The sequence below is a fragment of the Cnephaeus nilssonii genome (genome assembly GCF_951640355.1).
Source record: "Cnephaeus nilssonii genome assembly, chromosome: 18".
NCBI classification, from domain to species: Eukaryota; Metazoa; Chordata; class Mammalia; order Chiroptera; family Vespertilionidae; genus Cnephaeus; species Cnephaeus nilssonii.
The window spans coordinates 30,844,855-31,133,212 of record NC_137089.1 but is presented as its reverse complement, the minus strand read 5'-3'; the positions used below and the strand labels follow the sequence as shown (position 1 = coordinate 31,133,212).

At 42.5% G+C, this 288,358-nt stretch overlaps 1 protein-coding gene across 5 annotated transcripts; it reads right to left on the bottom strand.

Annotated features, from left to right (window-relative positions):
- Positions 1–69,921: 69,921 nt before the first annotated feature.
- Positions 69,922–251,481, bottom strand: FAM110B (family with sequence similarity 110 member B). 5 transcript variants are annotated; one of them, XM_079796097.1, is made up of 5 exons: positions 251,138–251,481; positions 230,748–230,836; positions 207,131–207,180; positions 183,963–184,048; positions 123,856–127,487 (listed from the first exon to the last, which is right to left on the bottom strand). In XM_079796097.1, exon 5 carries the CDS (start codon positions 127,159–127,161, stop codon positions 126,049–126,051), a length of 1,113 nt encoding a protein of 370 aa, XP_079652223.1. In that variant the 5' UTR covers positions 127,162–127,487; positions 183,963–184,048; positions 207,131–207,180; positions 230,748–230,836; positions 251,138–251,481; the 3' UTR covers positions 123,856–126,048. The 5 variants fall into 5 exon arrangements, 4 of the variants coding, with proteins under 4 accessions (XP_079652223.1, XP_079652222.1, XP_079652225.1 ...); XR_013814925.1 differs by lacking the exons at positions 123,856–127,487; positions 207,131–207,180 and adding an exon at positions 69,922–69,966; XM_079796096.1 differs by lacking the exon at positions 207,131–207,180.
- Positions 251,482–288,358: the final 36,877 nt, after the last annotated feature.

Below are 288,358 nucleotides of genomic sequence, written 5' to 3'. Positions count from 1 at the left end.
CACATTTTTAAACTAAAAAAGAAGCAGTACTATACTCAGTTATTTTAAAGAGTTACGTTATCATTTCTGCACTAGCACCTTGTAACATGTGAAAATAGCATTATTATGAAATGGCTTTATTTCGTTATTTCTTTCCCTAAACACACCACTCCTATGCCAGAGCAATATTATCTATGTGTGACAGCTTTTAACTGCAAATGTTTACAAAAGTTTAGAAAGATCTGATTAAGTTGGAAAAAAAATTAATACCTGTTAATTGAAAATTAATCCCTTTTAAACACACACACACACACACACACACACACACACACACACTATAGTTAAAATAGAATCTCATTACAAGGAAACCACATTCTGCCTGGATAAAAAGGGGCTTTTGCTGAGTGTGCATTACTAGAAAGTGTTCCACATGAGCAGGAATTTTTTTTTGTCTGTTTTAATAATTGCTTTATCCCCAGCACGTAGAATAGTGACTGGCACACAAAAGGCATTCAGGAAATACTTGTTCAATGACTTCTGAAGTGAAAAATGAAAAGATGTACCCGGGGAAAGAAAAGATGGAAAGTAAGTGCCCTCTCCTTCTTTGCCTCCCTTGCTCTGTCTTCAATAAATGTTAAGCGAGTGACTGTCCTACACTTATATCCGTGCGTGTCCTACACTCCAGAGAGATGGCAGTGACGTGAACAAACAGCATCTCTGGCTCTGGAGCATCACACAGTTTAAATCACTGTGTGTATTCCATGATTATGTGTCTCCAAAGTAATATGAAGATAAGAAGGTGGATGGCACATCCGAACACCTGGGTTGAGCTTCCACAATGTTAGCACCATTTAATGGACACCACCAGTGACAACTGTGTGGACAAGAACCCAAAAAATATGTGAGGCTACTCAGCATTATTCATAAAATATATTTGTGGCAATCAGTGAACAAAAGAGTGTTTTCATGTTTGCAAGGATATAAAAATGACTTAACTAGTATTACATGCACATTTTTTATTTTTCCCAATGGTACCCATTGTCCCTCACTATTAATTGTTTCCTTGTTGTACTCAAGTCAGTTCTTATCTTGATGTCAATTCATCTTCCAAATCTTCTCCCCATTTCCTCAAACTGTAGGCACTGGATCCCCAGAAGGTTCTACTAATTGTTCCCCAAATATGTGCCTTGCTAAAATCTTCTCCAGTTTTGTTGTGTAACATCTGCATGCCTAACATGTATGTTTTGAAACATAGCAATAAATGAACACTGTGATTCTCTTCCTCTCCCCCAGAACAGTGCCACTGCCTCTACCTGTGTGTGCTTTTCCATTCCTGCTTCTCAAGTTTTGTGTGTCCTCTTTGTCCCCACCTGGAATGCCTCTTTCTGCTCCTCTGTACTCAAGCCTTCACCGTTCAAAGCTGTGGTCAGGTCCTTCTCCTGCATGAAGCTTTTCCTTATGCAACCCTTCATTTCCCCTTCCCGGAGTCTTTATAGCACCTGTGGGTCTTTCTGCTCATTGGGCATTTCAATACATGCTGCCTTTGCATGTGGTGCCTCTCGGGTGCTTTGTCCATCGAAGAGACAATGAGAGCTCCACGGGGAAGGACTTTCCTCCTCCCACGGTGGGCTTGCATTGCATGGAACAGTTGCCACTGCCCTAGATAAAAAGATAAACAATGTACTGGATAGAAAAACGTTTAATTCTAGCTCTCTGATCCTTACTAGGTCAGTGTAATTAATGTCTCTGATATTTCCTGGTTACACACACACACACACACACACACACACACACACACACACAGTTCGTGGGCTGTTGTGAAAATCAAATGAGAAAATAAGCCTAACAATCCTGCATATATGTTATTTAGTTAGTTATTTATTTCAAGGGGAATGGAGAGTGAGAGAGAGAAAAACATCCATGTGAGAAACATTGATCAGCTGCTTCCTGCACATACCCTGATCAGGGATTGAACCCACAACCTGGGCATGTGCCCTGACCTGGAAATGAACCAGCGACCTTTTGTTGCATGGGACGATGCTCTAAGTCTAACCAACTGAGCTGCACTAGCCAGGGCCATATATTCATTTTTAATGTTTGCTTATCTGACTTAATGTACGGTATAGCCATACTTAGCAGTATATTCAAGATTTTATTGGTGACAGAGCAACACTTGCTGTGACATATGGGACAGCCTTGAGCTCTTGGGCAGGCATCTTTCATCTAATCATATCTTTTAAAAAATCTATATTTTTATTGATTTCAGAGAGGAAGGGAGAGGGAGAGAGAGAGAAACATCAATGATAAGAGAGAATCATCGATCGGCTGCCTCCTGCACACCCCCACTGGGGATCAATAATTTTTGAATTATGGAGCTCATATTCTCTAATCACCTTGGGGTGCTGGGGATCTACATTTAAGTTTAATTGAACCACATAATTTAAATAAGTAATAAGTTAAGAAAATTGAATAAGAGGTCTGGTTCAGACTTTGGAGTTTCCAATCAGGCAACCAAAAACAATAGGGACAGAATTTCAGGGAAAGGATTGAGAATAAGTACCCATTATGAGAAATGTGTTCTAAAGATAGATGACTCCCACACATTACATTTATTATATAAAATGTCATCGCATTAAGATGTAAAATTCCTTGAGAAACAGCTGAAGCAGAGATTGTGTTTACATATCCACAAGTGATTATTAATATCATTCAAAAGTTTCCTTTGAATTTCAGAATCTTTGAGCTGAAATGGACAATAGATTCTTATCCATCGCGTCAGTTTTCTGAGGAGGACATCGAGGCCCAGGAGGTTTCTGTGGCTTGTCCAGGGTTACAGGTCTAAGGCTGAGTCCGGGCTGGATTCCTGTTGTTCTACATCTGAGCCCTGGGTCCTTTCCATAAGATGCCGATGCCCTGGGATTTCTATTTTTTTGAAGTATAGTTATTTTCAAACTTTTTGTGTCACCGAATCACTTATGCAGATGACAAATGTGTAAAACAGTGAAACCCAGACTTGCTCTATTGGGAGAAGTGAGGGGAGTTAGAGCCTTAATCCCCTTTTCTGTCCTAAGTAGTGGCAGCCAAGACACTTCCACACAACCCCAGGGCTGGGCAGAACCGCGTAAAAAGTCTGGTTAGGTGTGTGTGTGTGTGTGTGTGTGTGTGTGCGCGCGCGCGTTAATTGAGTATCCTTTTGTTTTTGTAGTAGATATTCATGCATACTCTTTTTCTCCGCAGTTTTACTGAGAAATATGAGACATACAGCAGTTCCTTGACTAATTTTTGTTCAACGTTGTTTTGTTAATATGTTAATGAAAAGCTGCAGGAATTTAACTCTTGTTTATGCTGATTAGCTAATTGGTTTCATTATATGTTGTTTTGCCTAAAGTCACAGAACCTACAGATCATGTTAAGGACTTACTGTACATTACTGTACATTTCAGGTGTATAGTATGATGATGGCTTGACTTACATTGTGTTGTGAATGATTTCCAGAATTGATTCAGTTAACATCCATCATCTCATGTAGATGCAATGAAAATAAAATACAAATACTTTCCCTGTGATGAGAACTCTTAGGATCTACTCTCTTAACAAATGTCCTATATATCATACAGCAGTATTTGCTATGGTCATCACGTTGTACATGACCCCTAGCACTTATTTATTTTATAACTGGAAATTTGAACCTTTTAACTACCTTCCTCCAATTTCCCCTCCTCTCATCCCCACCCTCACCTCTGGTAACTAAAAAATCTGATCTTTTTCTATTAGTTTGGTGTGTGTGTGTGTGTGTGTGTGTGTGTGTTAGATTACATGTACACATTAGGCCACATACTATTTGTCTTTCTCTGTCTGACTTATCTCACTTAACATAATGCCTTTGAGGTCCATCCATGTTGTTGCAAATGCATATTCTTAAAAACACATTTGCAGGTTAGAGTAGATGGATAAAAATCCTTTTTGTTTGTTTGTTTGTTTGTTTCAATACCTAGGTAAATTTGGTCACTTGGGAAAATAAAACAAGAAAATTCTTGACTAAAAACTAAACACAATGAATCTGGCATTGCGTGTGTTTTCTCCATACATTTACGCCAGTGCATCTCATTTGGTTTTCAAACACTTCTTTTCTAATGCTGGATTCTTGCTAGCTATGGCAAATTGTGTATACATTAGCAAGATTTGCCAATAGCAATTAACACTCTGACGGAGTATCTACGGTAACCAGCAGGCTGGAAGGTTTATTTAATCTTCATTATGTGTTGCTACCAGGTACATTGTACATTGCAGCATTTTTATGCAGTTGGAAGTGCAGCATTCACTTGTGTCCCTCTTTCGGGAGAGACTCTGTAGTTGAAGCCATTGGGAGTTGGAAGTCATCAAAGGAAGTCCCACCCACACTCTCCAGGTGAGCGGCTGTGCACAAATCTCTAATCACAGTTCTCTTGAGCTGATGCCTCCAACCCAGGTGCCCGTTCAAATGACAGAAGAAAGCAGACAGCATTCAGAGAGGACAATGTAGCTATGCCAGCCTGTCACTGCTTTCTTTTTCCATCTCTTCCAACGCTTTCTTTTGTTAAAAAATCTAATCCTTAGTTGAGATTAGTTCTCTTGTTAATTGACAGCTTCATATTAGGATGCAGGGTAAAACAAAACAAAACAAAAAAACACAAAACTAATACTAGACCATTTTAGAGAACAGAAGATGAAAATTATACAGGATACTATTTTCAAGTTTTGAAAGTAGTGAGAATTTATGGTTTTATTCTTTTAGTCAAAGAATATTTACTGAATGCCAAGTATGTACCATTTACTGGATTAAGCCCCGAGGGTCTGAAGATATATTTAGTGGGAGCCTTTGATAGAAAGGAGGAAATACACATAATTAAAATAATTGCAATTGATCAGGGCTGGGGCTACGGCAGTGCACACAGGCTTTGTGAACACCTTGGGGAGGGAGTTTCAGAGAGAAGCTAATATTTGAATGGGGTCTTTAAAAGTGAGAAATACTTTGCCATAACCAAGGCCAAAGTTCAAAGCTGAGAGGGAACATCACTGTGCTGAGGGCCTTCGAAGTCCTCCAGGAGCCGCTCAGTGACTTAGGGTTGAGGTAGGTGAGCAGAAGCTATGGGTGCCACAGGTTTGGGATGTAGATGCACGTCTTGGGGGTGGAAGAAATGGCCTGATTTAAGTTGTTGGAAACAATCCACATGTCCATCCATGGATGAACAGATAAAAAAATGTGGCATATACACACAATGGACTATTATTCAGTATTAAAAAGAAAAAAAATCTTAATTAAAACTTTTTTTTTTCATTCAATTCCAGTGTGGGCTGGGGTATTCCTCACACCACCAATTTTCTTTGACCAGCTGGGTGTCCCACAACTCAACTCTGTTCTGACACTCTCTACCCAGACATAGCATCAGACCCCACAGGTTAGGGCTCAGTACTACAGACTGCCCACTTCAGATGCCAATCACAAGTCCAGGTGGTTCCCTGAGCTTCTGACCCACTGGCTGCAGATTAGAGCTCACCACGACACCCTCCTTGGTTTGATTAATTTGCTGGAGTGACTCACAGAATTTAGGAAATCTGTTGACTCACTAGATTACTGGGTTTTAATAAGGGATATTAAAGCATATAAATCAACAGCCAGGTGAAGAGATACATGGGGAGTGTTTGAACCTTCCATGTTTTCTCAGATCATAGCACTCTCCCTGAATCTCCACCAACCTGCAACTCTCCGAACCCCTCCTTTCAGGGTTTTATGGAGGTTTCCTGATATAAATAAGCACAGTTGATTAAATCACTGGCCAGCCTTTAATCACTGGTTTCCTCTGGTGACCAGCTCCACACTTAGGTGACCCAGGGCCAGTCCAAAAGTCACCTTGTTAACACAACAAAAGAGACCTTTATCCCTTTCAACATTTAGGAAATTCTAAACATTTCAGGAGCCCTGTTCCAGGAACACTGAGTTCTGTACTGTGATCTCATTGTGTGTCCTCCACTTGTCTTTCCAGCACCCCCCTTTCTGCTCTAGAGAGCCTGGGCAGGTTTTGAGACAGGCTGGTAAGCCAGGACAGGCAGATAGGGAAACTGAGACAGTTTAACAGCAGTTTGCAGTCATCTAGAAAATCTAGATGCCAAGCAGTTTGCAGCCATCAAGTAAATCCTATCTTCCCTACACCAAGGACACTTAAGAGTCAATGGATTGTACTCCTCCTCCCCCACCATAGGGTAAATAGCCTAAATCACCCTACTCAAGGAGGTAATTGGCAGAAATCCATTTAGTGCCATTTGCCAACCACACCCAAGAACAGATGAAGTTAAGAGAATAAATCTCATTCTGGTACATCAGCATAAAGCTGATGAATATTCTATGGATCCTCTCCTAAGGCCTCCTCGAAACGCCCAGCCTTTAAAACCCCTCATAAAGAAGGTACCAGGGAGCCTTTCCCTGCCCCTTCCTCCCCCACAGGCATGCATTTCCTAAGCTCTCAGGACCCCCACTAGGCTTGCAACCAAGGGAGCAATGGGTCTTGGTGGTTCGTCCCAGGCAACACCCTGAACCTGTCCCCAAAGCCTGTCCCCTTTTCTCTGACTCCTCAGTTAACGAAAGCAGCCTGGCTTAGGCTCATTTCCCCACCTAGTCCCTCTCCTGTTATCCAAGGCCCTTCCTTGTCTCACTGTCCCCAGCTTTAATAACCGTCCTCTAAAATTCACCTGGACTCGTGTTGTGACATTTTTTCTGCATAAAGTCAAGAAGCCACACACTACCAGCCGGCCCTAGGCAGACCTGCTCAGGGCCCGGTCCCTTTCCGGTAACAGTTTAAGATGTTTGGCTATTTTCCTTGTGGTATAAAATTCCAAAATGTAGCCCATTTTCTATCAAGATTCAAGAAAACCTTTTGTTCTTTCATATCACTTGAAACATCCCCTCCAGCCCTGGGCTTGTCTGTCCACTTCCAGATCCTTTGTTTCAATCTAAAGTCAACAGTGTAATATGTCCTATTAAAATAAATGACTACTGATCATTTCCTGTTATGTCATTCACTCACTGCTAGAACAGAGTGCTTTATTCTTGTTCTACTTGGTCTTTTTCTCTTATTTGAGAAAAAAAATCACAGAACAAACAAAACGTCTTTTGAACTTTTGAAAGAAGGCATAGAACACAGAGCCTATTATGAGAAACCCACCCGAGCGTTGCTAGAATTTGTTCATCTGTCAGACATTTGTTGAGCACCAAGTAAACGCTGGGATGGGGGTTGCAGTGGTGAATGAGTCCAAGGTCCTGTTAACGAAAAAACCATTGAAACCTGTAAAGAATTTTAGTGAGTTTATTTGAGCCAAACTGTCGACATATGCCGGGAAGCAGAACCTCAACGAATTGAGATTATGCTCCGAAGAATGGTGGGTTACATCTGTATTTATGCATTGCCATCAAAGGAGGGACATAGGTGGGCTACATGAAATTCATTGGATAAAGTCAAATGGTGGGAAACCCCTGGGATTGGACAAAAAGTAAAATGATGGACACATACTTAGGTGGGTACAGGAACAATTAACAGGATAATGAAGGAATTTGAGGCATCTGTCCTGGCGCCTACCACATTTGGTTGTGCCCCAGGGGCTCCAGCAAAAGAAGGAAGTTACAAGTTACCCAGACATCTCACAGATATGTTATCTTAGAGGCAAAAAGGCAAATGGGCTCAGGAAAGAAGATCTAAGTTGATCTTTGTCAGGGAAGGTATCAGCTTAGGAATGACTGCCCACTATAACCTGTTTGTAGTTAAATATTTAATTTTCAAACCATCCTTTGTGGTTATTCCAGGTCTCTGAGTTTGCAAGACTGCCACGCAGGCCTCCCCTGAGCTTGTCAGGTTAGCATGTGGCTCCTTTCGTCCACACATTCCCCTTTTGGTCATAAATCAATCCAAAGGATGCATTGATGACCAACCTTTTGGTTGGATAATGGAATCCCACGTTGCTAGGAAGGCTCATTCCTAGGATGTCTCAGTGTCAGCATGTCTTGCTGAACAGGTGGACCACTGGGGATGGGGCAAGACCATAACCTTAGATGGCATTTAAGGTCGAATTATATATTTTAAAAAGGCAGGTAAATGGGAGGCAGTCAAATCCTATATGTCCTTGTTAAAAAGTATTCTGGATCATTTCTAATTTTGAGCCACCATGATCCGAGTCTTTTTGCTGTTTGTCTTACGTTTTGCTTTTCTGCATCTAATATAACATTTACATATCAAGAACAAAAGTAACAATAGTAAACCAATAACACTGATTAGGAACAGAAAATGTCTAATACTAGACAAGGAAAATTCTAAGGGGAACAAGCATCACAGCTAACCAAAAAACCCTTTACATGTATTATCATAATCTTTTATTAAGCTAATTATGCTTTCCTCCTTCATCCACTGTCATTTGTACCTTATGATATGTTTGGCCAAATGAATTAAGACTCTACTATTTCATTATCTAGAAGCTCTAATTTTCTTCTGGCCAATTAGTTCCCATAAAAATGGCTTCATGGGGAGGAGTTCAATTTCCCAATACATTGGTTTTTCAGTATCAATATTATCACAGATTTTATGAACACCAGGCAAAGTCATTCTGACTATAATTTCAGTATTACACCATATTCTAGTATTATTTAATGTAAACTTGGTGATATTACAGTAAAGATTGCTTTTAACCCTTCCCAGCAAAAACGCCCCTTTCCTATATACTATATTGTTATTTGTTGGGGTAGATACAATAAGCCAGGACTGGGTGAATTCAGTATTCCATATGGATTGAGGGCATAACCATTCACTTTTCCAATTTTCAGACAGTGAGATGGGTTCACATTGTTTATTATTTTTAAATATGGCCCATCTACTTCCCATTGGAAGTATTCTAGTATTATTGAGGATGGTCCCTATGCCGGCCAGTTGAACTACTGGGAATTTAAGCCTAGGATTTAACTCGCACCTGGGCTTTTAAAAACACAATATTGTAGATCACATTTCCCATTTAAATTTTCCAAATTCCTGGGGAACCATATGAGTCCCATAAGTGTCTGGCCTGGGCTTCTGCAGCCATTATAGTTGGCCATTGTTTCATAGCCACTTCAGATTCCATTTGCATTAACATAGACAATAGGCCCTGTTGAGTTAGGGCACAGGCACGTTCCCATTGTTGGGTTTGTGCATGAGTTTTTAGAGTCTGTCGAGTCTGTTCTATCCATGAAACTAAGGCTTTATTATCTTTCCATGCTGCTTCCCACTGTTTTTCCTTCTTCCAGAAACAGCATTCCCTCTATGTGACCTATTTGAGATAAAAATCTTTTTCTAATGAATGACATTCTTCATTAGCTACATACAAGTTCAGCTTGTCCCGGATACCAAGGCCAGCCCCTACTGCTCCAAGTATTCCCCTTTTGCTTCTTTTAGGGGGACCAATGTTGTTGGATCCACCAGGAATGTTGTTGCCATTGGGTAGCTATGGCTTGGGAGCAGTTAGGGTATACTGAGTGGAGCCCAAAATGTTGAGTTTCCCATGCCATAGTTAAATAGGTGAAGGGGACTCCCAAATGAGCTAGAGTTTGAGTATTCATAGGGCTTCCCATAAGCGTCCAGGACGCAAGGATGGTGGGGTAGTTACAGACATATCTACCCACCAAGTAATGCCAATAATTTCTGAAATAGGGACCCATTGATTTCTTTCTTGCTTCACAGACATCCAGCCACAAGAACATGGCTGGTGAGTCTGAGGACAAGATATGCTATGACAGATAGCACAGGCTGCTGCAAGCCTTTGGCCATCATATCCAGGTGTTTTTCTTAGTTATTCATCACCCATCTCTATAGCCATACAATATTCATCCAGATTACATCCATATACAATTCTACCAGTGGAATTATCAGGGAGATATTCTTGGAGGTATTTGCCTAAGGTGGGTCCTTTATAATAGATAGAGCCAAAAACAACAACAACAACAACCAAAGCTTATATTGATAGCAGAAGACCAATGTGTGGCTAACAAGGCATTAATTTCACTATCATACCTGATAACCAGAACATCATTGTGTAGTAGGTAGGAAAGGTTAGCAGGTATCTAAGTTAAATTTTTCATATCTAATAAAGAAAGAGGTCTGGGGAGGTAGACATTGTTTCCACTAGGGAACCATAAGGATAATAATAATATGAAAATCATTTTATGTACATTCAATCAGTATCAATCAGATGATATGAAAACAAGCTATCAGTTTGTGAGTATACAGGCCTTGTTGATGTCATCTTGGGATAGCTGTCTGCCTCCGTGGTCAGCGACTTCTCGTCCTTGAAAAGTCTGTGGTCTCCGCTGCAGACAGAGATGGTGTCAGAGATGGGAGTAGATGTCCATTCACAGTCAGATGCCTTTTTTAAATGAGAAATGTGAATCCATGAGCTAACTCCTTTAAGCTTAGCTGCACATGGGTTAGTTAGTAATACCTGGTAAGGTCCCCTCCAATGAGGTTGGAGAGTTTTTTATTTGGTGTCTTTTCGAAGACAGCAAATCTCCTGGTTGTAAGCCATGATCTTTGAACGCTTCGTCTCCCGGGAGCGCACTGTGAAATGAATCTGTTACCAATTTGTTAGTTCCTATAATGCAGAATGTCTGCTCTTTACTTTTCCCTATATTCAGGAAACAAGAGATTTAAGAGTCAACAATATTTTAAATAGAATCATAAGAATAATTATCTTCAATTCATTTAGTCCCATAGTTGTTTTTGTTTATTTATTCCTTGAAGTTCTATAAATCTTCATCCAGTTCAAAATATGACCTGCTTAGAAAAGCCTGCAAGTTAAGAGTAAATCTGAGTCCTTTTCATGGATTTTTCTAGACATATATACCTACAAATGCATCAGAATAAAGCTGTCCACAAATGACAAAAATTTAAAAGTGGCATGGTTATAGATTTGATAAAAACTTTGCTTTTCTATAAAATATAACATTCCAAGACAACAACTTCTTGGTAAGTAATAATCCCTGTAAAATGACATAGAGAATAATATAAAATTTGTATACCTTTAGATTCAATTATAATTTCAACATATAAAGAATAATATGTAAGAGTTAAAAATGAGGCACATGGCTTATTGCAAGCAGTGTATTGAGCATTGAAAATAATACATAAACTCCCAATATGTGAAACGCAAATACCCAGAGTATCACTGGCAGACGCCCCCACAGGGAATCATGACTCTTGGCTTGCCAGTGTCCCTGACTGGACACATGCTATGCTCCTAAAGTTTCCTGTTTGAACTTAGCTCTGAGAATTTTTGCAAGTTTCTTTCTGAAGCAGAGTGCCTTAACAACGCACGTGACCTGTCCTTGCTCTTGATTGGAGCTCAGGCACACGGTCTTTCCCGATTGGCTAATTCAAAGGGAGGGGTTGGCCCTTGCTCTTTCAAGGGGAGCAGCAAGCCATGCGGCCAACATGGCGGCTGCCAAGTCAAAGTCCAAAATGGAGGCTGTCTAAACTATTCTTTGACAGAAAAGATGATTTGTTTATTCTCATAACAAATAAGGAAAGAGCAAACCAAATCCCTAAAAGATAGACAGCCACAATTATATTTTCAGACAAACAGACAGAAATCTCACTAGCTGTTTCTGGAGGCTGAACCCTGAGAGGGAGAGCAAGAAGAGCCCCCAAGATTAATAAGAATTCTTGGCAGCTGCTGGGACGTTCTTGCAATCTCTCTCATGCCTTCAACCCCACCACACACAACTAGGCTTCCCCAAAGCGGAAGTTGCTTCTTCTTTCAACAAATTAAACAACAACAAAGAGACACAAAAACATCAATACTCTTATACAGGCGCGCAGAAAACACACTAAGAATTTACACCAGAGAATGTATAGCATTAAAATTACCAAAGCAGTGTCTTTTGTCCCCGGTTCGGGAACTGCCTCTCTCTAGAATTTCAGTACATTCCCAAAGGACTATCCAAAAATGGCTGTAGACATTTGTTAACTTCAAAATAGTTCTGAAACAGTCTCTGAAAATCTTTTTTTATTAATTTCCATCTTATTGGAAGAAAATTTTTTCTTAGAAGCTTCTAGTTTCCAAATCAAGATACGCTTCCCATATACTCATTCACTTTAATTTCAGAGCCGGCATTTTTTTTTTTTCTCCAGTCCCGCCTTAGCCTGGGTTCTGCCAACCCTTAACCTGGGGTTCTGTCAACCCTGGTTCCACCTCGAGGATTTTAAAACAGCTCAAATAAAGTCAGACCCTCTACCAAAGCAAGGGAAGGTCCTGGATCCAAGAGACGACTCACCCACGTTCACCCAATGGGCGGAGAACCGGTGGGCTTCAACGGGCCCTTTGCTGGATCCTAGCTCCAAGTCCATGTCCAAGGGATGATCCTGGGTGAGTTTTCTTTGGAATCCTGCCACGACTACGCCAAGTAATGTTAACGAAAAAACCATTGAAACCTGTAAAGAATTTTAGTGAGTTTATTTGAGCCAAACTGTCGACATATGCCGGGAAGCAGAACCTCAACGAATTGAGATTATGCTCCGAAGAATGGTGGGTTACATCTGTATTTATGCATTGCCATCAAAGGAGGGACATAGGTGGGCTACATGAAATTCATTGGATAAAGTCAAATGGTGGGAAACCCCTGGGATTGGACAAAAAGTAAAATGATGGACACATACTTAGGTGGGTACAGGAACAATTAACAGGATAATGAAGGAATTTGAGGCATCTGTCCTGGCGCCTACCACATTTGGTTGTGCCCCAGGGGCTCCAGCAAAAGAAGGAAGTTACAAGTTACCCAGACATCTCACAGATATGTTATCTTAGAGGCAAAAAGGCAAATGGGCTCAGGAAAGAAGATCTAAGTTGATCTTTGTCAGGGAAGGTATCAGCTTAGGAATGACTGCCCACTATAACCTGTTTGTAGTTAAATATTTAATTTTCAAACCATCCTTTGTGGTTATTCCAGGTCTCTGAGTTTGCAAGACTGCCACGCAGGCCTCCCCTGAGCTTGTCAGGTTAGCATGTGGCTCCTTTCGTCCACAGTCCCTACCCTCACATGGCTTCCCATGTGGGCGGGGGCTCCCCAGAAACAGAGCCCACAGTGAGGACTACATGAAAGTGATGAATGTGGAACTAGTCAAGACATTGCAACCAAATAAATGTCACCTCAGACACATGAGTAAGAAACCTGCAAAACAAATTCGTATTTTTCAGATTGTAATACAGGCTCTAAAGATAATCAGGACGAACAGAGAGTGAACGGAGTGGGGACAACTTGAGCGTGGTTGGTCAGGGCAGACCTCAAAATCCAAATATATTTGTCATGGCTTTTCCTTAAATAGGAAGAGGCTATTGTCTTTTGCTCTGAGGTGGACACATAACCCCCGCACAGCACCAGCCTTTCTGGGAGAGGATGAGGCTCTTTCAGGACTCTCATGGCCTTGCAGGGAGCTCGGTAGCAGCTCCCGGGCCAGGCTTCCCCACTCATCCTCAATGTTTAGGGCCCCGGTGCCTACATCCCATGGCTTGTTTCTTGCTTAGACCCCTTTCTGACGGTTGCTCAGGAATGCCTTATGATTTCGCAGCCCACGTTTTCATTTTGAAATTGTCCTATCTAGTAATAAAGTTTGCTGTTATTTCCCTTGTGTTCCAAGAATCTGATATGGCCACAATTTTTATTGATGATAAAGTCAAACGGATGATATCCTGGACACAATCACAGTGCTTTATCAAACACCGTAGGGCTGTGCTAACCTCTGGCTGTCATGTTTTAGCATGCCAGGTTCTGACGGTGCTCGATATGAGACACATGTCAACCTTGTCTGTAACAAGTCTTCTCAGCCCCCCAGGATATGTCAAAATGTTCAACCTCTGTTCCATCCCGGAGCTTTATAAGCCACTCAGCTCCTAAGGTCTAGAGTCGGTACATAAATAGATACTATCTTCATAAAGGAAGTGTACACACACACACACACACACACACACACACACACCCCTTCATGTAAGTTATACTCCACATGTGGAATTGTTTGCTTAACCTGCCTGTGTTTCTGTTCTCAAATATCTCAGAACTCTTTCCAACTCTTTTGCTTTTTCTCATTGTTGTAGCGTGTATTTGTTCCTTAGCCATGATGCTTGGGGCCCCTCCCTCCCGTCTAACTGTGTCTCATACATACCCCCACATTTCAGTGTTTTCTGGTTGCCAAGGGAAACCAGCCTCCCCTGGCAGTGCCCCTGCTAGATGAGGCCCCAGGGAATAACATTGGGTGCCGCAGGTAAAAATGTATGTTTCCCTGCCTTACATACACTATCTACATGACTTCCATATTTATAAATGACAGATTGGGGAACAATTATTCTTATCCAAAAGTATTTTTTCACTTACAAAAATTCATCATAGAATTTTCCTCATAATTTTAAGTATAATTTGAATAACAAGAATTTAATGTATATAAAGGTTTTCAGAAATACACTGTGTGAAATTGCATTTCTATTATTATGCCCTTCAAAAATTATTATTATTATTTCAGTTGAGTGATGAATGATATCTGCTTTATCATATATAGCATAATTTCCATCTATATTACACTAATAGAATGTTTGATTTTTTAAATAGTAGAATAAGTGAATTTTCTCCTCTCTCATCTAAAATGGAAAATTCTGTGATGAAGTGGAGGATTACAGCTAGTGGTTTAGTGTGTTTGGGGATAAACTGTCTTTCTGGGTTAAAGGATGATTTGAAATAAAAATGGCATATTCTTTGATATTTAAAGAATGGTAGTGGGGAAATTTGTATCCATCTATGTACTTTTTTTTTTTTTGCCTAACATGCCTACATTTATTATACTCTTCAAAATTTTTTTAAATTAAAGTGTAGTTGGCATACAATATTATTAGCTACAGGTGTACAACATTGTGATTCGACATTTATATACTTACAGTGTTATCATCACGGTAAGTCTAGTAACATCTGTCACCACACCAAGTTATTTCAGAATTACTGATATATTTCCTGTGCTGGACATTATACTCTTGTGAGATGGGTGACTATTGTTCAGAGGTGTCTACTCTACCATAATAACCTTAATTACCATGTAAATGAAATGTAATGTTTTCTGACGTTATCTGAGTGTTCAGGGGTGACACCTGTAGAGGATGCCTTCCCGGTTTTCTTTTGAGTAGTTTCAGTTTTCAGGAATCCCTGGGGTCCTTGTTTCCTCAGATGATGAATCAATGGTGACTTGCTTATCCTTGCAGGATTGGGATTGTGGTGGAATCAAAAGCAGAGACAACGATCTCATGGGAACATATCACGATATAAGTGAACATAAAATGCATCACCTATTGATAACCCACTTGAACTGGTAACGAACATGCAATCCAGGTGCAGAGAGCACCGTCTCCGATTGCAGCCTGTCTCCCCGAGGACCAGTTTCTGATGCGCTTCCCAATGGTTGTGATTTCCCATCTGTCTTCTCCCAGGTCAAACCCCCCTTGTGATGTGTTCCAGCTGGGGTGGGACTCTAGGGACTGAGCTGCTGGCTGCTGCGGGTGCGCATGAGGAGCCACAGCTGCCACGGCTACATCCCAGCTCTGACAGTAGGTATCCGCCAGCTGTTTTCACTCAGCATCTGGAGGCCTGAGCTGCTCAGCAAGACTATCCTGGGCTCGCTGGATCCCTCCCGAGATGCCGCAGTGCTCCTGCCTGCTCCCTGTGGGCATCGCGTGGTGAATGAGGTGCCAGCTCCAGCCAACCACTAGGTAGCAGCCTTGTCGGTACTGCCCTCTGTTCCTCCTACAACTGGCCAAGACCCAGGAGAACTTCCCGGAGATGTTCTTTTCCGTCAGAGAAAGGGAGTGTGGAGAACCTGATCCAACTCCACAGTATTTTCCTCCTAATCACTGCCAGGATTTACGGTTCCCACAGGACTCAGCTGATGCTTGCTTTCAGCCAAGGGGCTGTTACTCCTTCCCTCTCTCAAGGGAAGTCATGGCTTAGAATGTCTCAATCTTTGATTTGTGACTTTGAAATCCTTTCCTGATTGGACAACATTTTTGTTTGCAAAAGAGTTATGCTCAGACCCTTTAAAAATATAAACAGTGCATGAGAGAGCGAGAGCAGCCACATTGCAAAGGAATACAAGTGTATATATTTCTGTATGGTTGTTTCATCTATCGTGTTTTCCCTCCGTGTCTCAATGCCTGACCTTCTAACTGAAAAAAAAAATTTTTTTTCATTAAACATCTGTTTTGTTCTGGTCCCTTAAACTATTTATATGCACCCTTTCATCCCTTCCTTAGCAAGAGAGTAAGAAATCTCCATCTTCTTTTCTAAGGTTAACCCCCTACCTGGGCCCCATGCCCAAATAATTTATTTATCAATTATTTATAAAGAGTCTTGGACGCGCTAGGCGTTAGGTAGGAAGCAGAGGACCAATGTGCACAAGGCGGGGTGGTCCCCAGCCTCATGGAGCTCCTGGCCTTGCTTGGCAGATTATTCTCCCCGTCATCACCCTCCCATTGTTTCCAGTTCCACTTCCTTTTTAACTCCTTCTGCCCTCCCTGCCTTAAAATTGTTCCTATTTCAAAAATATATATATATTTTTTGCTTATTCCTGATGCTCCATTTAGCTATTCCTCCGTTTCTCTCCTCCCCCTCACCCCACCCGCCACCCTCTCTATCTGCTCACTCATTTCTCCTTCACTGGTTTTCAGAAATTTGCCTAATCCAGTGTTAGATATATATATTTTTTTTTTGATGAAACTTGCCTGTTCACCAGAATAAAAGGAACCTGTTACAATGTCAATTCCTGAGTCCATCTTTGGGAGTTTCTGGTACAATATGTCTGGCCTGGAGCCAGGGAATCTTAATAAGCTACATGATGTCAGGCAAGTTGGTTCACACTGGGCTACATGACTTACAACTCTATTTCCCCATCTGTCTCTTTGACATAAAGTGGACGCTCCCTGTGCTATACCCTCCAGCCCTTGCTCTTCTCTCCTTCCCTGCTCTCCTCCAGGGAGCCCCCCCAGAGACCATGCAGATATTAAGGCTCCTGCTTGAAGGTCCAATCACTGCTCCTTATCCAGAACCTGAATCTTTGTTATCACCTCATGTCCCAGACTTCACTTCCCCTTCCTTGCCTGCTTAGTGGGTATTTCCCCATTTGTTTGTATGTTCCACCGTCACTCACATTCAGCCTGTTGAAATGAACTCGTCATTGGCTGCATCCCCAGACTGCGTCTCTTGGCTCTCTGGTTTCTATTAATGAGGATTCATCTGGGCTTAAAAGCTCAGTATCACCCTTGATTCCTACCTCTTTTCCATCTTACGTCCAACCAGACACTGTCCTGCTAACTCTCTCTGCATGGCATTTCTCAGATCTCTTTCTTTCTATTTTACTGCCATTGCCACTGTTAAGGTTTTTTTTACTTCGTATCATGACTGCTGCCATAACTGTCTGCCTTATTCCCCTGATTTCAGACTCTTCAGAGACTCAGATTTATCCCACACGATCCTACTGCTCCATTTTCACCAGGATGCCCGTTTTCTAATTTAAAAGGAGAAAGCGATCTATCAAGGGGACACACGCATGCTGTAGGCAGCTAATATGCTTCTCAAAGGCACGCTACATGGCAGGCTGTTGAACAAAATAGTTTCTAGTGCTTAATGTGACCAACGTCATCTTAAGAAGCAAGTTGTTCTCAGTGACCTCCGGTTCACCCCGGGAGGGGTGGGCCTGTCACCTGAAAGGAATATTCTTACCTAGATAAGTAGGCCCATTAAGTTTATTACTGCTTGGAGTATGCAGCTCTTATCAAGTGCGGGCACATGGCTACAAGCCAGCTGTGTCCCTAGAGGCTGTATACAGGGGGTTGGCAAAAGTAGATTTACAGTTGTGCGGACGTGAAAGAGTTTATTGTATGGTTATTTATTAATTATTGTATTATTTATTTATATTACAACTGTAAAGCTACTTTCGCCCACCCCTGTGTAAAAAGGCCCCAGCCCCTTTCGGGTGAGCGATCCAGGAGGGCCATTGGCTAGCTGCTGCCCAAGACCCTGCTTCTGTCCCTAAGTTTCCTTAATAAACTCCTTGTTTACTTCTGGAGTTGTCAGCCTCTTTCTTCGGTATCTCCTTTGGAGGTCAGTTCCAGTTCAACTTAGGAAATTCCCTGACAGAAATCTAATTATAATCAGAAGGATGACTGGTGTGTGTGGCATCAGAGCAGGGGAGTTAATTACAGAATTGGGCTATGTAATGTCATGAAGAGAAGTTAGCTGGATACACTGGCCTCCACAAGGAAGATAAATGTACTTACTGCTCAGACTAGACATATGTCCTTGCCCCAGGACACCTTCCTTCTGGACCGTGCTTGGATGGACAAGGCTGGCATGACCTCTGTGAGGTAATTTTTCAGTGCCTCCATGGTGCCAACCTCTCATGAGCTGCCCCTTGGAGATGTCAGCACATCCATTGTTACCATCAAATCAGGTGGCCTGGGAAACGACCTCTCATTTATGTTACCTTTACATATCTCTGCTTTGACCTACTACAAATTGATTATAATGTTAATTCCTGAGTGGTGGCCCGATTCCCCGCATTTTCAATTTCTTAGTGGAAGACAGTATCCCAATAGTCACCATCTATCAAGAATAGCAATATAATAATATACATAAAATTAGGAGAAAAATTGCCTATACTCTCATGCCTTAGCATGATTCTTATTAACATTTTTGTGCATTCTCTAACTTACTATGCATTTTATCTCATTATAATTATAGTATAACATCCATGGATGATGCTTTTCCCTTCATTTCACCTTTTCCAAAGAAACACAGTAAAAAGCTGAAAATAGAAACTAAGCGGCTAGAAAACATGAAAGAAAACAAAAGCTGAGAGATAGGAGAGCTGAAAAGGGCAGGTATAATGAGGAACTAATAGTGAATTGAAATAAATTGTGCATGAGAGGTGTGACTAAAGTGGATGGCAAATCCTTCCCACAAAATCAATAGTAAAACTGGACTAAATTGTCAAAACCACTTCTGGTTCAGGAAATAAACCAGAAGCAAACAAAACATTGAGGTGCATTTATTGATTTAAAAATCACACACAAAACAACCTCTGAATCTCATGTATGAACAGTAAAATTCTACAGCATTCTTGTCCAATAAGGCTGCCTTCTCCACCCTCCTCCAGCTCGGTAGGTGTGGCTGTTCTACTGGGATGGGACTGACCACAAACACCAGTAGCTCCACTGGCGGGGGCAGATTTGACTTTGAGCAGAGGGAGAAAAATCCACACTCAGTGGCATTGCCAATAAAAGTAGCAAATTTGGTAAGAAATGAGCAGGACAGACTTGAGGTTGCAGTCCTGGTTGGGGGAACCGCAGACTGAGATTCTCCAGATATTAAACAGGGAGATCTTAAAGCTCAAAGAGCCATAAAGGTGGCAGATAAACTCTCTTTACCACCTGGCTGACTATAACCTCCTCATGATACCTGCCCTTATGAACCTTCCCATGCATGCAGCTCATTGGAAGGCTGCATGCCTGCTCCGGGAAGATGTGAGAGGGCCAGCGGACAGTGAAAACCAGCAGACATGAAAATGCCTGAACTTCGAATGTGTTTCCAAACCAAACTTGGAGGTATTGGCACAACTTGGAAACCTAATGGGCATAAGATGTTTGAGCGCAGCCTTTAACCAACTATTGGCTGACTACGAAGTCATGCAAACTCTGGAAAGTCAGGCTCGAAAGTAAGAATAAGAATATAAACAATAATCAGAGACATCAGCAGCTGCACATCATGGGCCTTATAGATCTGGCAGATTTAATCCAGGGAAAATTAGTAGAAACAAACCAAACCAACCAAACCAGAAAAAAATAAATGAGCAATGACTCCCACAGACCAAAATCAGAATCCAGACCTACTACAATATATTATCTAAAATGCTCAGTATTCAAGAAAATATTATGCAGAGTCACACAGAGAAACAGGAAAGTGTAACCCACACTCAGGGAAGAAAACCGCATAAATTATCTCTGAGTAGACTCAGATGTTGTATTTAGCAGACCAAGATGTCAAGATGTCAGCTGTTATATAGATGTTAAAGAACTAAAAGAAACCATGCTTCAGGAATTTAAAAAGTTAGGCAGTCTCAAATAGTAAATACCAATAAAAACAGAAACTTGAAAAAAGAATCAAGTGGAAGTTCTAGCGCTAAAAGATATTAATTGAAACAAAACATACACTAAATAGATTCAACAGCAAAATTAAGATGGCAAAGTGAAAAATCACTGATCTTATAGATACATCAATTAAATTTAGTCAATTTAAAGAACACAGAGAGAAAAGACAAGAAAAATTAACAGACACTCAGAGATCTGTAGGAGAACATCAAGTTTATCAATATACTAGAGGCCCGGTGCACAAAATTTGTGCACAGGGTGGGGTGGTGTTGTTTCTCAGCCCAGCCTGCACCCTCTCCAATCTGGGACCCCTGGAGGGATGTCCGACTGCCTGCTTAGGCCCAATCCCTAAACAGGGAGTCAGACACCCCTCTCACAATCCAGGACTGCTGGCTCTCAACTGCTCACCTGCCTGCCTGCCTGATTGCCCCTAACTGCTTCTGCCTGCCAGCCTGATCACCAACTAATCACTCCCCTGCCAGCCTGATCGACACATAACTGCTCCCCTGTCAGTCCGATTGCCCCTAACTGCCCTCTCCTGCTGGCCTGGTCACCCCTAACTGTCCTCCCTTGCAGGCCTGGTCACCCCCAACTGCCCTCCCCTACTGGCCCAGTCACCCCTAACTGCCCTCCCTTGCCAGCCTGGTCACCCCTAACTGCCTTCCCCTGCCAGCCTTGTCGCCCCCAACAGCCCTCCCCTGCTGGCCTGGTTGCCCCTAACTGCCCTCCCCTGCTGGCCTGGTCACCCCCAACTGTCCTTCCCTGCAGGCCTGGTCTCCCCCAAGGACTGCACTACCCTGAAGGCCTTGTCCCTCCCAACGGCCCTCCCCTGCAGGCCTGGTCTCCCCCAACTGCCCTCACCTGCAAGCCTGGCCACTCCCAACTGCCCACCCCTGATGGCCTGGTTGCCCCTAACTGCCCTCCTCTGCCAGCCTGATCACCCCCTAACCACTTCCCTGCCAGCCTGATTGATGACTAACTGCTCCCCTGCCAGCCTGTTTGCCCTCAACTGCCCTCCCCTGCAGGCCTGGTCACCCCTAACTGCCCTCCCCTGCAGGCCTTGTCCCTCCCAACTGCCCTCTCCTGCTGGCCTGGACCCTCCCAACTTCCCTCCCCTGCTGGCCTGATCACCCCCAACTGCCCTCCCTTGCAGGCCTGGTCCCTCCCAACTGCCCTCCCCTGCTGGTCTGATTGCCCACAACTGCCCTCCCCTGCCCGCCATCTTGTGGCAGCCATATTGTGTGTTAGAGTGATGGTCAATTTGCATATTACTCTTTTATTAGATAGGATGAGTAATAGGAGTCCCAAAAGGAGAGGAGAAAGAGGCAGAAAAATATTTGAAGAAATAATGACCAAAACATTCCAAATTTGCAGGTTGGCTGGCTGGGCGGCCTGCTTGCTGGTTGAACTCCTGGTCGAGGGGACAATTTGCATATTAGCCTTTTATTATATAGGATATACACTAAGTGGCCAGATTATTATGCGTTCAGAGATCATAATAATCTGGCCACTCAGTGTATATATCTAAGAGTTCAACAAACAGTAAGAATAGAAGTAAACATCCTTAATACAATAAACAGCACCTATTAAAAACCTATAGTTAACGTTATATTTCATCATGAAAGACAGAATGCTTTTCTCTAAAGATCAGGAACAAGATGTGGATGTTTACTATCACCATATTATTCAGCATTGTATTGGAAGTTCCAGGACATGTAATAATAAAAAAGAATGAAGGAAGGAAAGAGTGAAGGAAGGAATGAAAAAGGAGAGAAAAAAGTGAAAGAAAAGGGGAGAAAAAAAGGGAGGAGAAGGAAAGGAAAGGAGGTTGGAAGGAAGGGCATGTAGATTTGAAAGGAAGAAGTAAAACTTTTTTTTAAAACTTTCAGACGACATTATCTTGTATGTAGAGAATTCTAATGTCTATGAACTGGTGACAAGGAGAACAAAGTGTGGTATATTTATACAGTGGAATACTATTTGCCAGTAAAAAGGAAAGAATGACTTATACATGCTACAACAGCGATGGACCTAAAAAACATTTTACCAAATGAAAGAATCTAGACCTAAATGATTACATATTGAGGATTCCATTTTTATAAAATGTCCAGAGAAGACAATTCTGCTTATAGAGAAAGTAGATCACCTGCTTTTCAGAAAAGTTCACCCTCTTAGGAAAGCCATACTTGTAAAATAATAGGGAGGGGGAAAAACCCAAAGTTATTTAGTCCTCAACTCTTCTTACATCTCTTCAAGAATAAGTAGATAATGAATTATCTTGAGTAATTGTGGGTAATGAGTTGGAAGAATGGAGCCAGATAGATAGCAAAATGGCATTTTTCTTCCCTAAAGTGAAGTTTCAAAGCTGGCATTTCTTTTAAAAAATATATATTTTATTGATTTTTTACAGAGAGGAAGGGAGAGGGATAGTTAGAAACATTGATGAGAGAGAAACATCGACCAGCTGCTTCCTGCACCCCCCCCCCCCACAACCAAGGTACATGCCCTTGACCGGAATCGAACCTGGGACCCTTCAGTCCACAGGCTGACGCTTTATCCACTGAGCCAAACTGATTAGGGCCAAAGCTGGCATTTCTTATACAGCCAAGCATTTCCTAAAAGTAGTTCACAGTCACCTCTGCTGAAATACTGAGGAATGGCCATGTCATCCTTCCTCTCTGACTTGTGATATGTGTAATGATGTAATGCAAGTGATTATTTCTGCTTAGAGACCTCAAACTCTCGTGAATAATATTTCTAGACCCGAATCCCAATTGTTTACAAATTAATTACATCACGTATCTATGCTTCACTTACCTGCACAGAGATCATGTAACGCTGAAGGAAATGTGATTATATTCTACCTGTATTAATTCAGAGCACAGTTGTCTGATCATTAGTTTGAGTCTCTAAGACGGAATCATCAAGAAATGATAATGCAATTCCTGTCTTCTCCTAACATATTCTGTATTCTGTTGGTGATAAACTGTATTCTGTTGGCAACAAAACGATTGCCCAACCAGACAAATGTGATATTATTTCCTATTTATAAGCTTGAGACCAGTCTCTAAGGTTATTTAGTGTACACCAGCCTTCAGCATTCCCACCGCCAGCCATGAGTACTTATGTAATAATCATCTGTGCCCAATTATTGAGGGAGACTTTGTTCATGACCTTCTGAGACGCATTCTGTTCGATAAGCAGGGTTGGTGGACGCTTGGCCAGAACACAAGCGACAGAAAACACTTCTGTTATAATGAATGCCCTTCTTTGATGCGCAGAGCTCATTTAGGGGTCGAGTTGCCAAAACGGACATTCTGTGGAAGAGCAGATTATGTTCTGTGCCCCCGATTCATTTCTTCCCAAGGTGCTTTGGGTGGTCACGTGTGGCTAAGTTGGGCAGAAGAGGCATCGTTGGAATAGCACATGGCGCTTCCATTGTCAGATGGCCAGCCTGCTTTCCATCTTCAAGTGACAGACTTCTCCTTTTCTGCTGAAACCTAACTGATTAGTTTCACAAGCTATATCTTTTGGCAGGCCATAGTCATAGCCATCCTTTCCAAAGAGGGAAGTGGCATGGGAGGGAAAATAAGCATGGACATAAAGCTATAGGTGGCACCGGCTCTGATGGTGGATATTCTGCATTCTGTGTTACTTGGGCTCCACTTCAGTGATCAGCTCAAATGATCACGGGCAAGTCAACAAACCTCTCCACGGCTCAACTTTCATAATTTCTCATGACAAATCTGTGTACCTTCTTATTTTTATTTTTCCTAAGAAAACTGTCTCTTTTCCTCTGAATACTTTTTAGATTTTTTTCTTTGTCATTTTTGTTCAGTACTTTGACTACAAGGAGCCTAGATGTGTTGTTCTTTATCTTTATTCTAATCTTAGGGTTCCCTAGCTTCTTAAATCTGTAAGTCTTTGTTTTTCACCAAATATATGTGACTCTCATTTCTTCAAATGTATTTCTGCCCCATTTTCCCTCTCTCTCTCTTTCTGAAACACCAATTATATTTAGACTGTTTGATGTTGCCCCACAGGTCATTAACTCTACATTTACTTTTTCCAATTTTCTTTCTCTCTGATCTTCATATTGTAAAAGTTCTATTGATCTATCATTAAATTTAAGCATTTGTTTTTGCTGCTTACCATCTGCTGTTAAACCCATACAGTGAGTTTAAGGGGCACTGAGTTTTGTTTTGTTAGCCAGTTAAATGAAAGGTGAGTCCTTTTGTCCTGTTAGTCTTCTTTATATTCTTCATTAGGAGAATCTATTTTATTTTAGTCTTGGGGTATGCCTCTTACTCAAGGGTGTGACCGCTTAGTGAGCAAACTCTACTCTGTCTGGACTGGAACTCCAATGTCTCTCAGCTCTCGGTAACCTCTGCTCTCACCATCCAGGTCTCAGCCCTGAGGCTGGGACCTTCTCTAGGCTTCCTAGAGTCTTGCCTTGCAGATGTGTCCTACAGATGTTGGCCTGGTACAACCCTTGGCCAAGGACTCAAGCCTTTGCTGATTTATGGGGTGACCCTCTGTGCTTCTCTAATTCCACTATTAGGGAATAGCCTGCCCTGCAAATTCCCGCTCCCTCAGCATTCTAGAACTCTCTTCTGTTCTTTTCAGTTCATTGAAACTGCTCTTTCCTTGGACTCCACTTCCTGGCCTCTGAAGAAATATGCTCCTAGGCAGAAAACTGGAGTTATTGTGGGATTTATTTTGTGAGTTTCCTCCTCTCAAGGATCATAGTTCTGTGCTGCCTATTTTTCATCGCCTGAAAGCAAATTGCCTCCTATATTCTGTTTAGTTTTATAGTTGTTTTTGGTGGGAGGGCAAGACTCCTGGGTACCCTATCAAGGATGGTAGTGGAAGTTCTATATTTAACTTTCATGTTCTGATTCCAGATTATTAAGGATGAGCTTTAAATCTCAGTGATTTATCCTGACACCTTCTCTGAGCCAATCCCATTCATTGTAAATGTGCTAATAAAAAAAAGTGAAAAATATCTTAAAGGTAGTTTTCCAAGAGAAAACAGTTGACAAGATGAATCTATGACATATTATGAATATCAAAGTCAAGTATTAACTACCTTGCTCTGTTTTATTTCTTGATTCTTGTAGATAATTAAGAATTGACTGTTTCAATACTAAATATAATTTTCTGTATCAGGCCTTTGATCAAATGGCAGTCTCTCTCTTTTTATGTTTGATGATAGAGTTTTGGTCAGAAGGCAGTTTTAAATGTCTGTGCACACGAGAACCATCAAATGAATGCTCTAATACTAACTGTATGCTCCTTTAAGAAGACCAGACTTTGCTTTCACCAGAATTAATAAGAATCTTAGATTACAAACTCAATATTTATAGTAGATTTCAGCTTCTAGGCTTAGTAGTGGAATGTACTGGTTTCCTAGAGGTTTCAATAAAGCTTTGTAACCAGCTGCTCTGGTTAATTGTGTCCTTTTGTGTGTCTAAGAGAGACAGGATGTTAAAGTTTTCATCTCAAGTTTATTTTTCTGCTTTGCCAAATATACTAGGACGAAAGGTTGAATTTCATACAAATTCAGTGCATCAGTTTATTGAATCAAACATGTTTTTCTGTCACTTGAATTGCAGATTTGCTTGACTTTTACCTTACTGCACTCTTTTTCTTATGAGGCTTTTAAGTGGATTGTGCCCCCTCCAACCCCCCCCCCCCTTCCCCGCTTGGTTCATGTCTTATATGAGCTTTTGGGTCAATTACAGCTGTGTCTCACTGCCTGCCTTGTTCTCTGCCAGCAAGATAAACACTGAACAGAGCCTTTTATCTTAGCAGGGCCTCTCCAGATACCGCATTAGAACAACTTTTCTCTCTTCAATGTATTATTTATGGGATTTTAAGTTATTCTTTCACTTCGGGTGTGAAACCAAAGCGTTCTTATGCAATGTAACAGGTGTGGCGATAAGTTCAAGTGATTACCTGTCTTCCTGTGATTTCGTCTGTGGCACTTCCTTCAGTTAATCACTTTCTGGCACTAACATTATGAACGTGGCTTTACAGTCCTTTGTGACTGAGGAATAACTTAAACGTGGGTATGTTGAAGGGTGACATACAACTCTATTGGGCAGAGGCTGTTTATGGTGACGGACAACCACTGATTCATTCACAATTGCTAATCAATCATTGTCCTAGTTACCAAGATAACGAGTTGACCATACTCTAGATAAGATTGCATTTTGCTTTTGGTAAATGCTCCCTTAGATGGCCGATACCCTTTTGGAAAGATTATCAACCACCTCCATCAGAATCATCCTGGGTGTTTGAGCACCCCCTGCCAGACCTGTATTAAGTCTTTGGGGTTGGAACCTGCATTTTAAACAAGCATTCAAGGTAATTCCCATGCACAGAAAAGTTTCAGAACCACTTTCTCAAGAGGAAATATTTTTAAGATTCAAACTGGCAAGATATGTACCAATTAAATCTATGAGCCGATAAGTTCATATGCCAGATGATTTAGAAAGGCCTTTCTGATGATCCTTCAGAAGTGTGTGCCCCCCCGCACCCCTCCATCAATTTCTAGCCCCATACCAGGCTTTACTTCATAGCACTTCTCAAGCCAACATTTTATTACATACTAGAGGCCTGGTACACAGATTCGTGCACCAGTGGGGTCCCTTGGCCTGGCCTATAGGATCGGGCCGAAACCAGCTCTCTGACATTCCCCAAGGGGTCCTGGATTGTGAGAGGGTGCAGGCCAGGCCGAGGGGCCCCACCGGTGCATGATCGGGGCTGGGGAGGGACCGTGGGAGGGCTCCAGGGCCTGTCTGCCCGTCTCGCCCAGTCCCCATTGGCTGGGCCCCAGCAGCAAGGTAACCTACCAGTCAGAGCATGTGCCCCCTGGTAGTCAGTGCACATCATAGTGACTGGTCAAACAGTCGGAGGGACAATTAGCATATTAGGCTTTTATATATGTAGATTTACTTGTGTTTTATGTTTCTCTCACTTAAATGGGAGGCTTATGGGTTCAGTCTTGTTTACTTCTCAAGAGCAGTGCCTGCCATGTAGCAAAAACTCAATAAATATTTTTGAATGGATGGATGAATTATTAAATAAATGCATAAATGACTGTCAATGGAACCAACCCACTCATACAAAATAATAGGGATAAGAATGTATATTTATTTTAAAAATATATCAATATGGAGAGGGAGAGAGAGAGAGAGAAAAAAAAATCATTGATGAGGGAGAATCATTGATCAGCCACCTCCTGCACATCCCCTGCCAGTGATTGAACCCACAACTCAATGCCCTGACTGGGAATCAAACCATGACCTTTTGGTTCATAGATAGATACTCAACCACTGAGAAACACCAGCTGGGTATTGCTTTCTTCTTTTTAATCTTCATATCTAATATATATATTTACATATCATCATATGTGCATTTCTTAGCTCTGCCATTTATTGGCTGTGTGACCTTTGGTAAGTTATTTAACCTCTTTGTCTCAGTTTTCTTAGCCATAAAATGCAGATAATGGGGTTCTTGTGAATATTAAAGTGGTTAGAACAATGCCTGGAAAATAGTAACGAGTTTACAAGTGTTAGTTAACTGCTTGTAAAATCATTATTATATCCTTTGACTTAAAATTAAAATGTATTTTAAAAACTTAAAAATATTCTATCATAAATATAGTTTCTTACATAACTACCTTTTGTTTGACCTTTAGGTTGTTTCTAGGTTGCTTCACTATCATAAGTAATGCTGTAGTAACATCCTTGGACATAAACTTTTTTGCATATCTGTAATTATTTCCTTGGACCAAAGCCTATAAATAGAATCATGGTTGCAATTCTACATATTTCTATTACTAGGGTGGGCTAACTGCTGTAATAAATAGACTAAAAAAGTATAATGGCTCAGATACAGTGAAAGTTTATTTCTTAGATTTCAAAGTGGGTGTTGCTAATTCCCTCTGTTACAGGCACCTCACAGACACCAGAGAGGGTTACTGGACAGCTGCCTGACTCAGAGAGAGAGGACTGTTTCCAACCTTGGTTCTTTTTTTGCAAGTCATATTTGAAAATATGTTCAGACAATATAAAGAATTCTTACAACTCTATAATAAAATGATTATCTAATTTTAAAATGGACAAAGGACTAAGAACAGATAGCTATTAAGGTGTCCAACAACTACATCCTTCTTTCTCTGAATGTTCCACACCAATTTGAGAGATCCACCCAGAAATCAGGTGAAGATCCTAAATCAGTAAATCCAGTGATTTGCATAGAGACTATGTTGGGCCTGATGTGCTGAAAGAGCTTCAACTATCTCCCCACTCCCAATCTAACCTGGGGGCCTGCTGCTATAAAAGGTGTGTCTAAAGAGAAGAGAGGATTTTGTGAGGGCACTTACAGAATCCAGACCTGCCCAAGGAAGGCCAGCCCTGACCTCTGACCCAGGTATTTTTATTAGCGAGGTGTAGGGGTGACTAAAAAGAAGATGTACACCTTGAAGATAGAACGGTACCCAGAATGAGAGCCGCCGGACCAGGCCAGATGTGAAGAGTGAATCTTGTGCCTAACTTCCCTGATCAGAGAAATCAACCCCCTTCCATTAGAAGAACTTATGAGCGGTAGACACAGAGTGGATGCTTCCTTTCTAATACTCACGAAGAAGCAGAGGTCTCAAGTCTCTGGGCTGAGGTGGGGGTTGACTCCCGCTTCTACTTACAGGAATCCTTCTCGTAGGTTTCAGTTTCCAAGAAGGAAAATAACAGTGGTGGAAGTCAAGGCACTGTCATAAGATTCAGGCTCTATGGAAATAGAAGATCTCACTTTCTCAGGTTGAATTTTTGAGAACTTAGTCATATGGTCACACATATGAGGGGGAGACTCATCAATAGAGTCCAACCATGTGCTCAAAGTGAGAACAGGTTTTGGTGGGCACTCAGCTGTCTCCATCACATTAATCTGCATACCATCCTTCCTCCCAATGCACTGATTTACTTTCCTGAATTCCCCTTCAGTAAATACTGCCCGCTCAAGAGTGGGGAGGTAGGGAGAAGAAATTAAAAAGTTCATGTCCAAGGATGTTATGTCAGCATTATTTACGACAGTGAAGCAACCTGGAAACAACCCAAAGGTCAAACGAAAGGTAGTTATGTAAGTAGATATATTTATGATGGAATATTTTTAAGCTTTTCCTTCCTCAGCATCTTAGATAGCATCCACACTGATTCGAGGCTGGGGATGAGGTAAACTGGGAGATGCTGTTGCTGTGTCGTGGCCCTGTTTTACCTTCCAGAGTTAGGAGGTGAGAGGTTTTATTTGATTGGCCTGCTAGCCTTTTCTTGTTTTTCTGCCTCTTAACCCACAGACCTGTGGTCTAGAGTGTTCATTGCTTTGTGCCAGTGCCTTTACACTTAGTCTGACATATTTGTTCGGTATTAAAATTCCTGGAGGACCTGAGAAATGTGCATTGACTTACTAATGCATTCCGACATATGCACTGATAGATAATTCAGATGAAACCTTTGGTAGTTAAGAATTTTTTGAGAGCTGTGCTGGGCAGTCAATTCCAGCCAGGATTCTTGGAGTAACCAAGGAATTACTATAAAACTCTTTTTTAAAAAATATGTTTTCACTGATTTTAAAGAGAGAGGAAAGGAGAGGGAGAGATAGAAACATCCATCAGCAGCCTCCTGCCCGCCCCCTACTGGGGATTGAGCCTGCAACCCAGGCACGTGCCCTGACTGGAATCAAACCGGTGACCGGTGCATGGGATGATGCTCAATCCACTGAGGCACACCACCCAGGCTACTATAAAAATTTTAAACAAATCCTAATCTTTTCTCTCAAGCAGATTAAAATTTGTTAAAATGAGTGAGCTATGGAAAATATATATATATAAAAGCCTATTTTATACTTTATAAATTCTATAATCTGATCCTACTTGATTATCTTAAATAAGACTATTTTGCTCCTACTTTGCTATTCAAACTGGGAACAATAGCGATGAATAATTGTATGTCCTTCAGCATTTCAGCCACTTACACAGATGTCTCAAAAGATAAGATTTTATTTTGGGCAGATGATATGACAACTGACTGATTTGTAAGCCACAGGCTCAAGTTTCGTAGGATAGGCTAAAAATGTTGACAATATTTTTAACTGTGAAATAAACTTTTATCATTTCATTTGAAATGGTCCCCCAAGCTTATTCCAAATATCTCTGTTATGAAAATGAAATATTTTATCTAGGTGTAAAATTACTTCCCAAATGTAATTTCCCCCCCCAAAACATAAATCTAACACTAGGCAAAACTTTTCAAAGCTATTTAAAACTGTAAATCCTTTTGAACATTAAAAAAATGCCCACAGGCATGTTATCACTAAAAGTCCCAACTAAAACCTTATGCTTTATCAGTAAGGACCAAATTCACCCAATTTCTGCCAAAGAACAGGTGATGGCCAACTCATTCACAGATGCTGCTGGTAGGATGCTGGATATCTTAGCTCAGGCTGCTGTAACAGAATACCATAGACTGGTGGGCTTGAATGACAGACATTTACTTTTCACAGTTTGTAGGCTGGCAAATCCAAGATCAAGGTGCCAGCAAGAGCCCTCTGCCTTGCTTGCAGACGACTTCCTTTATGCTGCATCCTTACATGAACATGATGAGGGGGGGGGGGGGGAAGAGGGGAGGGGAGAACGAGAAAGAGGGGGAGAGATGGTTCTCTGGTATCTCTTTATAAGACCACTAATTCCATCATGAGCATCCCACCCTCTCAACCTCATCTGAACCTAATTAGCTCCCCCAAATCCCATCACATTGGATATTAGAGCACCAACATATACATCCTGGGCTCTACAAACATTCAGTACATATCAATGGGTTGACCACATCTGTAATGAGTGTACACATCACTACCCATGTGTCTTTGAGACTTGGAGCCAATATAAAGGCATGGCTCCGGCTGGAGAAGGGGTCAGGGGCACAAGAAGTGCAGCCCCATGGGCCCCGCTTACCTCTAATGCTCAGAGCTGGCTGCTTTGCTCTAACATTCAAGGCTAGAAAATACTTCTCTCTATGGTCATGCCTGACTTTGAGACAAGGTTAGAATCTCAAGGCAAAATGTCCAGTGAGGATGACGCAAGGTCTTGGAGTATGTCAAAGGAGAGACTTTAAAGTTACAACTTGAGAAAACTTGGCAAATATTGGGCCTTTCTAAATAGTCCATGCTATTAGTGTTTTTGAAAGATCGCTTGTATATACAAGAACACTCACTATTCAGTGTTTTTCTTCAATAGTTATAATTGCATTATGCTTATAAAACATAACAATAGATTGACTCTTTTGTTTCATTATCTAGTATAACACACTGAATTTTAGAAAATGGATTACTATTGGGCTATTAAACATTTCAGTAATATTATAGTTCCTTTCAACTAACTTTAATCATTTTTAGACATTAATGTTATCTGTGCTAGATATTTACTCAATTTTAAATTATTTGTGGGTCACTGTTAATACACCAATAATATGGGATTTAAATAAGGTGAAGGACATGGCATTATGAAGGGTGGCTGTATAATTTATTATCCAAACCAAGGTGCTTTTGAGAGTTAAAGGGGCATATTAATAATTATACGAAGACATCAGGCCTGTACTGAGACTGTCCTGGTCAATATGTACATGGATCACCCTGTTTCCTCTTTGTGTCAAATTACTTGGTCTACATTTATGTAGAAATGACTGAGTTGGATTAGGTCAGGGGCCTGAAATTTATAGCCTACAGGACAAATTCAGCCGGATGCATATTTTTGTAAATAAAGTTTTATTGGAACATAGCCACACTCATTCTGTGGCTGCTTTTTCTCTACCCCGGCAGTGCTGAGATAGTAAAGCAAAGACTGTGTGGCCCAAAAGACTAAAATATTTTCTATCTGGCCCTTTACAGCAGAACCTTGCAGTAAGACTATCTAAGAGCTCACAAAGTTCTCACCTTTTTGATTCTTTATAATTCTTGGTTGCTTTAACTAACATAGTTGAATAAATAAAAAGCTGTGCTTGGCAAATTTTATTTCAAGATCTTTAGATTAAATCTTGGTACAAAGCAGCTTTTAGACATGAAACCCTGCAAGTTCACCGGATGAAGATTTGTTGCTGTTTCTGGGAAGCTGAGGTGGAGGCCTGGGGAATGAGATGAGCCCCGAGAAGCCCAGCAGGAGTTGGGGTAGAATCTTTGTTCCCATTGGAAGCTGCCTGGAAGCAGGAATAAGGCTATGACTGGCTATCTTAATAAATCTTATTGACAGGGCAGGAAGACTAGAGTGAAGGCAAAGCTGTAATTAGTAATAAAGCATCCGTCACTCATTTTAGTCAGGATGGAGGGGTGGGGGAGTGTTTGATAGTTTTGTGGTTTGCACAGTGGCCTTGTCTTTGTCTGTCCTTAGATAAAATTAGGAAGTGGTCTTGTCTTTATCAGGGTCATGAAGTGACCTTGTCTGATAGCGATGTTCTGGGAAACTGTTTACGTTCAAAGGAAGAACACCAAGGCCTAGCTGTGAGCGAAGTGGAACACCACTGAGGAAAGACTCAGCGGGAAGAAGTGTTCGCCCACGGTTGACTTTTATAACTCAGTGTTATTTGGGATTTATCTCTTGCTCACAAAACAAAAAGATTAACATGTTTGCTTATTTATTTTTTTCTTTTGGTATAACATTTTCAATTCTGAGGCTCTATGTTTTGGGGATTAGCATTTGCCTAGAACAAACAGGGCATTGCAAATTTCATACTGAACAGAAGATGGTGGTTCATGAAATTTTAGTGAAAGCCTATATGTTGTAATGGTAAGTCTCATTAGCTTTATACAGATTATCCTTTCCAAACTGATCAGTAAAACACACCTGAGAATATTTTCTTGAATATATTAAGGCCCACTGTCTTTGGTTGTGTGATCTATCACACTATTCTCCACTTTCTTAATGATTCATTTTCTTTCTTATGAGAGATGGGCTACATTTTCTGTGTAATAGGTAAACAAAGGCCCCTAGGCCTTAGGTTAGTATCTATTACCTGTACTTAATTTTATCTTATATCAAATAGTTACGTTAAAAAAACCTTTTATTATTAAACTAAATTTGTGCTAACACCATCACATTAATCATAATTTTGGATGACAGATTTTTGTTTCTTTAATATATTTTTGTTTTATACACTTGATGAGAGAATCCAAAAAGCAAAAATTAGTATAGATCTGCACAAAATTAGTCCCATTTGGAAGGTTTAATTTTATCTCCTACAGTTTAGTGATTTTTTTTCCAGTTCTTTTCCAGTTGGATGAACCAATAGCAGTTACCATAACAACTGTGGTTATTACCACTGAGAGAAGTGGTCTTTTCTTACACCAACACACTTATCAACATGTTCATGGTATGAATGTTGAAAATTTACAAGGTAAAAAGAAAGTCACACTATCTCCTCTCCCTCAGTTATATCTGTCACTCAGTGTGGCAATGGTTGATGACATAGGACCTGGGCTATCTGCTTAGTCAGCTGCTGGGAACAGAGCCAATTGCTGTCCAATGTCAAGTACTCTGTCTCAACCAGGGGTCCAGTAGCATGCCTGAAGCTGTTTATCAAAAGGTCTAGAATTCTCATTGCATATGGCATGGCCTTGCTCTAGAAGGCAAGGCATCTGTGTGGTGATGTTCATAAAGAATTGACATAAATGCCACATAGCATCCTTTCCCATCTCTGATACCTTTACTATAATAGGTCAAGTCTGCTAGATCGTGTGGCCCAAGTGGCAGAGCTGTGTGTCCCACATTGTGGACCTACGCTGAGCCCTTTGTTCTGGCCCCCCGCAGAAATGGAAGCCCCTGTGTCCCCTGAGTATGAGTTGGAACAGTTTTCCCAGGTGTGGAATATGCTGTGTCCATAACCCCAACAGGCCTATCAGGCACTATGCTTCCTTCCTTGGAGGCAGGAGATGAAGGGTGCACGCAGTTCCAGGCATGCCATGAATCAAATGTCCATGCTGTGTATGAGTGACCTCTAGGCTCTGTATTCTGTTCCACTGATCTATTGCTCTTTCTCTGATCCAATGCTACGGACTTCTTTCTAACTACTGTGGTGTTGTAGTAATTCTCGATTTCCAGCAAAATGTCTTTCTACCTTGTTCTTCTTCTTTACCCATGGTTAGACTATTCTTGGCCCTTTAAAATTCCTTATAAAATTTTTGAACCTGCTTATCAAGTTGCAACACACACAACTATACACACACACAGTGTTATTGTGATTGGAATTGCTTTGACTCATAGATCAGTTTGATAATAATTGACATCTTTAAATACTAAGTCCTCCACATTAGTGGAATACTTTAAAAGTCAGGTATTCTTTCATTTTTCTCAATAATATAATTTCTGCATGAGTAGTTGTACATATTTTGTTAGTTTTACCACTCATGTATTTGATATTTTATGTTACTGTAAATTTTTTTAAAAATATATTTTATTGATTTTTTACAGAGAGGAAGGAAGAGGGATAGAGAGTTAGAAACATCGATGAGAGAGAAACATCGATCAGCTGCCTCCTGCATACCTCCTACTGGGGATGTGCCCGCAACCAAGGTATATGCCCTTGACCGGAATCGAACATGGGACCTTTCAGTCCGCAGGCCGACGCTCTATCCACTGAGCCAAACCGGTTAGGGCTGTATCTTTTTATATTTTGTTTTTCACTGTTTATTGCCATTATTAAGAAATGTAATTATTTTTCTATATTGACTTATATCCAGAATCTCATTTAAATGTTCTTATCCATAAACAGGAATACTTAATATTATAAAGATATCACTTGCTCCCAAAATTATTCATAGATACAATGCAATTCTAATAAAAATTCCAACATGCCTATCTTGAAACATAAAAATTTGCACCTGAAAGTTATATGGAAGAACAAAGAATGAAAAGCAGATAAGAAACCTTTGAAGAAGAATGACTGACAGGGTCAGGTAGGGTGGGGACTGTCCTATCAGAGTTAAAGAGTTAGTATAAAGTTATAGTAATTAAGAGATAATAATAGTGGTAGTATGATTAAAAAAAAACACACCCACAGTGCAACAGAATAGAAAGTCCCCCAAACTGGTAAGCAATAACAAAATTTAAGTGTTATTTAATAGAGAAAAATGGACCTAACTGGTTTGGCTCAGTGGATAGAGCGTCAGCCTGTGGACTGAAGGGTCCCGGGTTTGATTCCGGCCGGGGGCACATGCCTGGGTTGCGGGCTCAGTCCCTGGTGGGGGGTGTGCAGGAGGCAGCCAATCAATGATTCTCTCTCATCATTGATGTTTCTATCTCTCTCTCCCTCTTCCTTTTTCTCTGAAATCAATAAAATATATTTTAAAAAATAGAGAAAAGATGGAGGCCACAATAAAGATCTGATGATTTTTGAGCACCTATCTGCCACATAACATAGTTTTAACATTAATAAAACAAAGAAAAGGCATGGAAAACGGACAAAAAACATATTAGTAGAAAGGCATTATTCAATTTAACTAAATTTATTTTTATTAGATGGGTAAATCCAAAGATATATAAAACAAAAATATAATCATATAGCTCTATGTGTGTGTGTGTGTGTGTGTGTATACACACACACACACACATATATATATATATATATATATATATATATATATATATATATATACATATCTACATATTTACACATATATACAATGAATAGGAATTTTTTCCATATTGTGGCTATTTTCATTTGATCTTCTACTACGCTGTGAGCTCCTTGAAAGCAAGGAAAGTCTTTTATTCATCTTTGTATCAAAGTCCACAGCACATAATTTGTTTATTTTAATATTGAAGGAGGTGGAGAGCAGGGACATGCTTTGTTGGTTGAGCATTTGGAAGTGTTTTGTAAGAATCTTCCAAGGTGAGTAAAGAGCGTTTTGGGGAATAAATTTCATGTAGCGTTCTCACAAGTAACTAGCAGCTTGAAGCCATCTGGACAGAGGGAGTAGCAGGGGTGCTGAGGGGGCCAGGTGGTGCAGCTGGGGGAGTCTTGATGGGCCCTGTTTCTTGGGAAAGTAGTTACAAGGATTAACTCCCTTCTTCTGTGACCTCAAATGCAAATGATTAAGGACAAGGGAGTAGGAGAGAATCTTTAGTTATCAAAACACAGTAACCCGATCCCTCAGAGAAACAAATGGGACATGGATTTCAGAGGGCTGGGTTTCCAAAGCACATGGAATAAAACAGTGCATTGCCACAGTTGTTCCGTTTTCACACATTCCCACCGCAAAAATATCAGGGGCAGCTTTCCCATGCTTGACTCAGGCTGTGTCATGTATTTCTCCCTTCAGATTCATTTTGCAAACCGAGTCAGTTCTTTGCTATTTCAGGAGAGCCTGGGTGGGACAGATATGATCTAGTGCATGTTCTTGAACTTTCCACTTCTATTTTCTTTATGCATCTTTATCAGCTATCTTTCATTTGTGGCCTATTTGCTAATTTTCCAGGCATGCAGTATTTAATTGGTTGTATGCATTAGACTTGGCAGATTTTGAGAGTGTCGGAGAGCTTTCAGAAGTGGAGGGTAAGCTAAGAGGAGGGTAAGCTAAGCAGCCGGCTGAAAGACTAAAAAGGCATGGTTTATCTATGAGGTCAGACAGACTGTACATAGACAGTCCTGGACTAGACTTCTGACTACTATTTGCTGTGTGACCTCTGATAAGTTGACTTCTCTGAGCCTCAGAATCTGTAAACTGAGAATAATATTGCTTACCTTGTAGTATTGCAAAGATCAGGGATGCAATGAATGCACTTAGTGAATGGGAGCACTCAGGAATTGTAAACTCTTATTAATAATGTCCCTTGTTGGCCCATTGTCCTTGGGAGGCATTTATTTCTGTGGCAAGAATGGATTAAAGATGACTAAGGCGTGTAGGAAATCTGGAACACAGAGGGACCTTGAGAAACTGTTATTTTCATTTAGAAGAATGTCTAAATCATTTATGATAGGTAGTTTTGATTTTCTCTTTTAATGTCTCTGGGAGTAGAGACTTTAATGCTTTGCAAGGAAGTTTATGCTAGTGTTTCATCATCATAATGGTGAAGCAGTCCTTTACATTCAGCAGAAATCTGTCTGGTTTCAATGCAAGCTCATTTCCTCATCCTTGGACCTCAGGGGAAAGGAGGAAAACTGTAGAATCTCTCTGTTGAGAAAAACCTTCCCATATCGAGTCATCACTCCTTTCTCACTTCTCCCTGAGTCTGAATGACCACGGTCCTTGAACAGTTCCTCGTGGACACTGGTCCCTGGTCCTTTGTCATCTTTGATCCTTTTATAGGAGGCGTGTTTATTTTCTTCACATCTGGTTAAACATTTGTCTCTGTCCTTCTTGGCAGATCAGACTCCTGCAGAAGAGAAGAGAAAAATGTCTTCTCAAGGCTGCAAAAAAACAAAACAAACAAAAACTTACTTCGATGGCATGCTAGCAAACCCCAGAGCTTATTAGAAAAGAGTTTCCTGTCATGAACAGGGCCTTTAAGAAGGATTCTAGTATCTTTTATGATGAATCATAATCACACAGCATGGTGGTTAAGAACTTGAGTTCTGGAATCATACGGACTTGGGTTGGAACTCCTGCTCCTCCTCTTGCTATATCTGTGGTCTTTAGCAAGTAATTTAAGTTCCCGAAGCCTCAGTTTTCTCCTTTCTACAAAAAAGGACAGCACACATACAAACCTCCTGGGCTCCCCAAGTGGTCGCGTGTTCCAGTTACCAATGCGCTGCCTCTCAGCTCCAAGCTCACCTTCCAATATGCTGTCTAATGGACAGCATTCTTTAAGCCCCGCTCCTCCACAGTGAGCATAATGGTGCCTTTACTTCCCTTGCCTTTGGGGTCAAATTCACAAAATGTTCTCTATGACCAAGGTCCGTAGGTTTAGTACTTATGCTTTCTTCTATGTACTTTATTGTTTCAGATCTTATATCTAGGTCTTCGATCCATTTTGAATTAATTTTTGTACAAGGGGACAAACTGTAATCTAGTTTCATTCTTTTGCATGTGGCTTTCCAATTTTCCTAGCATCATTTATTGAAGAGACTTTCTTTTCCCCATTGTTTGGTTTTGGCTCTTTTGTCAAAAATTATTTGCCCACATGCCTGTGGTTTAATTTCAGGGCTTTCCATTCTGTTCCATTGGTCTGTGTGTCTGTTCTTCTGCCAGTACCATGCTGTTTTGATTATCATCGCTCTGTAGTATGATTTGAAGTTAGGCAGTGTGATACCTCTGGCTTTGTTCTTTCTCAGGATTGCTTTGGCTCTTTGGGGTCTTTTGTAGTTCCATACAAATCTCACAGTATTTTGTTCTATTTCTTTAAAAGATGGCATTGGAATTGTGATGGGGATTGCATTAAATCTCTATATTGTTTAAGTAATATGCCATTTTAATTATGTGGATTCTTCCAATCCATGAACATGGGATATCTTTCCATTTCATTGTGTCTTTTTCGATCTCCTTTAATAATGCTTCGTAGTTTTCAGTATGTTGGTCCTCCACATCTTTGTTAAGTTTATTCCTAGGTATTTTATTCTTTTGGTTGCTTGCGCCTGATGGTGTACCTATTGCTATATCCATATAACTTACTCCTGGCGGTAAGGCAGGCTGCATGGAAGCCTGAGACTTAGGAAACATCATCATCCCAGGCATTTGACCCACTGGCAGACCTTCCATTGGGGGCATCATTGTGGCATCCTTCATGAGGTACAGGAGGTATATTGGCTCTCTGACCCATAGGGTGCATTCCCATTGGGGCATAATGCATGCCAGGATGCCCCATCATGAGGCCTCCATGCTTGGCCCCCATCTCTGGCCTCACTGTCTGGTTCAGACTGCTCCGCCACAGACACTGCATATACCAACAAGAAGTGCTCTGAGTGGCCCTCTTACTTTTTTACATAGTGGGAAAAATATGTTAGTTGTTGACAGCATTTTTGAAATTTGCTTTAAAAAGTCACCTTTTTCATGGTTTAATACAGAGTTAGCAATAATCGGAGCTTTCTTCATCTCTGCAAATGGTATACTGAGCTGAGTGTCCTTTTTGCATGGAGTTTGTCTTACCTCATGGAAGGAAAAATAGACAAGAAACCTTAGAAGCTAGTCGCATCCTGTTTAATCTGAGTTTGATACATGACACCGATTGGTTTATCATTCTCAAGACTTCCCTGCCTCTGGCTTTAAAGTCATGCGTCCTGGCTGCTGTGCTCAGTGATTAGATCCTCAGCCTGCACACAAAAAGGTCTCAGGTTTGAGACCTCTCAGGTCAAGGGCAGGTACCTGGGTTGCAGGTTTCATCCCTGGCCCTGTTGGGGGCACATGCAGGAGGCAAACAATTGATGTCTCTCTGTCTCTCTGTCTCTCCCCCTACCTCTCCCCTTCCTGTCCATCCCTCCTTTACTTTTACTCACTCTAAAAATCAATGGAAAAAATATCCTCTGGTGAGTAAAAAAAATGCTCATCAAGGACCCAAGCCACTGAAGGTTGTGTAATAGCTTTCCCTGCCTAATTCTGACATGATTTCTTATATTTGTGACCGAACAGCATTTGGTATCCAGTGCTTTGGTTGCCTAAATATGTGATGCATAGCATGGTGCCAATTTTCAATAAGGAACTGATTGCAAGAATTTTTTACTGTAAGTGAATAAGAAGCAATTTTATAGGGTTTTATTCTCCAGGGAGCCCACCTGGATGCATTTGGGACTTTCCAAATTAATTCAGAGCTAGAGCCAGAGAACGAGGCTAAACATTTTGGCTGATTCAATCATGGCCCGAGTGTTGTGACTGGCAATATATATTCTATAACCTCAATTCAAAGAGCAACAATTTAACCTCAGAAAGGTAACCTGGATGGGGTGTGCTGCTAGGGTAATTTATTCTTTCAGTTATATTCTTATTGCAGCAGAAGAGATGATTTTGGCAATTGAAAATATTTCTCGACTTGTATGCTCAGACACATCCACCATTAACATAAGTACACCTTTTCACTCAGGCCTTGGAAATAGTAACTGTGCTTAATATGCCCATCCATATGCTTTTTATACCCTTTAAAAGCAAAAGATGGTTTTTAAAGAATTAAACATGGATGGGAATTCATTCTGTAATCACACTAATAAATGACATTTTAAAGAACATAGCAGAAAAACATTGTGCTAAGCAGAAATGGCAGCTAAGAAATTGATTTCATCTGACACAGAGAAGCTTCTGCCTCCTTATTTTCAACCGAATAGAAAGTTAATTTTAAAATCTATATATATAAAAACCCAGTGACCGTTACAGCAGAACGACCAGGATGACCAGAACGACCGGTGGCTATGACATGCACCACGGCAGCCAACAAGCCTGATCCCTCTGGTCGCCCCCAACACCCCGATCAGGGCGGGGCCAGCCGGCCAACCGCCTTGGCTGGCAGAAATTTGGGGTCCGGGGACCTTGGAGACTTAAAGATTAGAAAGGAAAATTTCATGATAGAAAAATACTTTAAAATATTAACCATGATTGACTCTCAGTCATTCTCTTGTAGCCCCAAATGGGTCAGTGATCAGTTCTTGCCGAACTCTCTTGGAAAAGTTGCCTTGACCCATCTGTGACTCTATTTCACCTTCAAGTACAAGGATAAACCTTGGCAAGTATCCTCAGAGGCTGGAGGAGTAGAGAAGCAAGACTGAGGAAGGGTGCGCAGCCCAAGGCTGAGCCATATTCCCAAGGACGGATGGAAAACCTGGGCACCTTGGTCTTCCCCCCTGCCCTGCCCTGTCTCCCCAACCTCTGCCCTTCTCTGGGGAATGGAGACATGCATGTACGTGAAGACACGAAGACTCCCCCAGGGGTCAGGATTCATTTTTTCACTCACTTATTCCACAAACGCTTATGCACCCCTGCTGCATGCCAGGCTCCATGGTAAGCCCTGGTGATACAGTCTGAAAACCACCAGCTAGGTCCTAGGTTCAGGAAGCACCAACAAACACCCTATCTTTGCTTTGTGTCCCTGCGCCAATGGGCAGATCCCAGACTGCACCTCACTCCCAGACCTTCTCATGAGGGACTCATGCCCACTCATACTCCCATTTTTGGTTCTTTTGTCTTCAATTCAAGTTATTTCACTGAAGGTTTTACTTCTCTTCCATATCATTTCATTCTCCTCTTCCTTTCCAATTAGTGTCCAGTTACCTGAGGAAAAATCTCTTTTGCACTGCCTTAACTATAGCTGATATTAATAATGATTCGCTTATGTCAAGGGATAAGAAATTTTATATAAAAATAGAGAGAAAAAAAACTTTAAAATCTCTGCAATGGACTAAACAGACCTTTATGATTTCTTTACTAATCTGTTTTACTACTTCTGATTAATTTTTTTTTATCTCAAGTATAAGCCTTAAACATAAATATTAGTCTATTTTAAATACAAATTTAATTTTTTCTGTTTTGTTCTTTTTTTATTTAGTTTAAAATGTACAGTATTTTGGCAACTCTATAATTTGTTAAGAGTTTTAGGGCTCCCCTGAGGTCCTAGACATCATTTATTACATTACTTGAATAGGAAAATATGTTTTAAATTTGAAATGTATGCCAGTAGCAAGCAGGGTTTTTAACTCATTATAGAATAAAGGGTGAAATTTATTTGAAAATTCATGGCTATAAATCTATAAAATGCTGGCACTTGCATGCTCTTTGATATATTAACTCTTCCGTTTTCACATTCCTTGAACCCCATCAAGCTCCTTATCCAACAGCTGGGGCAACTGCAGGCCCTGGGACTACATGATACCCTGGAACCGAATTTTTCAAAAATTCAAAATACAATCTGCCAAAGAATGTCCCTAATGTTCTCCAGAGAGAAACAGCTGGCTGTGGACCAGCCCTTCTGAATTGATCCTAAACTGTATCGAACAAACCTGGAGTCACAATTTTCTTGCCCTTTTTGTGCTCCTATCCTCTAAGTAAATATTTAAGTATTCTATAAATGTGTGTTCATTCAAAACTAGAAGCATAAGTGGAAGGCTCATACTCCCTACCATATATATTTTTTTAATTTAACAGTTTAAAACAGGAGAGGCATTCAAACAACAAAAGCTTATCTTCTGGCATTTCCATCATTCTTTCTTTCCAGATGGATCCCCAAATATTTGCCAGGAACACTGCCTTATTCATAACCCAGAAAAGAAATACATAGACAACCATAACAATTGGCCCCACTAAAACTATTTTCTGCAATTACCAACAGAAATAACAGAAATGCTAACTAAGAAAACACATATTCATCAGAATAGCAGATTTTTTGTGTGTGAGCTGTAATTAGTTTCTGTGCCAATTTCCATTCTCTGCATTGCATACTCAATGATAGGCATTTTTATTTATTTATTTTTTTGGTGAGAAAAATGAATGTATTAGCTCATAAGCACATCCTGAGAAGATTACAAATTAGTTTCTCTGGAATGCATTAAGTAAATTTTTAAAAAGTCTTTCTGAAAGAGAATCTTTTTTTCCCCCAGAAATGATGATTTAGGAACATTAATTTTTACTCTTCAAATACCTTTATATTTTTGGTTTACGTTAGCCCCTGCAAAGTCATGGGAATAAGGGGACCCTTTCTAAATACAATACATATGCATTGCATGTTAACAGAAGTCAGTTCAGAATAAAATAAGAATTATTTCATTGCAGTAGTCCTTTCCTACCCCATTTCCCTTATCCTTTTCATGCCAGTAAGCTCAAGTTAATAACTAACATGGGAATCTTGGTTACCTTTTAATATAAAAATTATTGAGCACTTACTATCTACTAGATACTATCCTAGAGATTTAAAAAGAAACATCATAACCCTGGCCAATGTACTCAGTGGTTAGAGCACTGGCTCACGCACTGAGGGGCCCTTGGCTTGATTTCTGGTCAAGGGTCAAGGGTCAAGGGCACATACCTGGGTTGTAGGTTCAATCCCTTTGTGGGAAGCAACTAATCGATGTACCTCTCCCTCCGACTCTCTCTAAAAATCAATGGGGAAAATATTCTTGGGTGAGGATTAACAAAAAGGAAAAAAAACAGTCCACACACCATAAAATTCCTTCCTCAAGAGCCCCTCGTTTAGGAGGTTCCTGTGAGCAATGGGAACCGCATGCCCTGTCTGAAGGGGACAGGGATGCCCACCACCTCCAGTTCCTGGTGCTCTATAGGAACGTTGGTCCAGTGATGCTAGACTTTCTAGTGTTTGTTTTTTTAAATATAAAAACGTAGCATTTTTATATATAGCTATTGATTTTCAAACATTGACAGTGAATTAAAAAAAGTTAAAACCGTGTGTGGGACAAACAATTTATATCTGTCTGAAAGACTAGTTCCAGATCTGCCTTTTACATTTTTTAAAAAAATAGTTAATACATGAATATAACTCAAAATCCAAAGGGAACAAATGATTATATAGTGAAAATAAGTGTCCCTTTCATCCCTTCTCGTGTCCCTCACAGGCTGTTCTCCCAGAGGGGTCTCAATTTACTAGTTTCTTCTAGCCATATTTGCTCACATACAAACATGCGTGCACGTAACCTGTATGTGTACACAAACAGTGATGTTCTATTCACACTTCTTTCACTAAAAATACTGTAGCCCGAGTGGTGTGGCTCAGTGATTAAGTGTCGACCTATGAACCAGGAGGTCACAGTTCAAGTCCCGGTCAGAGTACATACCTGGGTGTGGGCTCAATCCCTGGTAAAGATGTGTGCAGGAAGCAATCAATCAACGATTCTCTCTCATTGTTGATGTTTCTATCTCTCTCTCTCCCTGACTCTTCCTCTCTGAAATCAATATGTATTTTAACTGTACATATAGGTGATTGCTCCAAGTCAAAGTATATAGAATTGCCATCTGCATAGTTTTCCATTATGGGGAGGCACCTGGGATCATGTAATGGGTCCCCTCTGCTGTTTACTGTGTTGTGTTGCCTGTCCCTGCTACTGAAAACCACTCTTCCAAAACAGTCCTTTTGGTGTATTATTTTCTATGTGTGAGTATGTCTGCAGAGCCCAGACTCTGATGGAGACTGCCTCGTGCTTGAAGGAGGAGAGACATGGATCTCTACAAGTAAGTTTCCACTTCCATCTGGGGCTAAGTGTGGTCTGCATGACTCCCATAGCAGTGACAGGGGCACATATAAAAAAAAACTCCTTTTTGGCTTGAGAAACCAAAGTAAACCAGGAAACTGAATGCTGGAGAGGGTGGGATTATCCTGGAAGGGAAAGAGGCAGGAAAGGGATCTGCAATCTCTGTCCACAATATCTCTGACTGACCCTAAGTACATATGTGCATGGAACAGGCTCAAACCAGCCGAGCTGGAGACAAAAGACCTAAACTGAAACTGAACTGCTATCCAAAAACAATTTGCAATTCAAAAGCAGCCAAGAAAATTACCTGCTAAAACCAAGAGAACAACACAATCAGAGAAAATAACAGTATATAGGAGCTGTTAGCATTCATAACATCTACGATACAATCCCAAATTATTCAACATACCAAAATCCAAGAAAATGGAATGCATTCTTAAGAGAAAAGAAAATGAATTGTGTCTGATCTGGAAATGAACCAGATATTGGAACTAACAGATAAAGACATTAAAGCAGTTATTATAACAATAGCCAGTGAAGTCAAACAGAACATGTTTTCAGTGAGTGAGAATCTCATCAGAGAAATAGGAAATCTCAGCAGAGAAATAAAAACAATAAAATAAGAAGCAAATGGAAGTTACATAACTGATAATTAGAATTGTGTTTTTTTCCCCCAAAAACATTAGAACAAACTAATCAAATGGACATAACTGAAGAAAGAGTAAGCGAACTTAAAGATAGAGCATTAGAAAGATCAAAGGTGAAGAACAGAAAAAAATAGACTTGAAAAATGAGCAATGTCCTGTTAGATTGGATAAAATGATAAAACATACTTATAGTAGGAATATCAGAAGGAGAAAAGACAGTAAATTGGGCAGAAAAAAATATTTCAAGAAATAATAGCTGAATGTTTTCTAAATTTGATGAAAGGAATGTTTAGATATAAGATGCTATACAAACAACAACTACAATGAACAAGAAAACCCAGGGCTAAGGCGCATCATGGTAAATTGTTAAAAGCCAAAGGTAAAGAACAAATCTTGAAAATTGACACAATGCATATAGAGAAACAATGATGACTAACAGCTACCTTCTCATCAGGAGCCGTGAAACACAGAAAATAATGGAATAACCTTTTGAAAACACTGAAAGAAGAACAACTGTCAAACCAGAATTCTATGCCCATTGAAAATACCATTTAGGAATGAAGCTAATAGCTCAGAGCAGTGGTATATTCTCCCAGACCTCTTCATTTTGCCTTTTGCCTACGGCAAGAGCAAGGCATTGTTTCAGGGCTAATGGACGTGTTCTGGAACTCTCTTGCTGACTTTTCAATTCCATTGGACATTCTGTTCATTGGGATTGTCATTGCAAATATACTATCTAGTACTAACTATTTAAAAGAACTAAAGAGGTAGAATCATATATATAAATATAAGAAAGGTAAAAGAATGCAACATATCTGCAATCAAAGACCTTATAGTGACAACAGTGGGAAATCACATGAAAAATTCATTAGTGGAGGTCACATAATTGGATCAATAAACAAAAGATAACCAGTTGTATGCTGAAATTCTATGTGGAGAGTAAGTGGAATTGAATATAAAAAGAAATGTTCAGATAAGATATGCTCTCACTTAAGACATCCTCACCATCTGTGATTGCGTTTTGCTCTTTTCCTGTTTAAGATTTAATATCCTATATAATAAAAGGGTAATATGCAAATTGACCGAACGGCAGAACTGGTCGCTATGACATGCACTGACCACCAGGGGGCAGACCCTCAACGCAGGAGCCTGCCCCCTGTGGTCAGTGCGCTCCCACAGCAGGAGCACCACTCAGCTGACCGAGGGGCGCTAGATGCCGAGCTCACAGCTGGCGAGTGCAGCTGTGGCGGGGCGAGCCTCTCCCAGGGACATTCCCCTGTGTGCCCCTCCCCCATCTGGACCAGGACCAGGACTGGGACCAGGATCGGGACTGGCATCCAGACTGACTGGGCACGAGCCTGCGGCAGCTTCTTGGTCATGGGCACACAGGTATCGCCCTAGGATGCTTCACACACTATTACATCCCTCGGGGGATGTTGGACTGCTGGTTTTGGCCCGATCCTCACAGGCTATGCCGAGGGACCCCACTCGTGCATGAATCTGTGCACCAGGCCTCTAGTATATAATAAATATAATGACTAAGAAAATATAACTTCTCTGGCTCGCACAGTGAGCAGAACAGCAGGCTCTTCTTAAGGTAATAAAGGAAGACTTCATAGAAGAGATAATATTTGAATGGCATGTTAAATATTTAGGATAAAATTTCCACTCAAAGGACTGGTTGGTAGAGGAAAAAGGACTTATTGTTAAAAAAAAAGGGATATGCAAAATACAATGTAATTTCAGGTAAGCAATCTACCTCATAAAGAAGTTTAGAAAGATAAGGTTTAATGTGTCTACTTAATCTGTATTCCTCACACACAATATTTTTCAAAAACAAGAACAAAAAAGACACTTTCTGATAAAGGAAAATGAAAATAATTTGTCACCAGAAGACCTGAATTATAATAAATGCTAAAGGGCATTCTTCAGGCTGAAGGAAAATGATGGCAGATGGAAATTTGGATTCTTGGGACAAGAAAAGAAAGAAAAAAAAGAGCATTGAAAATGATGAATATCTGAGTGATGCAAAATAATATCCTTTGACCCCTTTCCTCCAAATTTCTCTGTGAACACTTGAACTATTTAAAGAAAAATATAATCTTGTCTTGTAGAGTTTATAATTTATATTGCTATGGCACAGATAGCAACTATTACCTGAATTAGCGCATTTTTACTATTAGTAGACAATGAAAATTTAAAGGGGTATATTATAATTCTTAGGGAAAATACTGAAAACTTGCAAAGAGCACAATAAAGAGTCAGCAGAAATATTAAGGTATGATTTTTAAAATATTCAAATAATCCCCAAAAAGCAGGAAAGGGAATATAGGAGAACAAAAATCAGAAGAGACAAATAGAATGTTTAAAAAATAGAACAAACCAAACTATCAATAATTATATTAAATGATAACAGAGTAACATTAAAAAAGATTGTTAGAGATTGTCAGAATGGGTTACAAAACAAGCAAACAAAACCAACCAAGACACACCTACAGGGTTTCTACCAGGATTACATCCTATATAATAAAGGGCTAATATCCTAATTAGACTGAACAGCAGAACGACAGTCTGGATGACCTTCCGGATGAAGCCAGGGCTGCAAGGGCCGGCCGAGGCTGGGCATGGCTGTGAGGGCCAAGGCAGCTGGGTCTGCGAGGGCCAAGCCCCTTGCACAAATTTTGTGCATTGGGCCTCTAGTTTAAATATAAAGGTATAGAATGGTTGATAGTAAATGGAAGGGAAAAGATGTGCAATGAAAATAATCAGCATAAGAAAGCATACGTGTTTATGTTACTACAAAAAGAATTTCAAAGATATTGTATTACCAGAGATAAAGAGAGACAATAAAAGTAAAGGGTTAAATTAATAAGCAATACATAACAGTTATAACTATGTGTGCACCCAATAACAGAGTATCAAAATGCATGAATCAACTTTGACAAAATTAAAGGAAGAAGCGGCCAATTCCATACTTGGAGAATTTAATACCCATCAGCTAGCAATTGATAGAACAACTAGAGCAAAAATAAAAAATCATCAGAATATAGAGTATGTGAATGTTATCAATCACCTTGATTTAATTGAACTCATAAAACATTCCACCACCACCAGCAGAATAAATACTTCACATTCCTTCCCCCCCCCATTGTTTTTAGAGAGAGAGAATCATTGATGTGAGAGAGACACATCGACTGGTTTCCTCCCGCATGTACCCAGGGAAGAGAACCCATAACCAAGGCATATGCCCTTGACCAAGAATAGAACCTGCGACCCTTCAGTGCACTGGCCAACACTCTAACCAATGAGCAACACAGGCCAGGGCTTCACATTCTTTTTAAATGCAGATAGAGATTTACCCAGGTAGACTATATTTTGGTTCATAAAACAAGCCTCAATGAATTTAAATAGATTGAAATCATACCAAGTACATTCACTTAGCACAATAAAATTAAATTAGAAATAATAACAATAAGGCAACAAGGAAAACCCAAAATACCTGTAAATTAAATAACTCACTTCTAATAAACATGGGATCAAAGAAAAAAGTCACAAGGACAATTAAGAAGTACTTTGAACCAGATAATGAAAATCCAACGTATAAAAATGTATAGAGCTAAAGCAGAACATGGATGAAAACAAGGTTTAAATGCCTATTTTAAAAATAAAGGTCTCAAATAAATGATCTAACCTTCCACCGTGAAAAGAGTAAATTAAATCCAGAACAAGTAAAAAGAAGAAAGTGATAAGAATTGAAATCAATAAAATAAAAATTAGGAAAACAATAGATAAAAATGTTTATGCCAATAGATAATATTTGAAAAGACTAATGTTAATAAACATTAACCCCTGCCAGACTGCTTAGGAAGAAAGAAATAACTGTATTATTTATAATAACATCAAAAAACAAAATATTTAGGCATACATCTTAACAATTAAAATATTGAAACTACAAAGCACTAATGAAAGAAAGAAAAGAAAATCTAAAGAAATGAAAGTTCTAACATATTAATGCTTTAGAAGAAACAATATTGTCAGCATGCCAATCCTCCCCAGAATAGATTCAATGTAATCACAGTCAAAATCCCAAAAGGATTTCTTGGACATAATTACAAGTTGATTCTAAAGTTTATACAGAGAGCTAAAAGTATTAGAAAAGCCAAAACAATTTTGAAAAAGAACAATCAAATTGGAGGGTTCACTCTACCTTATTTCAAGACTTATTCTAAAGCTACAGCAATCAAAACAGTGTGGTTCAATGAAAGGCTAGACACATAGGTCAATAGAACAAAATAAGGAGTCTAGAAATCTAGCCACACAAATATGGTCACGTGATTTCTGACACGGTTAAAGGGGCATTTCACTATGACAAGTTGTGCCAAGACAATTGGATCTTCACATGCATAAAAGTAACCCTGCAATTATGCCTGGGCACTTATGTAAAAATTAACTTAAAATGGATCATGGACTTAAATGCAACATGTAAAACTAAAACACTTTTAGAAGACAATAGAGGGGGAAATTTTTGTAACCGCAAAGTGTTCTCAGATAAGATGCCAAAAGCAAGATCCATAGAAGAAAAACTAGACAAACTGGACACCATCCAAGTGAAAATATTTTACCTTGTGAAAGATGCTCTTAGGAGAATGAAAGGACAAGTCTTCCAAGATTGGGAGAAAAAATGTATGTAAATTACAAATATGACAAGGTATATGTATCTAGAATATATAAAGCACTTTTAAAACTCACACAATATGCAAAAAAAACCCACAAAAAAACCCAAGCCCATTTAAAAAATGAGCAATCAATTTGAAAAGACATTTCACTAAATAAAATATATGGTAGGTAAATAAGCCCATTAAAATATTCTCAACATAATTGAGTTCTCAGGAACATGGAAATTAAAACCCCAAAGATGGAGCACCACTCACATCCATCAGAATGACCACAGTAATAAACAGTGACAACACACAATGCTGGCGAGCGTGCAGGGCAGCTGGAACGCCCGGACTCGTCTGCTGGACAAGCAGAATGATGCAGCCACTTTGGAAAACAGAATGGCTGTTTCTTATACAATCAAACATGCACGTATCATATGAGTCAGCACACCTACTCCTAGGTATTTACCCAAGGGAAATGAAAATATTCACATAAAAGCCTACATGTGGAAGTTTATAACTGGTTTTTTTTTTGTTTGTTTTTTAATTGATCAGAATCTTTTCTTTCTTTTAAAAATATATTCTATTGATTTTTACAGAGAGGGATAGAGTTACATGGATAAGAGAAACATTGATCAGCTGCCTCCTGCACGCCCCTTACTGGGGATGGAGCCGGCAACCAAGGTACATGCCCTTGACTGGAATCGAACCCAGGACCCTTCAGTCGCGGGCTGACGCTTTATCCCCTGAGCCAAACCAGTGAGGGCTATAACTGCTTTCTTTATAATCCACCAAACTGGAAACAACCCAAATGTCTTTCAGCTGGTTCACCAATAAACAAATTGTGATATACCTAAGCAGTGGAATACTACTCACAATTCTATGACATGCTGGGAAAGGCAAAAATACAGAGAATAGCTCAGCAGCTACTGGAGAGAGGCAGTCACCATAATGGGGTAGCAAGTGGGATTTTTTTTTTTTTTAGTGATGAAACTGTATCTTATGGTGGTGATTATACAAATTTATGCATTCATCAAAACTCATAGAATTTGTACACCAAAAAGTTAATTTTACTATAAATCCTATAAATTAAATGATTTTTAAAAAAAGGCATTCAAGAGATGTAACAATCAAATGTAACACGTGGTCCCTGGTTTGATTGTGACTTGAACAAACCAACTGGAAAAAGACATTTTTGAGATTTCTGTAGAAACTTAAGTCTGGAGTCTATATTAAATGACAGCAAGGAATTATTATTGCTTTTATTAGAGGTGGTATTGACATTGTGATCGAGTGAAAAATTGTCCATATGTTTAAGAGATGCTTACGGTGGTATGGCACACAGGCATTCGTCAAACCATTCTATTTTAGGTATGTCTAACATTTTTCAAAAGTTTAAAAAAATAATCAAATAGAAAAAACTTGCGTGTCAAAAATAAGCAAAGATGATTTTTTAAAAGTGATGGATCTAAGATTTATACTCATTTCTGAATTTTGCTGAAGTCTGTACAATTTACCACTGTGCTATACAGCTACCCTGTGTATTCTGTCTTATTTGTTGCAATTTTTCTCTTTTCATATTTGAAATATCAAGTAGATAACAATCTAAGATGGACTATTATCATTAAGACAGACTATTATCATTAATGTGACCATACCTGGCCTCATGGATTGCTTTCATATGCAGTTCTCCACATTGAAAAATCCCCTCCCCACCCAGGGAATGCCACTGAAATGACATTTTTATGTTTCTAAATAATAAAAAATTGTCAGGCATTTAAAACTCATTTCTTATGAAAACCTCAGACACTTCATTGTATTTCCCCTCTGTGGGTGTATCTAAGTTAAAAACAATCAATTCAAAAATATTTCAGTGGAGTCAAATAGGTGGTAGATAGTTTGAAAAGTATGAGAAGGAATCTAGTTGTTCACCTGGGGGTGGCGCACCAGGATGTGGAGGGCAGGGGGGCACTCCATCCTGCACTCTCCTCGTGGTCTCCTACCAACATGCCCCTGGCTAACCTGAGCGTGGCTCTGCAGACTAGACCAGCCAGGCTGCTGCACTGCCAAGAGAAGGACCCTGCTGCACACTCTTCAAGGTGAACCCAGAAGCTTCCCAAGGTAGGATATAGAGAAGCCATCTGCACCCACAGCACAACCACCATCTGTATGCACCTTTAGGTCCCACTTACTGCTGCTTAGCCATCAACATGAAATGTGACCTGGGAAATACTGTAGTAATACAAGCACAAAATCATCTCATAATAGACTTTCTCCTTTGTGAGAGGACAATTCTTTACCCCCATGTATGTAAATATGCATGAACTATGCATGTATGTATCTGTGTGTATTTTTATATATACACTAGAGGCCTGGTGCACGAAATTCGTGCACAGGTGTGTGTGTGTGTGTGTGTGTGTGTGTGTATGTGTGTGTGTCCCTCAGCCCAGCCTGCACCCTCTCCAATCTGGGACCCCTTGAGGGATGTCTGACTGCCCCTTGAGGGATGGCCTAAAATGCCAGCCTGATCACCCCTAACCACTCCCCTGCCAGCCTGATCGACACCTAACTTCTCCCCTGCTGGCCCGATTGCCCCCAACTACCCTCCCCTGCAGGCCTGATCACCCCCAACTGTCCTCCCTTGCAAGCCTGGTTCCTCCTAACTGCCCTCCCCTGATGGCCTGATTTCCCACAACTGCCCTCTCCTGCCGGCCATCTTGTGGTGGCCATCTTGTGTCCACATGGGGGCGACCATCTTTGACCACATGGGGGTGGCCATCTTGTGTGTTGGAGTGATGATCAATTTGCATATTACTCTTTTATTAGATAGGATATGTCACATATGTATGTATGTTTATGTATAGCTATACAAACATATTTCAACTATACATGAGTTTAGACCAATTGCAAATAGTTAATACTTACTGAGCATTTGCTATGTACAAAGTACTGTTGTAGCACTTCGTATGTATTAACTCATTTCATTCTCACAAAATCATATGACAGGCCGGGTACTACCTTCATGCCCATTTTAAAGATGAGGATGTAGGTGGATAAGAGTGTAAACAACTTGGATGAGTCCACATAGATGATAACTGGTTATGTCTGAACTTGAAACCAGGCACTCTTGTTCCAAACCTTCACTATTCACCACTCTTAGGTTCAACATGGATTTTAGCTTAGAAACTTTCTCCCTCCCTCTTTTCTTACCTTCTTTCAAACATGAATATAAGAGTGAAAGGAGGCTGAGAAACATAGGAAGCACTAGACCATCAGAAAGGTGCTGGAGCCTGAGACAAGAGCCTGGAAAAACAGGGTTTCCAAGGCAAGGGTCATGGCCAAGAGCAGGACAGACCTGAATCCTGAACAGATTTGCTGCAGCAGAAGCAAGGCCCTATTCTGGCGTCCCCTAAGGCTTCCTTTTAGAATGAGGCATGGTATAAAAGTCTAGACAAAGAAAAAGAAAGACTGATGGAAGAGGAATATTTGTGGTCCATGGCTAAAACGTACAGTTGGGACTGGAATACAGGATGCAAGATGGAAGGCGGGGCTTTGCAGGCAAGGGGAGGAGAGAATGAGTCTCCAAAGATAGTTGATGCAAGAATGCTAATTAACTTGAACTTGATTCTAGAGGAAGTGAGAGGCCAGCAAGTTTTAGCAACTAACCCATGGTAACCTAGCAAGTTAGCAACAAGCCAGATTCTCTCCTGAATCTCCTTCCTTACTGTTCATCCGGGATCCTTCCCAGGAAGCCAGGCTGCTTCTCAGATAGGTACATCAGGCTCTAACGGCCATTCAGAATTGTATATGGAAGTTTAAATGTGTATTACTGAAAACTGTCCTGTGGAACTGTTGTGAGATATAAAATAATACATTTAAATATGTCAAGCAAAATACTACCAGTTCTAGAAATAATTTCTGACCCTTGAATATGTACTTGTACTATTATGCCTGGCATGGTAAACACTTGTGTGGACACTGTACCAGCCATCTGCATCATGTGCTCCCATGAAAAACGACTCCGGCTTGGACTGGTAGTGATGGGACATCTGATCTGGGTTGTTCACATAGAAATCTGTTCTAATGGTTCTCCTCTCGGACTTTATAAACAGAAGTGGGGAAGAGAGGGAGTCACACTCTGCTGGGGAAACCACAGAATGTAAGACTTAGGAGCCAGAAGCAGGTATGTTTTCTGCTATGAGATTAATTCAATCTTTGGGGGGCGGGGGAGATGAAGCCAACACCTACAGGTGTGAAACAGATAGAGTTCTAGTTGTACAAGACTCTTTCCCACTATTCTTAAAGCCCAACTATATGTCTGCTCTGTAATTTACTTGTTCATCCCTTTATTTGTTTATATGGGATACCCCAACATGGTCTCTTTTAGCAAATTCCCCCTTTTTTGCCAAACTACATTAAGCTGTTTTTGTCATCTGGCACCTACAATAAATTTTGCTATTGTCACAAATCTTCACTCTTCCCTTGAATAAAATGTTTACCCATAGATACCCTTTCCTATGTGATGTGCCTTCCTCTTAGTGGTGGTGGTGGGCGGGGGGCGGGTATAGATCCCTGTCCCATTGACTTTGGGTTTGGCCATGTGACCCACTTGGGTCAGATGTAGTGTGAGAAGCAACAGGGTGGCAGTTGGAGCATTATCTTATTTAAGAGGTGGTGTGCATTTCCACCACTCCCCTTGAGTTTCTGACCCCTACCATGTGGACAACGTATTTAATAGGGCCACTTCTCTAGCCTGGCTCCCAGCAGAAGCAGACATGTGGAGCCAGCCCATTGTCCATCTGCTACCCACAGCAGAGCCTCAGACCACAGAGTTCCTGATGTGTAACCTGAGTGACAAATAAACCTCTGATTTAGAAGTTGTTACACAGCATATCTCAGCAAGAACTGACTAATATGGTACCATTCCAGTCTTGGTCAGTTTGCCCTAGGGGACGTGCCTTTATATGCCATACATCTTTCAGGATGGGGCTATTGATATCCCTAATTTTTTAGCTGATGAAATGGAGTTTTAGACTCCACAAGCAACTTTCCCAAGGCTACTGAAAGAGGTGGAATCAAATATAGCTGATTCTAGAACACATCTTCTTAAAGATTTTATACTGCTTCAAGTTCAATCGCACTTCTACAACCCACAGACAAAGCATTTTAATTGCTATGTGTGGGGAAATATGACCCAAATTGAAATATATCTAAATTGGTGTCGTTTCTTAGGAATTCTAAGTGACTTATATTATACTAGAGGCTTGGCGCATGAAAATTTGTGTACTTGGTGGTGGGGGCGGGGGGGGGGGGGAGGTTCTTCAGTCCGGTCTGTATCCTCTCACAGTCTGGGACCCCTCGGGAGATGTCCACCTGCCAGCTTAGGCCCGCTCCCCAGGGGATCAGGCCTAAGCTGGCAGTCAGACATTCCTCTGGCAGCTCGGGAGCCATCAGGGAATGTCCGACTGATGGCTTAGGCCCACTCCACAGGGCAGTGGTCAGCAAACTCATTAGTCAACAGAGCCAAATATCAACAGTACAATAATTGAAATTTCTTTTGAGAGCCAAATTTTTAAAACTTAAACTTCTTCTAACGCCACTTCTTCAAAATAGACTCGCCCAGGCCGTGGTATTTTGTGGAAGAGCCACACTCAAGGGGCCAAAGAGCCACATGTGGCTCACGAGCCATGGTTTGCCAACCACTGCCCCAGGGCATCAGGCCTAAGCTGGCAGTCAGACATCCCTCTGGCAGCCCATGAGCCCTCGGGGGATGTCCAACTGACGGCTTAGGCCCATTCCCTGTGGGGAGCGGGCCTAAGCCGTCAGTCAGACATCCTTAGCACTGCTGAGGAGGTGAGAGAGGCTCCCGCCACTGCTGCTGCACTCGCAGCCCTCAGCCCAGCTTGTGGCTGAGTGGAGCTCCCCCTGTGGGAGCGCACTGACCATCAAGGGGCAGCTCCTGTATTGAGTGTCTGCCTCTAGTGGTCAGTGTGTGTCATAGCGATTAGTCGTTCCCAGCCCTTAGTGTCAATTTGCATATTATCCTTTTATTATATACGATGATATGCAATATATGCATACATCTTTGTAAGGCTATACTATTTTATATAAAGGAAATTCAAAAGAGTAAGATAAAAATACTGAGATCAAGTAGGCAAGTTTTATCTGTAATATTATATTCTTGCTCCCCCTTTCAAATGGACTCAGTATGGTCTTTTTTTTTTCCAGATAGAAAGTTCTCTAAGCATATTTAAAATGTTATGCAATTTACAAAATTAGATTGCTATGCCTTTCCCCCCAAAAAAATTATGTAAAACTTGTTTCACCTGTAACAGACTGAATAACTCTGCAACAAATTATGTCAAAGAGAAGGTTTTATGGCATTTAACAGGTGGCTTAAAAATTTGATAATTCAATAGCATTCCTAACTGTTATTTTTGAAAGAGTTTTAGACATTTTAACAAGCAGCGTCAGGGGTAATTTTTACTGTTATTTTTAGAAACATGCCAGAGTCTAAGTACCAATTTGTTCTGCTATCTACATATTTATTTGCTCAATGTCTACAAGTGATGCAATTTACCTGTCCTCATAGGAGCTGTCCTTTGGCTGCAGGTTGGAATTTAGGGCAGAAGGAGGAGGGAAAGGGGCCAATTTACACAGGCTGAAACCAGGTTCTCACCACACCCCTTAGTCTATGTGCTTTTTGGAATGAAAATGCATTGTGTCAAAGAGTTTTATATTGTATTGATTGAAAGACAGAATTCTAAAAACATATTTAGAATCCTCTACTCTTAAGAATCTAGCCCTCAAAGTGTAAATTCATTTCAGATATATTTTGTAAGACTTCCAGAAGCTGTCCATTCAAACATCTCTTCCCATAGGCCAGGAAGAGGTTGACGCAAGAACACCAGAACAGTACTTTCTTGTGTTCACCTTTTACTTCTTATTGGTTGGGTTGATAACTTTTGACTGGCCTATCAATTCTTTGATCCACTGGGGATAAAAATTTTTACTATCTATAATAATCTATAATAATAAAAGGGTAATATGCTAATTAGGCCGGAGAGCCAAATGACCTTCCAGATGACCTTCTAGACAAAGTCAGGGCTGCAAGGGCCGAGGCAGCCACTGCAGCTGCGAGGGCCAAGCCCCTTGCACGAGCCTCTAGTCTATAATAATAAAAGGGTAATATGCTAAGTAGACCAGACATCCTTCTGGACATCTTTCCAGACAAAGCTGGGGCCAGAGGAAAGCCAGCCCGGGTCCCAGGTGCCAGAGGGAAGCTGGTGGTGGCAGCTGGGGGAAGAAAGGCCTACTATTGCACGAATTTTGTGCATCAGGCCTCTAGTAGTAAGAAAAGAGTTAGGACTTGATGATAAAAATGTAACAAACAAGTGAAAGTCTTGAGGCAAGAATGAGAAGGACCTACATGTGGGTAGGAGGCAGGCAATGTTGGGCTTGAGAGTTCTGACTCTGTTTATCTATCCTATCTATCATCTATCTATCTATCTATCTATCTATCTATCTATCTATCTATCTATCTATCTATCTATCTATCTAATCTACCTACCTACCTATCTTTCCACCCATCTATCTTCATAGCTGGTGGATCTGAGGCATCTGGGAAAGGCATTTTCAGATGGGTCTCTGTGTAATCCCTGTAAATTGCCGTTGTCTGTGACCAAACTTTAGGCAAACATTAGACAATGGAAATGAGCGCAGATGTAATTGCATGATCTCTGTGTGTTATAGAAACAGAACGAGGCTGCTATTTGATTAGGGATGGGAGAAATCTAGTTGCAACCACACATGCAAGCAGTAGCAGGTGGAAGATATTAGCAAAGCATGCATGACTTTGAAGGAAATATAGTTGGGAGATAGAATTTAACTTGAGCATTAACACAAAGCCTTCCTTATTCTTCCTGGCGTCTCCATTTGGGTCACTTTAGGACTGTGCCAATTTTTCTCAATGGAGCTATTTAGGACGACACAAAATTTTCGTTCAAACAACAGAATAAGCACTTGTAATTTTCCATTTTCAAGATCACCTATAGAATGTATTTGGATTCTTTTTTCAGTTGACGTGAGCTCTATATCTCAACTATGTGTTTCATAAGATTTGAAACATTTAATTAGTATTTAGAGTTGGGTTTCGGAAAAAAGAATAAAAACGTCTTGAAACTATTCCTTTCATTATTAGTAATATATTAGAAATATATTGAAAAATACATTGAACATACATATTTTAAGTGGCAATTTTTTTATAGATTTAGTCATAAGCTTATTTTCCCCAAACAGGGGGAAATATTATTATCATAGCGAAGCCCTGGCATTACATCTTAAAAGAAACCTAAACAATTTTGTGTCTATTCCTTTAGTCTGAAACCCATTAAATTCTATTGTGATGTTTTCTATAGGGCTTTTCTTGAATCCATGTTTATATCTAACTAAGCTGTGGTCTCACATATTATTAGTCTCTTATTAACAGTATCAGGCTCCAGAAAAAGCCATCGCTCATCAAATACACAATACAACAGGTTAACTGGAGCTGACATAGAAAATATGCAAGGAAACTAGTTAGAGTACAGACAGGCTCATGCCTGTTCTAGAAATGGGTGATGTCTTAAACAATAGCGCTGTCAGACCCTACTGCAAATAAAGGGACTTAATCATATCAGGAATTAGTACACATGACAGGTGATTGCTTGCTGGAAACCTGCCAGGACAGCTGTGATGCTGCACATTATTTGTAATCTCAGTAATTGCAGCTTTGGGGGAAAATTATTGGAGATAAGAAAACCTAGAGTTGGGGGGAGAAGTGAACAAAAACCACATACAACCCATTTATTTCCACAATAGAGGTCTCTATACATGGGATAATTTCAACCCATATTATAAGTCCATCCCTTTCTTTCCAATTCAACATCATAGCAATAAAGTCCAATTATAGTGTCTCCTTGCAAATGAAATAAGCCTGCTATTACATACTTACCAATTTGAGATGAAAATTCCTCCTAAAATTGTTTGGGCTATAATATCAGGAAAACACGGGACCCAGCTGAAAAGGCATTTGTCCATGTTCTGCTCTTTAGCTCCGGATAAATATTTGATTACCTGCTGTCGGGGTTTATAAAAAGAGGTAATTCTTTAACTCTGAAACCATTTGTGCAGGACAATCCAGTTGGAACCAGTGATTTGGTGCATTCCAGACATGAGAAACTGGAAAGCAAAGAGAAGCTGGAAAGCAATTAACAAAGTTCTACAGTCAGGAAACAGACTTCTAGTCTCATTCTAAACCAAAGGCCACGAGGCAGAATATAAAAACCAGCTTTGTTTCAGCTCTTGATTTCTAGTCTTATTTATCAACTGCTTTCAATGGAAATAAAACTTAAGGACTTCCTATCTCTTTACCCAAACTCACCAATGGTTTACTTTTCTCCCATTTGAATTATCATTTTCTCACTATACATTTTTATTATGCATATTTTTTTCTGAACCTTTTGAGAGTAATGTGGAGACATTGAGCCCTTTGCTCCTAAAAACGTCAGAATATATGTACCAAGAACAAGGATATTCTATATAATTGCAGTACAATTATCAAAATAGGGGAATTTAACACTGATACACTACTATTATCTGATTCACAGACAAAAATGCAAATTATCCCAGTAATGTTTTTACAGCTAATTGTATTTTCTCATGCAGAATTTAATCCAGGATTACAAATGATCCTTTGTTGTGATGCTAATATAGTCTCTTTTATCCCCAAATACCAGCTTTTAAAAAAATCTTCCTGAACACTGCCATTTTAAAGGAGAAAATGCACTCATCTTCTTCACTTTGGGCTATTTCCTCGTGATTAGATTCTAGTTATGTATATTGTCAGGCATACACAGAAGTGATGATGTGGCTGTGGCACAGATCAGGAGGCCTATGAGTTTGGTTTGTCCCAATATTGATGGTGTTAACTTTAATCTTTTAATTAAGATGATGTGATCCAGGGTCCCCCACTGTAAAATTACTATTTTTCTCTCTAATTAATTATCTGTGAGAATACACTTGGAGACTGTGTAAATATACTGGTCCTCACTAACCTTTATAGAGTTTTAGACTCCATTGATGACTTTCTAACTATTCGATTCCTTCTACATTTATAAACTGGCATTCTACTGTAAGGAAGAGCTTTCCCATCTACTCACTCTATCTATCTATCTATCTATCTATCTATCTATCTATCTATCTATCATCTATCACCTATCTATTTACATATATATGTATGTCAGTATAGAAAGATAGATTCTTACTTTTTTCAATGAGTTATAACTCATTCTTTATTTTGATGCCCCAAATTCCCATATTGGGTAGGTTTGGAACCTCTTCAGGCTATGTGCTATATCTATTTCATAGGTTATCATCATTCTGGACTCCCTTACTATATCAATTAGGGTTATACCAAAGAAACAGAACCAGTAGGAGATAGATGATAAATGGAGAGGGATGGATAGGTGAATAGATAGATTACAGATAGAGGTTTATTGCAGACAATTTACTTATATAATTGTGGAGCTGCCAGGGCAATTCTGAAGCATGGAGGGCACTCCAGAAGACTGGAGACTCAAGTAGGAGCTGAAGCTGCAGTCTACTGGTAAATTTCTTCCTTTTCTGGGAAATATCATTTCAACCTCTCAAGGCCTTCTAACTGATTGGATTAGGCCCATGCAGAGTATCCTGGATAATCTCTTTTACTCAAAGTCCATTGATTATAGATGTTAATCACATCCACAAAATACCTTCTCCACAGCACTAGTGTTTGATTAACTGGGTCCAGCCACGTTGATACATGAAACTGACCATTATACATATTTTCTGACACAAGATCTTCCAGTTTCATCTTGTTTCTCTGTCAATCCCGGAAATCAGCCCTTTCTAGCTTCTTTAAGTAGACAATGGTATTTTTAAAAACCAAGATATAGGTGTCAGATGTGCTTATTGCTTTGGGGTTACAATTGTTTATAGACCCGAGCAGACAGAGCTAAGAAATACATGTGTGTTGAGTTGTGTGTGTCCCTCCTTTTCTGCCTTCTTTTGCTTTATTGGATACCTTTTAGAGTTTCATTATACAGTAATTTCTCTATTTGCTTTGTAGCTATGCCTCTTTGCAATGTGTGTGTGTGTGTGTGTGTGTGTGTACACCCTAGAGATCACAACATAGTTACATATCATAATGTACTTAGTGTAAATATTGTACCCCTTTAGGTCAATGTAAGAACCACACATTGAATTTGTTGCCCCATCCTATGTGTTTTTGTTGTTGTGTATCTTACATTAAATACATTTTAAATTTCACAATACATATACGGTACACTATTATTCTGCTTTAAACTTCATATGGCTTTAAAATCCTATATAATAAAAGGCTAATATGCAAATCGACCGAACGGTGGAACAACCGGTCGCTATGATGCACACTGACCACCAGGGGGTAGACGCTCAACGCAGGAGCTGCTCCCTGGTGGTCAGTGCGCTCCCACAGGGGGAGTGCTGCTCAGCCAGAAGCTGGGCTCACGGCTGGCAAGTGCAGCAGCGGTGGCAGGAGCCTCTTCCACCTCTGTGGCAGCGCTTAGGATGTCCAGCGCAGGGAGTGGGCCTAAGCCATCAGTTAAATATCCCTGAGGACTCCTGGACTATGAGAGGGCACAGGCTGGGTTGAGGAAACACCCACCCCCCAGAATGCACCAATTTCGTGTACTGGGCCTCTAGTATATTAAGAAAAGCAAATACACATACTTTATACATGCATACATACATACAACAAAAAGGGGGGAAAGTATTCTATCTGTATCCAAATAATTAGCATGTCAAACAGTCTATTTACTTATATAACACTAATTCTATCTGGCAGCATTTCCCTTCCAAGTAAAGAATTTCTATTAGTATTTATTTATAGTGCAGGCTTGCTGATAAAATTTTCTTTCTTTTTTTCTGAAAATGCTTTGATTCCAATGTAACTTTTTATATTTTTGCCAATTATAATATTCTCCACATTATTGTTTCTGATGAGAGAGAAACTGGCCATTATTAATGCCATTGCTCCCTTATATATAACATTTTTCTCTGTTTTCTAGATCTTCTATTTATTTTTTAGTGTTCAGAGGTTTAACCACGATGTGTTGCATATTTCCTTCCTCCCTCCCTTCCTTCCTCCTTTTTTCTTCATGCTCACTGTTTTCAGAGCTTCTTGGGATCTTCATTTTGTTGTTTTCACTATAGCTGAAAATTTAATAATCATTATTTTTTTCAAATTTTGTTTTGCCTCATTTTTTTCTGCCTCTTTTTCTGGGCTTCAATTACACATATGTTAATCCATTTGCTATTGTACCACTAGCCTCAGTTCAAATTATTTTCCATTGTTCTTCTTCCTTATTTTCCATTTGATTTATCTTCATATTCACTGACATTTTCTTCTGCCATCAATATTTTTAATTCTATACACTGTACTTCCTATCTTCTAGAGTTTCCATTTGGTTATCTTTTAATTGAATTTCCATTACTTTGCAGGTTTTTCCTTTCTGTGCATTTATAATGACCATGGCTTTCTTAAAGTTATTGATATATTTATTATACCAACTCTAAAATCCTTGCCTTCCAATTCAAATATTTGTGCTATGGAATCTGTTATTATATACTATCTTTTTTAAAACTCTTGTTCTCATTTTCCCACTCCTTCTCTTGTCTAGTAATTTTTTATTGTGTATTGGGCATTTTAAATGATACATTCATTTGCAGAGACAGAGGCTTTATACCCTTTCATCTTATAACTATAGATTTTGTTCTAGTAGGAAGTTAACTTTATTAGAATCAAATCCCAATCTCTATCTTCTCTAGAATGGATAGCAGCTGAAAATTTTCAGTTATTCCAACTTTCCAGCTATTGCTTTTCACTGGGAATCTTGGTATTTTTTTTTTTTTTAGTGCATAGCCAAGGAATTGGGCCAAGGTTATATGCAGTTCTAAAGATTCCCCTTCTGTGGTTCCCTAATTTATGAAATTTCTTATTTATTCCCTAAGTTTCCTAGCATCTCCCAATTCAATATTCTGACTCCATCAGCAAGTAGGACATGTTACCTGTTTTAGTGTTTTTGCCTCATGACACACAGTCTAGACTGTTCCCTTAAGTAAAAAGTCATAAAAATACACATTTTTATTCAGCAAAGTTCTTTTATTTTAAGGATAGATTTCTCTCCATATTCTGGTCACTATCCACTACCTACATATAGTTGTTTGTTTATTTTTTCAAAAGATTTTTCTAGCTTATCATTATTGTCTGTAGGAAGGTCAGTTCAATAACAAGTACTTTGCCATTACCAGAAGTGGATTTTCCATTATATAATTTTTAAAGATGATACTTTTGGAGGTTATCTAATGTATTCAACTAAACATATTGATAAAAATTATGTTATCTTTTAATGAGTATGTTTCACCTATTCCATTATATTGCAAGTCCAGTGAGGGTTGACTTTCTGTCTTCTAACTCTTTGTCATCTTATTCTGTGATACTGGTACTCAGCAAAGATTTTATGATAATGAAGAATGCCAAGTGCAAACTTTTAGTCTTATTATCTTTATATCCCCCCCCCCCCCCAAAAGATCTCAGTTCTGAAATGTATGTCAAATTTTACTAATGGGATTAGAGATTCCATAGCTCTAGTTTACAAGTAAGCAAACTATAGCCTGCAGGCCAAATTTAGCTTACTGCCTACTTTTGTGTAGCAATATTTATGGAACACAGCCAAGCTCTTTCATTTATGTGTTGTCAATGGTTGCTTTCACACTGCAATGGCAGAACTGAGTAGTTGTAACAGAAAGTGTATGGTTGGCCAAGCCAAATATATGTAGGGTCTGGCCCTTTACAGCAAAAGTTTGCTGATCTTTGCTTTAGATCAATGTGAAATAGTCATTAGTACATAAAAGAAGCAGTTCAAACTGCATGCTTCATTGCACATCAATATTTTGAGAAGCATCATCTTATTTTGTTAATATGCTAGACAATAGACTCATTGTGGTAGGCAGAATAATAGCCCTTTAAAGATGTCCATGGCCTATTTCCTGGAACAGGTAAATATGTTACCTTACAGGGCCAAAAGGACTTTACAGATGTGATGAAGGACATGACCTCAAAATGGACAGTTTATTTTGAGTTGTCCAGATGAGCCCAAGATAATAAAAATAGCCTTTAAAAGAAAGAATCTTTACTGGCTGTGAGGTGATGATGGAGGAAGGACCAGAGAGATGTGATGTTGCTAGCTTTGAAAAAGAAGGGGGCTATGAGCCAAAGAATGCAGCTGTCTTTTAAAAAATGAAAAAGGAAATGAAATAAATTCTCCCTTAGAGCCCCAGAGAGGAACATCACCCTGCTGACACCTTGATTTTAGCCCAGTGAGATCTGTCAGACTTCTAACCTACAGAACTGTAAGATAATAAATTTTTGTTATTTTAAGCCACTAAATTTGTGGTGATTTATTATGGCAGTAATAGAAAACTAATGCATTCATATGCTCTAATGCACAAAGGAATGAATTCATTTCATAATTATTGAAAAATTATACTACAAATTAGAAATATATTAGCTAACCACAGAACAGAGCAGAGTATCTCTCACTGAGTCAGCTTTATTTTCCCAGCAACATATTTGAAGCATGTGTGAAAGGAAGGCAGTTCTTAGGGCTTTCATTGGGTTATGGTTGCCAGGGAAACCATTTTACTTGGCAATCAATATGTTTTGTATGTCTCTGTTGCTTTGTGCTTAACTTCTAGACATACTATTGCAGAATGGTCCATGGAAATCACTGGAAAGAATAAAAGGAAAACCCTAAAATATTAATATCAATAAATAGTCTGAATAACTTATTCCTATTCTTATGAAGCTGAAAAAATTAAGAAAGGTGAGTGGATTTGTTTTATTTTTGTGCAAACTGAATAGACAGAGATTTATTTTTCAATAGTAAATTAGCAGGGCTAAATAAGGTCCCTGAAATTCTCTTGCAATGACATAAAAGCAAAGGTACAGCTCAACCATCAGCAAGCCAAGGTTTTCTCTTTTAAATTCCCCTCTCTCAGTATCTATCTATCTATCTATCTATCATCTATCTATCTATCTATCTATCTATCATCTATCATCTGTCGTCTATCTTATCTATACCCCCCTCCATCTTTCTCTCTCTCTCTCCAACATTTTTCCTCTTAACTATCTTTCAATTAAGAAATATGAAAATATAAAATAGACTTGTATGTTAAGGACTCTGATCAATGCAGAGTGTTAAATTCTATTCACATTCACAAAGACTCATGGGCTGCTTTAATAATTCCATAGAGAGACAGAGGAACGTGCTATTATGTGCCCTAGAGAAAATAAAAGAAATGCTTATGGAGAGACTTGGAGCACCAAGGGACTATTGCTCGTGCTATGTCTTTAGGTCATTAAAGTACTATTACTATTTCTTAAACAATGTAAAGTTGACTCTTGTCTGCTTGATCATAGCCACACTATTTCAGGTTGGTAGACAGCAATTTGAGAAGAGAGTCAAAGCATGATAGAGTGACACAATGACTCTTTCCAAATTAGCAAAGGCTAGTTCTGGAGACACATTCTAAGTCTAGAAACCTGAGGGATGTAACATTTTCACATCCGTGCAGTTGCTTTTACTTTTTGCATATAAACCATTTTGAAATACATTGTTGTGAGAACGTATAAATTTGAAATCATCTTGGTCAGAGAGATAAGCAGGCAAAAAGAAAAGACACAGAATGACAAAAAAATAGAAAAGCAAACATAAAAGAGATTTTTAAAATCCCTCTAAGGAAAGTGGAGAATTACAAGTGGATAAATGCATATTTGTATCTATGCTTATTAAATTCAATAAAAATTTTACTTCTGCATTACTTTTTCTTGAACGCAATAAAACTCTGGAACTGTGCTGTTATGAAAGATGAAGTCTTTCAAAAGATAATAGCTAATAAATGTGAAAGACTAAATTCAGATTTGTACCTAGTCCTAAAAGGGTTCAAAAAGGATTCCAGAAACAGGTTAAATGGAAACAATTAACAATAAGATTTTTGCACTGTTTAAAATAAGGAGAATAAAAATTGCTTTAAAAATATTTAAGACATTTATAGTTACTTAAAAGATAAATAGTTTTAATAGTTTCCACATATTTGTTCCCTGGCATTCTGTTTTTTAATCTACAACATTTATTGTTTAATTTGTGTATTTAAACTATTTATATGTGAAATGATTCTTTATTCTGATGATAAGACTGCATGGGATGATACTCCAATCAACCGAGCCTCACTGGCCAGGGCCAAACTGTGTTTTTTGGGGGGCATTCTAGCATGTCTTGTAACTTTTCATTGAAAGCCAGATGTTCTCTAGCAGGTAATAAGAACTGAGGTAAAATGGGGCTTTAGTATGAAGTTTTTATGTTAATCTAGGTACGAGTTGGGATGTGCTTAATGTTTGTTATTGCATGTAGAGGACCCCAAAGATTCCACCAAAATCTGTTAGAACTGATAAAGGAATTCAGTAAAGTAGCAGGATACAAAACAAATTTCTAGAAGTCAATAATGAACTATCATAAAAAGAAACTAACCCCATTTACAATTGCACAAAAAAATATACCTAGGAATAAATTTAACCAAGGATGTAAAAGACCTGTAATCAGAAAATTATAAGGCACTGAAAAAAGAAATTGAAGCAATAAGTGGAAGCATATTTTGTGTTCATTAATAGGAAGAATTAACATCATTAAAATGTCCATACTACCCAAAACAATCTATAGATTCAATGCAATTCCTATTAAGATAGCAATGGCATATTTCACAGAAGTAGAAGAAATATTCCAAAACTTTATATGACCACAAAAGACACTGAATATCCACAGCAATCTTAAGAAAGAAGAACAAAGTTGGAGGAATCATGCTACCTGATATCAAACTATACTACAAGGCCTAGTAATCAATAAAGCATGGTACTGGCATGAAAACAGTATATAGAACAATGAAATAGAATAAAAAGCCCAGAAATAAACCCAAATTCTTATGGTCAATTAATATTTGACAAAGGAGGCAAAAACATACAATGGGGTAAAGATAGTCTATTCAATAAATTGTGTTTGGAAATTTGAACAGATATGTGCAAAAAAAAGAAACTAGACCACCTTCTTACACCATCCATAAGAATAAACTCAAAATGGATTAAAGACTTTAATGTTAGCCTCAAAACCATAAAACTCCTAGAAGAAAACATAGGCAGTAAAATCTTGGACATTTCTCATAGCAATATTTTTTTTCTGCTGTATCTCCTGAGGCAGGGGAAACAAACATACAGAAATAAACAAATGGGACTAAATCAAAATAAAAAGCTTTTGCACAGCAAGGGAAACCATCAACAAAATGAAAAGACAAACTACTGATTAGAAGATCATATTTGCCAATGATACATCTGATAAGGGGTTAGTATCCAAAATTTATTTAAAAAAAAACTTATAAATGTCAACACCAAGAAAACAAACAATCCAATTAAAAAATGGGTAAACGACCTGGATAGACACTTTTCCAAAGAGGACATAGAGATTGGCCAATAGACATTTGAAAAGATGCTCAACATCACTCATCACCAGAGATGCTAATTAAAATCACAATGAGGTATCACCTCAGACCTGTCAGAATGGATATCACCAATAAATCAACAACCAACAAGTGTTGGAGGGTGTGGAGTGAAGGGAACACTGGAGCACTGTTATTGGCAATGCAGACTGGTACAGCCACTGTGGAAAGCAGTATGGAGTTACTTCAAAAATTAAAAATGGAACTGCCAATGACCCAGTGATTCCACTTCCGGTAATATATTAGAAGAAACACAAAACACTAATTCGAAAGAACATATGCACTCCTATGTTCATTGCAGCATCATTTACAATAACTAACATTTGGAAGCAGCCCACGTGCCTATCAGCAGATGAGTGGATAAAATAGCTGTGGTACTTTCACACAATGGAATACTTCTCAGATGTAAAAAAGAAGAAAATCTTACCTTTTTTGATGGCATGGATGGACCTGGGGAATATAATGCTAAGTGAAATAAGCTATTCAGAGAAAGACAAGTACCATATGATCTCACTTACATGTGGAATCTAATGAACAACATAACCTAACAAACTCAAATACAGAGAACAGACTGACAGCTGACAGAGGGGAGGAGGTTGGGGGGGCTGTGAAAAAGGTGAAGGGATTAATCAAAAACAAACCAAAAAAAACCTCAAAGGCAGAGACAACAGTATGGTGATTACCAGAGGAAAAGGGGGGTAGGTGGAGGTAGAAGAGGGTAAAGAGGGGGATAAATGGTGTTGAAAGGAGATGTGACTTGTGGTGGTGAACACACAGTACAATATATAGTTGGTGTATTATAGAATTGTACACCTGAAACCTATGTCATTTTATTAACCAATGTCACCTCAATAAATTCTATTAAAAATAAATGAATAGATAGAAAATTGACATTTTACTAGATTTCTTTCCAGTGTTCATAGATTACCAAAGGAAACCGAGAGGAGGTCACCATTCATACCTTCAGACTCTAACTCCCCTTCAAGAAAAACCCTCTTTGGCTGTCGCTGGCCCAATCACCCACCCCAGCTGGAGTTCAGAGAACGTGGTTTTCAGTGGTCCTCTGTCAGTCCTCCTTCTGTCACTGTTACACGTTTTCCTCTTACCTTTGGATGGAACATTGTGAATAGCGAACTAGTTAAAGGCAGCGTGTGCTGCGCTGAGAGCCAAGACCTCTCTCTTCACTCTCGTAATGACATTTTCTTTGTGAGATGAAGTTTCCACTTTTCCACAAAAGCCCCAATTTTTCACTCAAAAAAAAAGGCTAAAGAAATGTCACAGCTCAGGGAAAAGCCTCAGTCTGACACAGCTTTCCTTTATGGGATGTAGGGTCACTAAAAGCTTCAACCCATTTCGCATCTCACATACACAATACCTAGTCTCTCCATGTTCTCTCTCTTTGTTCAGCGCGGCCCAGCCTCTGATACCACGTTAGAGAATCTGGCTGATCGTGTACAAAATGCGTCGAAAGAAAACTGCTGATGGTGGGATTTGCCTGAGCCTTGGCAGAAACGTGGACGGGGACAGGCTGTAATAAAGTTAATTTTTATACACATTGCTAAGAAAGTTGACGCTGAAGGGCTTATTATTAGACATTTTAAAAAAAAATCACATACCTAAGAGGAAAGGGGATTTCCTTTAAACAGCATTAAATATCGTTCGATTCCCATGAACTTCCTGAAGCTGCCAAAAGCGTTAAACAATGACTGTTCCTGTCGCGCACCTGAACTCCGTATTTTTTAAAAGGCTCCTCTCTGCAGGGAGACTTTACAATATAATCCGGCTAGAGGAACACTTTGTGAAAAGGTTAAAGAGATTTAAAAATTTCAAAGATGATGAAAAGGGAGAGGGGTAAGTAAAAACTGACTAATAATCTGTTGGGACTATTCACAAAGAAAACTTCAAAGAGGATGAGTCTTTCTAGGGAAAAATAATGTAAAAGGTAAATACGACGATATTAAGTAAAAGTAGCCAGGCCCCTGACGTACATGGGACCTTCCTTTCTCCCCACTCTCTGACCTGAGGCTCACAGTCATTACCAGGGGCATCTCCCCAGTGCTCCCACCAGGGGGATGGGGAGGGTCTACCCCCTGCTCACAGCTGGAGAAATGAAATTCTCCCTAAGGTTTGCCAACTAACTTGTGGTTTGGCTCTCACAATTAAATTTGTTACAGTCCCATATTTCCTAATCACTGGCTTGCAGGCAGCACTGGTTTGAGATAAAGTTTCCACAAGTCCTTGAAAAAATAAATAAAATAAATGAGTTTTCATAAAGCCAAACTCATTCAGTTTGAAAGGCTGACCTCTGCATTGCAATTATGTCCTTCTTACCTTTCCTAGGAAACTTGACAATTTTTCTCATTTAGAAAAAAAAAATGGGGGCTCTAAATTCTTTTTATTGGTCTTTAATCCCCAAATTGGAATATCAATACTGACTTGCCTCACAATCAGAAGTAACAAAACACACAGAAAAAAAAACGCCTCCATATATCAATAAAGGTAATACTTTTCCTGTTGAGGTTTCTAAGGGCCTGGCTATTATTTATCGCGCTATTCCGCTGCTTCTGGCTACTGCATACTGAACACTTACCTTCTGCTGGGCACCGGGGTAATTGCTGGACATGGATTATCGCATTTAGTCTGAACCTAGGAGGGAAATACAACAGTTATTTTCAATTCACAGATAAGGGAACTAAGCCACGTGAAGTGTGGCTTCCTGTCATACAGCTAAGAGAAACAGAATTCAAAAGCAGGCCAAATTCAGAACATTCCATCTTACCTACAACGTAGTTCTACTAGTTGACATGTTTATGTGGGAAATATTCAGAAGGTAATATAACCATTAAACAGATTCAACTAAAAAATCAATTGGATACATAACCTATTGTACATATTTTCTTGTTTTTATGGTTCTGTCAAATTCTGGTCATGGGTGGAGTCAGGGTAGTAATAATAAACATATGTCAATATTTACTTGCTCTTCTAACTGCCAGGCACTGTGATGATCATCACAAGCAGATTATCTGACTTAATTCTTCCAACAAGGCCATGGGTGAGAAACCTTTATTACCCCATGTGCAGATAAAGAAACTGAGGCTGCCAGAGAATAACTTGACCAAGATCCCAGTTAATAAAATGAGTGCATGACACATTTCTTTTGTTTTAAGTCACCCAGTTTGTGGTGACTTGCTACAGCAGCCACAGGAGACTGGCACAGCTTCTAAAACTTACTGTTATTTCTACCGTCATTCAAACAAAACAAACAAAACAGAAAAACTCTCTTAAAAAGTGGCCCCCTCCAGCTGCCACTCTTTCTTTACAGCAACATTCCTCAAGACGGTTATCTATACTTGTAGGCTTTAATTTGTCTCTTCTCATTTTCTCTTGAATCTATACCAACCAGGATTTTCCATCTCTCATGGTACTGAAATTGCTCCTCAATATTGCCAATGTCTTCTTCATTCCTGAAGGCAAAGGTCAATCATCCTTACTCCCCCCACCCCCCCCAGTGACAGTGCCTCAGTGGGTCCCTCTCTTCCCTGAAATAGATTCTTCATTTGACCCAGGACAGGGCACAGGCCTGGATTTTCCACCTACTCTTTCTTGGTCTTCTGTGCTTGTTCCACTTCCTCTTCTTAAGGACGGAGTCCTCCGTGGCCTTTCTCCATTCTCACTTATTCCCTCTGAGACCTCATCTGGTCGAATGGCTTAAACATCATCTGTTTCCAATGACACCCAGTGTTATATCTGTAGCCCGGATCTCTCCCTTGCATTCCAGACTTAAAAAATTCAACTGATTATTCAACTTGTCCACTCAAATGGCTCATTGGCATCCCTAAGGACCATGTCCAGAGCTGATCTGAATTTCACCCCAAGCTTACCCCAACTCCATTACCAACTGACAAGGGAGAAACCTCAGTCCTCCTCCTGTCTTTATCCTTTGCTCTCACACTACTCACAACTCACAACACTTGTGATGCCAGATGTTTTCTCCCCCACCAACTCAGTCTCTGTGACACCAGCTGCGTGTCCTTCAGTTTAGCTCGATTCTCACACTATCTCCAGACCACATCAGATCCCACAGGTTAAGGGCTCAGTCCCAAAAGGCTGTGCCCATCCCCCCTTCCGATGCCAATCTCGAGTCCATCTGTGCTTCTGACCTGATTGGCTACAAATTGGAAATTACCATAACTCCTCCCCCCCACCCCACCTCCATTCCAGTTTGAATTTGCTGGAGTAAGTCAGAGAAGCCAGGAAAACACAAATGCTTACGGGTCTATTAAAGGATGTGAAAAAGAATACAGATGAACTTCCAGATGGAAGGGATGAATAGGACAAGGTATGTGGAAAGGGGTGTGGAGCCCTCAGCCCAGTCTGGGCTTGACACTCTCCCAGCACCTCCATCTGTTTCCCACCAACTTTATTGCTAACGCCTGGGGCCATTGCCACCTTCATTTCCCACCCAGGAGCTCTCCAAATCCCGCACTTTGGGGATTTTTTATGGAGGCTTCCTCACGTAGAAAGGATTGATCATTAACTACATCTTTTGCTCTTCTCCCTTTTCAAGTGAATGGGAAGCAGGGTTGAAAATTCCAAACGTCTAATCATGTCTTGGTCCTGGTGACTACCTGGGAGCCCACCCAGAGTCACCTCATTAGAACAAAAGACACTGCTGTGACCCAGGACATGTCAAGGGACTTAGGAGCTCTGTGTCAGGAAACGGTGGGCAGGGACCAGTAGATATAAATTCTATCCTCTCCCACCTACCCTGCAGTTGCTCCTGTCAAACCTTTGGGGTCCTCTTTGCCTCCTTCCCTTCACATTTCACGTCCAACCCACCAACCAATCCTGTCAGCTCTTCTGTCAAAATACACTTGGAATCCAATCATTTTCCACCGAGTGTACTGGTAACAAGTGGGGCCATGGCACCCCTATTTCTACCTGGGTCACTGCAGTAACGCCCTCCATGGTCTCCCTGCTCTACCCTTGCCCTTTTCACACTATTCGCAACTGGCAGCCAGAGTAGTGTGCCAGCTACCTGCTCAAGTGCTCTAGCACTTCCTGTCTCACTTCAGCTTTCCACGACCTCGTCTGACCTTGTCCCCTGTCACTCTGCCCGCCTCTGCACATGGACTCAGCACTGCAGCCCCTCCTGGCATGATCCTCCCTCAGCTTCTGGTCCTTCCTCATGAAGCCTCTCTCCAGACAGCTTCGTGGCTTCCTCTCCATTCCTGCAGGTCTTCACATTCCCAATGAGGCCCTCTACCGTCAGAAATCTTCACTCCCCTCCCAATACGTCCAAGGCACTCTCCTTGCTTTAGTTTTCTCCTTGGCATTCATCATGATGTGATATGCTCACAGTTTCCCTATTTCTTGTTCTAATACCCCACTGGAATGTAAGCTCCCTGAGGGCAGGGAATTGGGTTTTACTAGTGCACTGCCTGGGGCATAATAGCATTTATCACGTATCTGTTAAATAAAAAGTATATGAACTGCGAGCTGTATGGAATATTAGAAATAGCACAAAACATGGGCAAAGTAAATGCACTGTGAATAGACATTAAGAACAGTTATTACAAAGTCCAATGGAGTTAAGGTGTAATTATCATGCAAACAATGGGATGATTATATATACACACAATAAATTGCGCTTGCACTTCACATAAACACCCATCTATCTCCTAGGTGATGTAAGGGCTTCACATTATTATCTCAAGAGTCCCCGGGAGGTGAGCCAGCGGTGTTATTTCTATTTCCGTTGCTTGTCAGAGCTTCTTCAAATGTGATCTGTGTCATTCAGATGGAGGCCTTGATTGTTCCCTTTGTTTTTGTTGTGGAGACAAGGCCAGCTGGCTCTTAGTTAACTGAAACACAGCCTCAGCAGGGAAGCAGAGGATCTTTATAACCTCTTGAACGGAAGCTTGGATTCCTGTCTCATTGTTTAGAGACGGGTTTCCCCTGCTGGGGGGCTTCCCCATCACAGCACTGCACCCTCAGAAATCAAGCTGCTCCTCTCCACTGGATGGGACGTTAGTGGAAATAGCTTTGTTGACAGAAACTAGCTTCGGTTTCAGTTTAACAAAGGCCGAAGTCAGAGTGATATGGTACAATCAATAGTATCTGAATGAAAATATTGAGAGAAATACAAAACTGCCCGCTTCTCCTGAATAGAGGATACAAATAAGACTAAAACAAGGTGCGGATAAGCCACTAGGGGACACGTCCATGGGTTGATTGCACTATGTGCTCATAGTCCCAGAGGGATAGACAGAGTGTGAGAACACTGGGCACACGAGGGCCACAAAGTCTCCAGGCAGAAAAACAGTCTCAGATTTCATTCAGACTGTTAGGCAGCTTTGCTTTCTCGAGCATCTGTTTTGAGGGCTATATTTTAAAATGCCTAAATGAGACTAAAGTGAAATACTAATTATTTTAGGTCAACTACATTTTCCCAGTCTGGCACACATTTTATTTTGTTTGTTGTTTCTTACATTTGGGTTTTGGGGACTACTCGGTTCATACCATATTACAGGTACACAACAATGTAGACTGGACAGTTTTACATTTGGACCCATTTGCTCACATTTGGTGGGTTTGCAAGCAACTTAAAAAAAATTTACAACCCACTGTTGGTTATTCTGTATTAGAATAAATAGCCTTGGTTGAATGTAAGTGATTTGAGGTTTGCAGACAATTATGACATGTGACAAAGAAAGCAGGTTTATATGATGTGGATTTTAAGCTCCTTAAAGGGGAGAAATGTATTCAATGCAAGTATATCACCTTCAACGAGGAAGAGCAGGTGAGGGGGAACAAAACTCTTATCAGTATTTTTAAAATCTGTAAATGTTGCTGTGAAGCATAGTAGCATTCATCTCGGGTAAAAACTGCTGTTTAAACTTTAACCCTGCTATTCTGGCTTCTGTAATCGTTTGCTTGCTAAAATAGAGAAGTTATTTTGATCCCCATTCAGTTGTATACCCCATTGATTGGGATCTTTACCTGGGAACCAGAACAGCAAAAATTTGCTTTAATTGCTTCAATGGCTCCAGGAATGTTTTCCGTTGACTCAGTGGCTCCAAGAACTAAAACTATAATTAATCTTTAGAGATAACTTGCTTCATTTAGCTTCTGTACAAAACTGCTTTTGCAAAACAGTTCCTCATTCCAACACTAGGGACGTAATTGCTACCTTTGTGATTTTTGCCTTTATAAGCCTGATGTTCCTGCCATTCCGCACTGCGAGATTTGGAATGCTATTGCCCCCTTGTAGCCGCTGGCTTTTGAAATAAATGTGGCTCCTTAATTTGACTTCTTGAGGCGTCCTTGTGTGATTCGTGGGGTACACTACAACACCTGTTCCTGTGCCATTATTTATAGCTATTTATCAAGGTACCTCCCCCTTTCTCTCTCTCTCTCTCTCTCTCTCTCTCTCTCTCTCTCTCTCTCTCTCTCTCTCTCTCTCTCTCTCTCCTCTCTCTCTCCTTTGCTATACCATCCTCATTCCCATTGACTTTTTTACTTTTTAAAACATTTCAAAGCTTTGTAAACCATGTAGTCTTAGCAATTATTTATTTAGCCAATATGCAGAGTCCAGAACAACACATTTCTGTTTCTTTCCATTTGGATAATTTCAGTGCACTTTTTCCTTTTTTTATTGAATATTGGGGTGACATTGGTTAATAAAATTATATAGGTTTCAGCCCTGGCTGGTGTGGCTCAGTTGATTGGAGTATCATCCCATACACCAAAAGGTGGTGGGTTCAATTCCTGGTCAGGGCACATACCCGGGTTTTGGGGTCAATTCCTGGTGGGGTTGCATGTAGGAGGCAGCCAATTGATGTTTCTCTCTCTCCCCTTTCCTCTCTAAAAAAAATCAATAAAAAATTTAAAAATTACATGTTACAGGTGTACAATACTATAATATATCATCTGTATACTGTATTGTATGTTCACCACCCTAAGTCAACTTCCACTCTTATTCATGTAATATACTATATTAATTAATTTCAGGGATGTAAGTAATAATCTTACTTAAATCATTATTCTAAATGTAAATTTGAGAATTATTTGTAAAACCAGAACTAATTAAAATTGGAACTGTTTAAAATTTGTCTGTTTAAAAGTTTAACAGACAAAAATTTTTGGAACAGGAATGTAGAATCCATTGTTTTGCTTTTTCTAACAAAATTATTTTGCTGTTTCAGTACTGGTTTATTTAGCCTGATAACATTTCCAGAGGAATAATACTCCTTAAGAAAATGGTAGCTTTGGACTTTATATTTATTATTCCTTGGGATTTCCTAGAAAAATTAAAATTGTTTTATAGGAAAACTGAAAGAGTAGTTAAATATTTTCAATAACTACAAAAATGTTAGATGATTTTTTGAGGAGTCTGGTGGGTTTTGCATAACCAACTAAATAGCTTTTATTTGCATACCTGGATAATAATAAATTGGTATTTTGAATACTGTTAAAAAAGAATAGCCAATATGTTAATTCTTTCTAAAGAAGACACTCATACTTTACCACATTTAAGAGGTAAATTTACAGCTAATATTCTGTGTAAAGAATTGCTTTGGCTTATTTAAGTATTGATGCACAAGAAAAATGCTTATTTTCTTCCCTTTAGAGATACCCCAAGTAAATTACTCTATAAATATGGAATTGTCCAATTCTGTATTATCCCTTTTTGTGAATTTACTTAACACACAAATATTACTTATCGGAGGCTGTAGAGTTGGCCTGTATATATAATGTGAAGCTCATTCTCTAAAACTTTCAGAGGTGGCAGACTTAATCAGCATTCTGCTATAACATTTTCTGTGGAGATATGTAATCAGAGGTACCATAAAAAGCATTATATATTTCTTGAAGCTAGGCAGAGTAAGAAAAACTTAAATTGGAATTGTCATGTCTTTAGTAGAAATATGGTTTCAGAGTCTAATTAGTATCATTAAAATATGAGGTTCTGATAAGCACTACAACCACTGTCTTATTGTTATTACCTGGATTTGTTTTCCAGGTAATATATTCCTTTGATTCATTCTCTTTCTTGCCTGTAAAGGGAGCCAGCCTAGGGGCTGATTTTACTATCTATTTTCAATTATCACAATCACACAACCATAAAAACGAAGATAAGAAACATTTCAAGATGAACCAAGATGGCGGCATAGGTTAAACACCTAACCTACAGCCGGGCACAACAATATCAAAAACACAACTAAAAGTCAAAACGGACATCATCCAGAACCACAGGAAAGCTGGCTGACTGAAATGCCCACAATTAGAAGGAAAAAGAAAACCACAAGGAAAATCAGAGAAGCCGTAAAAGCTTGAGGTATGGAGACACGGGCGGAGACACGAGCCCGCGAGCGTGCGGGGAAGACGGAGCCGGAGAGGAAGGGGCGGCTGACGGCCTGGCTGGCGTTCTCTGGCGGGAAGGAGATAAAAGCGCCAGATTGTGCTGAACCCCAGCTCCGACTGCACTGAACCCCATTTCCCGGCGAAACCCTGGGAAGCCGGGCTCATGCTGGGGGAGTCTGAGCTGTGGGACGGAGACACAGAGGAGCTGCGCCGGAGCCGCGCACGGGAATGCGCGCAGAGGAGGGTCTGTTGCCTGTGCCGCTGGATTGCCCTAGCGGGAAGGAGACAAAAGCTCCGGACTGTGCTGAATCCCTAGTTCCAACTGCACTGAACCCCAGTTCCGGGAAAGACCCGGGGAAACCAGGCTCATACTGGGGAAAACTGGACTGTGGGGCAGAGATGCAGAGAGGCGGCGAAGAACAGAGCACCGGAGGCGCACACAGGATTGTGCACGGAGGATGGGCTGTTGACTGTGCCGCTGAGTCGCCCTGGAGGGAAGGAGACAAAAGCGCCAGACTGAGGTGAGCCCCAATTCTGACTACACGGAAACCCAGTTCCGGGAGAGAATCTGGGAATCCAGATTCATTGGGGGAGAGACTAGACTGTTTGGCAGCGCGCGAAACTCCAGGGCACTTTTCTCTCAGAGGTGTTTGCTGGGAGTACGGAGGGACACAGGAACCTCATAGGGCGGGGCTGACAGGAAGCCAAGGCGGTAGGCTCCGCCCTGTAACTCCGCCCCATCAAAGCTGAACACAGAGGCTTTTACAATTTGGCAAGTCTAGTTGATGGGGCTGTCTCCCGGCATAGACACAGCTGATCCTCACAGCCAATTGGGCCGGAGGTCACATCCTCCCAGTGTACCAACAGCAACCAAGGCTTAACAACACCAAGACTTTGCACTCAGCCCACAAAGGGGGATATCAAGAGCGACCACCTAGGGAGATTGGGGAAGCTGAGCGATAGGGAGGCAGCCAAAAGGGGAAGGCACCGAAACAGGTCACGAATATAAGGGATGCTGTAATTCCTGCTGAGGGGCCACAGGCAGTAGCTGACCTACACTACATTGGAGACCCAGAAATGAGGGCATCTAGTGGTCGGTGTGAGATGACACCAGACTTCGACCACTCCCATAAGGGACACATTCAAGAGGCAGACGCAGTGAGCGCCGAAGCCTTGCTGCACCAAGACCCGGCACATAGGCGTGTCTTCCGCACAGCAACTCTTCCTTTATAGACACAGAGGGTCCGCACGGCCAATAGGCCTGGAGGACAATTCCTCCCAGTGACACCAACAACAATCAAGACTTAACTATACAAACAAGGACCAAGATGGAGGCATAGGGCAGAAGCCTGATTGCTGCCTACCACAACGGTTTTGAGACTACAACGGGAGAGCAGAGCAGACACCATCCAGAACCACCGGAGGGCTAACTGAGCGGATGCTATACAACTAGAATAAAAGAGAGGGGTACGCGGGATGAAGCTGATGCCGGTGACCCAAAGACCACACTTTAAAAACTACGGCTCAGGCGACACAATGGTGGCCTGGAACGTGCTCGGTGCAGTTCCCCCAGCGGTCTCCGGCTGAGGGGAAGGCTTCACTCGCTGCCGAGCACGGACAGACGAGCCCCTGGGAGACATGGGGCGGGAGACTCCGCGCTTGCTGACCTCCGAGTCCTTCAAGAATCTCAACACCCCGGAAGCGGCCAGGTGCGCACGCTCGGCGACCGGCCACCGCTGCAGACCCAAGGGCCGACGCAGCCACCCCGGACCAGCCCGCCGCCGCGCACCGGGCACACCGGAGCTTCGCCGAGCCCGCCGCCCAACGAGTTCTGCGGTGGCTGCCCTGGAACTCTGAGAAAATGGCCGAAGGAATTGCTGAGAGGGAATTGACCAACAGGAATTGGGATCAAGAAGACGAAACCCCGCTGGGTCCTGGATCCGGGTGAAGCCGCGTGCCCCTGGGTATGGGTGAGGCTGGGAACTGGGTCAGGGTGAGGCTGGGCCCCGGGTCCGGGTGAGGCCACGTGCCCCTGGGTCCGGGCGAGGCCATGCGCCCCTGGGTCCGGGTGAAGCTGAATCCTGGGTCCGGGCGAGGCCGTGCGCCCCTGGGTCCGAGTGAGGCTGAATCCTGGGTCCGGGCGAGGCCGCGGGCCCCTGGAGCCGGGTGAGCCCTGGGCCCCGGGTCCGGGCGAGGCCGCGGGCCCCTGGAGCCGGGTGAGCCCTGGGCCCCGGGTCCGGGCGAGGCCGCGGGCCCCTGGAGCCGGGTGAGCCCTGGGCCCCGGGTCGGGGCGAGGCCGCGGGCCCCTGGAGCCGGGTGAGCCCTGGGCCCCGGGTCGGGGCCAGGCCGCGGGCCCCTGGAGCCGGGTGAGCCCTGGGCCCCGGGTCGGGGCGAGGCCGCGGGCCCCTGGAGCCGGGTGAGCCCTGGGCCCCGGGTCGGGGCGAGGCCGCGGGCCCCTGGAGCCGGGTGAGCCCTGGGCCCCGGGTCCGGGCGAGGCCGCGGGCCCCTGGAGCCGGGTGAGCCCTGGGCCCCGGGTCCGGGCGAGGCCGCGGGCCCCTGGAGCCGGGTGAGCCCTGGGCCCCGGGTCCGGGCGAGGCCGCGGGCCCCTGGAGCCGGGTGAGCCCTGGGCCCCGGGTCGGGGCGAGGCCGCGGGCCCCTGGAGCCGGGTGAGCCCTGGGCCCCGGGTCGGGGCGAGGCCGCGGGCCCCTGGAGCCGGGTGAGCCCTGGGCCCCGGGTCGGGGCGAGGCCGCGGGCCCCTGGAGCCGGGTGAGCCCTGGGCCCCGGGTCGGGGCGAGGCCGCGGGCCCCTGGAGCCGGGTGAGCCCTGGGCCCCGGGTCCGGGCGAGGCCGCGGGCCACTGGAGCCGGGTGAGCCCTGGGCCCCGGGTCGGGGCGAGGCCGCGGGCCCCTGGAGCCGGGTGAGCCCTGGGCCCCGGGTCGGGGCGAGGCCGCGGGCCCCTGGAGCCGGGTGAGCCCTGGGCCCCGGGTCGGGGCCAGGCCGCGGGCCCCTGGAGCCGGGTGAGCCCTGGGCCGGGTGAGCCCTGGGCCCCGGGTCCGGGCGAGGCCGCGGGCCCCTGGAGCCGGGTGAGCCCTGGGCCCCGGGTCCGGGCGAGGCCGCGGGCCCCTGGAGCCGGGTGAGCCCTGGGCCCCGGGTCCGGGCGAGGCCGCGGGCCCCTGGAGCCGGGTGAGCCCTGGGCCCCGGGTCCGGGCGAGGCCGCGGGCCCCTGGAGCCGGGTGAGCCTGGCCCCGGGTCCGGGCGAGGCCGTGGGCCCCTGGATCCGGGTGAAGCAGTGCCCCTGGGTCCAGCCGAGACCAAACCAGAGGGAGTCGGACCTGCATTACCACCATTTGTCCACCATCCAGAGCTGAGGGGTCAGTGCCGACATGTACTCATAGGGAACCGGTGGACATTGATATTGGGTCTCAAAAGAACTGTTGGTCCAGAAAGAAACTCACTACAGACTGATTCATTTGCCTGTCAGCATAACTATTTTTGCTCGTCGCACATTCAATTCTTATAAGTATATCTCTAGTGACACATGATTTCGCACATCTAGGGGAAATGATGAACAACATAGACTGATGAACAAGAACAGAACCAGAAACAAGGAGGCATCGATCGGACTATCGGGCCTCAGAGGGAGGATAGGGGAGGGTGGGGGGAGGGGGGAGAGATCAACCAAAGGTCTTGTGTGCATGCATATGAGCCTAACCAATGCTTAAGTTCAACAGAGGGTTGGGGCATCCAAGGGGAGGGGTGTGGGATGGGAATGGGGGGATGAGGACAAATATGTGACGCCTTAATCAATAAAGAAATTTAAAAAAAAAAAAAAATAAAAATAATAATAAATAAATAAATAAATAAATAAATAAATTAAAAAAAAAAAAAAAAAAAAAAAAAAAAGAAACATTTCAAGTTTAATAGCGTCTCAAAAATGAGCTACTAAATTGCCATGTTCATTTATCACCTAGTAGGAGATGTTCAAATTACTATCCTTTCAAATCAGCAAGGATTGTGTTGTAGGAAAAACACACACAGTATTATAGATTTTGTTTACCCCTTTGTTAAAAGAATAAATATCAGCTGCTGTGTCGGTTGGGAAAGAGATGATTAAGTGTATGAGGGGTCTCCAGGAAACAAGAGAAGCCTTCACCTGAACTCGAAGACTGATGGCTGTCCCCTCTCATCTGTGAGCTGCCTCGTCCACAGGCCCTTACTCATCACTTTCCTGCTCTTTGCTGTCAGCTTGGGCTCAAGTTGTAGTCTGATGGGTATTTGTAAGGACAGATTTAAAATCATGAATGAAGTTAGGGTCTAATATGAGGCACTACAAAACCTGCTAGCACTTACTAAAAGAAATCTGAAGGACTTCTGGGATAGAATGAATGTTTTCCTCCAAATTGTTAGGGAAAGCCTACATTTTTTATTAGAGAAAAAACAGCACTCTTCTTCGACAATACTGTCTTTCTTGGTAACACTCTTTCTAAATAGAGCATTTTCCTTTAGAACAGCTTAGAGGACTGACTTTTATACTTTCTTAGAGGTTTTAATAGAAAAAGAAGGACTAATTAAGGATAGAGTGTTTTGTTTGTTCTTGTTCCTCTCTGGGGTTTTGGTTTGGAAGAATTAAGGCTTTGAGGAGGTAGAGACTTTCAGGTGAATTGGGATGGTACATACCCCAACATACATCAGATGTACTCGTTTGTGCAAGTAAGAATAAAGGACAATGGTTGCAGAGTGTCTGGCAGGACAGCTTTCCCTGTGATATCACATTAGATCAAGGGCCCATGGGAATCACTGGTACTCACATACTGACTGCCGATGGCACAGCTGAAGTGCCAGCTCAGTGGTGACAATTTATGAGACGGGTGCAGTATGCACTATGCATTAAAGATCTTAATGTGGTCTGTGTCACCAATAGGAAGACTACACGAGTCCGGGAACCAAGGATGGACTTCAAGTTGGCCCTGCTGACCATCACTTCCAGTGATCCACTCAGGGAACTGGTGCTTCCGGTTCCCATGACTCTTGGTTATGGTTGTTTAGAAGGCCCGGTTCTGAAAGACAGACTATTTCCACTGGAGGATACAGCAAGTTTCCCATTGAATTATAAGCTGCTACTGCCTCCGGGACACTCAGACTCCTTGTGCTCCAAGAAGATGAGTCACCTTCCTGGAAGGGGTCATGGGCCTTGGTCATCAGGAGGAGGTGGACTGCTGTCACACCACAGAAGAGAGAGGATACATATGGTGTCCAGGTGGTCCCTTGCTCAACTTTGATGGTAAATGGACAAGTGCGGCAGCCATGGCCTGAGAAGTGCAGGTTTCCCAGGGGCTTTGGCCTCTCGGGGATGAGAGTCTTGGTCATGCCATCAAATAAGCCACCAAGAGCAGCGGAAGTGCTACTTGAAGGTAAGGGGAGTCTAGAATGGAGAGTGACAGAGGGAAGATGAGTAATCAGCTGCAGCCCTGAGACCAGCAGTAGCGACAAGCATTATAGTTTATGCAGCCGACCTCTTCTTCCTCTTCCCCGAAGAAGGAAGGCCCTCTAAAATCCCGAAAGAGCTGCTTCCCGGCTGACAGGAAGCAGTGGGACTAAGTGGTACAAGGCACGGGCTGCAGGGACACTGCCTAGATTACTCTTGGAGAAAGGACGGTGCCCAGTTATCGCAGACCGTCTCCAGATGTCAGCTCCTAAAGGGTTTGCCTCAGCTGCAGAGTCGCCTCTCCCAAAGGCATGCCCATCCAACGACTGCCTGAGGCAGGGGCATAAAGGCCCAGCCATTTCCTCCCAATACCAAACCACTCAGCTAGTCTGTATATGCTGTGCAGCTTCTTGCTGGATTAGCTGAGGCTTTGCTGTGCCCTCACCGTGCTCGACTTCTCCATCTGCCCAATTCTGCTGCCTGTCCCTCCTGCCCACAGGCGTTGATCTTGGGTAAGTACCCTGCATGCCAAACTCCATCTCAGCATCTGTCTCTGGATAATCTGACTTGCAACAGCTGATGTCACCAGTGGCATTTAGCATGTTGAAAAGTGGTTTTTAAAATCTCTAGTGAGGATTTTGATTTCAAAAGGCACCTAATTATCATGCCCTTAATATGAACTCTGCAAACTTCCCTTAAAATAACTGTGTAGCCCCGGTTGATGTGGCTCAGTTGGTTAGAGCATCACCAGTGCACCAGAAGATCAACACTTCAATTCCAGGTCAGGGCACATACCCAGGCTGTGAGTTTTTATGGGAGGCAACCGATAAATGTATCTCTCTCACATCAATGTTTCTCTCCCCGTCTTCCTTCCCCCTTTCTAAAAATCAATAAAAAAGAACACACACACAACTGTGCAGATGTAACAAAGAATAAAAACACACAGCATTGATGATCAAACTCTTGTTGTGGAATTTGGGGGAGACAAAATTGCTATGCCGTATTTTCTGGTGTATAAGACGACTTTTTAACCCAGGAAAATCTTCTATACGCCGGAAAATACGGTAATTGGATTTTCTCCAAAACATATCAATGTACTTGCTTTTGCAAAATTGTTCATGGGTCATTAATCATAACTTAAGAACTGCATCTCACCTGAAAACCAAAAGATCCTCCTTTGGCCACAGCTCAAATGAATTCCAAATGGCATAGAATATTTAGTTTTCAATTTTCCACAAAGTTATTATTGACCCACCTCTGAACATGTCCAGAAATAAATTCAATTTCCCCAAACGGTGAGAATGATTGAACTCTAGACCATTTTTTTCTCTTGGTGTCCATAGCACAACCATGCTCTCTTCAAATGTTCCCAATGGATTCCCTGGCACATGAAGCATCAGAAGCAGAACAAATCCTTCCAGAATGTTCTGATACTAAAGAGCCTGCATGCCCAGAGCTGTGGTAGGATCACAGCCAGAGGACATCACATTCCTACCTTTCAAGGTCAAAGAGAGGCCCCAATGCTTTCTGAAAAGTTGTGCCTGCTCATGAGTTTCTCTTCAGGATGTTCATCGAATTCTAGAGACAAAATCAATATCTAGGTTCTGGAGAATTTGGCTACTACCTTTATTCCATACCTCTCACAGGGACAGGGGCTGGGTAGAGGGGAATATTTTAACCTTCCATTTACAAGCTGTGTGTCCTGTAGAGCAGTAGCTTTTTTCCAGGCATGATTTTTGCATTTTTTAAAGCCACATACTTTAAGCTCCCTCCCAATTTTTTTTTGTCTGACAAAATTTTTTTTGCCTACACTCTTAGGATGTATAATAAGTTACATGGAACATTAAAGTATCTATTTTTGAGAGACCTAATACATATATACTAGAGGCCCAGTGCACGAAATTTGTTCACGGGGGGAGGGGGGAGGTGTCCCTCAGCCCATCCTGCACCCTCTCCAATATGGGATATCCCTCTCATAATCCAGGACTACTGGCTCCCAACTGCTCACCTGCCTGTCTGCCTGATTGCCTCTAACCGCTTCTGCATGCCAGCCTGATCACCCCCAACCACTCCCGTGCAAGCCTGATTGACGCCTAACTGCTCCCCTGCCGGCCCGATTGCCCCTAACTGCCCTCCCCTGCCAGCCTGGTTCCCCCTAACTGTCCTCCCCTGCAGGCCTGGTCATCAACTGCCTTCCCCTGCTGGCCCGGTAACCCCTAACTGCCCTCCCCTACCAGCCTGGTAGCCCCTAACTGTCTTCCCCGTTAGGCCTGGTCACCTGCAACTGCCCTCCCTTGCAGGCCTGGTCACCCCTAACTGCCCTCCCCTGCTGGCCTGGTCCCCCACAAACCCCTCCCCTGCAGGCCTGGTTGCCCCCAACTGTCCTCACCTGCAGACCTGGTCCCCTCCACAAACTGCCCTCCCTGGCAGGCCTGGTCCCTTCCAACTGCCCTCCCCTGCTGGCCTGATCGCCATCTTGTGTCCACATTGGGGCAGCCATCTTTGACCACATGGGGGTGACCATCTTGTGTGTTGGAGTGATAGTGAATTTGCATATTACTCTTTTGTTAGATTAGATATTAAAAATGTGTTTTTATTGATTTCTGAAAGAGGAAGAGAGAGGGAGAGAGATATAAAAACATCGATGAGTGGAAACATTGATTGGCTTCCTCCTACATACCCCCTACTGGGGATTAAGCCCACAACCCGGCATGTGGCCTGACCAGGAATCACCGAACTGGCCATCTCCTGGTGCATAGATAGATACTCAACCAATTAAGCCACACCAGCTGGGTGAGACCTACTATATTTTATAGTAAGAACATAGTTTTGTATTATTCTCTTAGAACTTGTAGCACTTTCTATAGCTTATTTTATAACCCCAAAATATTTAATAATTTGATAAATCACGTATCATATGCATTTTGTACTTGTGCAAACGGCATGTAGAACCAAAAATAGAAATGTGCCTTTGAGCTTTCTCCTTGAAGTTTATTCCACAATGCAGGGATATCTCAGAGTGTCACATTTTCCTACAGATCATCTCAAAACTCCTCCTCCAGATCCATCAGGGAGGCAGTGATGAGAGAAAATGTCAATATTGTACATTTATGCTTAAATATCATCTTCACCAGAGCCTGGGGTTTCTGGCTGTTCTGAGTGTATTGCCAGCAGTTGGAATTTGCACAATGCTTTGGTTCAGGTCTCTTGATAAACAAGAACTAGGTACGTGGGGCAGCTTTGCCACTCTGGTTTATAAGGAGGCAGTGTGTCTTGTAAGAGCAGAAAACACCTAGCCTTGCATGCAGGTGGAGAAGTGATGAAATGCTCTTACTCCAGATAAGATCGTGGATTTATGGATTATGCTCTCTGTGCTCAGCATAGTTTCCCAGAATGTGCAAACAACAAAGAAGATTTCTTCTGTCGGGCCCCGAAGGAACGAAGTGATTCCTCCTGTCTAGTTTGTGGCCTAACTACTCTAAGTCAGACCAGAGTTCAGTCTGGGATGTTTCACAACCCATGTCCCTTTGGTGTGAGGATGGCAAACAGTACTTATTTTCGGTCCCAAGTAAATGTCAATCACCCCCTCGCCCATCAAGTGAGGCCTTGCACTTTTGTGCCCAGTCTTATTCAAATGAGCCTTAAAATCCTCAGCTGTGTTGCTAATATGGCTGAAGATATTGATTCCCTAGGTTTGGGCTGTGAGTGGCTTTTTATGGAAAGCATCGACTCAGCTGTTCAACTCGGCTGAACTACTTTACATGCTCAGAATGTGTTGCTTTTGCTGCTGAGTAGTGAAAATCAAAGAGGATCTTTTAGTCATTGGAAGTCTATTCAGATAACTGTGGAGGTTTTAGTTCTTCCTTGCAGAGCTGGGAAAAGAAAAGGAAAAATGACTGCTTTCACCGTCAGGGGGTCCTGCCCCATGCTTCCCTCCACACGGAGGCATGAGATATCTTGTGAAGACACCTGTGATGTTATTATAAGCTTTCAGAGACAGTGTTCACAAAACTTCCCTGGAGTCACTGACCACCACGCTTGTCTGTCAATAGCCAGCTTAGCCCTGCAGACGAACGGTTGTGACTTTCTTTGATTGTCTTTTTAATAATCCAAACATTGCTGATTAATCAGGGTGCAGAGATCTTGATAGACAGGACTTCACAATGTAAATAAATAAACAAAAACCCCTCACCACACACACCATTTACTTCTGGAATGCAGATTGCAAATTTCCTCGGGCCAGAGATGGCTGGGGTTAATGAGAGTCAGTAATAATCGGAGTGTACTGGGGGGCTCAATAAGCATCTTGATCATCAACATCATGATCAAGCACTTAAGACCTACTCTTGAGACCCAAAGTATCCTCTGAGGCGTCAGTGACCATTAACCTTCTTTGGGAACCAAGCAAGGGCAATAAATTCCTTCTAAGACATTAAGTGACAGTGTAATAGACTATATGACATCAGAGACTCTAGGCATTCATTGACCCCACACGGCCGAGCACTGGCTTTAGGTCCTCAGTGACTTACCAATAATGTGAATAGTCCTAAAGTGCTGGAGAGGATTGTTTGCTATTCCTTATTACGAGGGTTGTGTGCTTCAGTGCCAAAAGTTTTCCCACTCATAGTTCTCAGCATGAAGTGCAGACAAGTCCGATCTCAGTAATGCATATACGTTTCCAAACCTGAACAAAGAAAGTGATGTGCTTCAATGTTCAGACTTTGCCATAGAGCTGGATGGCACCGCCTGGCATAGACGTGTGCACACCTTCTCTATGTCTGGAACGAAGAAGAGTCTCCAACATTAGAATAATTGTTTTTAACTAATTTAAAAATAGTAGCTGCACTATAGTAATCTACTCCGCTGTACTTCAGAGTAGGACCTACAGAGTATGAAGTATGGCCACAGGCCAGGCCCAGTGAAAAGAGTTTTACATACAGCATTTATTTTAATTCTCACAAAACTCTAGCAGTTACATGTTATTCTCTCCATCTGATAGAGAGACAGAACTCTTAATCTTTATGCTAAACCTGTGCTGTCTGGTGTGGGAGCTACATGACCAACAGTTACATATGGCTACCGAGCACGTGGAATGAGAAATATGGCTAGTCCAAGTTCATATGTGCTGTACACACTGGATTCAAAGACCGAGTATAAAAATACATAAAATGTACCAATGATTTTGCATATTGATTAGATGTCGAAATGATATCTTTATACAGGGTGTTAAATAAAACATAATATTAAATTTTACATTTTTCTTTTTAAAATGTGGCTACTTAAAAAATCTAAAGGCCATCTGTGCCTCTCATTATCTTTCTAAAGGACAGAGCTGTGCTAAGCTGTATTCCTTTTTGAAGCATCTTCACTCTTACAAAGAAACAGTATTTTGGACCTGAGAAATCATTTTCTTACCTTTAAAACAAAACAAAACAAAACATCCTGTGATTTAAAATAAAAGGAAGAGTGATTGTCTAGTTTTACAAATTCAAATTATATTATTTACAAATTATAAATACATTTATAAGACAAGGATGAAAAATAATTTTCCTTATAACTTTCCTCTTTTAAGACATTAGTATAATTACTTTATAATGTAATTTTCTTAATTTGCCTTAATTTTCTTCAAGTGTCCACAGTTTGTTTGTTTGGTAGACCAAGTCCAGGAGTATGGGAAAAAGTCTTTTACCTTAGTACAATGTTTTTCTCTTTCAAGGTGTCTTTTGTAATCCATTCATTCATTTGCAAAACATGCACAGTCATATGAAGCCTTTCTGAATTGCTGGCAAAACAAGACAGGAGACACATAGCAGGAGACACCACAGCAAGTATTTGAAGTCTGCATGTCTCAACTTTAGGAGCATGACATTCAGAATATTACATTTTTTTTAATACATTGCATAGTAGCATTTCTCTGGTGACTATCAATCATTGTGTGTGTTGGCTGAAAACAGAGTTCTGATATTAAATTACATGACAACCTAGGTGTTCTACCCCTTTCTGTCCTCTCTCCGATGTCCCTTTATTGCAGTCAACAGAGGTTCTGCACCTCAGGACTGAATGGGAACCACCATTTCCAGGTATCTGAGAATGGCATATTCAAAAACTGCTGCAAATTTTTTCAGACCAGAAGTCCCACTAGGTTAAAAATACACACATAATCCTAAACCCTTGCTGGTACCACTGGGAGACAGGCAATAAAAATCAGTGTCCACATTCACTTATTTCTGAGTTGGACATTCTGTCTTCAGAGACAGCTTTAACCTGATTCTTAGAGAAAAAGACACCCCCTACTCCCCCAAGTAAGGCACACCAAAAAAGCATTGCTCTCCACATCCAGGCCAGTCATGTACCTCTCTTCCAATCATCACTTTTTAAAAAATATGTATTTTTTATTGTTTTCAGAGAGGAAGAGAGAGAGAAACATCAATGATGAGAGAGAATCATTGATCAGCTGCCTCCTGCACGCCCCCTACTGGGGATGAGCCCACAACCCAGGTATGTGCCCTTGACTGGAATAGAACATGGGACCCTTTAGTCCGCAGGCTGACACTCTATCCACTGAGTCAAACCAGCCGAGGATCAATCATCATTTTTAATGTGTGAGGAATTTGGGTTTCTTTATTCTCATGATGCATTTTTTTGTATACTGTTTATTATTGTTGATCAAATGATTTAATCTTTTTCCAAATTCAGCTACAGAATCTGAATCCAAGACCTCAATGGCAATGAATTTTCCAAGTTCTACAAAATAGAGTATATGCTCCTTACCAAGAAGTAATGTGGTGAGGCAACCAAATCTGTCTTATGACAAACCAACAAAAACAGAGACCCACCATCATGGGTCAGTACAAAAGACTAAATTGCTAAGTGACTTTCTAAGTCTATTCTCTTTGCTACATAGGAAAAGCCATATATAATAAGTCATTCTTTTTTGTTTGTTAATCCTCACCTGAGGATATTTTTCCATTGGTTTTTAGAGAGAGTGGAAGAGAGGGAGGAGACAGAGAGTGAGAGAAACATGTATGTGAGAAAGACACACCGATTGGTTGCCACCTGCACTGGAATCAAACCTGGGACCGACCATTCAGTCTGCAGGCTGACACTCTATCCACTGAGCCAAACCGGCTAGGGCAAGTCATTCTTTAAGATACCAAAATGGATAATTTCTCTCTTATATATTGCCCTTTTATTACAGGAGAGGGTGAGATAATGGTGCCACTGGTGCAGAAATGACTTTCACAAACAACCTGGAGTTTGCATTGATTCTTTGTTTTTGTGACTTTTGATAGATCCTCTCTTCCCCCAACTGATGGACGGAGTATGACGTAAACTCCACCTGCAGCCCGAACATTCCTGAACACCTTATATGGACTGTACAATGAATCACCAATCAGCACCTGCCAAATACCCTAAGCCCCCGATTCCTAAGTCCCTAGGTGCCTAATCATGTGCCTTACATGAAACCACCAATCAGCGTGTGCTGAGTGCCCTAAGCCCTGTCCCCTCCCTTCCTCCCCTCAAAAGGCGCTTCCACCCCGGCATGCCCTCTCTTACCCCTCTGGAAGGCAGCCGGCAGGGTCATCTCCTCCAATAAAGCCTGTGTCCTGGTCCCTGGTCTCCGGCCCTCTGTTTCATCTTTCAACTTTCATTAATTATTTCCTAGGGAATGATAAAGACCTCATATCTTCCTATGGGAAGGACATTATAATCATGCTCTTTGCTTTCCATGTGTGTTCCAGGAGCCCTGCACTCTGTTTTCCTTCTCAAATAATCTGAGCACACAAAACACCCTTAGACGAGCTTTTTTGTCTTGGAATTTGGTAGGATGCTTTTGAATTCCACCTAAGAAAAAGTGCCTTTTACTACTGGAGCTGGTTCTGAATATTTGAGTCTTTATGGTGACTTCATTCTTTACCTGTTTACCTGGTGTGTGTGTGTGTGTGTGTGTGTGTGTGTGTGTGTGTGTGTTTAATCAAACAGTGAAGCAAAATTCATCACTGCAATATACTAGGGCACATATCCCATGAATAAATTCGCAACAATTTTATGAGAATGCTGACATCCAAGAAACATGGCAACACGATGTTAGAATGAATGATAGTTATAGTGTAGGTGTGAAGTGGGACTTCTGGTCTGAAAAATTCGCAGCAGTTTTTGAAGATGCCTGGGAGAGATATAGAGTGGAAAAGACACCTGAATCAGGAGCAACTTTTAGTTTCTGCTGCTCATGTGAACCAGAGAAAGCTGGGAAACATGACTGCAGAGTTTCTAGCCTCACATATGTAAGCGCCAAGATCTTCAATCTATGCAGATCTGCTCCTCTTGCTTATCTCTAAGATCCCAGGAGAAAGCACCAATTTTAAATATTCGCCAGAATGGCTTTAATTGTGCCCTCAACCTAGGGAATCAGTGAGCCCCCCTCTTGGACAAGATGCTAGACATTTCTCTATTCACATCTTTTTCTTCTCTCCTCTCAACTGCTACTAAAACAACTTGCGATAAGAATGGAGTTAGAGAAAGGGAGTTTTTACCAGGTGTATGCTAGTAGCATTATGATATAAAGAACTTTTATAATCTTTGCAGCAATAGAATGTATTGCAGTAAATAAATTAGAATAATTAAATTATAAGCCCTTACTTCAAAAGGAGCACATATTAAAGTAATTCCATGCAAGTGTACTAGCTGTAACACTTTCTTAATTCCTTCCCAAATATTAGCATTAATAAATATATTTTTAAGTTTGAAAGCAAAATAAAATTTTTGAGACTTTCAGAACTGTCACTATTAATTCACAGTTATATATCTTAATAACTTTATAAAGACTGAATTATCTCTTCCTATAGAGATAGTATTAGGCTATCCAAAAGGTGAATTTAAAAAAGATGAATGATAACCTCAAAATTACTTTCATCATCCTTCTAAATAGTAAAGCACTAATACATTTAGAGGGCATGTAGTTAAAGCATGGGGAATGGTCCTGATTGTTGAGGTTCAAATCCTCATTCTGAGATTCAGTTGCAGGGTCTGTAACCTCTCTGTGCTCACTTTCCTCATTTGTTAAGTGGGGGTCATAGCAGTATGTGATTCATACAAGTTGTTGTGAAGAAAACGTTAATACATTTTCTGAGCTTTGAACAGAATGTAGAAGATGTAATCATGCTCAGAATATATTAGCTGTCGCTATTTGTAAACCTGGTAGTAAAGTGAAAACAGTTGGAAACGTCTTCAAACTTGGTGTCAACACATCTGGTAAAATGGAAAACGAGTACATCCGCAGTGTCACATGCTCCTTTGTTCCTACTGAAACTAGTAATGTTCTAGTGCTAACCAAATAACTATCAGCATATATACAAAGTAGAGGAGGAAGATAGATATTTGGAAAATATGAAAAAAGTGGGAGCATACGTTACCCTTTAATATAGTATTCTTCATCATTTAAATATTGAGCATGTTGATTATTAAATTGGGGACCCAATGAATATCAATGTTCTAGAACATTTAGAAAATATAATTGTAATATTTTATTTCTGAAAATTCTTTTTTCTTGCTCTATCTCTGATCAGACACAAAGCAAATAATTTTGCTTGAGATATGATAATAATAAACGGAAGGCAAAAACTTTCACTGATTGATTTAGACAACAAATAAAAATCTGAAGTTAATTAAAGTAAAATGGTAAAAGCTTTCCACTCTACAATATGAGTCTCTAAATCCCAGTTTAATTTTTCCTGTCATGTAAAATACTCAACTTCAATAAAAAGAGGAAATGTTTTAGTCTCTGTTTTTGTTTATAAATTTTATACTCTCTTTTCTTCACTAAAATGTCATCAGATAAAAAATCACTGGTCAATTAAATCACTATTCCCAAAACAAATACATATTTGTCTTAAATTCAACAGAGCTTAAAGTTTAAAATAATAAGCTGCATTTGTAATAATTAAATATAAAATGGTAATTTATCATATTTTATTAACAAGATGGCCAGAAATGACTTCTTATGAAAGAAATTTTTCAATAACGGTAAAAGTAATGTAGAAAATGCTCTGTATACTGAGAAAAATTTTAATAGTAAGTGGTTAAGCATTTCATAGTTTAGTATTGTTTATGAGAAACGATACTTTAGATTCTTCAGGATTTGGGATGATTGAAAAAATTTTAAATAGAATGGGAATGTAAAGTGCAGCATAAGAAATACAGTAATTAATCCTATCTAATAAAAGGGTAATATACAAATTTACCATCACTCTGTCACAAAGATGGTGGCGCCCATAGCCACAAGATAGTGGCGCCCAGTCCTCTCAGGCCCGCCAGAGTCCCCCAGTCCCAGGGGGGCGGCTGCTGAGAGCAAGCAGCATGAGCAGCCTGGCGGAATGCTTGCTTCCTCGCCGCAGTGACCAGGCAAATGTTCCGCGCCCGGCTGCAGATGGGCCTCTGGGCCGCAGAGAGCCTCTGGGCAGCGGGTGCGGAGTGGCCAGGCCCCGCAGAGAGCTACTGGCACACGGATTCGTGCGCAGGGCTGCTAGTATTATAATAACTAAGTATGGTGCCAATTGGGTGCTGGAAATCAGGGGGAACCCTTTGTAAAACATATGATTGTTTAAAAACTGTGCTGTACACCGGAAACTAGTACAAAATAATACTGAATGTAAACTTTAATTGAAAAAAAAATTAAAAACTGGAATTGTCCCTGTATGTCCATATTGGAAGAGGAGGAATCAACCTAAGAGCACAAACAGATTGATTGTTGATGCTACTTAACTAGCCATTGTTGTCCATGGGCAAAGGCTGTTTGTACCAGTGAACTCCAAGTCAGATCGAATAAAGGGAACCTTGCGAGGTACCACAAGGATATGACAAGGAAATGGCACACAGTTCAAGTAATGACAACTCTCTGGGAACAGGTCTTGAAGGTGCTTCACCGGCCTCATTCTGCCTCCAGACCCTGCTAGGTTGCTGCCTTTCACCAAGATCTCTGACTGTTCGTTTTTAAGGCTCCCACAGAACTAAAGGGAGAGAATGAGGATCAAGTAAGTGAAAATGCCACAAAGCTCACTGTTCTAAGATTTAGCGTTTACTTGAATAAATGTTCCTCAGACTGCTGCAAGCTTTGTTTAATTTCCAGAGTGTAGGAAAAAAAAGTTGATCTCCCCCCCCCCCCCATTTTGCCAGTGTTTTCATTACTTTTGTGGAGGAGAGACGTCTTGACTCCACTATTTCTGTAGGTGTCCTCCACTTCTTTGGTCTGATTGAAACAACACTAAATCTGGTCTTTCCTAGCAAATGCGTAAGAAAAATCTCTCCTATGTCTTCCTTGCTTCCTTTTGTTTAAGTTAAATTATAGTACCCTTTAAAAAAGACTCCTTTTAGCCAAAACCGATTTGGCTCGGTGGATAGAGTGTCGGCCTGTGGACTGAAAGGTCCTGGGTTCAATTCCAGTCAAGGGCATGTACCTTGGTTGTGGGCACATCCCCAGTGGGGAGTGTGCAGGAGGCAGCTGGTCGATGTTTCTCTCTCATCAATGTTTCTGGCTCTCTATCCCTCTCCCTTCCTCTCTGTAAAAAAATCAATAAAATACATTAAAAAATAAATAAAAAAGACTCCTTTTAAATCTCAACCATATTTAGAAAATATTCTCCTTCCCCCACTCTTTCTTTTATTTTCTCCTATGTTATTTGAATCCAAGGACAGAGTAACTATCACATCATACACATTTGCTCCCTCCTGTTATTTTTTTTTCTCATGATACCCATTTATCTCTGGCCCCAATTTTTGTAGCTGTCTCTTCACAGCCCCTGCCCTTCAAGGTTCCTGCCTGTGCTGTTTGCAGGAACTCGCCATGCCAAGGCAGGAAGTACTTCCAGATTGTGTCCCTCTCACATCCCGCTGGCCTACAGCTGCTCCTGCAGTTCAGAACTTTATTTTCATTCTCCCTCTGTCTGATTCATCTTTTTCTTTTTTTCTCAAGGGCAAAGGCTTTCAAACGGAAGGCTGCTGAACTTGGGATGTGGGGATGGGGGAGTCTGGGAAAGGCCATGGGGGCAAAGCTTCAAGCCCCAGTCACGCTGATCAGATGGGCTCAGCTTTTATCTGTTTCGTTTGCTTAAATCTCCCTGTAGCACTTCTTAACAAAATGCTCCTTGGCAAAAGAAAAAAATATTTGAAAATTACTTCTCGAAGGAAAACAACCCCATTGTTGCCACAGATGAGATTGATAGACCACAGAGCCTAATAACATTAAAGGAGAACCCACTATTAAACAATCCTTATTTCAAAGACCAACTTAAAACTGCTGGATTCTCTAGACCTCTGCACAGTAAAGTTAAGCCTTTTATTTTATAGATAAGAATATGAATGCCCAGAGAAGGTAAGTGACTTATCCAGGGCCAAATAATGGTGTAGCTGGAGGTAGAAGTGAAATCAACAGTCTATTGGCAGGCGTGGGTCTTTCTCAGGGTTCTTAGTCCATAGCATGCTTCTTGGCCTTCCTAGTTCTTAGCCTGTGAATGTGTGACTCTCCTTCTCCCAGTCTAAAGCCCTTCTCACTTTGCTCTCCTCTCCTTTACGCTTTACTCTCCCCTTCCCGTGCCTTCTTTGGTTAGCCTCCTGTGGGTTTAACCTTTTGCACTCGGATGTCGAGTGTGACTTGACAAGGTTAGCATTAGAATAAAGGAATCGAGAAAAAAGCAAGCGAGTGCAAAGGGCTAAAAGATGGCAGCAAATTTTCTGATTATTTCAATGTCTCTTAGTTCAAATCCTTAAGATCTTAGATTCAAATCCTTAAATGCCTATTTGGTTCAATCTAGTCAATGGATTAGCTACCCTCCAGATCCCTAGTCAATTATCCACCCCTGTTCCAGTAAATTGTAGCCCTGGGAGTTGGCTTACCTAGTATAATCATGGCCATCCAGACCTGCTCCTTCACTGGGTGGCAAGTGTGCCAAAAAGTGATTGTGGAGCTAATTTTCTAGAACAGTCATCTTTAGTGTGGTCTTAGAGACCAGTAAGTCTCTTAATGAACAACTGGTGTAATTGGTCTGTTGATGAATACTGTCCTATCTTAGTCCAGACTCTCTCTCTCTCTCTCTCTCTCTCTCTCTCTCTCTCTCTCTCTCTCTCCTTCCCTCCCTCCCTCCTCCCCTCGCCCCCCCCACCCGGCTCTCTCTCAATTTATAAGGAATTCAACCACATGGTTAAGGAAACAGGAAAATCTAAATCCGCAGTGTGAGCCAGTAGGCTCAGACCCAGGAGAGCTAATGAGAAGTTCCAGTTGTAGGCCCAGCAGCCTGGCACTTGGGAGAGCCCATGGGGCCCATGCAATCCAAAGGCAGTCATCGGGAGAACCCCTCTGACCCAGGGAGGCTAGTCTTTTTGTTCTATTCAGGCCTTCAACAGATTAGATGAGGCCCATCCATATTATGGAGAGCAATCTGATTTCCCCAAGTTCACTGATTTAAATATTAACCTCAGCCCAAACACCCTCCAAGTTTACACCTAAAATTAACCATCATACCTGAAATACCTGAAACTAATACAAATAAATATTGAATGTAAACTGTAATTGAAAACTAAAATTAAATATATATAATCAGCCAGTGGGGGGAAAATTAACCATCAGTCTACTTTCTAGGATTAAATCCAAAACAGCCCAGGTTCCACAGAGTGAAAGTGATCTGACAGTCTTCCTCAGTAACTCACTTCAATTCACTTTTTATTTACCTCAAATCATTCTTCCCTTTCCTTACCGACATTTCTTGAAATTTCACATGCATAGAACTGTCTGGAAGAGCAAAGGGACTACCATGAAGAACGAAAAGAGACTTAAGGGGGTCCCTTATGCAGAGGAAAGTGGTTGTGTAATTTTCCTAGACTCTTCTTGCTGAAAGGCCCACTAAGGTTCCTGGCAGGTAAACAGAGTCACATTTTGGCAAGTGCATAAGTGAGTGTTTCAGAATGATTCAGTACATTCTGGAGGGCTGGAAATTCCTTGATTATTCACTAACTTTTACATGAACTTCAATAATAAACAGACTTTCAACTAACATGACCACATGGTGAGATTCCTTACTAAAAAATGCCTTGTTCTACTCCAAGCATGTCAAACTCCTGGCCCGTGGGCCGCATGCCCCTCATTTATTTGGCCAGTGTTAGCCTTTGTGTTTGACATGCTTGTTCTACTCTCTCTCCTCTTTCCCTTGCAAATTAGAGTGACCTGTTTACCATCAGTACTATATGAGCTATAAAAATTAAATAAGGCCATAAGACCTAATTCATAGAAACCTGGTAGTGATTAACTGACTCATGATCAATAAATCTTTCTAAGGTATGTGAGTCTGTTATACAAGTGCTAAGTGTTACTGTTGTCACTCTGAAGAGATTATGAATCTGACAGTCGGGGTCTTCATTGCTCAGAGGAAGAAAAATCCTATCAAAAAACGCACCTTTGTAGATATGTGGGCCGTAAAGGTAGGAGTAAATGTCATGCACTGTAAACTTGGAAAGGACGTAACCATTCTTAATATCATAACCAGAGATATTAAACCAGTAATGTTTAGGCATATTACCCGTTACATTCCTGGGGTAACGTGAGGATCATTTTCTTTTTTGGCATGTAAATAAATTATTTGTCAGGGCTTAAAAAAAAATAACACAACTTTTAAGATACTGCCTTCATCTCAGAACTTCTAGACCAGGGGTCCTCAAACTTTTAAAACAGGGGGCCAGTCCCTCAGACCATTGGAGGGCCGGACTATAGTTTAAAAAAACTATGAACAAATTCCTATGCACACTGCACAGATCTTATTTTGAAGTAAAAAAACAAAATGGCAAAAACACCCGCATGTGGCCTGCGGGCCGTAGTTTGAGGTCGTCTGTTCTAGACAGAGCAGTGTTTTATCTACTCCATAGTGCTGAAGGGTATGACAATATTTTAAATTATACTATAAAGAATACAATGTGGAATTCTTTTTTTATGTCATGACTTATTCAATGGCTAATCTGCTACTGAAACAGTGCCACTACTATCAAGTTGTGTTAAGCAATGTATAGGGGGAAATGAAAAATTAAAATCTGTCTAAAAAAAGCTATTCTGTTTGTACAATGGAACAGCATGGCTTCAATTTAAGCAGGTGACTATGATAAAACTACAGAGATTATAATGCCTGAAGCACCAGAGACCAATAGCGACACGAACCGCTGATTACCTGTGGACACCATAATTTTCAAGCTCTGCTTTTGGCAATCCTTTTAAGTTAGACCCTAACTTCAGTGTTTTCTAATATTGCCTCGAAATTGCTTTTATGTCATGTTTATACATTGTGTTATGAGGCAGCATCTTGGGGAATAAATTCTTAAAAAATTTACTTGGAAGATGTTAAAATTGTAGTAAATCCAGTAGAGCTCCCATCTTTGTTCTTTTAGGTTATTCACTTTTGCAATATCAGCTAAACGATGCTTTAGAAGTTTGAGCATGTGGCCTTCCATTGCTAGATATGGCTTCAAGTTACCAGGAATACTTCTAGGTGACTTATTTCCCCTCCCAGCGCCAATTCTATAATAGCTACTGCACATGAAGCAGTAAGTTTTTCGCTTGGTTCAGTAGTATTTGTTGAGATTGTACAATGGGACCTCAGGCAGATGTATACTAAGGTAAGTACGTTGTGCTCCTTATCTTCAAGGAACTCCCAGTCTGGTGTCCGAGAAAGACCCAAACGTGAATATTTACTGTATAACCTGGTATGTGCACTGATTGGGTACGTGCAATGTTGGATATAAGCTCAGATAATTGCGTGCAGATGATGGGGCCTCAACCAGCATAGATTAGAATTATAAAGCACCTAATGAAGCATGCAATTCTGATTTTTTTGTGTTTCATAAGTCAGCCCAGTAGTATCAACTTAATTAATCGCAACCCCCATTTTTATTAAAGAAAAATAAACTAGAAAACTTTTGCTTCCAGTCTTACCTTCCTCCAATCCATTATCCACCATCTCTCTGAGATGCAAATTTGATATTAGTTTTTCTGATCAAAACCCTTCTGAGTCTCCTACAGCCTGACTGATAAGGTCTAAATTCCCCTATCTGGTCTCCTTCCCATCTCTGGCTCTCCTAACCTTCCAACCTCATTGCCTGTTACTCACCTTTCTTGTCCCAATTCTTCAGCCATACTCAGACTCTACATATTTTTATCAATTCCCTCCCCTTAGAATGTCCGTTTGCTCTAGATGATTTCCGAACCACTGTGTAAGATACAGCTCAGGAGTCTTCCCCTCTGGGAAGCCTTTCCTTACCTCCCAAGCAAAGTGATCTCTGCCTCCTTTGTGCTATCACTGTAGCTAATTTGTACCTCTGTAGTATAGCAGTAAGTGCAGTGTCTTTCAGTTATTTGTTTATATATCCACCTTCACACCTGGCCTCTAAGCACCTTGACAGCAAAGAAAATATTTTGTTTTTGTCTGCTTGACATCTAAAAAGTACTAAAAAAGAAACTTGTAATGAATAACACATTAGTCTCTTTGCTTTGTCATAGCAATTCAGTGTCTTGTGAGTATTTATTTACACAATCCATTCCACTTCTAGTCTAAGTATCTTGAGGGCAGAGATTTAGGCCTTAAATATTTTTATCTGCCAACCATATGAATAAAGAAACAGATGAGTTAATTTGGGAAACTGACTATCAATAATAATTCTTCACATCTGCAATCACCATTACATTTTCCTCATAGAATTACTGCATTACTTGAGAAAGGTATATCAGGAATGTTGCTCTATGAACATTATCCAGGAAGGTGATTTGGAAAGGATAATAATAACCCTGTCATTTTCCTCACCCACTCCTCCCCCCCTCCCCCCGCCACCTGCCTATAGATAATGATCTGGAAGAGATGTGGTACTAGATACCCTCAAAATAATCAATAAATGGATTAAAGTAAGACTTTAGTGACATGAAAAACGACTTTTATTTGGCCATGCCATCACTCGCAGGGCTTGGGAGAGATCTGAGTCCTGGAAAGTCTGCCCATCTTGATTCTTATGGCAATCTACAAAAGGGACTTACAAATTACCAGGTGCCCAGATTTAACCTTTTGCACTCGGATGTCGAGTGTGACTCGACACGGTTAGCATCAGTAGCAGGAATCGAGAAAAAAGCAAGCGAGTACAAAGGGTTAAGAAAAGATTCAAGTCAAGAGCAGCACCTGCCCTTGGTAAGACCTTTCTTCCCTCACCAAGTCTCAGCCCCAGAACATTAAAGGATCCCACAAAGCTGCAGGATTCCCAGCTTCCTGTTCTCACGATGGGTCCTATCCAAGGAGGGCATCACCTCTAACAGCTAGATGCCAAGCAGCAAACACTATAAGTATTAACTTCTCTCTTTTTAGTTCATTTTCATTAGTATCTCTATTCCAATAGTTCACTATTGGGCCCCATCAAGACCTCCAAGCCATTGACAAGCCGTCACATCCTCATGTGTCTACTTCATACATTACCCAGCTTTGAGTTACCCATACATTTCCCACTATAATAAGTCTCTTGGATATACTCTCAATTCCCTAGACCCGTGGTCAGCAAACTGCGGCTCGCGAGCCACATGCAGCTCTTTGGCCCCTTGAGTGTGGCTCTTCCACAAAATACCACGGCCTGGGCGAGTCTATTTTGAAGAAGTGGCGTTAGAAGAAGTTTAAGTTTAAAAAATTTGGCTCTCAAAAGAAATTTTAATCATTGTACTGTTGACATTTGGCTCTGTTGACTAATGAGTTTGCTGACCACTGAGTTAGACAATGGGTCAGTAAACTAATGCCCTCAGGAAAAATCAATCCACTGATTATTTTTACAAGCAATGTTTAACTGGAACACAGATAACCCCCACTAGTTTATGTATCGTATATGACTACTTTTGCACTATAATGGCAAGCTAACAAGAAACTGTACAGCCCACAAAACAAGCCTAAAATATATACTTCCAAGACTCTTTCTCCATCATATTCACTTGGAAGAACTCCAATTCTCCATTTACTCCTAATCTGCTCATGAGTAGCAGAATAAGCTGAACAAAAACCCACACGTAAGCAGAGTAAGCTCCATTTAAATGTATGACCACGATTTTCAAGTCAGCCTTCAACACTGTCTAAAAATTCAACTTTAGTTCTCTCATCAATTAATCCTTCCATTCTCTGAAATTACTATTTCACCTCTTCTGTTCCCTCCAAAACTCTAACTACCCTTTTTCTCTTCTCTTAGAGGATGACTTTGCTTCTCATTTCACTTACTAGTAAACAAATAATAACTATTTGGAAAAGAACTACCCTGTTTACCCCCAAACTGTTGACATCTCTGGCCATTTTTTCTGTGTACCCCTTTCTCGCAATGCTTAAACTATGTCTACTCCTGAGGGTAACCACTTGGCATGTGTGTTGAATCTTGTCTACTCAAGGACTTAGATCTGGTAATTAATCCCTCTCTTTCCCATTTTATCAATTCATCTTTCTCTACCAGATCATGACTATCAACAACATAATAATTCCCATAAAAAATGCTCTTCTAAGAATCCCCATTCCCTTCAGCCTCAGCCCTGCCTTGTACCCATCTATCTAGAATGCATTATCTCTATAGACTCTGTCTACGCTTCATCTTGAATTATCCCTTCAATCCACTCCATTTCAACTTTGCTCATGCCTCACAGACTGAAAACAAAGTCACAAGTTCATTGTGCTGAACCTCTCAGGAACATATAAGGATTATTCTCCCCTCCCCCCCCCCAAACACTTTCTTTTATTGGTTTTCAGAGCACTGTAACTTTCTGCTGTTTTTCCTTTCTCCCTGTGTCTCCTCCATCTTTGTTGCTGCCCCCTCTTTCTTAATTGCTAAATTGTGGGAGGTCTCAGAGCTTCGTGCTCAGTCCTCACACCTCTTCTTTATTTACACTCATTTTCTAGAGGATCTCGACCCATTCCATGGATTCAAATACCATCTATATTCTGATGCTTATCAAATTTTTATCTCCAGCCCAGACCACTTTTATGAACTCTATGCCAACTTCTCTAATAGGCATCTCAGACTTAACAAGGCCATGCAAAGCTCCTCCCATGCTTCTTCCCTATTCTCTGTTTCCACAAATAACTTTATTCTACCAGTTATAATCCCACAAATATCCTACACCTACTATTCATCTCTCCCTTACCATCCAGTCCATCAGCAATTCTTATCAGCTTTTCCTTTGAAATATATCTAAGTCTCCACCATCATCTCCTATCTGACTTCCTTTGCTTCTAGTCTTTTTCCTTCCTCTCCCCCTACATTCAACTCTTTCCATAGCAGAGGGATTTTATTATAAATACAAATCTGTGAATGTCATTTCTGTGCTGCACACTTTCCTGTGGCTTTCCATGATGCAGAGAGGAGAATGCAAACTCCTCCACATAATACAGAAAGCCCTTCATGAACTGACTTTGGTCAGTGTCTCTGACTTCATCTTAAAGAGGGTCTTGCTTGCTCCATCTTAGCCTCGTTAGTGTTTTTACTAACCCTTTGATGTCAATGTTCTTTCCTCTTAAGGCTTTTACACTCGCTGTTCCCTTGGCTTGGGCTACCCCTCCTGAGACCTTCTTCATGTGGCTTATCATTGTCCATATAATTCTGTTCAAGTGTCGCTTCCTCAGACAAATCATCTCTGACCACCAATCTATCTTCTGCCAGGTCATCCTTCACCCACCTACTTTGTTTTTAGAGCATTTATCACCAGGGCCATGGCATTACATATTTCTTATTTTCTGGATCTGCCTGTAGAGTGTAAACTTTATGAAGACAAGACAATGACTGTCTAATCACCACTGCATCCTGGGGCCAGGAATAGTGCCAAACATGTGGTAAGCTTACAGTAACTATTTTTTAAATAAATAAATAAACTTGTTTATATATGATTCTGTATCTTTGAAATCATTATAAGGGGAAGAATGAATTTCTGCAAACTGAAAATCAACAGGGGAAGAAATGATTGCTTTCTGTAAAACATTGAAATATAGTTTTAGAATGACTTGATATTCTATTGAAGGCCCATTAAATCTCCACAATTTACTTTTGTTAAGGCCCTTATGATGTGTCAGAGATCCCTTTCTCGGTTAAGTTTGTAGGTATCAGAGGACTTGATCAGGACTTATATTAGGAACGAGAAAAGAAGGGTTGTTAAAGAGTAAATGAAATGACCTTCTCAACATCAAGGAGTAAGGGGACCATTCTGGATGTGTTTGGCTGCCATAGGAGATATTTAATTTTGTTAATTATCCCAGGTCTACATGGTCATCACACTTGCCAACAGTTTGTGACTTATACAAGAATGCATTTTCCTCTCAAATATCCATTGAGGCAGTGAAAGATTCTGTGCAACAACTAACTTCTATCAACTTCTAATTCATGGGGGTAGATTTTCCTTCAGAAGAAGCCTCCATAGATCAGACCTCACCAGATATACAGCAGACAATCAAAATACTCCTCATCTACTATTTCTGATAAACAGAATTGCATTTAACAGAAGACATAAACCCATAGTTCCAATAAAATGAGCCTTTTGTAAATACTCACATAAAAAATGACATATTCAGAGAAGAAAACCTACCCATCTGAAGAAAAGCACATGCAAATTATTCACATTCAAGAATTTAGTCACAAAATACAGTTTTAAGAACCAACATATGCATTAGATTAGCTCATATTCCTACAATTAGGCTGTCCTCTACATTCTTTTCCAGCACCGATATTTTTCATGATTATAATTCTGATATACAAACAATCTCACTACTTCTACATTAACAGTGTCACCGAAGCAGCCAGTATAAGGCCAACAGGAAGTGAACTGCAGTTCTGACTTTATCCCAACAGGAAAGAGATATGTTTATAATTTCCCAGCAGGAAATCAGATCTAGTTCTCTGAGTAGTTTGACAAGATGATGGTATGTCTCTTCTTTCTGTATTAACTTAATATCAAAATAATGGTAACTCAGAGTTAAACAAATAAGAATATATTTCAATCAATCAAAAAATATGCCAAACGTACTTCTACCGTCAGTTGCAGGAAAATCAAGTTAATTACTGAAACTATTTGTAATTTTCTTTCCTTGTTTTCTAAATCAGAGAGAAAAAGACCAGGCTACAACTTTTATCATATCATTTGAAAAATTATTTGAAAAACAATTTTATCCCACCTGTCCTCAAACAACCGACCCGCCAACCCATTTTTAGCTGGAAGGTGACATAAGAAATAGGTGATATGCTGCTTATATATTTACTTGTAAAAGTGAGCATAAATCAATTTATGCAAGAATGATTCCTTAAATCAAATTTCCAGACTCAGAAACCTCCGGTTTAATTTGCAGAGGCAGACTCAGATTAATTTTCCTCAGAGATACATTCTGTTGCTTTCCAAGCTGAAAAATGTATTCTAGATGACTAATGTTTCAGCGCTATTTTTCCCTAAGCAACATAAAATGGACTTTACATTGGAAGGAGCCTGATTTACGGACACAGCTGTCTCTCAGTGGGGGGTATTGCCAAGTGCCTCCATATGTGCTGCATTTAATATGCAGCTTCTAGGAGGCTTTCATCAAAACAATGTGTGAAGAAGCAGTGACACTCCTGGGGGAGTTACTGGATAAGGAAACAATGAATAGGTGCCCAAGGTTGGCCTGAGCTCCTATTAGAACATCTATTAATTCTTCAGCTAAAAGTTGTCTTTCTCCTGGATAGGTGATCATGTGGTTTGTGCTAAGTATGGGGTTGAAAATTAACAATGGAGAGGAGAAAGACTCAACTTAGACATTGGAGAGGATAAAGATTCAACTTGGACTCAACATTGAACATTTACTCAGTGGACACAGAAAGAAAAAACTGACCCTGTGTTGCTGGATTCCATAGGGAGTAGGCAAAGGGTAAAGGAATAGAAATGGGATTGGTTATATGTCTTCATATAAAGGTGCCTATCCCTATATCTACTTATCTATCATCATCATCTATTTATCTATCTATTCAAGGGAGTGTACACTGATAAGATTTATTTATTACAGAATTATCTTTGGAGAATACACACCTAGGAAAAATTTCTCCACTTAGTGCTCACACTTCTTAAATATATTACTGTGTGATTAGCTAGGTAATGATTTTATAGCTTGAACGATAGCCAAACTCTTTTCAGCTCTACTGCTAAAAATATTTTTGGAAGAAAAAAATTAAAATTGAATTGTTTTCTACATCCAAATTGTTCTCCTGTATTTATTATGTTCTTGTGTAAGACCCTTGATATGTTCTCTGACTTTACACCCTTCTGTAAGCCTGATGAAAGCTAAGAGGAACTCTAATGTTGGCCCAGTCCACTGTGAATGCTGCCCCCATTAGCAGTAGCTAGGCCTTAAATTAAATGAGGCTGTAAGATCTTCTAGAATCTCATATGTGATCTCTTCATATGGGTAGCTCCTTGAAAGGGCTCACACAGTTAACACAATGTTTTGGAAGAGTCATTAGAATCATGACTTCTTTTTTAATTTTAAATATAATAAAAGTAATCTATACTAATAAAAGAGAAACATGCAAATTGACTGTCACTTTGTGATGCCCATCAGCCAATCAGGAGTGAGTATGCAAATCAACCCAACAAAGCTGGCGGCGGCCCTGCCCCCCCAGCCACTCCAGGCCTCTGGGCAGCACACATGCAGGTGCAGAGTGGCTGGGCGGGATGGGACGCCTGCTATGAGGGGGAGGGTGGGGGGGTGGAGGGAGCTATAGGAGCGGCGCTCCGGCTGGAGCAAAGACTGAAGGCTCCGGCCCGAGTGAAGACGGAAGGCGGTGGCCAGAGCGAAGGCCTGGGTCCCAGGTACCAGAGGAAAACCAGTGCCGGCAGCTAGGGGAAGGAAGGCCTATTGCACAAATATTCCTGCAACAAGTCTCTAATTAAAATATATTTTCAAACTTGTAATGTGGTGGTATGTTCTTTTCTCTCTCTCTCTCTCTTTTTAAAACATATTTTTATTGTCGATAGTGTTACAGATATCTCCCATCCCTCTCCCCTTCTTTTCCAGCTGCACTGTGCGCTTCTCCCTCCCCGCTGCCGGCACATGGCTGGCACTCTGCCTGCTGATGGTAAACCAAGGCAGGCTCTCCACAGAGCTGCTGTCAGAACCACCGGCAGTGAGGGATCGCTTCAGTTTTCTTGTCTTCGTGTGTTGCTATTGTTTCCATTTCCAATCTGTTGCAGACCAGTGTTTTTTGTTTTGTCTTTACTCTGTTCAATGAGACATATCCCTGGATCATATGCTTGAATGTCCCAGCCATGTCAAATTGCCATAAATGTTTCTAAACGTCCCTCATAACTTCCACACTTAGCTGTTTGCGAACTAGTAACCATTATTCTGAAGACCAGCACCAGTCCCCAGGTCCCCCTCTGAATTTTTATGAGTTTCCTCAGTATAGAGTCCCATGGAGAATCTTGGCCAAAGAAAGCATGCAGATAAGCAGGTGCGCTTTCCTGAGAGCCTTCCAGCCACTGAGAGCCACGGGGCAAAACCATCGTTTTCCTTGTCAGTGGTTTTCTCTCAGATCATTTGTCCCTGCTTTTTCTGCACAGCCTGGTTTTCTTATAAAATCACTACAGAAACGGCTACAGATGCAGGTACATGAGTCTAATGTTGGGCCAACTCCAACAAATTCTCCATTGTGCAGCTCAGGGGCCTCTGAGAAGGCTTCAAGCCCTGACACCTTTCCAGCGAGGGACTGTCACCACCCAGGAAAGAGCGTGGCCTATGCCAGACATGTGCGAGCACTTTCTCAGAAGCTCCCGGACTGTCAATAAAAATTCGCTGAGAAGCCAGACAAGTGCTGCAGCCTGAGCATAAAGTATTTATAGGCTGTTTCACTGCTGTCTACTTCTGGATGCTCCAGTAGCTCACCGCATAACCTAAGTGGCTCTCCCAACGGCAGCTTTAGCTTCAGCTCTTTCTAACTAACGTAGGCCTGGGGTGGGATCCAAGCCTGGAGCAGGTGTCCAAGTCTCTGCATCCCTCCCTTCTCCACCTCGCTTGCTGTCCATCACTGTGGCTCTCACAGGCCTGGCCTGCCTGCACTGGAGATGCTCTTATATGGAGGGAGAAGGGTGGCACAGCAGCTTGGCCCCCCTACAACCTCCAGGAGCTAGTGGAAGGGTGTGTGGCAGGGTCACATCCCCTTCCTCTTGTCCTCTGCCCCAGGGGGAGGGTAGTCTCTCTCCTTCCTCATCCCTCTAATGCCCCAGTCCCTCTCTGAACACCCCCATTCTCCACCAGTTGGGGCAGGGTGCTCCTTGACCCGCCTAGATTTGACAGCTCAGGTGGGTGCCCCTGCTATCCCTCCTCCCATCCTGTACCTCCCATTTCTAGGGCCTTGTAACGATGGGTGATGGGGAAGGGGGAGGGGGCTACTAGTGGGTGGGAGGAATGGGAAAGGTTTGGAGTAGAACAGGTGTGTTTATGAAGGTGGTGACAACATCCAAGGGAGGGGTGACCAACCTTGTCTGGTGGATGAGAAGGTGTGTTTATTTTTCACCCTGTAGCACCATCATGTGCCACATAACGTTTTTGTCAGTGGTGGACCGCATATATGATGGTGGTCCTATCTATACTAATAAAAGGGTAATATGCTAATTAGACCAGATAGACCAGACATCTTCCAGATGTCCTTCCAGACAAAGCCACGGTGGCGGGGGCCGAGCAGAGGTGGTTAGGAGCGATCAGGCAGGCAGGCACAGCAGTTAGGGGTGATCAGGCGGGCAGTGGAGAGTGGTTAGGGGTGATTAGGCTGGCAGGGAAGCACGGTTAGGGGCATCAGGCAGGCAGGCAGAGGTGGTTAGGGGCAATCAGGCAGGCAGGCAGAGGGGTTAGGGGTGATTAGGCAGGCAGACCTAGGCAGTTAGGGGTGATCAGGCAGGCAGGCAGGCAGAAGTGGTTAGGGGTCATCAGGCAGGCAGGCAGGTGAGTGGATAGAAGCCAGCAGTCCCGGATTGCAAGAGGGATGTCCGACTACCGGTTTAGGCCTGATACCAGGGATCAGGCCTAAACTGGCAGTCGGACATCCCCTGAGGGGTCCCAGATTGGAGAGGGTACAGTCCAGACTGAGGGACCCCCCCCCCCCCACCACCACCTGTGCACAAATTTCGTACACCGGGCCTCTAGTGAGATTATAATGGAGCTGACTTTCCTGTAAGAAATGGAAGGATGTACTTCCAGAGGAATTTTTTTCTATGATGGGAGCAGTATCTGTGGGGCATGGCAATAGATTCCCTTTCGCTCCAGCACCTCAGTTTTGAGCACACAGATTACTTCCCCATCAGCCAGCCACTGACCTGTTTCAGCACGTAGCCTCACCAGAGCTACACATTCAGAGGGCACTACAGCCCTCCCAGATCTCACTGGAGGGTCCTCAGAATACATTGCTGCAAATTCTTTGTTGAGGACCCGAGATCCATACAAGGACACAGGTCCCCAGGAGCTACCTTAACCAGCATTAAGTGCCACTGCAATTTGTTAGTAAAAAGCTTCCCGCGGTAGTTGAGCCAGCCTGTTCCTGTACTTGAGAAATATTTTCAGGTTGTAATGACGTAAGGAATAGATACGTTTTATTTCTTTCATCAATTCAATGCCAAAGAGAATCCTTTGTGCCAGATAGGGTCAATGGGACCAAAAGAAAATGTCCGAAGTCGAAATATTCAGTCCTCAGCCATGCAGAGGAGTGAATCATACTCTTCTCTGTCAAGGCTGCTGTGAGGCTAGAGTGTGCTGATGCCTGAAGAACCCTTAGCTCAATGTCTGCTCCTAACTAATAAGACACATGTGTTAAAGACTGGCATTATTAGTATTATCCTCACTTAGAGACAGGTATATGTTGGTGATTGCTATTAATATGGCATAACATGCCAACAATTAATATATATAGGATAGTTAATACACAGTGACACTAATGGCATCACACAATATTTTTTATTTCAATGTAGCATTTATGAAAATAGTTTTTAATATAATTTTACATCAGTTAAAAAGGAAACTTAACATGGTTTTTAAACTCTGCTTTATTTCCAAAAATAAATTTGAAGAGTCAGAGCTGCTTGAATTTAGGTTCAGATAATGATATTTCAGGTGACAAATATAAAAATTAAAGAATAAACTTGTCCCTCATTGCTAATGATTCTAGTTAGGATTTTCCTGAAAGCAAACATCTAAAAATTGTTCCTTGTAGTATCTTCCACACCTGGGACTAGGTGAGGCTGAGCAGGGCCACTAGGCTCTGTTTGGGTGAGGGGCAAGACAAAGCATGTGTTTATTGGCTTTGTACCACCAATGCTCTTTCAGATAATAAGTCAGTGTGACAGTGAGAGGGACTCAACCCAAAACAAACAACACCTTACCTGCTCCCAAGCTAATATGATAGGGTATTTCTGAAAAGGTTGGAGTTGTATGATCTATATATATAAAAGCCTAATATGCAAATTGTCCCCTCAGGAGTTTGAGAGACCAGGAGTTAGATCGCTCACTATAACATGTGCTGACCACCAGGGGGCGGCATGGAATGAAGGAAGGCCCTGCCGGCAGCTGGAAGGCCCCCATCGGCCCTGATCGCCGGCTAGGCCTAGGGCCCCTACCCGTGCATGAATTTCGTGCACCAGGCCTCTAGTATTACTATAAGGACATATGCTTTCCAGTAAACTGGCTGGAACTCAGACATCTAAATAAGGCTTACCCTTCAGAGTATTTACTATGGGAGATGAAATACACATTCTCACTGAGGTGCCAGTTCCTAAAATATTCTGGAGCTGTTTTTGGAATGGTTCTCAAGATACATTTTGAAAAACTGCATAAGAATTATCAATGTCATTTACTCTATAGTTATATCTTATTCTAAACTAAAAATAAAATTTGCTGACTCACATTATTCTCTTCTGGTTGTCTCCCAAAATGGATCCAATTTCTAAACATGAGCCTGATCCATGCAAAGTGAAAGGTATCCTATTTCAGGTCTGTGGTCCAAGGTCATACAAGGAGGACAGTCCCTTTCCCGGGATGAGGGCTAATGGAAGCCACTGAGCAGCAGAACTTTGATCCTTAGCGTAGAAAGAAGAATCACGGTTCGGTTGGGCATCCTGGGGGAAGAGAACCCAGTGCATGCGATCACTGCATCTAACACTGAGTGAAACTCAAAAGCCTAGTAAAGTCTCTGAGCCAAGACTGAAGGCAGGTCTGCTCCAAAACCAATGGCTATTCAGAACCCCACCTGAGCTCCCCCAAATTCTATTCTGTGGGCAGCTCAGCAGGGCTTGGGATCCTTTGTTCTTGTCTCTCGCTGCAAAGAGCCTCATTTATCCCTGCGTGTCTTGCAAATATGGTTTCTCACTGGGGCTTGGAAGAACTGCATTGTGCTGAACATCATTTCATTCATTCATTTGCTCACTATTTTCATTGACTATTATGCTTATTAAGAGGCAGGCATCTTGGAGCTGTCTGTGTGCTTAAAGTACAATGGAGGGATACACAAGAATCAGCAACCTCTTCATCTGTGTGAATAGAGAGACTTATGGAGAAAGGATTATTTTTCTTTTTATCTGATCAGTTTTTTTTTTTCTTCCAGTTTTTCTATAATTATTATGCACTAGGAGCCCAGCGCATAATTCGAAATCACGCGGCACTGTCCACCCTTGAGTTGCCGGTCTGGTCCGGCCCTGCCTCCCTCTCCGGCCCTTGAAGCAGCCGCAGCCGCTGCTGATCAGGCCCTTCCCCAGTGCAGGCGCGTGGAGGCCCCTGCCGCCCTGCCCCCAATGCTGTGTGGCAACCTCCTCCTGTCTGGTCGATCTGTTATGGCATCCTGTTTAATTAGCATATTTCTCTATTATATATATATATATATATATATATATATATATATATAGAGAGAGAGAGAGAGAGAGAGAGAGAGAGAGAGAGAGATTGCTTGCATAATTAGAACAAACAAGTTTATGTTTTAAAGTGCCCATGATTCCATGATTTCAGAGGGAGCCCTGATTTGGAGAGTCTGAGGGGCCATTCTTTTTTTTCTTTTTTCTTTTAATTTCAGAGAGGAAGAGGGAGGGAGAGAGAGGTAGAAACATCGATGAGAGAGAATCACTGATTGGCTGCCTCAAGCCTGCAACCTGGGCATGTGCCCTGACTGGGAATCAAACCAGGTTCAAAGGTCAATGCTCAACCACTGAGCCAAGCCAGCCAGGCTCTGAGGGACCATTCTTAATACAGTAGCCCACCGATTATTTCTGCTGGTTCTACTCTATGTGCTCTTCATGTGAACCAATTTCCAAGGACAGCATGAGTCTAAGAAACAGGCTGAAGCCCGATGTGATTACCCAGTGTCTTTAAACTGACAGACTCTCAGAGACACCATACAGAGGGCATTCGTTCAGCTCCAACTAATGCATGAAGGTGGGGGATGCCCTGCTCTTAGCTAACGAGCTGAAGGTCAGACGGGCTGACTTAGTTGGGCCTCACTCTAGGTGTGGCCACCAGGAGCTCCAGGGTCCCCCCCCGGGCTTGGTCTAGTGGAGCCTCTCTCCATTTCTAAGGGAGGACCTCTGGGTGGACCTTGTGGCCAGGAGATGGGACACTCAAGAATTGTCCCTGCATGGTCACAGGCAAACCCTCAGCTGACAGAGAGCTGGCTGGGGTGAGGGGAAGTGGTGGGGTGGGAGGGTAGCCTCGGCATCTTAAGGAAATTAGGGGTGGGTGTTGTTTGGGGAAGGTGGGACTGCACAGACAGAACCAATAACATCCACAGCATGATCTCTGAGGATGGTAGCACACAAAGGAGTAACTAAAACTAATGTGGTTTACAAGAGACCACTTATACCTCCCTCATCTATAATAATAAAAGCATAATGTGCTAATTAGATCAGACGTCCTTCTGGATGAAGCCGGGGCTGTGAGGGAAGCCCGGGTCCCTGGTGCCAGAGGGAAGCCAGTGCCGGTAGCTGGGGGAAGGAAGGCCTACTCTTGCATGAATTTCGTGCATCAGGCCTCTAGCAGTAAATGAAACAGAAACAGTGCATGGGAGAAGGACATCAGTGTGCAGACCTGGAGTGCACCTCCCTGTCAGTGGCCATGTGGCCAGAGCTCCAGGGCTAGGCGCCAGGGAGCCTGGTCATCTCCACAGGCTGGCTGTCCTCGTTCTGTTGAGAATCCACTCAGTGCTTTCTCACTGTAGCAATCAAATCTAAGCAGTGACACTGTTGCTTGACAAAATATTTAGTTATTCATTTTGAAAGAGAAGAATGGTTGTTAGAGGCTAACATACTCTGAACACTTACAAATCAAAACAACAACAAACTCTAGGCTAGCGTCACTGCTTGAACTGGTTAGGCTGTTAGTCCTAGGAGTGTCCTCGGCTTGCCTCCCGCACCCATTCCTGCCCCTAAAGTTCTTGGGTGGATGTCCCTGAACCATCCCCTTTGTTCTGTGAAGAGCCCTGGTGTCCCATCATTAGCTGTGCACCCTTAGGAATACACTCTCTTCTACCCAATGACACACTACTGCCATTTACAAGAAATGCCACCGCAGTACGCAGGAGTCCGTGTTGGAGTTTTAAGAAGCTGTGCTGTTTGAAAAAACAGAGCCCTCATTTTTGTTGGTCTGGGACTGACTGGCATAGAGGGACCAGTCCTGGTGAGGACTTCTTTGCATTTGCCCCAGGCTGCTGAGCGGCCTGTATTCCAAACTTGTGTATTATCAGCAGGAACATCGATTTCATCTGCAAGGGCTCCGGTGGAAATAAGATCAGCGTGCTTAAAATACTGGCTCCGATGGAGTAAGAATCAGCAAACATAAACCACATGTCAGAGTCCTGTCCCCTCTATTCACACTTTCAAAAAGCTCTAACTTACAGAGCACCACTTCTCTAATAAAGTATGATGACACACGCATAAACATGCTCACGCACACACACGTCTGTATAAAAGCATCCCCGCAGAAAACCCCGTGGGTTTAACACTTCCAAAGTGTTCTAAAGTGTTCACTGTCAAGAGCATCTGAGCACCATTGGATCCTGTGTCGCGGTCTTGCAGCTCCTCCGGCTTCCTGGGCTGGCAGCGGGGGATGTACACGTGCGTGATCTCAGGCAACGTCTGCAAATGTGCTTGTTATCACTGAGCTGCTGCTCTTGGTCTGTTTTCCAGCAAACTGCCTCTCTGTTTCAAGTTCGGTGCCATAATGTAATTCTGCACAACGGAGACCTGCATTACTGTGCAGCAGTATAAATTTGGTGTAGCCTCATTTCTAACCGATGGAAAGTTGTAACATGAGGAGTTCTACAAAAAACTTTATTCCAATAAGCCAAGTTCACAACAGTATACAGCACTTCGCAAAACTTCTCTCCCTCTCCTTACCCCACCCCCAAGTCACTAAAGTTCCTATTACTTTGCCCTAGCTCCGTGGTCGGCAAACTGCGGCTCGCGAGCCACGTGCAGCTCTTCGGCCCCTTGAGTGTGGCTCCTCCACAAAATACCACGACCTGGGCGAGTCTACTTTGAAGAAGTGGCGTTAGAAGAAGTTTAAGTTGAAAAAATTTGGCTCTCAAAAGAAATTTCAATCGTTGTACTGTTGATATTTGGCTCTGTTGACTAATGAGTTTGCCAACCACTGCCCTAGCTGGTTTGGCTCAGTAGATAGAGCTTCGGCCTCTGGACCAAAGGGTTCAATTCCGGTCAAGGGCACATGCCCGAGTTGTGGGCTCGATCCCCAGTGGGGGACTTGCAGGAGGCAGCCAATCCATGATTCTCTCTCATTGTGGATGTTTCTATCTCTCTCTCCCTCTCCCTTCCTCTCTGAAATCAATAAAAATACATTTTAAAAAACAAATTCCCTATTACTGTAAGAATGCAGCACAATGGAAAACCTAATAGATTCAAGTGATGCAATTCGACCGCAGGTGGTCACAATAAAAGGAGTCGCAGTGTTCAATTCAGAGTATAGATCGTGGAGCTACGTTTTAATTAACTGCACATGTCTACGTGTCTCTACACTCCATTTGAGCCCAAGCGATTTTTAGGACTACAGTTAATTTTGTAGGTAGAAAAAAACCAGCAAGTTTTCTGAAGTGAATGGGAGTTAGTGTTAATGCCCTAATGCCCTGCAGCATGCACCCAAAGTGGGTTTTCCCAGAGCAAGCCACAGTGGGAGCCTTTACCTGGGTGCTTTTCCCATGGCCTTCTCAGCGGGAAAAGCTAACAGACAAAGGTAAGGTTTAAAGAACAATTTAAAAAATGGAAGACTCACTGGGCCATACCAGATTTAACGCCAAATGTTTTCTACAATATACAAGTGTTATAAACATATGCAAAGAGAGGTGTTTTGTGCTGGGAAGGCTGGGGGTGAGGTCTGGGGTGTGGTTTTGTGGCAGGAACACAAAGACTGGAAAGGAGGTAGTTGGATTTGGGTTTCAGAGGATTTGAGCTGGAAAGGGCCCAGAGGATATCTGGGACAAGGAGCTGCAGGTGGCTGGATGCCCCCAGGCTTGTGTCCTCTCTCCCACTAACCTGTTTGACTTCTCTTTGTGTTAAAAAAAACCACCACACCGGAATCTGCCCGCCAGCAGTGGTAATTCTTATTTAAATGAATGAAAGGAGTTTTCCCTTGGCTAATAATTTCCTAAAGCTCAGGCCCCCATTCTGGTGACAACACTTTCTGTTTTTCATGGAAGGGTACAGCAAAGAGGAGGGGAGATACCAGGCCCCACTGTGAGCTACTATGTACACAAATGTTAACCCTCACAAAAGGCCTACTGTGTACACACATTTAACCTTCACAAAAGGATTGCTGGTACCCAGTGTGGACTGTAGACCTGCAAAATGTCTCCATTTTACAGATGATGAAACTGAGGCTCAGAAAATAAGTGGCTGGAAGACCATAGCAGGAAGAGCGGGAACTGGGAGCGGCACCTCAGATCCCCACATGGGTTTCACCCTCTCTGCTGCCTTCTGGCAGGAGTGGGGAGACGGGAGGGGCCTGGCCCTTTGCAGGAGCCAACAGGGGAGTGTCAGATGTTGCCACTGGCTGCACTGCCAGAGACTGGAGTTTCAAGTTTTCAGATGCCTCAGCCTCTGTGGTTGGCTCCAGTCTAGGTTCCAGATGTTTCTGGCTCTAGCAGACTCCACCCTGCAAGCTTCTGCTGGTCTTCATTGTTTGGTTGGTGTCTGATGTCTGTTCTCCAAGTGGGGTTGGTGTGAACACTTTCTCCAGCTCACCACTGGAAAAGAACTCTGAGCTCAAGTAGGGTGGCCAGCTCTCCATATATATATGAAAATAGGGTTTATGTATGTTTTATATGTATATATATAGGATATGTATTATGGTCTCTGTGTGTATCTATAGTTATATATGTATGTTATATATGTGAATATATGCTAAGTGTATTATTTTATGTATGTGTGCATTGAATGTGTATATATGGTATATGTAGAAGGTAAATGTATACTCACTATATACACTGAGTGGCCAGATTATTATGATCTCTGAATGCATATTAGAGGCCCGGTGCATGAATTCATGCATGGGTGGGGTCCGGCCAGCCTGGCCAGGGGGAGGGGACATGAGCAGTTGGCCAGCTTGCCTGCTGGTCCAACTCCTGGTCGAGGGGACAATTTGCATATTAGCCTTTTATTATATAGGATATACACTGAGTGGACAGATTATTATGCATTCAGAGATCATAATAATCTGGCCACTCAGTGTAGATATGTATATATAAATATACACAGGTGCTATTACTTTATTATAAAGATATGAAAATTGGTGTTTATTTATTCTGTATTATTTTCTTTTCCGTTTCATAAGTACTGCCAATTAAACAAATAAACTAGGACTCTCTAACAGTGGCAATTGTAACAGTATAGTACAGTAACTAACAGTAGTAATTAATAATAGGACTAGGTAAACAAATATATATGTAAGGAAAACATAATATTTTTATAATGTTTCTTTTGTCATCGACACGGCAGTTCACTTTAGCTTGGATATCCTTCTGGGATAGTTGACTGTCCTAGGCTCAGTTAGGATGCATTAGGGACAGCAGTTGATGAGGGTGGGCCACAGCATCCTCCTCTGCCACCCCCCTCCCAGCCCCTAAGCTTACTTCTGCGATCTTTGGAGAACCGAGTTCCCCCCAAAAGGATTCCTGACTCAAATGCACTTAGGAATCAGTTTGTGCTCACGCTGCCTCTGAGAGAGTCAAGGCTCAGACCAAGACCAGAGAACCAGCTTGTTTGTTTAGCCTGGAGTCTCCCAGGATGGCATTGGATTTATAGAACTGTTTTGCCCCTTATGCACTTATTACTAAATAGCTAACAGGCCCGACCTGATCCCCCTTTTTCCTCTTCAGCCCTACTGGCCTCGGGCAGTTTATTTGTTGGGTCTGCAGCCTAGATTGCTTTTCCCAGTATCTGCAAGGATCTACCCTCACTTCCGTCTTTACTCAAATGCCACCTTGAGTAAGCCCTCTTTTATCACTCACCCCTTTTCTAGTCTGACTCCTAAGCGTGTGTCTTAGCCCAACATACTATGTATCTGACTTAGTGAGCTATTTGTTATCTGTCTGGAGAGGAGACCAGAGCTCCTTGTGGGTGGGCATTCTGTCTGGTGGGCTCACTGCTGCATCCCCAGGCCTAGCACAGTGCCCGGTGCAGAGTGGTGACTCCTGGAAGGGAAACAGATGGAGAAGGCCATGTGCCTGGGGAGCTCTGGGAAGGGACAGGACACAGCTGATGGGAGGCCTCTCACTAAGCCTTTCTGGTCTCTCCCCTAAAGTGACCTTGGGTTCTCTCTGCCCCACATTCAATCAACAAACATTAAGCACCTACACCCAAGAACACCAGACCGTGAATTGGGCATCAGCGAGACACTGGTGGGAGCAAGAGTGTCTGTCTTCAGGGAGGTACCTCCTGGCGGGCACATATAAGGGGGCAGTGAGAGGAGCGTGGAGCAGCAGGACCTCACGGATCAGCTGCAGCCTTGCCACTTGGCAAAATGTTTGCTCGGCTTTGTTTTCTTTCCCCCTAAACATGAATGTGCGAAAAAGCCACTCCATCGCCAGGAGAGGGTTCAGAGCAAATAAATGCTAAAGAAAAGAAGATGCTTTACGTTTCCTTTTCCGCTGCAAACCAGCCTTATTATCAGCTGCTCAGCATAGATTCAAATCCCCTGAACGTCCCCCCCCCAAAAAAAAAAATCACCAGGATCTTAATTTTTAAAATAACCGGAGTGTCATTTGACCCTCAGCACATTTGTCTGGAATAAATTCTTCAAGAAACCCAACATGTGCATGCGTCTGAGCACATAATCATGGAAGCGCAGAAAGCACAAACAGCCATTTCAACGGATAGACGGGGTTTAAACGGCATCAGGTGGTGCATTAAATGCTGAAAACAAAACCTTGGGAACCCGGGATGCGGCGCAGCTCCCAGTTCACGGATTCCTTCAACCAAAGAATTCTCAGCAGACGGAAGCAGACCCACAAACTCCGAGCAAGGGGTCTTTCGGGGCGCGGGTTCGTTTTATGTCAGGTGCCGAACACTGAGATGCTCTGAGACATTTGAAACCCGCACAAAACACATCCAGCCTTTGTCCAGACCAAGCGGAGTCCTCTCCTGCGGCCACAGACATGGCCCCACTTCCCTCAACCCGGTGCAGCTGTCAGTTCATTGGGAAAAACAGGAAAAGCCTTTCGTGAAATACCCACAGGCCCATGAAGTTACAAATGAAACATTTCACCATTTTCCATTAAAAAAAAAATGCTCAGTAGCTCAAGTCCTTCGCATGGTCTAGAGCTCAACAGAGGAAAGCGATGCGACTGAGCAGAAGCCGAGCTGGCGATGCACAAAAATAACTCACCTGGCTGCTGTCCTCCTTCCTTATGACAAAGGGACAACCACCGGGAGCGATGACGTACGCCTAGAAATCCTGGAAAGCTCCAACTTATTTACACTCATGAGGCAAAGCATGCGGCTCAGCACTCAGGGAGGTGGTGCCATGCGAGTTCTCCCCCCACCCCCCCTCGGGTCTCCTCCGCCCACTGGAGCTTCCATATGTTATCAATTAGGAGCCACCAAGTTTAATTCAGCGGAGGGAGCAATTGCATTCACACGCGCCTTGCCTTTCTCTTTCCTCCCTCGTTAGCAGACTTTTCAGAGAGCAGGGTGGTGAACCCGTGGCTGGGAGGTCAGTGTGCACACAGTGAAAGGCTCAAATGGGAGCTGTTTCTGCAGCAGATCTCCCTTGGAGACAGTCACCCAAGGGTTGGCGCCTCATTGGTTAGTATCCAGTCGTGTAACTTTGAGTATGCATTTTCACATAAAGGGGAAACATTTGTATTTTGGCAAAGAAAAGACGTGTGTTACTCCTTGGCTTTTAGGACAAATATGAGGGAGTCAAGATCGAAATCATGTCTGCAGTCTTGGATTGTCCCCTTCCTCCACCCCCCAACGCAAACACACACACACACACACACACACACACACACACACACAGAGCTGTGCATCTCCCTGCTTGGACTACAGAGTACCTGGTGAACAGAAGACTTCTCTTCCTTCCTAGGTACATGCACAGTGAGTGAAAAATACTCCTTATAAATCCTGTTATAGGAAAGGTCCATACCAGGGGCTCCATTGCCTTAAACAGGCTGTCTCTTCAGTTTCCAGGAAGAAGCTCTTAGTTGTCAACCCCAGTGCTCATTCATGGAATGATGGAGCCACTGATGGAGACAGGAGGGGGATGAGGAGAAGCTGATGGGAGCTTCCGCTGCCATGAGGTGGGATTAGATGCGAAATTTGGTTTGTGCTCATTCATTCATTCCAAAGATACATTTTATTCACCAACCCTGTGCCAGGCACTGAACTAGTAAAGGGAGTAAAAGAATGCCCAAGAAAGACAATAACTTCCTGAATAAGAGAATGTCGGGCTGTGGCAAGTGCCAGGAAGGAAATAGGCAGGGGACAGGTTAACACAAGGGACCTAGTTTACAGAGTGGCAGGCAGGATCCTCTGAGGAATCACAACTGAACTTTTAAGACTCTAAGATGAGAAGTTAGCCCCTGAAAGGTGGAATGTCAAGGGGGAAATGGTCTATGAAGAAGGAGCAGCATGATCCTGGACCCTGGGAGCAGGGTGAGAAGAGCTTGTATGTTCTACAACACAGAGTGAGAGTAGAGAAAATGGGGAGCCCCAGGGTCAGGAGGCAGGGCGGGGAGGAGACACATCTATGGGCCAAGGTATAGCAAGTTTTAGTTTGTTATAACTGCAATGGAAGATCACTGGAAAAGTTTAAGCAGTGGAATGACACTGAGTATATCCATTTTTCAAAGATCACTTTTAAAAAAAATGGGAATAACATGAAGGAAGTGAGAGCACGTGGGCAGCCGCTGTGAATCTATGGGAGTGGTCCAGATGAAGGGCCCGGGAGGTGGGGTGCATGGACAGACTCCATTGTGATTCCAAACTGGCCGGTCTGTTTAGCACAGCTGGCAAGCAGTCTCCAATGCATTTTTTCATTTTTGAAAATAAAAACTCCAAAAGGTTAGTGCTTGCAATTCTGATTCTGAAACGTATCAAAAGTCTTTTCAAATATCTGGCCAACTATAGCTTTTCTTACCTGTTTTCCAGTTAGTAGCACTGAAAGTTACCTGTGAAAGTAGAGACTCTGGAATTTAACATATCTAAGAATTTCTGGAGGGCATTTGTTGAAAAGGCAGGCCCCTGGGCCCACTCCCTAGATTCAGTCTCAGGTGGTCTGCAGTGGAGTTCAGGAATTTGCTTTGTACTGAGAACCTCAAGAAATGGAAATATGGCGTTTGGAGCATTCTTGGAGAAACTGTGTTAAACCTGACCGCTGATCCTGCCTCCGGCCTCCTGCTAGACTAACATGGAACTCTTTTATGTGCCTGCTTCTACACCTGGATAGATTGCTTTTCAACTGAGGCAATGTCAGGATAGCTTAGGTGGTGCTACAGTAAAAAGCATCCCCCAAATTTTAGGGGGATTACAAGGACAGGGTTCACACCCAGGGGTTTACCTATCCATTCTGGGTTGGGGGTGGAGGGCTCTGTTCCCACGCTGTCCTAGGTCAGGATCCTGATGGTGCTCTACCCTCTGGAACTCAGCGCTGCAGTGTTAGGGAAGGAGAAATGCAGAATCTGGGATTGGCTGTGCCTCCTCCCAGCTGTTCCATGAGTCACTTCCATTCATGGTTCATTGTCCAACCTAACGCTATGGGGTGTGAAAATACAATCGTCTGGTGAATCAGGAAGGAGAGGGAAATGGATGCTGGAACCATCCTCAACGTCTGCTCCAGGGGACACAGGAGGGGGAGGAATCAGGCCTAGAAAACAAGGTTCCTAAGCTCTTGAGGAGTTCTGAGCATCTCTGAACTGTGGAAGTACTAAAATCATATTAAAAGAGTGGTAATCATTTCCAAACTTCCCAAACACTTCTTTAGAGAAATTTCTTAATCTTTGCTAAGTGTTTTATTATCTGCCATGGCTAATTGAATAATAATTAATGTATATTAACAGAAAATCTCCGAGTTGAAGTTTCTTTAAATAACTAACAGTTGATGAGACTAGGAACACTGCATAGGAATAACAGAGCGTATGTTGACCAAGTTGCTCCCACTTCTCATGTTGGAAGGTTAAGGTACTCAGTTCCACAGTTCCCTGACCAGGTACTTAGTGAGGTCCTTGGAGCACCTGTCTCCTCTTCTCCCGCCCCATCCGCACTCAACCTGCTCTACCGCCCTGGCTGACTCCCGCCACCTCATTTATTTCCCTGCATCTGTTTCCGCCTCTGTACAATTCCATGGAGAGGGACGGTTGATCACTAATGCCCCTCTCAGAAGAACCTGGAAGCTTCAGTCCTGATGTGATCAAATAGAATGGAGAGTCACTCACTGAATAGAAGGATCACAATACAGTACACACACTAGTGTGTTAAGTTTCTGAGAAATAGTCTGCAATACAACTTACTGCGGAGGAGCAAGCATGGCCCTCACCACACTAGGTGCTAAAATTTCATGATGGAACGAGTCTGAAGAGGTGCTTTACTACCTTTTCCACTTATTGGATGTGTGCCTGTGAGAAGCTGCTTAATCCTCAGATCCCTCATGGGCAAATGGGTTCTAATTTACTTCTAAGGTTCTAATGAGAATAACATGAGATAATGTGACAACTTAGCATCACATCTAAGACATGCTGGTAGTTGTTTCATGAATGTGAAATGAATGAGATGCTCAATGAGCGAAAAATTCTACCATTATTATTATTCGCATAACTTTGTACATTGGTGTGTACTTGGCCACGTTCAATTCTGCCTGCTTCTGACAACTTAAAAAAAGTTTTTGGAGATTCCTTCCATTTAGAGAAGAATCCTTTGACAGATTTCATTTCTTCCCCCAAGTAAAACTCTCAAGCAGCTGACACATGAAACGTAATTCAGTGAGCTGCTTGGGCCCATCAGGCCTTGCCTGCCATCCCACCTGCCATGACACTGTGAACCCAGTCTTCTCCTCATTTTCATATCCTCACACCTCAAACTGCTGCTCCAAAACCCAGCTCTCAGCGCTGTCCCAAAGGCCCGAGGCCAAGGGAACACGTGCAGCAAATGGCTTTGCTCCCATTTTACACATGAGAGAGTGGAGGCAAACTCTTATGCAGATAGGTCTCAGGTATTGGGAAGAAGGGGTTCCAAAAGGCTGCGGGGGCCCTTGTCTGTCTGGTTTTTCCTTCTTCTGTGTTTCTGCCAAAGCTAGGGGGCATGAGCTAAGCACATGAGAGAAACCCTCTCGTTCAGAACCGAACGTGCAGGCTCTGAGCCTGTGGTCCTCACAGTTCTGCTCGTGGATGGCCCTGCAGAAGCCCATGGAACTCTGTCATTGCACAGGACAAAGGGGAAATGTGACATTTTTAACATGGCAGTGCCCTTCCTGAGTTAAGAATCTATTCAGTTCCTCTGGAGCACGCTTAACTTTTTTATTCCTTCCCCGGGGCATCTTCTGGTCTGACCACACCATGAAAATCCTCAAGGATGGGGGAATGGAGTGATGCTGAGTCACCAAGTTGTCCAAATGTGTTTCCTGATCATTGAATTGTGGCCAGGCATTTTTCTCTGCCGCTTGCCCTTCTAAAAGTCCTTGATCAAAATAGGCAGGATGTGGCTTCAAAACATAGCACTTTCAAAACTGAAAGAATGCAATTCCAACAGCCTTGTCTCTTTGAACTCAATGGGCTGTATGCTACTTCTAATAGAACAGCTGAAGTCTTTTTTCTAACTTTTATTGGTTACCGTTTAGGTAAGAGTGAAATTGCTGTGTCTGACTGAGACATGTTTATATATGCAGGCAGCAGATAAAAGCATGAAGATGAAGATGAACTTGAGGACACTTCTGTTCTTAAGTACAACACTCATTCTGCCTCTCCTTGTGAGCTGGGCTGCAGGAGGGCAGAGGTGGACTCTGAGACTTTAGTTCAAGTGCCATTCTGTCGCTTACTTTCTCTGGGATCTTAGTTAAAGGGCTTAATCTCCTTGGAAATTGAAGTTCGTAATCTCTAAAATGGGACAGCAACTACACCCTTAGGTTCATTGTGATAACATTTAAAAAGTAAGTAGCACAGGACTTGAACTTGATAGGTTAGAAAAAATTCATTCAACACTTAAGTATTGACCATATACTCTGGGCTGCGTGTTATGCACTGCCCAAACCTGGGGCCATAGTTTACATCATAATTCTCTGGTATTTGTAAATTTACTAGGACAGGTGTGTTCTTTTCTTGGCAGAAAATAAACCTTTTTGAGAAAGGCATACCATTTAAAAATTCTCACAAAGGCACCATTTGGCTACCTAGCCTAAAGGGCAAAGGCAACATAGAAACTTAAAATAATCTCACTGGTTGATAGTTATATCGGATCTTGAAAGAGCAAGGATCTGAAGGTCAAGGAGGGAAGAGAAAGCATTCCTCACAAAATGAAAAGCTACTGAACCACAGCAGCAGTGGCGATTTCAAAACATGTCCATACCTTCTTGAATATTTCTTCCTTTAAAAGATGAGGTCTAACTCCCCTCCACGAGTGCAGGCTGATTTGGTGACACACTTCTCAATGAACTGAATGTGGTGGGTGGGTGTGCTTCAGCATACTGGATCACAATAGGCATCGTGACTTCCTCCTTGCTTCCTTGTGGATTATTCTCTCTGGGGGAAGCCAGATGCCACGTTGTAAGGATTCTTGCCAACACCAAATGAACCATCTTGAAATGAGATTCTCCAGCCCCAGCCGAGCCTTCAGATGATAAAGCTTTGGCTGATGTCATGTCTGCAGCCTAATGAGACACCCTGAGCCAGAACCATATGGCTAAGCCACTCCAGGGTTCCTGAACCACAGAAACGGATATAATAAATACTTATTGTTGTATATTGTTGTTGAGGAAATTTGCTACATAGCAATAAGTCATTAACACAGTGCTAACATGTTTCCAATGGAAACTTCCTTTGCTTGGAGCCTGGCACCTCAGATGGGTGGCTGAAGGGGACAGAGAAGATGAGGTCTGAAAGGTAAGTGCCCAACATTCTTTGTTAAGAAGTTAGGATTTATACTTATCAGCAAAATACTCAAACTGGAGGATATTTTTACATAGAGGACATTTTTACATAATTGGAGTTGATTTTGATATTTCTGGCATGAAATGGGCTGTGAAGAGCCTGGCTGAGGGGGAGGGAGACTTCCAGTTAGGAAGTTCTAGGAACAATAGTTCAGGTAAGAGAAGATGAGAGTTAGAATGAAGACAATGGCAGAGGAGGTGCATATGGGAGAATTGTCTTAAAAATTGCTGTTTTTCAGAAAGAAACTACAGTTTCCAGGGCCATCTAGTGCAATCACTTCGCTCTACATTGTAGAGGGGGAAAAGTGTGCTGAACTGTATGACAATCCTATATTCATACCAACATCATCATCATCATCACACACACACACACACACACACACACACACACACACACACACACGATACTTCCATCACTAATAGAATGAGCATTTTGCTTAAAAGACTTCACCATTAGAAAACATCTCCCTCTTAGGATTTACTATTAAGCATTTGAATTAGTCCTTTATAGAAACTCTAATTTCAAGAACAAAAAAGAAAATGAGTGCCTGCCTTCCATAAAGGGAACCAAAAATAAGGCCACAGAATATTAGACTGAATTATAGTGGAATGATTTATAGCCCCGTTGGAATACAATTTAATGTGGTTTCAAAATGTTGAGAGATTCAATAGAATTTATGACTAAAACAGCATAGGTATAGATATCAAATTAGCAAAGAGGTGCTCATTTCCCAGACAAACTGGTTTTCTTAGAAAAAGAATATCTATTTTTGGTATTTCAATAGCCCCAGAAAAAGATGGATATATAAATGCTAATAAGGCTTGAATATTTTAAATGGCCACATTTCTATCCCAATGGTGAAGGAAGTGTGTGTGTGTGTGTGTATTTTCATCCCATTATCTTAATTGCATTGTATAATCACCACTCATAGATGAATTTCAAAATGTTTCTTTTGGGAAGTACAGTTCTAGTTGAACTGAAAGTTAATCAGAGAAGCAGAAGGAATTCAAAACCAGTAGAGAGAGAGAGAGTCAAGGAACCAAATTTGATTTTCAGAAGAAAAATGTTTATGTACAGTAATAGCTGGGAATCACATAGTTTGTTTCTGAAAATGACGTCTTAAATAATACTTTCTTTTACATTTACATATTATATGGAATTTTGAAGAAATGTTAACCTTCAAATAATCTGATTCAATAAATACTCATTGAATACTCAATGTCCTAACAGGAGATAAGACATTTCCACTAAGAGGAATATTTCTCTTAAAATAAATGTGAAAATCTAAGTTTCTTGAGGCAGAGACTCTGTTGTTGACCACAATAGTCACGTGTCCATTGTGAGGCCTGAAAAAGGGACTTACTGGATAAGTGACCTGTTGAAAGAAGAATGAATGAATGAGTGACAAATGTATGAACACGTGTCATGTTAAATGATGTTGGGCCTGTATAAAAATAAGAACTAGGCTATAAATTTCCAAGGTATGTCTCCACTGTAAGAATTCATACATTGTTACAACTCCAGAGTCTAGTGGAAGATGTAAAAGGTTTTGTTGTTTAAGCAAAGATAAAAATAACTGAAGTGTGAGCTAAGTAACAAAGAGGCCGCATATTTTAGGAGCCTTGATGCAACTATTTAGGCAAAAGCACATTGCTGGAGCTACAATTAAGAAAACTGATGTTCAAAATAACTGTGATATGGGGAAAATAACTTAATAAAACAATGTTTCTTGAAGACGATAAAAAATCTGCTTCTGGCTCACATGCCAGAGCTAAACTTCCAGGAAAGTACAAAGAGAAACCACCACCATTAGTGCCTGCACCAGAGCTATTTATTAGCATAAGTTTTCCTTCATTTTCTTCAAGTTTTCATAACAACTGAAGTATGTACAAAGTCTTACAGCATTTACACCATAAAAAGTTTCTTATTAGCTGACGCAGTCTAAGGTAGGGCTCCTGAATTTCAGAGCGTAACTACAAGAGCAATGAAGCAGACCACTGCATGTGTACCTCTTGCTACCACACCACAACTGTCAGCTGGTTGACAGCTAACTGGAAGACAGGTTATTGGGGGGAGAAAGGGAACAAGTTGATATGTAGCACTAGAGACCATGGGGGCGGGGGGCGGGGGGAGCTATATAGTGTGTGTTTCTAATTTCCTAGAGCTGTAACAAAGGCCCAGAGCCTGAGGGAATAACATAGGCAAGACAATACCATCACACTGCTCAGATATGATTCAGCTACCGAAGGCGTTCACTGCTGAATAGGAGGCTCTATACTAATATGGCTGGTATTTCCGTGTGTGTTCATGTCTTCAGACAGCACAGACCTGCACAAGCCCCACTCCCTTGTCCTCTCTCCCAAATAAAACAACAACAAAGGAAGGGGAGGAAGGAGGGAAGAGAATCAGCATGGAATTAGTTATTGACCAAAAATACCCCCCCCCCCCCAAATTTAAAGACATTGAGTAACAACTTCAGAGTGGCCATTCCTGTCAAAAGATGAATAGTAGAAACTTCTGAATCAACCCAAATCAGAAGAATATCAACAGAACCCCGGACATTCAACCTCCTAGATATAATCGCCTTCATTGTATCTGATTGTCTTTTCTTGGGGTCAGTATTACACAGAGCCACCAATATTTATTTACACACTAAATAGGACACAGAACGTAGCATTGTTGCCCCAACCATTACTTTAGCAAGGGCCAAGAGAATTGCAGTATGTAAGGAGTTAACCTCAGGCTCACCACTTTCTTTCCTCAGAAAACCCAGCCTGGTTCTATCTTAGGTCAGTTACCCTATCAGTTTGGTTAGCAGGTTCCATTTATTTCCCTCTTGTTGGGGTGTCACACGTAGGCAAATTGGCTTTTTATTTCAAAAAGATGCTCCTCTCAACTTAAAAGCCAGTTGATAAAACTTTTAATTAAGACACAATAGCGCGGGATATAAAACACAAGAACCACATAAATATATTGAAGAAGTTGTATACCGTTTTCGTGTGTAAACAGTTTTGCTTGAGATCAAAGCCCTAAATCAGATTCTGGCCTGAAACTTTTTTTGGCAGGTGACGTGTGTTCAGCCAGGCTCTGCAGCGATGGTTGACCGGGACGCCAGGTCAGTCCCCTTGTTGACAGGCATGCAACTTGAAAACATTGCACAACAAGCAACACAAAGAGAGTGGAGAAGCTCACAACACTTCAAGGAGACCTCACGACCTTCACAACTGCGGATGCACAGACAAAGAGACCCCCCCCCTCCCTCCTTCGCACACGCGCTGTCTCTTACACGTGGGAGACCTTCTGTGACTCTCTAGCTTGTTTGATGCTATACAACCACTTGATGATCCTAGCGTTTCTTTCGATGGCAGAAATGCCATAGGGCACCCGGTCATTGGCACTGTCATCGTTTCTAAGGTCACTGTTACTGTCCTGAGACTGTTCACAGTCTGAGCTGATCATGCTTGCACTGCGGAAGTTGAGGGATATGATGTCAGAATTAGCCCTTGCAAAGTTTTCCATCCCAAGGTTTTCCAGCTCCTCGGGGTCCAGTCCGCAGTAGTTGAAGAACCTCTCCACGTCCGCGTCCACGCGGAAATACCTGTCACTCAAGTCCGACTTGGACCGCTGGAGGGAGGGTCTTCGGCTGACTCCGCAGGCTGGTTCCACGGGGTCGGCTTCGGGGGACTTCATGGTGGCGATGGCCGCCACCTTGGGCTTGGGAGGCAGGGGAGGGGCGGAACTACTGCAGGGGATCGCTTTCAAGGGCTTCGCACTGGTCACTTTGCGGATGTCCGAGGAGCTGTGGGAGACGTGCAGGAAGGACTCGGCGGTCTGCTCCAGCAGCCTCCGGCCCACGTGGGAGCTGCTCTCCTGCGGGCTGCCGCGGCCCTGCGTCGGGTAGACCTTCAGGGACTCGGCGAAGGAGTGCCGGTGCAGGTCGGTGGCGTCGGGCCGGTGCGGAGGCCAGTTCCGGGAGCTGTGCTTGTGCCCGGAGCCTGAGCTGGAGCCCTCGGAGCTGTTGATGATGTTCTTCAGGATCTCGAGCTTCAGGGTCTCCCGGTGCACGCCGCTCTCGGTCTTGGCGTTGGGCCCGAACACTCTGAGCGTGGGGCTGCCCAGCGCGCGCTTGGCGCCGGGGCACACGGGGGGCTTGGCCAGCACGGCGGGCTTCACCGGCTCCTGCTTGGCGTTGATGACCTCCTGGCTCTTGACATACTTGGCCTTGTCGGCCTCCAGCCTCTCCACGGCGCTGAGTCTTTTGGGGTTCGGCTCCGCCTGCCTGCGGAAGTAGTCGGGCCCTTTGTTGAGGATGCGCAGGGGCACCGCCGAGGTGAAGGTGCCCGCGGGGCTGACCGGCTTCACCATGCTACCTGTCTGTAGGGTCTCCGTGGGCATGGCGGGTGGTCTCTCCCCGGCGGCCGTGTTGGATTCTCTTCTGGGCGCCTCCGGCTGCGCTGGACAGACTCATGTACACGGAGCACGAAGGGCAGCGGACGGACCCTGGAACCTGAGTGTCAGCGGCAGCGGCAGCGGCGGCAGCGCCTCATCTCACAGCCCATGCACCGCCACTGTGGCTTGCCACTCACTTTCCCCCGTCCAGGCAGCCCTGGTGCAAAAAGGCCAGGAGCCACACGTTCCTTTAATCTGCTTCGCCGCCCCCTTTCTTCTCCTCGAGGATGTGGGAGTTTCCTCCAGGTCTTTGTGTTCCACTGCAGGCAGAGCTGAAACACAAAACAACCAACCGCGGGTTAGGATGGGCGAGTGACATCACGGCTGTAGCAACCGGGAGCCCCGCGGCGGGCGCCCCGCCTCCGCCGGCCCGCCGCCGGCCCCGGCGCCCGCCAGCTCCGGGAGGCGATTCCCGGTCCGCGGAGCGCCCCGCGGGCCTGGGGGCCAGCCTGCTCCCCCGCGCGCCGCAGGCAGCGGCCGGGCCGGCGTCTGGGAGAAAGCTGCTGACCTTTCCCACGCGTGAACGCTGCCAGCCGCCTCCCCATTGGTGGGAACCGCCTCGGATCACGCCGGGTTGGTATTGCTTAGGTCAAAACCCAGGAAATGCTAGTTGAATGTAGAAATGCTGGTTTAGCAAAGCCCGGTTCCCAGTGCATTCAACGCTGCTGGGTTCCTAAGGATCCCTGTAGGGTTTACCCTGCAGCGTCTGCGAGTTGTGTCTCCTTCGCAATGAAGCAAACCTTGTGACTTCCTGCTACCTACCCATCTCTCAATTAACACCTGAAACAAGCACTTCTTAACTCTTCAAAAACTAAAACGATGGGCAGAAATGGGATTGGCAGTGAAGATGAAAAATCTTTTAGAAATCAACGTTTCTGTGTTATCTTATTTTTGCCAATCGATATATCTGAAAATGCTTTCTCCTGGAAACCAAGAATGCGTATGAAGTTCAAGCTTATTTTTTTAATAATAATAAAAAAACTAGAAACACTTCTAGATTAACTATAGAAGTAGTTTGATTTTAAATGCTCCATCATTTCTTTCACACTTAATGAGCAGAAACCAAGTTTCTTTGTGGAATGTATTCCTCCCCCCGCCCCTCCCGCCCAAGGAAACGAAGAGCAAGCTCTTAAGATGTCAACCATACCTAAAATGTTACTGTATAGCGAACTTGTATAATAGCTAAGCATTCCTGGAACTGATTCATGGTTTTCTGAACCTGACTACACCCTCTCCACTCCCCCACCCTACAACCCCCCCCCCCCCCCCCCCCCCGCAACCAACCAATATGTATCTATAGGGAGTTTTTCTACTTGCATTTACCTTTGCAGTCCTGGGAATAACCCCCTTTGCCTGCTACTGCTGGCAGAGAACACTTAGGAATGCACCAGCATTTGAAAGTAACTGGCGAAAGACCTTTTTAGCTTCTCTGGTTATAATAAGGACTATTAAGAGAGTAATGTATTCATCTAATATGTCAAAAAACGAATGTACAAAATAAGAGAAGTGATATTAACGATAAAACATCTGCTGTCATGGTAAGAAAATGAAGTGTCTATTAATAACAGGGGGGAGGGGGGGCTGATATTTCTCCTTATCATCTTTTGAAACTCTTAATCTCTAAATACACCCATTGTCATGTTTCATTAGAGCCGGTTTTTGTAATCTGCAAAAGGATTTGTTCTAGCAAAAATATTTTCCTGTGCAAGACTTGAGAAGCCCCAAGGCAATTCCCACATAATGATTTTCTTTGATGGTGTGGTTCTGTTAGAATACTTTAATTTAGCTTAAAAAACCACCTCCTCTTATGAAGATGAAGTGAAGTTGTTTCTTTGAACGCATTTGGAATGACATGCCAGAAGAGGGGCCGCGACCTCTCTGCACATCCTCTGGGTCTGCCATCCACCACCCTGGGCCCGCCTCACTGGGAAGGTGACCTGGGGCCCCTCCACTAATGGGGTCACAGCCTGGGCTCGCAGACAAAACCCTCTGGCTCACCCCCAGGGCACTTGAGAGAGGTCTGTCCCCAGGACAGGCCATGTTTCTCTCGCATCTTCACTGATTACCTCTGCAGCTTCCAAAACTCATTCAGGGAAAGGACAGCACCAGAAGGCTCAGGGGCAGAGCGAGGGACAGGACTGGCATCTGCACTCAGCACCTTGCTGCCCACGGACCTCAGCGAACCCCCAGCAAGCAGGAAGAAGGCCCAGTGGGCGACAGGAGACAGAGCTCAGACCTCTTCTTCTGCGGCCTTGTCCCCTCACCTATGAATGACAAGAGGTGCTTGGACGAGATTCCGATCCCCTCTCCATCTAAAATCATGTGGTTCTGGGGAGCTAACAAGAAGTGAGTAATTTCCAATCTCAAAAATGGCACCTGGGATTGAACTTTTGTATGGTTCCTGCACTTGCCGTTCTTAGGAAAATGTTCTTTGAATGCTGAGCTATAGTTAACATAGAACACCCACTGGCATTAAAGTGCGAAATGGCCTGTTTTCTAATTCCATCATAATAGGACCAGAAGTCCAAAATGTCCACCACTCCTGACCCGACTTGCCGTCTGGCCCTGATGTTAAGGCAGGCTTTGGTACCATTTGGAACACTAAATAACAATCATTACTCTCAACTCACAAGACTGAGAAACACCTATTTTGAACACAACCCTAGCTTCACCCATAGAAGTGAAAACTGGTCATTGCTCATGTGTGTTATGACAGAGGAAAGGTGGTATATTGTTTGAAAGAGGGTGTCTGACTAATTCAACTCTAAATCAACTAACAGCTCAGTGTCTTGATCTTAACTGTGAAAAGAAATGTGCTGAATCGGTGAACTTGAAAATGTCTTCAGATTAAACATTCTTGGAGGCAAAGAAGCAATTTCAAGAATTCTCAAAGAAGTGATTTTCCAGTTTCCTAACATGTCCGATCACAAAACATTTACAATATGAATAAAATTGTCCCATGTTGCCTTTTGATTTTGGCGAATAGTATTTGTGCTTACTGACTTCAGTCTTAAGAGTCCAGCTTGACTGGGGTCACTCTCATGCTTGTTTTTTTTTAATATATTTTTTTATTGATTTTTTACAGAGCGGAAGGGAGAGGGACAGAGAGTCAGAAACACTGATGAGAGAGAAACAACCATCAGCTGCCTCCTGCACACCCCTGCTGGGGATGTGCCCACAACCAACGTACATGCCCTTGACCAGAATCAAACCTGGGACCCTTCAGTCCGCAGGCCGACGCTCTATCCACTGAGCCAAACCAGTCAGGGCTTGTTTTTCTTTTCCCCATTTAAAAGCAGAGAAACAGCCTGGCCATTGAAGTAAAAATGCAGTTTCCCGGGACAATGTTAACTTGAATTCTTTACAAATGTAATAGAAATGCACTAAAAATATAAGATTGCTTACTGAAGTATGGACTGTGTTCAATCAATTAATTGACTAGTACTTATTAACTGAGCAATTATGTGTAAGTAACTCAAAAAGTTTTTTAGTAGAAGATTCAAAATACATCTGATGACTATTAATTAAATAATGTTGATGAAAACTGTGGCAGGATTGTCACAAAGGACTTCCCGTAAACAACTTCTCAGGAGTTAGATGAAAAAACAATGCTGAGGGGAAGAACTGGAGTTAAAGGCATGGGAGACAGGGCACCTGTTATCAGAGCAGCTCTCGATGGAGTTCATGGTCCATTCAGGACAGTTGAAGGGCACTGACGATGGCTGGCATAGAGTGTTAGGGGACGTCAGTGAGAAACCGACTGAGGGCGAGGAAAGGGGAAGATGGGCTTGGATTCTATGTTGAGTAATGGGAGAGCACTACAGGGGAATGAAGCACCGGCAATATCCTCCAGGCGGCACTGTGAATTGAACAAGTCTGGAGGGAGGAGTGGAGGGGGACAAGTTCTTACCCCCCCCCCCCCCCCCCCCCCCCCGCCCCAAGTTTTCACTGATGTCAGGTGGGCCAAAAACGATAGCAATGGGTACCGGGACAACCGCGCTTCAGCTGAGTAGGATCAGCGCAGTCTTAAGCTCTTCGCTCAGAGCTGTGTGAAGGGCTGGGGCCAAGGGTGCCTGCCCTCATCTCAGACAGGCGGAGGTTGGACTCAGGGCCCTCTGAAAGCTGAGGAACCTGGAGACTGGCTGATAGCTCAGGCCTGAGGGGTTCAAAGGCAGAGCCTGCCATGGACTCTCCAAACACAGGATGCAGGCGAGGGGAAGCTGCGTTTCCATGAGTGCGGGGTGAGGGTGTTCTGGGACCACGCGTGGACCTGGGGGAAGGAGTCAGTGGTTATCTTAAAAGGAACTCTCACCAAAGATTTTCCCACCCAAGCCAACAGCCCTACCCCGAGGAAAAGGCAGTGAGCTTCCCCTAGCGGTGGGAGACGTGGCTGCCCCCAGGGAATCCGAAAGTTCCCCCAAAGAAAGCTGTCTGAAGAACCCCCCATGCCCAGGGGACACCAGATTACAGGAGTCAGAGGTATGGAGAGGTATGCCATCTTTCCCTGACCAAGCTGCCCGCCCCTCACATTCGTACTCCCACGCGGGGCCCCCGAGAGGTTAGAAATGACGCCCAACGCGTGGGAGAAGAGCTGGAGCAGGGAGAGCAGGGAAAGCAGGGCAAAAACAACCTTTATTAAGTTCCCCATCCCCTCCTCCAGAGGTTTCCAAGCCAACACAGGCCTGCGCTGGGAGAGGGAGGAGGTCATTTAAACCGAAGAGGCTGGAGTTTTGATCATGATGTTGCACTGGGCTCTTTGCATGCCTGAAACTGATCTGAGGACTTTGAATAATTCACAACTAGCTGAAGAGGCTCTGGGTTCTGTCTGAGATTTCAACCCAGGGTAGAAAGGAGAACTCAGCGGAGTGGATTCCTGGGGCACTGGAAAAAGAGGGTACTCCCTTCTTCTTTATCCTAATGAATCCAGGCCAGACAATAAAGCGGGCCCCGTAGTATTCCCTTCAGGTTTTCTGTTTATTTCCCTGTTGACTCAGGGCCCCTCCTCAGTTCAGAGCCAGGTCCCAGGGTCAAATGGGTTTCTCTGTGCCCGGCCACTTACAGCCCTGAGACCCTGAGCAAGCAACTCAAGCTCGGTGCACCCCAGTTTCCTCATTTATGGAAGGTTGACCGCAATGGTCCCTACATTTCCTGGGGCTGATGTGAGAATTCCGCGAGGTACCACGTGGCAAGTGCTCAGTGTGGGACTCGGCACCAAGTTTGCTCAGTGAATGGGAAGCTGTTATTAAATTTCGTCCCCGGTGTCCACAAGTTGGCACTGATAATCACCGTCATTAGATTTCAAGCTTTAGGGTAACTGAATGATCTTTTGTCCTAAAACGATTCCATTACTCTCCAGTGACAGTGCGTGCACTATTTCTGTCAAAGTGGGTTGACTGTGCAGTTTCTGTCTCAAAGGTCACTCGCGTGATCCCATTTTTATTTGAATTACAAAGAAAATATGCGGTTGCAAATTTCAAAGCTAACACTTATGTGAGTGTAACAGGCTACAGTAAATAATAAAGCCATTATTGGAAATGAAATCAAACCTAAAGTTGCTCGGAGAAAAACAGCAGGTCAAATCTCAATCCATGATGGTGTCTCTAAAGTCATTTAAGAAAACTCGTTTCACGTGCTTTGTAAGCAAACCCATTATTTAAAAAAGGTTATGGTTTCTCTTAAAATGTCTTCCTCCCATTTAAGACACTCAAAATGAAGTAGAGAATAAGACCAAAAAATAAAAATAAAAAATCACGCTCTGGTTGAACACCTTCCCTTGGCTGAAGGTAAAGAAAGTGTTGCTATGAGAGGGCTGACTTGAATGAATGTGAGGGAGTCCCACCTTTCACCTGAGATTACAAAAATGGATGCTGTGCACAGCCAGTGCCCAAATGGTTTGGAAGTGGAATGATTTGCTTGATGAAAATAACTAAAAGTCATTAAAGAGCAGGGCCACTAGCATTCGTAATGAAAATCCAATAGGACTGCTTGCCTTACCCAAACAAACATAAAGTGACCTCACTTTGGGCCATTTTGCCCCCTCCCAGAGGGAGGTGTACATGGCTAAGTTCAGTTGTGAGAATGTGTGAGGCAATGGCCAAACTTTAAATCAACATGGAATTCAAGAGACCATCGTCTTTGTCATAAGCCAATACACTTAAATCACAGGTTTTATTTATTTTTAAAAAAATATATTTTGTTGATTTTTTACAGAGAGGAAGGGAGAGGGATAGAGAGTCAGAAACATCGATGAGAGGGAAACATCGATAAGCTGCCTCCTGCACAGACCCCAATGGGGATGTGCCCGCAACCAAGGTACATGCCCTTGACTGGAATCGAACCTGGGAACCTTCAGTCTGCAGGCCGATGTTCTATCCACTGAGCCAAACCGGTTAGGGCTAAATCACAGGTTTTAGAAGACTCACTAGTTACCTGAGTCCAAGTGTTAGCTGGTTCCCCCAGTTAGAAGGACAAGGAGCACCTTCCCAGTGGCAGTAATTACATCACAAGGAATTCAAGGATTATGAACTCTAGAAGCAATTCATGGAGTTTATGGAAACGTGCTGGGAGCTCACACTCACCAGCCCATCCATCCTCACAATTACCCCTTTAGGGAGTGGTCTGATCCACCTTATATAAGTAAGAGGGTAAGTATTTGTGAGTGGCACCCGCACAGCCCTGCCCAGAACCCAGGGCTGTGCAGATCTGGGGACCCTGCATCCAGTTCTCCCACCAACACTGATTTTGAGCATCTGCACTTTGCATACTGCTTTCTCCTTTAACTGTGTGAATGTATACTCGGCAACTGCATAGCACATACAATAAAAAAGGTTAGGATGGCAATAGAGACAGAACATTTAGTTCTGCAAATATTTTTAACTTCTAGTGGACAGCCTTGGGGCAAAGAATAAAATAGGCTCTAAAATAAATATTAAAGTACACTAAAGTAAAATTGTGAAATACTTAAACTTGACAAGAAGGAAAAGTAAAGAGCATTGTTTTGGAGAATGAACCATGTTTGTTGTGAATATAGTAGGTAAATTGCTATCTAAATTGTTTACAAATTATCTGTTAATATGACCATTTCTTATTAAGCTTATATATGATGCCCCCAGAACCATACTAATGCATGTCAGAGGTTTTTAAATTCAATCCCACAAATATCTCCAAAGCAGGTATTATTATCCAAACTTCGCAGGTGAGGAAATTAATGTCCAAAGACACTAAGAAAGTTGTCTAAGATATTCAGCTCCTGTGCAATGGGCTCCACACTCCGGTCTGCACAAGTATACCTTGGCCCACCTCACCATGTCCCATTATTCCTTCAACTCTTAATAAGATATGTATAATGTATTTTAAAATGCTTCATATTTTAATATTATGTCTCAGGAATCCACACTAATTATACTTTAGTTCCTAAAATCTACTCTTTTGGCCATTTACTGCTTAGTACCAGGTTCTCCCATAAGGAAGAGGAGGAAAAGAAATCATTCAGCTTGTTACAGCAAATAACCATGCTCCTTGCTAACAGCGTGAATGCACAAGCGTTCACGGAAGATGTTTACAAATTGGGTTCTATTCATTCAGTTTTCTTTCTTGATACTACTGGCTGCAGACGTACCAAAGTTAGCTGAACTTCGACGAAAATAATGATTATTAAAATGAGCAATCAGACAACATAAGACTATGGTTTCAATCTGTCTTTACTCCACAGGGCATTTGGAGAGCAGGGAATCACATGTTTTTTTAATTGCTATATGTACTAAAGCCCCCAGCCATGCACATCCCAGACCCTCACTAACATGTGCATGGAGTTAACTAAAATGCTAAGCACTCAGAAGACCGAGCACATCATTTTATATTGTAAAGGCTCGATAAAGATGCCGGAAAACAAGCTTTGGATTTGCAATAGCATTGCAAGTGCCTCCTGTTGATTGGAGAGCATGGAGTAAACGAATGCACAGAAACTGCTTATTCTCAACTTGATGAACATATCAGCACTGAATTGTACTTAGAACACAAATCTGGTGCAAAGAGAAATCAATACAAGATAGAATTTAAAAGCAGAACCAGTAGGTTCACTAAAAATATATATATATATAAATAAATACTGTTGGTCTCATTTGCCAGGAACACCTGGAATTATTTTCCATCTCTTGAATAGCTCTTAGCACATCAATTGTTAGAACGATTAGTTCTTTGCCTCAAGTGTGCTCAGAAAAGACAAACAGTCCATTTTCATTTTTCAGGACTCAAACTGAATGGTGGGACAAATAATAAAGTTTCAAAATAAGACATGGAGTCGACAGACACCTTTGTCTGCAGCACATATTTTAATCTTTAGCACTTAACACATCTGACATGAATCATTTTCAAGCTGAGAGCGGTACAGGTAAGGCTTCACCACAATTTGCACCTGAAATACTATTTTTGGGGCCAAGTGACAAGGAGCTGGGAATGACTCATAAGTGCACTCCACCTTGCCTGTAAGCTCGCTGAAACTTAAAGCAGCAGGCGGTGTGTCCAGCTGTGTCTGGAGGCAGGCAGAGGGGTAAGAGGGACAGGGAGACACTGGTGATCGAGGGAGGCATCCGGGTCTCCATTCACAGGTCCTCTCCATTCTCTGCCTCCATCTTCTGCTCCCTGCCCTGGAACCCCTGCCTTCCTGGGCCAGACCTTGACCAGAGTCTTCACAGCTGGAGGAACTCCCCAAACACACAGGGATGCTTTTTCTGATTTCTCGGTTGATGTCCACTCCTTCCTGGCCTTCCTCCCTGGCACTTCTCTTACGTTCTTTATTATGAGAGCGGTGGTGACCCCTGCCCCCTCCTGGCTCTCTCCCACCCCAGCCTAGTAGGGGATGCTGGTGGACAGAAGAGTTCAGACTCTCTTGTAGGAACCCTTGTCTGACACCTGTCCAGTTCAGGATGTGTCTTTGCCTCAGCTTAAAAGAATAAAAAGTTTAAACTACCAAAAGGCTGTGCTTACTTCCCCACCTTCCTACTCTTGCTGCCCAAACAAACAAAGCTGGCTCACCTCCTAGGCTCTCTAAGGGTTATGACCACTGAAAATCCACAGTCAAAAAGCAATCTGATCAATGCTTGGAATAAAAAGCTACAGACATTGCTAGATGGACACAACAAGTCTTTCATTGGATCTGCACCCTCTGCCTGCAGTATCCATCCTAATACAATGTACTTTTCTACTCTGTTCCTTGATGCTTTCACTTTAAAATGATACTATCTGCTCATCTTGACTCATGTTTAAGCTTCTCATTCCTGTTTACTAAAGAAAAATGACTCATCCAAAGTGAAAAAAAGGGACTTAGCTTTTAGAAATAGTTTCCCGCCCCCCTCAGTCTTGAGTATTTCTTCTGTTTGTTTAGTGAGAAATGGCATTTTTTTCTATTATTTTTTTTAACATAAAAGAGAATAACTTTGCTCGTAGATATTTTGTGCTTTGTGATCTCTCAAGATTCTGTGCACAATCTCGTAGGTCTGAGAAATACAGAAGCACCGGTTACCGCGTGCCTTCCCCTGCCAGACCTCATGCCAGACGGGACGGGCACCGTGTGTCCATCAGCCTCTCCAACAGGTACCATTTATCCCACTTAACAGAGGGGGAAAGTAGGGCTCGAGAGGTTTAAGAGACTTCCCTGCAGCTAGTGAGTGGAGGGAGCTTACTGTCAACCTCAGGCCTGTCTGCCTCCCACAGCTGTGCCCTTGGACTGCTGCTACCGCCATGGACGTCTCCGTGGCTGGGAAGGGGGGCCGATCTGGACGTGAGCCAGACAGGAAGGGAGGAAAGAACACCCGCTCGTGCCCTCCTCACCACCTCTCGCCCATAGGATGCCAGGTCCCCAGGCTGCTTTCATAACAAAACCTCCTTCCTGCTGCCAGGGCAGAACCTGTGTGCCCACTGTTGGGGAAACTGTATCAGCAGTACGTGCTGTGCCGGAGGATAAAACGGTGAGGGGGAGTAAGAGGCAGGAAGATGTTCTGAAAACTCTGTGAGAAGCAGGCATTCGTGAAACATAAAATAATAGGCCCCATAAATCCAACTTGTGGCGGTGACAATGAAAGCTCTTTGTTTGGTAAGATTCTCTGAGGGGCTGTCCACATTTGACTACACCCTCCTTAGTGAAAAACAGTTATTCTAAAGTCTTCCTAAGGAAATGAGACTACAGAAAAATAACAACCCGGGCATCACCCGATTCTATAAAAATCAGACTGTCTTGAAGAAGCCTGAGCCCACCTCTGGGCTTGCCTACAGAAGGGCACGGATCCTTCAGACCACGAAGACCCCCTGAATGCGACACAGACAACTTCCTACAATCCCCACCCTCAAGGGAAAGGACCCCTATCGGGACACACTTAAACATGTTTATACAGACATAGGACCTCGATGCAGGAAGCACCACTAGTGTTTACTGAGCATCTACTATGTACCGGGCAGTGACCAAAATGAACTATATGTGGAGCTCACATAATATGGCAATGAATAAGTTAAATAAATAAAAAAATCTAGTATGATAAGTATAGGTGCTTAAAGGAAAAGGAGAGCAAGGATTTAGAATGGTGGAATTTACTGTTGACTTCAAAAAGAAGAGTTTTGGTAAAGTGATTGGCAGGGTTCAGGACAGAATGAGAAGACACTGGAGACGGTGTTGAGGGCTTATTTCGGGAGTTTTAAGATGCGGTGATAGCTGGAGGGGTGAGCAGGATTGAGAGAGAGCTTTTATTTTTTTAAGATAGAAGAAATCACAATATATGTGTATGTTGTTAAGAATAATACACTAGAAAGAGAAAAATGCATATGATGCAGGAAAGACTTCACACTAATAGGAATAAAAAACAAGAACTAAAAGCTTTAACACGGGTGGTAAATAATGGCTTCAGGTGTCAGAAGATGGTGTGGGACTTTTCATAGCTGCCTCGTGACATCGGAAGAGACATGTGTAGCTGATACCAGCTCTGCAGGAATGTCCAGGGAGAGTGCTGCCGTGGGTCAAGGCAGTACCTGTACGGACCCCTTGGAGCCTGAGGGTGGGCACTGGACAGAGAGCATCTGGCTGATGCTGAAAGATGAAAAGGAAAACAGTGATGTGACCCTGGCCGGAGTGGCTCAGTTGGCTGGGCATCATCCAGTGCACCAAACGGTTGCTGGTTTGATTCCTGGTCAGGGCACATGCCCGGGTTGCCAGCTCCATCCCTAGAGGGAGGGGAGGGTTGTCATGCAAGAGACAATGCTTCTCATACATCAATGTCTCTCTCTCTCTCTCCCTCTCCTTTCCTCTCTCTCTTTAAAAATCAATTTAAAAAATCTTAAAAGAAAGAAAAAGAATTATGTTGTTGTGGGAATGTACTAGATCCAGTGAGTCAGTAATTACCTTCTAGTAGATTCTAAACTGTCACTGAGGCAAAACCTAACAGTGATAGGAAGCAGCAACTCTCCATTTCCTTCTCCTTCTGCCAAAAGCAAATCATCTGGTGAATTATAAGTTTATCTCCTACAAGACAGAGGAAGAATGTATTGCTTCTGTGAATTTAAAGTTTACCAACAGGGAATCAGAGACCCTAGAGAAAAATCGCCTAGAATTTGTAGAGTATGTAATAGCTAAGGGAGGGAATTCAATCATTCGACAAGTAGCAGTCAAGTGCCTCCCATGTGCCGGGCACTGTTGTGGGCACTGGAGATAGGGATGTGAAGGAAACAGACGCAATGTGGCATTCACAACATTCCATCAAGTACACAGCAGATTCCGAGTGACGGTGGTGAGATTCTGTGGCTGGATTCTAAGGAACAAAGGCAAGGAGCACCCCAGTAGGAAGTGGGAGAATACTCACAACCTTTTCAATGGAGAGACAGAGGGCAAGGTGTCTGAGAGAAGCAGATTATAGAGGGCCTAGTGGGGTAAGTTAACAACGTGGAAAGGAGAGAGATAGGTCCCTGGAGGAGAGACCATAAGGAAGGGGCTAGTGTGGCTGCAGCCTCCAGGTTGTGGGCTCAGACAGTCCGATTCCCCACCCTGGCTTGTTCCACCTTTTACTACGTGAAGGTCTCTCTGACCTTCAGGTTCCTTACCTGTGCCATGAGAATGACACTGGGACCTGTCTTAGCACAGGGGACCATACATAGTAGCCACTGTTCCTTCCAATGAGCTGGAGAAAGTACTATTGCAGACTGATTTAAGGAAGAATTTTTGAACAATTGAAAGTGTCCCTATTGGAATTAACCCCTTTGTCAAGAGTGAGCTTTTTATCTCAGGAAGGGTTTGTGTAGACACAGGTCTGCCCAAGAAATGTTAGAGGGGATTCCTATAATGGGTGTGAGGGTGTGGCAGATAAATGTCAAGTTCCTTTCCAAAAAGTTCTGTGTATCTTTGGAACTTTTCTCGCTGCCCAGGTTCAAAGCAAGAAGAAAGGAACACGAGAACGGAGAAGACATGAAGACAGAATGTGAAGACAGGAAAGTTGAAGACAAAATGTAATAAGCTATTACACACAGAAAGCATAGGATATTATAAGAAAGTGGCAAGAAGGTTTTTGATACGTGGATCAAGTCTCCTAAGAAATAGACAGCAGAGAGGACGGCATGAGCAAAGTGGGCTAGATCAGTGGTAGGCAAACCACGGCTCACGAGCCACATGCGGCTCTTTGGCCCCTTGAGTGTGGCTCTTCCACAAAATACCACGGCCTGGGCGAGTCTATTTTGAAGAAGTGGCGTTAGAAGAAGTTTAAGTTTAAAAAATTTGGCTCTCAAAAGAAATTTCAATCATTGTACTGTTGATATTTGGCTCTGTTGACTAATGAGTTTGCTGACCACTGGGCTAGATGAATGTGAAAGAGAAAGAAGAGGGAGCAGGACATCTCCTCAGTGAGGACCACGGACACCCAGCTGTAGCCAGGTAGGCTGCCCACCTTCCTTCCCACACTGCTCCAGCAGTCCCGGGTCTGTGCCACGGTTGATCCCTTACATTCTATTTGCCCTGAAATTCTCGTGCTTCTTATACAGCATGTTTCTATGTATAGATTCTGTAGAGTTCTTCAAGCAGAGCACAGACTCTTAAACTGTCCAATGAGTTTAAGGGCTGACTCAGGAAATCATCACACAGCAGCCATTCATTGATCTACAGGGCAACAATGGGGTGGTTGATACCTGGAGGTCAGAGGCAGCTGGATGGTTAATACAGTAAATGTGTTAAGTGTTATATCTGCATATAATGTGTCAGCCTTTTTTGAGATCATGTCAACTTCAATTCTTTTTAAAAAATATATTTTTATTGATTTCAGAGAGGAAGGGAGAGGAAGAGAGAGACAGAAACATCAATGATGAGAGAATCATTGATTGGGCTGCCTCCTGCATGCCCCCCCACTGGGGATCGAGCCCACAACCCAGGTATGTGCTCTTGAGCAGAATTGAACCCAGGACCCTTCAGTCCACAGGCTGATGCTCTATCCACTGAGCCAAACCAGCTAAGGCCCCAATTCTTTAGGAAACATTTGTCCAACAACTGCAGTGCAGTAATAGTTATTAACCTGCAGTCAGGACCTCATATGCTCACGACAGGAGGCTGCTGGCTCCAATCTGAGAGATGTTGCCAGAAGCCACTTCAGATGCAATGCCTGCATCTCCAAATGAACGTTTTGATTCATGTAATTTCCTCCTCCATTAGCTTAGAGGGACTCTAATTCTTCTGTGACATTCTCTTTTCTTTATTGATTTCTAGAGGGAAGAGATTGGATTTTTCTCTTTTGTTTAATAGCTTTAAAGATAGAGGCTTTTAAACCTTCATCTGTTTTACTTTACTGAGGCACCCCAGGATCACTCCAATCGTTTCTAAAACTCAAGGAGGTTAGAGCCTTCCTGTGTTTACAAGAATAGCTAGAAAAACATTTCAATAAGTGAAGCCAATATATATATGAAGACTAAATTACCCCTTTTATCAAGCCACAATTGACCATTAAAATAAAATTTATCTTAAGGAGACATTGGAAACAAAGAAGCTATATTTAAAAAGCTATTGTCCCTCTCAGAAAACAGTTCAGTAATCCACTGCTAGCCTTCGGACAAAGAACTACTCAATATTCAACTTCTCATTTTTCAATGCCAGCTTTTTCAAACATTATGATAAACACTCTAAAGTGACCTACTTCTCCTGACACCTAAGAAAAGTGATGTGTCATTCCAGACCCATTCTTCCCACTTGCAGGGAGGAGAGACTACTTCCAGAATCATCCTTCTCTGACAGGTGGGAAAGGCTCTTTTAAATGAAAATTCCCCCCCCCCCCCCCCCAAAAAAAAAAATCTGAAAAGTATCTATGACATGTTCCCTCACAGCTGGACAATGTAATATCACCTATGGATTCAGTTCACTCCCTGGAATTGGAATGTTCTGGTAGTCTGGGAATACTCAAATCAAAGCCTTACAGGGAACTAGGTAGTGAAGTGATATAAGGATTGCAGTGATTTTTCAAAAAGCATCATTATCTGAGGGAGGACGTGGTGTGAGTCTCCGCTGAAACCAATGAAGATCCCAAGACCTTTAAGAAGCGCGGGGGCACTGAATGCACGCAGGGCTCAAGGTGGTCTATGTTTCCTTCCTGCTCCTCTATCTTCTATCTCGGTGATGTTGGGCAGGTAAATTCCCTCAATATGCTTCCAGTTTCCCACCTGTTAAATGGGAATAATAACAGCACTTTCCTCACAGGATGGCGTGAAGCTTACATGTCACTGGATGGAAGGCACTGAGCATGGGGTCTGGCATACAGAGGCAGCACTAAATTTTTACCGAAAAAGGGTTTTCTCTAGTCAAAAGTACTGAAAGTATTTGGTATTGTTGGAAAATCATTTCCCTGGTCAATTCATCATTTTCAAAGCACATGGAAATTCTAGGTGTTCTTGTGGAAAAGAAATTCATCAAAAACAGAACTGAATCTATAAAGTTCTTTCTTGGGTTTTGAGAGACATTTCATTAAATTTGGGGAGAGCTGCCATCTTTGCTAGGTTGAGTTTTCAGAGCATTGATTTCTCCATTTAATTTAAAGTCTGATTTTTTTCATCAAAGTTTTATAGTTTTCAGCACACAAGTCCTATATTGTTTTGTTAGCTTTACCCTTAGTTATTTTACTTTTGAGCCATTGTAAATAGTATTATTTTTATAATGTTGGTTTCCATGTGCTCATTGCTAGTATATAGAAACACAATACCTTTTTATGTTGACCTCGTATCCTACAACCTTATTGAATCACTTTTTTAGTTCTAGGGTTTTGATATTTCCAATTAGACAATCATGTCAGACAAGATAGACAACAAAGAAAAAGTAGGTATGAGCAAAGTGGGGAAAACAATAGAAAGGAAAGAAGACTGATTACCAAGCAAAACTTCCCAACAGTTATATGCAAACACAGATTATTTTTAAAATTTAGTGGAAAGGCAAAGGAACTATAATAGCTAAAACAATTTTGAAAAAGAATAAAGTGTGAGGAATCACTCTGCTCAATTTCAAGACTTATTAGATGGCTATAATGATCAAGACTGTGTGGTACTGTGGAGATCAATGGAACAGAGTAGAGAATCCAAATATAGACCCACACAATACAGTTAATTTATTTTGACAAAGGTACAAAAGCAATTTATTGGAGGAAGAATAGTTTTTTAGTAAATAGTGCTGGAGTAATTGAAAATCAATAGGTAAAAATACAAAACTCATACCTATGCAAAAATTAACTCAGGGTCATAGACTGACTTGTAAAACATTCTGATACTGTCTAATTTTTATGAGAAAATGTAGGAGAAAATATCTTTGGGAGCTGGGGCTTAATGAAAGATTCTTAGATATGCTATCAAAAGCATGATTCAGAAAAGAAAAATATTGATAAACTAGAAGCCCAGTGCATGATTGAATCATGCACGTGTAGGGTCCCCTACACGCTTTCGCTTTTGATCGCGGGGGAGCTGGGTGCCTGTCCGCTGGTGCACCAGGCCTTTCAGAAGCCTCCAGCGCGGCGGAGGCTTCTGAAAGGCCTGGTGCTGGAGCAGACAGGCACCCAGCTCCCCCGCTTTTGATGGTCCATGGCGGGACGTGAGCTCGCTGCCCCAGAGGCCCTTTCTGTTCCGCAGCACAGCCATGGCGCAGACGCTGAGCTCTTGAGCAGAATCATTTTGTCCAACAACTGCAGTGTCGCTGCGTCCCGCTGGCCCAATCGGCTACCTCGGCCACCCCCTGTCCTGCCCCCTGTGCCTCCTGCTGGCCCAATCGTGGGCGTAGCGGAGTGATGGTAATTTACATATTACCATTTTATTAGGTAGGATTTGATTTATCAAAAGGTAAACACTTTTGCTCTGTGAAAGACCCTGTTGCAAGGATGAAGACACAAGCTATAGATTGGGAGAAAATATTTGCAAAACACATACCTGAAAAACGTCTAGAATATATAAATAACTCTCAAAATACAACTTTAAAAGACCAAATGATCCAAATAGTAAAAGCAACTAGAAACAGCCAAAATGTCCTTTAATAGGTGAATGGTTAAATAGACTGTGGTAGATAGATACCATGGAATGCTACTCAGCAATAAAAAGAAACTACTGAAACATGCATCAAGTTGGATATATGAGATACATATGATTCCAGTTATATAATATTAATGAATTGTACAATTATAGAGATGGCAAACAGATATAGTTGTCAGGGGTTAGATATGGGTATGTGTATCCTATATAATAAAAGGGTAATATACAAATAGACCGAACGGCAGAACAATCAAACAACCAATCAAAGCGTAATATACTAATGATATGCTAAGGCTGCTCAACCATTTGCTATGACATGCACTGACCACCAGTGGGGAGACAGTCCACCAGTCTCTATGACGTGCACTGACCACCAGGGGGCAGATGCCCTGACCAGTAGGTTAGCTTGCTGCTGGGGTCTGGCCAATCGGGACTGAGCGAGATGGGCTAGACACACACTGTAGCCCTCCCATGGTCCCTCCCTGGCCTAATCGTGCACGGGTGGGGTCCCTCAGCCTGGCCTGCACCCTCTAGCAATCCAGGACCCCTCGGGGGATGTGGGAGAGCCAGTTTCAGCCTGATCCCACAGGCCACCCCTCTTGGGAGGGCGCCAGACGCAGGGCTCATGGCTGGCGAGCACTGCTGTGGCAGTGTGAGCCTCTCCCAATTGGAACTGATTAGGCGCGAGCCCATGACAGGCACAGTGGGGCCGGGATAAGTGGGAGCGGCAGGTAGGAGCTGCAGGCAGCATAAGACTGCAGGTTTTGGCCCGATCCTTGCAGGCCACCCAGAGGGACACCACCCATGCACAAATTCGTGCACTGGGCCTCTAGTGTATATATAAAGGGGCAGGGAAAGGGAGATCGTATTTTGGAATAATGTCTTGATTGTGGTGGTGGTTACATGAACCTCTACGTGTGACAAAATGACAAAACTATACACACACATTGTACCAATGTCAATTTCCTGGCTTTGAACCTGTGTTATATAAGATGCTAGAGGCCTGGTGCATGAAAATTCATGCACTGGAGGGGTGGTCCCTCAGCCCGGCCTGCCCCCTCTCACAGTCCAGGAGCCCTCAGGGGCGGGAGGTGACCTGGCAATCAGGGGAAGGCGATGCCCCATCACACCTCTGCTGCTGCCGGCAGCTCAAGCCTTGGCCGGCCCTGGTTACCTGAGCCTCGGCCGGCCCTGGGTGGCTGGGCAGCCGCCATCTGAGGCTTGCCTGTGCCTCGGGAATCAGCTGGGCAGCCGCCATCTGAGGCTTGCCTGCGTCTCGGGCTGGCCCTGGGCGGCTGGAGGCTGAGGGCAGGTCTGGCCGCACTGTGTGCCTGCTGCCCCCCCTGGCTGGGCTGAAAGAACTGGGGGACTCCGGTGGGGCTGTGGGGTCTGGGTGCCACCATCTTGGTGACGGCATGACAGTCAACTTGCATATTCCCTCTTTATTAGATAGGATAACTATTGCGGGTGGGGGAGATACTGAGTGATGGTACATAGTTTCTCTCTGCTATCTTTCTAAATTCCTATGAATTTATAATTTCAAAAGAAAAAAAAGCCTGGGGGAGAATGACATCTGCTACCCAAATAAATGAACATTTGTGATTTACAAAATAGCACAGGAGTACATTACAATAGCAATGAACATGTTTGTGGAGAAATGGGCTTTAACATTTCTCTTATCTACTATTGAGAAAACAACCTAAGGCTCAAACTTTAGCCTCAAAATGAGAAATGGAACTATGTTTCCTAAATTGCTCCAAAATTCTAAAATGAAATTTTACTTTGAAAAAAAAAAGTTTCCCCCTTATTATGGTTCACAATATGGCCCGGATTGGAATGTTATTTAAATAGTGCTGGAGACAACATGGCACTATCAAATGAACTTCCTTCTTCATGACTATGAAGATACCAAGCTGAGAGTCTATGAAATGGGATTAGAAACACAAGAAATTTAATACATTCATCGTGTTATTTGAAATTGTTTCTCAAAAATATTTTTCATGTATAAATTCCACATAATTCATACAGAACAATTCCAAACTTAAAATGATTTCCTACTCCAAAACAAAGTGCTTTAAACTTATTTTGATAAGAGATGTTAAAAATCACCATTCAAGAAAAAGGATTGTGGGCAGAACTGACTTCTTGGTCTCCCAACTTTAAAAAATTGAACCATTTTTCTTTTTAAATTCCCCAGTTTCCCTGTAATCTACTTAGAACAAGATTCAGAAATAGCATATCTGACATTTCCTAAGTCTTTCTCATAATTCTATATTTTAGATGACCATACTAATAGAGATGTGCGTAAAGTATTGGGAAAAATTTTAAAAACACAAACTTTACAAATTTAAGTCCTATCTACTTATGGAACTCTTTTTCTGGAATTCGTGATAAAAAGGGGGGTTTTCCTATCCTCTGGGGCATTTCTTAAAACAGTCCCAGGCCAGTTCAGGATACATCCTTCTGGTCCCAAGGGTGCAGGCTATTACTGCTTTTCCAGGACTTAAAAAAAAAAAAGTGTAAGCAAAAGATAACAAAAATGTGTAATGAGAAAAGTTACATGTGCAGTGTGATATGAAATCCTAACCTCTATTTAACTAGCCTGTTATCTCTGTTGGGCTTTGAGGATGAAATTTTTCTGCTTGACAGGGCAACCCCAAGATGAATCCATCAGAGCTTTTCTTAGCAATGGTCCACTGTGTCTTGCTATCAGGAAGCGGAGGATCTCTGTCAGATCTTATAGTCAGAAGGACCCATCCAGTCCAATTCATTTTACTGTGGGGTGACTGAGTATCCTAATTAGTTTAATACTAAAGGTTCTGCCAGGACATGTGGTCTCTAATCTGTATGCAGAATAAGACCAATCCTAATTATTAGCCCTACTGGCCATGAAGATGTCACTCGGGATGGTCTTCCCTTTTACGGCTGAATGATACCTACTTCCATTATCACCTTTTCTAGTTGACATTTTTACTAATTACCCAGGCACACCCCCACCTGCATAAGAGCTTGAAATAGATAAGAGCCAACTTACCAGAGATGCAAAAGAGAACGGAAAATTAAAAAAGCCTTTTTTTTCTGTATGGATATCATATCTTCCTCACTTGTAAAGAATCAGCAAAACACATTTTCTATATAAATAGAACAAAATTGAATCCCTGTCACAAACACTATTAATTAACTTAGAAATCTGCTTTTATTCTGTCTTCCAAAGGAAGTCTGAATAGGAGGAAACTGTATCTCAGAATCAACAATCAGGACAGCGACAAAAACGTCTGGCAACTGACAAGTTCTTTCTCAAGGAATCCATATAAAGCACAAGTCATGTTAATCAAATAACTTATAATTACTAACAGCGTATAAAATCTTTACCATATCATGTTCACATTTAGCATTTTCTAAATTATGCACAAATGGTTTCCAAAGTGGAAGCTTCATGTGGAGAATGTTAGCTAATGGTACTGACTGTTATAAGTGGAAAATAAGTGAAATACATAAAGTAAAAAAGAAAAAAATCCCAAATGTTACTTTTCATTCAGAATGGTAGCATGACTTCTTTTATCTCCTTTCAGTCTCAAAAAAAAAAAAAGCCTGTTAAAATGAGAATAAAGTCATAAAAGGGACAAGAAAAGCACAAGAGAGACACAAAGCAGACAGATGAGCAGTGACTGCCCTAAGGGGACAGCCTGTGGAAGTCAGACTCTGGGAGCCTGCTGGAAGATCCCAGGAAAAAGCCAGTGGGTTTTCCCTCACCTGAAAAAAGAAAAATGTTTTTACTGATTTCAGAGAAAGGAAGAGAGAGGGAGAGACAGAAACATCAATGATGAGAGAGAATCATTGATCAGCTGCCTCCTACATGTCTCCTACCGCAGATCGAGCTAGCAACCCGGGCATGTGCCCTGACCAGAAATTGAACTGGGACCTCCTAGTTCATAGCTTAACCACTGAGCAACACCGGCCAGGCCTCAAGAAGTCTTTCAAGTGTCAATAAGCAGTCATACCTCTAACACGAAAGCCAGAGACCTAGATCACCCAACAGAAAAAAAGGAACCTGGAGGACCACGGAATATTCAAAGGACATTTGAAGAAAACTTCAAAAGGCCTATGAAATTATTTAAAGAAATAAATGAAGCCATTGTAGCCCTACAATAAAAACCAAATGCTCTTTTTGAAAAAGGCAAAATAAGCATTGGAAATTAACTACTTAACAAAAATAAAGGTTCCACTGAAGGGTCTGAAGGAAAATAGGAAAACTGCCTGAAAAATAGAGCAAAACCCAAAAGTTAGAAAAATAGAAACAAAATGATAAAAAATGAGAGAATCCCCACCCCCAGAAGTTTCAATATTTAGGTAATAAAAATTCTGGGCAAAGAGAACAGAATATGAAGGGGGTAATTTAAAACAATAATATTAAAAAGTCAGTCAAGTGGAGGTATACAGGCATCCAGAGCCAGAAATAGCAGCCCAAAGAATAAAGAAACAAATGAAAAAACTCCACACTAAGTCATGTCCCTGTTAACTTTCAGAACATCAGGTTAAAGAGAGGATCTTTAAAAGCTTCGAGAGGAAAACAGGCCACAGGCAGGAACCAGGATGGTATTGTTCTTTTAAAAAGCAGCGCTAGATTCCAAAAAACTTATGGTGCAATGTCTTCAAAACTGCGGGCAAATAGCTTTTTAACCTACAGTGTTATGCCCGGGCGATCCTTCCTCAAACACAAGGATGGAATAAAGAAACCTTTCAGACATGCGGGCATTTAAAAATATACTTCCCAGGCACGTAGGTGGCTTACAGAGGATGTGTTTCGTAAGGTAGAAGACTAAACCTAGAAAGAAAAGAAACAGGAACCCAAGGAAAGAGGTCCCTGCCCCAAACCCAGGTGCGGTCAAGGGCGATTCCAGGGTTCTGGTGACCGGAAGTCCCAGCCCAGCAGCTGCTGAGCAGCTTAGAGAGCAACTGGCCCAGAGATGGCCCTGGGGGTAAAGAGCTCCGGGAAGCAGGCATGGATGAGTATTTGTGAGGAATCACCAGAGGCACATGGCAGAAAGGATGGCACATTTGGGGGAAATGGACTCTGGGTATGTTAGAAAATAAGGCCAAGGACAAAAAGGGGCCTTGAATACCTCTATGACAACCGGAAATTTTTCTAAAAGAGAGGAGCTGTGCTTGCAGTATGTGGAATGTGTAGCTATATTATATTATCCATAATAAAATCAACTTAAAAATAAAGAAGTTATAAAGATTCTAAACTGTATATAATTTTTGCTGCTTGGCACATTCCCTGGGCTATTTCAGGGGGAAAAACAATACAATATGGGTTTAACACATCGCTATATCATATCTGCATATAGGACAAAGTAAACTTTTTAATTCAAAATGTTACATACAGAGCATGCTCAGGTGGTTGTTTGGAATCTGGGCACCTCCTACTGACTAAAATTCAAATAACTTTCCCTTAATTTTGATGAACTCTTCTAGACTCTCAGACCCACATCAGAATTAACCAAAGGCTTTATTATGCTGTCCTGTCAGGGAGAGGATTTAAGCTACACAGTGGGGTGTGCATATGGACAACAGAGATCAGTGACTGTCTTACCTCATTTGACCTCTCCTCAGATGTCACTTCCACAGACCAGCAGCCACACAGCCTCTGGACTCCCATCATGCCCCATCCTATCACCAAGTTTATTTTTCTTGAACTTGCCATGAACTGACACCTTATTCATTATCTGTCTCCTGCACCAGAATATAAGCTCCATGAAGACATCGCAGTGTCTGTTATTCACCCTTTATCTCCAGCACCATTAATATTCAAATGACTGAGTGAACAACGGGTAAGTGGAAAGGAGAGAGAGGTGTCTGATTTGCCTCCAAAGCAGTGTCCATTGAGCATCCCCTACACTTCTCATGGCGGGCACTCCCCATCACGAACCTTCAAACCCCACCCCATGCGGCTGTTGTCTGGATGGGGAAGGCATGGGTCTACTGAACAGCTGCCTCAGCCGATTCGGATTCTAGTCACTCCCCCAGGGTTTTAAATAACCATCACCTACACTTAGAGCCCAGTTACTTCCATTCTCGTTTGCTCACCTTGGATATCTCATGGATCCCAGAGTCGTGTACTTACTATATTGCTAGGGTCTCTATAACTCAACTTTTGGGTAGACAAGTCAAAACCTCAACAATGTGGGCTGGTATCCCTCCCTTTGAGTTCTCCAGCACTTATCCTCATCTATAGCAAAGCAAAGGGGCGGTCACTTCAGGGATGGGGTCCAGCAGTATGTAAGGGCATATTCTGACACAACTATTACTTAGAGAAAGAAGTTCATCCATTGAAATACCAGCAGTGTTCTTGAGGTGCCCTGTCTGAATTTCTTTGAGTAGATAATGAGTATATCTGTGCAGTTATTCACATTTTTACATTCTCCATCATTTTTCACTATTCAACAACTTACAGGATAATTCAGACAAGAAAAGCTAGATCAGAAAGATCAAAAGGAAGGCACCCAAAGGTACAAACTTCCAGTTACAGAATAAATAAGTCATGAGGATGTAATGTGTACATGCTGACCATAGTTAATACTGTATTACATATTAAAAAGTTGCTGAGAGATCTTAAAAGCTTTCATCGCAAGAAAACATTTTTTAACTATGTGTGATGATGTTAACTGGACTTACAGTGGTCATCGTTTTGCAATATATACAAATATCAAATCATTATGTTGTACACCTGAAAAATAGTATAATGTTATATGTCGATGATAACTTAATAAAAAAGGGAAGCATCCAGAAAAAGTGACCCATAAAGATTTCCTAAAGCAATCTCAATAAGAAAGCAGCATATTATGCACAGGGTATATATATATTTTAAATATTTTTATTGATTTCAGAGAGGAAGGAAGAGGGAGAGATAGAAATATCAATGATGAGAGAGAATCATGGGTTGGCTGCTTCCTGCATGCTCCCTACTGGGGACCGAGCCTGCAAGCCGGGCATGTGCCCTTGACCAAAATGTAACCCAGGACCTTTCAGTCTGCAGGTCGACGCTCTATCCATTGAGCAAAAATGGCTAGGGCTGCACAGCGTATCTTAAATAATGATAAAATATTTATGTGCAAATGCAGTGTGGTTATTTTCTTTATATCTAACCAAAGGGATGTGTCTTTCCTCAGTCCTCATTCTGTTAGAAACCACATGCCCTTGCGGAAGTTGTCCTTGGAGTCACAGAGTCAAGGACACAAGTCTGGGTGGCAGGATGCTTTGCGCACTTGTTCAGTGACAGTACCAAAGTTGACTCAAAGTATGAGCTTGGAAGTCAGAATGACCTTGGCTTAACCTTGGGCTCCATCGTTTACTGGCTGCATGTCCCGAAGCAGGTTTTTTACCTACAGCTGAGTCTTGGCTTTCTTGACAGTGGGAGGATGCATAACCTCCCTTACTAGATGGAGGCAGACTTAAAACCAGACTTAAAACAAAGCACTAGGCATCATGCCAGGCCCAAAGAGCGCCAAAGGGCTGCACCATCACAGCCATCACCTACCCTCCTTTGGTACAGGTCAGCCTGGGAAGCAGTAGGGTCCTGAAGAACGTCTGTCCTCAGGCCAGCAGGGGGAACTACGAGAAGACCTCAAGAACCCATGAAAAAAGTAAGGACTATATTTCAACCAACTTCTCAAAACCGTGCAATGAGAAACAAGCTATCTGGAGTGTTAGATCTTTCACAATGACAAAGTTCTCTGCCCCTATTTCCTCCAAATTCAAATGAAGAGAAAACAAATTAAGAGAAGGGAGAGCGTGCACACTGACTTGCTTCAGCAATGCTGCCTGATTTTTGCTCGCTCCATCTTGGGCTCCCGAGCAGTCTTCCTGAGATACAGGGCGTGCGGATGGGCACGTATCAAGACTGTGTTTTCTGTCTCCTAAAAACAGACCGTGATCCCACTTGTTCAGATAAATCATGAATACTATTAATTCAGAATGTTCAAAGTAATCTATAGGAATGCTGTCTGTAGGCAGTGTTGAAATGAGAATCTAAAAATGAGACTGGACGGCTAGAAGCACAAATGCGGTTGAGAGGTTTTACCATTTGTCATTGTTACTGTTGTTCCTTGTTTCAGAGCGGCAAAGGGAAAGTTTTCCCCAGGCTGCATCAAACTAGCGTCTGAAGTTATATCCGTACCGTAAAAAAAAAAAAAAAAAAAAAAAAAAAAAGAGGTACTTTTCAACCCATACTTTTAATGTTCAAAGAGGAACTTTTGGAGTTTTTAATCTGTAAGTGCCCTGGAAGGTGTCCACACGGAAGCTTCTGTGGAGCCTGCTGTTTTGCAGTTGAATAAAAAGCATACACCTTGGTGCAGCCTTTCCAGAAACATCTTGGTTCCTTATGCCATGGCTGTGCCCCCCTAACCCCTGCTTCATGAGGAGTCTCTGTTTAGAAGTATCGACCTGTGATAAAGCTTCCCACTAAGCTAGCCACTTGGCTGAACTGCCCTCCACCATTACGCCAAGATGACGCCCTGACATGCCCCTTGGTTCCCCCAAATCCTGCACAAAAAGACTCAATTTCAGGATGGGAAGAGTTTAAAATCTGAAATCCCTGGACTATGTGGCTAGTCTCCCCTCTTAAAGTCAGTAACTCTCCAGAGTTCTTTGGCTTTTGAGGATCAACTAATGCTTCTTGGCTATATCTGCCTGCAGAGCCCTTACTAGAGGGACCTGCATTTCCAGGACAGAACGCTCTCATTCATCAAATGTGTGGAAAATGATGTCACAGGACAAGGTTGATGGGGAGGGGAGGAAAGAGAAAAATAATACACTGTATTAAGCCCGTTGGGATAATGGAAATGGCATTGTTATCAATACACAGATAGATGACAACTGGATAAACTTTTTAGAAACTTAATGACATTTGCCCAGCCAGTGTGGTTCTGTGGTTTAATGTCAACTTATGAACCAGGAGGTCAGGGCATATGCCAGTCAGGGCATATGCCAGGGAGTTTTGGGCTCGATCCCCAGTAGGGGGTGTGCAGGAGGCAGCCGATCAATGATTCTCCCTCTCCCTTCCTCTCTGAAATCAATAAAAATATATTTAAAAAAAACCAAAATAATTAATGCCATTTGTACACATTAGATATATCTTTTTCATAGCTAAGAATCTTATTCTAGAATCCTGATACAGTACTCATATTTTGGAGGCCAAGATATTTCATAGCATTACATAATTTTTTATTAAAAAGAGATATTTTGATTTAAATTTTAAAAATGTTGTGCTGTATTTAATGAGAACCTAAGTCTCTATTAAGTTTAATATAGATTAAATCAGGGAATTCCAAAAATGCCTTGAGTTATAAAGACAGACTATGCTTATTAATGTACTCATTAGGATGTACTACATAACAATAACAATTATAGCAAGAAATCCTAGATGGTGCTTACTATGTGACAGATCTGTTCTAAGTTGTTTTACAAATATTAACATACTAGAGGCCCGATGCACGAAATTCGTGCACAGGGTGTGTGTGTCCCTCAGCCCAGCCTGCAACCTCTGCAATCTGGGACCCCTCGTGGGATGTCTGACTGCCCGTTTAGGCCCGATCCCAGTAGGATCGGGCCTAAACGGGCAGTCAGACATCCTTCTCACAATCCAGGACTGCTGGCTCCCAACTGCTCGCCTGCCTGCCTTCCTGATTGCCCCTAACCACTTCTGCCTGCAGGCCTGATCACCCCCCAATTGCCCTCCCCTGCACTCCTGGTCACCTCTAACTGCCCTTCCCTGCAGGCCTGGTCACCCCTAACTGCCCTCCCCTGCAGGCCTGGTCCCCCCCAACTGCTCTCCCCTGCAGGCCTGGGTCCCCCACAACTGCCCTCCCCTGCTGGCCATCTTGTGGCGGCTATCTTGTGTCCACGTGGGGGCAGCCATCTTGTGTGTTGGAGTGATGGTCAATTTGCATATTACTCTTTTATTAGATAGGATTAATTCCTACAATAACTCTATTAAGTAGGGGCTATTCCTCTCCTGCATTTTACAAATGAAGAAACTAAGGCCCCAAGATGTTAAGACAGTCAATAATTTGCCACGAAAATGCTGGCTCTACCAGAGCTAGGAAGAGGTGGAGCTAGAATTCGAACAAGGCAATGTGGCTCTGAGCTAGATGCCTCTGCTGATCACCGTTTGGCCAATGAAGAAACCGAGTTGTTGAGGGGTGAAGGGCGCCCCCCACGGCCACCCCGGCTTTGGCATGGTCGGTGGCTCTGTGCTCAGACATAAACACTAAGGCCTCTGCGCTTTCCCCTTCCTTAGTTTTCTCTGGCTCGTCTCCTGAGTGTTAGTTCATGGATCGTTGAACTGGGGAGTAAACTTGAACAAACTACTCTTTGTTCCCATATCCGTGTCCAGCTGCCACCGAAAAAGAATCACAGAATCATGTCAAGTCTTCCCGTGGAGCTCAGCGCGCCTTCTGCTTTATTAGGCTCAGAGAAACTGCTTCACTTAGATGCCCTAATTGGTTTACCTACTATCGATTTTTCTTTTTCCTGCTTAAGGGATTCTGGACAGAACTGCATAAAAATGCGATACAATAAACCTGCCACAAAAGAAGCTCTTTGCTCTAAGCCATCCCATGGGGTCCTGAGACATGTACTTCCTGGCCTTCTCGCTGCTTTTCTTTAGGTCTTGAGGGAGCTGCTCGAATTAGAGTCCTGGAGGCGGCCCCCAAATGCTGTGTGCATCATGTTAAGGAGAAGCTTGAAGTGGTTTTGGGTTAGCAAACCGTTCCTGATCCTCTACAATCTGTTATATCCTCCTGTTGCTGGAATCCAGAATTACAAGCCTGAAGTGGAATAAATTCTGGACAAGTGTGACAAGTGAGGTAATTTACATGCTGGTCTTTTCCTAAGAAGCTACATGTTCATTCATTCATGTTATCTGGTTTATTATCATGACACATCCAAATGTCAGTGTCCGGTAGGAAGAGAACTCCCAAATCTTGAAAACAGGCTAATTTACTCCACTCCTGAGTTACTGAACTAGTAAAGTATTAAGGAACCTATCTGGTCTGGATTTTAGGGTTGGCATTTTGTATATTCAATAGATATGTGAGCTCTCCCACATTTAGGATGGTTCTGTCTGTCAAGCAGAAGGGACTTCACTGGAATGTCTGAACCAAGTTTTGAAGGAGGTGAGGGAGTGATCACAAAGATGACGGACAAAGACAAGTGCAGAGGGCTGCAGGCACACGTGCGGCCGGCATGGGCGGAAGGAGGCGGGCAAGCTAACAGGACCATGACCAACTCCAGGTCCAACGGGCACCACAGTGGCATTTTGAGCCCAGGAGTGAGGGCATGGACTCATGAGTTAAAGGGGCCCCTCTGGATGCTCTGCTGAGAAGAGGTAGCAGGGGGCCAGGATGGAAGCAAGGACCAGTCAACAGGCTATTGCAATGATCCCAGGGGGTTGTACACTGATTACAGTAGTGGGACATTTTCTGGACAAATATTAAAAGTGGAGCCAGCAAGATTAATATGTATTTATTTATTTACTGTCTGTCTTCCATACTAGCATTAAATTCCACTGGAGCAACATTGGTCTATTGTTGTTTTTTCTGTGTGTGTGGTTTTTTTTCTTTGCAGCGCAAGAGCCCAGAGCAGTACCTTGCACATACGAGTCTACAAATATCCGTTGAATAAGTAAATGGACCTGCCAAAGTTCAAAGCCCTAGCCAGTGGCTAAGCCAGGATTCCAACCCAGGCCTTTCTCACTTTCAAATCCCAGTTTATAACCGTTGCAATTCTGCTTCTAACATGACTATTTATCAAGAATAAAAATCCCCCCGCCCTCTAAGTTATACTTAGTGTAATGCGTTTCTCAATGTCTGAATGAAGCCCCTGCATCATTGTCGATCTGCGAACAGCACTGACATGGGGAAGGTAAGGGCAAGAGATGGGGGAAATTCCCAAGAAGCTCCTACACAAAACCTGAGTCTAGCCCAGCTCTGGCTTCAGTCTGTGTGAGTCCAGAATGTATTTCTAGTAAAGATACCATATGAGTAACATTCTGCAGTTACACAGAGTGCACGCAAGAGGAATTCCTTTCTGTAGTTCTAAAGAACATGGAAAATGATCCGGGAAAGCGGTCTTTAAGACACTCGATGGGGGTGGTGCACAATGGAATATGTTGGAAAATAGTGTTAATCCAGATGAGTCACAGATTCTGAGGAAGGTGGATTTTCCCAGCATTTACAGAGACCCAACTACTAATTGGAACAACCACCCCCAACAGGTAGCCCCAGAGCCCCGGCTCCTCCAGAGGTCTGGTGCCCATTGAGACCGGCTCTCACGCTGCCTTTAATCAGAGGACCGCACAGCGTGAAGTCCAGAGAGGAACCTGCTGGGCTTAGACACTGCCCCTCCCTGGCCAGCTAACTGTCCTTCAGCAAGATACTTAAATTCTCAGTGTCTCAATCTCCTCACCTGTAAAAAGAGATAAACTATTATCCATCTCCTAGGATTATTAAGTCAGGATGAAGTAAATTAACACATGCCCAACATTTAGAACGGTGCCGAGCTCATACTGATAGCTAAGCCTTACTGAGCCCTGGTTACGTCACCCAGTGTGTGGGTCTCTCATCTCAAATTCGTCTCAGGTCTCCCAACCTTTCCAGGTAACTGAGGAGGGAAGTCTCCTTCTGGTGTCTGAGTCCAGAAGGGAAAGCCTTGCGTCCTATGCCTGTGGTTGAAGAGAGAGATGAATGTGGAGTCTCACATCAAGAACGTAGTCACCGGGGCCAGTGGGAGGCTGGCCGTGAGGACAGAGGCCATGGGATGAGTGCACTCGGAGAGAAGGCCAATACCTCTTTCTGAGTGTTACGCACTCCAAGTCCTGAGAATCCATGGAGCTATGGATTCTTGTATCCTCAGTGGAATACATAATTACTCGCTGTACATCTATGGGACTCCTGAGGAGCTGCGGCTGTGGCTTCCAGGAGCAATGCTCTCAGACCAACACAAGCCCTTCTCCTGCAAAGGGGACCATCACGGACAGGCTCTGTCAGGACTGCTGATTCTGTCTCCTGTCACAGCCATCGTCTGGGAGTAGAATCTCCCTGTGCAAATATTAGCCTTGAGTTGTTAGCGAGTATTTCCCTTCTGAAGGGACAGGGCATGCTCATGGAAGTCCCAGAGGGCAGGCTAGAGCAAACTTGTTGAGTTTGCAGATGACATTAACGGCAGGGCCAAGTGTGAGTTGCTTTAAAACACAAACACCAAAATAAAGGGACAGGAGGCTGTGAGGGAGCACGAACCTTTTCAACAATGATGGGGAGGTCACCGACACTCTCCTCTGACATTTATCTTCTTTGTTTGCTAAGTTGTAGCCAAGGCATGAAGCAAAGCAGTTTGCAGATATGGACGCCAATGAAATGCCATGAAGATCCGTGCCCGGAGGCCCTGCTGTATGAATGAATCACTCCTAGAGATTTGTTCCCTTCTTTCGCAGGAATCTTTAAACGATCCCTTAAAACCATAAAGCCAGATGATATTTCCTACGGGTCCGTTCTTGGGAACACACTGCTAGAAACTGCTCCCAGGTTTAATGGGAACCAGTGCCCAACTGGAATGAGGCTGGATTAGGCCAGGCTATCACCACAAGGCAGGGCCACACGCCCACCTGAGAGCCCTGGGACCGGGCCCAGTGGGCTCTCAGCACCACCTTGCACTGTGCAAAACAGAAATCGCAGCCATGTGAAACTGAGCCACGGGATGATTGGGAGTCATTACTAATGCCACAAACCAACGCTCATGGTACAGACTGGATACTCATACTGGAAGTTTAGCCATAGACAAGGTGATATTCATGATTTTAATCCTCAATTACTTCCTACATTAGGGAACAAGAGACTTGTGTACACATGGGGGTTGGGGAGAATGGGAAATGGAAGCTTATGTCCTTCACTCACTCACTAACCTTGTTTAAGAATCGAAACAGCTTTTTAAGGAAGCATTTGTGATGGAATCTTTGAAAAGTAGTTTGCATGCTTGCACGTCTTTCGTGGGTAATTCATGGCTATTGCATTAGTACAGAACACACAAGCACTGCCCACAGATGTTTACTTTCTTAGATTTCTGGTGTTCCACATGGAACTATTTTGTTAGTTACTCATTGTCTTGTTATTCTTGTGTCCAAATGTCTCCCAATCCATTCGTAATTCTTGCTTCTAATCTACTAAGTCCAAAAATGAGATAATGAAAATTTTTAAATTCACATTAAATATAAGCCCAAAGGCATGGAATGAACAGTTTAGGAGTGAAGAGCATTATTTTTGTGCCATTATATTGAGAGAGCCATTTTATGAGCACAGAATTATTTTTTAAACAACAAGTAGATGAGGGTTGGGTCTGGTACAAAATTAATGTATATATTTAGAATGTTTATGTTTTCAAAAAGATATGCAGGATTGTAAATACATATAAAACATGAAATTATTTTCATAAAGATTAATTCACATTATTCAAACATCCAATATTTTTTCTAACATAAAACTTATGAATTGCTATAATAATACCCAATCAAATCAGTTTTATAGAATTAGAAATAATGCTACCTTCAGAAAAGAGAACTTCCAAAGTGACATTTAGAAGATTATATTTGGCCTATTATAATTTGGACTCTATTTTCCTATAAGCATCTGTGTCACTCCTTAAAGTGTTTGGCACAATTTCATAGCAGTGTGCCAGGGACACACATTCAAATACCTAGTATCTAATTGACTTTCTGTGGAAATTGCCTCAAAAAATTAAAAAGAACTGTCCCTATTTTAATCTCATTTTCTACCCTGTTTGTTTGCATTTGAAAGAGAAAAGGAAGTGTAATACTTGGCTAACAACACAATCCAAGTCAACTTTTAAAGTAAGTTTTCCAGAATAAAAAGAATCCTTGGTCAGAGGCTCTGGTTTGTGGTAAAGAAGGAAATGATAAATAAAAATAAGGCTACCAGGCAAAATGTATTTAAAACACTGTTCCCTTTCCATAAAACAGAATTAAATTTTCATTATACATGCATCAGTGTAACATTTCCAACTATATTCACCTTCTGAGCCATTTTGAGTTATTCATTCTCCAAAGAAATTTAAATTTTAATCATCCTAAACATTGCCTTCCCTTTTTCTCCTCTGCAAATTAAAATGCATAATAATGGCATAAATTTCATAAATAAATAAACACAGATTTCTTTCTTTCTAATCATAGCATTTAGTAACACTTTCTGGTTTGAGGCATATTAGACTTGTAAGTACATTTCCCCCTCCAAACAAATGAGTCTGATAATATAATCATTTGCCTCGAAGAATTTCTTGGATAAATAATTCTAAACAGTGCAAATGTAAAAGAAGTGGATATTAAGTAGATAGCAGGTTTACTTCTTGCCAGCCCCAAATTACGGATGACTTCTTTCGGATGGAAGCTTCAGGCCTTCGTGGCCCTATCTCAGTTTCTCAGGGAATTCTGTGCACCTATGCTAGTTAGCAGATAGTAATGAAAGACGCATCAGAGTAAACACAGAGGCACAGTGTTCCGAGTGTTCAATCTGGCCGTGACTCTCGCTACAGCCTCTGAATCCGTAAATAAGTAAGTTACAAAGTAAGTTTCCTCCATGCCCGCCCCCTCTCTCCCCCTACCCCCCCCCCATCCCCCGCAATAACAAACTAGGTGCATGGAAGGGCAGATCCATGACTGCAGGGTGACGGTGTGTTATTTAGTCTAAGGCAGTGGTTCTTAATACAGTTCCTCATGTTGTGGTGACCCCCAACCATAAAATTATTTTCGTTGCTACTTCATAACTGTAATTTTGCTACTGTTATGAATCGTAATGTAAATATCTGTGTTTTCCGATGGTCTTAGGCGACCCCTGTGAAAGGGTCATTCGACCCCCAAAGGCGTCGCGACCCCCAGGTTGAGAACCGCTGGTCTAAGGGTTAGCAACCACTGCAGGCTGGGATGACGCTGGCTCAAGCGGCCACTCTGATGTCAGTGGGAATGCCTGCTGGCCCTGCTGGCCCTCCATCAGTGTCCTGGGCACCTTGCCACTGTCCAGGATTGTTGACCCAGTTCCCCTGTGTGTCCTTCAACTGTGGCATGGGAGCACACAGCTGGGGAGGAGTACGAGCCACCTGGGCAGCAACAAGCCCTCTTCCCCAGACTGCCCGCATGTCCCGCCTGGCCAGTCACCAAAAGAGATGCCTACCCAGGATTAGTGCTGCAGAAAATGAAATCATCGTTCTCCAAAGCCCTTAACAGAAACAGCTCCTGTGCCTTTCTTGGAGGCCAGCAAGTAAATCACGCCCCGGAGTCTTTAAGAATTCTATTTACAGAGACTCTCGCCATAGCCAAATGTGGATAGCAGGAAATATGTTAATTTTGTAAAATTGGATTTTAGTCTTTTACTCTGTAGCTACTTGGGAATGGATTCAAACTTCCATTCGCTCGCTCATCTGGTCCTCTAATAAACGTTCTTTATGGGAACAGGGGCTGTGGGCCAAGCGTGGGGCTGGATGCTCAGGGTCGAGGTGGAAGTGATAAGCAGGTAAGACAGAGGACTGTGTAGTCTAGTGGGGAAGATGAAAATGAAGCAGGCAGACAATCATCATGTGATGGGTCGGTGGTCGGCAAACTCATTAGTCAACAGGGCCAAATATCAACAGTACAACGATTGAAATTTCTTCTGAGAGCCAAATTTTTTAAACTTAAACTTCTTCTAACGCCACTTCTTTAAAATAGACTCGCCCAGGCCGTCCGTGGTATTTTGTGGAAGAGTCACACTCAAGGGGCCAAAGAGCCGCATGTGGCTCGCGAGCCGCAGTTTGCTGACCACTGTGATGGGTGATGGTATGGATCCTCTCTGTACTAGTGACATCCTGGGCAAGGTAGCTCTTTCCTCATTTGTTGGCGTCTGTGATGGGGTTGAGCAGGGTGGTTGGGTGAACTGAGATCATGCATGCCAGGTGACTGCCCCAAGTGACACGCAGGCTGCCTCTGTCCTACATGACTCTGACGGTCTTTCCAGAGCCAGTGCTGGCTCAGGTTCTATATTCCCCATATTTTTACTCCTGAAATTGCCCTTGTTTATGGATGTTGTTAAAAACAACAACAATAATAACCAGAATCTGAGAATTAGCGAAAGATGTTCAGAGTCCCCATTTCTGACCCCTGTCTTTACTGTTACTGGTATCTTCTTGGTCCTCATGGTAATCTTCACTTCCGGTTCAGGCAAAACTATTTTGGAATCAAAAAGCTAATTTTTTTTCTTTATAAAGCTGATGAGTATGATGAAACAAGTCACATGGAAAACTATAAAATAGCGGGCAGATCCCGCAAAGAACAAAATCAACTGGATTCCTTGCTATATGACGGCTAAAGGGGTTACTTGAGTAAAAAGTTGGAAAGGGCAGTAGGAAAGCCAATCTTTCCCATCTCAGAGGTTCTCTGAGCTATGATTAAACCAGCTTCATTCCCTGAATGTGATTAAACCAACCTTTGAAAGCACAAACATTCCCCCCACAAGGCTTTTCATTACTGTATGTGACCAAGCATGCTGCCAGTGTGAGGCCGGGCAGGGGACAGCAGGACCCTGTGGGCATGCTGGGGGCACAGGGGGCATCCTCCCATGCTGTCATCAGGTTCCTTTCTCTGACATAGGCCATAGCACAGGGCCGAATGCGTGAAAAATAACTCAGAGGCTCTAATATCAATCATTATACTAACGTCTTTCAAAACCAACCAACTTGGAGGTTTCAAATTCAACCAATTATAGTATTTCTTATGAGGGTGAATGATACAAGACCGTTTTAATTATTTCAGAGGTTTTAAAATCAAAACATTCTGCATGCATACTACAAAACACACACTGCAACCCACAGCTTGTTGACTCCACGCTCACCCCCAAGAGACCGCGGATATGAATGCTAACGTTCCAATCGCCACAGAACTGTTACTAAAACTTGCCATGTTCAATGCAGGGACTTGGCTGTTTGCCTTCTTTTGCAGTGAAAACAAACAGAAAGGAAACGTTTATGCTGCAGAAATAGTTCACGAAAAGCACTGCAAAAATATGAGTCTCTGAATATTTAATGTCTGAACTTTTTGAAAATTAAAAGTAAATATTAGAAAGTCAGAGAAGTTTTATAATCAGCAAGGCATCTGTCACTATATAAATTGCCTTTAAAGAGCTAGGAAAGTACCTGAAAACACAATATTAAAGAAGATGTATGAACACATTTTTCAGTAAAAGGAAGTCCAAAAAGCAACAGAATTTGTTTGACTATTTTGTACTACAGATGAAAACCCCTTACTTTTCAAGGTTCTGACTGTGAAAAGAACCATATAAGCCAAACCCATGCACCATGTACTCCATTATCAATGGTAAGAATTATGAAGGTTCTGGAACCTTTAAAAAATTGTGTTAAAACTCTGCATGGTCAGTTACAAATGTACAGAGAAATGAACACTATAATGTAAAATACAATAATTGACAACATAAACACACTGAGAGTTTATTTCTCTGGAAAAAGTTATCAGGAACAGTGTGACTGATCAATGCTTACCTTCCTCGTCTCATCCTATAACACACGAGCGAGGCAGGCACCTTTCCCATGCCTTGCTGAATTGTCACAATCCTCTCTGGATCAGTTTCCACCATATTTTATTTTTTAAATTTTATTTTATTATTTTATTTTATTAGCTTCTGCTATTTAATCCTTTGTGCTTTCAATGTCGTAAATATCTCCGAGAATTCCTTTCCTGCGGAGCTTTCCATGGCATCACTTCCTCTGGAACAATTTTATTCCCTTTTTCATCACCACATTCCTCCTTTACGCTGCTAAGTTCCCTTCCCTCAGCTCCTGTCTGCATACTAGTCCTCCCAACGCAATGGCAGTGCCAGCATTCACACAGTGAGCTGAGCCTTCTATCTGCCTTTGATTCGAATTTTACTTCCTGCACCATCATTTTCGTTGCTTTGCTGCCCTTCCACCTTGGTTGGCCAATTGCCTTTTTAAATAAATAAATAAATAAATAAATAAATAAATAAATAAATAAATAAATAAATAAATAAAAATATATATCTTTATTGATTTCAGAGAGGAAGGAAGAGGGAGAGAGAGATAGAAGCATCAATGATGAGGGAGAATCATTGATCGGCTGCCTCCTGCACTCCCCCTACTGGGGATCGAGCCCACAACCCAGGCATGTGCCCTTGGCCAGAATCGAACCTGGAACCCTTCAGTCCACAGTCAACTGAGCCAAACTGGCTAGGGCGGCCAATTCCCTTTTGAAGTATCCATTTTTATAAAATATCTCAGGTTATCACATTGCAACAAGGAAGCAACATGACTACATGTTTTCCCCTGTGTGGGTGAACTGAATAACAGATGTGCAGTGACCCATTCCTGACAGACCCTGAATGAAGTGACCTGATTGGCTGTCGATCATGACAAGCATCTGCTATTTACGGAGTGATCTGTGGATGGGAGAGCTAGCGACGCAGTGTGCACTCTATGCAATTGCAGTTAATGTACTATGGGAACTGAAATTTAAACTGCGTTGTTGACAACTGGTTTTATTTAGCTAACAATGTGTAATCAAAATTCATGCCGACTGGAACCATGTAAAAGCAAAGAGAAATAATTGGGCAGAATTCAAATCTGCTAGAAACTTTTGTTTTAACTCTGTGGGCTGCAATGGAGTATTTCATATTTTTTCATGCTGCGCCAACAACCAGATTCCCAAGCTTTACCCAAACATTCAGAGTTGGAAAAGACATCTGAATATAGGAAAAATTAGACCTTCTGAAAAAGAACTCAGCCATCCTTTTTTCGTTGCTGTTAATCCTCATCCGAGGATATTTTCCCATTGATTTTTAGAGAGAGTGGAAGGGGGAAAGAGATAGAGATAGAGAGAGAGAGAGAGAGAGAGAGAGAGAGAGAGAGAGAGACATTAATGTGAGAAAGACACATTGATTGGTTGCCGGGGATGGAGCCTGCAACCCAACTATGTACCCTTGACCAGGAATGGAATCCGAGACCCTTCAGTCTGTGGGCCAATGCTCTATCCACTGAGCCAAACCAGCTAGGGCTCAACCATCCTTTTTAATGCAATAAAAACTGGACCATCAAAACAACAACAAAATAACACTATATACTGACTGCTTTATATCTATTGTCTCAGTTAATGCACACAACCCCAGTGAAACAGGCTCCGAAGTTACCTAGCTCACCAGCGTCACCACACTAGCAGAGCTGTGATGAAACCCAGGTGTATCCAGCTCCAGGACTTGTCCTCCAACCTTAGATCCATGGAGCCCAAAGCAATTTTAGGAAAATGGCAAAAATCTTCGCAAGTGTCCCTCCCCTCTAGAAAGGGCAATGCCACCCAGAGCACCTGGTTCTACTGCTGGTTACAGCTCTCCTCTGCACCCTCGATAGTTACCCATCCGAGGGCCCGCTCATCTCCCAGGAAAGGCAAAGGAAGACATCTGTAGAGACTGCTGGGGTAGAACCCACCGCCTACTATGTGCCAATAATATCATGTGGCTGGTGCAAGTTACTCAGTTAAAACTCAACCTGTATTCCCAGGGGAAGATAGACTGTGGTTTTCTCCATTAATAAAGTGTTTTTTTCCCCCTTAAAAAATCACAGAGCCGTGTCATTTGAGAATCTTTTTGGAATATTATTTCATACAATGTAATTTTATTTTGATGGGTTGTATTTGCATATAAAAACTCAATTTCAAATATTAAAAGAGCATTAAAAAGTAATAAAGTATGATGAATTTTTGAAAATACATAACTATAATATAAAAATAAGGGATTTTAGTATAAAAACTGTGGGGAGTAATTATTTTAAAAGCAGATAAATATTGTCTTACAACACAGAAGGCTGCAAGCAAATCATTGCAGTTCAATTTTAACACGTATGGTCAATTGTATATGATATAAAAAATGTCTGTAGTCATTCTTTAATTTAGTCTCATTCTACCCTCTAGCATTCCCCTTCCTGGGTACAAAGAAAATCGTCCTTATGTAAAAAGACATATTTACATTTCATTTTTTATTTGCAGTTTCAGTAGAGGAGTTTCTACTTTGTCCAGGACCCAGCTCAAACTCAGGTGTCTGTCATCTTCTCTATTAGACTTACTTACAACCCACTGCACACACTTCACATTGTGAAGGCTCCGCTGCAATTCTTGGCAACAGAACACTTGGAACTAAGTGCTCCTGTCTGACCACGTGATTCTGCATTTCACTTTAAGAAGCATCTTCTCTAACCAATGTGCTTCTTAGGTTGAAAGGTAAACCTTGAAATTGAAGTCTTAGGAAAACATCAAAGCATGAAACATAAGTATGCCGAGAAGCAAAGGTTAATGAGCTGGACATAGAGTCAAGCCCTCTCTGTTTTAGTCTTTCATTCATTCATTTTGCAAACATGAATTACTGAGTGGGTTGAGTCCTAAGCACGGTGCCAGGTGCTGAGAAGGCAAAACAACGGCACAGTTCCAGCCTCTAACACACTGCACTGTAGCTGCGCAGGCAACCAGGCAATTAAAGGGGAAGTGTGATACATCATCTGTTAGAATCATGATCAGAGCACTAGGGCAACTTCAAATAAAGGCACTAAATGAACAGTGTGGGGCTGTGGGAGGTGAAGAGAGGGATTTTCTAGAAATGGATTTCAAAGGACAAGAAGTTCATTTGAATCCTGATTCACATTCACATTCTATGGGGTGCCAGGTGAGGAAACAGGATGTGCTGGACAAATAAAACTACTATGACTCATTTTTGTACCTTTGTATTTCCTGGAAGGGGCCAAAGTAGTGAAAAGGGTGGGATCTGGGGCATTGTATCTGTACACTTTATAACTAAGGCTGGCTGATGTCTGGGAAGTGACATGGGTACTTGCTTATAGAAATATATGCCATAATTTATGTATAGCATTAATTGAATCAACTGTATGAACTTCCTGCCATACCCCCCTCCCCTCTTACAAAGTTTCACAGTTTTGCGGAGTGAAACTTGTCAAGAGAATGTAAGTGTCCTAGCAGTGGTTGCTTGGCTTATATGAAGTATCATTATTAGTAATATCAAATGTGACACTTTTCAGATGAGGAATCTATTTGCAACTTAAATGAGTGCTTTTCTTGCAATAATTTTAGCTATTCAAAAGCTAGATATTAATCTCAGATTTATTTTTTTAATACTAGCACAGAGTTAATGTTCCTGAAACTAGCCGGAGGGATTAGAAGCTAGTGAGTGTGTTTCCATGGAAACAGACTGCCTTGCCTTGGAGAGATCATTTCATACATATCCTATAACCCAGCAACCACATGGGGGAGAAGAGAGATCTGCATTTCAGGTTTTTAGGTTCACCATCAATTATGATTTTTGGTCGGATTTTTATTTTTATGAGAATGCATATGGCATTAATGTTAGGAAGTTACCAAAGCTTAGTTTAAAAAAATATTGAATTTATTGGGGTGACATTGGTTAATAAAATTATATAGGTTTCAGGGGTACAATTCTATAATATAGCATCTATATATTGCATTGTGCGTTCACCACCCCAAATCAAGTCTCCTTCCATCACCATTTCTCTCCCTTTCCTCTTTTCTATCTCCCCCCCCACCTTCCCTCTGGTAACCACCATACTGTCCTGTGTCTAGCAGTTGTCACCTTTTCCACCCAGCCCCCTTAAATTTTTTCTTCACTCTTTGGCTGTCAACGACCATCAGGCATGTGCTCTGATGGACACATGATGGTGATCAAGTCATCCGCAGCTTTCACTTTAATTCGTGCTGTAAATCACAGAACACCCAATTATAAAATCTCTGGATCCTGAGAGGAGGGGCTGAGCCAAAGGCTGGACATCTGCATCACCCTTCAAGTCGATGAAATTCAACAAGTGGCTGTTGTCCAGCTGGGGCTTCACGAACACCAGCTGGACAACCGAGTAGTGACAGCTGACCAAGTGACCATGAGAAGGACCAAGCAGAAAGCGTGGACCAGAGAGGCTTACCCCCCAACTAGAAACAAGTGCAGTAGATGCCCCAAACCTGAAGCTGGGCGGTCGCAAATCCCTGAATTAGGACGCCATCCCTGGGGTTGTTTTTTTATTTGTGTGTTTTTTTTTTTAAAGAAAATGTTTTCAATCTGCTGTGCCTCAAATATAAGTCTGGCTGGAGAGATGAGCATGTTCACCTTTTGGAGTGGCACTTACTTTTGGCCACTCCAGAGCTGAGTGATCACCTAAAGGGCAGGATTTACCAGGAGGGCCCTTGAATAGGAGGGCGAAGGCCCAGCCAAACCCGCAGTGCACACGGACCCCAAGTAGCAAGCAGCCCCACAGGGCTGGGACTCAGGGGCTTCGGTTTCCCCATCTGTGCCAAGAGCAAGTGAGAATTAAGTGAGAAAAGCCAGGTAAATGCTCAAAATGGGAAAAAGCGCACAGCATCGCAAGCATCCAATGAATGTCAGCTGCTGTAATTACTCTGGTTCATGTTATTAGTATAGTTAATATTGAAAACTAGGCAGTGTCCTCTGGTGGGCCTTCTGGGGTAAAACTCAAGTCAATCTTTATCAAGGATGACAGAAAAACACTGAGATCCTGAAAGAAACTTTCACAAGAGTGCACAGATACTTTAGCTTGATTTTGAATAAAACTAGTGAACTGGAGATACGCTACCGAATCTTGCTCATGTAGGACCCGTTTGGGGACGAGGACACAAATCATACTTCAGATGCATAATGAATAGCATTTTTTAAAAGATGCCATTAATGGCAAAAATGTTTTTAAGGTAAAAATTGGTTTCAGTGGTATTTTATTTCTATGAAATGTTTTCTTCTAAAAGATGACCTCGTGACCTGAAAATAAACAGGGGCTGTGTGAACTCTTACGATGAATAACTTTAACTTAGAAGTAAAACTTCTCATCGATGCCTCCATGTAACATCTGTCCCTCAAATTTTCTGTATCGTATCATTACAACGTTAGGATGTTTATGCTTTTTCTGCCAGTGAGTTTCTTTTCAAATTGTCGTAATTATTTTGGCCGTGATCCATTTGTCACACCAAGTAGAATAACCTCAAAGTAAGAAATCATGGGCGCCAATCAGAAACAATTACCAGGGAAAGACATGTACTTTGGATAGTAGAAGTAATGGCTTTAAGCTCAGATTTGATTTTTGTGTGTAAAGCAATAAAATAAAACAAAACATGAAGTAAATTAAACCACAAAACTAAACTACTGTGAATCTAAGGCCCGATGCTTTAAGCTCTACAAAAGAGGAAAGCAATAGTCAAGTATAAGCACTAGACATCAAAATACATCCTGAATGCAAAGGATAAGTTTGATAGCGCTCTCTAATTTTCTCAGAACTGTAGAAATTATAGCTTAGCCACAGATGACCTTCAAGTGATGACTCTATGATCCTTGTACACTGAAGGTGACCCATTGACGCAAATGCACAAAGGCAGAATCTGATGGGCAGTATTAAGGCCACGTAGCTGATATGAAATAAAACCATTCATCTGCGAAGGTTTTTTTTTTTTTTTTTTTTTTTTTTTTTTTTTTTTTTTTTTGAGGTTTGATCTTTTAATTTGTCCTTGGGTGTGGTTGGCAAATGGCACTAATTGGATTTCTTTTTTTTTTTTTTTTTTTTTTTTTTTTTTTTTTTTTTTAAATTTCTTTATTGATTAAGGTGTCATATATTTGTCCTCATCCCCCCATTCCCATCCCACCCCCCTCCCCATGGATGCCCCAACCCTCTGTTGAACTTAAGCATTGGTTAGGCTCATATGCATGCACACAAGACCTTTGGTTGATCTCTCCCCCCTCCCCCCACCCTCCCCTATCCTCCCTCTGAGGCCCGATAGTCCGATCGATGCCTCCTTGTTTCTGGTTCTGTTCTTGTTCATCAGTCTATGTTGTTCATCATTTCCCCTAGATGAGCGAAATCATGTGTCACTAGAGATATACTTATAAGAATTGAATGTGCGACGAGCAATAATAGTTATGCTGACAGGCAAACGAATCAGTCTGTAGTGAGTTTCTTTCTGGTCCAACAGTTCTTTTGAGACCCAATATCAATGTCCACCAGTTCCTTATGAGTACATGTCGGCACTGACCCCTCAGCTCTGGATGGTGGACAAATGGTGCTAATGCAGGTCCGACTCCCTCTGGTTTGGTCTCGGCCGGATCCAGGGGCACGGCTTCACCCGGATCCAGGGGCCCACGGCCTCACCCGGACCCGGGATCCAGTCTCACTCGGATCTAGGGGCACACAGCCTCGCCCAGACCCAGGATTCAGCTTCATCCGGACCCAGGGGCGCATGGCCTCACCCGGACCCAGGGGCGCGTGGCCTCTCCCAGACCCAGGGTCGCGTGGCCTCACCCGGATCCAGGGGCCCACGGCCTCACCCGGACCAGGGACCCAGTCTCACCCGGATCCAGGGGCCCACGGCCTCACCCGGACCAGGGACCCAGTCTCACCCGGATCCAGGGGCCCACGGCCTCACCCGGATCCAGGGGCCCACGGCCTCACCCGGATCCAGGGGCCCACGGCCTCACCCGGAACCAGGGCCCAGGCTCACCCGGATCCAGGGGCCCAGGGCCTCACCCGGACCCGGGGCCAGCGCTCACCCGGATCCAGGGGCCCAGGGCCTCGCCTGGACCCGGGACCCAGGCTCACCCGGATCCAGGGGCCCAGGGCCTCGCCCGGACCCAGGGCCAGGCTCACCCGGATCCAGGGGCCCAGGGCCTCCCCCGGACCCGGGGCCAGGCTCACCCGGATCCAGGGGCCCAGGGCCTCGCCCGGACCCGGGACCCAGGCTCACCCGGATCCAGGGGCCCAGGGCCTCGCCCGGACCCGGGACCCAGGCTCACCCGGATCCAGGGGCCCAGGGCCTCGCCCGGACCCGGGACCCAGGCTCACCCGGATCCAGGGGCCCAGGGCCTCGCCCGGACCCGGGACCCAGGCTCACCCGGATCCAGGGGCCCAGGGCCTCGCCCGGACCCGGGGCCCAGGCTCACCCGGATCCAGGGGCCCAGGGCCTCGCCCGGACCCGGGACCCAGGCTCACCCGGATCCAGGGGCCCAGGGCCTCGCCCGGACCCGGGGCCCAGGCTCACCCGGATCCAGGGGCCCAGGGCCTCGCCCGGACCCGGGGCCCAGGCTCACCCGGATCCAGGGGCCCAGGGCCTCGCCCGGACCCGGGGCCCAGGCTCACCCGGATCCAGGGGCCCAGGGCCTCGCCCGGACCCGGGGCCCAGGCTCACCCGGATCCAGGGGCCCAGGGCCTCGCCCGGACCCGGGACCCAGGCTCACCCGGATCCAGGGGCCCAGGGCCTCGCCCGGACCCGGGACCCAGGCTCACCCGGATCCAGGGGCCCAGGGCCTCGCCCGGACCCGGGACCCAGGCTCACCCGGATCCAGGGGCCCAGGGCCTCGCCCGGACCCGGGACCCAGGCTCACCCGGATCCAGGGGCCCAGGGCCTCGCCCGGACCCGGGACCCAGGCTCACCCGGATCCAGGGGCCCAGGGCCTCGCCCGGACCCGGGACCCAGGCTCACCCGGATCCAGGGGCCCAGGGCCTCGCCCGGACCCGGGACCCAGGCTCACCCGGATCCAGGGGCCCAGGGCCTCGCCCGGACCCGGGACCCAGGCTCACCCGGATCCAGGGGCCCAGGGCCTCGCCCGGACCCGGGACCCAGGCTCACCCGGATCCAGGGGCCCAGGGCCTCGCCCGGACCCGGGACCCAGGCTCACCCGGATCCAGGGGCCCAGGGCCTCGCCCGGACCCGGGACCCAGGCTCACCCGGATCCAGGGGCCCAGGGCCTCGCCCGGACCCGGGACCCAGGCTCACCCGGATCCAGGGGCCCAGGGCCTCGCCCGGACCCGGGACCCAGGCTCACCCGGATCCAGGGGCCCAGGGCCTCGCCCGGACCCGGGACCCAGGCTCACCCGGATCCAGGGGCCCAGGGCCTCGCCCGGACCCGGGACCCAGGCTCACCCGGATCCAGGGGCCCAGGGCCTCGCCCGGACCCGGGACCCAGGCTCACCCGGATCCAGGGGCCCAGGGCCTCGCCCGGACCCGGGACCCAGGCTCACCCGGATCCAGGGGCCCAGGGCCTCGCCCGGACCCGGGACCCAGGCTCACCCGGATCCAGGGGCCCAGGGCCTCGCCCGGACCCGGGACCCAGGCTCACCCGGATCCAGGGGCCCAGGGCCTCGCCCGGACCCGGGACCCATGCTCACCCGGATCCAGGGGCCCAGGGCCTCGCCCGGACCCGGGACCCAGGCTCACCCGGATCCAGGGGCCCACGGCCTCGCCCGGACCCGGGATTCAGCCTCACCCGGATCCAGGGGCGCACGGCCTCGCCCAGACCCAGGATTCAGCCTCACCCGGACCCAGGGGCGCATGGCCTTGCCCTGACCCAGGGGCACATGGCCTCACCCGGACCCGGGGCCCAGCCTCCCCCTGACCCAGTTTCCAGCCTCACCCGGACCCAGAGGCGCGCGGCTTCATCCAGTTCCGGGACCCAGCGGGGTTTCATCTTCTTGATCCCAATTCCTGTTGGTCAATTCCCTCTCAGCAATTCCTTCGGCCATTTTCTCAGAGTTCCAGGGCAGCCACCGCAGATCTCGTTGGGCGGCGGGCTCGGCGAAGCTACGGTGTGCCCGGTGCGCGGCGGCGGGCTGGTCCGGGGTGGCTGCGTCGGCCCTTGGGTCTGCAGCGGTGGCCGGTCGCCGAGCATGCGCACCTGGCCGCTTCCGAGGCGTTGAGATTCTTGAAGGACTCGGAGGTCAGCAAGCGCGTAGTCTCCCACCCCATGTCTCCCAGGGGCTCGTCTGTCCGTGCTCGGCAGCGAGTGAAGCCTTCCCCTCAGCCGGAGACCGCTGGGGGAACTGCGCCGAGCACGATCCAGGCCGCCATTGTGTCGCCTGAGCCGTAGTTTTTAAAGTGTGGTCTTTGGGTCACCGGCATCAGCTTCATCCCGCGTACCCCTCTCTTTTATTCTAGTTGTAGAGCATCTGCTCAGTCAGCCCTCCGGTGGTTCTGGATGGTGTCTGCTCTGCTCTCCCGTCGTAGTCTCAAAATTGTTGTGGTAGGCAGCAATCAGGCTTCTGCCCTATGCCTCCATCTTGGTCCTTGTTTGTATAGTTAAGTCTTGATTGTTGTTGGTGTCACTGGGAGGAATTGTCCTCCAGGCCAATTGGTCGTGCGGACCCTCTGTGTCTATAAAGGAAGAGTTGCTGTGCGGGAGACACGTTTATTTGCCGGGTCTTGGTGCAGCAAGGCTTTGGCGCTCACTGCGTCTGCCTCTTGAATGTGTCCCTTATGGTAGTGGTTGAAATCTGGTGTCATCTCACACCGACCACTAGATGCCTTCGTTTCTGGGTCTCCAATGGAGTGTAGGTCAGCTACTGCCTGTGGCCCCTCAGCATGAATTACAGCATCACTTATATTCGTGACCTGTTTCGGTGTCTTCCCCTTTTGGCTGCCTCCCTATCGCTCAGCTTCCCCAATCTCCCTAGGTGGTCGCTCTTGATACCCCCCTTTGTGGGCTGAGTGCAAAGTCTTGGTGTTGTTAAGCCTTGATTGCTGTTGGTACACTGGGAGGATGTGACCTCCAGTCCAATTGGCTGTGAGGATCAGCTGTGTCTACGCCGGGAGACAGCCCCATTCAACTAGACTTGCAAAATTGTAAAAGCCTCTGTGTTCAGCTTGGATGGGGCGGAGTTACAGGGCGGAGCCTACCGCCTTGGCTTCCCGTCAGCCCCGCCCTATGAGGTTCCTGTGTCTCAGTGTCCCTCCGTACTCCCAGCAAACACCTCTGAGAGAAAAGCGCCCTGGAGTTTCGCGCGCTGCCAAACAGTCTAGTCTCTCCCCCAATGAATCTGGATTCCCAGATTCTCGCCCAGAACTGGGTTTCCGTGTAGTCAGAATTGGGGCTCACCTCAGTCTGGCGCTTTTGTCTCCTTCCCTCCAGGGCGACTCAGCGGCACAGTCAACAGCCCATCCTCCGCGCACAATCCCGTGCGCGCCTCCGGTGCTCTGCTCTTCGCCGCCTCTCTGCACCTCTGCCCCACAGCCCAGCTTTCCCCAGTATGAGCCTGGCTTCCCCGGGTCTTTCCCGGAACTGGGGTTCAGTGCAGTTGGAACTGGGGGTTCAGCACAGTCCGGAGCCCTTGTCTCCCTCCCGCTAGGGCAATCCAGCGGCACAGGCAACAGTCCCTCCTCTGCGCACATTCCCGTGCGCGGCTCCGGCGCAGCTCCTCTGTGTCTCTGTCCCACAGCCCAGACTCCCCCAGCATGAGCCCGGCTTCCCAGGGTTTCGCCGGGAAATGGGGTTCAGTGCAGTTGGAGCTGGGGTTCAGCACAATCTGGCGCTTTTATCTCCTTCCCGCCAGAGAACGCCAGCCAGGCCGTCAGCCGCCCCTTCCTCTCCGGCTCCGTCTTCCCCGCACGCGCGCGGGCTCCTGTCTCCACCCGTGTCTCCATACCTCAAGCTTTTACGGCTTCCCTGATTTTCCTTGTGGTTTTCTTTTTCCTTCTAATTGTGCGCATTTCAGTCAGCCAGCTTTCCTGTGGTTCTGGATGATGTCCGTTTTGATTTTTAGTTGTGTTTTTGAAATTGTTGTGCCCGGCTGTAGGTTAGGTGTTTAACCTATGCCGCCATCTTGGTTTCTCCCATCTGCGAAGGTTTTTAGTTTAGCTTCTCCCTGCCCTTTGCTGGGCGATTTAATCCTCATCCTAAACTTGAAAGCTTCATTGCAGAGTTCCCACCACTATTAAAGGAATATTCATGGCATAGGCTCTGATCCTGTCAAAGGCAGTATTTATGTACATGAGGCCATAAAACTGTTGTAACAAGGAAAAATGCTGCAGATTTACAAGAGAAGACATTTACAAGGCAGCGAATTGATGTGCATGGGTTTCACCTTGTGAGACCTCAGAGCAAAAAGTTATAAAAAGCAGAAACCTCTGTCCTTGATGGTTTTTGGACAAACGAGTGCTTCCTCTGGGAATGTGGTCCTAACTCCCGCACCCTCTTCCTCTTCCTCTAGGATGGGTTGCACCCAGGATGAGGACGGGACTCTGACACGGTGCTCAGTGCTCCTGGAATTTCCACCCACATTCTAGTGCATGCATTCAAGTGACCTTTCTGAAGTTTGGGAAATGAGGGTGGAGGTGGATGAGGGCATAGAGGGGAAAATTGGCGATGGGGAAAAAATAAAAATAAATAAGATTTAAAAAATAAAGTTTGGGCAATGAGAGAAATATTATTTGGTTTATTAAACTGAGTGTTCATATTCATAACAGCCCATAAACAGAAGCATATGTAATCCCTTTGCTCAAATCTCTCCCAAGAATAAAGACACTGTGTTATGGAAAGACATATTTCACTGAACTCAGAATTTAACCACGAAAGAGGAGCCATTCTGTCAGGAATGTCATTTTGTTGTAGGAGTTCTAAACTAGATACGTGACTTGAAAATACTATTTGGGCCCTGGTGGAACTGGGAATTTAAGTCAGTAAAATAACGACATCTATGGAGAGACTGGGCAAGTGGGAAAATTGTTTTATACAGACTCCCTCAATATATGTGTGTACGTCATAAAATGAGATTTGATGAAAAAAATTAAAAGTTGTGATTATGTCTCCTTTAAAATTGTGAAATTATTTGTAATCCCAGTATAATAGGTATAAAATAAGTACATTTTTTATGTCTTGTGCATTGATTAAAATAGATACCATAATAAAATGTACTTTTCCATTTAATTTCATTTTAGCCAACATTTACTGGGCCCCAACTATGAGCCTGGTGCTGTTCCACCATGAGGGATACAACAGTGACTGGAAACTGTGCTCTGCCCTGGGAATCAGACTAGAGAGGAAGAGATACCACCTGAATTGAAAGGGCCTGTTTCAGTGCAGGGATGATGGGACCTGAGGGACTATGGCACCACCACAGAGCGGCATGTGGGGCTACTGGCAAGAGCCCAAGGGTTAAATGAAGCCATCTGGAAGCAGTGACCACTGGGCAGGCCCAGGAACAGTACAAGCCTGAGCCCAACGGCACAGAGGGCCTGGTATTCACCGAGACTGTGCGTCCGTTCACCATCCTAGAGGGAAACCCTGTGAGGGAGGGAAGACGGATCAGGAGAGGTAGATAGACTGTTGTGGGCAATCTTTTATCCAAATGAAGGGGCCTGAAACTGACCTCCTAAGTGACGGGAGCCACTCAATGGTGGGGAACAGGGAGCAACTGGATACTGTCCGTTGCTAGTGGGCTTTGGAATGTCAGAACAGATCTGAGGGGCCAAACCCCAGGGAAAGCGGGACTAGGGTCTTAACTGGGTATTTGGTACTGAGCAAGGGAATAGGGGACTTTTACTTCTAGGGAAGTCTCTTGGCCTTCCCCAACAAGTCTATTTCTGGGAAGCTGCAAATTAATTTTGTAACCCAAATCGTATTTTCTCATTGACGATGTACTCATGTTTATATTAATTTCATTGATTTTCTTTTTTAATTGGCACAGGCCCCTAAAGGCTAGAGCTCAGAATGCAATAAGAACCTTGACGTTCAGTAGTCTTCAAAGTATTTTTAGCTTCAGAAGCTTCCCCGAAGTAAAGACTTTGTGGAATATCATCAGCACCGAAAATAGACAGATGCTGAGTGGTTCTGGCTGGAGCAGGGCCTCCCATCTCAAGGCTCCATCAGCCTTGAAACCCCCTAGTCAAGTACTCCAGGGAACAGAGTTTGAAAGCCACTGCTGAAGTTGAATTCCTTCCTTCAACTAACGAGCAAGTGAGGGGCTGGTCCCTGGCAGAGGTCTCGTTTTCGATTTGTGATGTAGAAGGAGGCAGAGGGGCTTGTGGTCTGGCTTTTCCAGTTGGGAACCACGGAATTTTGAGAAGGCATGCTTCTCCTCTGCTTCTGTTGCCTCATCTATAAAACCCAGACAATAGTTCCTCTTACCCATCAAGGCTGTTCAAGTGCAAGATCTTTGTAAAATGTGTTAGTCTTATTAAAAAACAAAAAACAAAAAACAAAAAAACACAACAAATTGCTGCTGCTGTATCAGTGCCTCAAATCAGAGAAGTGGGAGCGAACCAGAGACCTGGGTCCCAGATGCCAGGGGAACATCCAAGGCCCCGCGATGAGGACCGCGGCGATGCACAGCACTGGTCTCTCTGCGGCCACGATGACCAACAAACCTGACGTGATCGCTTGGTTGGCACCTGCAGCAAATTATTTCGTTCTGAGAAACCTTTTGTACATCTGATCTGCCAAGAGACTATGGTTCCTAAATAAAGAGAAAAATATTATCTCCAGAGTCTGAGAAACACCTGGCACACAAAACCATCACACTCGACACACTCTGGCAACTTGTGTGAGGAAGCTGGATCCGCAGCCAGACAAACACGGGCTCGAATCTCGCCCCAGGATTACCTGCTTTGTGCTGACAACGACCCGTCCTGAGAACTGCGGGAGATGATCCACATGAAGGACTCAGCATCACAGCTGGTCCCCGGATGTGCCCAATAAAGGCTAAGCACAACACCAGCAACCAGTCTTCTGCTTGAGCGACCTGTCATGTAAGTCATCACATCCCGGAGCTACCTGCCCACTGACATCCCCCTGTCTCCACTGGGAAACACGCCAGACTGAAATGCACTCAGAGCATCAGCACCCATTGCTGACCAGTGAGGGGGCTGGAGACTGAAGAAGGCAATTTGTGAAGGATTCTGCACATTGCAGCAAGAATGCACAGGTTTCAAACAGAAGTGGCACTCCCTACAAAATACCCTAAGAAGCACACAGTGGTCTCACTTCCGAAGGAGGCGACGTGCCAACAAAGTGGCCAATAAAGTAATAAAAACTGCTTATTACTTTAAAAATGCAACAACACTTCAGATAGCACTTCAAAACCGGGTCTCAATAAAAGTCTTAAAAGTAAGAGATCTTAAAAGTAAGAGAGCAATTGGGTGCAAATGTGTAATATATAAAGTGCTATGAAACACAGTTGTATTTAAGATTAGTAAGGTACACTGCAAACATGTACAATGTCAGGTACCATTAATAAGATCCCATGAGAAACCCTAAAATGCTGCAGATCTGGCTTAAAATGTCTTCAAGGGATCTCTCAATTTCCTGTTTCTGAATGGGAAAATTTAAAAAAATATATATTTTTTATTGATTTTTTACAGAGAGGAAAGGAGAGGGATAGAGAGTTAGAAACATCGATGAGAGGGAAACATCGATTCAGCTGCCTCTTGCACACTCCCTACTGGGGATGTGCCTGCAACCAAGGTACATGTCCTTGACCAGAATTAAACCTGGGACCCTTCAGTCTGCAGGCCGATGCTCTATCCACTGAGCCAAACTGGTTAGGGCTGAATGGGAAATTTAAAGTCACAACATACTATATCACTTTTCTTAATCTCTCAATCGATTGCTTAGTGAGCAAAGGATGTTAACAGTAAGAGAGAGAGATGCTCTCAAAGGCTCCGCATGATGCAATTTACTCAGACCTCCCAGTCCTGGAGACCCCTCTCCTCAGAAGGGCTGAAGGTCCAGTTAGGACAATTATCACTGCACACAGCCGATGGACACCAGTGCAGTGGGCAATGCCACATGAGCAGGCAGGCAGCACTCAAGGCAGGCAGTGAGGAGTAACAGCTATAGGAAAGCAGAATGCAGCACATTACATAATGGGGACAAGTCCTTGGCGGGTTCAAAGCAGAGAAAAAATATATATCTAGTGTATACTTCTGGGGAGAAAGTGAGCGTAAGTCTTAAAATGCTTTCTAAATTCATGTGCCAGGTACACTTCAGGGCAATGCATTATCCTCTCTAAAAGGTGCCAGTTTCCTAAAGTGAAACTTTTTCAGGCTCAGGTTCAAGAAACGTATGCATCATCCTGGTTTATGACAAGCCAACGGTCAAATGTGTAAATTAAATCTATAAAGGAATTAGCTTTCCAACATTTTCTTGTACTCAATGGAGGGGCATGACCAAGAGATGAAAGAGGGGGCTGTCTTTTCCTTACAAGTACAAGATAAAATGTTGAGCCACAAATAAAAGAGGAGAATGAGAGAAAACGAAGCCCTGCTTTTTCTCCTAATTTTGCCATCTGCTGCCAGGTTTAGAGCACGGATGCAGAGCCTGAGATGCAGAGATGGCAGTGGGCTGGGGAAGAGAGTCATGTATCCGTCTGCCCGGCCCCTGCATGCCTCCTATGACCAGGGACGACCATGCTGACCTACCCTATAAGGCAGTGTCCTTACACTGGGAGGGGGTCCTGGGAGAACAGAAGGTGAGCGCTATTACATGGGCTCTGCTTAGAATCTAATGCTACTGGGTGGGAATATTTACCATATTTCTCCTAGCAATGGTGCTATGAAAACTCCACTGGCGCCTGAGAGGAACCTCTTGGGAAGTAATCCGCACGAACCGGTGAAGAGTGGAGCTTCCTTACCCCCTCTTCACCTGGGAGAGAGAGACTGGTAGGTATTCAGGGCGTTAAGCTTACCAGTAAGAAGTCATGATTGAAAAAAAATTGAGATTCCATTTTTTCCTTCTAAACTGGATAGAAGGAAAACATGAGAATCTTATATCACTTAAGACTCTGATACTATTTATAGGCTAATTGTCATTTTAGTGATGCTTCAAAATAGTTTTTTCATATCTTTTTAAAAATATATATATTTTGATTGATTTCAGAGAGGAAGGAAGAGGGAGATAGAAACATCAATGATGAGAGAAAATCATTGATGGGCTGCCTCCTGCACGCCCCCCACTGCGGATCGAGCCCACAACCCAGACATGTACCCTTGACCAGAATTGAACCTGGGACCCTTCAGTCCACAAGCCAATGCTCTATCCACCGAGCCAAACCAGCTAGGGCAGTTTTTCCATCTCTTAAGTGAGGTGCATATCAGCAATACATTCCACTACCTTCTTTTCTCCTCCATAGGAGATGGGAAGGTCAGCCAACAAGGTCTTGGTCACAAGCATGCCTCCAGAGGAGTCTTGACCCTCAGGAAAAACAGGCCGCAGACTTCTCAAAACACATAGAAAAGACCCCTGGCATTCACTGACCCTCCTACGGTCTATTAGAATAGACCATAGCTTTGACTGCAGAGTTCAGTAGTGGAATATTTCCTGTCGTATAATGAACTATTACTGAATTAGCCACACTACTCTTTTGCAAAATCAGGCTTCAGTTCTGCCTAGAACCCTTCACTTTCTTGAACCTCACATTTTCTTCACTTCCAACTCCAGGACAAATAGTCGTCACTCTAAAGTTGTTATCCCTTCACAGGAATGACTGAGAATGTGACTCCGGGACAGGAAACATTTCTTATCCCCACTGGACCCCAGGTGCCTGAGGCACCAAATCCACATTTGTTATGGAAACAATGAATGGTTTACACGTAGAACATGATGCCTGTAAGTGTGCACAGTGGACGGCTGCACTAACTCCCTATTCTGCATCAGCTCTGATGTGTGGTCCTGTGAGATGGTACCTCCTCCAAATGAAAGGATATGGCAATTACTGAATTTGGGCCAATCACAACTAATTGAGTTGTTGAATGTTGAATGCATGAATCTCTAGGGAACACTCAGTTTGAGCTAAAAAAACAGAACTGTATCTAAGCAGGATTTTGTAAACAAATCCGTATTTTAAGTCTGGATAGAAGGAAAACATGAGAATCTTATATCACTTAAAACTCTGATACTATAGGCTAATTGTCATTTTAGTGATGCTTCAAAATAGTTTTTTCATCTCTTTTTTAAAAATACATATTTTGATTGATTTCAGAAGTCCAGATTTAAAGGGCCTTTGATAAAGCTAATTATGCCTTGATTACTCCCTACTTTGATTAGTTTAATGTTTAGGATAGAGAGAGAGAAACATCAATGTGAGAGAGAAACATTGATCGGTTGCCTCTCATACATGCCCCAACCTGGCATCAAACCCGCAATCCAGGTATGTGCCCTGACCGGGAATTGAACCACAACATTTTGGTGCATGGGCCAATGTTCCACCCTATCGAGCCATCCTAGAGGCAGGCTGACCAGCATAAGGCTTAGTCATTAGTGGTTGATTAAGGGACAGCAATGTAAATGCATGATGCATGAGGAAAAGTCAGCAGGGCTTGATGCCTGAGTGGGCCTATGTGGTCCAGCACCAGGAGTTACTCACCAGGGCTCCCTTGCAGAGGAAGGGCCTTCTCACTGACTATTATGATGACAACTGTCTCTCTTTGACCAGAAGTAATGCTTAGCAGTTCTGTTTTAAATGTGTCTTATTGAGAATTAGACCCATAACACTCAAGTACAAGGAAGACATACATTTCAGCCTAAGGATAGACCAAGAAAGATATGTGAAGCTATGAGAGGAGGTATGTCCAAACACTACCCCAAAATAGAGACCACTTTCAACCTAGGTGTCTTCGTGTGTTTGGGTGGCTATAACAAAATACCACAGACTGGGCGGCTCATAAACATGAACATTTATTTCTCACAATTCTGGAGGCTGGCAGGCCAAGGTCAAGGTGCCAGCACGGTGTGTTCTGGTGGTGGCCTTCTTCTGGGTTGTTGACTTCTCTCTGTGTCCTCATTGGGCAGACAGGGCTACGGACCTCTCTGAGCCTCTCTGATAAAGGCACTAACCACTTCCCAAAGGTCCCACCTCTTAATCCCATCACATTGACAGTAGGATTTCAACAGATGACTTGGCAGGGGACACGAATATTCCACCCACAGCACTGTGGAAGAGTGCTATAATTGCACAGGCTGTTAAAGAGACAGACCGGTGAGGAGAGGAGAGGATACTGATGCTCACTAATCACACAGTCCTGATGGACTTCACATCTCTCTGAACTTCTCTGAGGAGCCAGAACACAGGAACACTTTCTCAATCCATACCTACTAATAAGAGCAGACACTTAACAGGTTGGAGAATAAAGAATAGAAGTCTTGACAGTCTAGCTTTTCTCCTGGCATAACTGCAATCACTCTGTATCTCTAGTGGGTGTGCTGTCTCCATCTCTCATTCCTTGACTTTTTAGTTCTCTTCCCTTATTTAATTAATTGAAGACTTTCTGTGGTTTCTAGAATATTCCACCAGAGATCCAGCTTCCCCAACCAATTTTCCCATTCCATTTGTGACCCATTATCACACAGAAGTAAGCTGGTCTGAAAGGTCTGGTAAGGGTTTTATAGAAGAGCCTCAGGACACTTGGGTATTATACCCAGCACATGTGTTATCATTGGTTCCCTTTTGGTATGAGGTTTAACTCTTTAATTCTGGCATCCTCATCTACTCAATGAAGATTCCAATATCTGCTCTGGTGGGTAAGCGAAGACTGTGATGAAGCACATGGTGCCTCCAGAACCTTCTCCGAGAACAGACTTTCCACAGATAATGTTTCTGCTGATCTTTGTAGGAAAGCTATGACGACACTGACAATGGACTGATTTATATTGCAATAGTCATGCGTAACTTTTAAAAAATTAGGTGCACACAGTAATTTATAGAATTTGTCTTTCACTTGATTAAAAATTTAGCATTTTAAATATGCCAAATAAATTGGTAATTTAACAATTTAATTGTAATCAATAGTGGCCTCTTGAACTTCATAATAAATATATGTTAAATCTTCAAAAACAGAACTATACTTTCCATGTGAATATAAGAGTATTTTATTTTAGAGAGGGGAACAGCCTTATGTCTATGCTTTCAGCAGCCTACTGAATTCTTGTAAATACTAGTAAGCAGAATAAAACAACTAAAATCCTAGTTACTTTTTCTGAAGAATGTCCCCTCCTCATATATAAGCAGCGAACACAAGGTCAAGAGTTTGGCTCTGTTCGACTGTCTGCATGGGTCTCATTACTGTGGCTGGCTCTCCCTGGCTCCCAAGGACACCTTGCTCAAGGTCAGCTCAGATGGCTTTGGAGGAGCCACACCTGACTGTCCTGGTGGAACCTGAGCTCTGAGTCATTCACTTGGCAAAGAGCTGATCTAGGAAAAGGCAAAAGTCAGAGAGATGCTGGCGTGAAAGACAGATGAGTCATGGACAAGGAACAAATCACTCTCGATGGAGGACCAACTTTAGGGAACACTGAAATGGAGAAAAACGGTGTTTGGGGAAAACTAGCACTTATTTTTGGTCAGGACCATTTAACACACACACACACAGAAAAATCTGCAAAGGTTTGTTTTTGCTCCCAGCAATTTCTCAAGTACCTACCACTTATGCTATAAAAGAACAAAAAGCCCTCCCAGGGAAGTTGTGAAAAAGGAAACTTTCCAAGAGGAACTATCAGTTACTTAAGTTTGATGAAGATAAGAAGAAACTAAAACCAAAGGGAACATTATAACCTGAAATTCCAGTCACATGAATAATGCATAGAAATCGGTGTCTGTATTCCTTTAAAGATGACTTACACATACATACCTTACACAGGAGGTTTTATATTATAATTTGAAAAAACTCAAAAAGTTTGACTGAAAGACTATTACAAGGTCATTTTATGCTTTCATTTTCTTTTTAGTTTCTTTAACATGGTACGGTACCACTTTTAAGAAGGATCCATTTTGTATTCTAAGAACCAATCTTAAGTACATCAGTTGAGGAGTAGTGAAAAAAGTTGACAATATAATACACGTGTCTTCATAAGACCCCAGAAAAGAAGCAGTTTTAATGAACTTTAAATGCAAAAATGGCCCAAAATAGTAGAAAACATTTGGCCAATAAGACAAAAACTATTCTTTACACAATAATTTTTAAAGCACTACATGTTCCTATCTTATTTATGGGAAAACTGATATAAAACCAACTTCAAGTAACTTGTACACAGTGATCTACTTGAGAATTAGATGTAGGGGCCAGGATTTAGTGTCGACAACCCAGGTGACATTGTGTTAATGAATCACATGATTAAACCCTTTTTAATCTTCCCGAAGCAGGACCCAGCTAAATAATGATACTGACAAAGCTCAAGATGGCTATGCCTGCGAAGGGAACTGACTGTCTTCTCCAGATAGTTCCCCTGGGAGGGAGGAAGGAGGGGCCTCCACTTCTCCAATGTCTATGTGTGTCAGGCACTTCCAGAACTATGCCATGTAACCTTCCCCAAACCCCGACTAGCTTGCTGGCATATGGGAAACTGAGGCGTAGAAAAGTCCATTAGCCGTGGTGAGCAGGAAGGTAAGGTTATATCCATGTTTACTCACCCCCCCCCCCCGCCCCCAATCCTTTCCTGGCCACTAGGAGCAGCAAAATGACCTGCTGTCAGAAGCTGGTTCGGTGAGCATTAACATCACGTGGCTGGGTATGAGAAGAGAGGTGCTGAGAACCACGAGAGGGGCAAGGCTTTGTGTTCTCATGAGGGCTGCCCTTTACCACTCTTCAAGTCATTGCAGACATGACTTAGCCAGAGAGCTGTCTCTCTATTTCAGAAACCTTCCCAATCTCCTCACGTGGTGATTTTGAGCTCTCAGGCCCTGTGAAGAGGAGGGACATCGGGACCTTGAAGTTCGTCCACTTCCTCAGCTCCTTCATGGGTCTGGTCAGAGGAAGCCTCAGACTCTCCATCACCTGGGAGCGGCGTGGACGTGGGGCAAAGTACCCAGCAGTGTCTTCCATGGTGCACACACACCTCCAGCACCTGCCCCCCTCTCAGGCTGTCCCTCGGCTGGCACATAGGTCCCCCCATCTCCACATGGCCTCCTTTGAGAGGCCATCCTGTGAAGATCTCCCTCCCCAAACTCCCAGGGCACTTGGTGCTGGTCCCACACTATTTGGTGTGTCAGAAAACACCACCTCATTTCCCCAGCCACAGACAGTGTCCTGCTCACTGCAGGGTAAAGATACCCATGTTTTACATAGTCTTCACATCCATACATGGCTACCCACCTGGTTACTGGTAAATACAACACAGCTCTGAAAACTGTAAACTGTAGAAGACATCGTGGAAAGCAAATCACCATTACTACTATTTGATGCCAGCAGGGACCTGAAAGGAGTGGACTCTTTTTTTTTTTTTTTTTTTTTTTGCCAGACAGCAAACTATCTGAAACCTTGCCTCATCGTCTTAATGTAATAATGACACAGGTTTTCAGAGAAAATCAATAACTTCTGCTGAGAATGGGTCAAAGCAAAGCAATATACTTACTTGAAAGGAATGAGTACTTCAGGGCTGGTAGGCAGAAGTCACGGGAATCCTTCCTTTCTTAAAGTACTCGCTGCAGCAGGAAGTATCTGAAATTAGAGAAAGAAAAGACTGCTATTGTTGTTTTATTTGACAGAAATAGGCAGTTTATTAAATATATATAGCAACAGAAAATGATAATTCTTTTAAAATTCACTCAGTAAGTTTTAAAATACAAATAACAAACATGAAGGTAAACCAAAATGGGTTAGTTTTTATAAACTTCATTTAAAGCCAAGTGTTTTGCTTCCTTTGACTGTGTTTTTAAAAAAATTTCTCACTGAAGGATATGGTTTTCATTGATTCCAGAGAGAGAGGAAGGGAGAGGGAGAGAGAAAAACATCAGTGTGAGAGAGCAACATTGATTGGTTGCATCATGAACATGCCCCAACTGGGGATCGAACCTGAGACCCTTCAGTACACAGGACAACACTCAACCATTGCGCACACCAGCCAGGGCTCAGCTGTATTTTTTAAGGAAACATTCAACCTTAGGCAGCAATTATACAGAAAGGAGAATATAAACATCCAGTTGTGAGAAGTCACATAAATAAAGGTTTCCAGGATTCCATCTCATTTCTGGAACTGAGTCAGTCCACCCGAGGTTGATAGACAGGGTGTTAAGAGTTTCAAAGGGCCTTAGAGCCCATGTGGTACACAACCCCCACTTCAGACCAGGAACCAGAGGCCCACTCAGGAACCAAGTTCTGTTCTAGGCTCTGGGGGTTAAGACCAAAATCTCTGACCTCTGAGTCTATACTCCAGAAAGAGGAGACTAAATATAATAGATACCATCTCAGAATGTCCCACTGGGCTGGAAGGTGGAGACATCTGAGCAAAATCCTGAAGGCAGTGAGGACATGAGCCATGGGCCTATTGAGGGAAGCAATTTCTTGGCAGAGGAGGGCAGCCAGGGCCCGAAGGGGGGACACAAGGGTGGCAGCTAAGTCTGTGGCAATGGATGAACCAACCAATGGAAAGCAGGTGACAGGAAGCTAATGAAGGAAAGAACCTTGGGGAATATCTACTTAAAAGGTGGGTAGGAGCCCTAGCGAGTTGGGCTCATGGATAGAGGGTCGGCCTGTAGACTGAAGGGTCCCAGGTTTGATTCTGGTCAAAGGCATGTACCTGGATTGCAGGCTCGATCCCTGGCCCTGGTCAGGGCATGTGCAGGAGGCAACCAATCGATGTGTCTCTCTCACATCAATGTTTCTCTCCCTCTATGTCTCTCCCCTTCCCTTCCACTCTCTCTGAACATCAATGGAAAAATATCCTCGGGTGAGGATTAACACACACACAAAAACAGGTGGGTAGGACAGGAGACTGGGAAGGAGCAGTCAGAGACAGGGGGACACAGGAGGAAGGCCATCAGGGCTGGAGAGCTGCTGCCTTTGACAATCAGCTCTGAGGACCCTTCCCACTCAGGGAGTAATGGCTGGGGAAGGATGGCTTGTGAAAAAGGAAGTGTGGAAGCCTGACCAGGGTAAAACACTACAGAAGTAGGAGGGATCTCTGACTGCATGCCCTGCAGCATTGAAAATCGATTTTCATGTACACATTTTACCTGTGACCCTGATAGTGGACTTGCCTTCCAAATGTGGCAAGATTTAAAATATGTCTAAATTCAATTAAGTGTATAAGAAAAGCAAAAGGCCTTAGTCATAGTAAGATTAAATGTGTTATAACCGAAGCCCACATTTTACAAGCTTGTCTTTAATAAGCATGTACAAAACAAATGATTTTAATAAATAAAAGAGTCTGGTTAAATAAATAAAAGAGTCAAAAGGCATCCAACAACAAATGATAATCCCTGGCAATGCCAACAATTTCAGAAATTATCCCTAAATTACTTAAGAGTACAAGAGTAATGAAAGTATTTTGTAAGTCCTTTGAGATGCATTTTTAAACTTTTACATACATTTAAAAAATGTTCAAATCCCATGTGATGTAAATCTATTAAAACAAATAAAAAGACTTCCATGCAATAATCTAATGTGTATTCTTAGAAGAGTTAGAAGAAAAAATTACATTTTTTACTGTTGACCACTGATCATTGTTTTTAACTGTGCAGGTCCACACTTACACATGGATTTTTTTTTTTCAATAAATATCTGTACTGTTTTTTATCCTCACTTGGGAGTCCATGGATGCAAAGGGCTGACTGTATGCATTAATCTAGGCCATTTTATATCAGAGACTTGAGCATCCTCGGATAGTGGTATCTTGGGGGGGGGGGGGGGGCGGGAATCCTGGAGACAATGCCCCGCGGATAATGAGGGTAGTTAAGCTTTTAGGTAGTTAAAAGCTATATGTGGATTTTGGACTGTGTGGGATTCAGTGTTCCTAACCCCCACATTGTCCAGGGATCAATTTGTTACATTTAATACAGGTCACAAATAAGACACATGGTGAAACTGAAAGTCAATTTAATATATATATGAACAGATCTGTGGCCCACACTGACCCCCACTTAACATTAACGGTAGTGGATGTAGTACAAGATGGATGGGAAACAGTTCATTCTGGATCAGGCACTACTAGCTCTCCCCTCCTGAAGCCTTCTGGCTCCCCCCAGTCCCCTTTGTAGAGAACTGGTCACCCTGCATGCACTCACCAAGCTAAGTGCCCTGTTCTGCTCTTTACACTCCCTATTATTGTTTGCTTCTCCCCTAAGTAGGCTGTTGCTTGCGGGGTGGGCTGTGTCTCCCATCTTTCTCAGGCTGAGACTTAGCACAGAACCTAGCACAGAACCTAGTACAGGGTAGGTGCCTCTAATTATTGAACAAAATAATGAAAGAAAAAATAAATACACTTAGATGACAGGCCTAAGGTCTCTTGGAATGTTTTTTCAATCCAGGAAACTTTAGGAGGGTCAACCCTGAAATATTTCTTGATTGCTAACGACAGATCTCCCTCAGTTCTTTTCATATCACGGATGGCCAAGGGGCCAGCCACACAGCCACGCATACTCCTCCATCCAATAGCAGGTACGACCCAGGGCTCCTTCCTTGTCACAATCAGTTCAGGCCTTGTTCAGCCCAGCTGCTTTGTGCACATCATATTCTACAGGAAGTGACTTTTCATTTTCAAACTGATGACCACTTTTACGGCTGTGCTTATAAGCCTCTAGGAGAAAAAGTTCGAAAGTCTTACTTATAACCGAGACTGTTTTAATTTAAAAATACTATATGTTTTGTACTCTAGTTCATGCTAATAGACCTATTTGATGGGTCAGAAATGTCATTCGCTCATCAGTAAAGAGCTATGAGATTACAAGGAGGGGAGAGAGCAAAATTTTAAAGTGCCCAAGAAATGTACTTTTTACTTTCTTATCTCAGAAGTATATGAAGATTCTTTTTAATGTAGTTTTAAAAAGGTAAGATGTGATTCAGCTGAGGTTAAAAGTGCAGGTTTTGCAAAAAAATGTAAGTAACATTTTATTTGGTGCTATTAGAAAAATGCCCCTTTAAGTATATGGTGGAAGGCCCTGTAGGCCATCACAGTGCATTACCCAATATACACGTACCATTTATGTTACATTTTAAAGAAGTTCCTTCCAGGCACCAAGAGTCTTTTAAGACCCAGCCCTTGGGAGTCAACAGCACTTAGAATACCCCCCACAGCTTCGGTGGCACACAGCTTAACACAGGGCTAAGCTCATAAAAGGAGGTTTACTAGAACCATGTTTACGCCTGACAATAATTTATTTTTAAAAATTATTTTGAGAGAGAGAGAGAGAGAGAGAGAGAGAGAGAGAGAGAGAGAGAGGAAAGTTAAACATCCATCAGCATCAGCTGCCTCCTGCACGCCCCCAAATGGGGTCGAGCCTGCAACCTGGGCATGTGCCCTGACTGGGAATCCAACCAGCAACCTTTCCAAGCACAGGAGGGTGCTCAATAAACAGCCACATTGGCCAGGGAAACACTAGTTTATTTTTAAGGCACTCTCCTTCTTAGAAATTCTTGAAGACCAAGGTAATTTAGGAAGCAGTTTAGGAGATGAAGAGGGGGAGACGATTATAGAATGACATCAATTTATTCTTCCCCAAACGAGTGCCCAAGCCTTACTGTGGATACAGAGAATGAGGGAGTGAACCGGGAGAGCAGGGTCTGCACACGTGAACAAGGGCAACATCGTTGCGCTTTCCACCACTGCTCTGCCACCTTCTGGAATCGGAAGGAGGTGGGGTTTGTTCCAAGGGGGTCCAAAGGAGAAGTAAGTGCTCAGTAGAGCACCCCTTCTCATGTTCATTTCAGCACACATGGTTCCTTAAAACTAAGCACTGCAGATCGCTTAAAGTCATAGAGAGCCTGTATCACAATAGATGACTATCAACCTTTCTTATTATAGATGACACTGTATTACAATAAGTGACAAACTTTCATAATATTCCTTATTTTTTTCCTTAAGACTGATAATTGGAATGAAATATTACGTTGGATGAGTTATTACCTTCAGAATGGACTAGGGAGGGGTGTGGGGAGGGGCCGTGGAGCAGAGTTAGTGATCTGAAGTTTTCCTCTACCAAACAATACACGGAACCCCTGTAACCCGTATACGGTTTTAAATCAAAGCAGTTTTTGTTTTTTTTAAACCAAGTACTTAAATGGCCACGTTTGGCTTTTCAGGAGCAGGGGAATAATTCCTGCCGGCTTTCAGATATCACTGGGCTCTCCACGGATAGCAGACGCATGGTGGCAGCCGGCCAGCCGTGTGACTGGTGACTCAATACACAAGTTTCTGTGGTCTCCACAATCGGATACGGTGAGCATATCCATGTTTAAGTTTGAGGACTAAATGGTAGCAGGGGGCTCTCCTGAAATAAAAGAGACGTCGATGGAGAAGGTACACAGAGAAGCAAAATCAATGCACTTGTTTGGGTTTCTTGAAGCTCAGCCTTGGCCATTTAAATGGGTTTCCTTCAGAATGTACCTTCTTTATTACAGAATTTTAAGATTACTTATTATCTGAGGTGGAAAATAATCCAGGCAACCATTAACAGAAGATTCAAAACGTTGCCAAACATCAGTCTGAGTGGTAAGAACCCCACCTCCCTGCGATTAATTTCAACTCCAAAAGCAACATCCCTGTTAAACAAAGCCCGGAATCAAAAATTCTCTCCGGCACAGGTGAATACACACCTATACCTATTTTTGGCAGAATGAGATATGCTATCACCCTTCGTGGTCTGAAGGCTTCATGCAAACTAACAACGGTGAAACAAAGAAAAGCATCCAAAATGAAGGCGGCACTCAGCTTTGAAGAAACAATAGCACTTACTTCCCCCAGGACCCTGCACTGGCCTCAGAACTGCTGCCCTGTCCTAATTCACGTGTGTTTCCCTGAACTCTCCCAGACTGCTCCTTATTCGGGAGAGCCTGGGCTCCGTGCACACACAGTCAGCCGGGGACTGAAACGCACCTCCCAAGACACCTCAATCGATGCAACCTCGGGCTTCCCCAAACAGAAGAGAACCAATAAGAACCACTCCCCGGCACATGCACGCTTGGATCCAGGTAAAAACAATCTTCCTTCATGAACCGAGTAGCTGCTGGCCAGCCAAGCCTTCCCCCGGAGAACATATTTTGGGACGGAACGCCAGACTAGGCATGCTACTAACAAAAAAGCAGGATCAAATGAAACAGAGGACAGGATGAACGCGCTTCGTTTCATGCATGCCTGGGTTTTTTCCTGCGAGATAAAGACTCAGAGTAATTACCATGAACTGAAACTTCCTCACTGATCTCCTTTGGCAGCTGGCAGTGGCTGACTGCCGATGCTCTACAACAAAGAAGAACGCCTTCTCTTCAGTGCCTTCCTCCTCCCGTAACGTTACCAGCTAAGCACCTCCACCACCGTTGCCAGAACACAGTGGAGTATCTCTGTATCTATGTCTCCGATGCATAAGGAGTACAGTGGAAACCTATCAAGCTGGCGAGCAGCGATGCTAGCAGCCAATGAGGAGAGGCTCAGGCGGAATCCAGCACATGCTCTCTGAGGCGCAGGCTGTCACCAGCGTTTAGCAGGCTGCTAATCTAATTATAGCTAGTTTGCTAGCACAAGAGCTACTGGAGCAAAGCACATGAGCAAATTAAATTTTAATAAATTAAACCCCAAAGACAACATCATCTTGATTTCCTGTCATTCTGGGGATTAATGTGCCACCTTATAAACTGTAAGTGATTTTTAAAGTGCATTCTTGTTTTTCCTCCAATCTAGAGAAACAAAGCGTGGTTACCCCTCACATCGAGTCCAGCTGACTTGCACTGCAGATTCCGGCACGGAGAATAAATGGCAAAATCAATACCGCGAAGGTATTAGTGCTAGTGCTGTAAAATCTGAGTCTTACTTTATTTACCCTGATTAGCAATTTGCCACTTATTTGTCCTAAAGTGCTAATTAGTCTCCAATAGACTTTGAAATCCCATGTAATTTCCATGCATAGTGGAAAAGTGCTCATCAAGGTGCCAAAATCATACTCCTGAGAAGAGTAATCAATAATAATTTAGAGCTACAAGAGATGGAAAGGATACCAGAAATCACTGTAAAAATTTTTTAAAAGAAATTTGCCTACTCTTGAATCCAGGTAAAATGATTATGGAGTTAAAATTATTGTGGAGTTTTTGGATGATCTTCAATAAAGTATTAAATACTTTGCCTAGATTAAGCCTAAAATGATGACCAGCTATCAAATAAGATATCTTATTTTGAATCTGTTCGGAGAATAAAGTTGAGTAGAACTCATACTAAGAAAAAAAATGCATATCCAATTTTCAAAGTAAATTCTGTTAACTTCTATGATTTCTAATAATCAAACAGCACTTGATGATATAGTCAGTCTGATAATATATTGGGGTCACATTGAAAAGCTTACACGACCACATTGTGTATGTTAAAATTTATCTCTTAAGGAAATGGTCTGTGTACTTCTTGCTTGTATGCCCCTTGACCTCCTTGAGTTTTCACAAGCCCTTCCATATCATATTTACAGCAAATATTTTCCACAACAGAAAAGTTTGCCCACTGCACAATTTAATGGTAAAATTAGTTCTAGGAGCCAAATCCTGCGAGAGGCAGTTTGAAGCCTGGGTGAAGAGCGTACATTCTAACAGCCATACCACCTGTGTTTACATTCTGGATCCGCTACTTCCTACTTGTGTGACTCGGGACTAGTGACTGGATGCCTCTGGGTCTCAGAGGCAAAAATGGGAGACATCTTGCAGGATTGACAATGAGCTAGTAGGATTCGGACAGGGCCTGGCACAGAGTGAGTTCTAAATTAAGCTGTTATTAATAGCAGCAATCTTTTCACCACATCATATTGTCTATCTTCTTTCCCAGTAACACACAACTCGAAAAAAGAAGTGTCTAAACACTTCTCTATGGTACAGTGTTGTCAGAAACACCATTTAGAAGTAATTCATAGTGACAAGCTGGTGGCAGCCTTGATTAATCATACAGAGCTGTTATGGGGATTCACTGTGATAACCAAAATTATTTCCCCAACTTCTTTTTGGCTAAGTAACACTCTCTAGTTTCACTTAATTCTATATGAACCAATCTTAAAGGAATTTTCAGGAAATTAAGGGCTTACAATTATATTTCACTAATGACTTGCAATATAGATTAAATGATATTATATATTTGAAAAGTGTTTTCTATGAAATATAAACCAAGGAAAGTTTCTAATGAGGTGTTTGATTAAATTTAAAACGACAGATTTATGTGAAAAGGGGAGAGAAGGTAGCCAGACAAATGCAACTTCTGTCCCTGCAGCCTATATATTTATTGGTTCTCCCTTTCTTGTAACTACGTTCTACAAATTTAATAGTCCTGGGGTGATATTAACCAAATCTGTTAATATGTTAAACTTATTTTCCGGCCCTGGATCGGTGGCTCAATAGGTTGGAGGGTCGTCCCATATACCAAAAGGCTGAGGGTTCAATTCCCGGTCTGGGCATGTACAGGAGGTGGCCAATTGATGTCTTTCTCTCTCTCTCTCTCTCTCTCTCTCTCTCTCTCTCTCTCTCTCTCTCTCTCTCTTTCTCTCAAAGTCAATAAAAACACAGGGTGTCCCCCCAAAATGTATACAGACTTTAACAGCTATAGCGCAATTTTGAAAATGAAATGTATTTTAATAAACAATGCTTTTATAATTATTCAGTGGGTGAATTTTAAAATTTTTTAAAATTTATTTTCCATAATTCCCAGAAATTGGTATGTTCTACCAGTCAAGCTCCAATCCAGTGATAATATGCCAACTTCTCATTTCTCTAGTCTTGTTTTGCTTTGATTTTTACTGGAAAACCTTTACAAAATGCTAACATCCTCAACAACCATTATGATCTGCTCTAAGAAACCAAATATTCCCAGGGATTAATTAGTAGCCATGGAAAAGGAAGACTGACTCAGAGGCATTTTTCAATCTTTGTATACCATAGACTGTTTGGGAAATAAACCAGAGAAAGGAATGGTATGGCTCATAAACTTTAAGGGGAAGACAGCAAAGAAACTCACGGTCCATAAATTCAAGAGTGAAAAATGGTGTACAAATGTAGACACAAACACAAACTTGCAAAACAAGATGGAGACACGCCTCTAAAGAAACTGCTGCATGAGCCACCTCGAAGCATCGTCCACGTGAACTATCAAAGCGCAATCACCATTATCAGGAGCTCCAACTCCAAGAGGAATTGGCTTCCGTGATTTGGCCTAAGGCACAGCTCCCTGGAGGCTGCCAGGATACAGACTAGTAACACTTCTAGGCATTTATTTAGGAAACAGCCAACAGCTCTGCCTTCCTCTTCATTTAACAGACTGCGAGCTCAAAAAAGGGCACTGTTTTAAAAAGCTGTTTAATTTGTCTCAGGCCTGTTTTGTATAAGACATTAAGCAGACGCATCCTAAGAAAAGGTCACTGTCCTTTCTTAGGTCTTATCTTTCGGCATATTTACTAAATATTTGTCTGAGATTGAGTATTAGCTTATTGGTAAACTTTCTTACTACCATTCGACTAGGTGAGCCTGTATATTTTTTTAATCTCGGGAATAGCACTTTTATCTTTGAACTTCAATCAACTCTTCCTTGAATCTGAAAAAGCATTCATGGACTCAATAGCTTTAGGCACCTACTACGTGCAAGGACGGTGCTGGACATTGGGGACACTGAAGGCAGGGAGACAGTATTCTGATTCCCACTGGACCGTCCATTCTCATTGGGAGGATAAACATTAAGTGACTCATTAACAACTGAGTGGTTCTGGTGGGGAAACTGCTGGGACGTGCAGGCTGCTATGAGAGCACGTAAGTGGGCATAGAGAGGGGGCTCTGTGACTGAAGGAGGCTTCTGGCTGGAGTGTGCGTGAAAGGCAAGGTCCTGGAGAGCCCAAGACCCAAGGACACAGGACGGAGTGCAGACAGCTGGGAACAGCTCCCACAAGAGGAGGAAAAGCGGTAGTCAAAGCCCTCTGGAAATCTGATGGCTGATTCATTCCCCCAAGTGCTTTCTAGTAATAGGTTCCCGTTATCTTCCAGGTCAAAACCCTTGCTCAGCCTTCATAGCACAAAGAAGAAAAGCGTGTACATTTCACATGTGCTACACTGGGCTAAAGTAGGAGCAGGCGGTCACCAGAGAAATGGTTGACCTCACTGAAGGGGTTTGTTTCTTCAAGGTCTGTTGGGATTCTCTAACCTGGGAGAATGAGGAGAGGAGGGCCTGTGTATTGAGAAGTTCCAACAGAACGTTCAGCTTTCTCCCCTTGCAAATGAAATGATTTCTCCACACAACTTCAGACTGGTCAGAATATTCTGACCAGAAGTGTCTCAATTTCGGTTGTTTGTGAAACTCCATCTCGCTGGAAGGGGCCCAGGGCAGTGGTTTCTGCTCTGAGGAACAGGGACCTGCCTGGGCGGGGGGAGGCCCGATCACAAGCTGGGCCACCAAGGCTGACATTTCTCCCATTTGCTGCGGTGCCCCCAGCTCAGGTCTATGCCCCGGCGCTGCCAGGAGTGGGGGAAGGGGCCAACAGTCCTGGGTGGCCCCCGTATAGAGTGACGGGCCAGTGAGTGATGGAATAGACAGCTTGTATGGAGCATTTCCACGGTGGCGTTTCAGGCCACCAACACGAACTCACTGCTGCTGGTGGAACTGGGCAGACATGCTAGCAAGCGGCTCCCCCAAGCCTACGTGCGAGGGGTTCTAGCACACCACCCACGCCCCACTATGAGGAAGAAGAATGAATGTCCAAGATGTGGAAGTCTCCTCTGGCTACCAGGAGCTGTAGGACAACTGCTGGGCAAGCAAATGGGTAACTGGTGCCCCTTCCTTCTCTGTTCAGAACACGCACACATCGGCTTTTTTAAAGAATGTGGCATCTGGGTACTCAATGCAGTTATAAGGTGGCTAGGCTGAGAAAAACTGAATCAGGCTGCAGGAAATTACTCCAGCGGCTCCAAAGGGCATGCGCGGCCCTCGGCTCCTCCCTCTTTTCAGATTCTTAGCATCAGACCTGTTTACCACGAAGTGACCCCCCTGCCTGAATAGGGCCTCCGAAGTTCCTTTGTATGTCAGTGTGGGACATGTTGTATAGTCAGCTCTGGGGGCCCTCTGCGAAGCCTCCTGCTGAGAAAGATGCTTATGTTTGGATAAGTGTCTTACCAGGCTACATACATACATAGACTGCATGAATCCTCTCTGTGGGGTGCAGTTTATAATCCAGTTGGGCATCTTTTAGTGTCTCCTCAAAGCCTTTTTTCCCTTCTAGTGATTCACATTTTATAGTACTGGTGAAGGGCAATGGAAGGGTAGGAAACAATGAGACAACTAAGGAGTTTTGAATTCGAGGGGAGGCTTGCTTCCAATGGCTAGCTGTTGCTTGTTGGAAGCTACCCATTGTCTTCACTATCAGAGAAGTGTAAACAAGGAGCCCAGAACACTGGTGAACCTTGAGCCCTGGCAAGGGCCAGAGTTATGAACTGATTGTTTAGTCGAGACAATGGTGGTTCAAGCAATTTCCTGACCAAATAGTCTCAGAGTAAATCTTTACTAATATTTACTGCCCTTTAAGACTGTCTGTCTGTTACTGGAATTGCCTGCCTGACTAAGGGCAATATTGTGTATCCAAAATTGAATAAAAGGTTGGCAAGGTCTGGGAACCAGCAAAGTCCTTCCTGTAGAGTTGGATTCTCCACCTGGCCCCCAATTTCCAAATTATTATTTCTTGTCTCGTCTCTATCATTTGCGCACAGCCCTTCTCCAGATCTCCAACCCTGAACCACGTGGGACATGGTTCACACAGTTGCTACCAAATTAAGAACAGAAGCTCTGGCCACCTTGGCTATCTGACCACTTCACACATTGTATCCATGTGTAGGCTGACAATCCAGCGCAGCTCACACACCCTGGTGGGGGGACTTCCCAGGACCCACCCAGACTTGCATGGCTGGACAGCATGTCACTGGTACTTGACCACAGTGCTTGGCTGGATGGTCTCCCAAGGTCCCTTTTCCCCATTTCCTTGTCCACTTTCCCGCTGTAGCCTCTATAATAAACCAATGAGCTCAGCCTCTCTTGCCAAGGATATAACTGGTTTCTTAGATCTAGAAGCAAGAAGTCACATGATAGAAGAGAAAAAAGATTTTCTTAGGTATGGCACTAACCCTAAGAAAGATTTATACAAACAAAATTTACACCTGCTATGTTTCATACCTTTCATACCTCCTAACATGCAGCACCCCGATCCCAGAGGGCACAAGTACCATGTGTGTATAAAGGTAGCAGGCCACATAGGTCTGCCCAGCCCCCAGACCTCCTCACATCCTAAAACTACCCAGCCAACCTGTCCTCCTCAAAAACATGACCCCTGCTCATACTGAGCTAGTCTATATATATAAAAGCCTAAGTAACTATTATGACCTGACGATCAGACTACTGGCCAGTAGCTATGACATGCACTGACCACCAGGGGACAGACATTCAATGCAGGAGCTGCCCCTGGTGGTCAGTGCACTCCCACAGCCAACCTCCCGCGGCCAGCCAACCTCCCATGTTCCCTCCCTCCAGCTGGCTGGCCCCAATCGGCCCCAATTGCCAGCCAGGCTGAGGGACCCCACCTGTGCACAAATTTGTGCACCAGGCCTCTAGTTTTTTTATAAGAAGCACACACACTCTCACGCCTGCTAAAGCAATGGTAACCACTACATTCCACAATTAAGAAGAACCCACAGAGGGCTTTTGTGCAGGTGGACACAATTGAGAAGAGAGCTGGAATGTGGTAGTCCTGCAAAAAAAGGCATTTTCCCCACAAAGTTGAGAAAACTAAAGGGTTAGGGTAACACAAGAAAGTTTTAAAATTTTTATGCAAAAAGCACTCACATTAAGAAAAGTCTTCATTATGATGGTTATAGTCTGAATTTCAGGGTTCTAGTTCACAAACACATTCTTTTTAGGAAAGCATCTTTTTTATTCACCTGCCTTCTAGAGCAGCTCATTTTTATCTAAGTGACTATTTCTTAATTACAAAGTCAAATAATCAATTACAGGGAATTTTTTTAAATCTCTCACTGCACACAAATTTAAGCATTGCATAATAAAATGACTTTTACATCCTCTAGAAATAAAACCTCCCACCTTCCTTTCATTTACATTTATATGGATCTTTAAGTCAAACATGGGTTCATTCATGAGCTGATGAGGTAGGATGTACATAGACATTTCATATAAGTGCAAGTACCTGCTGGTATCAGAGCACACATGTCCAAATGAATGGGCATTCTGGCAGTTAAAAATTAATGTTGCTGCTCTGCAAGGTTATATCCTGAATGATAGTCCTTGGGAAAATTAATGTTGCTGCTCTGGCTCAGTGGGTTGGAGCGTTGTCCCATATACGGGGTGGTCTCAGGTTTGACTCCCAGTCAGAGCATATACCTAGGTTGCGGGTACAATTCCCAGTGGGGGCGAGTATGTGAGGCAACCAATAGATGTTTCTCTCATACATCAATGTTTCTCTTTCTTTCCCTTCCCCTCTCTCTAAAATCAGTAAAACATCTTCTCAGGTGAGGATTAAAAAGAAAATTAATGTTGCTAACAAAAGCCATCTTAACATCTACAAACAAAAAATTACCCCTTGAGCATACTAATTGTGTTATTATTAAATAATTTTATCTATAATAATGTAATAATTACACTGAGTGGCCATATTATGATGATCTCTGAACGCATAATAATCTGGCCACTCAATGTATATCCTATATAATAAAAGGCTAATATGCAAATTGTCCCCTCGACCAGAAGTTCGATTAGCAGGCAGACCGGCCAACCGCCCATGTACACACACACACACACACACACACACACACACACACACACACACTGAGTGGCCAGATTATTATGCATTCAGAGATCATAATAATGTGGCCACTCAGTGTAGATATAATAACCTAATAATAATTAGGTGTAATAACAATTAGATATAACAATTAATAAGACCTATGAATTAGGTTGCAGAAGTAGTTCTGAGCTTATTAGCTTCCCTTCTGTTCTCAAATCATACCATGTTTTTTTCGGACACTGATAGAAATCTTCTAGGATGTGAGCCTGTTTACCTCATCAAAAATCTCTATACTATGAAAAGGACCCAGGACGAGACCCTCTCTCTACTGACCATCGGATCATTTCTACAAAACTTTAAATTACAATAAGTGGACGGATGTCCTAAATTTCAGCTTTGTCTTCTGAAGTGGAACGCCTTCAAATTTCAGTTAAGTAAATTTTCCTATAATTTCAATAGTTCTGTATCTCATCAGCACTAGTTCTTGAGTGCATCTCTACACTGTTGTCCAACATCAAGGCATATAATCTCCCATGAGTAATGCATGCTGCTATTTTAAGCAAAAGCTTCATGGAAGAACTACAAGTATGCATGGCATGAACGTTCATCACTGTGTTTTAACGTTACAAACTTTGAAAGATTAGACTTTTATCTAAACAAATATGCAACTACAAGAACATAATTTGTTATGAAATGCAACTTGGGCCTTTCTGACGCTTTCAATGTCTTGAAAATAGGTCATATAGAAACTTCCAAGGTTATATCCTGAATGATAGTCCTTGGAAGAAATTATGTTGCAAGAACAATACTTCTCATCTTCTACCCCTTTATATTTTATCCTAATCTAGCTACTTTCCAGCTGCTAACTTTGGGTACATTACTTAACTTTTCTTCGCTTGAATTTTCTCATCTGTAACATGAGGACAAAGAAATGATTTACTACATAAAGAAAGCATTTAGGGAGTGCCCAGCACTTTGCAGACATTATCGAAGTTCTTCCTGCTTGGCTGATGACAAAATTAAAACATCCCGGCCAAATGATATTCATGCTATTAGAAAAACGATCCCCTTTTCTGACCTTTTTCTGACCCAGAAAAAGAAATTATATAGTATAAACACAACCATCATGCCCTGAGCACAACCCAGATGGGACATGTTATACTGGTAAGAGTTTGTTAATAACATCCAGAAATTCTGGGACTTAAACAAGCACAACTTCCTTGCTGGGGCAATTTTCGAAACGTTCTTGAAAATCTTACAGATGTGCATACCTTTAACCCTGGCCATTCGCTTTGGGAAACTATCCTAAGGAACTAGTTGGAATCACATACAAATATTAATTCCAAATAGTAGAGGATATGCGCAAAAAATATGGAAGCCAGGTAGTTATCACAGCATACTTTCTAGAGCAAAAACAGAAAATGAAAAACTTTTTCAACAATAGCCAACATGATTACATAAACGATGCTGTATACATAAAAATTAATGTTATATTGTGCAGTTCTTCAAAAGTGATATTATGTATTATGAAAGAATATTTATTAAATGGAAATGTAGCTGACTATTAAGTGAAAGTCATAAATCAATGTATGATGCCATTGCTGTTAACATGATTTCTCTGTGTACATATACAGGCATCTCTGTGTATACATGTGGAGAAAATATTTAGGGGCAAGGCCACAAGGTGAATAGTTCTTGTCTCTGCATGGTTGGCTTGTCTGAATTGTTTAATTTTTCTCCTCACATTGAACATAAATTGCTTGTTAAAACTCTGTATTTTCCCCACCCATGGGAAAAACTTCGGGTGGTAAGTTTTTCATGAGTAGCACCTCTAAAGTCTCCGGCTTGGAGGTTCAGGCTGCCTGACATGCCCTTGTCATTGGATCTGTCCTACAGCCAGTCTACATGGTACAGCTTAGCTTTGTTAACTTGCTAGTATGTGCACCATCAGCAAACACGATGCTGATATGCTAATCGTTCCAGGCCATAAATCAAACCATTAGGGTGGGAACCTGGATTATCAGTCAATTTGCTGATTATTATTATACATTAGAGCAAGCCTCTGTTGGCAATAGGGCAAGTGCGCACTGCTAAGTACGGCTTAGATATTCTTTCCCATAGTTATTTGGATAATTTTCTCCTTTTATCTAAAGGCATTCTTGTACACGTGGAAGATATGGCCAGGTTCAAATGCCTGGAAAAAAGCCAGGGAGTTTCAGTGATGGAGAAAATGGAAAATAATTTCTTTGGATATGAAGTTAGAAACATTAGCATGATTCAAAATTGACTGGAACCTTGGCAAGTTTCTGAAGCTTTATGGATTGTTACTACTATAGCGGGAATCGAGTTGAAATAAAGTAAAGCCATCACCTTTCGCCGTGTCTGCCTATATGAGCTCTATTTTTACTTTCACAGTTTAAAAAACCTTTAATGATAGCTTCGTGTCATTAATAGATAATGATTTGATGGTTTTGTCAGAAAGGTATTTCCATTTCTAGTGTAGATTTTAAAGGTAATTTCATGATATATCTAGGGATCAATTTTTAAGTTCCACAATAGAAACTAATATGCAAATGGATTGTTAACAGAAATTTGCCTTGAAGCGAACTGTGCTCAAGTCCACCTATACAGTTGAGTGTAAAGCCAAGATTTTTTTTTCTACTGAAAATAATCACATACACACACCCTTTCTTTTTTGACTGCTGTTTTTCATAAATGGTGACAACTGCTCTGTACTTGATTCCCTGTTTCTATTTTCATGTAGAGAGAGAGAGAGAGAGATCCTTTTCCCTGTTTTCTTTTACAACAAAGAAATGTTTTTTCATTACGTAACCCCATTTAAGGCAGTGACGACAATTATGGGACCTTCTTTTGTTTAACAAGTGCTATCCGCTTGGAAACATGTACCACTCACCGACTTTAACAGAAAAAGGATCGTGTCCTTCAAGGATGAGAAAGAAGCTATTTGAAGGGAAAGAATCCTTTGTAAATCTGAACATCTGAATCATTTCTAAATAAAGAAGAAAATCTGTGTCACTTATTTAAGGTAGTTTCTTGGCTTAACAATTTATGCTTTATGGACACAATAAAGAAAAAAGCTATTCCTCCAAACGTTACTGGCCCAGTTTGTAAATCGGATGTTTGAAAGACATTTCTGCAGAGGTGGGTTTTCTCTATGTAGGGCACCTTTTCTAAGCAGTAAGTATCAGAGTATCAGGGGGGAAAAGCTCATGGCAAAGATCAGCTTCATTACATACTACTTTTATCGTGTGTATGTTATTAGCCCTGAAAGTGGAAGTGATCTGAAGGACATGAGTTCACCTTAAAGGAAACTTTCTTGGGTTTCTCTTTTGCTTTGTTTTCCAAGTCAGATTACAAAGGAATTTAAATTTCAAGTGTTCGATTACATTCCTCCTGAATGACTGCTCCTACCTTTGCCAAGTCACTGCTCCCATTCAGGGAGAAGCTATTTTAATTCCACCGCAGGCAGGTCCTCTAATGAAGAGGAGACTGAAATTCCTCTTACATGGAATAGCACATGATGAATGCTTTTTATCATGTAGTCTGAGTCAAGCTCACATAAGCGGTTTGCGCACTAAATTATATAGAAGGCTTTTGAATTAATATTGCAGGAATGTCCTCTAATGGGAATAAATAGCGTAAGGTACCTGACAGGCTAGTGGCAAAGGGCTACAGGGGTCCAGAGGGCAGCAAGAGAAACTGCCCACCTGATTTCTTGGTGGCATTTGCCTATTTTATAGACTAAAGAAGTTTTTACAGTTTACCCTTCCTATCAACGGTAAACACAATTTTCACATTTTGTTCTTAAACAAGAACAAAAACACAGTTTGAATATGGGATATGAGTCAGTGTCAGGCTTTAAAAAGATGGTACCTGGTGTTCCCTTATCCCGAGCGTGGGGCGGGGTGGTGTAGGAGGGGTAAGTCTTAGTTAATTTTATTTTGTCTATAATGGGCACAGCTCATTCACACATAGGAGTGGATCCTGCCTTCTCTGGGTGAAGTAAGTAGAAAACCATACAGGCCTTGCTCTCCACTGGCAGTGACGGGTGGTCAAGTTGATGAGAATTAACCCTCCAACTCCCTGAGATGCTCCAGGTGAGAGAGGCAGGGCCCGGCATAGATGGGCACAAGCCTCCTGCCTCAAAACCCCAGCCTGGGACAGGCCAAGGAAAGAAGGACAGCGACGGAAAATTTTTCTTGACTTGTAATTACCACTTCTCTAAAAAGTCCCTTGTTTTCAGCAATGGACAGAATTTTTTCTATGTCTTTTTTTCTCTTTTTACAAAATAACTTAATTTCTGTCCTCCCCAGATATGCTGTGTGTTGTGTACCATTTGGGAGAAGGTATTTTGCAGGGGAAACAAAAACTCCACTGGCAGCCAAGAAGAAGCAATACTAAAGCATTTCTATCCAACGTTGGTTGGTCTCTGTTGTGTGAAATTAAGCGGCATTTCAGTTAACTTATCCTTTTGGACTTACTAGTTTGGGGCTGCTCTTAGTTTGTGCTCAATCATGCCTTCAGACATACTTCTTTTCAGCATTATTCCGGGCCCTAAATTGCAGTGAAATGACATAGTTCTTTTCAGCATTATTCCGGGACCTAAATTGCAGTGAAATGACATTTTTCTTTTCAGCATTATTCCTAGACCTAAATTGGAGTGAAATGACATGAATTACACCAAACTTTTTAGATCTGAACATACTGAAGTCACCCAAATGCAAGACACATTTCACTTGCAAAATTCCAGGTCAGAGACGTGCATTAGCGATGTTTCACGCTCCGTGGAAATGTGAGCCACTGAGGGGAACCTGGATGGTGGCTCCTCCGTGTTCCCGGTGGGAAGAGAGTGTCCTTCACCCACACAAGGATGGAGGCTCTTTCATGAAGACAAATGAAATTCCAACACAGTGGTGTGAATAAGAATAAACAGGTCAGCGAAGCAGAAGAGAGAGTTCAGAAACACACAACTCATTTTTGACAAAGGGACTCAGACAATTCAATGGAGAATGAAAAGTATTTTCAACAAATAATGATGGGACAACTGGATATCCATTTGAAAAAAACAGTAAACCGTGACCACTATTTCACACCAAAAATAACAACCTGAGGCGGGTCGTAGACCTAAACGGTAAAACCTTAAACTATAAAGCTAGAAAAACACAAAGGAGAATTTTGCAATGTTATAGAAGGTATAAATTTTCTAGAATCAGAAGAAAGACTAACAGTAAAGGGAAAAAATGGCGAACTGTCCTCTAAAAGTATTTAAAACTTCTGCTCAGCAAATGACACTGTTAAGACTAAACGAAAAAAAAACTATATCCAATACATACATCTGGAAAAAGGTCTTTTAGCCAGAAAAATAAAGAACTACAACTCAATATAAACAAGATGAACAATCTATTATAAAAAGGGCAAAAACGTGGACATTTCACCAAAGAAGATATACAAAAGACCTATAAAAATAGAAAAGGCACTTCATGTCATTAGTCATGAGGAAATACTAATTAAAACCACAAGACGACACTCTTTCATAGTCACTCAAATCACTAAAAATAAAAAGACAATACCAAATGCTGGCAAGGCTGTAGAACAACTGGAATTCTCACACACCACGAATTGGAAAGTCTGAAGTCAGTCAAACATTTACCCAGGACCCAGCAATTCCACCCAAGGTAAAGGAAAACATATGTCCCCCCAAAAGACTTGTTCGACAATGTTTATAGTGACTTTATTCCAATTGCCCACCTGGAAACAAGCCAAACATCCATTAACAGAAGAACAGATAAATAAACTGAGGTGTATGCACACATGGGATGCTACTCAGCAACAGGAAGGAGCTACTGAGACTAAGGATGAGTCTCAACGACATGATACTAAATGAAAGGAAAAAGCACAAAGCATATTCCCTACTGTACAGTCCACTGAGGTAAAGTTAAAAACAGACAAAACTACGTTATGGTGATAAAAATCAGAACAATGATTTCTTCTGGGGTGTAAAACGGGGAAGTGGCTAGAAAGTGGCCAAAGAGAATTTGCTGGAGTGATGGAATGCTTTGTATCTTTAAGAGGTGGTTATGTGAGTGCACCTATAGGGTGCCCTCAAAATGCATGCACTCTTTGAATAATTATAAAGGCAGGGTTTGTATTTCAACTGCCGTTTTCAAACTTCCAGTAGCATTTTAGGATGAATTTCCTTTGTTCAAAGCTTAATCTGGCTGAAAAGAAACACCAGTTGAGTTATCAGCTGTTAAAGAGTGTATACATGTTTTTTGGGACACCCTGTATTTGGCAGAACTTACTAAAGTGTATGCTTAAGATCTGCAAATTTTACCTAAAAAAACCACCCCCTATTATATAAAAAATAATATTATCAATATAGTCTTACTGTAAGTCTTTAAAATTTTATTACTAATTTGATATCCTAAAAAAATTTTTATTTTAAATTCTTCTGAACCTTTTGAGCTCTTATATGTAGTATGTTATATACATACAAAGAAAAAATGATGACTTAATTCTATATGAATTTACAACAGTTATAGTTTACTTATTTGAAAATTGGATTGTGTGCCCTTTTTATTCAGATTATTTATCAGGAACTAAGACTATTTCTTTCTATTTGTAAACCCTTAGAAAGCTTATTTCAAACAGTCAACCACTGGTAACACCTACTTATAGCACCTTTTCTTCAGTTATTTTTGTCTCTTTAGCTTTTACCTAACCAATTTTTCTTTTATTTGTCTCATGTTTATAATAAAGCAGTTTTCTGGAAGAAAGTATAGCATAGGGAATATAATGAATAATCTATCTATAACAATAAAAGTGTAATATGCTAATTAGACCCGATGTCCTTCCAGATGACCTTCCAGATGAAGCTGGGGCTTGAGGGAAGCCGGTGCCGGCAGCCGGGGGAAGGAAGGCCTACTCTTGGATGAATTTTGTGCATCAGGCCTCTAGTATTGTAATAAGTATGTATGGTGTCAGGTGGGTACAAGACTTATTGGGGGATCACTTCATAAATTACATAAATATCTAACCACTATGCTGAACACTCAAAACTAATATAAAATACAATTAAAAGTCAATTGTAATTGAAAATTTTTTTTCAAAAAAATTTAAAAAACCCAAACATATTAAAAACCCAAATAAATTAAAAAACCCAGATGCTAATGAGCATATTGAATTATAGAAGGCGTTAAGATAGTATGGGGGTTGAATATCTGTTTTATTCCTTATTAGTTATATGAATTTAGATCAAATTACTTAACTTCATTAAGACTCAGTTTCTTGAATGAAGTACTTGTGTCAACAGCTATTTCATAGCTTCAAAATGGGAAGCAGGTGGGATCTGCCACCCCACCCCCCCTTGCAACTAATCAGAGAGGGTATACTGACTGTACACCACATCCAGACGGTTCTAGAACATAACAGTGATAAAATTCCTGTCCCCATGGGGCAAACTGTTCCCATTAAGACCACTTATGACAAGTCAAAGCAATACAGTCTAAGAATGAGGTCAGTCTTTCACTCAGCAATGGCCCAGGACCGCTAACCTTGACTGAATACCTTCCATGTGCCTGGTCCCACACGAAAACGCATTCATCATTTAACCCTCGCAGCTTTCCATGATGTAGATACTATTATCACTATCAGATACTTTACAGGGGAGGGAATGGACTGAGAGGTCATAACCTCCTGGAGGCACCAGCCAGTGAGCGGAGGAATCAGGGGCACACCTGCAGTCAACCCAACATGCCTTGGAAGCATGAAGCCGCACTGTTGTTCCTGAGCTTCAGAGCCTTCCCAGGGCATTTGAAGGGTGATTGAGGAGGGAGTGGGAGGGTCAGAAATGGAGAACTCTCCATATAAAACAGCGTGTTTTAGAGAATTTGGGTCCTCAAGCTTGATTCATGCAGTAGAAAAAATAAGAGCAATTAAAAGGGCAGGGCCTCCAGCTTTATTGCTTAGGGAAGTAAACTACAATCTAATTTCCCAATCTATAGGAAATTCGGAAGAGCAGACTTGCTGAAATTGTGTATTTAGCTGCGTGTGTGTGTGTGTGTGTGTGTGTGTGTGTGTGTGTGTGTGTGTCTCCAGCTCCTCTCAGGAACTCTACACTCAAGCCCAGGATTTCCTCAGCCATGCCAGCATCCTGCACTCTAGGACCCCTCACCAAGGCTGCCCAGGGCTATGCTCTCCCCAAGGAGAGCAGCAACCAACCGCAGAGGCTAGCAAAGGGGAGCAGAGGCCTCCAGGCAGCCCAAGACCAGCCTTTGAACCATGAAGCTTGTGTGTGTTCATGGCCAGGAACTCAGTGCTCAGCCATGGTGTGCCTGCAGCTAGAAATCCAGCAGTAATTAGATTTTGCAGCATTTGACACAACCCCTCTGCTGCCCTCATTTACCAGCTCTGGACAGGAAAGAAGGGCAGACTGCTCCCACTGAAAAGGTAGGCTTCTTCACTTTGAGCCCTGTGTTCTGCCTTAACCCCCAAAGCACAAGATAGCCAAGGACAGAAGGTCCTCTCAGGGTCAAGGTGGCATGGCCATACCCGGCAATTACCCCAGGAATGGGGAGGAGAGAGCGCTGGGACAGAGGGGATTCATCCTTGTCACATTGGGACACACGTTACAAGCAAAGGCCTACGGAAATGAAAGAGCAGTTCAAATAAACGATACCGCGTTGGTGGTATAGTGGTGAGCACAGCTGCCTTCCAAATAAACGATACCACAATATGGAGATTTAATTAACCTATCAGAAAAGCATCGAAATATCACAAATGCATGCACACACAGGAATCTACGCAAACTAAGTTCTCATTTGATGTTAGTCAAAGTAAATTCACCCTTCACTTTAGGCTATAAACATGTCATCTTGGGGGATTTATTAGGGAGACCTTGGGAGACATATGAATTATGCCTCCATGAAGATTTTAGTTTTAAATGTTATCAAGCCCTATGAAAATGCAACCTAATACTTAGGTTTACATAGAAATGTCAGTCCTCTCGTTTAGAGTGACTTGAGGCTTTTAACTTTACATTCCCATACATTATACTTCTTAAATTAAATAGATTTTGATAACTAGTAGAAATTGAAATGGTACTAAAAAGCTAAACAACATTTAAATTTTATTTATTAAAATAACCATTGCCTATTTTCTTGATGGACATGCCCTGACCACTTTTAAAATCTAGAGATATGAATTATTCCAATATTATTTTATGACTGAAAATTTTCAGTTTAACTAAAGTTATATATTTGCGACAAGAGGTTGACAGACTTTTTTTGTAAAAGGCCAGAGTGGATATTTTAAGCTTTGCAGGCCAGAATCCCAACTCTGCCACTGCAGCGTGAAACAAGGCAGTCAACAAACACATAAACAGATGAGCATGGCCATGTTCCAATAAAACTTTATTTACAAAAACCGATAGTGGGCTGGTTTTGGCCCGTGGGCCACAGTTTTCCAACTTCTGATGCAGACTAGACTAAAACAGTGTAGAATCTTATCTTTAATATATACTGGAAACCTTTACTTCAGAGCCCCCCCCCCAAAAAAAAACAACCACCAACCTATAAAAAGCAACTCCTTGTATCCAATGTTAGATGTGGCAAATGTTTCTTAACTTTCCTGAAGTTGCTAATTTTTATCATGAAACAAGATGTGAAGGTGTTTATCCTTCTTTGCACACAGCACGTTAACAGGTGTTCATGCTGATCACAGCTGGAAACAGACAGAGCATGTGCCATGTGTGACTCCAGAAGGCTAAGGAGAGTGTCCTACTTACATGGCACGGCTTCATCTGACCAGGATTGGATCTCAACAGGCCCAAGGCACCTCAAAAAGAAAAAAGCCACTTCTGTCACTTAAGAGCACAATTGCTTCACTCAACTTCAAAAGGGCACTCAAAATGCCATGCTTTGAAAACACACAAGACACTGAGGGGAGCAGAGAAGAGCCGGTGTAGCCTGCTCAAATGACACAAAAGAATTGTGTGTCCACAAGTTTAAGGACAATGAATTAAAGTGTAATCTTCAGATCAGGAACGGTAACTATTTAAAATGCCAAAAAGAAATACAATCCCAAATGAAAGGAACAAAAAGACAAACAGGTGCTGTAGTGCGGTGAGAGAAGAATGACTGTATTCAAATCCAGCTGCTGATCCAAGATCCTCAGCAGAGCACCCGGGCCCCGGGTCTGAGCAAATGCTCCTGCAGATAGGGGGCAGGGTGCACAGTTATGCTGGACTTCTAACACTGTCGGTCAGGGTGCGTGCGGGAAAGCGTTGTTGCTCTTTGACCCCGCTGCTCACTGTCCCGGCTGATAAGCCAGCAGGACTGCCTTGGGCTGGCATCTTCATTACAGAGGGCAAACCACTCAAAACCCAAATGCCCACGGGTGGTCACTCAAGTCCTTTCTGGAAAAAGAGAAGCTGCAATGTCTCAGTTCCCAAAGATGTAATATCACCATCCATGTGATTCTTTTTAAAAAGGGTACTACCTGGAGAATGTAGCTATTCAATATTAAAGAAACCGTCTCATCATATGGTGTAGAAAAATGGAGAACCACTCCGAGAAAAAAAAAAAAAAAGGACTGACAAAGGGCTATGAAATAATTGTGAATTTTGAAGACATATGAATAAATATGTAACTAGTCTGAGAAAGAAGTTTACGAAGTAAAGCGAGTACTTACATAAAAACATGTATCCGCAGCAGCAGAGTCTTTTGCTTTTGAGGGACATGATTCCCTCCACTCTCACAAGCCTCTAGTTACAAATACATACTGGTCCCAGGGTCTGGGTAAATGTAGATTTCAAAAGGGTCCACACGGGACTTTCACCAACTCTCAACTGCTCTGTTCTTTGCAGTTCCATCCTCTCCTCTCTACCGAATCCTGAGGGCACCTTCCTCTCCTTGTGTATCCATCTAGTTGTGTTTAACTGAAGGAATACAGTAAACTGAACCCAGCTAGCAATGGGCCCGCTGTAAAAGCCATTTTGAAAAAGCCACCTTGATGGTTTACAGATTCTGCAGTAATGAAGGTGAGGACAAGGAGGAGGTAGATAAATAAATACTTTGCTGGCTCTACATCTATTTGCCTTCAGGATGAAGACATATGGCCTTCTGGGTGTTGACTGCTCCTAATCTTCCAATCAGGAGGTGGGTGGGGGGATTTCATATCCAGATTTACTCTCCCACCTACCAGGGTATATAATTCTGTATATTGAAAAAATTTTTTAAGTGAGCTGAAGTTTTGGAGAGGAAAAGAAAAACATTTTTTAAAATATATTTTTTATTTATCTCTGAGAGGAAGGGAGAGGGAGAGAGAGATAGAAACATCAACGATGAGAATCATTGATCAGCTGCCTCCTGCGTGCCCACCACTGGGGATCAAGCCCAAAACTCAGACATGTACCCTGACCAGAAATTGAACTGTGACTCAACCACTGTACCACACTGGCCAGGAAGAAAATCATTTTAAGTCAGGCCAAGTCAAAGGCATATAATAAAACATAAATGTCATTGAAATAAAATAATTGAAAATATTTTACTGGAGCACCAAAGTTTGAGTCTTAACCCCTTTTCTTGCCTATCTGTGGTGACCCTTGTAGGGATCATGGTCCTGGATCCCATAATGTGCTACTGACTTCCACATGTATGCCTCCCATCCACCTTCTCCCCTGACCTCTAGACTTGCATGTCATCAGCAGCTCAAACTTAAGGATCCAAAACTGAGCTGCTGAACTCCCTCCCAAACTTGTCCCCACCACACCCTTCTCTGCCAGTTAATGGCAGCGTCTTCTTTCCAGGTGCTCCGGCCTGAAACCCTGGCATCATTCTTTATGTTTCACTTTCTATCATCCCATACCCCCTAGCTGTCATGAAATCCTATGCACTGAACTTTCAAAATCGTTCCTGAGCCTGACCATCGCCCTCCGCCTGTACAGCTGGACCCTGGCCCAAGCCGCTATCACCTGTGCTCTGAATTATTACACCTGTCTTACTGGTCTTGTCCAGGCTTAGCTCATCGGCCACAAAGACGCTGCAAAAATGAAGGTCAGACCATGTCACTCCTCAGTCCAAAACCCTCTAATGACTTCTCATTCCCTTAAGGCCAAAGTCAAAACCCAAATAACAGCCAGTGCCCTTCCCACTCTGGTTCCACGCAAACTCTCTGACCTCACTTCCAAGGGCATGACTGCCCCTCCCCCCCCCCCCCCCCCCTTCAGGTCTCCTCTGCCTCAGGGGCTGCTCCCTCTGCCTGGTTTCCATTCTCCCCTGTGTTCTTGACCCAAACATTCCCTTCTAGTAACACCTTCCCTGCACATCCCCGGCCCTCCAACATCTGTATCAGTGTTCTGTTGCTGCACAACAAACTGCCACAAACTCTGCAGCTTCAAGTCACACCCATCACTATCTCTCAGCTCCCACCAAGGGCCAGGCCTGGCTTAGCTGGGTCCTGGGCTCAAGGTCTCTCAAGGCTGCAGTCAAGGTGTTGTCTGAGCAGCCTTCCTTTAGGAAGTCTGGGGCTCTCCTCTGAGAGCAGAATGCGGTCCCTTGAGGCTGGAGGGCTGAGTCCCAGGGTTCCTGCTGGCTGTGAGAGGGACCACTGTCATCTCCTAGAGGCAGCTGGCAGTCCTGCTGTGGCCCTCTCACAGCTCCTTCCTCAAGGCCAGCAGGAGGACCTGCTGAGATGAAGCTAAATGTCTCATGTAAGGGAACTCAATAATCACAGCAGTGATGTCATCGCCAGTACATGCTCTGAGAGTCCCCTCACCCAGGACAGGGACATCGGAGAACTCTGCCTGCCATGGCACTATATGCCACCACATCACTCCAGACACACATACATCTGTCCCCCATCCCTGCTGTCTTTTCCTCCGTAGGACTTGTTATCACTTGAAACAGCAACCGTGTTTATCTTCGGTAGTTCTGCTTCATCTCACTGAAACATAAGCCTCGCCAGAGCAGAACTTTTTCAGGTTTTGTTTACAGCTCTCTCCCCAGCAAGTAGAAAAGCAGTTCCTGGCTCAGAGCCGTTTACCAATAAATATTTATTGGATGAATACACGACTCACTAAGTAGGTTTGCTTCAAGCACGCCAGCCTCTCCACATCCCCAGTCCTGTGACCTCTTTCTTCTGTCGCTGTGTTGCAGCAGAACTGTGTAGTCACAAAAGAGGAAGCTAAAGGCTCTCTTTCCCATGGTAACAAAGCTATAGAGTTTTCGTTTATTTACAGTTTTATCAGCCAACTGTGTGGTGAGAACTCCACATGGAGAATTTGTAAAACCAGCATTTTACCCTGACGTGAGAACAGATACGGTCACTGTCCACTTCCCAGGCTCACAGAAGACTTCTAATGTTGGTTTGTTGGTTTAATCTTAAAAATTCTTCAAACAGTGAAGGCAATAAGAAATAAAAGTCAAACTCCCTTGAAGACTGACTCCAAGGAAACAAAGAATAGGTGACTGGGTCGGTGATTTAAGCAAAGAGAGAAGTATGGTATTCAAAGCAATGAACATCCTATCACTAAAGTAATAAATGTTACAGATCCATTATCCACATCATTTAAAGGAATATTGCTTCTTGCAAGAGGCAGTGGGACAGGCAAGGCCAAATGCTATCAATGTGAAATACAACTCCATGTAAAACACACATTGGGTATCCATTTTACCCCATGTGCCTCTGGTAGCAACGTTTTTAGGTGATAAAATAAAAATGTACAGTGCATGCACGTCAAACAATATTCATCAACCCAACTGCAAATGCAAGTTCTATAAACACATGGCTGGTTTGCCTGCACGGAACCTGAAACTGCTCGTACATGGTTTCCTCTCACGGGAACCGAATGCTACTCAGGTGATCACAGGTCACTAAAGGCAGCCTGTTTTTCTCTTTCACCCAGTTTCCCCTCTCTTATTTATTTTGCTAGTTCTGCCACTATCAATATAATTCAAGGAACATAATTATATTTAAACATAATCATAATCATAATCATAATCAATTTCTAATAAATGAGCATTCACTTCTGAATGCCTGGCTGGTTTCTGTCTCTGGCTTCTCCTCTAACCATATATACAGTTTCTAGGTTAATCTGCCAAAAACAGTGATTCTGGCAAGTCACTCCTCCGGTCATGAACTCAGGGAGGATCCCTATGGCCTGGTTTGTCAAGTTCATAGCTCTCCCTCTGTCAAGTTCGTAACCTGGATTAAGCCCTTGACGCGGGTCAGTTTGGTTTCTCTGTTAATTGCAAGACTGCACACTTGACTCCAGTCCTCATCGGGCCAGGCCCTGGGGTGATTGGCTGAAAGAATACAGATCAATGAATGAAAACCACAAACTCCAAACCTTAAGCTCTACTGACTGTAAAAACATATCTACACGAAGAACAGACTGCTTCTCTTTCCCTCAGAAACCAGTATGATTAAGAGAGGACAAAGTCCATAAAGCAAGGTCTTTAGCTTCTCAAAGTCTAAGTACTGTACGCCTGGAGGTAGATGTGGCATTTCCCCATCACCTTGACTGAGCTCTCTGTGGAAACAGAATTCTAACAGGGTTCCCAGGAATTCCCAAGCCCCTGGTGTGCACCCTTCCTAATCCCAGGACAGTAAATATAACAGATTTCAGTCATGTGAATAAGTATGTTATATGATGCATTAATCTTAAAATAGGGAGATTACCCTGAGGGGCCTGGTTTAATCTCCCGGATCCTTTAAAAGCAGAGACTTTTCTCTGGCTGGTCACAGAAGAGAAACCAAAGAAATGAGAAGTGCGGGGAATTTGGTGAGGGATCCTGCTGTGTGATACTGTGAGAAAGCCTGTGAGAAGGCCCAGGGCAAGGGCTTCTAGAAACATCTAGAAACTGATGCCAGCCCTTGGTCCATAGCCAGGAAACGGGGACCTCGGTCTTGCCAAAAACCTCAATGAGTTTAGAAACAGATGTTCCCCAAAGCTCAAGGGCGATACATAGTCTGGCCAACACCTTGAGTGTGAGACCTGGAGCAGAGCATCCTGGCCACCTGTCACCTCCAGGACTGTGAGCTAAGAAACGGCTGTGGAATTCTGTGGAAGTCTGTCATGCAGCAATAGAAAACCAATATGCTTCCTTCTAAACCAAGCCTCAGTCCATTCACATAAAAATAGCATTATCCCAACAGGCCCTTACGGCATTATCTACTGTGCTCGTGGGCATGAATGGGCAACTAACAAGTGAAAAAGGAAGAAAAGAGCAGGAGGCCTCCCAGGAAGTCTCTATCCTCCCTATAAACTCGTGAGATCTGCGAACAAGCAGAACATAAATATCTTTAATGACGGGGACCACTCTAAAGACCATCATGTGTAAGCAAGCAGAATTTCTCAGAAATGTTAAAAATAGGAACCAGCCTTTCCAGGATAGTGTGCTAATGTTGACATCGATAACAGCAACATCAATATTATAATTCATTTAGGTTTCTATGCCATGTATTAGGAAAAGTGTTCATCTTTTATTCATCAAAATAGTAATTGGTTATCTATTGCATTGAGTATCCTTTGTATCTGCTTGTTGAGTAACCCCAGGGGGTGCTAAGAAAAACATGCCATCCACATATTATTACAAGGAAAGTAAATATTAGAGGATACTTGCCTACTGCTTTTCTTAAGAGCAGACATTAATTGCTAAAATACAAACATTCTGCATCTCACTTTGCTTTTATAAGCAATCCTGCTATTATGTCAATTTATAGACATGTGTTTCATTTCTACTCCATGCCAGGCCCTCTGCTAGGCACTAAAAACAGAAACACAAGTCATTCCTGATTCCCAGCCCACAGGCTATTGAGTGGAACAAGCCAATTAAGAATTGAAATAAGCAATTTCAATCAGTACAGTATTAGTGGTATGTGTAATGAATAAGATGCAGTGTAGCCTAGGAATTATAACATGTTTGGTGTGATGGTGCTGAGCAATCAATTAAGAAAGTGTTTCTCTCCATCTGTCTGTCCATCCATCCATCCATTCATCCAAGATTATTACAAGTTAAACAGAAACATCTGACCTAATTAAGGGCAATTCTGACATTTATCGTGTCCCTAAGGACTATGATCAACTATATTCTTTTATTAAAGAAAACTAGTTTTCTTATGATATACTTCTATCCATAGTCTATTTAAATATGAAAGGTGGTTGATAATCTTAATCTGTCACAATTAAGTTTAAACATCTATGATAGCCTAAGTACAACCAAAATTTGATCATTGATGGATACATTATCATGTCCCCTAACTTCTAAAATTCCCCCAATAGAAAGCTATATTAAAACCAGGCTAATTCCCACAAACAGAATAGAGTATATGAGAGTTTGGGACCTAAATCAAACACTGAACACCTTTCATTCCTGACCCAGCAATATAAAATGACAAAAATTATATTCTTGGGGAGATTCTTGGTTAAAATAGAAAATACTGAATCTTACAGTTTAAGTGTGTGCACGTGCGCACACACACACACACACACCACAGACACACACACAGTATCTATCATATCAATCCTACTGGGAGGGAGTGAAAATCTTAATCCCCATCACCCTACAATGGCTTTTTCTTAAGTGAGAAAATTCTCCATGATAAAGCTTATTTGAAATTTATTTTAAAAGAATAAACTGTGGTTTCTCACATAAGCCATTTAAAGATTCCACCACTATTTTATTTATTCCTAATAAAAATTTCCTAAACTTAGTCATCAAAGGTTTGAGGTTTGCTGTGTGCTAGACGAAGTCAGGGATGCAAGACATGGTACTTGGCACATAACGAACATATTGATTGAATGCAGTGAAATGGACAAGACCTGGCCCAAGCCCTTAAGTAGTTTACAGATCAGCTGTAGAGCTATGGCTCATAAACACAAAAAATTAAAAAGCAATAATGTGAAACAATAACAAAACACCACTGAGAATTGTACACTTAGAAATTATTAAGATAGTAAATTTTATATTACAGGGTTGTTGTTTTTTTTTTTTTTTACCACCGTTAAGAATGAAACAATAAAAATAATCCTCATTCATAATTTAAAACTGTGAGATCTTAAAACAACACTGTATATTCGAGTTAGAGCTTTGCTTTTAAGAGACACGAGATGACACTTCTGTTTTCCCGTCTATGGTCCATTTTCTTCTCTTTTTTTTTAATATACTTTTATTGATTTCAGAGAGAGGAAAGGTGAGGGAGAGACAGATAGAAACATCAAAGATGAGAGAGAATCATTGATCAGCTGCCTCCTGCATGCCCCCTTCTGGGGATCGAGCCTGCTTCCTGGACATGTGCCCCGACCTGGAATTGAACTGTGCCCTCTTGGTTCATAGGTCGACGCTCAACCACTGAGCCACGCCGGATGGGCAATGGTCCATTTGTAAGAGAGAGGAGGACAGCCTCCCTCCTTCACACTGAACAGAGAGCAGGAGAGCTTCACAATGTGCAAACCCTGCACGGCGGCAACCCTTCTGCAAAGGCATGAAGCAACACAAGGTGGGCAGTAGCCGAACACATCCAGTAGGTGATGCCCGCCGAGGGCTTTGCCCACCTGGCAACAGGGTCCCCCAGGGCTGCGCTGCTGGACATTGCACAGGGGACTCAGGAGAGCCAAGTGGAGCACACCCTTTAATTAGTAACGGGGTCTTTTCAGTTCATGAATATCACATTTTACTAACTTTAACTTAGTTACTAATGAGTAACCATTTATTCTCACATACAAACAAAAGTCTAAAGACTAAGCAGCCCCTTTGCTGGCACTGGTTTACAGGCTTGTTAGGAATCATCTCATTTAATTCTCACTGGAACCTCACGAGGAGAGCATCAATAGAAGAATGATAAGAGAATGAGGCCAACAGAACAGTATAGGGTTGAGGTGAGGATTAAGTGATAGGAATATGCTAATGCTCATTAGCATTTTGCCAGGCACAGAGCACAGTTAATCAGTGGCAGGTATTACCATTACGTGGCTAAGTGAAGGAAAGGGGGTAGGGACTTTAAGTAATGGTGTGAGCAAAGGAAATGAACAGGGTTTTCAGAAGGCATCCAAGATCTCAAGTAGATCAATATAGCTGAGAAGAGGGGTTCCAAGGAGAGCAGTAATGGCTGGAAAGGTCATTCGAACTTGACTGTGGAAGAAGGTGAGCACCTTCCACATCTGGGCCCTTTACCTACCCCCCACCACCAATCTCGGGAGTAGGTAAAAGGATTTTAAGAGTCAAGGGAGCATGAAGAGAATATTTCATCAAGATTCACTGATAGGCAACATTCAGGGTGGACTGAAAAGGGAATACCCGAGGGACAGGGAATAGAGTAACCAATCAGAGGTGGCTTCCGCAACACTCTGTGATGAAAGAAGATGGGGAGGTCACTTGGAACATAGGAAGGGCAGGAAAGGGCAAATATGAGAGTCAAAGAACAAACATACATAATGGGTGCATGCCCAGGACTTCAGGTGATTCTCCAAGGCTTTCCGAAGATGGTTCCTCAGCAATGGAAGCTCAGTGGTACTCCAGGAGCCAGGCCAGGAGAGAGGCTGCTTTAGCAGGAACATCCAGAGACCTGTTTGTGACACTGTGGGTTTGAGTTTGGAGCGGAATATCAGTTCAGTGGACCTAGCAAGCGGCGTAAATGTTGAGATAATCGATGGTGAAGCACAGCTGGCACCAGGTGTGAGGACGAGGTTGAGGGTAATGTTCCCTGGTGAAGGATGACCAAATGGCCAAGCCTGAGACTAGTGGATGCTCAGACCGAGCTCATAGGAAGTGGGTCAACAAGGAGGGCAGGGCGGGGAGATGACAGGCTCTGACCTAGGAGGACAACAGAAAACAGAGCGAGTCACAAGGTGCTGAGGTCAGGGAAGAAGGAATGAAAGTGTCCCTAATACATAAACCAGGACCAAGATCCCAGAGAAAGTAGAGCAAAGAGAGAGAGCCCAGGGAGGGCAGAGGGGAATGGAAGGACAAGGATGACCACAGACAGGATAGCGGAACATATCCATGGGAAGTGGGAGGCAAGGAAGGAAAAAACCCACTAGGGGAGCGAGAGTGTCAGGGCTCAGCCGAGTAAGGAGAATAATGGTGAATCAATATTAATATTCCTTTGAAAATACAAAATATGCAGCAGCACCAAAATATCTCCCACCAAACCTGAACATTCAAATGCCTCTATTTTTATCCTCAAAATATGAACAGATAATTTTCCTAAAAAGAACTTGCAGGTGCTTTGGAAAGGGACTAAGGTAGAGAAAAACCACTGCAAAATATGTTTGCTAAGCACTTCACTGCTGAGAGACTGTAATAATGAACTATGCTTAAGCCTTCTAGAGTTCCAGGCTGGGTTTAAGGATTATTAAGCAAGTATTTAAAATCAACACTCAATTTCAACTGTGTGTGTGTGTGTGTGTGTGTGTGTGTGTGTGTGTGTATCCCCTAGAGAATGTGAATCCATTAAGCTTTTATGCTAATAGCCATTCTGGAGAAGTTGATAGTTAAAAGAAAGAAACTGAAGTTTAAATTAAGTCCTAATTTGACATTAAACTATTTCCCCCAAAAATTCTCAAGTTGGTCACCAAGCACACTAACCTCTTACATGAAGAAGCTATTTTTAAATATACTAAAATCTCCATAATCATTATACACATTAAATAGCCTCTCAAGTTTTACAAGAGAGCAGTCATTTACCAAAACAAGTATAAACTGTACAAAGACAGAATCCCTCTATTACTGTTTGATAGGAAATTACCCCTTCAAACACTTACAAGTACCACTGCTTGATTAATATCGGTTTAAAAGGAAGAAAGAGAGAGAAAGCAGAAGATGCCAACGATTAATTATAATCTCATGAGTTGACCTTGTCCCTGGTCCACTGCTGGGCCTCAGTGCCCAGAACCACAGCCCAGGCTCAGTGGCCTCTGGGGGTGACACGGAGGAGATGGGAGGAGGAAACAATAATGACAGCTTCCAGGGACACCCAGATACAGCTACAGTTAATGAACACACTCCTAGTCCTCAAACCTCACTCCAGGCTTCCTACCCAAACACACCCGTGATGCCAGCTGCCTTCCCAACAGGTAGGCTGGGACTCTTGGACTAAGGCGTAAGAATCATTTCACCATTAAAAGTCCTGCAGATTGCTCTAGTCACTGCTTCCAAAACAACTGGAGTATCCTGTTCTTCTTGAATAGTCATCAAGAAATCTACTGAGTTTCCATTTTCCACCTAATTAGGTTCACACCTGGAGTACCATTTCAGTATGGTTTGTAAATGCTCCCTACCATCACTGATATTTTCCCTTTATAACTCTTCCATGCAACTTCTTCTGCTTTGCAAGTGTATTAACACTATGGCTGTCAACAACATCAACTCTATAAATCTGTTACACACATACACACACACACACACATACTCACACACACACACACACATCAATCACACTTATAACCCTGTGTATTTTAAAGTAATTTCTCTCTAGCATTTGTAAGACCACCAAGCACTGCATATTCAATTGGACCATGATCAATCAATAAATCAGGACCTCCCCCCACACCATCATTTAGCAGAATAGAGTAAGACTACAGACATAGCATTTAAAACTGCACAACTAATGGATGCCTGACTTGGCATCAATCACTCTTCTAAGAAAAGTGAATATGGGCTGGTGATACAAGCTGAAGGTAAGAATGTTGGGAACACACACCTGTGTGTTCATCCATGGTAAGATGTGCACACAGATTTCCTTCTCTGAAAACCTGCTCTAAGGGGATTCTCAAAGATGAATCAGCAAGGAAGAAATTGTACTACGGCATTCTGGTTATCTCAGATTTCTTACTGGGTGACGATGTGCTTTTTAGGATTCTTGGTATACATATTATAACAGAAAGAACACCATACAGAATTACAAGGCTTCAGTTTATATCTAACAGTTAATGCCTGGGCTCCTGTAATCTCTATCTGACTCAGTTTCCTCATCTATGAAATGGGCACTCTTTAGAGTGACCATAAAATGTACAAATAATTTCTGAGAATCTAGAAGTCCTTGAACACTGAATTATTAATACTTTATTTGAAAGCCTATAGTTGTGTATTAATATACAATAAGGATTAGTTCTAACAATTAATTGTATAAAATAATGAAAATTCAATTACAGCTAACCCAATAATGTTAAGTTGGTTACCTTGCTCAAGGAGTATCACTTTTTATTTTTCTTATGTTAATAAAGTGCTCTTACCTGAAAGAAGGAAAAATTCACCTTAAAGGAATGTCTGTCTTTTGGTATTACAATCTTAAGATGAAAATACTCCTTGGTGTGTGCCCCACTCTACAATGGTTTGCATAGGTGGCCACTGAAGTTTAATCACTAGATAAAACTTGAATGACTGTGATCACCTAATGGACATGGCCATCAGATGGAAGGAACCTGGGCTGAGTGGCAGAGCGGCACAGTACAGAATGGGCCCGATGCATTACAAGTAAAGCTGTTCATGGAGACATGCAAGACCCAGGCCTCCTGAGTAAAGAGTGTGTACAGTCAGAGCAGTCAACAGTTCAATTCTTTCACGTAGCGTCTATGGAGCACACACTGGGACTCACCCTGCTCCGGGCCCTGGGGCTAGAGCAGTCAACAGACAGACCCAACTTCCTGGCCTCAGAGAGCCCACTGCATCGCTCTACTAGTCAACCTTCCAACTGAAGAGCAACACAGCAGCAAGGGAAAGTGACTACGCTATCAGGGACAGGGGGCGCCACTGTGCAGCGTCATCACTGTGCAGCAGTTAAGAGAATGCCATGCTGGCAGGCTCTGAGGCCCACAACATTGAGGACCCAGGGCTCCGCCTGCTCCTATCACCAACGTGGCAGTGGCCATGCCAATGGCCCAGACCTTCCTCATACCCACTTACTGTCAGATTGCAATGAATTTCACTTCACTCATTTTTAAAATAACTCTTTAACAGACTATTAAGTTTCCCTTCTAAATAATTAAAGTTTTAAGAAATAATAATTAACTCATTATTTCTTAAAACTAAGTAGTATAAATGTTATATAATCTACTTTGTATTGAACATACTTAATTGATAAAGCAGTTTGGGGGCTTTGCTTCAATTCATCCACACAGTATTTTGTCCTTGTCTCATGAGAACTTCCAAGCGCTGCCTGATTTTAACTATAACTGTATCCAGGCATCCCTAAAATCAGATGGGTGAGTTTTGTTGGCCTGAAGCTAAGTGACAGGTGAAATATTTAACATTGACTTTCATTTTATTGGGTGATGTCCATCATTTGAAAAATTGCTAACCTGATTATTTTCGTAAGTGCAATAGCCATGGTCTGGTCAACTAATGCCCATCTAAATTGGGAATTGGTACAGGTACTAATTTTGATTCCTGTTAGAACCCTAATAGTTTCTTTATGTGCCTGGTATCTGCTGCTTTCAAATGGACAGTTTTAGCACATGAAGTTACTGAAAGGTTGCTCTAATGTACTAGGTGAGCTCATAAAGAAAGCATGAACCGTTATCAGAGGTATAGTATATGAATTGCTCATATGTTCATGAAAGTTTTCTACATAAGGCTGCCCGTCAGCTTATGAAGGGCCTGGCACACAATTGTCCAGGCTGCATGCTACACAATCTTGGAGATGTCATCATTGCCATGGTGGTCTATGTGAGTGGCCATGGTGCCTCTGAGCATTCAGATGTGTGGGTATGACCCCACGCTGCTACAGCAAATAATGCCCAAATAACACAGACAAGTGTTTCGTACAGGACCCCCAAACCATGCAAGTACCAGAGATACAGCAGCCAGAGCCACTGATTCAAAAAGCTTCCATAAAAGGGTCCATGCACATTCACACATCAAACCAAATACAAAGGAATCAGGAAACGTGATATGAATTTCTCAGAGAGGCAGGATAGCACAGCAGTTAAGAGAATGGCATTCTATGCCCTAGCTGGTTTTGCTCAGTGGGTAGAGCATTGGCCTGAGGACTGAATAGTCTGGGTTCAATTCCGGTCAAGGGCACATGCGGGGGTTGCGGGCTCAATCCCCAGTAGGGGGTGTGCAGGAGACAGCCAATCAATGATTCTCTGTCATCATTGATGTTTCTCTCTCTCTCTCCCTTTCCCTTCCTCTCTGAAATATATATATAGAATGGCATTCTAGAGCCGGTCTCATTGGGTTCAAATCCTATTCAAATCCTAGTGTGACTCTGGACAAGCTATTTCACTTCTCTATGCCTCAGTTTCTTCATCTATAAACGGGGGATAACAGCAGAACCTAACCCAGAGCTGTCCATGAGGCTGAAATGATGTAATGTAGTTAGAACAGTGCCTGCAACAGTAAACACCATGGAAGTGTTCAGATTTGGAATTAGTGTTTGGGGTAAGAAAATCAAAGAGATCAAATAACTCCTCGTGGGTTTAAGAATTAGCCAGTGATTCATTTCAGAATGAAAATGAAAGTTCTTGACTTACAAGAAAGTCTTCATTAGGCCACACTGCTTTGCACGGCAACTTTCTGACAAAAGTAAAACCCATGACTTGCAGTAATACTCCTAAAAAGCAAACACCCCGGCATCCGAGTGCTTTGACTATTGACACAGGCCGTCCCTAACGGGCCACCTGGGTTGATGCACGTGGCACTCTGCACCCATGTGCTGCCAGGACCTGGGCTGACATTTACTAGCTGCCTCTCCTCCTGGGGGAGGCACGCACCCTGTGGACAAACAACTCCAGTTGACATAACTGGCCGTCAATAAGACTTCAAAATTCTAGGAGGGAATCAATGTCAGTGTCTCCTGGGTCTCACCCTGGTGAGGTATCGACTGCTTTTCTTCATGTTCTTTAAATATCAGCCAACCCCTGGTGCATTACACCTGCACCTTGGAAAACCATCTCATTCATTTCAGCACAAACAGCGCCGGCTCCTGGTGCCCGAGGGAGAAGTACGGGTGATGAAGATGAACATGTCATGCAAAGTCTCCGGGGCGGAAAGGAACAAGGCCTCTTTCTGCCATGTGAAGCGGGACAGCGAGAAGTCAGAAACAGTCCTGGCATGTTAACGAGAGATGCTTTTTATCTATTTCAATTCTCATACAAGGATCCAGGGAGGGAAGATTTGATAACTGGTTTTCACAAAGATTCTAGCCTTTAGGTAGCGGCAAACAAAATACACACACACAGCCAAAGCCGGTTTGGCTCAGTGGATGGAGCGTTGGCCTGCGAATTGAAGGGTCCCGAGTTCGATTCCGGTCAAGGGCATGTACCTTGGTTGCAGGCACATCCCCAGTATAGGGGGTGTGCAGGAGGCAGCTGATCGGTGTTTTTCTCTCATCGATGTTTCTAATTATCTCTCTCTCTTCCTCTCTGTAAAAAATCAATAAAATATATTAAAAAAAAATACACACACAGGAAACAAGTCCTCTGTTGGCACTTTTGTCTGATGTCTGAGGAAAGCACGCAGCCCTGCCCCAGCAAACCCTGGCACACAGGGCACACCTTATCCAGCTGAACCAGAAGAGTCCAGAGGAGCCCTAACAGGTCCTTCTGGGGCTGTGTTAGCATCGCCTCACTAGTTCCCCTGCCTCGAGATGTGAGATGGGGAGACCCTACAGGGCAAAATTAAAATCTGTATTGCAAAAATTCCAGGTTAACTAGAAATCCGAATAAACTAGGAATATACTGTGCAATACAATCTGTATAAAAAGCAGCCAAAAACCCAATGGGTCACACAATGTCATCTCTGAATAACATCAACATTTTACCCACGATCCTCATTACTATTGAATTTAACCAGAAAAATCAGGAAAAAGCACCCAAACCTTGTTCCTCAACAGCTTAATGAAAATGCATATGTTCTATTTTTAAATCAATTAACATATGTGATTTCTAAATGTCTTCATCATAAATGCAATTAGTGTAACATCCTGAATCAACTGTAGAAAATGGTGTCTAAAACGTAAAAGTAAAATTATTTTTGGTCCAATATTACTTGTTTTAACTTACTGGCTTGATTACAGTAGGCAAACCAAACACTGTATGGCTTATGGAACAGAAAAATCAGAAGCTTTTTCTCTTCGTGGTAAACAAGAGGAAACTACAGTTTGGAAAGTTTATACAGCTTATCTGAAGCCAAATCTGACTTGGTACTGAAGCTAGACCCCTGCTTATTTCACACAAAAAAAGACCTGGGGACTAGGAAACAAGTTCTATTCCTCGTGCTGCTTCCTGACTTAAAGCCAAAATTCACTCCAGGATTACCGAGTCCTAGAGCTGAAAGTAGGAGAGTGGTGATACACACACTCCTCAGGGAACTCCTCACTTACCAGATGGTTCACGCCAGGAAGTGTGTTGACCCGAAGTTCTTCCTTCACCAATCACTGTAGCACAAAACCTCAGTGCCACATGTTTGTGACAGTTGGTGATCACTATGGTGGGTGAATTTCACCTTCCAAAGTAATGTGCTCACTTTTCCTACCTGGCAACAAGACCCCCCAGCTTAAGATACACCTGCTGTGATTCCCTCTGGCTGTGTCTTCCCCCAAATATGCAGAAGCTATAGAATAATAACAAATCAAGATGAAAGAATATCTGCTAATGTGTTGGCTGAAATATCACAACCAATTATGAGATGGGGCCCATAACAAATACAGTTAAGTGACGTAGATAATCACAGTATACATAAAGTATGTGCATGAAAATATATAATCATGATAGGATGGTTTAAGTTTTGGTAAAAAGAGTAAACTAGAAGAATGGTAAACAACATCACGCTTTAAATTAAAAGGGTGGGCGTAGTTCTTGCCAGAATGAACATTCCCACTTAATGTTTATTCACATGGTTAAGTTTCAGTGATGCACCCTAGCAATTAAGGTTTTCCCATTTCTAAACTCCTGCTTAATAGCACACACACACACACACACACACACACACACACACATGTCCTTGTTACTAAATTTTTTTTCACCAATGACTGTCATATGCCAACAAGGTTGCTGAAATGATAGTAGAGAAAGAAAAACTATAAGTGAAAATTTCAGGGCTTATTAAAACGAGGACAGCCTTGGCCAGGGTGTCTCAGTTGGTTGGAGCATCGACCTGTACATCAAAAGGTTGCTGGTTTGATTCCTGGTCAGGGCACACACCTAGGTTGTGGATTCAATCCCCAGTTGGAGCACATATGGAAGGCAACCGATTGATGTTTCTCTCTTACATCAATGTGTGTGTGTCTCTCTCTATTTCTCTTTCTCTGTCTGTCTCTCTCCCTCCCTCTCTAGAATCAATGAACATATATCCTCAGGTGAGGACAGAAAAGCAAAGTATAAACAAAGTGGTCCTGACAAAGGAAAAGACCATCCAGGAGCTCAAAGGTGTCTACGTAAGTGAACGTCAGTGTCTCTTTGTGGGCATTATTTCAGGTGTGCTCAAATGAAATGCTCAGAGAACAGCAAACCGCTTTTGCGTTGCTTTGTTCTGCTCAATAAATACACTGTCACTAAACACAGCAGAATTCGCTTTTTGGAAAGAACAATTCATGCCCTAATTGAAAGGTAAATGTTTTGCAGGGGAAAAAAGGAGATCACCCAAAGACAGCTGAGGCGGGTACAGTGAGTCCAAGAAGAGGTGACCTTCAGGCAAGGAGGCTGACTTCCCTCTCGGTGGCTCAGCCCACTCACAGAGCGGGCACTGAACTCTGAAATTCCTACTGCGTGTCCCACTGTCCTACACACCGACGGACTCCTAACACAGCCTTTTACAGCGACAACTTATGAAATTACTATGACCATATCGATTCAATGTGATCCCCTGTGAATGAGACTCTACAAGGGTGGCTAGCAGGTGCCAGGGGACAAAGAGAAAATGGAGCTGGTGACAAAGGCCCTGCTCCCTGGAACGTGGCCTGTGCTTCTGCAGGGTTGCTGGTCCCCCCTCTGCCCACCAGCAAAGAACACATCGCATTCACTCCTCCAGCCCAGTCAATGGTGACCTAAACGCTCTGCATTTCTAGCATGGCCCACACGGGAGGCTCTCCCAGGGAGCCGGTCCCCCCACATTCTCAGAGTGAGGCTGACTCAGGCTTTGTCTCCTGTCCCCAAGCAGGGCCAGTGGGGCGGGGCGCTGGGACTGCCAGCAGAGCCCGGTTAACTGTCATGTAATCCCGGGCACTGCAGGCGCTGGGCTGAATTACCTCCACAGGACATGGGGGAAGCACCCTTTCCTGAACCCAGACTGGGCTTCTCCGAGGCAGGAGCCTGGCCTTTCCAGAAGGTGCTGAGAATGCCCAGGGCACATCGGGCGAGTGAACTATTAAATGAGCAAATGCAAACACGTGGCCGCTTAGGAATGCCCGCTCTGCTCCTACAGGTCTCAGATGAAGCACATCTGTCCCTTGCTGGGGTGGGTACTGCAGGCTGATCACTTTCAATGTGATTTAAGGTGCTAGCTTCTTTCCTTAAATATTTTCATTACACAAAGAATGCCTATACTAAGAATAGCAATAGAAAAAGATATCTTTGCTACATTCTTATAAATATATGAAATGAAGGTAACTGTAAAATCGTTTCAGTTTTCTTCTCTGTCAAATCAAGGAGATAAAGTTAAATCTGCTACATCTCTATCTTAGACACTCCATGTTTCTCATACACAAAAGACGCCACAGTTCTGAGCAAGGACAACAGTCATCAACAATGTTCCCGGGGTTGAGGGGGAGTCGTGGCAGCTTTGCCACCTGATCCAGGGTGACGAACACCTGAGATGTAGAATTTCAGTGAAGAGAGGCTACAGTCCATTTATATGCCATTAGCAGTCATTCAGAGAGGCAAAGATGACACGCTTTCCAATAGGTACATTTACCCTCCTTTTGAAGATTAAGAAACACAAATTGGGAGAGTTACTAGGTCAGAACAATCTAGAATTCACGTGGTCCATTCACCCAGCACTTCAGATCCAGACAGTCCCTGCTTGTGTCCCACTGGGCGATGCCTATCTGTTCAGGTGCCAGAGACCAAAGACAGAGAAAGGCCTCAGAGATGAAATGCTACCTGCAGTGGGTGGAGCGACAGAAGGAAAAACAAATAAGAGGATGAGGCTTGGCCGCCTGAACAACAATGAGAAAGAGAGAAAAGAAACGTTTTCCAATTCTGATTAACTTAGGAAACAAGTCAGAAAACATGGCCAAGCACGGTACTCACTGAAAAGAGAGGCTACTAAACTTTGCTAAAACACAAATTCACCTTCATGACTGAAGTGTGTGACTTGCATTGTAATTCAATAAAATAAACAAATTTCCTTTTAGAGGAGGGAAGCCAAATTACACATTTGTGTACAAAAATCCTGAAATAGGGCTAATTATTTTTTTTAAAGAATCATGTGTAACAATTAATACAGGCTTTATAGAAGATTAATCAGAGCCCAGGATTATAGATTAAGTTGGGAAAAAAAGTTAGTATAGTTGTACCTTAATGTCATTAATACACAAAAGGTTATCAATAACTTAATGGTCTCACAAAGCCTTGAAAAACCAAAACATACCATCAGATGTTTTTCTTCTTCAACATTAAAATAAGGTAAAAATAAGTAAATAAAAGTATGACTGGACATCAGTAGGGAAAGTCAGTCTAGAAAATCTAAGTTTACATTAAATACATTTTAAAAAACAGACATTCATGACTTGGAGAAGAAAAATTCAAATTTGGGGGCATTGAAGGGTTTGAAGAACTGTATATTACTACATATTGAAACACACCCCCGCTTAAATGGTTTGCTCTTTGATGGTACTCAGGTCAGATCAATACTAAAAGCAAGTAAGGAGGCAAACTCAGTGAGAGTTTAAATCAAAGGTCATGTCTGGTGGGGGAATGTGGGGGAGAATGAGGGGATGAGACCACTCATTTATCCCATTCATAGCAGCAACTAAACTGGTTTTCAGAAACTTTCGCTTGGCACTCCTACCAATTTTAAGAAATAGCTGTACTATTTTTACTTAGTTTGACCTCAAGACACATCATAACCTATTGCAACCACATAACAAAGTCAAAATTTTAAAATTATGCAAATTTCACACACACACACACACACACACACACACACACACACAAATCAATGAAAAGAGGCTAAACCCCAGCTCGTTTGGCTCAGTGGATAGAGTGTTGGCCTGCGGACTGAGGGATCCCAGGTTCAATTCCGGTCAAGGGTACATGTCTGGGTTGCGGGCTCCATGCCCAGTGGGGGGTGTGCAGGAGGCAGCCAATCAATGGTTCTCTCTCATCATTGATGTTTTCATCTCTCTCTCTCTCTCTCTCTCTCTCTCTCTCTCTCTCTCTCTCTCTCTCTCTCCCCCGTCCTCTCTGAAATAAATAAAAATATATATTTTTTAAGAAAGAGGCTAATGTCTACCATTGAGAAGAACACTAAGCACGTTGAGGAGTCGCTAGATTTCTACCATGACGAACGAGCCTTGGCAGATGGAAGAATATTAAAACTGCCTGAGACAGGATCTTTCCTGTGAAACAAAACAATAATACTGTTCTGGGCCAGAATATAGAGATGATGTTAATAGAGGCAGAAATTTTCACCCCGCAAATTAGCTGAGAAACAATGTAGAAAGAGCATTGACAAAACCATCTCAGCGGTGGATTTAAGTCATGATCGGGGATGCACCACCAGGGATTCCAACAGACAGGCTGGCGGCTCCCTCCCCGGGGTGTGTACTAGTAATGCATGGATGGGGTCTACCAGAACACAAGCCACAGCAGCAGAAAGGGCAGGGGTACTGCATCATTGCTCAATGCTGGTTGCTGCTGTTAGCTCGAATTCTCATCAGGACCTCTGAAGTAGTCCAGGCCCTGCACAGGAAGGCTGTGAGAACAGGGACAGACCACGACTTGCTCAAGGTCCACCTCAAAAGGAGGCAGGAGGTGGGGGGGGGGACAGGGAGTGGGGACAGAGGCAAGAAGAGGGAGACTCCAGGCCATCAGCATCCTAAACTGAGGGTAGAAAGAACAAGAACTGCATTCAAACACACACAAAAGATCACCCCCACTCAAATGTCTTTATTTGTAGTTTAAACTGTGTTGCAGTAATACTGAAGGCACATTTGAAAAGTCATCATATTCTCAGCATTCTAACAAAGGCGTGTTCAGTTCTCCAATTCTCTTGCTGCATTTTTAATTTAGTTTCCATCTTCACTGAGCGTTCCCAATGCCAGACACGGGTGCAAAGATAACAAGACAGGCTCTATTGCCAGAAGGGCTCAAAGACATTCACTTTCTAAGGTGACTCACAGTCACTTCAATTATATACTCTTTTCTTTAAAAGATTTTCTTAAGCAAGTAATGTCATTTGTTTCAAGTGTATAAAACAACAACAACAAATGTGTAAAACAAATGATAAGAAATTTTCTAAAGCACCAAAAATTCAAATGCGCTCTTCGTTCAAAGTAGAGGGAAAAGAATGTCAAAGTTTTTGTGTAAGCCTTATTTAATTTAGAGATGATAGAATCAAGTGTTACTAAATTTCAGCTTTATAGTTTTGGAACAGCCATATAGCATGGGTGATAATACTTTGGTATACTTCACAGTTAAGAATGATGAAAGGAAGGCATTATCCAATGAGAGAGACCAAAATAATTACACATATATATTGTGATCATGTAGGGCTAATAGAGTCTAGTGCTAATTATCCTTATTCTTAAGTTAGTTTTAAAATTTCATAAAAAGCCAAGAAAAAACTGCCTTTTTATTAAAAAAGTGGACACAGAAAATAATAAAAGAACTATAAAAGAACTACATACTCTTCTATTCGCTCCAACAGTCAATCATAACCAACACTTTTATGAATTAGCCTGGCCAGTGTGGTTTAGCAGTTGAGTGTCAACCCAGGAGCGAAGAGGTCCCTGGTTCAATTCCCAGTCAGGGCACATGCCTGGGTTGTGGATCCCGAGTGGGGGCTGTGCAGGAGGCAGCTGATCAATGATGTGCCTCTCTCATTGATGTTTCTATCTCCCTATCCCTCTCCCTTCCTCTCTCTAAAAATCAATAAAAAAATTAAAAAAAAACTTGTATGAACTAATTTTTGTGACCAAATTGTAGAAATGATTTAATAAACCAGTGATGAGATTTTTAAGTAACATAAGCTGTCAATAAATAGTACTATCTGGTTGACAAGCTAAACTTGCAGCCATTCTTGGCAAAGCCTGTTTGACATTAGCCAGCATTCAGGGTCACAGTCTGAACACACTTGCTGATAATGCTATTGTCATTTTACCATTATCACTGAGGGCTCCCACTTGTTGGGTACACTGTGTGCCTGGCACAGTGTATTTTATATACGCCACCTCATTTATTGTTTACAGTAACAAGGAGAAGTAGATGTTATTATCTCCATCTGTACATGATGATAGCAACAAAAGCTACTAACGTGGATTAAACATTTCCATCGTGCCAGTCTATGTAGCAACTCACTCATTTAATGCTTACAGGGGTCCTATGCTATGGGTACTATTATTATCCTGATTTGGTAGGTAAAGAGACTGGGACATACAGAGTAAACAGCTATCCCAAGGTCCCTTATGTCATATGTGACAGAGTCCTGATGTTGACCTCAGGCCCTCCTAATGCCAAAGCCACATTCTTACCCACCAACCCCAAGGAGTCCGTCTCTCCAGCCCTCGGTCCCACCTGTGAGAAGAGCTACAGTAACAGACAGGAAAGGAGCCAGGTCTGGTTTGACCGGAGCTGCACCACACAATCCACAAGACAACTCATAAATATAGGTGGAACCCTCCCCCCAACTTTCTCTGAAGAACCTCACAATACGGGAACTAACGTCCTGCCTCAGAACTGGCCCAGCTCAATGGCCCCAGGGTCTCTAACTGACCAAAGCACAAGGAATCTCAGAAGAAAGAGCCTCGGTCTGGACAGATGCCCCATGTCCATTCAAAGGTCATCAGCCACTTAGTTACGCTGACCCACTATGTGCCTGACCACACTAGGCTCTCGGTTCTGAGCTAAACAAGCCAGAGCCCACCTCAGCAGCTGAAAGTGTGAAGAAACAAACACCTGGGTACATGGTGGGATAAGGGCTGTTGGAATCATGGCACATGGTTTTTGGATAGAGTGGGGAGTACCACGTGGGGGCAGGGGGTCAACTCTGAGGGTGTGTGAAGAGGTTAACAAAGGCTACAGGAAAAGGCAGTAGGGAGGCCACAACCATGGTAAGAAGCTGTCCCGTTAGGAGGAAGACAACTGAGCAAGCTATCCACCGACTCACAGTTGTCAACTTAAGGAGAGACGGAGACACTACAAAACCATGAAACTGATGTCTCAAGAGCCATCTGGAGCGGATGCACTACACAAGAGGTTCCACTGAGGGAGACATTCCCCACTCCCACAAAGCACCAGGATAAAGGTGCTGGCGGACTGGGCAACATCAGAGTCCAGCTCTCTACGGAATACTGGGAAGACGAATGCACTAGTCATGCCACAGCAGGCAAGCAGCAACTCAACTACAAAGTGAGTAGTTCAAAACACCAGCAACATGAACCAGGCACATGAGAATGCCAGTGGTCCCCAACTCACAGAAATGGCCATTTCAGTTAGCAATGGCCAAGAAGAACAGGAAAGAAATAAGGTGCAATCGTTAGCAGGAATTACAAAACCACCTTTACCGCAGATACTTTTGCCCATTGAGTTAAGGCACTTATTACAGACTGAACGCCTTTATTGACAACATTAGCATATGCATAGAGAGGAAAATAATTAACATGTATAGTCCAATTTAATCAGTTTTACCTCAGGGCAGTGGCTTTAATGTCAATAGTCTCATGCTATGGTACAGATCGGTACCATTTCATTGTTTTGCAACATGTATTATGTCAGTGATTGGAAAAAATATATACCAGGTCTCACGCCACATGAGAATATTGACAATTTCACAGGCCAGCAGACAGTAGACTGCTCCTGCTTTACTCATCCCATGAGTGATCCCGATTCTAACGGTCCAAACTGGGGAGGTCAAATATCCACAGAATTCGAAGGAAAAGCCACTGCCAGCAAACACCCAGGCAACCTCAGAGAGGGGCAGGAGAAGTGTACAGGTCTCAGGGCCATGAGGACAGTGGAGCAGTGACCAGCTCGGGACAGACTCCATAAATGGCTGAGAATGAATACATGGGAGGAAGGAAAAGAGGGGAGGGAGGGGGGAGGAGAGAAGAGTAAGCTGACAGAGAGGAGGGAGGAGAAGGGAGACAGAAGAAGGGGCAGGAGGGAGGGAAGGGAAAGGAAATAAGAAATGGTGGGGGAAGTGGGAGAGGGAACACCTAAATTCTGCTCAACTAAACAGGTTGTGTTTATGATTATCAGAGTTATACATGAATTTAACAATATATTTTGAACATGTAATTACCATTTGTTTTCCTCTCAGGCCTCAGAGAGTGTTGCTAACTTCCAATTCAAGACGGGAAATGAACAGGATAAGTGTCCAATTGGGGATTTCTAAAAGAAAAGGATACGGAACACAAGTTACCCTGGAGAATAAAAGTGATTAGTGTTTAAAGTATCATTAAAAAGAAACTGCCGAAACCGGTTTGGCTCAGTGGATGGAGCGTCGGTCTGCGGACTGGGGGGTCCCGGGTTCGATTCCGGTCAAGGGCATGTACATTGGTTGCGGGCACATCCCCGGTGGGGGGTGTGCAGGAGGCAGCTGGTCGATGTTTCTCTCATCGATGTTTCTAGCTCTCTATCCCTCTCCCTTCCTCTCTGTAAAAAATCATTAAAATATATTTTTTAAAAAAGAAACTGATCTGCGCCGGCCAGGTGGCTCAGCTGGTTGGAGCGTTGTCCCCGTGCCCCAAAAGGTTGCAGTTCAATTCCCAGTCAGGGCATATACCTAGGTTGCGGGTTTGAATCTCGGTCAGGATACACACCAGAGGGAACCGATAGATGTTTCTCTCTCTCTCCCTTCCTTTCTCTCTAAAAAATCAATAAGAACATATCCTTTGGTGAAAATTTAAAAAGAAAATGAAGAAACATTTTCACTGACTAACAAAGTACATTTCCTCATATACCTGGGAAAAGATTGTGGGAAAAGATAGGACTCAAATCTTCTAACATAGCTGCTCTTGCAAACTCTAAATTGATTCTAGAAAAAAAAACAAAAATCAACTACAGGATAGGCTGTGCCTTTAATGGAAAACAAACCGAAGGAGGCTGTGCAGGGCCATTAGCCTGAGCCCCGCCTCGGGGCTGCCCACCATGCCCGACACCACATCCCCAACACAACTTGTCACACATCCTGCAGGAAGTGATCTAGCCTTCTCACAAACAACTGCAAACTGGGGAGGAAAACAGATATCTTACATTTCAGAAACTTTGTTCATGTTTGCAAGGGAGTAAAATATTACAAAGCAGCATTTTATCTTGTCCTCCAAACGCAGTTCCAGTCCCCACGTGAGCTCACCAACACACGCTTCTTTCTCCTGGAGCGGGGACAGCCCTGGGAGGCAGCGCTGCACCCCACTTTTGAGTAGAGAGTATTTATTCCATTGTTAGGAAAGGAACAAGTAACACGGACTGGGCACGTGCTCAGACCCAGAAATAACATGACTCCGTTGTACAAAGGGGGAAAGTCATGTCCCTAAGGTCTTCTGACACCCAAATGTTTTTTTTCTTTTTTTTCTTTTCATTTTCATCTGTATTGGGATATACTTCAATGAACCATGAAAGCGATTGTTATCGGTACATCTGGCCTTGCAAATGAAAATAGCGTGGAGGAAAACAGAACCGTCTTCTCCACTAGCATCTGCTTTCGGTACGCCCTCAGTCCAACATCTACATCTTTGTCTACAGAAAAGTGGGGGCTCACAGACAGGGATTGAAAATGCTCTGAGTATAATAGATAAATTTTTTAAATGAGATTTACTCTATTTTGTATGATTATAGGAGTAATCCATAGTAAAATATTTTAAGGAGGCACTTGGGACTTCAACAGATGATGGTGAAGAACACTTCATCAAGGTGGCCGCCAGCTTCCCAACCTCCTCTTATTTCTGGAGCGATATGTAATGAACGATTTGCTAGATGTTTATTAGTAAGCCTGCAAACCTTGACCCAGATTTTGTTTAGCTTCAAAAATAAATAAATAAATAAATAAATAAATAAATAAATAATAAATGCCTGGAAATGTCTATTGAAATAACAACTAAGATGGATACTTCCCTTTCTCACATTTAAAACTTTCAAAACAATCTATTTTTCTCTGTCCCATTACCTAGCAATGTTCAACAAGAACAAAAAGTAAAATGAATACTGGATTAAAAAAGAATATAGACTCCAAGTTTATGGCTCTTTTTGATTGCTTACTACCTACAATTGAAGATTTTATTTTCTTTGTCTGCTGAAATGTATGGGATCCCAGGACTTCAAAAGAATAAAGTTGTATACATTTAATAGAATGTTAGAGAAATTTTAACCAAAAATATCTTTGGGCCCAATTGAAATTGATTGTGACCCATAATAACAAAGTAAAAACATTTTATATTTTACTACGTTGCAACCAATATTGTTTGTTTTGCCCTAATATTGTATAAAAAAATCCTTTTCAAATTTATCATTATTTTTGCCTTTTCCTTCTCACATTTTTGAAGAGAGAAAATACCAGCTGAACTCCTACTCTAATGATTCAGAGATGGAAGACTCACACAAGTATGACTGGGATGGGGAAAATACCACCTCTGAAGAACGTCAAAGTTGCCATATGACATCAAAACCATCCTAATAAAACCAACTGTGAAGCTAAGGGATTGCACAGTCATCTGCTCCTGTCGACTCATTTCACAGCAGAGGAAATGAAAGATCAGAGTGGTCAAGTGACCTCTCCAAGTTACACAGCAAAAGTGGTCCTAGATCTCAGATTTCCAAGGTGCCAATCCAGAGCTCCATTAGATCATAACAATTTTTTTATTCCCATAAATAAGTTAAGAGCTTATAATTTAATCTATTTGTCTATGCATCTATTATTCTACACAGCATGAACACAAGTCAATTTAACTTTATGTTAATCAAAACACGACTAATGTCCAAGAACATACTCTGCCTTTCATTCCACTGATAAAGCCAGATTAAACAATGAATGAAAAATCTGAAATAAATTTGAAATACTCTTAAGGTTGTTTAACCTAGACACATCTGTTCTCAAAATAGAATTTCCCTTTCTTATTCATAGTCAAATCATAATCATAGCTTTGTTACAATACAGTTTCAAGTAGATTTCATAGATATAGCTATCAAGTAAAATGTAGATATTCTATAGTCAAAGCTTAGATAAGCAGTTTTTAGTAAGAATTTCAAGATAATATACTATTAGATCCATCAGTTCAGACAGAACTCTTACCCTCTACAACTCTGGAATCATTCAAGAGCACTTAAGTTGCCTAGGTTAGCAGCTTATTATCAATAGTCATTTTTTTATTCCCCAGTTATTTGCTTTAGAGTGCTAGTTGCAAGGGAACCAATAAATGTGTGATCACTTGCCTGCCTACTGTGGATTGATGACGTAAGATAATTAAGGAGGCTTTCATGAATCAAGGTTTGAAAGCCATCAATATACATGTTCAAATGTGTGTTAGAAGGTATTGAATGAATTCACATGTGGTTTTCCCAGAGAATAAGAGTTGACAGACTTAGTAAAGAGTATATGTTAGGAAGCAGGGTAAGGTAAATTAAAATAGGCCAACAGATGACAAAAGAACCCTTCTACGCCTGCCCCAAAGAACAAAAATATCCATTGAAAGGGATTCCTTTCTTGAAAATATGTCAGCAACAAAATACCTTCTTTATATTTCTTCATATAAACAGAGTACTGGTATTAAAATTCAGTGCCAAACAACCCCACTGGGGAGGGAAAAAAGACAAGCTTTAAACACACTTTGAGCAAAGAAAATGAACAAATGTCAAGTAAGCACAAGAAGAGATCTTCAATGTAATTAGTCAGTAGGGAAATGCAAAATAATACCTTGATGAGACATCATGATACACTCACTAGAATGGCTACATTTAAAAGGCAAATATACCAAGCGTTTACAAGGATATGGAGCAACTGGGATTCTTATACAATGCTGGTGGAAAATTCAACATGTTACAGGCACTATGACAAATAATGTGGCAGTCCCTTATTAGATTAAACACCATGTGACCAGCAATTCCACTCCTAGGCGTTTACCCTCCATGATACATTCAGTGTGGGACTACAGGACTCTTAGTATCACTTCAGCTGTTTGAAGATACACATGGTCCTTATGCTCACCAAGCACATGGGACACAGCTTCCCAACACTGTGTTTTGGTTTTCAAGAGCTGAATCTGTTTAGCAATGCTGAGGTTTGGGGTTGTCCTGCAAGGTGAGAAGTATAATTGGAGTTCCCTTCAAGTGCTTTCCAGAGCAGGTGGCAATGATTTCAGGCCAACGAATCTCTACTTCATCTTTCTCTTTAAAAAGCTATTCAACTCATTAATAAGCCAGTGTACCAACATCAACACTGGTATTTTCTGCTATCCTACAAAACCTAAGCATAAAGTTAATAAAATGTAATACAATCTACCAGGCACTTTAAAAAAACAAACAAACAGGTAAACATAGGCTTTATGAAGACATCATGTTATTGCATTTTTTATTGTGGTAAAATACATAAAGCATAAAATTGACCATTTTAGCCATTTTTTTAAGTGCACAGTTCAGTGGCATTAAGCACTTCACTGTTGTCCAATCATCATCATGAGACACATCCAGAACTCTTTTCACCTTGCAAAACTGAAATTCTGGACCCATAAGCATACCTCCCTATTCCCTTCCCCCTTCAGCCCCTAGCAACCAACATTCTACTTTCTGTCTCTGTGAATCTGACTACTTTAAGTGCATCATTTGAAGGGGATTATATAGTATTTGTCCTTCTGTGACTGGCTGGTTTCACCCAGCATTATGTCCTCAGGGTTCATCCATGTGTAGCATGTGTCTTCTTACTTCTCATGTCACAGGAAAATGAAATGTAGAGCCAGGGGCATCTCCCCAGTGAGGCCTGCTGAACAGACAGGCTGAATGTAAATCACTGTGTTCATGAAAGCCGGAGCCAGAGGGACCAGCATCAACAGCACCACAGAGTGCTGCTCAGGGCTCCCTCCTTTCTGAGGAGCACCCCTGAAACCTTCAACGCCGGCCCCCAGCAAGTAAGCAAGTAGAGTCTGTGCACCAGGCCTCCCCACCCCCCATGTCTGTAAGATAAGATAGGATAAGGTTTCACCGAGAACTGAACTTTTCAGAGTTAATGTCTGCGGTATGCTATCTTTAGGGCTTCAGGGAAATTAATGTCAATATAAATGACTGGCCAGGAATGATTTACACTATGAGTAAACATCAAATTAATGGTTCCATTACATGTAAGGCAATTTTGCTATCTTAATGGTGATACTAACTTGCATGATTAAAATAAAACACAGCTTACTCCATAAAATATAATATTTATTATTTAATCTTTTACACCAGTTTTTGGCTGTTTGCCTGTTTTATGTAAGCCTTACTTCCCCAACTAAGTTATGTTTCACAAATACAGTCTTTGAATTATTTTATGTCCATCCCAAATTGATGTCCACGAAAAAGCAGGTATTGGATAGAATACTGCTAGTTGATCTAACACATAAAAAATAAATTTATTAATCTTTTTAAAAATTTGGTGAAGCAAGGTATTATTTATAGCTTAGTGGTTATAGGTGTATGCTTTGCAGTCAAATATGTAATCCCAAATTTGAATCTCAGCTCTACCCAGGGTTGTTCTGTAATAAATGACAATATATTTAATACCATTGGCTTAGAACTAAAAGAGAGTAAATAATCAATTACATTTCAACCATTAGTAATAGTGATGTTATTGCAAAGGACTGAATGTTTGTGTTCCTTCCAAATTAATATGCGGAAATCCTAAACCCCCATGTGATGGTATTAGAAGATGTGGAGTTGGGTAGCAAGCCAGTCTGCAACATTATTAAAGATCATCCTTCAGGAATTTGACCTATAACCAAACAGTTCAAAGAGCACCAGGAAAGGGCCCAGTGGAATTAAATGAGTGCCTCCCACCCACCCACAGCCAGCACCAGCTCACCAGCCACCTGGCTGAGCCACCTTAGATGAAGCTCTCCCAGGGCCCAACCACCTCTAGTAACTGCAGTCCATTGAACACCTTAACTGTGGCCTCCTGAGACACCCGGAATTCCCACAGAAATGCGAAGATGGGCAGGCTTTATCATTTTGACCTCCTCACAGTGACTTGGTTTATGTTCCCTCCCGTCACTGAGGGAACAAGCTCTATGGGAAGCCAAGAGAGTCCCCCAGCCTGTTCTGGACACAGCAATCAATACCTGATAGCCTGAGAACTGGGTCCAACCAGTTGCAGACATAGCCATGCTATCCACCATAACTCTGTGTTCTCTAAATCGTCCGGAAGCTTATCAGATAAGACGTTTCAAATATATTACAGAAATCCAAATATAACTCTGTAGAATTGTTCTGATTATCTCGCCCAGTAACTTTATAAAGAAAGAGGCGAGGCATAATCTGTTCCTAGTGAGACTATTCTTGCTTCTAGTTACTACTCCTTCCTTTTCTACAAGTACACAGCCATCTGCTTACCACTATGGTTTAGTATGCTGCCAAGGATAGGGAGTAACACCAAGGAATTGTAGAGTCTGGAACATCTTCCCATGGAAATATAATGCAAGTCAAAATGTGAACCAAATACGTTATTTCAAATTTTCTTGGAACTGTATTAAAAATTAAGAAAAATTTGGTGAAATTAATTGTTATAATACCTATACTTTATTTAGCCCAGAATTTCCAAAATATTATTTCCACATGTAACATAAAAATATTAGTGAGTTGTTTTATATCCTGTTTTCAAACTAAATAATCAAAATCTGGTGTATATTTCACACTCGCAGAACATCTCAATTCAGGTCTGCTACATACCCTTGGCTCCTTAACCACAATGGCCAGGGCCACCATACTGGACAGCACAGGCCTGAGATTTCTTAGTGCTTTCTGAAAATAAGCTTCTTTATCTTGGTTCTGGCACCTCTTGTCTTCGACACAATCTTTCACGATATGATCATGAGTGATACCTTGATCCCATCTGCTCAATCTGGAGCTGCAAACGACTCTCTGAGCAACGGAGCGGCTTCAGACTGATGCAGATTTCATTAGCTGCTGGCCGGGATATGATTTACGCCCCTCTATCAAGTCTTACAGAAACGATAAGGCAGAGATAGACTTTTACGCCTTTGCATTCAGGTTACTTGAATATCATAGAAGATGTAATTGCTTCTTCTGTTCTTTTTATTCGGACCATAGAAGGTCAAGGAAAATTTGAGAGGAGACAAGACAGAAGCCTCTTAGGATAATCAAGATCGCATGAAGCAGAGAGGAGGTGAACAAGCACTTCGGGCAGAGGAAACAGCAGGTGCAAGGGCAGGAGTATGCCCAGGAAAGGGGCTGGAAGTGCATGGAGGCCAAGTCCGGGAGGACCTGGACCAGCGTGGACTTTGTTCTGCACACACAGTTAGGGCTTGGAGCACCTGAACGTGACCAACTGAAATCAGCTAATTCTGGAGGCAGCACAGCAGACAGGAAAGGGAAGAAGGTTGAGGCAGAGAGATCAGACAGGAAGGAAAAGATGACAAAATCCTGAACTAAGGTGGAAGGTGCACCAGGAGAAGGGCCAGGCAGGAGAGACATTTCAGGGTCAGACAGAGGGGAAGGCCCAGGATGTGGGGATATGAACGGGAATTAGGGTCCTAATTTCAGTATCATGGTGATAGGAGCTGCTAAGCATCCGCTGGCAGGAGCGCTGGAGAATGCGGGCCTGTCTTCTGCATTCCTGGTGTTAGTCTCAGCTCAGATGCGGGGGAAAGAATTCACCCCTTTCCAAATGCAAGCTGTTCATGATTCCTACGCTGCCACTTCATTAGACCACAAGCATCAACTGATCTATTAAAAATCTATGAGCACACACTAAACTTGTTACTATGTTTGCTATTTTAGGTTTGAGGGATTTACCTTTTTTTTGGTCGAAGCAAGTCTCTTATAGTTTTGTTACTTTACATGTCAAAAATACAAGAAAAAATGTCTTCTGATATAATAATCCCTTTGTATTACTTTTTGTTCAAAGGGGAGGTAGAGGGACCCAAAAGTGACAGTTAAAAAAAAAATGACAAAGCCTTGTTTTTACCCTAAAATAAAAAGATGAATCTTTGCTCCATTGACACTGCACCCCCCAGGTCAAGTAGGCGACATGCATGCACATGACCCCATTCACAAGGCGCTCTGACAGTTTCAACAAGGCCAACAGCACACTTGAGAGGATGGATGAGGTCAGAGGTACCCCTGAGGGCAGTAACTTGGGGTTAGAACTAGAGAAGCGAAGTTCTAACTAAGGGAAGGCTGAAGATAAAGATGAAGTTCTAAGGGAGGTGTCCCGTAGGTCTTAGAGCCCCAGAGTTTCCGCATGAATGAAGAATCGACTTCCACCCAACCCGGCAGCAGCATGATCCCTGGCACACAGCCCGCGCTAGAGTACTTACTGACTAGGAAATAGAAATGTTGCCAGTGACTAGGGAAAACACCATTCACTGTATCATCCGACCAAAACCTGGTTTTGGAAAACAGTTCAATTAGGCATGGCATCCATGTCCTAATGATGCACCATGTTTTAGCTCACCATACCCTTGGCCCCAACCAGCATCATCTTAAGTCAGGGTTTTGGATAAAACTCTCCCCTGGGGTTTAATAAAGACCCACAAGTCAGCCTATTGGAATCTACGAAGGCCACGTTATCTGGTCAGGAGGCCACCCACCACGGTCACGGTCATCTGGGCCTTGTACCAAACTACTGCCTGTGGTTGATTCTAGTCTGAAACCAGCTCTTGACCCAAACAGAAATAAAGAGGAGACTTAGGAAAGACCAGAGCATTCTAAACAAATAAGTATAAAACAAACTCTTGGAGACATTAATCATTTTAATTACATGCAACTAATTTGTTCTTTCTATCTTGAAGCCAAAGGTCTCATAAAACAAAGATAAAATTGGATATAAACAAAAGTACATCTATTTCAGCTAGAAGATGAGGGCACCATCACACAAACACAAAGAATACCAGTAATGTGCTGAGCACAGTGCCAGGAACATAGTATCATTACCGCTAGTATTACGATTGATTGAATGTGCTAATGGAGGAAAAATCAGACGTGTGAGTAATCTAAGTGTTCTTCAAATATAATATAGCACTCAATTCCTTCCTATATTCACTACGATAGGCAATAAGCGGTATCTACCATCAAAATGTGTGTTTTGAAGACACAAAACATTTCCTTACCTGGTTGAAATCTGAAGACCAAACATGAGTACAGACTGTAAATCAGACATAATTATACAAAGTAACTACTATCACTTTAAAATTGAAGGTAAACTGTGTTGGAGAGACACCAAGAAATGGAGACTTAGCCCATCATGGCCACGGCCAAGAACGCCGCCTCCATGTGCCCTATGCAAAGACCACAGGGTAGGGAGGAGACAACACTGTTTCCCTTGCACAGGGAGTACTTCCGTGGAGGATCACAGGCACTGTCAGCACCCCTGATGAGCACACGGCTCACTAAAGGGACAGTCACAAAACCAAGCACACACCATCAAATGCAGCAGTCAGCTGACTCAATGAAGGGAGTATTGGTCAGGAAGGTAAAGGTGTACCATTGCTATCACTTCTGAGAAAAGCCTTGGGGAATAAGAGCAGGACTTAGAGACGGGTACCTGGCCCACTGTTCTAGGAGTCGGGTCATTTCAACCGGCTTGGGAAAGAGTACTCTTACAGAATGTTTTCAGAACAGCTTCTCTAATCCCTGAAACGCTTTGATTATTCTACAAGTGTGTGGTGGTTAATGTTAGGCATAAACTTGACGGGGCCACGGGGGTGCTCGGATATTTAGGTAAACATTATTCTGGGTGTGAGGATGTTTCTGGATGAGAACATTGAATGGGAAGACTGAGTAAAGCAGGTGGCCCTAGCTAAGGTGCATGGGCCTCGTCTAGTCTGTTGAGGGCCTGCGCATAACAAAAATGGTGAGAGAAGGGAGAATTCAATCTCTACCTGATGGGTCTTCTCCTGCCCTAGGACTGACACTTATACCATCGCTTCTCCTGAGTCCCCAGTTTGCAGATAACAGATTGTGGGACTTCTCAGCCTCCTTAATTGCATTAGTCATTACCTTATAATACATTTCCTAGCTAGAGATAGAGATAGAGATACAGATACAGATACAGATACAGTTAGAGATACACATAGAGATAGAGAGGTAAAGAGAGAGATAGAGATAGAGGAAAAAGAGAGAGAAAGGAAGAGAGAGAGAAAAGAGAGGTTAAGATTGAAATCCTATTGGTTCTGTTTCTCTCTATATATGAATAATAAAAACAATCTTGTAAAATAAAAAAATCCAAATTAAAGTGAAGATCTTTAAGTATTTCAGACACAAAATGTATAAAGTATTTGATAATGCCTTGGTGCTGAATTAGAGGCCTCGGTCTCTTTATCACTAACTCACAGTGCCTAAACACCTTTTGGGAAAGGTCCAAAGACGGGACAGAGCTTTTCAACAGCTGAATGGTTCGCTCTGAAATTACTCTGGAAGTGGCATGTGCAAATAGCAATGGAGAATTAACAACCAAAGCAGTTTAGTCCTGTGCTAGTGAATTTTCAAAGGAACAATACCTGTAGGAGAAACCAAGCGAATCAGGCCACAGGAGCTGGAACTGGCTGCCCTGGGGCGAGGGCAGAGCCACTTCTGACTGGGGAACATGGCCCCTATGAAGCTCATACTCAACACTGAGCCTTAACCCAAATATACATTCTCACACACACTTACACACATTCTCATACACACCACACTCACACAAACTCATTCACACACAACACACACACTCATGCACACAAACTCACTCACATACTCATATACACCACACTCACACAAACTCACACATACACACACACGTGTACCCTACACACATACACTTACCCACTCATTCATACACTCACTCACACTAACACCTACACATACAAAGTCATACACACTCACACACACACACACACACACGCGCACTAATACATGATATGTGTGGGACTCCCATTACTTCTAAGGAAAATACACTTAAAACCAATTTCCCAACAGGCAGTGCACAAATCTCCTCTGGCATTACATAAAATATGATTTCAACTTCCCACAAAATATACATTTCTATGACAGTAATACTCGCCCTCTATAAGAACTATAAGTATAAATTCACTAACAAGAATTAGAAAAAAATATAATCTTCATTAAATTAAAGAACTAAGTTACTGGACAGCTAGTCTATTCCTTCAAAGATGGTGACCACTCTGGCCAAAACATTATAAAAAGCGTCACAGCCACATACCTGATTCATGTTGCAGGTTAGAACAAAGCCTACAGAAGCTATGAAGAGCACCTATGACTAATCGTATTTAAAACCAACACAATGACTTTTCTTCTTTTCTCCTGGTCACTAAACAAGAACAAAACATATTGGGAAGAAAAACATCTTATTCTTAAAAATCGCAACATTCCAATGAATGGTCGTTCACGTGAACACAGGCCAAGGATAGAGGAAAAGGATTTTAAAAACCCCAAAATCACAGCCCAGTGTACAACGAGCCTCCCAGTCCACCTTGTTCGAACCATGTAGTCAAAACACTGGTGTGCTGTCAGGATTCACTGGTATTTCCCAACACTCCTGAGTTCCCAGTTTCCAAGTGTCTCTTTTTGACCACAAGTGGAAATGGTAGCCGGGGAAAGGAAGATGACCAATGGATTACGTGTGTGTGTGTGTGTGTGTGTGTGTGTGTGTGTGTGTGTGTAAATAAATATGTATACACTTATGATTGTGGAGTATCTGCACAAGGATTTGAAAATAAGTCTTCACATTTTATTCACTAACCTGCACCTAAAGACTATAGTCAACAAGCAAGCAATGTTAAAGATTAAAAAGCTGGAGAAGAATCTATAAATATTCTTCTTTCTAAAATGGGTATGATTTCCTTTTGAAAAATACAAATAGCATCAAAATCAAGGCATCAACAAAAGTCCTTATAACGAGATGTGGTATTACAAGTAAACCAATGCAACTCAGAAACCAGATGGTTAACCCGCAGTGCAGAGTGCTGAGCGAGCAGATCTATTAGGCTTCCAGCTACACGCCCCGATTTCAGTGCTGGCTTCTGCAGTGCCGGGCAGTCTGGTAAGCATTGGTTACTTTTGCAGTGGGTATGTTGCCCTACCACGTTTACTCTTGTGGCTTTTAGAGAAGGAGGTAGGTGGCTGTAAACTGGCATCTCAGGCACTGGGTAGGCCTCAGGTAACATTTAGCTTGAAGATAAAGCAAGTGACCCCTCTGAAATGCCAGGGCAAAACAAACATATCCAACCACCCCACGAAACTCATGTTTTCAAATATAAACTCTCCCTCTCCTCCGTTCCCCTCCCCCCACCACCAAAACTGCTCAGAACCTGCCCACCGGACCTCAGGTATACACACACACACACACACACACACACACACACACACACACACGGTCAGGAGAAGATCCCTGCTTGCTTTTGCTGTTCCTTCAAGGTCCTCCTAATCAGCAGTGTCACCCCTGCATTCCATTGAGTAAATACGTATTAAGCCCCAGGATGAGGCCTGACACTGTGCTGACATTGTGGATATAGCAGTTTACATCATAGAGACCCTTTTAACTTGGAGAAATGTACTTCCAACATGTAGACAAATTACACAATCTCAGGAATGAGGGCTTTGAACAAAATTAAATAGGATAATGGAAAAAAGAGTGGCTGGAGAAGGGGCTACGTTAAGCTTCGGTGGTCAGGGTGAGTCTTCTGAAAAAGGGACTTTCACCCTGCGACCAGTATGATGAGAATATACAAGCCAGGTGGAGCAATGTAGGAAATCCATGAGATACAATCGCAAGCATCATCTTACTTATCTCTTAAAACAACCCTATAGAGGAGGCACTGCAATCCCCATTTTACAGATCAGGAAACTGAGGTTCTATAGCCTCAGTAACTGAACTTCACACAGTGCCAATGTTTGCACCCAGACTCAGCCAGAAAACTCTCTCAGTCTCTCAGTAACCAACGTACCTATTTGCTGGCCTACTAGTAAGTGTTTGGCCTGGAATCCCCAGGGCCGTGACCAAGCCCTCACCCTGCTCCAGTATAACAGAGGGAAACAAAGCCTGTAACCCCCAAGCAATCTGCCACCCATTCTGAGTGTGCACACATTGTCTCTGACTGCCCTTGAACCTGACAAATCTGGGCTGTCCCAATTGTTCTGATCTCTGAGACCAGTAGTCTGTAGGGCACTTGTTGGCAAATAACCTGTAAATGCCTCCTCTCCATTTTGTTAAAGTATCAGAAAGACTGCTAACATCGGAGCAATCCAGAGGCAGGTGATTCCACTGCACATGACTACCAGGTCCTCCTAAATACAGCAGTTCCCCCTTGTCTGTTTCGTTTTCTGCAGTTTCAGTTACCTGCAGTCAAACATGGTCTGAAAATATGACATGGAAAATTCTAGAAATAAGCAATTCCTAAGTGTTAAACTGGACGCCTCTCTGAATAACGTGGTGTCCCACTCCATCCCGCTCAGGATGTGAATCACCTCTTTGTGCAGCGTCTCCCCAGTAAGAATGGATCTTCTATCTATGAAATTATCTAATGTGTGAATTAAACTTTATCATAGGTATGTCTGCATAAGGAAAAAAGTATATACAGAGCACAGAACTACCCACAATTTCAGGCATCCACTGAGGGTCTTGGAACGTATCCCCTGGGATAAGGAGACTGCTGTAACAGGATTCAACTTGTATCCTTCAGATAAAAACAGAAATGCAATACAAGCCGGCAAGCCCTCTCAGCTTGATCTCCAGAATATACCATATTTCACTGATTCTAAGACACATCTATTTGCCTGTTTTAATACCTGAAATCAGAACCCACATCACAACGGGTGGTGTGTCAGAGCTTACCTGGCAGTATGTTTTCTGTGGACTCCAGAAAAGAAGATACCTACCGAGAAGGGCTCCTGGAGACTAACAGGGCTCGAATTTAAAAACAGAGCCCAGCACCCATTTCTAAACAGGGGATTCTCATGCAAGCCATGCCTTAGGGAGAAGCCTGCGCTAAACTGCCTGCCACCTGCACTGCCCCGCCTGCCCCCATCCCTGCATGGAACTGCCTGCCTGCACTGTGTTCCTACCCGCTGAGGCAATCCTTATAAAGGAGTTCCTGGAATCACATTTCAACCAATAGGACTGAGACTTTACTGTCCATTCTGAGCTGTGCAGCTATATCTCTAATTAGCATCTTCCTCACACAATCAGAGATGCTCCATTCCAACCAATCGGGACAGTGTTTTTTGGAACAAACCGTGAGGATGGTAAATCCCCATTTGCATGAGGATGAACCAGTCAGGGATCAGAAGCAGGGACTTCTCTCTATATTAGCCAGATCCCCCTCTGGCTGGGAGAGTGCACTTTTACTTTCCACCAAAGGCTGAAGACCACATTTCCCTAACGGGAGCTGAAATACCAAAGATGTCCTGCCAAGCTGGAGAGGGGCCTCACCTGAGAGCCAAGACACCTGAGGGCCAACTCACAGCTGTGCTGTATCCTAATTGAGCTGTAACACCGCTGAGCTGCCCCGCGGCCATGCTGTTCTGCAGCTGTGCTATATCACAACTGAGCTACTTGCACTGCATAAAGTTACCTTCTTCCCCGCACTCCAAATTGCAGACTCCTGTTGAATTGGCACCAAGGACCATCAGTTGACATTTCTCTCTTAGTGGTGTATATAATAATGACGCAGCTTCAGATCAATGTTGTGAGAGGTTAGGAGAAATTCAGACTCCTGCAAACATTGGATTCCCTCCATCTCCTCTGCTTCCCTTCCAGCCCACATGGCACCGGTCACCACAACAGCCTCCTCACCAGCTCCCTGCTTCCACTCTTCCCAGTAATCCATTCTCTACAAAGCAGAGAGAGTGAGCTGCCAGTTCTGATTATTAAATTCATTGCCCTCCTTGTATCAGAGCCCCCAGCAGCTCCCACTACATTTAAAATAAAGAGACACTCTTCCCATGGCCGACAAGGCCCTTCTGGCCTGGTTCCTCTGCTGCTGACTCCTGCTCATCAGGGAAGGTTCCACCCACCTTGGGGCCTCTACACAAGCTGTCCTCTCTGCCCAGAGAACTTCCAGTGCTTGCCTCTTTTTTCCCTTAAATCTCATCTTAAACATTCTCCGTAAGGCCCTCCCAAACCACCCAGCCAGTTCCCGAATGCCACCCTCATCCTTGACTACACTTACGGCTGCTTTAAATTAGCTTATAATGCCCTAGCCCCGTGGTCGGCAAACTCATTAGTCAACAGAGACAAATATCAACAGTACAACGATTGAAATTTCTTTTGAGAGCCAAATTTTTTAAACTTAAACTTCTTCTAACGCCACTTCTTCAAAATAGACTCGCCCAGGCCGTGGTATTTTGTGGAAGAGCCGCACGCAAGGGGCCAAAGAGCCGCACGTGGCTTGCGAGCCGCAGTTTGCCAACCACGGCCCTAGCCAGTTTGGCTCAGTGGATAGAGTGCCGGCCTGTGGACTGAAGGGTCCCAGGTTCGATTCCGGTCAAGGGCACATGCCCAGGTTACGGGCTCAATCCCCAGTACGGGTGTGCAGGAGGCAGCCAATCAATGATTCTCTCTCATCAATGATGTTGCTATCTCTCTCTCTCCCTCTCCCTTCCTCTCTGAAATCAATAAAAATTAGCTTGTAATTTATTTATTTCTTTTATTATCACACCCCCACTTTACATAGCAAATAAATCCTTAACGAGGCAAGGACCTTGTCTTTCCTGGCTGCTGTGTATCCTCACCTGGCACACAATGAATCCTCTATAAATATCTGTTTATTATAATCATAGTAGAAGTTACTAAACAACAGTCTTACACATAATTTCTTTCGTTTCATTAAGTTCCAGTCAGTGGGACAAAAAAAAAAAATTTGTTGGCAAGAATGATCATTCTAAAGTCTAGCTGTGATTCCTCCTATAAAAGACACAGAGATAAAGCAAACGTCGAATGGGGCTCTGAGGGAAAAAACGCTTTGCATTACAACACAACCACTCAAAAATTCCCCATATGCTTCTGAATTACATTTTTAAAAGCTCTATCTGGAACTGGACAATCTCAAAACCCATTGATCTCACTCAGACAAACAAAACACACCACAGAATTCTTATAATTCTTCTAGAAACCTGTCTGCCAAATGACATATTGCTTCCTTTTGCTTAGGATTCGCTTTTGAACATCTCTCTAAATTTTTACAATCTTAAAATCCCAGCTTTAACAGCAGTTTAAAATTGTTGAATCATCCACATGTTCACTATTTTTATCACCAAACATGCTGAAAGAAGAAAAGTAATTTGCTGCATCTACTCAAGTTTCCTGGAAACAAAACAAATAAAAAAACAAAACAAGGCTCATGTCTTTGAATGCTGTGTTTTAGGTGATTCTCTTTATGAGACTCAAATTGCAAAATGTTAAAAATGTAAAAAAATCAAAAAAAAATCACACGCAGTCCCTTATCACAGGGGGGAAAACACCTAAGGTGTCAAAATAGGAATATGCATGATTTAAGTTTATTAATTTCGTATACCAAAAGATCATCCAAAAAAAAAAACCCAGGTTTGAGAAGAGATGAAAATGTATTCTGCAACAGTGTTGAAGCCTTCCTGATATCTTAATTATCTTTGTTAACTGTTTGGATGATGACATCTAAGAACATTGAAAAACTAAATTTTTTAATACTACTCTCCAAAATCTTCCATGCAAATTATCCCATAACTTCTGTCAAGATTCCGAATCACTGCTACCTTTAGCTTCTTTGATAAACATTTTGGGCATAATTTGTGTTCTCTTCTGAACAATTCTCAAATATATATATATATTTTATTTCTATAATGCCTTTAATACCAAAAAAAAAAAATCACCATTAAAAAAAAATAAATCAGGTTCTGGCTAAAGTATAAAATGTTTAAAAACAACAATAAATATACAGAATGGGGAATGGAGTCAATGTTTCGTTAACCAACATAATCCCCTCTGATACTTTTAAGTGATCCAAATGAACAAACCTCCTTTAACCCAAGGGAAAGGAATTCATGGAGGTACAGGAGCCTCAGGCCTCTCGCCAGATTACCTGAGCTCCATGGATTACGATTTCTTCATAATCTTCTCCTAAGCCATTTGTATTGGCCTTTACATAGTTCAAAGAAGTTAACCCCGCCATCCTTCCCAACCCTCCTAAAACAAGCAATCTTTAACATGGTATTGTGAAATCTTAGGTTTCCTCTGAAAACTAAAAAAACAGCTCCAGTTCTCGTGTTTTGAACTCTTCCATGACCAAATGCTACCCAGGAATTTCAAAGCTCGTTACTGGGTTATGAAGAAGAGATCTGTTGGTATCAAACCCCAAAAGAATCCAGTGAAGCCTTCCTGAAGACACACACCATAGGTTATTTCTTGTGACATGGTGGAAAGGTCCATGGGCTGCAGGGGAACACACACATCCGGGTTAAAATTGCAGCTTTGCTACTTATTGGCTGCATGACTCAGCCATGTCACTTCACCTCACCTGCAGAAAGGAGACCAGAGCAAGCATCCTGTGTTGGAGGAGTGAAGAGAATGCTGTGTCCACTGCCCAGGACGAGGTGGGTCCCAGCGCTGGCCCCCACGGGTAACTGATTACAATCCAGAGAACCCACGTTCTGAGTGTATTCACTTTCTACCCTCAATGCTGTACTACACAGAAGGAATATACTTTTCTTGGGTGAGTCATAGCTTTGTAGAGGTTCCGTCTTCATCCTGAAAATCTATCTTCTCCGCATCATACTGGGAGTCAGAAAAGTGATATAAATCAGAATGAATGAGAATTCCCCCTACAAAAGTTATTTACTTTAAATCAGTCATGATGCAAGTAGGTTTCTTATCATTTGTTTCTCCCTATTTTAGAACTATTGGGGGAGGGAGAGAGTCTACATTAGTTGGGGATCCTCTAGGCTCAGAATGGTTACTCTCACTCTATTGTGGGAAAATAAGAGTAAGGGTACAGTTGACTATATAATATTTTTACAAGCAGTGTTTGTCTGAACACCTAGAATACTATGGTTTCAGAGAGAAAAATCTGGCCGAGTCTTACACAAAGTAAAAAACACAAAGGACAAACTTTTAAGTTTATTCCTAAAAAGACTGTTAGATGGTGTCTTTGGGTGAGAGTATATGTTGGGAAGAGGGCAAGTGATTGGGTTACTAAATGAATCCCTCCAATTCTTGAGCTCACAGGAGCCATGTGCCTCCTCCAGCATTATCCACAGCACCATCTACTGCCACACGGTGCCTACAGCAGCTTTGTGTCTGCACCATGCCTTTGGGTAACTAACTAACTGTTTAGGGATAAAAAGGATGTCACTTCACAGTAAAATGGGGGTGGGGGGTGGGAGGGGGATTGTCTCAAAATGGAAGTACACTCCTGACAATCTTTTAAAATATCTAGGCAGCAAACTCATGGCAATTGAGTAGTTCTAATTTTTCTTATCTTAGCTTGTTAGTCTATAAATCCTGCTCTAAAGATTTTAAAGCATGAATAAGAATGACATGCTCTGGTTGATGTATATATCATTTATTACCCTTTAGCACAGTGGGAGTTACCTCACTGCTGTGCCAACACGGTTCTTTCAACTAAGAACTGCAAGTATTATTCAAAACTCAGAGAACCAGAGAGTCTGGTTCCTAAAGTCTAGGCTTCTCCTTAGCCAATCAGGCTCCTAAGGAATTGGTCTCCTTATATTGAAATGTGTCTGCAGACTGGGTTCAGGGCTGTGTTCTGGCCCTTACAGATCCCTAGGGAAGATTTATTAAAGCAGCTCTTACCATGCATAAGTATACACAGAACAGCTTGTCAGTCCTAAGAAAAACAATCCAACCTCAGTTCCGATCTAAAATTAAACCACAAGCTTAAAAGAGACTATGACTTAAAAGATCCGGGATTTAAAAAAAAGAAAAAGAAAAAGAAAAAACACCAAAACATCAATTTTCCAAACAGAAAAACACACATAGGGTTGATAATAAAAATTTAAAATAAAATTAGCTGACACTTACTTAGTACTGAATTCCGGCGACTGTTCTAAGCCCTTTACAGATGATCAGGTTGACAAAACATGGCCACTTCCCTGTTCAAATTGTGACTTTACTGCTGTTTGATCTATAGTAACACCACAGATTAAATCCCATGGGGTGAGCAATGGGAGGTTTCCTATGGACAAGGAATTTTGGCTTACCATTAACTCACCCTTATGTTAAATAACCTTGCTTAAGATCAGGGGTTGTGGGGGTCACACAATAAGTACAACAAGTGAATGCAGGTATTTTCCATGAAATGACTCTTACGTATAAATTTAGGGGGGAAGGGGAGCTAGTGCTAACTAAATATCTTCAAAGCCAAGAGGGGAAAATGAAAATGGAAGCCATACTACTTTATATTACAAAAATGCTTAGTCTACTATCCTATTCCCCTTCTCAAAAATAGATCCGTGTGTAGTGCTCACAACGCCAGCCGTGCAATGTTGTCACAGATGTGTGCCAGATTTTGCACAGGACAGGGCTGGGAGGAAAAACTCCCGCGTTTGCCTTATCTTAGGCAGGAAAGAAAGCCTGCTTATTTTTTGTTGGCTGCAAATCCGAGTAGCAACTTGAAAGGGTTAAAGAGCTGGGCACCAGGTGTTTTCTTGCCACTTTCCAGAATGCAGAGTAATTTAAGCACACTGCCAAGTTCTCTCCGCCTCCCGCTCCCCACGAGGGCGAACTGTCACAGCCGGTCGCACTGTGCAGCTCCTGTTCTGATGACAACCCGAGGGCACTAGGCTGGGCAGCAGGCAGCAGGGCTTCCCCCAGCCTGCGCGCGCTTTGTTGCCAAGTTAGGAGCTCCGCAGGGTGAAGGGGGCACGCGCGAGCCAAGAATAATTAAATTCTATTTCAAATCCGTATGCTTTCAAAGAAAGCAGAGACAATTGACACCAAGGCTGGAGATGGTGGGGGGTGAACCAAACACAAACTTTCAGAGCCTCTGAATCTGCATTCTTGCAAGAACTCCCAGCCAGCGATTAGGAGATACTGACACCCCCCCCCCAAAGTTACTTAGCGCCTGAGGTTAGAGACCTTCCCAGGAGACGTGGCCCAGCAGAGACCCATTCCTCGCCGACCCCACTCCTCCTGCAGCAACCTGGGGGCGCGCTTTCGGAGCCCACCGCTCCGCCCCGCAAGCCCGGCCCCGATCCTCGGCGCGGCCAGCGGTTCCCGGCGCGGTTCCCGGGGCCCCTGCCCGGCCTCCTCCCCACGGAGCCCGGGACGCGCAGCGCAGCGCGCAGGGAGAGCAGCGGCACCGCGCCTCTCTCCCGGCCCAGAAAGCCGGCCGGGGTCCGTCAGGGCCAGCACAGCCCCGAGGCCGGCTAGGACGGAGACCCAGGCCGGGTGGGTCGGCTGCAGGGGCGGACCCGGCTCCTCTCCAGCAGCTTGCGGCTTCGGCATTGTCCGCAATCGGGGCGCAGCGCGGCCCCCCGACCAGGCAGCCGGCCCAGCCTTACCTCGGCCGCGCTCCCCGGTCCCGGGCGGTGCAGCCCGAGCCGGGAGCCAGGTTCCCAGGGATGGCGGGGAGGGAGAGTCGGGGCCCGCGAGGGCTGGGATCCGGGCCGCCGGCGCTTCTGGAGGGCCGATCGCGGGCTGCAAGGGCCGCCCAGTCCTCGCAGCCGCCTCCGCGGGGCCACGGGCAGAGAGTGGACCGGGCCGGCCGAGCGGGCCCAGGACGCGCGGCCGTGGAGGGCCCCGGCTAGCGGCGGCCGCGATGGTTCGGTCTGCACCGAGTGGGAGGACTCCGGCCGGCTTCGCCAGGGAGCGAGGGAGGGAACTTAAACGAGTTGCTGTGGCCCAAAGCGCGTGTCCCCGTGCAGAGTGCACGCCCCCCAGGAGCGCCCCGCCCATCCTTCATCCCGCCCCCGCCCCCTCCCACTTCCCACTCCCCACGCCTCCTGGCTTCTGACCCTGCGCCTTCCCCCATTTACATCCCCTCCCCTCACTCCCATACCCAAATCCCTCCCTTCCACTTCCACTTCCAAACCCCTCCCCCGACTCCCACCCCGCCCCACTTCCAAAGCCCTTCTGTACCCCCAGCCCCACTCCCACCCTCTGAAGATTCCCCTGGATCTCAGCTGCCAGGAAGCCCCAGATCAAACCACCACGTAGCACTGAGACTGAGAGCATGTTTTGTGGCTGTGATAACCACACCAGGCAGCCATCCCATCCAGATCTTTGGTGCCTGACAACGTTTTCTGCTGACTAACTTTTCATATACTCAAATGGACCATCTCAGTATTTGTAGGCTTAATTTCTGAAGGCATTTTTAACACTCTAGTGAAGAATATGGGGACAAATCTCAAGCACCATGGATGCACTGCCCCTAGAGTATGGGCCAGCTGATGTTTCAAAATTAAATAAAAGTTTGGAGTGCATCAGTATTCATCTCCTAATGAATGGCTTGGAAATGCTTTTTCTTTAGATGTGCTTAATAACGAGGTTAGTTTTTAGAGGGTTTTGCTATTTTAGGAAGACGAAACACATTCTATTATAGTTTTTGCTATCTGAAAGATGAACTCCATATTTATCAGAATGACTGAATGAGAGGAACTCACAACATAATTACTCATCTAACATATTTAGCAAAGATCTCTTTTATACCTTTAGTACATTTGAAATGCAATTGCATTCATCCCATTCTCCCAGCAAGTTCATCTATATTCAAATTGTCTGACTGTTGTTTCATTCTGGTTCAGAAATTGTCAAAGAAATAAAATCAGCCTTTCATAATAAATTTGTGGCTACTTACAAGATACTCATTTTAAGAAAGTGACAAGATACAGGTTTTAAAGGGAACTTTCCTCTGGCATACTAATGCATTCCATGTGATCACAGATTATGCTGTGGTCTCCATTAACCCCAAAAGTCCTGTAACAGTAGAACTAAGTTATTTTCTATCATTCCCATAACTTCTTACTCCCATAGCACCTTCTCTTACTCCAAAGTAGGCTATTTATTTTCAAAATTCTTTGCCCCAATGTTTTCCTTTTGGGAACTGCTCTCTCCTATTGGGTGAGATAAACCTCCTGGGCCATTGCAGGAGCATATGGGTCAGGCCTGCCAATTACAGTGCCTCTCATGTCCTGGGCACAATGGGAGTGAGGGGAGACCTGACCTAGTCAGAGAAAATGTGCTTTTTCCGAACTGATAAGGCAGCTTCTGAGACCAAGCCATGTCAGCCTGCAGCAGCTGGAGGTAGCCTACTAGACGAGAAAGGCAACCAAGCAATAGAGACAGAAAGAGCCCTGACGCCATGAATGAGCCCCTCCAGGCAGCCATCTCTGAAACCAATCAAACCCTTGGACTTCTGAGGAATGTACCAATGAATTGTCTTTCTAGCTCATGCTATTTTGAGTTAGGTTTCTTTCCAAAATACTCCCTTGTAAACCAGAAAAGGTTCCCACATGAGCCATGCTCTGAAAATTAGAAATGACTTCTAGCTTTTTTATCATTAAATTACTTCTTCATGATAAAATATGTGCAAAGGAGGTCACTTAGTAGAAAGCCTTAAGTTTTAATAGGATTACAGTTCTTGTTTAGGGTTTTACTAATACGCAGTGTAGAGTTAACATTTTCACATTGCCTTTGCCAAAACCCCAAATTAATAAAAGATGTGGTTAGAGAACCAGAGAGAGAACAACAAAATGCCTAAACTAGAACATCCTAGTAATTTTTTTTACCTTATCAATTACTCCAGTCCCCAATATTTCCTGATACAGGACATTTCCTCTTCTCTGAACTAAAAATTGTATGTCCAGACTTACAGGAATTGTTGAAATTGGTTTGTTATGCTGGAATTTCATTTTGTTGAGTATTGTTCAGAAGTAGGCCATTGGCCTATGCTTGAAATTATTTTCACAGAGATTTTTGTCTCTAACGGTATCCTATATAATAAAAGGCTAATATGCAAACTGACCGAATGGCGGAACAACTGGTCACAATGACGCGCACTGACCACCAGGGGGCAGATGCTCAATGCAGGAGCTGCCCCCTGGTGGTCAGTGTACTCCCACAGGGGGAGCGCCGCTCAGCCAGAAGCCGGGCTCACGGCTGGTGAGCACAGCGGCGGTGGCAGAAGCCTCTCCCCTCTCCGCAACAGCACTAAGGATGTCCGACTGCCAGCTTAGGCCCGCTCCCTCTGGGGAGCGGGCCTAAGCTGGCCTAAACCATTGGTTGGACATCCCCCGAGGGCTCCTGGACTGTGAGAAGGTGCAGGTCGGGCTGAGGGACCTCCCCTCCCCGAGTGCACGAATTTTGTGCACCACGCCTCTAGTGTAACAATATTTGATTAGTTACCTAACAAGCATTCATACACTACTCAGTATGTTGCTTAACCACACTCACAGGTCACTGTGAACGGTGGGAGTGTTGGTGTCACAGGAGTGGGCCTGACAGATGGGCATGAAGGCATTGCTCTGAGCCTTGGATTGCAGGTATGGTTTCTTATCAGAAAGTAGGATACCAGTTCAGTTTTCACTAGTCTTATTTCAGGCTAGAAATCTGTGCATGGGTAGGGTCCCTAGGCCTGGCCGGAGGTCAGGGCCTTCCGGCTGCTGGCCGGGGCCTTCCTTCATTCCGCACCAGCCCCTGGTGGTCAGCGCACATCATAGCAAGCGATCAAACCCCTGGTCTCCTGGTCAAACACCCAAGGAGACACTTTGCATATTAGCCTTTTATATAGAGAGATAGGTATGCACCTAGTTGTGTCAACAACTAGTGAAATTTCATGTATAAAAAAGCCCATGAGCTCTGGCTGTCTGGCTCAGTTGGCTGGAGGATCAAAAAGGTTTTGGATTCCATTCCTGGTCAGGGCATATGCCTAAATTGAGTTTGATGCCCATTCCGGGTGTGTACAAGAGGCAACAGATTGATGTTTCTCATATCAATGTTTCTCTCTCTCCCTTCCTCTCTCTCTGAAAATCGGTAGAAACATATCCTCCATGAGGATTTTTTTTAAAAGGCCATGAGCTGACAGCTGATTGATGTTTTGCTCTCACACTGATGATTTTCTCCCATCCTCTAAAACATTCAATAAAAATATCTTTTAAAAAAAGACCATGAGCTGAATAATGATATATCATAAAAATTTTGAGCATCACCAAGAATAGTATAGTAATAGAGAACCATCTCCAGAAACATGACAGGGTAGCCTTGGAGGACAAGAAAAGAAAAATTAGTTCTGGAATCTAAGCCCAGCTCTGAGTGCCACTTGTTCCAATGACTGCCTATGATTCCTCAGGGAAAATGCTAGTCACATATCCAGAGTTCCCCAACATCCGTGTGCTGGATCCCTGTGATATCTGTGTCATTGCCTTACCCAAGCGTGGTACAGCAGCAGACTTTCGGTTGACCTGGGCTCAGACAACTCCACCTACCTGGAACTCACCCTGGGAACATGGCATTCACCAGTGGTTCTCAAGCCATGAAATGGAATTGCCTGGAGTGCTCCTAACACCAGGTCTCCAGGGTGAGGGGAGAAGGGACAGACTTGTATTTTTTTAAAGTTCCACCCAGATATTGTGATCATCAACCAGGGTTAAGGTGAATAAAGTTTGTGCTTTTAATTCCACAGGAAAAGGCTTGAGCAACCCTCTGAACAGACTCCATTGGACTTAGAAGGGCACGGGAAAGTAAAGTTAGTGATTGAATAAGTACCATGTGTCATTTCTCTGAACAGCCTTCTCTTCTTCCGAGGTTATAGAAAAAGCATTGCGGAATGCTCCTTAAGGGGAGGGGGAGGATTTGCCAGAAACAATTACACCGAGAAAGGACAGCTCACAGCAAGGCCAAGATAAGAGAATCACTAACTAGAAAAACATTGTAAGTTACTAGGGGAAGCCACCCAGAAGCTACTGCACCGGAGGCTACAGCCCCCCAAGGGTTATCTCTTCTTGCATATTTCATAATTTATTACATATTCATGGTGATGATCAGAGGAATCAAAACAATTGAATTATGTTCATGAATACTGACCTACATCATATAATATTAAGTAATAGCTATCACTTACTGGTCTGTGTTAGGCAATTTATACACCCAATTTTTAGTCATCGCAATGACCCTAAACATAAATATTATGACCCTCATTTTATGAACAAAAAGCTCAGGCCCAGGGAAGGTGAGTGACAATCTAAGGTCATAGACTTAGTAATTAGAGGATTAAAGGCTGATGCATGTGACCCCAAAGGCTATATATCTTTTATGCGAAACCAAACTTGCCTGTGAGTCATAGGAATCATCTATCCCCATGTTCGGCAAACCACGGCTCTCGAGCCACATGTGGCTCTTTTGCCCCTTGAGTGTGGCTCTTCCACAAAATACCACGGCCTGGGTGAGTCTATTTTGAAGAAGTGGCATTAGAAGAAGTTTAAGTTTAAAAAATTTGGCTCTCAAAAGAAATTTCAATCGGTGTACTGTTGATATGTGGCTCTGTTGACTAATGAGTTTGCCGATCACTGGTCTATCCAATAAGATAGTCCCTAGCCACATGCGGCTAATCCTTGTTAGATGGAGCAAATAGGAAACCACTTCCATCACAGCAGAAAGTCCTGTTAGATGACATGCATGCCTTACAATGTTGTCTGTATTGTCAAGGAAGGCAGTGTCCTCTGTGACTAAAGTTTTCAAATAAATTACTCCAACTCCTTTATGTTAACTGTTTTGATATAATTCTTTCTAAAACATGTAATACATTTATGTACCTGTGTCTTAGTTTGAGTGATGATAATAAAAATACCACAGGCCAGGTGGCTTACAAGCAACATATATTTGATGGCTTAGAAGTCCAAGATCAAAGTGCCGTCAGATTCCATGTCTGCTGAGAGCCTGCTTCTTGGTTGATCATAGACAGCCATCTTCTCACTGTGTGTTTACATGGCAGAAAGGGGAAGGGAGCAGGGAGCTCCCTTTTATGAGGGAACTAATCCTATTCATGAGGGCTCCACCCTCATGACCTAATCCCCTCCAAAGTCCTAACCTACTAATAACATCACTTTGAGGGTAGGATTTCAGTGCTTGAATTTGGGACACACAAACATTTAGTCAGCTGCAGCCTGCCTAAATCAGCAGAGTGTCCTGAGTGCCTCTTTAAGGCATGCAGGGCAAGGTGCCCACCTCAATGGACCCAAATTCGGAGCTTATGCTGCTCTCTCCTCCTCTGGCCTCTAAGTTTTCTACCTTCACTTACTGTTTCTCTCAGACTGTCTGCTCGCTATTAGCCACAGTACAGTGCTTGCTGACATTCTGCCCTCAGCCTGCTTCCATTTCTGCCCATGCACTCTCCCTGTGAGCTTTTTTCTAATTCCATGTCTCCAACTGCCACAGATTTGCAAGGGCCTCTAGAAGTTGGATCTCTAACTCCCACCTTTTATTGCAAAGAAGTTTTTTTTTGTTTTTCTTTCTAGCCCTCAACTAGACTAGTGCTATTTGAAGGGCTCTCTGTGGACCAGCAATGGTCTGTGAATTGTTTGTTACTGCTCTAGGACATGAGTCTAGAAAGTGAAAACCTATGTATAGAAATTTTTATAGCAATTTGACATTGCTGGGACATTATGTTGTACTATATAGTATGTATGTAATTAACAGACTGCAAGGGATTGGAAATTAAAAACAAAAAATATATTTTATCTACTTGAATCTACTTGGCTATCTCCTAGGCCCCTAGTTCTCATGAACACCACCCATGGTTAACTGATGGTATTGCTATCTCCCCTCACACATCTGTCAGGATCCAGGCAGGGAACAGGACAAGAATACAGGGAACTGTATAAATGTTCTAGAGAAGCTAAAAAGACAAACAAAGAAAGGTGAGTACACCCAGACTTTAGCAGGAGCAGGAAACGCTACCATAGAGCACAGATAAAGGAGTTGGAAACAGTGAGGGGAACTGATGAATTACAAGGAATAACAAGGACTGCTCCCCAAGACCTGAGACCATGGAGGGTACACAGGTGCTATTTGTTTAATTGAACTAAGCCGCGCTGAATTGATTTCCTATTCTGTTATTGACACTGAACACAATGTAAAATTTCCTGAGGCCCTAGATTGCCAAATATTGCCTATAACAAGTTAATTGTGCAGCGGGGGGAAGAACTGTCCAGGTCCTTGCCAGCTGTAGAACTGATCTCTGCTTCAGAACTGAGATGCTGTGTCTGCTGTTATAAAATAAACACAGAAGCTCTCCCTTTTATTTTGGCTCAGAACTTTCAGTTACTTCCAGATTTTCAACTGTTCCAAAAGGATTAAGTTGTCAGAATTTGCTTGCATAGTATGTGGAATATTAGGTGACTATATATGCCTTCGGAATTCACAGAGACAGTGAAATAATGTACGAAATATGTGGAGCCTTGTTAAACTATTTATGACAAGGTAAACCTAAGCTACTTACTAAGAGAAATATAATCCATCTACTTTGTGCAGAGCTCACTAATTCTCATTTTTTCCTGGACTCAACCATCAGAGGTTGCATGAATAACCGAAATCTCGAATTTCATTAAAACCTCTTCCTAATCAACTATTAAGCCAGATCATAATAGCTAGAAAAGTGAACTAATTTGAACTTTTGTCCTCCTTCCTATCATGACAGACTAGAGATACTAATGAACAAAATAGATAATAAGCAGGAGAGAACAAGGATAAGAGGAAGAGTCAGGGAATAGTGGGTCTCTGAGCCACAGAGGGTACTGGTCCATAGTAACCATTTTCCTATATTTAAAGCACATTTAAGGAGGGTTCACAAATTAATGAGCTTTTAGGGTTCAAGGTGGGTTGTTTTTTTTTTCTGAATCCTTTTTCAAGTGTATATTACAGTTTCTAAATGTCTGGTAAAGATATCTTCAGAATTGCATGTAGACATTCTATTTTGTCAGTCACTTGTTATTAATCTAAAAGATGAGCAATGGTTATTTTTAACATTTGTAGAAATCACCTGCAGATTATTGGAAATTTTAACAAAATGTCACAGTGATTTTGGTATAGACGTGAATTTTAGCTCCTTCACCCACTCATTCCTCCCTCATTCATTCTGTCACCAAATCTCTCATGTTCAGTGTTTTCACTCCTGCATCTAGTCATTCCCATCCTACCTGCACTTAGGACAAAAGCTTTCCCAGTTCGTTGTGTGATCACACAGCCAGTCAAATGTATTCTTTATTACCTCTCCTATGAGTAAAAAAAAAAATCAACTTTTGATCAGTAGTTTAATGACTCTCACTTGTTTTATTTACTCACTAGAGGCCCGGTGCACGAAATTCTTGCACGGGTAGGGTCTCTAGGCCTGGCTGGCGATCAGGGCCAATGGGTGCCTTCCGGCTGCTGGCCAGGGCCTTCCTTCATTCCATGCCACCCCCTGGTGGTCAGCGCATGTCATAGTGAGTGATCAAACTCCCAGTCTCCCAGTTGAACTCCTAAGGGGACACTTTGCATATTAGCCTTTGTATATATAGATAAATCACACATAGCCTTAATTTTCTACTAGTGAGTCTAACCACCAACAGCCAAGACTTTGCAGTAGATATCCTTTGAGAACATCCACATTTGCAGAATCCCAGCCAGTTTGTCATAGAAGACAAGTGAGTGAGAGAAACTGAGGGAGGGAGGTTGAAAAAACTGAATGGGGCGAGGGAGAGAGTGTCACTACGCCCCAGCTCATCATTCTACCCAACCCAAAAAGCTTCCTTCAAACTCTGCTGAGAAAATACAGGAAGACTAACTCACAGCTGAAATCTTTGGGGGAAAAAAGATCAGCATATGTTGCCATTTTGGCGTTTCTGATGGAACAGAAGTATGGCTGCATACATCATCAGCACGGGCTACAAAAATGTCAGTGTGTAATTATGGCGTTTTTGCAAATGCACATCTTCCTCTGACAGCCTCTACTTCCTAATTGTTAGTTGAGAGTTTTATCCAAAGTAGTAAGTAGAGCATTTAAACACTGGCACAGTTTTCTCATAATCATAAAGCATAATAATCTCTTGTGAATTTTGGGTTGGCTGGGTTCCCAAACACTTAGCAAACATCTTAATTATGCTGTTCTTAGAAGGTCTTCCCATGTTACATTTGATTGGATCTCATATTTCTCAGAACACAAACCTCACTGCACTAATAAATTGTCCTGCTCAATTAATGGTATTTGGGTGGTTCCTCCTTAATGTCCCTAGACAGTAAGCTATATGGGAACAAGGGAAGTAGCTAACCCTTTTGAAATTTCCCACATTACTTAGCGAACTCAGAGCAGCTGACAAAATTTCATCAGATGCTCACTGAGATAAATATGAGTTGTGCTAGTGGCTTAATTATGATGTCACTTTATATTCACTGACCTCGCATCCCTAGCAACTGGCATAATATCTCCACACTGCAGCATTTCCTGTGTGACCCAGTCCTGAGTGCCAGGAAGTGCTATCATCCTGAAAAAGCCCTGAATCTGAACACAGCTACCAACAGCCACCAAATCCCCTTCCCACCTGCAAATACACAGCAGAATCCAGGAGAGAATGAGAAGGGGGATTACAGGAGGACCTCACTTTTCCTTGGATTCAAAAAGATTTATAAACTCATATAACCTCCTATGAATAAGGTGTTATTTTTCTCTAAAGGCAATTATTGTATTTGAGAAAATAGAGTTGTGATGGTAATTCTTTTACCAAACAAGATGGGAATCACTCAGGCAGGGCTGTGGAGGAGGTGGGGGAACCACAGGAAAATGGGCCTTGCAGAATACTGGGAACCTAGAGGGGAAAGATGTTCTTTGGGCAAGTCTGACAGCTGACTCTACTTTTTCCCCCAGGAGCATATGGCATTGCCAGTATTTTCTCCCCCGGACTATTTTATTTTAATGTAATCTATAATAATAAAATTGTAATATTTTAATTAGACCAGACAGCCCAATCAACCTTCTGGACAAAGCCACGGTGGCGGGAGCCGAGGCCGAGGTGGTTAGGGGTGATCAGGCAGGCAGGCGAGCAGTTAGGGGCAATCAGGCAGGCAGGCAGAGGGGTTAGGGGTGATCAGGCAAGCAGGCAGAGGGGTTAGGGGTGATCAGGCAGGCAGGCAGAGGGGTTAGGAGCCAACGGTCCCAGATTGTGAGAGGGATGTACGACTGCCAATTTAGGCCCAATCACAGGGATCGGGCCTAAACTGGCAGTCAGACATCCCCCAAAGGGTCTTGGATTGAGAGACGTTGCAGGCCGGGCTGAGGGACCCCTCCCCCCTGTGCAGAATTTCACGCATCAGGCCTCTAGTTGATATATAACATTGTATAAATCTAAGGGGTACAACACAATTTGATATATGTATAGACTGTAAATGATTACTACATTTAATTAACATCCATCACCTCCATACTTATAGTTGTTTTTTTTTGTTGTGATGAGAACTCTTAAGATCCTCTCCTAACACCTTTTAAATATACAACATTGTTAACTACAGTTTCCATGATGTGCATTATAATGTACCCTATAACTTATTTATCTTCTAACTAGAATTCTGACCTTTTACCCTATTCACCTAACCCCCACAATCATCAGTCTGTTCTCTGTTACTATGAGTTTTTGTTTTTGTTTTAGATTCCACATGTAAGTGAGATCATACAGTATTTGTTTTTCTCTGTCTGACATACTTAAAATGTCTTTTCAGATCCCTTGCCCATGTTTTAATTGGATTATTTGTAGGGGTTTTGTGGTTGTTGTTGAATTGTGTGAATTTCTTATACATTCTGGATATTAACCTCTTATTTGTCATGTGGTTTGAAAATATTTTCTCCTATGCATAGGTTGCCTTTTCATTTTGTTGATCATTTCTTTTGCTCTAAAGAAGATTTTAGTTTTATGTGATTTCACTTGTTTATTTTTATCTTATTGCTTGTGTTTTAGGTGACACATCCAAAAAAATAATTGCCAAGACCAATGTCAAGGAACTTTTTCTTATGTTTTCTTCTAGGAGTTTATAGTTTTAGGCCTTGCATTTAAGTTTTTAGTTCATTTTGAGTGAGTGGGGATTGTGTGTGTGTGTGTGTGTGTGTGTGTGTGTGTGTGTGTGTGTGTGAATATGTAATATTCCAAGCACCATTTATTGAAGAGACAGTGTTTTCTACAGTATCTTAAAATTCATTTGGAACCACAAAATACTCTGAATAACCAAAGCAATCCTAAGAAAGAAAAACAAAGCTAGAGACACCATGCTTTCTTATTTTAAATTATATATAAAGCTATAGTAATCCAAACACTATGGTACTGGCATAAAAACAGACATATAGATAAGGGAGCAGAATTGAGAGTACAGAAATAAACTCATGCTGATATAATCCACTAATATTCAACAAGGGATCCAAGAATAGTCACGTGATAAAAAAATTGTTTCTTCAGTATTTTCTTAAATCATAATTTTATTTCTTTCAGAATGAAGATGTGAGCCCCAAATATAATAGAGCATAGGTAGAAGAAGTACTGTCTTTTAAAATCCTGAGAGATGTTTTCCTGTATGGCCTAGGCTATCTGTAGCTTCATCTAGGTGGTTATACATACAGTATATATTTTATCTTCTTAGTTAATTAAATTGGGCTAATTAAAGTGCATATGCACCCATACACACATTTTTCCCCACCAGTCTATAGCCCAACTGACATGTTGCATTTCCATGTGAGTTTATAAATATAGAAAAGTCATCTTATAGACATACAACCTACTCCTTAACATGCATTTAACTGAGTAATATGTTGATAAAACAGATATTATGTTTGTTTTCCTGTGCCTCAATTTCTAAAAAAATATTTGTTAGAAAGAATATATATATTTTTTCTATATATGCAGTTGTTCATATGAAAAATAATATAATGATTAATAAATAATAATTCAAGAATAAACTGTGTTTCACATGTTCACAACTATAAACCTACTTTTGCTCCACCCTGTATGTATATTTGTGATATGTTAGGTAACAAATTTTGATTTTCATTGTTTCATATGGTTAATAATGTCTAAAAGATACTATAATGTGACTGAGAAATAATGCAGAATATATAGTTAATATGCTATTATGAAAGCTCTTATATTATTAATTTGGCATAAAGTAATCAACTTTAGCTTTCCTAAACGATGGATTTTTTTTGGAAACAGAGATGTCACCACAAAATCTTTCCATATTTTGAAACATAATACTTATTTGAAAGCAATACACATTTTTAATGCTTGCAGACAGTGTAGACTGTGAAAAGTACTTAATTTTAGATGCCAGTTATATCACATTTTGTTTTTATCTTTTAATTATATTTCATTCACATGTATCTTCAATAGACAGTTTACTTTTTACTGTTTTATCGTAGTTTTCTTGTTTACTAAATGAAGTGATTGGTAAGGACCATGTACATTTGGACATCATGAGTCATAACAGATTGACTCGAAAAACATAAGAGTTTCAAGGCTACTTAAGAAAGGAGTGGAACTGAAGCTTAAAATTTTATCATATTCTTCTCTGCACTCTGGTTTCTGCTTGGCTGCCATACAAAACCACACAGCCTCCATTGCCAGGCTCCACAGCCCATGCTGCAGATGGTGCCCCCTGTGGAAGTGCACACACCAACCCTGATGCTAAACCATTTTTTCTTAAAGTTTTCTGTCTTTTTACCCCCCACACTCTGATTTCCTGTCTCATACAATAGACCTAATGTTATAACTGTAAGTGTACTGTGAAACATTTTGCTAAATGTTTTCTGACTTATAGAGGCCCAGTGCACGAAATTCGTGCATGGGGGGGGGTCCCCTCTGCCCAGCCTGTACCTTCTCCAATCCGGGACCCCTCGGGGGATGTCTGACTGCCGGTTTAGGCCCACACAATTCTGGACCGCTGGCTCCTAATTGCTCACCTGCCTGCCTGCCTGGTCACCCCTAACTGGCCCCCCTGCCAGCCCGATCACCCCTCACTGCCCCTGCGTGCCAGCCTCATTGCCCCTAACTGCCCCCCCCCCTGCTGGCCTGGTTGCCCCTAACTGCCCCCTGCTGCCAGCCAGGTCACCCATACTGCCCCCTGCTGGCCTGGTCACCCCCAACTGTCCCCCTCTGCCAGCCTGGTTGCCCCACGCAGCCTGCTGTTCAGTTGTTTGGTTGTCCCTCACTAACCCCCCTGCCGTCCTGGTCGTAGACAGCCATCTTGTGAGGGCATGATGGTCAATTTGCATATTACCTCTTTATTACATAGGATTAGTAAATAACTCTATTATTTATAAGCTTCTAAGTGTAGACTAGCATCTATCTGCCTATCTTTATATATACACATGTATTAATAATTTCATTGAGAAAGCCTTAGTTATCCTTAAGATAGAATGTTTTAAGCAAGGACAAATCTATTTAAATGCTGAAGCTTATTATATTTTAAAAGGACATTTTGATAAACCATTTATGAATAATAGATTGGTACATGTAGGTTGCAATCTTCTGCCCTTATTGTCACAACAAAATAAAGCAATTACATAATTTATGGCAATGTACCCTGCTCAAAACTTGTCCTGTCATAATGAGAGATTTTTCTAGTGATCTACTCACTAAATTGTAGAACATTCATTCTGCATAGGATGTAGAAGGGCTGGGCGAAGTCATAAATAAATGACAAAATGTGATTTCTATCCATGAGTGATTTTCTATTTATTTTAGAAACAGAATACACCCATGAAAAAAACTGAACAGATGAACAAGGTCAAATAAATATAATGCAAAATCAATTTCAAATAAGTAGCAAACAGATGCCATATAGAGACATCAGATGGAAAATGATTATGAAAGTTTCCTTAAGGAAATTAAGTTTTAATAGGACCTTATGTAATGGGAAGATTAAACAGGAGAGGGTAGGGTTTTTCTGATTGAGAAATTACAATTGTAAATAAAATAAGGCCAACTTCAGAAAAATATAACTACTTGTAAGAGTAAATGGCAGACAAATATTTTAGAGAGGAAGACAAGTTCAGAAATGACAAAAGTAAGAAACATCAATGAATGGCCAATAGTAAACCAGCCTGATGGATGATTGCATCTAAACAGTGTTTCAAAAATTCTAGATGGTACTAAGAGAGTCACTGGTCATTTATTTCTAACTTTAATATAGAATACTATTGTTGAATAGTGTTGATGGGCATAGTTAAATAATAAAATAAGACTTTAATATACAAATAAGGATGGGGATAATTGAGGTATACAGTAATATAAAGCATAGTTATATGACTTAATGTTCAACATATTTTTAGATAAAACAGATGTTTGAAATTGTACATAAATGTGATTATATTTTTGAAATCATCTTAATTTCTGAATATTACAGATATAGCAAAATAATGTGTCCCTATGAATTCTCAAGATTCCAAAGAAAAATAAAACAGCAGATACTTACAACCCTCAAAACTAAATACAAAAAGAAGTATTTCTTTTTCTTATTAGTGAAATTGATGAGACCACCATCAAAAGCAACATAAACAAAATCAAATACACTGAGTGGCCAGATTATTATGATCTCTGAGCGCATAATAATCTGGCCACTCAGTGTATATCCTATATAATAAAAGGCTAATATGCAAATTGTCCCCTGACCAGTTTGACCAGCAGGCAGGCCGGCCAACCACCCATGTCCCCTCCCCCTAGCCATTCTGGCCAGACCCCACCCATGCACAAATTCATGCACCGGGCCTCTATTTTATATATATATATACTGAGTGGCCAGATTATTATGCGTTCAGAGATCGTAATAATCTGGCCACTCAGTGTAGTTTAATGATTTCTGGGAAATACTTGTTAAAAAGGAACTTCATTTTGAAAAAATGTAATGTGTGGGGCATAAACTCTGATGCAGTGCACATATTAATTTAACCCACCCTCAATAGGAGTAGAAGAATTGTGTCATGTAGGAAAGTTGTAAATTTTTTTGTCATAAGCAAATCTGATACACTAATAACTCAGAATTCCTCCTCTTTGTCTTTCCTGATTGGCAGGTCTGACTTATTCCATATAATCCCATGAATAAATGACTTCAATAAACTTAAAGGCATTTTCCACATTTGTTGGGTTGGAACGTTTTTAGTAGAATGTAGAAATATAAGTTCTTTAAGAGAGCTTTTATAAATAACCTCTTTAAGCAGATAGACATTAATTATTCAGGAAATATTTCAGCATATTGTGTATTTATGATAAAATATTTGCAAAAAAAATCAACCATGTAAGTTACACGATACCATAACTACACCCTGTATGATGAAGGACTTACTGTATTTTTCCACACATTGAGGCCAACCACATAATGTACAAGTAGTGGAATCACTCCAGCCACAAATATGCCTGCAAGTTTCCAGCTTCTGTTCCTTTGAATTTAGTTGGATCTCTTTATTCTGCAGTGATAAGAAAAGTTTCAAAACTCTCAAAAGAGAATCCAAGAAAAATATTTTCTATAAGAGAATTTCCAGGTATTTATAAGGTTGCTTGGATGGAAGCAATAGTATGAAGTATCATTGATGCTTCACCAAATAACAGCCAAAGCCTTCCAGTCATTTACAAACAATGTGATGGATCAGAGAATCTAAAACATCTGTATGCTGAAGATAACATTTGTGTGACTGTATGTAAATAGACTCATAGAATTCACAAAGCAAGTTGAGACATTAGAAGTTATTTACTCAAACAACTATAAGCATAAGTTCTAAGTTCCGTGTAATGTTGCTTTTATAAAAGGAAGTCAATATTAGAAGGAAGACATTTTCAAGAAAGCAAAGATGATTTTTAAGGGAGTTGGAAATAGGTCATGTGAGAACTGAGAAGAGATAAAACTCTTAAACTTTATGAGAGTTTTGTGATGGGGCAGACAGCAGGCTGATGGGTTGTTCTGCATTTCTGTAAAGAACTAGGCATAAAATATCATCAATTAGAAATAGAAAATATTCTATTTTACTATCAGGAAGAAGTTCATGGATTTAAGAAGAAAATACTTCAAAACCAAGTTAGAAAACAATTAGTTCTGGGTAATTAAGACCATCTATTAAAAGCAGAGGGCCATAATATTATCTAATGTTAAAACAGTGTGCTATGTCTACTAAGTGAGTTAAAACTCTCTCAAATGTCTGATGTAATTGATTATAGGCCAAAGTATAACAGAAATGCTGTTGATCCTATTTTGGGGTCAGCAAAGATTCCAATTTAGTTAACAGAAGAGAAAAGAGGAAGAAATGAAATTTTCAAAATTTGTATATCATTTTCCTACTAAAAAAATGTTGATCCTTTCTTTTAGTACTGTGAAAATTAAAAAGCAGATACCTCATTTAAAATGGAGTCTGGAGGCTAGAAGAGAAAACTCATGCACCTCGCACTCAACACATTGCTGACCCCAAAAGGAAGAGACATAACATTGCATATCTGACAGGATGTGACGCTATGTCACCTCCTAAGCAGGAGGAAGAAAAGATTCCTCCTTGCTCAGTAACAGCTCAGCCCAGGGAGACTGTCATGACTCAGCCAATGAAAAGTTACTACACTTCGAACTTTCAGTTTCCTCCAATGGCCTCTTTGTTTACAACAGCCAGTCCTAAATCTATAAAAGGGTGTACCTTTCCTTTGTTTCTCCGGACTTGGCAGGTGGTTTGCCATTAGACTGCATGTCTCAAATTTAAATTATTTGTTCTTCCTGCAGAGGCCCATTTTGCTGGAGAAATATCCGGCTATTTGTTCAAGGTCAACAGTCACTTATAAACTATTGGATAAAATATGCATAAAGGAAACAAATAACATTTCAACAATTTTATTCAACTACCTTGAAAAATAATAATAAAGTTGGAGGAATTTTACTACTGTGTTATGCCAGGGCTTGTTATAAAGCTACAGTAATTAAAACATAAAGTAAACGATTGACAAAATGAACTACATAAAATTAGGAAATTCTGTTCATTAAAAGAAAAACCACAAAGCGGAATACTTTCCAATACAGATGATTGACAAAAAGCGCCTATGTGAAATATGTGAAGAATTCACAAGACAACAAAGAAAAATCTTGAACAGGATTCACAAAAGAAGATAATTAAATGCGCAGGAAGCATTAAGCATATAAAAATATGTTCATCCTCATTCATAATCAGGAAAATGGAAACTTGTTAGACTCTGAAGGCAATGACACTTGCTGCTGGTTAGGAGGATGGTGCTAAGATGGGGTGTTCAAGGAAGCCTTTAGAAAAAGGTGATTCTTGAGTTGAGATCTGCAGGACACAGTGGAGCCAGCCAAGTGAGTGGAACATTCCTGGCAAGGAAGAAACTAGTGCAATGGCCTTAATGCAAGAATTAACTTGGCATCTTTGAAGAACAGGAAGAAAGTTCATGTAAGTTTATTCATTGACGTTCCCCCCCTAATTTGCTAATTGTGCCTGATGGCCTAACCTGCCACTATTTGCTTTCTTTTTGAATTTTAATTTGCTTCAAATATACTTTTGCTCTCAGCTTGATGTCATTTTGTAAATTTAATAAAAATGTATTCTATTTTTCATGGAAACTATTGCTAACATTTTGAATAAGACCAAGCAAAGCAAGAATAAGCTCAAAGTAGAATCTACTCAAAATCCTAATTCAGGGTAATATTCATTAAGTACCAGTTTTGGGGGAGAGATTCACAAATTTACATAACTATACAATTCTTCCAGTTGCTATTATGAATAATTATTATAATAATAACTGCCATTTGTGAGTTATTAATATGAGAGGGCATGGAATTCAATTTTACATAGTCCTCTAAACAACCTTGAAAGTGCTGTTCATAGGAGGAACTTGGGCCTGAGAGAGTGAAATGAATTAATTGTCTGAGGACAACAACTAGGAACTATAGAACAGTTAGTACCAGACTATAGGTTTCTCTCCTTACCTGAAAGTAGAGTGTTCCTCTGAAACCCTTCTTAAGCAGCAATGGTGTAAAGAGAAGAAGCGATTACCTTAGGACACATCTTGCTAACAGCTGCACAAACTAAATCAAGATAAAGCACAGCTGCTCACAGCTACGGTTCCAAGCCCTGGCGGCTCGGTGCTGAGATGCTGAGTGGGGTTTTCAGGAAGGGGCCTGGCGGGTCTCTCGCTGTCCAGGTGGGCTCTGCCTCTTTTGCTCTCTGCAAAAGAAATACAACGTGATTTTTCCATTTTGCATTGTTGTTTTGTTTTTTTTTTAAAGTGAATATTCTCTTCAAATTTATTTTGGTTAGCAAACACTTGCCGCTGGTTAGGAGGTGTACAAAGTTAGGTTAGGTACCAAGTAATGTAGGTCTTTCGTAAAAGCAAACTTTCAAAGAGCAGAGGCTGCTTGTATACGTGAGCCCCACTGCATGCACTAGAGTCTCCCAGGGTTTGATGAAAAAAGCTATTTCTTCCGTTGGGGCTGAACTTTCCTGAGATGACCTTGTCCTGGGCCTTATTCACCACGCTGATGGTTTCAGCCATCGTACATACTCTAATGTTTCTTAAACTAGATACCTATATCCTGTTGCTCCTTGCCTAGAATGTGCCTCCCCCATTTTCTCATCTCTTCATTCTCTACATATTTTTCTAAGACTCTTTAGCATCTCATTTTTTAAACTTTTCTTTTGGTCCCACTCCAATAATAACCCTTCCCCAAGCCCCAGCTAGGCTAGTTTGAGAAGAATGATCACTACCTCTTTCCTTTTAAGCTTTGCTGATGGCGGGGAGAATGGCACCACGTGTTAGACCTTTGGGGTCAGACCTTTGGTTCAGCAACCTTGGTACTTGAGTTCTGGTAGGAAAAAATTCAGAGCCAAGACTCAAACTATAAGAGAACATTTATTTAGAAAATCGCAGAAGTGGAAGAAGTGAGTGGGAGAAGAAATGGGCTCAGGAAACAGGTTACAGAGGCAAAAGAAGGGCCCTTGGAGATTAGGTGAAAGAGAGGTAAGGGAAATGCACCCAGGAGGAAAAGAGGGGGGAGGGGAGGGGAAAGGCTAGGGGGTCCTCAGTCTAAGGGCTTTTAAGGGTGGAGACCTTAGCGGATGGTCCCAGGGGAGGATTTTAATAGAATATTCATCAGTTTTCTAGGTGGGGCCTTTCAGGGTTGTGGTCTCCGCTGATTGGTCAGCAAGAGGGGAGGAGGTCATTAGTTCATGCAGCTGGCCTGGCATCACCCATCCGGCTTTGCTGCTTTTCTGAGCCTGGAGCTGAAATACTATCAAGGCCTGGATGTTAGCTTTAGGAAGGAAAGGTAAGAGGGTCTAACTGCATGACCAGTGAGATGAAAGGTCAGATTTCTAAACCGCAAGACCGGCTATGGCACCATTCTCCAAAGTGATCAGTCAGTTACCTGGTGGCAGGGTGACTACTTTGAACTACTTCTAACATGGAAGTGGTAGTGTTTTGTTTTCACATCAATAGTTTATTACTCTGGACATGGATTTGTCTTCCCTGTACACAGTGCTTTTGTCAAAACCATTATCCATGGACCTATAGAATGTCTTATTCACCATCATGGTATTCCATACATCACTGTTTTTGAACAAGGGACTCACTCCCTAGAAAATGCAGGGTAGCAACTGTTACCAGATGGAACTGGGTCCAATTACTCACTAGTTGCCAGCCTAACGGTAACTCCGAGGAGATTTTATGAGAAGGAACTTTACTGCAAGCCAGCAAGCAAGGAACACACTGGGGATCTCTCTCAGAGCAGTGCATCTCCGAACAAAGGGAGATCATGCAGAAACTTCCAGGTGAGCTTCATCATCACATGTACAGGTGGGGACATCCCTGTGCCTGCACAGTTAGCAAACACACCTACACATACATTGCATTTTCAAAAATGGTGGAAAATGTCTGCCTGTGGGTGGCGATTTTAGTACTATATTGAGGGTATAATGAGAATATTCATGGGGTGGTCTGTAGAGGGACCTCCAGGCCACTTCATCCAGCCCCGGCTGGCATGAGTTGGATTAATCCCCTGGTTCTACAAATCATCCCGGGCTTTTCCTTGAAAAGACAGGTCTGGCAATGTCAAAGTCAAGGATGGCATAGGTATGGAAGAAAGTTTAACTAGTTAAGCCTCAGCCTTTCTGTTAAACTGTTCGTAAACCTGATAACATTTAGGGTGATCTAAGGGGGTCTATAGGTTAATCTAAACGAAGTGATAAATTAGAAATAAAAGTTTGTCTATGCTAGGCTATACCTAGTATATATATATATATATATATATATATATATATATATATATATATACATAGAAATGGGCCCAGGCTCATGGAATTTACTGGTTTTCCCATGTTCCCCACTATTCTGAGCCAACTGGTAGAGGGACCTTTTGAAGACTCATAGCATCAGTTAGGTGGCAGCACGCTGGGGAGCTGGCCGCTTTCTGCAGGTGCAGCATACACTCTAAATCAATTTCTCCCACACCCAGGAATCAGGAATGGGAAAGGTCCGCTGACTTCTGTTGATCCATGAGAAAAATTCGTGCTTTCCGTTTCTGCAACTTTAGTCTTTGTTTATCTGGAGATCTTAATTCCAAAGGGAGGAATCTTTTCACCAGGGGAAACAACAATGACCATCAAGATGGAAGTTGAGACTGTCACCTGGCCACTTTGGGATCCTCTAGCCCAGCCAAATATCAACAGCACAACGACTGAAATTTGCTTTTGAGAGCCAAATTTTTTAAACTAACGCCACTTCTTCAAAATAGACTCGCCCAGGCCGTGGTATTTTGTGGAAGAGCCACACTCAAGGGGCCAAAGAGTCACAGGTGGCTCGAGAGCTGCAGTTTGCCGACCACGGCTCTAGCCAGTGAACCGACAGACAAGAAGGTGGTTAGTATATTGGCTGGGATGATTGATCATGCCCATTAAGGAACAATTGAGTTGCTCCTCCACAGTGGGTGTAGGGAGCAGGATGTCTGGAATGCAGGAGTTCCCCTGGGTCACTTCTTAGCACTTTCATGTCCTGAGATTAAAGTAAATGAAAACTACAAAACTTCAATTCCGGCAGGACTGCTCATGACCACACCAGTTAGGAATGAAGCTTTGGGTCACCCAAGAGTGCCCAACCAGCACCACCTGAGGCACTTCCTGAAGGCGAAGGGAATTTTGAATGGGCAGTGGAAGTATTTAGTTCAAGATACCTGCTATGACATGTGACCATTTAGAGAACCCAGTACTGTAATAGTACTATAAGAGCATTTCTTCTTTTTTTGATATGCACATTTGTAGTAGCCAATATTGTGTTTTCTTCCCCTTTCCCCAAATCCTCCTATCTTACAGAAGATGCGTTAATGGTAACTTCTGTATATCTCGGTATTTGGTAACACGCTATCAAATCAGGAGAGTGTGAGTCATCTGAAAGAAGAATGAACCTCAACTTTAAACAAAGAAGGGTCTTTGCTTCTACATGAGGGGAAAGGTTCCCCTCCTTGAATCCTCTCCTTCAGCTCCTACTGCTGAGCCAGGGGTGTGCTAATTTCCACAATTCAGGGTGTCCGCTTCTCCTACCTCCTACGGGGCATGCACTTCATCGTGGTGATGGCAGTGAAAACTGACAGGGCACGGCATGTCCTCATGAGTTCCGGGCAGCTCAGGCTCCTAAGTTCCAGTTTATGCTCATGGATTCCAGCTTGCCTTTGCTCTTCTTCACTTTACATCTACCTTACGTTCAGAATTGCCTGCCCGTGTCTTCAAGCTCCAACATTAAACACAAAGAAAACAGGGAAACAGCCTCAGAGATTCCCACTATATATACTAGTATATATGTTGTACGAAATCATCTATACCTGAAGGGAAGGTTAATGCTGACTTAGCAAAAGTTTGGATGCTTTGCAGGCATTTGTAGAAAAGACGTTACGTTTCCACCCTTTCTTCTAAAGCAGTTCCACCTTTCTTAGGGAGGCGCCTTTCCTTTTACTCCAAATAGGATACAGCCTGTGCTGATCAAATTACTCTGTCCCCTGCCACGGAGACAGCCATGTAACCCAAGACAAGTCTCTCACAATCAAGATTAAAAGGGAGCTGGCTTCTCTGTCACCTTTTCTTTCTGCATTTAGAGCTTTTGGGATGTGACTACGGGGCTGCTGGAAGCCTTGTTCCCCTACTGCACTTAGAATAAAGCTAACATCAAGAAATGTTAAGATGAAGGGAGGGCCAGAGGGAAGAAGGTATGGAGAAAAAGAGAGATGCAGGAAAAGAAGCAGAGAGGGAGGAAAGATGGGGGAAAGAGGAAGGAAGAGAGGAAGGGAGGGAGGGAGAGAGGAAAGAGGGATATTGCCCCTGCAGCCAGCTTCACCTCTGCCCTAGCTGCAGTGCAGATATCTGAGCCAATACACTTCCCTCTTTGGCTTAAGATGGTTTAGGTTTCTGTCCTTTCCCATAGACAGAGTCTTGACTGGTACAATATTCATTTAGTACTTTCTTTTAGATTGCGGAGAGAGATGAGACCTGTATTATTCTCTTTGACCTGCTGCATTCTCATTGCTTAGGATGTAGTTCTTTTTGGTCCAGGTTAGATACATAAAAGACAAGATCCCTTAGCATGCATTTCTTTGAGGACTTTTCTCTCCTCTCTTACATGGAATGTTTTTTCTTAAAGTTTCTTTGCCTTTTAGGATGTGAACTATGTTTTTGACTGGATGTTTCAGTCCCTGTTGGGTAGTAGGGATGGACAGTTCAAATGAATAAGTTACAAAAATCAAAATATTTTTCCTACTTCCTCTTCCTAACCATACTGTACTGGTTTGAGTGTGGGGTGAGCCATGATTTTTTTTTCTCAGTTGAGCCCTCTCATTGCAGCAATTAGTAAAAATTTGCCCTTGACTCCTGGCATATCATTTTCTGTCCTTTCTCATTTACCATGCAGATATAAATGTGTTTTTATCTATTTTTTGTGTGTATTATCTCCGGATACTAATGGGAACTTTATAAAAGTTGTACCAAATGATGCTTGCCCTCTTCCTTGTTAAAATGGGAAGCCTGGGAACTCAGTCTTCTAAACATACAAATTATTCCCTGTGTCCATCAGACTAGTAAGTCTGGAGACAATTAGCCTTCCATTGGTGTTTCTCTGTTATGGAAACACAAAGGTGTGAAGATTTATTTGATATCAAAATGTCAGTTGTTGTAAGGGGGTAAAGAAGAGACATTTTTGTACAGATAGCCAGCCCACCATCCCCTAATGGGGCTGCTAATAAGATCTGCTGACTGTGTAAAATTGGTCCTCTTACCAAAAGTTCATAGAGCAGATGAAGAATATCATTTGAGGAAGTGCTGGAACAAAGAGAACACATCTGAGCAATAAAAAACCTACTGAAAGCACCCCCAAACATGACTCAGAGGGCTCCTCCATGTTGGCTTCTCAGGTGCTTTTTCCAAGTTGCTGACCTCCAATGACAGATGCTAATTGGGAAGGTAAGTTATGGCCAGAAAGGCTAAGGGGTTGGGAGAAAAGTCATGGAAGAAATCACTTGTTCTTGGGATAATTTCCATTTAGGGGCTTAACATTTTTTTCTGGAAGTTCCAGGATTTATCATTTGACCCTTGCTGTAAAAGAATATTCTCATTTGAATTTAGAATTGTTGGGGGAATCTTCCCTAAGATTTATACCATACTTCTGTAAATGCCTTCTATATAGGGGATGTCCCCAAAAATGTATACATACACTTCGAATAATTATTAAGGCAGTGCTTACTAAAATACATTTCCTTTTCAAAATTGAGCTACCAGCTGTTGAAGTGGTATACATTTCTTTGGGACAATCTGTACTTACCTAAAAGGAGCAAATGAACTTAAGGGCAAAAGAGCCTGGAGAGTGTGTTTACAGACCTCCGCAGGGCAGAAGGCACAGGGAAACCCAACTCTGAAAGACTTGCTTCTGACCCCACACCAACCACAGGGCTCTGAGAATTCCATCCATATTCTTAACACACATGCAGAAGGGAATAATATCATAAAATTTGAGGTCAGAATATTTGTTATAAATCCTGAAATGTTCTTCCATTTTATTCTGTCAGAAAATCTGCTTCCCATAATGAACATCTACTTAAATATCCCACAGCTGGCTGGCTAGCTTTGTCTTTACACATTATGAATCTCTTTTATTTATGCTCAGAGAAATTATTCTTGAAGAATGGATTTGTAAGTGAACAAATATTTACACTCTGTTAAATTTAGGATGTGAAAGAATGCATAGCCAACGGTTTACTCTTTGTTATGTTTCTTCATTTTTATATGCCTTTCAACTAGACTGAGGGAATATGGCACACTGATTAATAATCTATGTAAAACTTAAAAAATTTTTTTGAACATATGTGCATAAAACACATTAAATAGTAATTAAATTCAGGTCAGCAGGATGGAAACCTTCACAGACCTCTAAAATAATTATAGATAAATTTACTAGGGAATTTTGAATATAAATTTTAATTGGTTTAGTAATAGTTCTAGACACTATTTATTATGTAACTTAAAAATTATACTGTGCCTCACTGACATTTCATAAATTTATTATTAGTATAATTTATTTATTAAAGAAAGTGAGAAAACTGTACTGTTAATCTTCATGATTCAGTCATAAATCTTTACTGTTTTGCAATAAAACACATTTCCAATAATGCTGAATATACTTTCCCCTGAAATTTATCCTCTCGGGCTTTAGCCACTCCACATTCTTAAGATTATGATATATGTCCCCAAATGAATCACGTGCTTTTTTAGATTCTCAAATAGAAGGTCTCATTGAAATGTGAGCGTCTGTGTGTGTGTGCCAATATCTCTTGAGAGATTTATTTTTATCTTTTCAAATAGTATAAATGCCAAAGACTTTCAATTATTTATTTACTTACTTGCTTAATCAGAGAAGAGCTCCAAGAAGAGTTATTCCTGAGCAAAATGACTGAGAAAGTTAGACTGGTAGTGACTATGCCAACAGTGTCCATATAAGGTGCTTCCTTTCTCTGGTCCTTATGGGCTTCCAAACATTCAGCAACTTATATTATGGCCTTTCTTTATCTCTTTGATAAAACTTGTGGAAATGACACAAAGATAATAAAGGTACACTTATTCTCTGCACTCAGGGTTAATAATTGAGCATCACAAAAAGTACAAGATATGGGAAAAATAAGAATATATTTAAAGAGAGCACATGTGCAAAATAATTCAAGGGATTTCCCAAAGGTTAATTTTATCAGAAATTATTTTTATATAGAAAAATACATAGAATTTTCAGCATTACTCACTGAGTTAGCTTCTCATGGATATTTGATACATATGCCGAGGTGAATAGCAATAATCCACAGGCTGGACTAAAAACACAGGCCAGTAGAAAACATATTTGTATATACTTAGTTCCTTTATAGGGTACTTATCATTTAATTACTTCAGATTCATACTGGATCCCCAGCACTCCAAAGAGGTGAAATCCTAATTAGAAATATGTTAATGAGGAAAATCTTCTTCAGTTGTCCAGAATGTATTGATTTCTACAGCAATTAATCAATGTGTATTGATAAATACGTATGGATAATGCCCAAACTTAAAGGAATAGATTCTTTCCTTCACTCACAAATATTTATTGGCCACTTCTTATGTGCCAGGTACACTTCTGGTGCTGGTGACACACAAGTGAACAAAACAAACATCCTTGCCTCTGTGGCACCAACATTCAAGTATCGGGAAGAGTTAGGAAGCCAAATAGAAAGTGACATGCCATTTGAAGGCACAGGTGCTTGGGGAAGATGTAGAGCACGGGAGAAGGACTAGGAGGTGTGGGGGAAGGCCGTGAAGACCTGAAGCTTACCATGTGGCTATCCAGCCTAAGAACTTCTGTGCCACAGGGCACAGCAAGAGCCATTGCCATATGGCAGGAGTGGCATGTTTAAGGCCCACTAAAAGGCCCACTATAAATCACAGGATCATGTGATCTGGGGGCAGAGGACAGGAAAGCAGGCCAGGCAGGTAAGGAGGGGGTAGCCCAGGGGCATGGAGCCTTATAGCCCATTTGCTGGGCAAGAAAGAGCTACATTTGGAAATACACTCTCACCAGTGTATGAGTTCCTGTTCCATGCATCATGTTGGGGAAATGAACAGAGTTTTGACTAGTTCTCATAGAAGTGGGAAGATTATGTCTGGCTCTATCAGAAAAAAAGAAAAAAGAAAAAAGAATTCCGTTGCTCCCAGGCTGAAGTGGGGCTGTGTTATCTGCTCACAGCATTCTGGTTTATCCCAGTGCACATCTTATTTATTCTGCACTTGTAGTTGCTGATATGGTTTTGACCACAAAGTTCTCAAGGTCTGTGATTTTAAAGTATGAGTCCTTTCAATACCATGTCCTTGATGCTGATATAATTGAACAGAACAAGGTTTATTATTTGCTACCCTTAAAGCTTATTAACCAGAGAAGCTTCAGAAGATTTACACAGCATACACATGTGCCTACACAATCTTGCCATTAAGTGCAGTAACTTTATCAAATATTAAGGAACCACTAAGTAGGCTATTAAAGAATGGATATCAAGCCATAATGACCCACAAAAATCAGTTACATTTTGCTTCTTAGTTTGTAAATGAGAAGAATTGATGTGTACAAATGATGCTTGTATCTATAAATATTCTTTGATTTAACCTAGCAATTTTGGATCTGAATGGTGGTGGAGTTGTGATAGTAAACTATTTGGAAAACTTTCTACAACTATATCTGAATTCTGAATATGGTGAGCCCCATATTGGAGGTCAGTCAGCCCACCTAGAGGTCACTCATCATTTCCCTGTTTCCTGGAGACAACTTGGAAATGGAGCATTTTAAAAGGACCGTTTCCGAGCTGAACTTGAGCCGTCGATCAGGGAACCACAGAAGCTCCAGAATTACACTGAGCTACCCAGTGTTTCCTGGAGAGCGTTGTCAGTTCACGTTGACATCTGCAGAGCATGTTTACTGTATCTCTGTTATCGATCAGATTGAGGACCCATCCTTGTATTTCAATTTCAAAATTTCCCCAGACGTTATAAATGACACTTTAGACTGAAAATGTTATTTGGCTAGAGATTTGTCAGGCTGTGTTGTTGGCCTCCATTTAAAAAATTGCATCATCTTGAAATGCATCAAATTCAAGACTTGTGAGAAGTAAGCCTGGAGAGGAATTTAAAACTGAACCTCACCGCAACATGCACAGTTTGCAAAAGGAAGTCTCATGACTAACTTACTTTGTCATTATCTACTTGAAGTGGGTTTGGAAATGGCATTCATCTATGAAAACAGAGATTAAGTCTTAAGAATGCAGTATAACTCAAGGACACTTCTTTCTTCTTCAAGTAGAAATATTGATTTGAAGATCAGTGCAGTAATGATCATATAAATGAAATTAAGCACTGTAATATAATACTTTGGTTTTACACAAGAGTATTTTGAATTTAATGATGTTTAGCAGACCACTAAAATATTTTCATAAGTGGATTCTTCTTAGCTAAGAACCAGTGTATCAACATTTGTTCTAAGGAATCCCTTGAAAGTATTTTATTTTCCTGTTACTTGAGTGTAACTCAAGATCTCTCAACTGATTTTTCTTTCCTACTAAACCTTTGAAATGAAAACAGGAGAGGAACAGTTGTTTAACCTACTGATATTTCTAGTTAATAGCAATTATTAGCATAATGAAGCAAACTGGCATAAACTTTATAGCAAATTAAGTTATTATCTAGTCTATCTAATTAATAAATCCAAATTATTTTTAAATGGCATGACTTGAGACAAGAGCATTTGTCACTTCTGTAAGTGAAAATCTATGAGTTTGATTCCATGAGATTTTGGAGACTTCAGCTTAGAGTAAGAGATTTCTGATTTGAAAACTTTCCAAGTTCCACTGTGTCTGACTTGCTTCCTTGGGGTGAGAAAGTTATTACTAGATGCATTCCTGAGGACGGAGTGTAGATGATACTCCCTCAGAACCTTCCAAATCTTAAACTAAGAGTCCAAGTCCCGGTGGGGGCTTGGCCAGGGTTGTATGTGTGGAGGGGGGTGAGTCCGAGTGCAGAGAAACTTCCACAGTAGCTACCAGTTCTGCTTGGTGACAAGATTTAGTTATCTCTTCCACCTTTAATTGACAAAGAAAGTTTCTTGCCATTTTGTCATAGCGAGCTTAAGAAGCAGCCTCATGTTCTGGAGAGTGGATGGGGCAATTCTCTCCTGTCCATGAGGTGGGTGAGAGAGGAAGACTCCAGTATCCTTCTCTGGTGACTGAGTCTAGAGCAAGCTTGGTGAGCACCTCCAGTATTTATAAGGAAGAAACTTGTAGGCACTAAGAAAACATTATAATGACAAAATAATTTAGAAACTAAATAGCTTAACCTTGGGTCAGAGGAGGAACCAAAGGATAAGAAGAGAGAAAAGATAGAGGAAAGAAATGGAGAAGAAAACCAGGCATGACCATTTCAGCATATGCCCCTTATAAACTAAGATCTAACTCTAAATGGTAATTTACCTTTAAGCAAGGAAATAAGAGGAAAAAGAGGTTCAGGGAATCAGGGAGAACAATTTGAATCAAGTTTCTAATGTATGTGCCCTCCCCATTGTTTTTCTAACATTTCTCTTAAATTAAATGGGATGAGACATCTTTGATTATTTTTTTCCAAAATTAAGTTCTTTTTTAAATGATAGATCAAAGAGAGTTGCTAAGGTCTGGGCTCCATCAACTGGAGATCCAGAAAAGTGGGTTTTTGTTTTGTTTTCCGTTGTTTTTAAGTTTCTATAAACAACTCTTTCATTTTTGAGTTTGTATTACACTCTAAGAAGTACAAAACATTACAGTAAGAATTCTTCCAGTAATCCTATCTCAGTGGAAAATAGGAAGTTGGGAATTTATGAGGCAAAAAGAGCAGATTTAAGCTTTCTCCAATAACTTAGCTACTGCTCTTACAGAGTTTTAAGAAGATATTTGGAAAAGGGAGTCCAGGAAAGGGCCAGTCTGGGCATTTTTTGTAGTTCCAAAATAAGTGACTATCCTGGGGAAAAAGTAGTTAACTTTCTTCCCTGTGTTACAAATTGCACCATGAACAGTAGCAAAGACTTCCAGAGCAGGATTTCTGACCCCCTAGAAGGTATTATGAACTTGAGGTGGACCCCAGCTCAGCCAGTTCCCTTCCGTGTTCACTCCATGTCCAGCACTTAGAATTCAAGGGCAAATTCAATGCCACCAGCATTCACCCAGGTTCCTACTAGGAAAAGTGATCAACTGGATTGACTGGCACAAAACCAGAGTTCAGAATTTCTCAGTGAGCAGGGTCACTGGATATTTCAAAAAGCTAGGCCATGAGATTTGGGGTGTTTGTAGAAATCGGAGCAGTGTCAGGTGTATTACTGTAGCAGTGAAGCTGGGATTGTAGCCTAGCACGGTAAAGGGACATCTCCAAGCTATCAGAACATACAAAATATCTCCCTGCTCCTCCTGAGAGATGACATCTTAGACATGTTTCTATATGGGAAAGTGGTCCAGGTTGAAGTATTTATGACAAAGAAGGTGTTTTAGGAGAGCCTGCTGTGCTGGGACTATGATCTGCCCATCATCTGTGCCAGGGACTGTGATGAGCAGACTTTACTTTTGGGGGCCCAGATCTTCTGGAAGGTCTAGTGAAAGCCAGGAGCCCTCTCCCAAGAAAAGTACACCTGTATTCAACCACTTTTAAAGGATTCCCAGTTTCTTAGTCCATTTGGAGTGCTATAATAAAAATGCCATAGACGAGGAGGCTTATAAACAACAGCCATTTATTTCTCACAATTCTGGGGGCAGAAAGTCTTATATCAAGGGTTCCAGCGTGGTCACATTCTGGCGAGAGCCCTCTTCCTGCTTCATGGCTGGTGCTGTGATGCCCTGTCCCCACATGATGGAAGTGACTAGGAAACTCTGTGGAGTCTTTTCTATGTAAACATCAATCCCATCCATGATCCCACCCTCATGATCTAATCATCTCCAACGTCCCACCTCATCATCCCATCACAGTGGGGGTTAGGATTTCAACATATGAATTTTGAGGGGACATAAACATTAAGACTGTAGCACACAAGTTACTTGATTCCTAACTGTGCTCTCTGCCTTGTAAGAGCTGGAAGGTTCTGCAGAGGTTGGTTAATCTGTTTTATGGGAGAGGAGACAGAGCCCATGTTGACTGGCACAGAACAGTCACGCAAGGAATAGGCAAGGAAACCCTGGAGTAGAAGCAGAGGCAATGGGACTCCTTTGTCTTTTTGAGTCGTGGAGCAATATAATAAAAACACTTTTGGGGGAGCAGACACAAGAGCAGGATTTGGAACCCAGATTATACAGCTGTCTCTCATTTCCTCAGATGGTTCCTGATTTCACAGAGCCCCATTCATAGGGCCCAGGGGTAATGATGGGAGATTGGTGGCACAGACTCAGTCACGCATCTCCCCATCCCTCTCTCAGGCAGGTATGACTAATCCATCGCAATATTCTTTACCACAGAGGACATGCATTTCTTCCCCATCCTGACCATCTAGGGTTCTAGGAAGACTGTGGTAGAATTTAGATATACGATGCAGGACAAAACTTCTTGCTTTCTTGGATTAGACAATCAAAATGGTACAGTCTCAGACCCACAAACCTTGATATAGGGCACACCTGTCTACAGTTTTCCCAAGGTCACTATTCGAAGACGAATCTATCCCAATGTTTCCTTCCATTCGGAAAAAAAAACAATCTGTCTCTGTGTCTCTTATCATTCCACCCCTAGAGAGAAATAGTGAGCCATCTGGTGATTTTAGGAGGAAAGTCTGACATGTGAGCCCAGCCATGTTCATTTAGGATTGTTGCCTGTAAGGTATAAGCATTCTCCTTGACTGTCCCTCCAGAGGTAGGCTCTGTAGGGGAGAGAAGAACAGGGAGAAGTGTGGGGACAGGATCACCTTGGTCCCAACTGTTCTCAGTCACAAACTTCCCTGGATGAATTCTTAGGTTCAGAGCTAAGAACTCCATTTACCTGAGGATATGAATCACATTCTCCAATCGTGTCCTCACCTTCATCTGCTAATTCCATTGTCTTATTTCTAAATTGTTTAGGTTTTGGGTAGAAATCAGAGTGAGGCTGATTATCTTACCATCTCAAAAAATCCCAACAGGCAGAGAGTAGGGAATTGTAGAGAACAACACAGTGATTTCAGGGTTTAATCCCATGAGTAAGTAAGGTCCTTCTAGATAATATTTGTGAGCCTTAGACCATGATGGCACCTTTTTCTGGGCATAAGTAATAGATTGTCACCATCGTCCTAAGGCTCTGGCCACATCTTACCTTCCTCATGCTAATAATGAGGGCCAATCAGTCCTAGAAATAGCTACTTATTATGAACTCAGAATGAAGACTCATAAATGTAATTAAAATTACATAGCACTGGCTTGTGTTGTTCAGTGGTTAGACTGTTGGCCCATGCACCAAAGGGTTGCAAGTTCCATCCCTGGTCCCAGTTGGGACGCACGCAGGAGGCAACCAATTGATGTTACTCTTGCTCTCTCTCCCTTTCTCTCTTCCCCTTCAACCCTCCCTTCAAATCTCTCTAAAAATGAATAGGAAAAAAATCCTCAGGTGAGGATTAAAACAACAAAAGAAAATTACATATTTAAGTTGTCAACATATGGAACCTATTTATCTCATTAGTTTAATGGACAAATTCAAATATTCTTCAGTAATTTCAGAAATACTCTTAAGTACAATATTTCAAAAGATCAGCTTTTTATTTCTTGGTCAAGGCCGCTGAAGGACACATACTGCATTTTTTACTTTCCGTCACAAATAAATAGGTTCAGACCAAAATAGAAAAGTTGGTAAAGTATACACATATTTGATCTTGATTTATTTTACATAATGCCATGCTAATCTATTTTGTCACTAACTTTATTGTGAGTCTGCTTTACTGAAATACTAAGAAAACGTTTTGGCATACAAAACACATTAAAATTGATATAATTCTACATTTCTCTTCTTTTTAGAATAAGTGGCTTTCCTGTTCTCATGCAACTGAAGATCATGACTCAAAAATATAATAATTAAAAAAGCCACATGTTGCGGGAAAATGGCACTTTTCGTAAGAATTAGTGCATCCTTCAATCTTATACCTAATTAAGTACTTACAAAGGGCAGCCTCCGGGATCACACTTAATTAGAGCGCCTGCGCTCTCTTCTCTTCTGCAGACAAAAGAGCATTGAGCTGAGAGGGGATGAGCTCTCACAATCAAGTCTCAAAGAGTGGTAGTTAGCAACTTGTTTGAGATGAATGCTCCTAGTATTGCAAGTTACACCGACAATAGACAGGGCACGTTAAAAAGCCTTCCCTTTAAGTGAAATGGGAAACACAAAGTCTGTATTTTTCCAAGCCTTTGGATTAGAATTTGGCATAACAGGTTGATTGTGCTGTAGCTCTCTCGTGAACCCTCTGTTCAGCACGGCACACCCACTCTGGAGAATACACACTGCAGGACTGAAGGGTTTGTTTCCCCACCATCTGAGACCCAGGTCATCACTCACCGATGCGCTTCTCCAACACTCAATATGACAGTGACCTTGCTAGACTTGCAGCATTTCAAACACCACAAATTTTCCATTAGCATTAAATTCAATTGCATCCTTTTCGATATGACTGAAGTCATTGAGAATTCTTGAGGAACCCATTTATATGCAGCTATAGGGAATCCTACAGAGATGGCTATCTATCCTTGTTGGAGGAGGCACAGAGTCAATAGCGCTACACCCGTGCAGTTACAATATATTTGGGAAACGTCTCAGACATTGGACTAGAGTGTCTTTAGCCCTGAACTCAGCTCCCTGCCACCAGGACTTGTCCCCTCTCTGGTGCCCCCCCCCCCCAATACTGGGAGCAGAAGCACAGCTAGGCAGGGGTGTGTCTCCCCACCACATTCTCTGCAAGTGGCAAGCTTTCAGCAATTCTTTGAGGTGACTTGTTGACAGGATGGTTAAAAGACTGTGAGGAAGGAGTAACATTAGAGGAGGCATTGTGAAGCAAGGTGGTAAGACATGGGGTAGCTTTGCCAGCCTGCTGCCTTGTGTCTGGCTGGCTTCCTGGGGTGTTCAAAGCTTACTTCCTCTGCCTGTCCTCCTGGTCCAGAGGAGCCTCCTGTACTGCACAGGACAGACCAGATATATATTTTTTTAAGTCTGCACCTGAGGATATTTTTTCCATTGCTTTTTAGAGAAAGTGGGAGGGAGAATGGGAGGGGGGAAGAGAGAGAAAGAAACTTAGATGTGAGAGAGACACATTAATTAGTTGCCCACCTCTCGAGAGCCCCGACCACTGGGGATTGAACCTGCAACTCAGGTACATGCCCTTGACTGGGAATCGAACTTGTTACCCTTTCGGTGCATGGACCGCCACTCTAACTACTGAGCCACACTGGCCAGGGCTAGATATTTTCTTTCTCTTTTCTTGGAGGAGGCACGCATCAAAGGCCTTTGATGCAAATGAAAACTGTTGTGCTGGACAGAGGAATGAGGAAGTGAAAAAAAGTAAATAATACTTGTGTCTCACCTAACTTTCTAGGCCGGGGAAGGAATGCCTCTTAGCATCAAAGAACAATGGCAGAAGCTCGCCAAAGGAGAGAGATTTCCAGGAGTAAAGGGAATAGGAGGAGGAAAGGGCAGAAATGGCACTCCCCCACACCCACATTTGCAGCTCTTTTCAGGTCTTCTCAGGACCATCTGAAAGAGGAGCTCTCTCACCCCCAAGGAACAGGCAGAGCAGGAGCCCTGCTCTGGGAGAAGCCGTTGCCATAGTAGCAGGTGGTCTGTTGCCTGCCTGGGTGTCACAGGGCTGGCACCTGAAATTTGAAGTGGGGAGAGAAAAGGCACTGGACAAAGATCAAACTTGAGATAAGCTACTCTAGGTCCTTTGTTGACTTGGGCCTGTCCTTGAGTCTCATCCTCAAGAGCCAGAATCCTGCTAAGTCAGTTTACTGAGAATCCCCTACCCTCAGTATCTGACCACCCTTGATAGCTCATCAAATTCCTCATCCCCCCACCTATCTGATCACCCTGGCCTGCCTTCAGCCAGATCCTGTCAAATTGATTTAGCCAGAATCCTCCTTACCCCTGCTGCTTCCTCTTAAGATTAGTAAACCAGTTCATTATTAGCCAGTTCCTTGGCTATGTATCCCCACTGTTTCTTATTCTATTTGGAGTTGAGCTTAGTTCTATACTGAAATTTATTTCCCTCTATTGCAATAGTTCTAGAGTAAATCTGTTTTTACTGCTTTAACTTCTTAATGATTCTAAAGAGGCAGCAGGCTACACAGTCTAGGTGTGGATGATAACCAAAGTGAATCTAACTTTTCAGTTCAATTCACCAGGTATTACTGGGATACAGGGCTCAGTAGCTGATTAACAGATTAAATAAACCTGTCCTTGTTCTTATGCGAAGATAAGAAAATTACTACAGGGGATGAGAAGAGCGCCTATATGGCTTTTTTCTTCTTTAATGAATAGATATTTTTATTTAATCTTTTTTATCACTACATTATATAAAATAATGAAAATACTAAATTACACAAAAGAGCAAATTAAAGAAGTAAAAAAAATCACCCATAATTTTACCACGTGGGCATAACACTGCTGATATATTATGCACTTCTGGATTTTTTTCTAGTTCTGTGCATACTCTTAAGCAGAGGTCCTCAAACTTTTTAAACAGGGGGCCAGTTCACTGTCTCTCAGACCGTTGGAGGGCCGGACTATAGTTAAAAAAAACAAACTATGAACAAATTCCTATGCACATTGCTAAATCGGCTGCTAAGCAGGGCAGGCAGCGGCTGCAAAAACACCCGGCGGGCCGGATAAATGTCCTCGGCGGGCCGCATGTGGCCTGCGGGCCGTAGTTTGAAGACCCCTGCTCTTAAGAAATCAACTTTTTTGAGGTATAATTTACATACAATAAAATACACCCATTTTAACTGTGCAGTTTGATGAGTTATGGCAAGTATATACAACGTAATTTCCACTGTTATTAAGATACAGAACATTTCATCATCCCAAAAATTCCCCCTGGCCCATATAAAGTCTGCACTACAAATCTGAGGCATAAATTAATAATACTTTCTATAACTCTACATTGTTTTTGCTTTCCTAGATTTCACAAAATGAGATTGTACAGCATTCACCCTTTTGTGTCTGACTGCTTTTGTTCAGCATAATTATTTTAGCTTCAGCCATGTTGTTGCATGTATCAGTACATCATTTGTTTCCATTGCCAAATAACATTCCATTATGTAAATACACCATAATTTGTTGATCCATCCATCAACTGTTATTGAACAGTTTGGGGCTATTATGAATAAACTGCTGCACATTCAAGTACAAATCTTTGTGGGAATATCCATTTTCATTTCTTTGGGATTAAGAAACTGCCAAACTGTTTTCCAACGCATTTGTACTGTCACCTGTGAAGGAGTTCTTGTCCCCCTCCCCCAAGATAGAAATCAAGAGAGGAGGCAAAAGCAGAGGCAAAAGAAGGGGTTTGCTGACAAAGAACTGGAGGGAAAAGGGAGAGGGAGGGAGCTTGATGCAGCAAGGGAGCATCTATAATAATAATCTATAATAATAAAAGCGTAATATGCTAATTAGACCAGACAGCCTAACGACCTTCCAGATGTCCTTCCAGACGACCTTCCGGACAAAGCTAGGGCTGTGAGGGTCGAGCCCCTTGCATGGATTTCATGCATCGGGCCGCTAGTGCACTAATAAGAGAATATGACTCCCTGAACTGCTGCAGGGGTCTGGCTTATATAGGACTCCATTCTTCACGTGGCGCAGAGTTGATTTTTTTGCTTTGCTGGTTTCCTCTGTGAGCTGGTATCCAGGGCACAGGTGCAGAGGTGCAGAGCGGCTCCCTGCTTTCCAGGAACTCTGCTTTCACTGACAGGGACAGGTGTGGACCAGCACATGCGCAGAGTGGAGCTCTTTGGCAAGTGCTTAAAGAGAAATTTCATTATTAGGAGAATGAAATAATAATAATAATAATAATAATAATAATAATAATTAAAGAGCCACCCCATCTATTAAAAAGAGGCTCAGCTTGCCTCAGTACCATTTTTTTAGACCTGACAGAAATGTATGCCAGTTCCAGTGGCACCACATCTTTGTCAGTACATATTTGAGAGTGAGTATTTTTAATTGCAGTGGGTAGGTATCTCTATGTGGCTTTAATTTTAATTACCCTGATGACTAATGAATGATGCATCCTTTAAATGAACTGACTAGAACCATTATATTTTCTTTTGTGATGAAACTATTCAAATCTTTTGTCTATTTTTATTAGTTTATGTTTTTTGTTTTCTTATTAAATTAGCAGAATTTTTTATATATTCTGGATACAGATTTTTTGGTGAGATTAATGTATTGTCTCTACGTTCTTCTGGTCTGTGGCTTGCCTTTTCATTTTCTTAATATTATCTTCTGAAAAGCAGACATTTTTTATTTTGACAAAGTTCAATGTATCAATTTTTTATTTCATGATTTATTCTTTTTGTATTCTATCTACAAAATATTTTCCTACCTTTACTTCCTAACTATATCTTATAATATTTTTCTTCTGGAAGTTTAATAGTTTAAATTTTAGTATATAATTCATTTCAAATTAATGTTTATATTTAGTGTAAGACAAAGGTCAAAGTTCATTTCTATTTTATTTTAATTTTGTATATAGATACACATCATTTATTGAAAATACTTTCATTTCATCACAAATTACCTTGGCACTTGTTGAAAACTACTTGTTGAAAATCTATTGCTCATATATAAGTATAGATTTATTTATGTTCTCTCTTTTTCCCCATTAATCTACCTGCCTACCCTTCTAATACTACACTACATTGATTACAGTGCTGTCGAATAGAAATAGAATGTGAGCCACAGGTAATTTTACTTTTAGTTTTATTTATTTATTATTTTATTGATTTTTTTAGAGAGAGAGGAAGGGAGAGAGAGAAACATCAATATGAGAGAAACATCGATTGGTTGTCTCTCGTACCTGATGCCACAGGATCGAACTCAAAACCTAGGCATGTGCCCTGACTAGGGGTTGAACCGGAAACCTTTTGGTATACCAGATGACACTCCAACCAACTGAGCCACCCAGCCAGGGTTAGTTTATTTTATTTATTTATTTTTAATAGACTTATTAGGCTGATAAAATTGCAGAATGAGAAAAACGAAGAGTATTTGAACAGGCAGCATAGTTTGTTAGAAAGATCATGGAATTTGTAGATAACACATTTAAGTATTTAATCCTGGCTCTATTTTGAGACATTTGGCAAGTTCTTTAATCAGTCTGAGCTTTGGTTTATTTATCTGCAAAATGGGAATGATACCATAACTTGCTTTTTGAATGAGATAATATATCAGGAAGTAAATCATTAAAATTAATGGAAGGAGAGAAAATCCTAATTCATTGGAATCCTTTCCATTTCATTCTTTGTGGGAAAAGAAATGACTTGTAAGAATGGCTCTTACAGAGTGTAGTCCCAGTGTGTAGTGAGCAGAAGTGTTAGATTTATACTACTTTATCATTACTATATAAGCTGAGGACTAAGATAGTGTTCAAATATATTATTTTTACTAATAACTAGATTCACCTCTGACAGGCAGGGGAAAGGGTGAATAATATGATGGCATAACAGAGAGGATTTCATAGGATAGAGAGAGA

What these genes read in the sequence shown, in the direction of transcription:
- FAM110B (XM_079796097.1), bottom strand. Translation starts at nt 127,161, where the DNA reads ATGCCCACGGAGACCCTACAGACAGGTAGCATGGTGAAGCCGGTCAGC.